This window comes from Delphinus delphis, chromosome 10, assembly GCF_949987515.2.
Source record: "Delphinus delphis chromosome 10, mDelDel1.2, whole genome shotgun sequence".
NCBI classification, from domain to species: domain Eukaryota; kingdom Metazoa; phylum Chordata; class Mammalia; order Artiodactyla; family Delphinidae; genus Delphinus; species Delphinus delphis.
The window spans coordinates 65,494,515-65,731,576 of record NC_082692.2 but is presented as its reverse complement, the minus strand read 5'-3'; the positions used below and the strand labels follow the sequence as shown (position 1 = coordinate 65,731,576).

The 237,062-nt window shown below is 50.1% G+C and overlaps 8 protein-coding genes, 1 long non-coding RNA gene and 1 pseudogene across 19 annotated transcripts; 7 read left to right on the top strand and 3 right to left on the bottom strand.

Annotated features, from left to right (window-relative positions):
- Positions 1 to 6,236: 6,236 nt before the first annotated feature.
- On the top strand, positions 6,237 to 13,408 carry CDHR4 (cadherin related family member 4). 4 transcript variants are annotated; one of them, XM_060022518.1, is made up of 19 exons: positions 6,237 to 6,285; positions 6,638 to 6,822; positions 6,946 to 7,108; positions 7,188 to 7,270; positions 7,778 to 7,888; positions 8,527 to 8,630; positions 8,825 to 8,961; positions 9,243 to 9,426; positions 9,523 to 9,676; positions 9,924 to 10,017; positions 10,293 to 10,496; positions 10,577 to 10,716; positions 10,951 to 11,101; positions 11,182 to 11,402; positions 11,644 to 11,786; positions 12,277 to 12,333; positions 12,435 to 12,522; positions 12,736 to 12,763; positions 13,267 to 13,408. In XM_060022518.1, the coding sequence occupies exons 1-19, from the start codon at positions 6,237 to 6,239 to the stop codon at positions 13,320 to 13,322; spliced, it is 2,352 nt and encodes a 783-aa protein (XP_059878501.1). In that variant the 3' UTR covers positions 13,323 to 13,408. The 4 variants fall into 4 exon arrangements, with proteins under 4 accessions (XP_059878501.1, XP_059878502.1, XP_059878503.1 ...); XM_060022519.1 differs by lacking the exons at positions 6,237 to 6,285; positions 6,638 to 6,822 and having other exon boundaries at positions 6,866 to 7,108; positions 12,733 to 13,405; XM_060022520.1 differs by lacking the exons at positions 6,237 to 6,285; positions 6,638 to 6,822 and having other exon boundaries at positions 6,911 to 7,108; positions 8,829 to 8,961; positions 12,733 to 13,405.
- A 1,909-nt stretch (positions 13,409 to 15,317) lies between these two features.
- IP6K1 (inositol hexakisphosphate kinase 1) lies at positions 15,318 to 89,340 on the top strand. Of its 3 annotated transcripts, none has more exons than XM_060022513.1 (6): positions 15,318 to 15,503; positions 67,150 to 67,500; positions 80,531 to 80,741; positions 82,738 to 82,919; positions 85,028 to 85,203; positions 85,760 to 89,340. In XM_060022513.1, exons 2-6 carry the CDS (start codon positions 67,278 to 67,280, stop codon positions 86,291 to 86,293), a joined length of 1,326 nt encoding a protein of 441 aa, XP_059878496.1. In that variant the 5' UTR covers positions 15,318 to 15,503; positions 67,150 to 67,277; the 3' UTR covers positions 86,294 to 89,340. The 3 variants fall into 3 exon arrangements, with proteins under 3 accessions (XP_059878496.1, XP_059878497.1, XP_059878498.1); XM_060022514.1 differs by lacking the exon at positions 15,318 to 15,503 and adding an exon at positions 15,510 to 15,824; XM_060022515.1 differs by lacking the exon at positions 15,318 to 15,503 and adding an exon at positions 24,594 to 25,785.
- LOC132432304 (aminoacyl tRNA synthase complex-interacting multifunctional protein 2 pseudogene) lies at positions 70,298 to 71,763 on the top strand (annotated as a pseudogene).
- Positions 89,341 to 89,541: 201 nt separating the features above from the next.
- On the top strand, positions 89,542 to 91,892 carry GMPPB (GDP-mannose pyrophosphorylase B). Its single transcript, XM_060022516.1, has 9 exons — positions 89,542 to 89,919; positions 90,047 to 90,127; positions 90,219 to 90,267; positions 90,406 to 90,548; positions 90,768 to 90,926; positions 91,013 to 91,091; positions 91,166 to 91,293; positions 91,377 to 91,559; positions 91,639 to 91,892. The coding sequence occupies exons 1-9, from the start codon at positions 89,791 to 89,793 to the stop codon at positions 91,768 to 91,770; spliced, it is 1,083 nt and encodes a 360-aa protein (XP_059878499.1). The 5' UTR covers positions 89,542 to 89,790; the 3' UTR covers positions 91,771 to 91,892.
- A 249-nt stretch (positions 91,893 to 92,141) lies between these two features.
- On the bottom strand, positions 92,142 to 123,040 carry RNF123 (ring finger protein 123). Of its 6 annotated transcripts, none has more exons than XM_060022503.1 (40): positions 122,933 to 122,984; positions 120,495 to 120,636; positions 119,310 to 119,427; positions 118,952 to 119,036; positions 115,710 to 115,798; positions 115,491 to 115,585; positions 115,019 to 115,073; positions 114,821 to 114,906; positions 114,430 to 114,516; positions 114,131 to 114,198; positions 113,811 to 113,936; positions 113,307 to 113,421; positions 113,119 to 113,223; positions 112,560 to 112,685; positions 112,326 to 112,418; positions 112,181 to 112,254; positions 111,259 to 111,376; positions 110,971 to 111,070; positions 110,698 to 110,759; positions 110,449 to 110,520; positions 110,127 to 110,247; positions 109,452 to 109,553; positions 108,035 to 108,141; positions 107,427 to 107,625; positions 106,922 to 107,067; positions 106,534 to 106,617; positions 105,633 to 105,740; positions 100,567 to 100,744; positions 99,569 to 99,643; positions 99,326 to 99,413; positions 99,149 to 99,236; positions 98,976 to 99,060; positions 97,458 to 97,597; positions 97,166 to 97,354; positions 96,999 to 97,074; positions 96,673 to 96,757; positions 92,823 to 92,965; positions 92,576 to 92,670; positions 92,364 to 92,449; positions 92,142 to 92,280 (listed from the first exon to the last, which is right to left on the bottom strand). In XM_060022503.1, the coding sequence occupies exons 3-40, from the start codon at positions 119,389 to 119,391 to the stop codon at positions 92,160 to 92,162; spliced, it is 3,954 nt and encodes a 1,317-aa protein (XP_059878486.1). In that variant the 5' UTR covers positions 119,392 to 119,427; positions 120,495 to 120,636; positions 122,933 to 122,984; the 3' UTR covers positions 92,142 to 92,159. The 6 variants fall into 6 exon arrangements, with proteins under 6 accessions (XP_059878486.1, XP_059878487.1, XP_059878490.1 ...); XM_060022504.1 differs by lacking the exon at positions 122,933 to 122,984 and adding an exon at positions 120,905 to 121,033 and having other exon boundaries at positions 120,493 to 120,636; XM_060022507.1 differs by lacking the exon at positions 122,933 to 122,984 and adding an exon at positions 120,905 to 121,033 and having other exon boundaries at positions 120,534 to 120,636.
- AMIGO3 (adhesion molecule with Ig like domain 3) lies at positions 92,858 to 96,610 on the top strand. The gene has a single exon (XM_060022511.1). The coding sequence runs from the start codon at positions 93,801 to 93,803 to the stop codon at positions 95,328 to 95,330; it is 1,530 nt and encodes a 509-aa protein (XP_059878494.1). The 5' UTR covers positions 92,858 to 93,800; the 3' UTR covers positions 95,331 to 96,610.
- MST1 (macrophage stimulating 1) lies at positions 121,881 to 126,641 on the top strand. Its single transcript, XM_060022510.1, has 18 exons — positions 121,881 to 121,974; positions 122,644 to 122,791; positions 122,871 to 122,983; positions 123,067 to 123,181; positions 123,262 to 123,398; positions 123,479 to 123,599; positions 123,750 to 123,868; positions 124,043 to 124,211; positions 124,393 to 124,523; positions 124,614 to 124,716; positions 124,865 to 125,001; positions 125,094 to 125,129; positions 125,220 to 125,340; positions 125,511 to 125,588; positions 125,729 to 125,875; positions 125,956 to 126,062; positions 126,164 to 126,303; positions 126,407 to 126,641. Exons 1-18 carry the CDS (start codon positions 121,881 to 121,883, stop codon positions 126,566 to 126,568), a joined length of 2,178 nt encoding a protein of 725 aa, XP_059878493.1. The 3' UTR covers positions 126,569 to 126,641.
- A 422-nt stretch (positions 126,642 to 127,063) lies between these two features.
- On the bottom strand, positions 127,064 to 136,019 carry APEH (acylaminoacyl-peptide hydrolase). The gene is made up of 22 exons (XM_060022509.1): positions 135,923 to 136,019; positions 135,715 to 135,847; positions 135,125 to 135,251; positions 134,655 to 134,748; positions 134,480 to 134,555; positions 134,227 to 134,390; positions 133,923 to 134,060; positions 133,735 to 133,826; positions 133,612 to 133,652; positions 133,406 to 133,527; positions 132,887 to 132,947; positions 131,476 to 131,573; positions 130,777 to 130,828; positions 129,850 to 129,938; positions 129,276 to 129,414; positions 128,700 to 128,783; positions 128,535 to 128,615; positions 128,105 to 128,193; positions 127,821 to 128,011; positions 127,610 to 127,712; positions 127,419 to 127,525; positions 127,064 to 127,328 (listed from the first exon to the last, which is right to left on the bottom strand). The coding sequence occupies exons 1-22, from the start codon at positions 135,932 to 135,934 to the stop codon at positions 127,223 to 127,225; spliced, it is 2,199 nt and encodes a 732-aa protein (XP_059878492.1). The 5' UTR covers positions 135,935 to 136,019; the 3' UTR covers positions 127,064 to 127,222.
- LOC132432306 (uncharacterized) lies at positions 133,486 to 135,243 on the top strand. The gene is made up of 3 exons (XR_009520873.1): positions 133,486 to 133,593; positions 134,681 to 134,771; positions 135,156 to 135,243. It is a non-coding gene; the product is annotated as an uncharacterized lncRNA (long non-coding RNA).
- A 2,015-nt stretch (positions 136,020 to 138,034) lies between the features above and the next one.
- Positions 138,035 to 229,380, bottom strand: BSN (bassoon presynaptic cytomatrix protein). The gene is made up of 13 exons (XM_060022502.1): positions 229,187 to 229,380; positions 206,233 to 206,244; positions 180,508 to 180,916; positions 166,198 to 167,082; positions 158,553 to 159,023; positions 151,455 to 158,105; positions 147,132 to 149,208; positions 146,018 to 146,826; positions 145,791 to 145,890; positions 145,106 to 145,237; positions 144,794 to 144,848; positions 144,337 to 144,429; positions 138,035 to 142,132 (listed from the first exon to the last, which is right to left on the bottom strand). Exons 1-11 carry the CDS (start codon positions 229,378 to 229,380, stop codon positions 144,808 to 144,810), a joined length of 11,781 nt encoding a protein of 3,926 aa, XP_059878485.1. The 3' UTR covers positions 138,035 to 142,132; positions 144,337 to 144,429; positions 144,794 to 144,807.
- Between the last annotated feature and the right edge of the window lie 7,682 nt (positions 229,381 to 237,062).

The window sequence follows — 237,062 nt, the reverse complement described above, 5'->3', positions numbered from 1 at the left end:
TGGCTGAATCAATTTACATTCCCACCAACAGTGCAAGAGGGTTCCCTTTTCTCCACACCCTCTCCAGCATTTGTTGTTCGTAGATTTTTCTGATGATGCCCATTCTAACTGGTGTGAGCTGATACCTCATTGTAGTTTTGATTTGCATTTCTCTAATAATTAGTGATGTTGAGCAGCTTTTCATGTGCTTCTTGCCCATCTGTATGTCTTCTTTGGAGAAATGTCTATTTAGGTCTTCTGCCCATATTTTGATTGGGTTGTTTGTTTTTTTAATATTGAGCTGCATGAGCTGTTTATACATTTTGGAGATTAATCCTTTGTCCATTGATTCGTTTGCAAGTATTTTCTCCCATTCTGAGGGTTGTCTTTTCGTCTTGTTTGTAGTTTCCTTTGCTTTCCAAAAGCTTTGAAGTTTCATTAGGTCCCATTTGTTTATTTTTGTTTGTATTTCCATTACTCTAGGAGGTGGATGAAAAAAGATCTTGCTGTGATTTATGTCAAAGAGTGTTCTTCCTATGTTTTCCTCTGAGAGTTTTATAGTGTCCAGTCTTACATTTATGTCTCTAATCCATTTTGAGTTTATTTTTGTGTAGGGTGTTAGGGAGTGTTCTAATTTCATTCTTTTACATGTACCTGTCCAGTTTTCCCAGCATCACTTATTAAAGTGATTGTCTTTTCTCCATTGTATATCCTTGCCTCCTTTGTGATAGATTAGTTGACCATAGGTGCGTGGGTTTATTTCTGGGCTTTCTATCCTGTTCCATTGATCTATACTTCTGTTTTTGTGCCAGTACCATATTGTCTTGATTACTGTAGCTTTGTAGTATAGTCTGAAGTCAGGGAGTCTGATTCCTCCAGCTCCGTTTTTTTCCCTCAAGACTGCTTTGGCTATTCGGGGTCTTTTGTGTCTCATACAAATTTTAAGATTTTTTGGTTCTAGTTCTGTAAAAAATGCCACTGGTAATTTGATACGGATTGCATTGAATCTGTAGATTGCTTTGGGTAGTATAGTCATTTTCACAACATTGATTCTTCCAATCCAAGAACATGGTATATCTCCCCATCTGTTTGTGTCATCTTTGATTTCTTTCATCAGTGTCTTATAGTTTTCTGAGTACAGGATTTTACCTCCTTAGGTAGGTTTATTCCTAGGTATTTTATTCTTTTTGTTGCAGTGGTGAATGGGATTGTTTCCTTAATTTCTCTTTCTGATCTTTCATTGTTAGTGTATAGGAATGCAAGAGATCTCTGTGCATTAATTTTGTATCCTGCAACTTTACCAAATTCATTGATCAGCTGATTCACCGATCAGTTTTCTGGTGGCATCTTTAGGATTCTCTATGTATAGTATCATGTCATCTGCAAACAGTGACAGTTTTACTTCTTCTTTTCCAATTTGTATTCCTTTTGTTTCTTTTTCTTCTCTGATTGCCATGGCTAGGACTTCCAAAACTATGTTGAATAATAGTGGTGTGAATGGACATCCTTGTCTTGTTCCTGATCTTAGAGGAAATGCTTTCAGTTTTTCACCATTGAGAATGATGTTTGCTGTGGGTCTGTCGTATATGGCCTTTATTATGTTGAGGTACGTTCCCTCTATGCCCACCTTCTGGAGAGTTTTTATCATAAATGGGTGTTGAATTTTGTCAAAAGGTTTTTCTGCATCTATTGAGATGATCATATGGTTTTTCTTCTTCAATTTGTTAATATGGTGTATCACATTGATTGATTTGCATATATTGAAGAACGCTTGCATCCCTGGGATAAATCCCACTTGATCATAGTGTATGATCCTTTTCATGTGTTGTTGGATTCTGTTTGCTAGTATTTTGTTGAGGATTTTTGCATCTATATTCATCAGTGATATTGGTCTATAATTTTCTTTTTTTGTAGTATCTTTGTCTGGTTTTGGTATCAGGGTAATGGTGGCCTTGTAGAATGAGTTTGGGAGTGTTCCTTCCTCTGCAATTTTTTGGAAGAGTTTGAGAAGGATGGGTGTTGGCTCTTTAAATGTTTGATAGAATTCACCTGTGAAGCCATCTGGTCCTGGACTTTTGTTTGTTGGAAGATTTTTAATCACAGTTTCAATTTCATTACTTGTGATTTGTCTGTTCATATTTTCTATTTCTTCTTGGTTCAGTCTTGGAAGGTTATACCTTTCTAAGAATTTGTCCATTTCTTCCAGCTTGTCCATTTTATTGGCATAGAGTTGCTTGTAGTAGTCTCTTAGGATGCTTTGTATTTCTGTAGTTTCCATTGTAACTTCTTTTTCATTTTTGCTTTTTTTTTTTTTTTTTTGTGGTACGTGGGCCTCTCACTGTTGCGGCCTCTCCTGTTGTGGAGCACAGGCTCCAGATGCGCAGGCTCAGCGGCCATGGCTCACGGGCCCAGCCGCTCCGCGGCATGTGAGATCTTCCCAGACCGGGTCACGAACCCGTGTCCCCTGCATCAGCAGGCGGACTCTCAACCACTGTGCCACCAGGGAAGCCCCTCCTTTTTCATTTTTAATTTTATTGATTTGAGTCCTCTCCCTCTTTTTCTTGATGAGTCTGGCTAAAGGTTTATCAATTTTGTTTATCTTCTCTAACAACCAGCTTTTAGTTTTATTGATCTTTGCTATTGTTTTCTTTGTTCCTATTTCATTTATTTCTGCTCTGATCTTTATAATTTCACCAAAATTATAAAGCCTGAAACATTCTTTATTTTAAAGTCTATTTTATCTGATATGAGTACTGCTACTCCAGCTCTCTTTTGATTTCCATTTGCATGGAATATCTTTTTCCATCCCCTCACTTTCAGTCTGTATCTGTCCCTAGGTCTGAAGTGGGTCTCTTGCAGACAGCATATATATGGGTCTTGTTTTTGTATCCATTCCGGAAGCCTGTGTCTTTTGGTTGGAGCATTTAATCCATTCATGTTTAAGGTAATTATCGACATGTATGTTCCTATTACCATTTTCTTAGTTGTTTTGGGTTTGTTTTTGTAGGCCCTTTTCTTCTCTTGTGTTTCCCACTACGAGAAGTTCCTTTAGCATTTGTTGTAGAGCTGGTTTGGTGGTGCTGAATTCTCTTAGTTTTTGCTTGTCTGTAAAGCTTTTGATTTCTCCATCGAATCTGAATGAGATCCTTGCCGGGCAGAGTGCTCTTGGTTGTAGGTTCTTCCCTTTCATCACTTTAAGTATATCATGCCACTCCCTTCTGGCTTGTAGAGTTTCTGCTGAGAAATCAGCTGTTAACCTTATGGGAGTTCCCTTGTATGTTATTGTCGTTTTCTCCTTGCTGCTTTCAATAATTTTTCTTTGTCTTTAATTTTTGTCAATTTGATTACTATGTGTCTCGGCATGTTTCTCCTTGGGTTTATCCTGCCTGGGACTCTCTGAGCTTCCTGGACGTGGGTTGCTATTTCCTTTCCCACGTTAGGGAAGTTTTCGGCTGTAATCTCTTCAAATATTTTCTCTGGTCCTTTCTCTGTCTCTTCTCCTTCTGGGACCCCTATAAGGCGAATGTTGTTGCATTTAATGTTGTCACAGAGGTCTCTTAGGCTGTCTTCATTTCTTCTCATTCTTTTTTCTTTATTCTGTTCCGCAGCAGTGAATTCCACCATTCTGTCTTCCAGGTCACTTATCCGTTCTTCTGCCTCAGTTATTCTGCTATTGATTCCTTTTAGTGTATTTTTCATTTCAGTTATTGTATTGTTCATCTCTGTTTGTTTTTGGTCTTTAATTCTTCTAGGTGTCTGTTCTTTAATTCTTCTAGGTCTTTGTTAAACATTTCTTGCATTTTCTCCATCTTTGCCTCCATTCTTTTTCCGAGGTCCTGGATCATCTTCACTATCATTATTCTGAATTCTTTTTCTGGAAGGTTGCCTATCTCCACTTCATTTAGTTGTTTTTCTGGGGTTTTATCTTGTTCCTTCATCTGGTACAAAGTCCTCTGCCTTTTCATTTTGTCTATTTTTCTGTGAATGTGGTTTTCCTTCCACAGGCTACAGAATTGTAGCTCTTCTTGCTTCTGCTGTCTGCCCTCTGGTGGATGAGGCTATCTAAGAGGCTTGTGCAAGCTTCCTGATGGGAGGGACTAGTGGTGGGTAGAGCTGGGTGTTGCTCTGCTGAGTAGAGCTCAGTGAAACTTTAATCTGCTTGTCTGCTGATAGGTGGGGCTGGGTTCCCTCCCTATTGGTTGTTTGGTCTGAGGTGACCCAGCACTGGAGCCTACCTGGCTCTTTGGTGCGGCTAATGTCGGGCTCTGGGAGGGCTTATACCAAGGAGTACTTCCCAGAACTTCTTCTGCCAGTGTCCTTGTCCCCATGATGAGCCACAGCCACCCCCTGCCTCTGCAGGAGACCCTCCAACACTAGCAGGTAGGTCTGGTTCAGTCTCCTATGGGGTCACTGCTCCTTCCCCTGAGTCCCAAAGCTCATACTACTTTGTGTGTGCCCTCCAAGAGTGGAGTCTCTGTTTCCCCCAGTCCTGCCGAAGTCCTGCAATCAAATCCCTCTAGCCTTCAAAGTCTGATTCTCTAGGAATTCCTCCTCCTGTTGCCGGACCCCCAGGTCGGGAAGCCGGACGTGGGGCTCAGAACCTTCACTCCAGTGGGCGGACTCCTGTGGTATAAGTGTTCTCCCATTTGTGAGTCACCCACCCCGAAGTTATGGGATTTGATTTTACTGTGATTGCGCCCCTCGTACCATCTCACTGTGGCTTCTCCTTTGTCTTTGGATGTGGGGTATCTTTTTTGGTGAGTTCTAGTGTCTTCCTGTTGATGACTGTTCAGCAGCTAATTGTGATTCCGATGCTCTCACAAGAGGGAGTGAGTGCACATCCTTCAACTCCGCCATCTTGAACCAATCTGAGTGGATGGTGTTTAAGGCCATGTGCCTGGATGTGAGGCGGAAGGTGGACAGAGGATGGCAGCAGTCAGGACTGAGCCCTGGAACACTCCACTGGGTGGAGGTAGGGACGATGAAGCAGAACCAGCAAAGGAACTGAGCAGGAGCAGCCAGAGAGGTGGGAGGAAGCTGAGAGAGTGTGGGCACTTAGGAGCCAAGGGGAGCAAGCATCAAATGCTGCCGAGGCGGTAAGAGTAGAGAATAAACTGCAGTTTGAAGGTCTCTGAGGACCCCAACAAGGGCATTTTTATGGAGAGAGGGACAAGCTCAACTATAGTGGGTAGAAAAGAGAGTGAGAGGTGAAGAACTGGAGAGGGCATGTGTAGACAACCTTTTAAACATTGACATATAATGTAAATAAAATGAACAGACAACTCTCAAAGGTACAGCACTATAAATGTTAAAATCTGTAGACACCTGTGCAACTGTCACCCAGATCAAGATATAGAATATCACCAGCCACTCCAGGAAGCCACTTTTTGCCCCCTCCAATTGATACCCCCAAAAGTAACCACCATTTTTATTTCTGTCACCAAGGATACCTTTTGTTTGTTTAATGTACACAGGTTTTGAGAGATTTTGTTGATGGTTGGGCTCAGGTTTTATAGGCAGATAATGTTCTTTCTTTTTTTTTCTTTTTTTTGTTTGGCTGTGTTGGGTCTTCATTGCTGCGGTGAGCGGGGGCTACTCTTTGTTGCAGTGCACAGGCTTTGCGGTGGCTTCTCTTGTTGTGGAGCATGGGCTCTAGGCGCACGGGCTTCAGTAGTTGTGGCACGCAGGCTCAGTAGGTGTGGCTCATGGGCTCTAGAGTGCAGGCTCAGTAGTTGTGGTGCACGAGCTTAGTTGCTCCATGGCATGTGGGATCTTCCCAGACCAGGATCGAACCCGTGTCTCCTGCATTGTCAGGTGGATTCTTAACTGCTGCACGACCAGGGAAGTCCCTAGGCAGATAATGTTCTAATGGGAGTGGGCAGCTGGAGTTCAGACTCTGTGGGGTAGCAGGTCCTGGGCCCAGTTTTCCTGGGTTCTGTGCTTGCTCTGTCTCCAGGGACTGCATGACCAAGACTTCCTTGAGCCTCAGTTTCCCTATCTGAAGCTTGATCCTTCTCCCCTCACATCTCCTTTGAATTCTAGTAATAAATAGGGGAATTCACTGGGAGCAGTGAAAAAAAATGGAGTTTTCCAGGCCTCTTGATGGCTGGAGTCTAGAGCTCAGTCACTAGGGATGGGCAGGGCTAGAATCTTGGAGGCCCAGCTTTGTTTGAGCAACTGACCTGGCAACGGGGTGGGCCTGACAAACACTTCTGGCTTTCTGTAGTCTCCTCTGCTGTCTGTATCTTCAGGCCACTATGGTGCTGCTCAGGCCCCTGGTGCTTCTTCTTGCTCTGGTTGTCTCTGGTGAGGAGCTGGTGGGTGGGGGAACTCCAGTTCTCACCCCCTGACTCCACAGTGGAGTCTTGATCCCTCTCAGATAAGCTACCATGGAGGACAGGGGGTGGGGGGAGCCAGGAAATGGCAAAGATCTGTATCCCTGACCCTCATTCCTTCTCTTGGCTGCTTCCTCGACCAAGTTCTCACTCCCAGTCTGTGAAATGAGCTGACCCATGGTTGGATGTGGGGGACAAGGAAGGACTTTGGCTGCTTGTTTCCAGGATGTGGCCAGGCCCTAAGGCAGAAAGGAGGGACTCTGATTGTGTATATGGTTCCATGAGAATGGGGGCCTCCAGCCTGAATCATCTCTTCCTCACAGACCTCCACTCCCTGCCCTGGTTCATAAATGTCTCTGAGAGCCAGGGACCTGGCGCCATCCTTCAGTCTTTCTCCTTCAACTGCTCTTCACACACACCCACCCTGGAGTTGCTCCATGTGCAGCCACCCACCACCTTCTTCAACCCACCTAGCCTAACTAGATGGCAGGGGATCTATGTGGGCAAGGTAGGGTCATGGGCACAACTGGGGACCATGGGGGAACAAGGACAGACCCTAAATTCACAAAGCCAGAGGTGGCATAGGGGGATGGAGATCCTAGGCCCCACAGGGCACTGCCTCCTGCCACAGATGACCTTGAGCAGCTCGGCCCGGCTGGATGCCCTGACAGTGAACCACTATGAACTGCAGCTGCGGTTCACATGTGGCAACCATGTGATGGAGGGGCCACTGTCTGTGGATGTGCAGCGGGACCCTGGCCATATCCAGTGTGCTGGTCGATTTGCCAGCCCAGGTGAGGCCAGGGACAGCAGGCAGGGGGTGTGGGCAGGCATGACCTGAACAGAACCCCCCATGACCTCCCCTCTGGGCAGCTGGGGAAATCATTCAGGTGCCAGAAACTGTCAAACCTGGGGCCCGGCTGTACACTCTGCTGCTCCCAGGCCAGGGAGCCCAGGTGAGCCCTGCACATGGGCAGTGGTGGTGGTGGGGGGGTAGGGTGGAGGGTCGGGGGGAGATGCAGAGACCAAGCCCAGCCCCTGTGTGGCCATGCATAGCCTGCAGAAGGATTCTTTAGTCTACAGCTGAGCCTCAGCAATGATGCATGTTTTTGGAGAGAGCCACTGAGGGCTGCCCACCCCCAATGACTATGGCTGTTCCCATAGGGACATCTCAGGGGCTGAGTTCTTCTTTAAATTCTTCTGAATTCTTCATGAAATTTCTGTATCATGAAATTTCTGTATCAGATTTCCAAAAGAAATCTAGATTAAAAACAAAATAATTAGTTTAAAAGCAGAGAGGATTGAGGATCAGGGCCCGGGGGAGCCCAGGCTAGAGTGGCAGTGGCAGGGTATGGGAGAGTTGAGAGTGGGCAGGTACCTGCTGGGTTGTTGGGGGACTTTGACAGGGATGCTTGGGGCACTGAGGGTTGGGGAAGGGGCCTCCAGCATCTCTGTCCTGTCAGATGAGCATCACCAGTGCCCAGGATCCGCCATACTTCCCTGGACCTTTCTCTATCAATGGGCAGGGTTGGCTGCAGGCGCCATCCCAGGGCCTCAAAGGCCAGGCTCAAAAGGTGAGCATGACTTGGGACCTGGAGATATCCATGAATTGGGCATAAAATGGGCAGAGCCACTACCTCCTGGAAGTTTGTTTGTTCCTGACCTCCTCAATCATGCTGCCTTTTCCAGACATAGCCCATACCTGTACCTGCTGCCCCATGCTGGCTGTACTCCCACCTTGGCCTGCTTCTGTGCTGGGCTCTGGAGTTCTAGAAAGAAGAGGGATCCCTGGCTCCAGGAGCCCATGGTGCCCCTTATAGAAAGGAGAAAGTTCTGAGCAGTCACACAGGAAGTGAAAGCTCTGGGTACAGTGCCTAGTGTAGTCTGGAGGAGGTTAGAGAAGTTCCTTCTTTAAAACTTCCATGTCTTATTGACTGACTCTTAGCAACTCTAAGATGATAATTCACATTGTGAATGATTCATATATTACTCTTTTGGGGGCTGTATGCATCCTAAGAGAAGGACTTATGACCCAGAAGAGTGAGACACAAAGGAATATCTGTCAGCAGAGTGACAGGTCAAAGGGAGGAGTGAGTGTCGGGGTTCCTTGCGGAGGTCCTGAGGTGGCGCTGCCTATTTGAAGGGACGACTGGGCACAGATATACAGGTAGACACACACCGTGGTTCCCTTCTTGTTTTGTGTGCACCGCAGGTCTTCCAGCTTCAGATCCTGGTGAACTTTGGACAAGGCCGAAGCTGCTGTGGGATGCTGACAGTGAAAGTTTTGCCTGCTCCCTCCAGCCAGGTCTCCTTCCTGTAAGGTTCCCCTACCCTGGGAACAGTGGGGAAGGCAGGACCTAGCCCCAGGGAATTAGGAGTAGGGTTAAGGTGTGGGGCTGCTTGAGCATCCCCAGCTGGCTCCTGTACCAGGGAAGACCCAGGGGAGGGGTCCGCAGACCCCGCCGGGGTGGCGGGAGAAAGTAGGAGCCAGTGCCCCCATTTTGGTCCAGGCAGCAAGCCCAGAATATCACCATCCCGGAGAACCTGGTCCCCGGAAGTAAGGTGGTTCAGGTCCAGGCCCGGGGCTTCGGTGTGCGCTACGAGATCCTCTCCCCAGTGCCCTGCCGGCTCTTCTCCATCGGACGCGGTGAGGGGCACGGAGGGCGGGTAAGGGGATGCCTCTGCGGCTGGTCTAGAAGCGACCCGCACTACCTCATCGCTCTCTTGAGTAAACGAGGCTGGTGCCGAGGCAGAAACTGGGGCGAGGTCGCGTTTGGGGGCCCGAAGTTAGAAGCGAGCCTTGGAGGAGGCGGCCAAGTGGTCAGTCTCTGCGCCCTCCCCCGCCAGCGGATCCGTGGGAGGGTGGGAACTGGACTGAGCTGGGGGCGGGGCCGAACTCTGCGTCCCCCGCCCTCCCAACCCGCCCAGTCGACGGAGTGGTCCGGACAACGTCGCCCCTGGAGCTGGCGCAAGCCCCAGACGCCGCGGTCACTAGGCTGCGGGTGAAGGCCTTTGAGCGTCTCCGGCCGTGGGCCAGCGCCGAGCTTGATTTCAAGGTAGACGTGCAGTCGGTCAACCGCTGGCCCCCGCGCTGCACACCAGCGCTGCTGGCGTGAGTATATGGGAGCCTTACCTTGGCTATTGGGTAGAGCCATGGTTCGCCGCCCCGCCCCAGCTCCCGCCCTGCCGCCCTGCCCTCTGCTCCCAGGACTCAAATCCCCGAGACCACGCCTGTGGGCACCGTGCTGAATACCTTCACTTGCACTGACCCGGACTCTCCTGGCTCCACCCTGGACTACCAGCTACTGTTCCACAGCCCTGCTGGCGCAGCCAGCCTCTGCCTTCAAGACAGAGTCCTGGAGGTGCCCAGTCCCCGATCCCAGACCCATGTGCAGAGTGCTTGAACAGGAAGGGGGGGTGGGCCAATGGTCTGCGGGAGCAGAGACCATGAGGGTGAAGGTGATGGTGGTGGAGCCAACCTGCTTTACAGTCTGGAAAACGGAGGGTCAGGGTAGGCTATCTGTGAGTAACCTGGCCTGAGGCAGCCCAGTGTGGCTCAAGGCTCTCCCAGGCCTTGGCTGGGCATCACCCTCTGGCCCCTCTGACTAGGTGAATGCCACACTGGACTGTGACACTCCTGGCGCCTGCTTTCATCATGCAGCTTCCATCCTGGTGCGTGATGGTGGTCAGCCTCTGATGACCAGTGAGTGACCATGCCCAGGCCTGGACATTCAGGACCGGGTTCTTCTATACCCTTCTTCCTATTCTCAGGATGGGGTCATCTCTCCTCCCTCAGAAACCAATAGGGCAGGGTTGTCTCCACCAAAGACCCCTGGCAGAGGCACATTTCTCCTCGCTGAGACCCCTTGGCAGGGGAGGGCTATTGTCCTTCTTCCTTCCAGAGCCTCTACCTCCTTAAGCCGCCAGGGCAGGGCTGGGCAACCCAGGCCAGCTCCCTGACTGCCAAATGGCTTCCAGCTGAGGTGCCAGTACTGGTGATGGTAACACCTGTCAACGAGTTCGCCCCAGCCTGTGTCCCACGCACGTTCCGGGTTCGTGAGGATGCAGGGCCCCACGCTCTTCTGGGCTCTGTGGTGGGCAAGGACATGGATTACCCGCACGACAGCATTGAGTACTCCACCCCTGGCGGGTCTGCCACTTTTGCTGTGGACCGTCTCAGCGGTACTCCCACCCCAGGGCTGGGATGGAGGGGCAAAGCCAGAGTTGACTCTGCAAGCTGAGGCAGTGGCCACCCCTTCTAGGGGAGGTTCGCCTCCTGGGGCCTTTGGACTATGAGCTGCAGAAGTTCCACAGGCTCACTGTCCTGCTGACTGACCATAGCCAAGACCAGGACCCCACCTGCCACCGCTCAGGCTCTTGCACAATTACCATTGAGGTGGAGGTAATTGAGCCCCGAAGCCTTGGAAAGAATTGGAAAGAGTTCATATCTCCCTCTGGCCTTCTGCTTTTGCACTCTGTCTCAGGTTCCTCCACTGGTTGGCTGGAGAGGGGTGGGGTCTCACTGTGGAAAGCTTTGGAACCTGTTGCCTGATACCAAGGTTCTGGCTGTGGTGGGAGGAGGCTGAGAGGCTGGCCTGGGGGTTTGGGAGTGGGTGATCTGACTACCTGCCTGCAGGATGTGAATGACCATGCCCCCGAGTGTGAGCCCCCATTTCAGGAGCTCACCATCCACACTCACCTGGGCCGCAGCATGGAGGTGACCAGGGTGTCATGTCGGGTGCCCCAAGAGCCACAGCGCCTGGCTTTCTCCTACAGCATTGTGGGAGGTGAGGGCCAAGGGGACCACTGGGCTGTGGGGGAGAGGCAGGCCAGCAATGGTCCCCTTCTTCTGCCACTCTGTTTTCAGGGAATAGTTGGAGCCAATTCAGTCTGCAAGGAGCTGTCCTGGTGCTCAACGACCTCATGTTGGGGCCCTCCTGGCCAGAGCAGCCCCATACTTATGAGCTATTGATCCGTGTGGCCGATGCAGGTCCCTCCACCCCCCACCTCAGCACCACAGCCACTGTCATTGTGCATCTAGTTCCCTGGAGGGCCAGCACAGTGGCCACCAGCACCCACAGAGCCACAGTGAGGGGGGTCCTCAGGCCCTTGGTGGGTGGGAAGAAAGGATCTTGGAGGATGCAGGGACCTAGTTTTCCAGGTGGAACGATGGGGGAAGGCATTTTGGAGGGAACTGCTGAGTGCAAAGAGCCTGGCAATACAGAAGAGAAATCTGGGGTGTGGGGTGGCCCAGCCCTTGGAGGGCTTTGAAGGCTGGATGATCAGGGCATTTTGGTAGGGCAGTGGTGAAGCTGTGGCCCCATTTCAGGTGACTTCAATGATGACACCTCTGCTTGTGACAGACACGGAGGCTTTCTGGCAGCCAGAGCCCTGGTTTGTGGTGGTGCTGACAGTGACCAGTGCCCTTCTCCTCTTGGCTCTGGGCTGGCTCCTCAGCAGGCTCCTGTGGGGGTAGGGTTGCTATCCCTGTACTGACTGCCTCCCCCCAGCCCACTGGGGGGCTGGATCGCATCTGTGATAGCTGGTTTTACCCAAGATTGCCCAAGTTGATGAGCAGACAAACTGATATTCGGGACTGCTCTCCTTCCAGTGGTCATCAGGTTAGAGGCAGAGATACACTGGGAGAAAATTGTCTCCATCGCTGGCAGAACCCAGTCCTGGAATGAGATGAGGCCCAGGGCTTTAGAATCTGAGTCTGTCATGCATTGGGCATTTATCCCTATTTCTGACCCCTGCCCTCCATTTGAAACCTGACCTTCCCCTTAGACTCTGAGTTTCTTGTGAGCACAGGACTGAACCCAGGGGTAGGTGGGAGTAACAATGTGGGCACTGCATACAGACATAGGCTATCCCCAATAAAAGGGGCAGATGAATGGTGCTGGTTTCTGGAGCCAGCAGGTCTGCTGCTCTCACTGCTTGGTCCCTCCTCCTGGCATTTTAGGTTGGCCCAGGTGCTACAGGTACCAAGCAAACCAACCCAGGCTCTACTGCTGAACAGGTAAGCCTCCTTTGCATACCTCTATGCCTGGAAGTACATCTCTTAAACTCAGGCTGGGGCCCAGAGCCCTATCCTGTACTCCAGCTCCTACTCTGTCCCAGTATCCAGGGAACTGAGGGGTCCGTTGAGGGGTTCATGGAGGCACCGAGGATGGAGACACCCCAGGCACCCAGCAGTGTCATAAGCCTGGTATGTCAACCTACCATCCTGTGCAGTGGGCACTGAGGCTGCTGCAGAGTGCTCCCCTGCCAAGCCTGCCCCTTTTCCCATGGGAGGGCCCATACCAGCACCATCAGCATGGAGGAGGCAGGTGGGCTCCTGACCCTTCTGGGGGCAGGCCTCCACCTGCTCCCCATGGGCAGGGTTCAACTCATTGCACCCTCTCATTCTTCACCTCAGCAGCATTTTGATGGCAGAGCACAGGACCCCCGTGAGTCCCCCTCTTTCCAAACCATTCTCTACTTGGGCCCACTTTCTTTCCATACCCCATTTCAGTATCTCTGCCTCCCACCAGGCATCCTATCTACTGTTTCCCTGAATGAGGTCTCTTCTCACCCCCACTCACCCCTCAGCCAGTGTTTGCCAAACACCTGGCGAACGTGATCTGGTTCCTGCCCATGGGGGAAAGGGGGAAAGGTGGTGAGGGAAGAGGCCCCCAAATGCTCCGCTGTCACCGTGAATTATAGCAGAGTAATCTGGCACTGGGCTTAGGGGAGCTGGTGTCCAGTTTTGGGGAATCATGGATGCTTCCTGTGCATTTGAGCCAGACCTCAAAGGATGTGCTGAGAAAGGAGGGAGGGGACAAGCTGGATCAAGCAGAAGGGAGGGGGTCACACCAAGGGTCCTGGAATACCTTTCCCTGTCCTTAGGGGATGGAGGTAGTTCTGCTGAAGCCAGCAGTACCCTCCCTCTCCCCTGACCATCTGAGCTTAGGTACAGGCAGAGATTACCTGTTCAACACGCACACAGGAGCCCGGCGCTGGCTCTGAGGCCAAGAAGCTGCATCATATTTGTGGAATTTCTTCTTCACATGATTATGTGTTTTCAAGTTGATTCAATAATAAACAAAATTACAAAGAGAAGAGTCCTAGCCTTGTAACTTACATGTGGGAGAAGCTCTGAGATCTGTGCTTCCTTGTTCTCACTTGGAGAATGCCCTGTCTTGTGGAAACATTGTAGGGAGTAGTAAGGTTATTTTTCTTTTAAGAAGGCATTGTACAATGCTCTGAAATGTAAGAAGCTGTTATCCTTGCCAGTGACTGAGGGGGACTGAGGGGGCCTCCAGTTGGCCTGTCCCCTCAGAGGACACCTGCTCTGGCAGATGGGAAGGGCCCAAGAGCTTCCTTTTCCCACTGAAAGGAGGGCATTGTTCGTTTGAGAGCCCCACCAACTTCCAGGGCAGTTTGCCAACTGTATGTGGAGGTTTTCTTGAAAAGGATCTGGAGCTTTTGCATTGAGGTGAGGGTTGGTGCAGACTTGAGCACCCTGTGGCATGGGTGGCCATGGAGGGATTGAGAGTAGCCCCCTTTTGAGCAGGTGTTCCCATTTCCTCCTTATCTGTTTCTTCTAGTTCCAGGGCCCTCTGTCCTCCCTGTGCTGAGCTAAGCTGCTGCACATGGCCGGGTGGCCTACAGTAGCCTGCAGGAGGGGGGGTTCTGTTGGGTGCAGTGCTAGCTCACTCCCAATACCCAGCCTGGCATCAGGTCTCAGGTTACTGACAGCTCTCCCAGAGGACCTGCTGTCTTGGTGGAGGCTACCTTTACTGTGGTGTCCCCAGGTTCTCTCAATCTTCTCCCCTCTGTCAGGTCTGTGGACTTGAACCATCTTAGGGTACCAGAGATCCTCCCTTACTGAGCCAGTTATGGTACCCCAGGTGGAGGGAGAAGCTGAGTGCCTTCTGTGGGAAAAATATGCTTCACGGTGCTTCCAATAAAGTGAGGGTGTTAGAGCTGGCCTCAGGGCCAGCAACTTGACAGCAGGCCCTTACTGGAAGGGGTTGCAGGTGGATTTTTTCTGAGCACTTTACCCTGCTCTAAGGGCTTATTAAATCCTCATCTCTGAGGAGCTTAATTTTTATCCTCATTCCGCAGGTGGGGCAACCAAGCCTCAATAGTAACAAAACTAGCTAGTCCAGGTACTTGATGTGGGTCAGGCTGTGCGACTGCATCAGATGCCAAGCCCAGGGCTAGGTTCTCTGCATGGGGGGTAACGGTCTTCCCAAAACTCATAGTTGGCTTCGGGGGCAGATCATGACAATCCAGGGCAAAAGATGTTATAAGAAGTCAAGACGAGATGCTCTAGGGTAGGAAGAAAGAGTGCCCGCTGTGTGCCAGGGCTTGTGCTGGGGACTGAATTGGGGACTGAACTCCAGGCAGGACAAACGTGGGCAACAGGCCAGGGACTGCTGGGGCAGCACAAAAGGCTGATGAAGGGCAAACCTAGGGAAGCCGCTGGGAAGAGGGCATTATACACTGGAGCCGGTAAGAGGAGGCACGAAACCTGGTGCTTACATTTCCAGAGGTGGTGTAACCTTGGCCCGGCCTCCCCCTCTGAGCCTCAGCTTCCTCACTAGGGAGGGACAAGTCCTGCCTTCTAGGGTGAGTGATTAAAAAAAAAAGGGATGTAGCACACAGCAAACATTCCCTAAGCATGCGTGGAAGAAGACGCTGCCGGCTGCGCACGGGGGCGGCATACTAAGAGATGCCAAGGGTGCTACGGACTCGGAGTACCCCGTGAAAGCTCTGCCGCCAGCAACTCCGGGAACGGCGCGCATGCGCCAACCCGTGCCGTCACAGTCACGTGCTGAGGCGTTCGGCACGGGCCGCGAGAGGCAGGGTCTGACTGACAAGCTGACCGACCTGTCAGCGGGAGGCACTCTCCCGGGCGTCGGGCAAAGAGGTTGTTGATTGGGGATATTCTGAGCCGGGGGCGGGTTCTTTGCCGTCCAGGTTACTATGACGCCCGGCCCCCGCCCCCTCGGCTGGCCGCCATCTTGTTGTTGATCCGTACCTAGTGGGCAGCGCCGGGAGGTGGTCCGAGCGGCCGGTGTGGGGTCGCTGTTGCGGGGCTCAGCCACCTGCGTTGCCTGCCAGGGGGCGGGTCGAAACCTGGAGGCCCGGGGGGCCCAGCTCCCGTGGGGAGCCGTGGGCGCCCGCTGCCCGGGCCGGCTGGTGAGTGACAGGAGCCGGGCCGAAAGACCGGCCTGACGCCGCGGGGCGGGCGGCGGCGGGCGCGGGGTTGGAGCTGGCGCGCGCAGGGAAGGGGTATCGGCTGAGCATCGCTCGATCGTCCTGACGGGCCGCCCGTGGAGCCTCCTAGATGCTGGTGCCGAGGTCGGAGGACGGCCTCGGGGTGGAGGTCCGAGAGCCCCGCTCCCGAGGTGTAGTGGGAAACTAGTTTCTGTGACTACAGCCCTGGGCTCCGCTGACCCGCAGCGCTGAAACGTGTCCAGTGCCAGCTTGATGCTCTCCGGGGTCTTGTGTTGTTCCCAGGTGAGAAACACACGTACCATTTTCTTAGATGTCGCTCCTGCGACTGACTTTCAGACCGCTTGAGACTAAGACTAGACGAAACAGTCGAAAGCCCCCGCGAACCAGGCAGGCCAGTGTGACGGCCCTGTGATTCTGACAGGGCGAAGGCCCTCTGCCCGGCGCCTGCCTTCTGTGCTTCTCGGAGCTTACCGTTTGCTTCTTCCTGAAGGGCCTGGTTAAATGTTCATGATGCCCGAATTTTATTTTGGGACAGAATTTCTTTGGTTCTGGACCACCACTCTTTGGAGTTGTGGTAAGGCTCTTTTGCCTCTGGGAGAAAGTGAATATTATGGTGGTGAGTTGATTGATTTTATCTCCTAAAGAGATAATCTGGCAAATGTAATCAGGAGACAGAGGAAATGTGGGAGTGTGCTAGAATCAGAAAAAGAAATGAAACTTCTTTTTGTCTCGTGAATGCCAAATTAACTTTTAATAGAGTAAATGTATCTTGCGCAATGAAAACAGACCGCCAGCCCCCGCTTCTTGTGAGGGTAGGAGGGTTAGAGACGCTGGGCAAGGTGTGCAGGTCTAGGAAGAGTTCTGAGTGTTCCAAAACACATTTCTCTTTCCCTGTGGTCCTTTGGCTTCTCAGCATAGGCTCCTGTATATGGTCTTACAGCAAGCCTGCCTGAGACGACTAAGAAGTCAAGCAACAATACTTTGTGGGTTTGTGTCAGGATCTTGTCGCCTCAGAATGTGTTATTTTGAAGGAAACTAGCTGTTTGGTCAGGAGATCTTTTTGGAGAAGATGCTGAAACCAGAGGCAGCTGGTGGCCTCTTGCTGTTTCCCTTACTTGTGAGAAGAGAGAGAAGTTGAGTGAGTAGTTTTTAGATATTTTATTACCCTCCCTTGGGCCATTTTTTGAATGTTGAATGAGTTTTGATTTTGGTGAGACTAATTCCTTGGGCAGTTCTTTACAAGAAAGGAGGGAGATATGAAAATATTAGGAACTTCTCAAAATGGCCTCAATCTAACTTCCCCCCAACCCCCCCCATTAACACTTCCTTTAGAAAGTTAAGGCTGCCACAGGGTTAAATTCTCGCTGTTTTCTTTCCTTTTTTTTTAAAGATTTTTTTTGATGTTGACCATTTTTAAAGTCTTTATTGAATTTGTTATAATATTGCTTCTGTTTTCTGTTTTGGTTTTTTGGCTGTGAGGCATGTGGGATCTTAGCTCCCCAACCTGGGATGGAATCCACACCCCCTGCATTGGGAGGCGAAGTCTTAACTACTGGAGCGCCAGGGAAGTCCCCAGATTCTCGCTGTTTTCTATTAAAACAACCCTAAGTTAGGCTCTTAACATATTTTGGGTATCTGACCTCTTAGAGATATAGAAAGAGACAGATCCACTCAGTCAACTTCACTACACTAACTTTTGCATGCAATTTTAGGGAGGTCAGGGGGTCCATTAAAGTCCATTCGTAGTCTAACCCTGTGTTAGAATTGCTGCCCCAAGGAAATTATAGAATATCCAAGAACTTTATTGCCTTTGTTTAATGCTTTTACTGCCTCATGAATACTTATGAGTATTGGATGATGCTTGCTTGATTCAGTGTATGTTATTAATAGCAGTACTTCTGTGCTGGGCATTTTTAAGTGCAGATGAGTAGGGATGTTAGAATAGTGGCCCTTCCATCTACTTTAACTTTGTATTTACATAATTCACCTGTAAATGTCAACACTTTTAACTATTATGAGCAACAGACATAATTCACAACTATGGAGATCCTACACCAAAGTCAAACTGCTGCAGACTTATGGGATGAGATCTGATGTCCTAATGTGGCATTTAAGGTGCTGCTGCCCAGCTGGCCGCAACCCACCTCTTCAGGGTTTGTCCTAACCCCACTAACCAGATGGTTTGGTAAACATTCCATACATGATATTTACTTAGACAGATTCTTTTACCAGCTAATCCATTGGCTTTTGCCCCTCTTTGCCTTCAGTGTCACTTCTCTTTTCTCCAGAGTCCAGCTCACATCCCTCCTACCTCCTTTATGAAACACTCCCGAAACATTCCAGTTCTTGGGAATACTCCACTCCCTCTGAACTGCAGTAGTATCATTGCCCTTATTAAAAAACCAAACAAGCAAACAAAAAAACACAGTATATACTCTTTTGAGAATAATTGTTTTCTCTGATTAGACCTAACCCCTTTCCTATAGAGATTGTGTTTTTGTGTCTTGTACCTGCATGTAGTAGATAAGGACTAAACGTTTACAAAAATGTGCTAAATTTGTCTGAGTTAGAACACCCTCTAATTAAATAGGGAAATGGAGGGAATGGGCAAGTAGAAATGAGAATTTGGCCATGGATCTCCACCTCCTACGCTGCCTGGAGTGCTTGCACTCTAGCACCTTATGGAGGCCCATTCCTCATTCTGCAGGAGGCAGTAGAACTTGCTCAAAGTGCATGACTGAAGCCTGAGAACAGAAAGCAATTCTGCATCTCAGAAGGGGCTATGCGACTCAACCCGCTTCCTGGCTAAGAGGCCACTTTTTTTTTTTTTGTGGTACGCGGGCCTCTCACTGTTGTGGCCCCTCCCGTTGCGGAGCACAGGCTCCGGAGGCGCAGGCTCAGCGGCTGTGGCTCACGGGCCCAGCCGCTCCGCGGCATGTGGGATCCTCGCGGACTGGGGCACGAACCTGTGTCCCCTGCATCAGCAGGCGGACTCTCAACCACTGCGCCACCAGGGAAGCCCGGCTCTCAATCTTTAACTTAAAAGGTTAATGCTAGTTTAGCTTCTTAATCAGATTATAGTATGGATGCAGATCATTTTTCAAAGTTCTCTAGAGGTACTAGTTTGAGAACGATTGGTATAAAACTATGATTCGAGCCACAGATTTCTGAACATTGCCCGTAGAATAAGCCTGGTCGTGTTGATATCAAGGTTGTTTGGTTTAGGCGTCCAGGGATTGCATCTGTTTTTAGGCCCAGGGAGGGCACAGCTCATGAGTGTGATACGTCTTCGGAGGAGACTAGCATTCGGATTGTTATTTCTATGGGTAAGACTATTCGGTTGTCCACTTCTAGTAGTCGTAGCTCTCCTGGTTTTAGGTCTGATGTTGGGATTATGTAAGAGTCGAAATTTAGGTCTTCATAGTCGGTGTATTCGTAGCTTCAGTATCATTGGTGGCCTCTTGTTTTTACAGTGAGAGAAGGGTTATTAATTTCATCTATTATGTAGAGGATTCGTAGGGAGGGTAAGGCAATTAGAATTAAAATGATGGCTGGAAGGATAGTTCAAACAGTCTCTACCTCTTTGGCGTCTATTGTACTGGTATGTGTTAGTTTGGTTGTAAGTATTAGGGTGATGATATAGAGGACTAGGGAGCTAATTAGGAAAACAATTATTAATGTATGATCGTGGAAGTGTAGGAGTTCTTCTATAATGGGTGATGTTGCATCTTGGAAGCCTAGTTGAAAGGGATATGCCATGGAGATATACAGGATTTTCACTTGTGATTTAACTTTGACAAAGTTATGTAAGGTTTTACTAATATCTCATTTATAAAGAAAGACATAGTGGTTATGGTGTTGGCTTGAAACCGATTAGAGAGGGTTCGATTCCTTCCTTTCTTGATCATTTTGGGTTGACGTATGCTGGTTCTTCAAATGTGTGATATGGCGGAGGACACCCATTTAGTCACTCAAGGTTTGTGGAGGTGAGGTCTACTGTTAATACTTCTTGTTTGGATGTAAACGCTTCTCAGATAATGAAAATTATTAGTATAACTGCTGTTAGTGAGATGAAAGAGCCTATGGATGAGATAGTGTTTCATGTTGTGTAGGCGTCTGGGTAGTTGGAATATCGTCGAGGTATGCCGGATAAGCCTAAGAAATGTTATGGGAAGAATGTTAGGTTTACACCTACGAATATAATTATAAAGTGGATTTTTGCTCATCTTGAGTTAAGTGTGTATCCCGATAATAGTGGGAATCAGTGGGCAAATCCTCCTATGATGGCGAAGACAGCTCGTATTGAAAGTACGTAGTGAAAGTGGGCGACTACGTAGTATATCATGAAGAACAGTGTCTAGTGATGAATTAGCTAGAACGATGCCAGTTAGGCCACCTACTGTGAAGAGGAAAATAAAACCTAAGGCTCATATTAGAGCGGGGGATCATTTAATATTCCCTCTGTGAAGTGTTGCTAATCAACTAAAGACTTTTACTCTTGTGGGGATAGCAATGATTATAGTGGCTGATGTAAAATATGCCCGTGTGTCAACATCTATACCAACTGTGAATATATGATGAGCCCATACGATAAAGCCTAAGAACCCGATAGAAATTATGGCTCAGACTATTCCCATATACCCGAAAAGTTCTTTTTTTCCCGAGTAGTAGGTTACAATGTGTGAAATTATTCCGAAGCCAGGAAGGATTAGAATATATACTTTGGGGTGACCAAAGAATCAAAATTGATGTTGATACAGGATTGGGTCTCCCCCTCCTGCAGGATCAAAGAAGATTGTGTTTAGGTTCTGGTCAGTTAATAGTATGGTAATTCCAGCTGCTAAGACGGGTAGTGACAATAGGAGTAATACTGCTGTGACTAGGACTGATCATACGAAGATCAGTATATTATGAGCATCTGGGTTGGTAAACGATGCATTTACATCAAGGGCTAGCTTGCAGTAAATTAGGGAAGCAGGGTGTAAGGACAGTGGTGAGTGGTGGGGACTTCGGTGATCTAGCAACCACAGGCGCTATTGGAAAAGGGGCACTGTTTCTTAGTTTTAGCCAGTTGTTGTGTTACCAGATCTTGTGATTTTGGGGTTTTTTTTTTTAAAGGAAAACCAGAAATCTGGATTTTCATGTGAAATTTCCTGATTTTAAAGTTTGGTGATGAATTAAAATTTGAGCCACTCCAGTGATCAGAGAAAACCCTTTGCAGACCAGAAATGGTGAAAAATTTGAATTGCCTGGTATACATTCCCAGCTGAGGTTGAATCAGGTGACACGCTGCCATCTTGTTTCAGCTGTAATACATATTTCCCTTGATTTCCAATGAAAGTAGAGTGCTTTCAGATGGAAGTAGAGTGCTCCTATGAAACCTTTCATGAGCCAAACGGCTTAAAGTGAAGAAGCAATTACCTTAGGACACATCTTCTAGTTGTGGCATGCGAACTCTTAGTTGCAGCATGCATGTGGGATCTAGTGCTCTGACCAGGGATCGAACCCGGGCCCCCTGCATTTGGAGCGCAGAGTCTTAACCACTACACCACCAGGGAAGTCCCCAGTTTACTGTATTTTTTATAGTTTGTTGGGAGAGAGAACTAATATGTAGTATTCCTCTTGCTTGATTGGAATCTTTATTCCCTGGTCTTCATGTTTTTCTTTTGAATAACTAAGTGGATAAGAGAAGGAATTTCTTTTTTAATAGACCTATGAGACAAGTAGTAGTACATTCACTTTACATTTGATGAAATGAAGTGAGAATAATGTTTAGGCCACACAGCCAGGGAGTATCAGTGCTCAGACAGTGCCCATGCCTTGTCATGATAAATAGGCTCTGCTTCAGTGTTTGTTTAAGTACATATTTTTTTTTTTGCCCCTCAAATGATTAGATTTCCCTGTTAAATTTTTGTCTTCTTTTAAAGTAACTTTTATTGAAGCATAAAATATATATAAAGTACACAAAATTACATGATTTTTTACACCTGTATATACCTAACAACCACCCAGATAAAAAAATTAGAACATTTGAATAATTTGGCTCTTGGGGGACTTCCCTTGCGGTCCAGTGGTTAAGACTGTGTGCTTTTACTGCAGGGGGCATGAGTTCAGTTGCTGGTTGGGGACCTAAGATCCCTCATGCCGCACAGCGTGGCCCAAAAAAACAAAATAAAAGAGCAAAAACAAAACAAAAAAATTGGCTTTAAAAAAAATAGATTTTGGGACTTCCCTGGTGGCACAGTGGTTAAGAATCCTCCTGCCAGTGCAAGGGACATGGGTTCGATTCCTGGTCTGGAAAGATCCCACATGCCGCGGAGCAACTAAGCCCATGTGCCACAACTACTGAGCCTGCACTCCAGAGCCCGTGAGCCACAACTACTGAGCCCGTGCGCCTAGAGCCTGTGCTCTGCAACAAGACAAGCCACCTCAATGAGAAGCCTGCGTACCGCAACCAAGAGTAGCCCCTGCTCGCCTCAAAAGAAAGCCTGTGCACAGCAATGAAGACCCAATGCAGCCAAAACTTAAATAAATAAATAAAAATTGTTTAAAAAGATAAAAAATAGATTTTGTTTTTTAGAGCAGTTTTGGGTTCATAGCATAATTTGAGTGGAGAGTTCCCATATACCCCTAGGCCCCACTCATACATATCAACATTCCACACCAGAGTGGTACATTTGCTACAGTTGATGAACGTACATTGACACATCATTATCACTCAAAGTCTGTAGTTTATGTACCTTTTATGGGTTTTTACAAATGTATAACGACATATATCTACCATTATAGTATCATACAGAATAGTTCCACTGTCCTAAAAAAAAATCTCTGTTCTTCTGTTCATCCCTTCCTCTCCCTCAGCCTCTGGCAATCACTAATCTTTTTTTTTTTTTTAATATTTTATTTATTTATTTGGCTGTGCTGGGTCTTAGTTGCTGCACGCGGGATCTTCGTTGCGGCATGTGAACTCTTAGTTGCGGCACGTGGGATCTAGTTCCCTGACCAGGGATGGAACCTGGGCCCCTGCATTTTGAGCACAGAGACTTAGCCACTGGACTACCAGGGAAGTCCCACTGATCTTTTTACTGTTCCTTTTCTAAAATGTCATGTAGTCGGAGTCATACAGTGTGTAGCCTTTTTAGATTGGCTTCTTTTACTTAGTAATGTACATTTAAGATTTCTCCATGTCCTTACAGAGCTTTGATAGCTCATTTCTTGTTAGTGCTGAATAATCCATTGTGTGGGTGTACCACCATTTATTTATCCGTTCATCAGTTGAAGGCCATCTTGGTTACTTCTAAGTTTTGACAGTTATGAATAAAGCTACTATGTAATTTGTTTTTTATACAAAATAGATCTTGATGTTTGTTTTTCTAGAGTGAAATGCTTGTTCCGTCCTCCTCCCCTTGGCCGTGCTGCGTGGCTTGTGGGATCTTAGTTCCCCAACCAGAGATCGAACCCGGACCCTCGGCAGTGAAAGTATGGAGTCCTAACCACTGGTCGGCCAGGGAATTCCCTCACTTGCTCTTTTTAAAGAAGAGTAACATGCATTTCATATTTGTTGTGAGCTTAGGCGAATGTTTAGATTCATAACCTATTATAAAGTGGGCCAAATAAAGCTTTCCTTTTCCTACTTCAGCTTTCATCTGATTACCTTCTGTGTGCTTTAGTGTCCTCATCTTTTATTTTTTTAAATGATATATCAGTTTTTAAAAAATATTTATTTTATTTATTTTCCTTATTATTTTTTTTGGCTGCATCGGTTCTTCGCTGCGGCACACGGGATCTTTGTTGAGGCATGCGGGATCTTTTCGTTACGGTGTGCATCTGCTCGGGTTTCTCTCGAGTTGAGGCATACGGGCTTCTCTCTAGTGGTGTGCAGGTTTTCCCTCTCGTTGAGGTGCGCAATCTCAATAGTTGTGGCATGCGGGCTTAGTTGCCTGACCAGGGGTCGAACGTGCGTCCCCCGCATTGGAAGGTGGACTCTTTACCACTGGACCACCAAGGAAGTCCCTAGTTTCCTCATCTTTTAAATGTGGACAACTTTTCCTTTCCTCCTCAACAGCTGTGCACCCTGGCCTGATACCTGGGAAATTGGGCTTTAGGTAGGTAAGCATTTTACTTGGGAAACTATAATCTGTGCTGTGAGCAAACCTTATTGCTGTATGTGGTCCTTATTGAAATACTGGCCCTGTGGGAGGGCGAAGGATCTTGGAGCTGTTTGTAAAACTTATTGAGGGTAAAAATCCTTATCTGAAGGTGATGAAAGCAAATCAAAACCAACTTTCCTTTAAGAATTTTATCTTTTCAAGTATAAGACTGTAGTTAGGGTCATACCCCCTGAACAAAGCAGGTCGATTTTCTAGTCCTCGTACAACCTGAGATTAAGGTAAAATCCTTTGTTAGAAAAAAGTTCAGATAATTGGTTCCGATATTCTTCATTTGACTGATAAGCCCTAAAAGCTATGCAGAGGACTTTGTTTCTCCTTTGGGCTCATCTTGGAGCCTTTTGATAACTGTACCCTTTGCTCCCTGTATCCAGTCTGACTGCTGGGTCTGCTGAAGACTATGTGAGTGGCTTTGGTATACTGACAGCATTGCTTGGCTGTACTTTCTTCCCAAGTCAATTTTTTTGTTTTTATGTATTATTAGTACTTCAGTTTTCCCTATTAAAATATTCAAATTTTGGACTTCTCTGGTGGCTCAGTGGTTAAGAATCCACCTGCCAATGCAGGGGACATGGGTTCGGTCCCTGGTCTGGGAAGATCTCACATGCCACAGTGCAACTTAGCCTGTGCGCCACAACTACGGAGCCTGCGCTCTAGAGCCCGCACACCGCAACTACTGAGGCCACGCACCACAACTGCTGAGCCCGCGTTCTGCAGCTACTGAAGCCCTCATTCCTAGAGCCCATGCTCTGCAACAAGAGAAGCCACCACAATGAGAAGCCTGTGCACTGCAATGAAGAGTAGCCCCCACTCGCCACAACTAGAGAAAGCCTGCGTGGAGCAATGAAGACCCAACACGGCCCCCCCCCACAAAAAAATTCAAATTTTGTCTTAACAGATGTTGTTAATGGAGCCCCACAGAGGCCTTGCATCTGAACTATAGCATTGTCTTGGTAGCTGAACTGGTGATGCCAGTATGGTTTCTCCTCTGCCAGGATAGAGAGTGGGGGAAGGTGGGAGACCTCATTTCTTTTGAGTTGGCTTATAAATTAGTTTTATAATGCAAATAGCAACTGCTACTGGATTTAGATGTTGTGGTTTTTTCTCTTCCATATTACCTAAGGATACAATTTCAGCCGCTCTTCTCAAAGTTTTCTCCTGACCATGTATTGATGCTGGTTGTCAGCATTCAGCGTATTTCCTGGGAGATTTGAAACCCTCCAAGATTATATTATCACCCAAACATTGGAGCTATAATGTGAAGGTTTCCAGATACCATGCTTTCTTCAGGTGGGATGGTTTCAGAGTCTTAGACATTATTTTAGAGTGTGGGGACTTTGGCAATGTTGTGTTCAGTTTCTAGGTGATGTCTAAAGTTGTAGAGAAAATATGTGATATTCTTAAGGGCAAGCCTGGTTCTGAAACTTTTGGTGTCCCCACTATTTAGTTTCTCTTCCTCACATTCTGTGGCCTTGCTTCCTTGTAGTGTGAAAAAGGCACAGGAGTGTTGTCTCTAGTGTCTGAAAGGTTTGGGGTCCCCACATCATTTTGTTAAGGCAGTAAACTTTTTTTTTTAATTTTAAAATAAATTTATTTATTATTTTTGGCTGTGTTGGGTCTTCGTTGCTGCATGGGAGCTTTCTCTAGTTGCAGCGAGCAGGGGCTACTCTTCGTTGCAGTGCGTGGGCTTCTCATGGCAGTGGCTTCTCTTGTTGCGGAGCACAGGCTCTAGGCGCGTGGGCTTCAGTAGTTATGGCGCGCGGGCTCAGTAGTTGTGACTCGCAGGCTCTAGAGTGCAGGCTCAGTAGTTGTGGCACACGGGCTTAGTTGCTCTGTGGCACGGCACGTGGGATCTTCCCGGACCAGGGATCGAACCCGTGTCCCCTACATTGACAGGTGGATTCTTAAACACTGTGCCACCAGGGAAACCCAATGCAGTAAACTTTCTGGGCAAATGAACCTCCCTGTGTACTTACTGCCTAGAGTACTAATCTCACTCAATCCTGTACAGGAGTGGTGCCTGCCTCCCCAGACTAGATTGAAAAGATCCATCTTGGAACTCTTCTTGGAACCAGGTGAGGAAGGTGAATGCTGGTATTTCAAGTATTAGTTGTGGAGCCTTACTTAGACAAGTCATCTGATTTCTCTGCTACTTTGCTTGTAATATTGGATTGACAATACCTAATCTCTTTACTTTATGGTGTTGATCAGATAAAGGGGAAGCTTGTCAAATGGTTAACCTATAGCTTGTTTTATTTTTCTAATGTTATTTTAAAAAATTTATGTATTTGGCTGCGTCGGGTCTTAGTTGTGGCATGCGGGATCTTTCGTTGTGGTGTGTGGGCTCTCTAGTTTTGGCACGCGGGCTCAGTAGTTGCAGTGCACGGGCTTAGTTGCCCTGCGGCATGGGGGATCTTGGTTTCCCGACCAGGGATCGAACCCGCATCCCCTGCATTGGAAGGCAGATTCTTAACCACTGGACCACCAGGGAAGTCCCTATCATACTCTTTTTTTTTTTTTTTTTTGCGGTACGCGGGCCTCTCACTGTTGTGGCCTCTCCTGTTGCGGAGCACAGGCTCCGGACGCGCAGGCTCAGCGGCCATGGCTCATGGGCCTAACTACTCCACGGCATGTGGGATCTTCCCGGACCGGGCACGAACCCGTGTCCCCTGCATTGGTAGGCGGACTCTCAACCACTGCGCCACCAGGGAAGCCCCATACTCTTTTAAAATTGCTTATTTGCCTCTCCTCTCTACCTGCTCTCCATCCTCACTTTCAGTTTTCTGAGGGCAGGAACTGTGTTTGTCTTATTACTACAGTATTCTTCAGGGTCTCATTCATTTTGGGTACTCAGCATATATTTGATTATATACTTTAAAAAGGTTTTTTTGCAGATATTATTTTAATGGTTCACGACTGATTTGGAGACTTTATAATTGCGACTTAGACACAAACTTGATTTGGTGAAAAGTGTTCTGAAACTTATAAAGACTGCTCAACTGGAGGATATTGTGTGGGTCAGGGCCAAGTAGAACACTAGATTTTTCAGGCCAGCACAGGGCATGCCTAGGCTGTTTTGGTTTTTGATATTCTGCATGAAAAATACAATTATTTTTTTAGCATAGAAAGTGAAATGAATGATAAGTTTCTTCCGTATTTTGGAAGGTGTATTATAAAATATGTGGTTGTGTTAGCTATTTCATGAGTGTCTCCAAAGAAAATGCTGCCTTTAGCTTCAGGGAGCTGAATATTAAGCTTGAGTAACTTCATGAAGCAGAATGTACCAGGTACCTTAGGCCCTTAAACATGTTAACTTGACTGTTTACAATGTTGTATTACTTTTCATTGGTAGATTGTGAATAAAGCAGAAGCATGTGGATTTTATGTAGGTAATAAAATTTATCATTTTAGGTGTATGCTACTTAGCCTTTTCAACTCATTGAAACAACTTTCAGGGTCCATTCAGAAACCACACAGTAATTTGAACAGGTAACAGGAGATTGGAGTAGTGATGGGTTGGCTAGTAAGAAGTAGAGTGAATAGCTACTACCTGTAGGGCTGATACAGGGTGCTTAAGGAAGATACCCTTCTGGGACTGAAATCCATATCTTGTTGGAGGATAGGGTGGCCATGACTAACTGGATGGCCGAGAAAGTCATTGTAGTGTCACACTGGCAGAACATGTTGGAAATCTATCCTCCAGAACTTGCTGGAAATCTACCCTCTTGGATGTCAGAGAAAGCCATTTATGGAGGGGTGTCTTGCTGGAACCACTCTGCCGCAAAACTGCTTGAGTGAGGTGTTAGAGGAAGCTACTGGACACTGCGTGCTGCTGACCACTATGCATTGCAGGTGTCAGGCACCCATCAGTGACTGGACAGTGCGGGGAGCTGACTGGCTGGCAGGGGCCTGGTGATAGGAGCATACTGGAACCATGTAGAGAAGCCTCCTCTTTTTGCAGTGTCTCTCCCGTGTCCTCTACTGATAAAGTTTAACATCAGTTGGCAAAGGAAAATATTTAATGGGTTTAGCTCCATTTTTGCAGAGCAGGCCATGATGTTTGGGTTTGGAGCAAAGAGGTAATATATTGATAACTGGTAAACTGCTGTTTGTCAGCACTATATAACAAGTTATTAATTTAAAACAATTTATTTATTTAATAAATAAATAAATATTGGCTGCACTGGGTCTTGGCTGCACCGGGTCTTCGTTGTGGCACATGGGATCTTTAGTTGTGGCATGTGGGATTCTTAGTTGCAACAGGAGGACTCTTAGTTGTGGCATGCAGGCTTCTTAGTTGCAGCATGCGAACTCTTAGTTGCAGCATGCATGTGGGATCTAGTTCCCCGACCAGTGATCGAACCCGGGCCCCCTGAATTAGGAGTCTGACCTACTGGATCACCAGGGAGGTCCCAAGTTATTAATAATTTGATAAGTATTTTCTTAACAGAATTCTCTTGTTGCTACCACCTTATGTTTTCAGTTTGTTTTAATGTAAGTGATTAAACCACTGTTCTGTTCTAGCCAGAGACAACTTCTCTGACTTTTTTCATCGTACATTAGTTAGGCTTGTTCTAAAATTTCATATAAGTGGAATAATATCCTGTGTACTCTTGTATAGGGCTTCTTTCATGCAGTATACTGTTCAGGGATTTATCCATGCTATTGCCTGTATCATTGGTTCATTCCTTTTTATTGCTGTGAAGTATTTCATCGCATGAACATTCCAGTTTGTTGATCTGTTCCCCTGTTGATGGACATCTGGTCTGCTTCCAGGGTTTGACTTATAAGTAAAGCTTCTGTGAACATTTTTGTACAGGTGGTTTTGGAGAACATATACATTCATTTCTCTTGAGGGGAAATGAATTGCTGGATCATAGGGTAGATGTATGTCTTGTTTTATAGGAAACATTGACACCTTTTTCAAAATGGTTGTACCATTTTACATTCCGACCAAGAATATATGAGTTGTGATTGTTCCACGTCCTCAGCAACATTTAGCGTGTTGTCAGTGTTTTGAATTTTAGCCATTTTTGTGAAAGTATTATGATATCTCCTTGTGGTTTTAACTTGCAGTTACCTGATTACTGATGATGTTGAGCACTGGTGTCTCTACTTAACGGTCATTTGTATATTTCCTTTGTGAAGTACAATACTTGTTCAGATTTTCAGCCCATTTAAAAAAAATGGAACTGTTAACTTCCATCTATTATTGTGTTTTAGGAGCTCTTTTTATATTTTGAATACCAGTCAGATATATGTTTGTGAAAATTTTCTGCCAGTGCATGGTGGCTTGCCTATTTATTTCTTATAAGTATATTTCGAAGATTAGAAGTTTTCAGTTTTGTTGAAGTCTGATTTATCAAAATTTTCTGTCATGGCTATTGCTTTCTGTGCCCTTGCCTGTCTCTAAGTGCAGGAGATTTTGCCTGTGTTTTCACTAGAAGTTTTACAGTTTTAGCTTTTACATTCAGGTCTTTGATCCTCCTTGAATTAATTTTTGTGTATTGTGTAAGATTGAAGTTGAGGTTCAAACTCCCTCCCCACCCTCCACCAGTATGGATATCTTGTCCCAGTACCAGCACCATTTGCTGAAAAGACTTGTGTATTTGTTATCTATTCAATTACTCCAAAATTTAGCAGTTTAAAACAGCAAACATTTATTACTTCAGTCTCTGAGGCTCAGTAATTGAAGAGGGGCTTAGTGGGGTGATTCTGGCTCATAGTCTCTCATGAAGTTGCTGTTAGGATGTCTTCTGGGGCTGCCAGTCATAGAGGTTTGCCTGAGGCTGGAGGATCTGCTTCCAAGATGACTTACTTGGCTTTTGGCAGGAGTCCTCAGTTCTTTGATATGTGGGCTCTCTGAGTACCCTCCTGGTATGCAGTTCTGTCCTCCAGAGTGAATGATCCAAAACAGTAAGGAAGAAGCTTCTTATCTAGTCACATACTGTCACTTCTGCCATATTCTGTTTATTAGAATGAAGTCATTAAGTCCATCCCATACTCAGGGAGAGGCGAGAGGAGGGCTCTGCCTTTTGGGGGAAGGAATGTTGAAAAATTTGATGTAGTTTAAAATCACCACAACTTTCTCTGCTCCTCTGTTTGCTTTAGTACTTTGGTCAAAAATTAATTGACTGTGTAGGTATGGGCCTATTTCTGGGGTCTCTGTTTTGTTTCATTAATCTGTTTATTTATCTATATGCCAGTACCCCACTGCTGTAGCTTGTTTTATTTATCTATATGCCAGTACCCCACTGCTGTAGTCTTGAAGTCAGGTAGTATAAGTTGTCAAACTTTATTCTTTATCAAGATTGATTTGGATATTTTAGGTTCTTTGTATTTCCATATACACTTTAGAATTAATTTGTCAATTTCTGTGAAAAAATCTGACATTGTGGTTGAGATTTCATTGAATCTATAGATTCATTTGGAGAGAATTGACAACTTAACAATATTGAGTCTTCTAATCCATGTACATTATATAGATCTCCATTTATTTATGACTTCAATTTCTCTCTGCATTGTTTGATTGTTTTCAGTGTTGAGGTCTTTCATATATTTCATTAAATTTATTCCAAGATATTTAATGTTCTTTTAGTGCTATTGTAAATGAATTGTTTTTTGTCAATATTATTCTTTTTATTTAATTGAAGTACAGTTGATTTACAATATTATATTAGTTCCAGGTGTACAGCATAGTGAGTCAGTATTTTTACAGATTATACTCCATTAAAAGTTATAACAAGATAATGGCAAGAACTCACTGTTCTATACAGTATATCCTTCTTGCTTATCTATTTTATACATAATAGTTTGTATCTGTTAATCCCATACCCCTTATTTGCCCTGCCTCCCTTCTGTCTCTCCTTTGGTAACTACTAGTTTGTTTTCTGTATCTCTGAGTCTCTTTCTATTTTGTGTATGCATTCATTTGTATTATTTTTTGGATTCCACATATAAGTGATATCATACAGTATTGTCTTTCTCTCGCTTATTTCACTAAGCATAATATTCTCTATGTCCATCCACTTTGCTGCAAATGGCAGAGTTCTTCCCCTTTTATGACTACGTAATATTCCATTTGTGTGTGTGTGTATATATGTGTATATATACACACACACACATATGTATATACACACACACACACATACATATACTACATCTTCTTCATCCATTTATCTGTTGATGGGCGCTTGGGTTGCTGCCATATCTTGGCTATTGTAGCTAGTGCTGCTCTGAACATGGGGGTGCATATATTTTTTCAAATTAGTGTTTTAAGTTTTTCCAGATATATACCTGGGAGCAGAATTGCTGGATCATATGGTAGTTCTGTTTTTATTTTTATTTATTTATTTATTAAAAAAATTTTTTTTAACATTTTTATTGGAGTATTCACTTTGCTTTATAACAAAGTGAATCAGTTATACATATACATATATCCCCATATCTCTTCCCTCTTGCGTCTCCCTCCCTCCCACCCTCCCTATCCCACCCTTCTAGCTGGTCACAAAGCACTGAGCTGATCTCCCTGTGCTGTGTGACTGCTTCTCACTAGCTATCTGTTCTACCTTTGGTAGTGTATATATGTCCATATATACACTACCACTCTCTTACTTTGTCCCAGCTTACCCTTCCCCCTCCCTGTGTCCTCAAGTCCATTCTCTGGTAGGTCTGCGTCTTTATTCCCGTCTTGCCCCTAGGTTCTTCATGACCTTTTTTTTTAGATTCCATATATATGTGTTAGCATACAGTATTTGTTTTTCTCTTTCTGATTTACTTCAGACTCTAGGTCCATCCTCCTCACTACAAATAACTCAATTTCGTTTCTTTTTATGGCTGAGTAATATTCCATTGTATATATGTGCCACATCTTTATCCATTCATCTGTCGATGGACACTTACATTGCTTCCAAGTCCTGGCTATTGTAAATAGAGCTGGAATGAACGTTGTGATACATGACTCTTTTTGAATTATGTTTTTCTCAGGGTATATGCCCAGTAGTGGGATTGCTGGGTCTTATGGTAGTACTGTTTTTAGTTTTTTACTGTTTTTATTTTTTTAGAGGAAACTCCATACTGGTAAATGAATATTTTTTTTTAATTGTAGTAAAATACATATAACATAAAAGTTGCCACGTGAACTGTTTTAAATGTATAACACAGTGGCATTAAGTACATTCATAATGTTGTGTAACCATTATCACTGTCTATTTCAAGAACTTTTTTCATCATCTCAAATAGAAGCTCTGTACCCATTATATAGTAGCACCCCATTCCCCCTGCCCCCCACCCCCTTGCAGTCGCTAATCCACTTCTATCTCTATGAACTTGCCTATTCTAGATATTTCATATAAGTGGAGTCATATAATTTTTTTCCTTTGGTACCTGGCTTGTTTACTTAGCATAATGTTTTCAGGGTTCATCCATGTTATAGCATGTATCAGAATTGCATTCCTTTTTATGACTGAATAACGTTCCATTGTATGTATATACCACATTTTATTTATGCATTCATCTGTTGATGGATATGGGTTGTATTCACTTTTTGGCTATTGTGAATAATGCACACTAGTGTATAAATATCTGTTTGAATCCCTGCTTTCAGTTCTTTGGGTTAGGGGTGGAATACCTAGGAAAAGAATTGCTGGATCATATGGACATTCTCTGTTTAATTTTTTGAGGAACCACCATATTGTCTTTCACAGTGACCTCACCATTTTACAGTCCTACCAGCAGTGCACAGGGTTCCAATTTCTCTGCATCCTCACCAACTTTTGTTTCTGCTTTTTTGATGATAGCCATTCTAGTGGGTGTGAAGTGGTAGCTTATTGGGGCTTTGATTTGCATTTCTTTTTTTTTTTTTTTTTTTGGTACACGGGCCTCTCACTGTTGTGGCCTCTCCCATTGCGGAGCACAGGCTCCGGACGCTCAGGCTCAGCGGCCATGGCTCACGGGCCCAGCTGCTCCGTGGCATGTGGAATCTTCCCGGGCCGGGGCACGAACCCACGCCTCCTGCATCGTCAGGCGGACTCTCAACCACTGCGCCACCAGGGAAGCCCTGATTTGCATTTCTTTAATGACGATGTTGGGCATCTTTTTATGTGCTTATTGGCATTTGTATATGTTCTTTGGAGAAATGTCTAGTTAAGTCCTTTGGTCAGTTTTTAATTGGGTCATTTATTTTTGTTGTTGTTAAGTTGTAGGAGTTCTCTTTGTATTCTGGATATTAATCCCTTATCACACGTGGGATTGCATATATTTTCTCCCATTCTGTGGGTTGTCTTTTCATTCTCTTGATAGTGTCTTTGATGCACAGAAGTTTTAAATTTTGATGAAGTCCAGTTTATCCATTTTTTTGTTTTCTTGCTTGTGCTATTGTTGTGATATTCAAGAAATCATTATCAAATCCAAGGTCATGAAGTTCCCCCCACCCATGTTTTCTTCTAAGAGTTTTATAGTTTTAACTTGTAAGTTTAGGTCTTTGATCCATTTTGTTTATTTTTGTATATAATGTGAAATAATGGTCTAACTTCACTCTTTTGCATGTGGCTGTTTTGTTTTCCCAACACCATTTATTGAAAAGATTGTTGAGACTTTCCTGGTGGTCCAGTGTCTAAGACTCCATGCTGTCAAGGCAGGGTGCCCGGGTTCAATCCCTGGTCAGGGAACTAGATCCCACATGCCACAACTCAAGATCCCGCATGCTGCAACTAAAGATCCCACATGCTGCAGTGAAGATCCCGCCTGCCGCAACTAAGAGCACGCCAAATAAATTTAAAAAAGAAAGAAAGAAAGAAAAAATTGTCCTTTCCCCACTGAGTGGTATTGGCACCCACGTCAAAAATCATTTGACTGTATATTTGAGGGTTTATTTCTGGACTTCCTATTCTGTTCCATTGGTCTATATATCTGTCTGCATGCTAGTACCATACTGTCTTGATTATTGTAGCTTTGCAGTAAGTTTTGAAATCAAGAAATGTGATTCCTCCAACTTTGTTCAAGAATTTTGGCTGTTCAGAGTCCCTAGAGATTTCTGTATGAACTTCTGGATGGGTTTTCTATTTCTATAAAACCGCCATTGGGATTTTGTTAGGGATTTCAGTCAGCCTGTAGATCTCTTTGGGTGGTCTTTGTCATTTAACAATAGTAAAAGTTCCAGTTTATCAAATGGGCTGTCTTTCCATTTATTTACTTCTTTAATTTCTTTCAACAATATGTTATAGTTTTCAGAATACAAGTCTTTCATCTCCTTGGTTAAATTCATTATTTATGTATATCTTTGATTTATGTATCTCTTTGATACTATTGTAAATGGAATTGTTTTCTTAAAATTCCTTTTCAGATTGTTCTTTGCTAGTGTATAGAAATGCAGCTCTTTTTTTGTGTTGCTTTTGTATCCTGCAAATTTGCCAAATTCGTTTATTAGCTCTAACAGTGGTTTTGTGTGTATGTATGTAATTTTAGGGTTTTCTATATATAAGACCATGTTATTTGCAAACAGATAGTTTTTACTCTTCCTTTCCAATTTGGATGCCTTATATTTCTTTTTCTTAATTGCTCTGGCAGGAACTTCCTTTGTAATTTCTTGAATCCATTGGTTGTTCAAGGTTGTATGTTATTTAATTTCCATATATTTGTAAATTTTCCAGTTTTCTTTTTATTGATTTTTAGTTTCTGTTGTGATTGTAAAAGATACTTTGTATTATTTCAGTCTTATAAAATGTATTTAGACTTGTCTTCTGGCCTACATATGATCTTTCCTGAAGAATGTTCCATGTGCACTTGAGAAGATTTATTTTTCTGTTATTGGGTTGAATATCCATATATATCTGTTACGTCTAATTGGTTTACAGTGTTGTTCACATCCTCTATTTCCTTATTGATATTCCATCTGTTTTTGATATTGTTCTGTCCATTTCTGAATGTGGGATTTTGAAATCTCCAACTATTCTTGAAGGACTGTCTTTTTTTCATCTTCTGTGCTATCAGTTTTTACTTCACACGTGTTTTGCCAAAAGCCTGCTTTTGGTTTCAAGGTTCGTTGGAGTCACTGGCAAAATAACCACTCGTCTCACACAACTGAACAGATTTAATTAATTTTTTAATAAAACATTATTTAACTTAAGTTCAATATATAGTCATTAGAAGGGGGTGAATAAAAGTATTCGAGAGACATAACAGAGTACATCACCAGATTGGGCCAACACCTACATCCAGATTCAAACAGCAGCTGGGAAGTCCCGAGTAACAGCAATCTGGAGTCCCAGTGGTGAAGGGTCCCGGGCGGTGTGTCCACCCCACAGGTGAGACTTCAGATTGAAACTCTGGGGACTTCCATTTATAATCCCAGACCGCACACTGTGATTTTGGTTTACGTGCAAAAATGCAGCCCTGATTTAACTGTAACAATGCTGTTGGTTTCACCGCTTGAGTCACAAGATTTTCCAGACCCTGGGGGACTGGCCAGGTGCCCAGGGCTAAAGAAATTCCAAGACGCACTCCCTTTCTTATCATAAGTGCTACTTGTTGGTAACAATTGTTAGGTGAGCAAGCAAGCACACAGTCCAGACAGGGTCACAAATCAGTCTGAGGCCTACTTCTGCCTCTGAAGCCTGAACAAGACTACTTTACTAGTTTTCCCAAGATTTGGCCTCTAGGATTGTTTAGGCTGAAGAGCGTAAGAATAAGGCAATATAACACGAGCAGTTTTTCGAATACGGTAAGATAAGTAACAGTTACAAACAGTGAGTAAGAGTAATATAATCAAAAATACAAGCAGTGGGTTAAATAATGCAGAGAACAATTGTCGAGCTTTGGGGGGTTGAGTAAAGAAAAAGTCCCACCAAGTATGAGAAGTATGCTTTTGTACATTAACTCCCACATCTATTGTTAGCTGCAATAGTAGTAACAATAGAGTGTTCGAACAAAGTACAGTTATGTTTACCTATAAATTTCTGTAGTAACGCTGTTTACTGTAATACCTTTTTCAAAGGTTCAAGTGGTAGGTTAATATTAGGAACAGGTAAAGTAGGAATTAACATTTGAGTCCACAACAATTGTGTGTGTATGGGGGAAAAGAAATAAGTTGTCCCTTTCCAATACAAGTGTATGTGCTAGACATCCTGAAAAAGGGTTTCCTAGCTGATAATTAGAAGTTGTGTTAATATCATCAGTTATAATACATACAAATTGGGGAGCAACGTCAAAAAACATACTATAAGATTGAGGAAATATAGTCGATTCACAGTAGTTAATGGAATTCTCTAATAAACAGGGTTCCCAGATGTGTGAAGTCTGGCCACAAAGCAATCCTTGAATAGTCTTTTCACAGTCTGTCAATAAGTGGTTGTGATTATTAAAATCTAAGTAATTTCCAGCAAAATGAGGCAACCAATATTCATTTCCAAAAACAGTAGGCAGCACGTGAAATTGACAGCCATAGAAAGTCATAATTAGAAAAGGACAGGCCTTGTTTGCAGGGCAGGTGAAGTTGTCTTGAGTTCGGGTGTGGCTCATGTTTTCCCAACAGAAGATTCCCCAACGTTTTCCTTCTTTATCCTTTCTCAACCAAAGCAGATATCCTGGGGTTAAGGCATGGGTGACGATCCACATTACAGTCAAGCTTCCAAAAACGGTCTATTCACGAGAATAACAATGGGTTAATGGCGCATATTTTCATTTTTCTTGTCCAGGGATCAACACCAACACAGTGTCATCCTTTCCCTGCACAATTACATCAGCAGGTATAGGAGGGCCATTGGGTTGCTTCACCTTTAGCTCCAATTGAATTGTGCTCTGTTGTGGATCTAAATCCTCCATCTCCCCAGACAGTTAACAAAGTAGGGGGTTCTCCTTTCTTGATTTTCCAATTAGACAGGGGAGAATAAGTAGTTGAGCAACCCTGTTGTGTTTATTAATAAATAAATCATCATTACCTTCATTTTGTAAAATCACTTTAATTTCTCCTTGATAGTTCAGGGTCAGTCACTCCTCCTTGGACACAGATGCCCCTAAGGGCTAAGCTAGAGCATTTCTTAATTAGCCCAAAATGTCCAGGAGGCATTTTCATACCAATGCTAATTGATATAGTAAAAATCATTCTCCTTGTAAGCCTCTGCTCAGTCATAGAATGCAAATGGAGGCCTGCTGCCTCAGGAGAGGCTCGAAAAGGAGCTAATGCTCCAGGTAAAATTTCCCAATATTCAATTATCTCTGGATGGAAATCCATCCTATGAATTTGTAGATTTGGTAGAGTCATTCTCATTAAACCCAACTGGACGATTGTTCAGAATATTTAAGGCAGCATTTAAGTTAGTCCTCCAATTTTTATAAGAACCCTGTCCCAATTTAATCACTTATTCCTTTAGCAATCCATTCATTCTTTCAGTTAAACCAGCAGCTTGAGGATAATATGGAATATGAAAAATCTATTGTGTATTATGTTCCTGGGCAAATTCACCTTTGAAAGTTACCCGTTACCACTTTGTATTTGGAGTGGAACACCATAGTACAAATTAATTATTTCTAATGTTTTAATAGTGTTAGTTTGATTGGCTTTTCCACATGGAATGGCCACCGAGTATCCAGAATAGGTGTCCACTGCAGTGCACACATATTGGCAGCCTTTATCACAGATTAATGGGCCAGTGTAATCAATTTGCCATATCTGCCCAGGCAGTTTGCCACGTGCCAATTGTCCTTTTATTAGTTGTGACAAGCTCCTGTGTTTAACATGTTGGCAGATTGGACATTGTAAAATAACAGGCTTAATGAGATCCATAGTCAAGGAAGTACTTTGATCCTGAGCCCACCTGTATGTAGCTTTTTCTCCCAGATGGCCACATTTTTCATGTGCCCAAAGTGCCAAACCTTTGAATTCACTAGAGTGTGGGTCGACTTCCATCGTCTGGATCTGATTTTGTTCATCTGTAATTGAATTATACCATCATTCCGTGGAATGGGAGTACTATGAGCGTCTACATGAAAAACTGAAACATTAGTTTTCTGGACAGTTTCCTAAATATCCACCCATAATTCTTTCCCCCACAACTCTTTTGAATGAATTTGCCAATTATTTTTAACCCACGTTGGAAGCCAAGTTGCTAATCCATTGGCCACAGACCAGGAATCAGTATAAATAGGACATTCTGTTAAGTTTCTTTTTCAAAACCTGATATACTGTATATAGTTCAGCAAATTGACTGCTTTTTCCCTCTCAAGTGTTAACAGTTCAGTTGTGACTGGGTTGTAGGCTACTGCTTTCCAGTAATGAACAGATCCTATATATTTTGCTGAGCCATCTGTAAACCAGGCATGTTTCTTTTCTTTCTCAGTTAAAGAGTCAAAGGGGCTTTCCCCATTTTACAGGCGACTCGGTTAACTCGGGTTTAATCATAGCCTCTTGTTTTTAAATTAATTAATTATTTTTGGCTGCGTTGGGTCTTCGTTGCTGCGCGCGGGCTTTCTCTAGTTGCAGAGAGTGGGGGCTACTCTTCATTGCGGTGCGTGGGCTTCTCATTGCAGTGTCTTTTGTTGCGGAGCACGGACTCTAGGCGCACGGGCAGCGCGTGGGCTTCAGTAGTTGTGGCTCGCAGGCTCTAGAGCACAGACTTAGTAGTTATGGCACACGGGCTTAGTTGCTCCAAAGCATGTGGGATTTTCCTGGACCAGGGATCGAACCTGTGTCCCCTGCGTTGGCAGGCGGATTCATAACCACTGTGCCACCAGGGAAGCCCTAATCATAACTTCTTGCTCAAGACCTTCAATTGGAATTTTAGAAATCCTTGCATGTAAAACAGCGGCACCCTGTGGGCCTGGTTTGGCCCAGTCCTGTATATACCATTTCCATTTGACTATAGTAGACTCTTGGGCTTGCCCAATTCTGTGGGTCTTTGGTGAGCTTAAAATCCATTACATAATGGGCACTTGGGGTCTCAATATAATTGTGTGATCTACAGTCAGTTGTTTGGTATCAGAGCCCAGTAACATGCTAGTAGCTGTTTTTCTTATTATTAATTTATTTATTTTTGGCTGCGTTGGGTCTTTGTGTGGGCTGTGTGCGGGCTTTCTCTAGTTGTGGCAAGCGCGGGCTACTCGTTGTGGTGGTTTCTCGTTGCGGAGCACGGGCTCTAGGCACGCAGGCTTCAGTAGTGTGGCTCGCAGGCTCTAGAGTGCAGGCTCAGTAGTTGTGGTGCACGGGCATAGTTGCTACACAGCATGTGGGATCTTCCTGGGCTAGGGATCGAACCTGTGTCCCCTGCATTGGCAGGTAGATTCTTATCCACTGTGCCACCAGGGAAGCCCGCCAGTAGCTGTTTTTCAAAGGTAGTATAGTTCTTTCCGGCTTCTGGGAATTTTCTGTTCCAAAAACCCAGAGGTACTCTTTTGCCTTGCTGTTTTTGTTATAAGCTCCAATTAGTATACAGTTCATTGATTGACATATGTAATTCTGTGTGCCCTGGTTGTAGGTCACGGGGCGTCTGATCTCCATTCAAAGATAGACTACTGAGATAAGCTTTAGAATAATTCAATTAAACTTTTTACCAATAAAACATAACAACGAGGAACTATCTCGGAAGTGAATCTTGGTAAACACAGACCTCAATTAACAAAACTAGAATTTAATATTCAGTGAAACATAATTTTTTTCTTTTTCATTGTGAGGGCATTAACCCTGCTGCCAGGGAAGGCTTTATCCCATCAAATAAAGAATGAGGTTTGTCAGGGAGCCAGGAAAAGCCAAGGGACCGTCTTGGATTTCCCATAACCCTGTTTGATTTACAGCTATTGTTTACCCATTTTAAATTTTCTGACTTAGGAGTAGACCGTTGCCATGTTATGAGGACAACAGGATAGCAAAAGTCTGACAATGAGGGGTTAATTTTTTTTTTTTAAGAAGGGGAATGAGCTTTATCTACGTGTGCCATAATCTTCATAGATCATTGTGAATTAATACTTATTTACTTTACCAAAGTAACAATATAAGATTTCAAAGGCAAATATAGAACAGCTCACTTAAAAGGTAAGAAAACTTAAAATTTGTTATCAAAGGCAGTTCAACATATTAAGAAATCTTGTCCTCTTAAGAGAGAGAAAAGCCAATTTCAAGTTTTACACCTGCTTACTTTTAAAATTCATTTACTCAGTTAAATTTATTTTAAACTTTGTCAATTCTGACCATGCACAAAACTCTTTTCTTGGGGTCCACTTTCCACAAAACTTTTTTTTATCAGTTTCTATATCCATCACTTTATATTCCCATTCAGAAATAGCCAGCTAGGGGCTTCCCTGGTGGCGCAGTGGTTGAGAGTCCGCCTGCCGATGCAGGGGACACGGGTTTGTGACCCGGTCCGGGAAGATCCCACATGCCGCGGAGCGGCTGGGCCCGTGAGCCATGGCCGCTGAGCCTGCGCGTCCGGAGCCTGTGCTCCGCAACAGGGGAGGCCACAACAGTGAGAGGTCTGCGTACCACAAAAAAAAAAAGAAAGAAAGAAAGAAAGAAAGAACTAGCCAGCTATAGGTCAGACCTACTTCCTTTTCCCTTAATAAAATGTAATTACATTCCTCATACCTTATTTACTGACAACACATCCTACTTTCCTACTATACACTGAAATGTTTCCTTTATTATTTTTATTAGCTTTAATTACATGTTTAAATTAGAATCCTCAGCTCTTAAAACCTTAATTTCTTGTGAAAACTAAGAAGTAAGTAATTATGAACTGTCCTTTACATTAGCATTCTGTAGATTGGTGAACATAAATACCAGTGATTTATTCTTTTTTTTTTTTTTTTTTTTTCCGGTACACGGGCCTCTCACTGCTGTGGCCTCTCCCGTTGCGGAGCACAGGCTCCGGACGCGCAGGCTCAGCAGCCATGGCTCACGGGCCCAGCCGCTCCGCGGCATGCGGGATCCTCGCGGACCGGGGCACGAACCTGCGTCCCCTGCATCGGCAGGCGGACTCTCAACCACTGCGCCACCAGGGAAGCCCACCAGTGATATTTTCTAAAAACATTTATTTTCTTTAGAGAACGTGGCACCAAATGTATTCATTAATAGTCCTAAGTATCTTTTGTTTCTCTGTAAAAGGAAGCCAGTGTTCAGTAATTAATGTTTCAGTATCTTATGTTATTTGGGAATGACCTAGCTATTCAACAAGCTTCCATCACTTAATTTAGCATAACTCTAGAATTTCAAGTTAACAGAATCTGGAGAGACTATTTTAGATACACATTCCTAAAACATAATTTTTTTTTTTTTTTTTTTGCGGTACGTGGACCTCTCACTGTTGTGGCTTCTCCCGTTGCGGAGCACAGGCTCTGGACGCACAGGCTCAGCGGCCATGGCTTACGGGCCCAGCTGCTCCGCGCCATGTGGGATCTTCCCGGACCGGGGCACGAACCCGTGTCCCCTGCATCGGCAGGCGGACTCTCAACCACTGTGCCACCAGGGAAGCCCCAAGCATAATTATTCTTAATAGAGTTTATCTAACAGCTCTTATCTCATTTACATATTCTTAAAAGTTTCTTCACATCAAATTACTTTACTTGCTGACAAATCTGTAACAAATATAACAAGATTTTATGTAGCTTATATTAAACCTAGGCACAATAAAAGCATTACACTTAATGTTGATGACTCCTAACACATGTCTATATTAATTAGATTAACAAACATTAATACCAGGTATTAATTTAATATTGACTATTTCCCATTTCACATGAACCTAAAATTCATGTAGCTTAATTTCTCTTGTATTTAGAATTGTTTGATTTGTAAGCACTTACTTTGCTTTAAGCCATTTAAATAGAGCTCATTTATAAATTAACCTCAGTAATATTATCCAAAGAGAAAGACACATACTGAGACATACACATACACCCAGAGAGACAGATCTCTCATAGTTTCTGCTTGAGATTTAAAATGTCTTGGGCTTCCCTGGTGGCGCAGTGTTTGAGAGTCCGCCTGCCGATGCAGGGGACATAGGTTCGTGACCCGGTCAGGGAGGATCCCACATGCCGCAGAGTGGCTGGGCCCGTAAGCCATGGCCGCTGAGCCTGCGCGTCCGGAGCCTGTGCTCCGCAACGGGAGAGGCCACAGCAGTGAGAGGCCCATGTACCGCCAAAAAAAAAAAAAGTCTCTTGGTCCCTTTCTTTTTAAAAAAAAAAAAAATATTTCCCATAATTCTTTTGTAGTTATTCCATCAGTCTTTTGGGACCCCATTTGTAATAAGGGCCAGGAACGTGTCCTTTCCAGATATCCTGTCTGCTTGTCTTGCTCTTTCTTTATCTTCTTCTTTCTTTTCAAAGTTCCACTCTCCCAAGTCTCCCAATTCTTGTACTTTATTTAATGACTTTGGAGATGGGATTACCTGTCTCATTTAGCAGGAGAGTCACAATTACATGCTTGTAAGTAGGAGGAGCAGTTTTAAAAACTTTATTTCTCATTTGTACAGTCAGGGGAATGTCAGACATGTTATCTAGATGTACAATAAAAATAGCACCTTTGGGACTTCCCTGGTGGCACAGTGGTTAAAAATCTGCCTGCCAATGCAGGGAACATGGGTTTGAGCCCTGGTCCGGGAAGATTCCCACATGCCGTGGAACAGCTGAACCTGTGTGCTACCACAATGAGAAACCCACCTGTAGCAACGAAGACGCAATGCAGACAAAAATAAGTAAATAAAATGAATAAATAAAAAAAAAAAATAGCACCTTTCATAGCGTCTTCCTTTAGTCTCTGGACACAGTCTTTAAGAGTGTACCAGGGACGGTCCCTTCCAGGCCAAGCAGATTCTATAGGATATTTCTATAGAATATCCTTCATATTCTAGGCACCCTTCAGCGACTATTTCCAATAGATTGGAATCTACTGGGCGATTAGCTTTATCTCTAACAGCCTGTTGCACAAAAGACTCATTGCTAATGGTGCCAAATTTATGAGCATCTCTATCATCAGTTAATATTCCAGCGGCCCCTGCATCATAGGTACTAACTGCCCAAGTAATTAAAGGCTCTCCTGACCTTTCAGTTAACTGTCTTAAAATATCGTTAATCTCATGCTGAGTATAATCCTCCAGAGTATCTTTTTTTATTGCATTCCTCTGAGCATCAGTTTCCATTTTACGCTGCCAAGCTTGCTGTGTCTTAAAGTTAGGCGGTTTCAGTTCTTCCTTTGACTGTGGGGCTGACTTCCATCCCAAATCATCATTTTCATCAGATTCTGATTGTGAGCTATCATCCCAGATACCTCCCTCCCATGTATCTGGGTCCCAGTCTACTCCAGCTTTAGCTATAGCCAGATGTACCTTTTATTTTACTTTGCCCCGCCACTTTCGATATGTGGCTTGGGCAACTTTAACAGTGGCTTTTTCGGCTACCGACTGGAAAGTGGAAACCTAATCAGCTAGAATATAAATTTGGCATTGAATCATGGACAGTCGTCCTTGTAAGTCACACAGATCTTTTTCCAATTGAGCTTTCTCTTCAACCAGTTTCTGCTTAGCTTAATGCACCTTACGATAGGCAGAAAGGAGGATCCAACCTGTGTGGTACATTCTTGCCCTTTCTCTATCAGCGTGAGCTATAAATAGTCACATCCAAAGGTTCGGCTTGCTTAGATTTAGATCTCCAGTTCTCACACAGTCCAGTCGATATGCCCCACTCTGCCACTAATGAGCTGTAAGGGAGCTCGTCCCATCCTGGAATAAAAACCTGATTAACTAACTTCTTTCTTTTTAAAGAGAGGCATTTTGCTGTACGAATCCTGCTCACAGCGCCAATTTAATGTTTTGCCAAAAACCTGCTTTCAGTTTCAGGGTTCGTTGGGTTTGCTGGCAAAATAACCACTCATCTCACACAACTGAACAGATTTAATTAATTTTTTAATAGAAGATTACTTAAGTTCAATATACAGTCATTAGAAGAGGATGAATAAAAGTATTCGAGAGATATAACAGAGTGTACATCACCAGATTGGGCCGACACCTACATCCAGATTCAAACAGCAGCTGAGAAGTTCCGAGTAATAGCAGTCTGGAGTCCCAGTGGGGAAGGGTCCTGGGTGGTGCGTCCACCCCACAGGTGAGACTTCAGATTGCAGCTCTGGGGGCTTCCGTTTATAATCCCAGGCCACAAACTGATATCATCAGTTTGTGTGCAGAAATGAAGCTCTGATGTAACTGTAACAATGCTGTTGGTTTCACTGCTTGAGTCACAAGATTTTCCAGACCCCGGGGACTGGCCAGGTCCCCAGGGCTCAAGAAATTCCAAAACCCACTCCCTTTCTTATCATAATTGTTACTTGACTCGTTGGTAACAGTTGTTAGGTGTGCAAGCAGTCACGCAGTCCAGGCAGGGTCACAAGTCAGTCAGAGGCCTACTTATGCCTCTGAAGCCTGAACAAGACTACTATACTCGTTTTCCCAAAAACACATTTTGTGGCTCTGTTATGTGCATGTATAATTGTTATTTCTTCTTGCTATATCTAACTTTTTGTCAATATTTAATATCCTTTGTGTCTTGTAACCTTTTATAATTTCAAGTCTATTTTATCTGCTATTAGTAGAGCCACCTCAGCTCTCCTTTGATTAAGATTTGCATGGAATATCTTTTTCCATCCTTTTACTGTCAACCTCTTTATGTCTTCATATCTAATGTGAATCTGTTGTAAGCAACATATAGATGGATTGATATTTTTTTAAAGTCCTTTCCACTAATCTCTGCCTTTCAGTAGGAGAGTTTAGTCCGTTTACATTTATTGTGATTACCTATCAAGAAGGAGTTACTTTCATTTATCTTTTTGTTTTCTGTGTGTCTTGCATGTTTTTGTTCCTCAGTTCCTCCATTACCATCTTTTTTAGAATTTAGTTGATTTTATTTTGTAGTGAATCATTTTCATTCTCTGTTTTTCTGTATGTTTTAAAGTTATTTTATTAGTGATTATCTTGGGGATTAAAATTTACATCTTAAACTGATAACAACCTAGTTAGTTTATACAAACATTCTGCCCTTATACACCTCTATCCCTCCCTCTTTTTATTTATTTATGTGTACATATATTTATAAGATTACATCTTTATACATTGTATGCCTATTAACGTAGATTTATAAGTTTTACGCATTTGTCTGCTAAATCATTTAGGAAGAAGAGAGAAATTACAAACCATACCAAATATACAATAATACTGGCTTTTATGTTTATCTATGTAGTCATGTTTACCAGTGGTGTATATTTTTTTCTTAATGGCTTTGAGTTGTCCTTTCATTTTAGCCTGAAGGACTCCCTTTAGCATTTCTTATAGGACAAGTCCACTGGTAACATACACCTTCAGTTTTTGTTATTTGGAAATATCTTAATTTTCCCTTCATTCTTTTTTTTAAAATTAATTAATTAATTAATTTATGGCTGCGTTGGGTCTTCATTGCTGTGTGCGGGCTTTCTCTAGTTGTGGTGAGTGGGGGCTACTCTTTCGTTGTGGTGTGCAGGCTTCTCATTGCGGTGGTTTCTCGTGTTGCAGAGCACGGGCTGTTGGTGCATGGGCTTCAGTAGTTGTGGCATGCGAGCTCAGTAGTTGTGGTTCGTGGGCTCTAGAGCACAGGCTCAGTAGTTGTGGCACACAGGCTTAGTTGCTCCATGACACGTGGGATCTTCCTGGACCAGGGCTCGAACCCGTGTCCGCTGCATTGGCAGGTGGATTCTTAACCATTGTGCCATCAGGGAAGCCCCTCCCTTCATTCCTGAAGGATAGTTTATCCAGGTATAGAGTTCTTGGTTGACAGTTTTCTTCTTTCAGGATTTTAAATACTGCCTTCTGGAGGATTCTGAGGAGAAATCAGCTGCTAATCTTATTGAAGTTCTCTTGTACATTACCAGTTGCTTCTGTCTTGCTGCTTTAAATATTCTCTCGTTGTCTTTGGGTTTCAACAGTTTTATAGTGTGTTTTTGTTTTATGTGTCTTGGTGTGGTGTGAATCTTTGAGTTGATCCCACTTACGCTTCATTAGGCTTCTTGCACATATATACTCATGTCTTTCCTGAGATCTAGAAAGTTTGGGGCCATTATTTCTTCAAATATTTTTTTTTCCCTTTTATTTCCTCTTTTTGGAATTTCTAAAATGTAGATATTGTTACATTTGGGAGTGTCCCACAGGTCCCTCAAACTTTTTACTTTTACTTATTCTTTTTTCTTTTTGCCTCTCGTGTAATAATTTCAGTTGTTTTACCTTCTGGTACACTGATATTCCTTATGTGTGCTCAGATCTGCTGTTGAATCCCTCTAGTGACTTTTTCTTTTCTTTTTTTTCTAATTTATTTATTTAATTTATTTATTTTTGGCTGCATTGGGTCCTCATTGCTGTGCGGGCTTTCTCTAGTTCCGGCGAGCTGGGGCTACTCTTCGTTGCGGTGCCTGGGCTTCTAATTGCGGTGGCTTCTCTTGTTGTGGAGCACGGCCTCTAGGTGTGTGGGCTTCAGTAGTTGTGGCTCATGGGCTCTAGAGCGCAGGCTCAGTAGTTGTGGCGCAAGGGCTTAGTTGCTCCACAGCATGTGGGGTCTTCGCGGACCAGGGCACGAACCCGCGTCCTCTGCATGGCAAGCGGACTCTCAACCACTGCACCACCAGGGAAGCCCTTTTGTTTTGTTTTGTTTTGTTGGTAAGAAGTAGATCTATTTAGAGATACAAATTCTGTAGACAGAATACAGTCCATCTCAAAAGGCAAGAGCGGCCCCAGGGCATGGGGTTGTCTTGGAAAGTGAGGGCAGCAAAGGGGGAAACACCCTTCACAGACAGAGTGTAGGCTGTCTCAGAAGGTGGGAGGCCACGGTGTTTTGTATTTTTTGTCAGATTCTCCTTTTCCTGTGATCAGGCATTGATTTTCTGTTTCTTAGTATGTTTTTAAATTTTTTGTTAAAACGACATTTGAGTAAAACAACATTTGAGTATTATGTTGTGGTAACTTTATTAATTTTTTTAATAAAAAATTATTATTTTTTATTTATTTGTCTATTTGGTTGTGCCAGTCTTTGTTGCAGCAGGTGGTCTCCTTAGTTGCAGCCAGTGGGCTCCTTAGTTGCGGGTGGTGGGCTCCTTAGTTGTGGCATGCTAAATCTTAATTGTGACATGCATGTGGGATCTAGTTCCTTGACTAGATCCCAGGATTGAACCCAGGCCCCCTGCATTGGGAGCATGGAGTCTTTAACCAGTGCGCCACCAGGGAAGTCCCTGTTGTGGTAACTTTAGCAGTCTAACTTTCCCACTCCTCAGGTGTTGCTAGTTTTTGCTCATTGAGTGTGAGAGCCTTCCATTTGTGACTTTTACAGATAAATTTTCGAAATGTGTATTCCTTATTGTATGTGATAATTGAAGTTTCTGTTCAGTTATATCTGCAGTTATACAGTGACCTGACAAAGATTTCCTTAAATGTCTGGCTCCCAAAAGGGGGAAAAATGAAAACAAGTACTGTTCTCTTAACTCTCCTGGAAGCTGCTTCAGCCTGTGGGTATTGGAACAATGGTCACCAGCCTCTGCCTGCTCCTCAGTGATCAAAAGCAGCCGTCATCAGTCAGAACACACAACCCCAATATTTGGAGGACAAGATCTTTATTGTGTCCACCCTAGCCTCCAGCAAGCTATATCCGGAATGAAGGTAGCCATGCCACTGTTGCTTGCTGTGAGGCTGGGGGTTGGGTAGGTGCTACACAAAAGGCTTAAATTTACCAGTATTCACCAGCCTCTTCATCAAGCTCTACCTTGGAAGTTTCATGTTTTCCAGCTAGACTCCAGAGTGCCAAAAGTTACTTCAGACAGTTTCTGCCAGCTCATTAGTTGTTTGGGTGAAGGGATGGATTCCTGAAGCCTCCTTCTCTACCGTCTTATATGAAATTAATCCACTAAATTGTCTTTTAATTTCTAATTGTTTGCTGCTAGCATAGAAAAATATAGTTGGCTTTTGTATATTGACCTTGTATCCTATGATCTTGTGAAATTCACATAGTAGTTTCAGAAGTTGTTTGTAGATAGCTAAGTATTTTCTATGTATTTTATGTATAAAGTATTTCTATTAGGTTATCTATGGATAGAGAAAGTCTTGTTTTCTTCTGGTCTTTATGCTTTAAAAAAATTTTTCTTGCTTTACTATACTGACTGATAAAATGTTGAATAGAAATGGTGAGAATGGACATCTTTGCCTTATTTTGATTATATGAGGGAAATGTTCAGGATTTCACATTGACTGTGATGTCAGCTATAGTTTTTTGGGGGTTTTCATAAATGCTCTTTAGCAGGTTTTTCATAAATGCTCTTGAGCAGGTGAGGAAGTTTTTTTCAAATTTTTATTTGTGAGAGTTTTAAATTATGAGTGGGTGTTGAATTTTGTTGAGTGTCTTCCTGTATGGTTTTATTCCTTTCTTCTGTTAATATGATGGATTACATTGATTGATTCTACAGATAGTTAGTCAGCCTTGCATCCCACACTTTGTCATATTATTCCGTCTGTATGTCACTGAATTTGTTTTGCTAAACTTTTATTTGTTTATTTATTTTTGGCTGCATTAGGTCTTCATTGCTGCGCACGGGCTTTCTTTAGTTGTGGCGAGCGGCGGCTACTCTTTGTTGTGGTGTGTGGGCTTCTCATTGCAGTGGCTTCTGTTGTTGCAGAGCATGGGCTCTAGGCGCACGGGCTTCAGTAGTTGTGGCACATGGGCTCAGTAGTTGGGGCTCATGGGCTCTAGAGCGCAGGCTCAGTAGTTGCGGTGCACGGGTTAGTTGCTCCGTGGCATGTGGAATCTTTCTGGACCAGGGCTCAAACCCGTGTCCCCTGAATTGGCAGGCAGATTCTTAACCACTGTGCCACCAGGGAAGTCCCTGTTTTGTTAAACTTTTAAAAGGGATGTTTGTGTCTGTGTTCATGAAGGATATTGGTCTATATATATTTTTTTTTTTTCTTTCTTTCTTTTCTTTCATTTGTTTTTTCTTTCTCTATGGTTCTTTTTTAGTTCTTGTTATCAGGGTTACCTGACCTCATAAAACAAGTTGGAAAGTGTTCTTTCTCTCCTCATTTTCTGAAAGAATTTGTGCAAGATTGGTGTTATTTCTTCCTTAAATGTTAGATAGAATTTACTAGTAAAATCATCTGTGTCTGGACTTTTCTTTGTGGAAAGAGTTGTGATAAATTCAGTTTTCTTCATAGATATAGGTCTATTCAGATTTTATGTTAATCTTGTGTCAGTTTTGGTAAATTGTATTTTTTAAGGAATTTATCCATTTTGTCTAAGTTGTTGAACTTATTGGTATGCAGTTGTTCATAATATTACCTTATTATTCTTTTAGTGCCTGTAGGATCTGAAGTGATATCCCTGTTTTTCATCCCTGATAGTGGTAATTTGTGTGTTTTCTTTTCACTGATCAGTTTCTTTAGAGATTTTTATCAGCTTTATTGATTTTTTTTTTTTTTTTTTTGGCTCTGTTATTCATTCTCTCTCTCTCTCTGTCTCTCAGTGAGTTCTCGTTGTATCTTATTTCCTTCCTTCTACTTACTTTGGTCTTTTTCTAGCTTATTAAGGAGAACCTTAAGTCATTAATTTTATATTTTTACTTTTAAAGCTAAAAAATTTTAGCATTGCTTTAGCTGCATCAGTATAGTACATATTTTTATTTTTTAATGAACACTGATTTTATTACATTTTTAATATTTTTTAATTTAATTTTTTGGCTGCACCACGTGGCATGGAATCTTAGTTCCCTGACCAGGGATCAAACCCATGTCCCCTGCATTGGAAGCATGGAGTCTTAACCAGTAGACCACCAGGGAAGTCCCTGTAGTATATATTTTTAAATTGATTTCTCATATATTACCTCACCCTGAAAAGTAGGACATACAGTCTCAAGTCTAGCTTCTTGTCAGGGAAAATAAGGTGAATTGGTGTATTGAAGGGTACACAACTTACTAATCATGGGATTGATGGTTGCTTCCAGGTTGAGTTCCACTTTTTTTTTTTTTTAATATAGTTTTTGACTCCCAGAATCATGAGAGCTCTCTACATGTTCACGCTGTTCAGTTCCTTGTATCACATGAAGGTCAGGAAAGGAAGCTGAGAGAGTGGAGAGATTTGGAACATGCTCTTAAGGAGTGACGTTTCTTTGGAGATATCTCTACACTTTCCTGAGTTGGGAAGTTGTTGTGTGGGTGAAAGTTAGTCCCTTCTCTATCTAGAACTATGAGTTATTTATGAGGTAGATAGAAGTTCTTTTCTGATTTTTAAAAATACATTTATTTATTTATTTAGGCTGTGTCGGGTCTTAGTTGCGGCACATGTGATCTTCGTTGCCGCGTGTGGGATCTTTAGTTGCGGCATGCGGGATCTTAGTTGGCGGCATGCAGGATCTTAGTTGTGGGATGTAGTTCCCTGACCACGGATCGAACCCAGGCCCTTTGCATTGGGAGCTCGGAGTCTTAACCACTGGACCACCAGGAAGTCCCTCTTTTCTGATGTTTAAAGGTGCTTAAAAGTACCTTTTAAAATTCTGGTGTTTCACTGGAAGGTAGAAGACAGAATCTGTCTTGACAGAGCAGTCAAACTCTGTTGCATTTTGTGAGGCATTAAACAGGTCATTTGCCTCTTCTGTTTACAGGTTTTCCCTACATTCACTGTCATTTTGCATGTTGCTCATCTGCTTCTGGGTACTTGCTAATAAAATCTTTACCCACAGGATAGATGTTCAGATATGTCATAGTGTGGCCGCGAATCGTATGTGGTTCTAAGTGGAGGGACTACCTGTTGAATTTGTGCTCTGAAATCTCCTTGCATTGTTTTCTGAATGTCTGACTATATAAGGAAATATGCTGTATGGGCCTTGAAGGGGAGAGGTCTCACAGGAGGTTAGGAACATAGGATACTAAGAACATGGTCCTTGGAGGAGAACCTAAGTTGGTCTCAGCCCCTTTGTGGGAGTAGCCGCAGATTATCCCAAAATAGCAAAACTCAGCAGTGCTATATTTTGTGGTGGACACTTCATTGTGTCCCCCAACTACAGCTGAACACAATACAGTGCCCATGTCTGAGGAATTTGGTTTTTGATTATAGTTTCAGGTAATCTGCAGAGTAGTATAGTATCAAGACCTTTAAGTATGTGATTTCACCACCAAAGGCAGCCCTCTGGATTGTAGCCATCTTTGATTTTTAGGTGTATATTGCCTCTTGGTGTGCCTCTTTTAAATAGTACAGAATTCGGTGATTTAAAACTCCTTTGGAGCTCTAACAGTTGTGTGGTATCATTGAGATGTCACAGGAAAGACAGGAGCTATTCTATGGTTGCCTAATTCCTTACTCTGGAGATTTTCTTGTTTTAAGCTAGTAGTCATCTTTCATGGCAGGGGGTGGGGGATCTACATGAGGCCCCCAAGTAATCTGAAAAGCTCAATGCTGTGACTAGAACTTTGACTTCACCTGTCCTAGGTACAGGAGATTTTATTTCCATGTTTTACCTCTTTAACAGGACACATGTGAATATCACTAGTACAAGGTAGCAGATTTGTACCTGGAGTGACTTCCAGTTATAAACTCAGAGTTACAGCTAATTGAAATTTGGGTGAGTGACAAGAATTATTTTTCTTTTGTTTCTCTTCTGAAATAGAGCAGATTTTATTCAAAAAAAATTTTATGGTGGGGGGAAATCTCAAGTAGGGAGGTGTCTACATCAGTTTCCCAGTCACCTTAGGGTGTGTTCACTTCTGCCTCAGCCCTGTCAGCTTGCCTCCACTGTGCTCAGCTTCTCTTTTAGTTGAGCTGCAATAGGATGGTAGTAAAGAAAAGGAACTAGAGTTACCAGTCATGTCAGGAACCTAGGTTGCTAGAACAAGCCTTGTACTGTTCCTTTGCATCTTTCAGTTGTGCAGAAGCTTCTGTCTTCAGCTTTGGGTCTTCAGTGGGATCAGTAGTATGAGATAATAAGTCTGGAAAGCTCCCCATTCCATACATTAGCATTTTAGACAGTCTCATTTTAAGTGTTCTTTGGTTTTGTGTTCCTTTTTGAACCATTTCTCCTATCCTTCTACATGTGTGCTTTCTAGGTATGACCATGTTTGTATTCAGTTCTAACTGTGCTACGCAGAGACTTACCTGATCCAGGTATGGCTTGTCTGAACTGACTAGTCACAGCACGGGTATTTCTTTGGATTCTTGTTAAAGAATAATCCCGTACAAATTGTGAGCAGACACTGTTTCTGGTGAGAAGGATGGGGTGCCTTTGTTTCCCCTTTTTGGTGTTTTCTAGTTTTGATTTCCCTATATCACTTTGGACCTGTGTTCTTAAAATTCTGTCCTGAAACCTCCTTACTTACACTCTTTTGAGCAAGTTGAAATAGACACTTTCAAAAGGATCTTCACTAAAAAAAAAAAAAAGAAAGAAAGTGTATATATATATACACATATACATATATATATATTTCTGGGGAAGCACAAGTTTCTAATCTTTAGAAATACAGTAAAAGAAGGAAAGGGGTTCACTGGATTTTACTTAGATTCTCTCTTTGTCCTAAATTAATTCTGTTCTGGCTGTTTCTTGATGGGCTGGCACATCTCAGGCATCCTGCCAAGTTTCCATTCCTCCCTGTTTGCTCTCAGCCTGGTGTCCTCAGGAGGATGCCACTGTGTCCCTTGCTCCTGGATAGGACCAAGATGTCTAAACAATCCTTCCTCTTCTCTGAGGATAAACAAAATAGATACCTTTAAGCCTTTTCCCCCTTCTCCTTTTTTCAAACCTCCCAGATTGCTCTAGGCCTTTGCACATATTTCTGGTTTCTAGGTGAGGGATGTCCCAGTCCCTGGTAGATTGGAAGGGCAGGCTCAGGTTGGCAGCCATACTTACCTCAAGAACGATGCCTATATTTCTGTCTTCCTTAAAGGAGAGGTTTGTGAGCATCTGCTTGAAACAGTCCTTAGGGGTGAAGGAAGGAGGATTGTTCTCTTTCACCCTCATAAATATACCTAATCTATATCAGTACCTACAGTCTCATACGTAAAAGCACTAATCGACCTGAATTTCGGAAAGCATTAGGTTCCCTTGATTTTATATGCTTCAGAGAACAAACATGCTTTCATGTTAGTTTTCAGCTGTAGTTTTGGGTTTTTCTGTCCTTGAATTTGAGAATATTTCAGTATCTTTTCCTGTTAGAGTCCATATTAGCTTATTATTTCTGAAATAGTTAGAAATTAGTTTTCATAAAGTCCAGAGCTATGCAACCAGAGCTTTATGTGTTGTTCTTTTCTGTTAGAGTGACTTATCAGTCCATTGTGTTCTTTTCAGTTACGAGTGATTTTGCTGTTTTTCCCTTGGATTGTATCGGAGAGTAAAAAACAAATGAAAGATACATTATTGCCAACATTTTACTTAGCATTCCTGTCTTATCAAGTTTAAATTACTTTTAAAAGACTAAGTAGGACTTTCTGGTAGCGCAGTGGTTAAGAATCTTCCTGCCAATGCAGGGGACACGGGTTTGAGCCCTGGTCTGGGAAGATCCCATGTGTTGCGGAGCCGCTAAGCCCCGTACTCCACAACTACTGAGGATGTACTCTGGAGCCCGCGAGCCACAACTGTTGTGGCACACGGGCTCAGTAGTTGTGGATCGCGGGTTCTAGAGCGCAGGCTCAGTAGTTGTGGTGATTGGGCTTAGGCGGCTCCACGGCAAGTGAGATCTTCTCAGACCAGGTCTCAAACCTGTGTCCCCTGCATTGACAGGAGGATTCTTAACCACTGTGCCACCAGGGAAGCCCTCATATGCTTTTTTAAGGGCGTGATACTTTGTCATTATGCTTTTAGTGCTTAAGTGGGTATATTTATTTTAGAAGAGGTAGTAGAAATACTGGATTTTTAAACCAGTTTCAATGAAAATTTGAGGAAATTTGCAAATATACCTTGTTCAATGTGAAGGTACTAAGTATGCTTCTCTTTACAAAAAGATTGTATATCAAACCCAAGTGGTTAATCTCAGGCTATAAAAATACATCGGCAACAGAATTTCCAGTTCTTTTTTCTTTTTTTTGGCCGCACCACGCAGCATGTGGGATCTTAGTTCCCCGATCAGGGATCAAACCCCTGTCCCCTGCATTGGAAGCGCGGAGTCTTCCGCTGGACCGCCAGGGACGTCCCAGAATTTCTACTTCTAACCAAGCTCCTTAGAGTGCATGTCTGCTGGTCTGCATTTTGAGTGTGTGTCTGTGCTTGCCCGATTAACAAAGTAGGTGACCAGGTATTGTCTTTCTCTTGCTGTGAAGACAGTGCTTTCCTAGTTCTTAAAATAGTTTGGACCTCATTCACCACCATATCTGATTGCAATTTCTCTTTCTTTGCCAGTGCTTTTATTCATTGCCACTTTCTAGCTTTGCTGTGTTGTTGAATTAAAACAAACAAAACTTATATCTCCTAAATTTGGTTCAAGTTCTTTGATGTGGTTTATTCTTTATAATTGAGATTATCTGTATGTTTGCCTGATTTTTTTGCCCCTTGTTTCTCTTTTGTATCATTAATGAAAATGATCTAATCATCCTCCCTCATAAGATGATTCTTTTTTCCTTCCATATCTAGTTTAGTTTCTGTTGTTGTCATTCTTATCCAGGTACATTTAAACATCTTTTTCTTTCATATATCAACTCTTTTTCGAGTCAAAACACAGAATTTTGCGTTCTTTTTATTTCTTTGGTTTGGAATTCTATCCTTTGGTCAACATACTTCTCTGTAAAGGCACGTTAACTCTTTGTTCTGGGTTTGGTAGCCCTAGGTTAGAAGTCTGTAAACTTTTCTGATTTACAATCCTAATAGTAAAAAAAAAAAAAAAAAAGACCTTGTCCTGTCATAAACATTTTTCATATGTTGTATACTTACCCTACTGTACACATCTGTTATATAATCATATACATACATTCATTTATTCAGCTGTTTTTATTGTGTGGCTGCCACATGCCAGACACTGCTCCAGGCAGTTTGGATAAAATATAGTGAAAAAACAAAGAGCCTTTCCTTCATGGAGTTGACATCATAATAATAATAAACCACAGACATTATCAATAAATAAAATATATAACATGTCAGAAGGGGATAAGTGCCATGAAAAAAAGAAAAAGTAGAGCAGATTAAGGGGGATGGAACATCCAGGCGGGTTTGCAGTTTAAACTTAGGGAGGTTAGGGTAGACCTAATTGAGAGAGACATTTGGGCACAGACTTTTGTTTTGGCTGCGTTGGGTCTTCATTGCTGCGCACGGGCTTTCTCTAGTGGTGAGTGGGGGTCTTCACTGCGGTGCACAGGCTTCTCATTGCGGTGGCTTCTCTTGTTGTGGAGCACGGGCTCTAGGCGTGCAGGCTTCAGTAGTTGTGGCACGTGGGCTCAGCAGTTGTGGCTTGCGGGCTCTAGAGCTCAGGCTCAGTAGTTGTGGTGCATGGGCTTAGTTGCTTCACAGCATGTGGGATCTTCCCGGACCAGGGCTCGAAACCCTGTCCCCTGAATTGGTAGGTGGATTCTTAACCACTGCACTACCAGGGAAGTCCTGAGCCAAGATTTTTGAAGGACGTAAGGGAGTTAGCCACTTGGATATCTGGGGGAAGAATGGTCCAGACAGAAGGAATGGCTGGTGCAAAGACCCTAAAGTAGGAATATTCCTGTATGTCTAGCCAGTATGACTCGGAGTGAGGTAATAAGCAAAGGGGAAAGGGGTAGGAATCAGATAAGAGAGAAAATGGGGGTGGGGAGGAATGCAGATCTTATAGGTTATGGCAAGGTGTTGGGTGAGATGGGAGCCATTGCAGGATTTTGAACAGAGAAGTCACATGCTCTGACTGTCAGTTTAACAGAGTCACTGACTGCTGTGTTGAGAACAGATTGCAGGAAGGCCATGATAGAAGCTGGATACCAGTTGGTGATCACACCAGGTGGTAGCATTAGAGATGGTAAGAAGTAGTTGGATCTGGATTTGTTCTGAAGATAGACTCGGTAGGATTACATGACACCCTACTGATATCATGGGGTTTGAGAGAAAAAGAGGAATCAAGAATGCCTGTCAGGATTTTTGTGAGAACAGCTGTGAAAATGGAGCTGGGGATGGGTAAGACTGCAGGTGGAGAGGTTTTTTGGGGGTGGGGGGAAATAAGTTCTGTCAGCAGTGTTAAATTTAAACTTCCTAGATCAAATAGGCAGTTGGATATATGAATTTGGTGTTCAAGAAAGAGGACTGAACTGAAAGTGTAGCTAGACAAAAGAGAACCAAGGACTGAGCCCCGAGGCCTCCAGCGTTAGGCTGGGAAGAAGAGAAAGAACCAGCAAAGTAGATTGAGTAACAGGAAGATGAGGGGAGTGTGGTGCTTGAAGGCCAAGTGAAGAAAACAAATCAAGGAGTTCTAATATTTTTTTCCCATTTCCAGGGGACTGTGATGGTATTCATACTCCACTTTGGGAACCATTGCTAGTATGTTCTTCTCCTGTCATGTGCTGTGTATTGACATCAGGCTTTTAGCACTGTGAAGACTTTTTGTTTTATTTAATGAAATATAAGTTCAGGGAATAATACAATACTAGTGTACTGGGCACATAGATTAAAAAATGTTAACATTTTACCATATTTGTTTCAGACTTTTTAAAAAGAAATTAAAAATTATTAAAAGAGCTGAAGTTCCCTTTTCTTCCTAGATACCAGTCCCCTCCTTTCCTTTCCTCCTGTAAAGTTGATGCACATTCTTCCATTCCATATCATTGTTGTCGTTAATACATATGTGTGTCCATAAATTCATGTATAATACTGTTTTATGTATTAAAAATTTACAGTGATGGCATACTAGAAATATTTCCAAACATGCTTTTCCAATTTGTTTTGAAATGTATTCATCTTGACATATGTAGATTATTAATTCAGTACTATACAGTTTATGAATATACCCATTCATTTATCCATTCGCCCATTGATGAACATTTAAATCGTTTCCCATTTTTCTGTTATAACAATGCTGCAGTGAACATCCTTGAACCTGCCATCTTGGGTACGTGCTGGGTTGTGGAGAGTACAGATCTTTGGTTTTGTGTTACCATAATCAGAATAGGAGAGGAGCCATTTCTCCCCGGTTTGCCAGTGCTTGGTATGTTCACACTTTGTATTTTTTGCTGATCTTACAGAACTGAAATGGTTTCCTGTTTAAATTTGCATTCCTCTGGTATTTGTGAAGGGGGGCATCTTATCACATGTTTATTAGCCATTTGAGTGTTTTCTTTTTTTCCATTTTCTTTTTTTTCCCCACTTTTATTTCTAGGAGTTCTTCATATATTGTTTACTAATATTGCTAATTATAAATATTGCAAATATCATTTCTTTGTCTGACTTTTATCTTCACTTATGATTCTCTTATACAGAAAATAATTTTATTGTGGCTGGTGGTAGGAAGGGGGGATTGCAAGTGGGTATGAGGGATCTTTTGGAGTGATAGAAATATTTTAAAATTGGGTTGTGGGAATTGTTGTACAACTCTGTAAATTTACTAAAAATAATTGCATTGTACACTTAAGTGAATTTTATGGTTTGTAGATTATACTTCAATAAAAGCTTTTAAAATTAAAAAAATATTTAATGGCATCTTATCAGTGTTTCCTGTTGTGGTTTGTGTGTTTTATGTCTTATGGAATTTTACTTAATCTATTGTCAAAAGGCATTTAAATTTTGTATTTATTGCCTTCAAGTTTTATTTTGCACATTTATATGTTGGGAATTTATTTTGGATTATTGTTGGTGGTAGGGATAGAATTTTATCTGTATGTAGCCTGTTTATGACATAGATCATCTTTTTCAATTGAATAATGGGTATTTAAATATTTAATATTATTTAAATTAAATATTACTTCAGGCACACACACACACACACTCCCATGTGTGTTCCTAAGATCTCTTTGGTTCTCTTTGCAAAATATACTCTTTTTTTTTTTTTTTTTTTTTTTTGCGTTACGTGGGCCTCTCACTGTTGTGGCCTCTCCCATTGCGGAGCACAGGCTCCGGACGCACAGGCTCCGGACGCACAGGCTCAGCGGCCATGGCTCACGGGCCTAGCCACTCCGCGGCATGTGGGATCTTCCTGGACTGGGGCATGAACCCGTGTCCCGTGCATCGGCAGGCGGACTCTCAACCACTGCACCACCAGGGAAGCCCTACTCTTTCTTAATTGCTATAATTTCATAAAGAGCTTTGCTATTGGGAAGGGCAAGTCATCTTTCATTACTCTTTTTTTAAATTAATATCATATTACTATTTATAGATTTATCCATTTTAGAACTAACCTATACATCTTATCACAGAAGGTAAGAATTTAACTTTTTTTTTTTTTTAAAGAAGATTTTGGGGGTAGGAGTTTATTAGTTTATTTATATATTTTTGTTGTGTTGGGTCTTCGTTTCTGTGCGAGGGCTTTCTCTAGTTGTGGCAAGCGGGGGCCACTCTTCATCGCGGTGCACGGGCCTCTCACTATCGCGGCTTCTCCCGTTGCGGAGCACAAGCTCCAGATGCGCAGGCTCAGTAGTTGTGGCTCACGGGCCCAGTCGCTCTGTGGCATGTGGGATCCTCCCAGACCAGGGCTCGAACCCGTGTCCCCTGCATTAGCAGGCAGACTCCCAACCACTGCACCACCAGGGAAGCCCCACTCTTTTTTTTTTTTAAGTTTTTTAAAAAAATAAGTTTCAACATTTTTAAAAAATATTTATTTATTTTTTTGGCTGCCTCGGGTCTTAGTTGCGACACCAGGATCTTTCATTGAGAGCTCGTGGGCTCTTCGTTGTGGCTCCGGGCTTTTCTCTAGTTGTGGCGTGCAGGTTTACTCTTTAGTTGTGGCACGTGGGCTCTCTCGTTGAGGCACGTGAGTTCAGTAGTTGTGACGCACGGGCTTAGTTGCCTCGCGGCATGTGGGATCTTAGTTCCCTCACCAGAGATTGAACCTGTGTCCCCTGCATTGGAAGGCGGATTCTTTACCACTGGACTACCAGGGAAGTCCCTTTCATTTCTCTTTGACATTGCTGTCTAGCTACATTACTTGGTCTTTACTCCTCCATATGAATATAAAGTCAGCTTGTCAAGTTTGTCAGAAAACTCTCTTGGAATTTTTATTGAAATTGCATTACGTTTCAATATCGAGCCCCCCCCACATGAATATGGTGTATTTATGTCTTCTTTTAGGTCCTTCAGTCAAGTTTTATTTGTCATAATTTTTAAAGATTCATATGTACTTTATGTAGTTTTGGTTGCCGTTGTAAATGGGATATATTTAAACAGTTTTCATTTTGTAATTGTTTTTTGCTAGTATAGGAGACTACTATTCATTTTTTTTTCCTTTTTATTAAGTCCTGACTTATAGTAAAGCTATACACAGCTCAGTGGATATGTATAGTACTCACCTTTGTCACCTCTACCTTCGTGCCCCTTCTCAATTAGTATTTTCCCAGAGAAACCACTGTTGTGGTCTTCATAATTTTGAATTTCATATAAATAGAATCACACCACATGGCCTCTTTTGTGTCTAGATTCTTTCTTGCTACATCACACCCGTGAGATTCATCTGTGTTGTGTTTAGCAGTAGTTGGTTCTTTTTCATTTTTCTGTAGTATTCCACTGTATGAATATACCACAATTCACCCATTTTAATTTTTTTACAGAATTAAATATCCCATTTATTAATTTATAAGCCATAATAACACCTGACAGTCATTTTACCTAACCAACAGCTTTTGCTTTGAAAAAGGAAAACAAATTAATATATAAATTTCAGCAATATCAGAAACTTTATTTTACTTGAATTAGAACATGATTCATTTCGGAGTTCAATTATATGTTCAAGGAGTTAGTAACTATAACCAGAAAGTCAACCTAACTTTTGTTAACTAGTGTCTTTAAAGTGCAAATTTATTTTCATTTCTTGCTGTACACCAGTGGAAAAAATTCAATTTCAGAATCTCAGCAAGTTCTTCTTAAAAATAGCCTCCTTCCCATTTTATGCAGTGAAATGTGGAACCAAGTTTTTTAAAGAAAATGAAGGACAAACAAATATAGACTTCTGTAGCTGGTGGTATACAAATTCATAGGCAGAGCAGTGGAACTCCATGACCTCTGGGGGAGCAGTCCATTCATAAGCTGACAAAATTTTAACCATTTTAATATAAACTTCCAATGATCTAAAATAACTGATTCAAACAAACTACATTATTTCCTCTCTGAACATCAGTCACCAGGATATATGGAGGGAATTGCTGCTACTTAAGCCCCTCTTACTCCAGCATCCACATTTGTGAAGAATGTCTGCTGCTCCTTTTCCTCAGGTATTTAGACCTCTGCTCTGCTCCTGAGGCTGGTGACAGTGTTGAATAAAATGCAGCTATTACTGAAAACCCCACAAGCTAAGCCAGTGGTCCTTTCATTTGCGCACAGTCTTTTTTTTTTTAAATAAATAAATAAATTTATTTATATATGGCTGCGTTGGGTCTTTGTTGCTGCACGTGGGCTTTCTCTAGTTGTGGCGAGTAGGAGCTACTCTTCGTTGCGGTGTGCGGGCTTCTCATTGCGGTGGCTTCTCTTGTGCAATGTGGGCTCTTCCCGGCCAAGGGCTCGAACCCGTGTCCCCTGCATTGGCAGGTGGATTCTTAACCACTGCACCACTAGGGAAGTCCTGGGTCATACAATTTTAATCACCACATGATTTTGCCAAACGTTCCAAATCCTAGCTTGGTGCTATACTTTTCCTGCCTCCCCTAGAACCTGATTCAGACCCCAGTGCAAACAACCCAGTAAGAATAGACATGGTAGTCAGAACACAGTGGTCTTGTCTACTCTAATGCATAATATTAAATAATATTCTTGATTAATTTCCATTATTCAAGGTTGTGTTAATCAGATAGGAGCTTTACTATTAAATACTGAAATGTATCATGTTTCCACAATGGGAATTTTCTTATTTTTAAATATTTTAAAGTAAAATAATTTTCAATCCAATACACACAATGCTACAAACTATTTCCATAGAAAAGGGCAGTTTCCTTTTCACAAAAACAAGATTTCCTCACCAAATATTCTATCTAGTCATGGCAGAAATGGTGAAGTCTCATCAGAAAAAGAGTGAACAGGTACTCTTGCAGCAGCACTTAAAACACTGATTCTGATTTCTGCTCTAGACTGAATGTTTGTGTCGCTCACAAATTCATATGTTGAAACCTAATTTCCAATGTGATGGTGTTTGGAAGTGGGACCTTTGGGGCTGATTAGGTCATGAGGGTGGAGCCCTCATGAATGGAATTAGTGCCCTTATAAAAGAGGCCCCAGAGAGCCCTTTCATCCCTTCTACCATGTGAGGACACAGTTACTCATCGAACATCAAACCTGCCATTGCCTTGGTGTTGAACTTCCCAGCCTCTGGAACAGTGAGAAACAAATTTCTGTTGTTTATAGGCCACCTAGTCTATTGTATTCTATTACAGTAGCCCAGACGGATTAAGACAGTTTCCTAAGGATTCTTGTCAAAACCCTAAGAATGTAACTCCTTGTAATTACTTCCTTTCAGTACTCCGTAATGCCCCCAAAATGAGAAATACCCTATTTATGCCAAGGACAAAAAGGTGTAGAGAGAGGAAGGAAAATAGTACATTTCCCTTCAACCCTGAATCCGGGCAAATGCCACTTCAGATTTTCATGTCAAAGAATTAGGCTGTAGGAATTAAATACTAATTGCAATTGCTTTTCACTTCTGCATGTTTGTCAGTCACAGAAAAGGGCCATTGGGATGACTGGGGAAAGTGGGAGCCTCTTTGTGTCCTGGAGATGCTTTTAATAAATGCCAGCTTTCTGCTGGTCTTAGAAACTGGGATAGCAGCTCACAAGTTCCTCCACACTGTATGGTTCCTGGGTCTGTCTGAGTAGTGGAATTAAAGTGGCTCTTTTGTGGGACTTCCCTGGTCTGAGAAGTGAAATTAAAGTGGCTATTTTGTGGGACTCCCTGGGACTTCCAGTGGTTAAGACACCACGCTTCCACTGCAGGGGGCACGGGTTCGATCCCTGGTTGGGGAACTAAGATCCCGCATGCCACGCAGCATGGCCAAAAAATAGGGGGAAAAAAGTGGCTAATTTGTAATTTTCAAGCACTATTCTTCATTCCTTTCCTTGACACCCAGGAAACCAATGCTTGCCAGCATAGAGGTCTGTATCTGTAGGAGTTCCACCTTTCCAGAGAAAATTCTTTATGTTACCTGGGAAGTAGACAAGACAGGTAACTTGGAAACATATTTACATGGGAACACATCTACACAGAAAAGTGAAACTTGGCCATGATTTCTGTAGTGATGCAGATCTAAGATGCCACATAGGGAAAAAGAGTACCATTTATAAAGTTTTCCCCAGGGAAAACCTTTGGAGTTTTGTTTACAAAACCAAACCAAACCAAAAACATATTCTGGTAGGGAGTTTTTTTTTTGGTTTGTTTTTAGTTTAAAAACTAACAGTGAGGGCTTCCCTGGTGGTGCAGTGGTTGAGAGTCCGCCTGCCGTTGCAGGGTTCACGGGTTCGTGACCCGGTCCGGGAAGATCCCACATGCCGCACAGCGGCTGGGCCCGTGGGCCATAGCCGCTGGGCCTGCGCGTCCGGAGCCTGTGCTCCGCAACGGGAGAGGCCACAACGGTGAGAGGCCTGCGTACCGCAAAAACAAACAAAAAAAAAAAAGAAAAAACTAACAGTGAAACCCATGGCAGTGAAACCAGAGTCCCTCATGATTGCTGTTATGTGATATTTTTGATACTTTGTAGCTTTTAAAGAATTCACAAGTTTTTCTTTTTTTATATATTTTTGTTTTTATATATTTTCTTTATTTCGAAAATTTTTTAAAATTTTTATTTATTTTTGGCTGCGTTGGGTCTTGTTGCTGCGTGTGGACTTTCTCTAGTTGCGGCGAGCAGGGGCTACTCTGTTGTGCACAGGCTTTTCATTGCATTGGCTTCTCTTGTTGTGGAGCACAGGCTCTAGGTGCGCGGGCTCAGTAGTTGTGGCTCGTGGGCTCTAGAGCGCAGGCTCAGAGTTGTGGCGCATGGGCTTAGTGGCTCCGCGGCATGTGGGATCTTCCTGGACCACGGCTTGAACCCATGTCCCCTGCATTCGCTGGCAGATTCTTAACCACTGCCCCACCAGGGAAGTCCCTTCTTTATTTTTTTTGGCTGCGTCAGGTCTTATTGCAGCATGTGGGATCTTTTCGTTGCAGCCCGTGGGCTTCTCTCCAGTTGTGGTGCGTCGGCTTCTCTCTAGTTGTGGCGTGTGGGTTTTCTCTCTCTAGTTGTGGCGCGTGGGTTTCAGAGTGCCTGGGCTCTGTAGTTTGCGGCACACAGCCTCTCCGGTTGAGGCGCGCGAACCCAGTAGTTGTGGTGCATGGGCTTAGTTCCCCTGCGGCATGTGGGACCTTAGTTCCCCAGCCAGGGGTTGAACCCACGTCCCCTGCGTTGGAAGGCATATTCTTTACCACTGGACCACCAGGGAAGTCCCCACAAGTTTTTCTTTATGCTAGTAGTTTCTTAAGTCTAGAAAAGACTGCAGAAGCTATTGACATCTTGAATGGCATAAACTACTTGAAATCAGGTCAATGTATTTGCAGAGCACAGTCTGCAAAATCTTTGAGAATTAATTACACTCTGGGAAATATGATTTATTGACTACATGGTATTTAGATCCGTTTGTAAAAAAAAAAAATAATGAGCAGTAAGGTCCTGAAGTGGCAAGAGTATCAATTTCTTTTATGGTCTGCCTCCTGTTGAAGCATAGTAGAATCAGTTCTAAACTAATTATTTGGATATTTGGACAGGTTCATTTCTACGTATGAGAGAATGAATTTTCTGTTGGTCAGGTTCTTTTTTAGTATCTTGGTACCAGCGCTATGGACCAGACATAATTCACATTCTCTGACTTCAGGGACACTTTAAAGATTATAGAGCAACATTTTTCATTTTGGGGCTTATGGAGAATATGCCCTTTGTCATTAGTGAAAAGAGCTTGTTCTTCATTTGTTGGAAGTTTCCTTATTGTCATCAGAAAACAGTTAGTGACCTCTTTATGTGCAAAGTGTATTAACTGGAGATCTGGGGATTTTGATGCAACTATTTCTGTCCTTTCATTTATGATGGTTTTGACTGCAAGTGACAGAACATCCTAATGTGACTGGCTTAAAGCATAAAGGGAAATTTATTTTTGTTACATAACAGGATATCCAGTACTTTAGTGACAGCCTCATGGGCCCTGATTTTTATTTCCTGTTCTGTATGCTCAGCATGTTGGCCTTGTCTTAGGCAAGTATCTTTTAGAGTTACAAGGTGGCTGCAGTAGTCTCCGATATCACGTGCAGACAGAATAATATCCTGAGGAAGAGGAGGTACCCCTCTCTCGTGTTAAGAGCAAGGTATCTTTTCCCAGAGAATCCCTGGCCAACTTCTCCTCATCTCATTGGGAAGAAGAGAGTCACATGCTTTTTCCTAAATAAGCTCGTAAGAACTGAGGTACTGTTCAAGATTCTCCCTGAGCTAGAATGGAATTTCACATTCCCTTGAGGTTTGGCTGCCTGAACAAGATTGGGACTCTATTAGGAAAGGAATAGTGGAGACAGACACCATCGTCCATAGCCCTCTCAGTCCACGGTTTTTACAGCAGGCCTTGGTGGACACCAGACTTCAGGAACGACCTCTGATTGTTTATCAAGAAGAGTCAGAGCTTTTGCTATTTCCAGAACTTTCAAGGCTGGGCGGTAGGTGAGTCAAGCCCAAGCCCTTCACCTACGTCGGCATATCCCACAGGGTTGGCAGTGGGCATGTCTTCATGAGGAAACTTGAAGTTTCTTCCTTCAAGTGACATACAAGTCTCCACACCTTGTAGGCCAGGGCTTTACAGAGGTTGAGAGAGTTCTGGGCACTTCCATTTTTTCAGGTTCCCAGTTTATTTAAAAAGAAACGCCAAATCAGAGCTATAGAAATGTGGTATATTTTACATGTTTACTTCTAAGAAAATATTTCAAACACAAAAACAGTACCATGATTTTATGTAGACATCAAGGGGAAACAAAATATCAAAAGTCTACATCTGACTGGAGATTGAACTTCTTCCTTTCAGTCCTGTGGGGGCTGCAGAGGATGCCACGGATCTCTCAGAGTCCAGGGAATGGCCCTAATGTCCAGCTCTTCTGGGGCACTTGGCACTGTTGACCCCTCTCCTAAACCAGATACCCACTGACCCAGGCTAGAAAGTCTGGCACCTTCTTGGTATCCCATCTGTGGTCAGAGGCAATCCCAGGGTGAAGAGGAGCCAGGGCAGGAGCCGATTGACATTGCTAGCTAGAGTCCACTGCCACAGTGGGCACCTCTAGGAACCCTGAGATAAGCCTTCCGCAATTGCTTCCTGCCCCCACTTTCTGCCCTAAGCACTGCCACTGTGCTTTCATATTTTATTTTCATATCGTTGTGCTTTTACTCACTGTGGTCCTCTTCCTGGAATTATTTTAATTCATTCTAACAAACCTCATTTTGAGTACTGCCGTGTGCCAGGAAATGCCTTGGATCCTAGATGGAGTTAAGAGAGAATGGTTTGGTGGTGGTGACAGATGACAAAATAGATGACAGTACAGTGATTTATTGCTGCCTTAGAGTTGGCACAGGGTGCCGTAGGAGTCGCAGAGGTGTACATCGAACTCTTGTTTCAAGAGAATGGAGTCTCAGAAAACTCCCTGGGGCAGGGAGTTGCCTTATCCTGAAGGAGGACTAAAAAATGAATAGTTTTAAAGTGGTGCTGATCTGTTTGTGGGAGCGGGAATGGAGAATAATTTATTTTTGTTGATAGTGGTGAAATAGAACATAGTTTCCTGGGCAGCTTTGGATTAAGAAAATTTTGCAGTTTTGCAACAGTGTTCTTGTATAGCTCATTTTGCCCATAATTATGAGGTTCAGAAAAAAAAATAGTTTATTATATCTTGCAGATAAAAGCATATTTCTGCTCTATATTTTCTTTTTTTTAGTCTTGATCTTTCAGATGTTGTCTTGCCTACTACATTCCTTTTTAATTTTTTAAAAATGTTTTTGAAGTGTAGTTTATTTACAATGTTGTGTTAATTTCTTCTGTACAGCCAAGTGACCCAGTTATACATATATATATATATATATGTTCTTTTTCATATTCTTTTCCATTATGGTTTATCACAGGATATTGAATATAGTGCCCTGTGCTGTACAATAAGACCTTGTTTATCTGTTCTATATATGATAGTTTGCCTCTGCTATCCCAAACTCCCAATCCTTCCCTCCCCCACCCCCGCTACCTACTACATTCCTAGTTTTTAAAATATATTCAGTATTAAGTTGCCCACTATATTAACTTTCTTGAGAGAAGACTGACATTAAAAGGAGGTTATTTAAGTACAAAGAGCTTTTCTTTGTCCTTAGCGTCAAACAGAAAGGGAAGCTCTGTGGTGCTAGACATGGTCATAAATTGATGGCCATAAATTTAAAGTAGAAGAAATATGAAGCCTGAATTCCTTTCAGAAAAACAAAACATTTTTTAAAACTATTTATTTATTTATTTTGGCTGTGCCAGGTCGTATTTGTGGCACGTGGGATCTTCGTTGTGGCATGTTTTTTCGTTGCGGCATGCAGGATCTTTTTGTTGTGGCATGAGGGCTCTTAGTTGCGGCATGCAGACATCTTAGTTGCGGCACGTGGTCTTCTTAGTTCTGGCATGTGAACTCTTAGTTGCGGCATGCATGTGGGATCTAGTTCCCCCACCAGGGATCAAACCCAGGCCCCCTGCATTGGGAGCACGGAGTCTTACCCACTGGACCACCAGGGAAGTCCCAAAACAAAACCTTTTTATGCTTCTGCAACTCAGGAAGGAATGGCTTTCCCTGTCTGGTCCTTGGCACCTTCAGCAGAAAAGTTGGGAATCTAGAGTGACCTGATTTCTCAGGCAAAAACCCTTCCTTTGAGTCAGGGAGAGACCCTTACCAGTACTGAGTATTGTGAGAAATCCAAACAGAGTGAGTTGGTGTTGCTTTCTGTTTTTTTCTTGAGCTCTTAACTGAATGTGAAGTGAACAGGGATAGTTGCCTTCCTGATGGCTATAACATACTGTAGCTCTAAAATCAAATCCTTTAGAGAACTTAGAAGGGATCTGAGAACTAGGAAAGGAAGAGAATATGGGCTTCTGTGCATAAAAAGACGGATGGAAGAGACCAAAATTACATCATTCAACAAAAATTGACTCAGCTACCTCTCATGCATCAGGCAGTGTTGTACTTACTGGGGAACACATAGCAGGGAACAAGACAGAATCCCTGTTTTTCCTCAGGAGTGGATATTCTGTGAACTCCAGGGAAACTGTGGCTTGCCTGGTGTTTTGATTCCCTCTTTTCCTCTCTTCCCTCTGTTAGGAGAGAAGAATAAGCTGAACAGACTCTGACCGTTGGTTTTCAGCTCGCCAGGATCTTCTACCTAGCTCTCCTTTCGTGGCTCATGTGCTGCATCCTCTGCTCTCAGTGTGCAACTGGCCCCCAACGCAATGTGTGTTTGTCAAACCATGGAAGTGGGGCAGTATGGCAAGAACGCAAGTCGGGCCGGAGACCGGGGAGTCCTCCTGGAGCCCTTCATCCACCAGGTGGGCGGACACAGCAGCATGATGCGCTACGACGACCACACTGTGTGCAAGCCCCTCATCTCCCGGGAGCAGCGCTTCTACGAGTCCCTCCCTCCCGAAATGAAGGAGTTCACCCCTGAGTACAAAGGTCAGTCACTGGCCAGTTTGGAGACGGCAGCAGCTTATAGGCCCTCAGCTCAGTTTTCCTTGTTCTGATGGCCATGTGGTGTGATTGTAGGTCTCTGTTGTCTCAAAGCAGCAGAGTCACTTTGTTAAGCAAAATTTGAAGCTGAAACCATCAGCAAGGTCTTTAGATCTTGAAAATTGAATTCATTGATAGGTAAACCTGAGAAGAATTCACAGCATTAAGTCCCATTGGTGAAGAGCATGCTGTTGTCAAGGAGGTTTCCCTGTTTGCTGGAATGGTCTAGGAGAGAAGGGGCAGCACTTATCTGGTCCCAGAGGAGGAAGAACTGGATGCTTTCCAGGCTAAGGCGATGAGACAGCTGGCGAGGAGGCTCTGTGGAGCTTGTGTATGTATGTGCTGGGGGATGAATTGATGGTAAGAAATCTACAGAAGGATTGGGGCCTGGAGGGTCCTAACTTTTAAAGGAAAAATAATCTGTTTTAAAATGTAAATTAACTTTATAGACTAGAACCCCGTGAATATATACCAGAATTTAAGGTACTTGATTTTCAAATCTGATTTTTGTCACTATGTTTATATATTTTTATGATTGCCCCTCACGTGTAAGTTATGTTTTTTGTGTTCTGGTTTTTGTTTTGTTTTGCCTGTGCCACATGGCTTGCGGGATCTTAGTTCCCTGACCGGGAATTGAACCCGGACCACTGAAGTAAAAACACCAAGTTCTAATCACTGGACCGCCAGGGAATTCCCTGTGTTCTGTTTTTTTTCTTAATTTATTTATCCAATTTATTTATTTTTGGTTGCATTGGTTCTTTGTTGCTGTGCGCGGGCTTTCTCTAGTTGCAGCGAGCAGAGGCTACTCTTCGTTGCAGTGCGTGGGCTTCTCATTGTGGTGGCTTCTCTTGTTGCTGAGCACGGGTTCTAGGTGCATGGGCTTCAGTAGTTGTGGTGTGTGGGCTTCAGTAGTTGTGGCTCGAGGGTTCTAGAGCGCAGGCTCAGTAGTTGTGGCGCATAGGCTTAGTTGCTCCCTGGCATGTAGGATCCTCTAGGACCAGGGCTCGAACCTGTGTCCCCCGTGTTGGCCAAGCGGATTCTAAACCACTGTGCCACCAGGGAAGCCGCTCTGTTCTGTTTTTTAACTTTTCCAAAGCAGTATGAATTCAGTCATGTTTGTATCATCCTTTACTTGGGGGATCCTCGATTTAGAAAAACCAATCCATATTGGTATTGACTTTTGTTTCCTTAAATCTTTAATTGTGGTGAAATATACATAACATAAACATTTTTAAAATTATTTATTTTTGGCTGCGTTGGGTCTTCGTTGCTGTGCGCAGGTTTTCTCTAGCTGCGGTGAGCGGGGGCTACTCTTTGTTGCGTTGCGCAGGCTTCGCATTGCGGTGGCTTCTCTTGTTGCGGAGCACGGGCTCTAGGTGTACAGTCTTCAGTAGTTGTAGTGTGCGGACTCTAGATGGCAGGCTCAGTAGTTGTGGCGCACGGGCTTAGTTGCTCCGCAGCATGTGGAATCGTCCTGGACCAGGGCTCGAACCTGTGTCCCCTGCATTGGCAGGTGGATTCTTAACCACTGCACCATCAGGGAAGTCCACGTAACATAAAGTTTAACCTTTTTTTTTTAAGTGGACACACCTTGTCTTTTTTTTTAATTGAAGTATAATTGATTTATGATGTTTGTTCATTTCTGCTGTACAGCAAAATTTACCATTTTTAAGTGTATAATTTAGTGGCATTAAATGCATTCACAGTGCTATATACCATTACTATTATCTATTTCCAGAACTTTTACATCATCACAAAATCTCTATACCCATTAAATAACTCCCCATTTCCCTCTCACCTCCCCTGGTACCCCCTAATCTACTTTCTGTCTCTACAGATTTGCCTATTGTAGATATTTCATACAAGTGGAATCATGTAACGTTTCTCCTTTTGGGTCTGGCTTATTTCACTTAGGATAATGTTTTCAAGGTTCATCCACCTTGTAGCATGTGTCAGAACTTCATTTGTTTTTATGGCTGAATACTATTCCAGTGTAAATATATGCCACATTTTGTTTATCCTTTCATCTGTTGATGGACACTTGGGTTGTTTCCACCTTTTGCCTATTGTGAATAATGCTTCTGTGAGTATTTATCTGAGTCTCTGTTTCCAATTCTTTTGAGTATATAGGAGTGGAATTGCTGAATCATATGGTAATTCTGTGTTTAACTTTTCTGAGGAACTGTCAAACTGTTTTCCATAGTGGCTGTACCATTTGACATTCTTACCAACAGTGTTCCTGTTTCTCCACATCCTTACAAACCCTTGTTTTCCATTAAAAAAAAAATTATAGCCACCTTAGTAGGTGTGAAGTGGTGTCTCATTGTTTTGATATGCATTTTCTTAATGATTAATGAATGATGTTGATGTGCCATTGGCCATTTGTGTATCTTCTCTGGAGAAATGTCTGTTCAAGTCCTTTGTGCAGTTTTGAATTGTATGGTTTGTTATTATTTTCAAAACAGAATCAGAATAATATCAAATTTGGAGGAATAAATATTCTAAGGCTGCAAAATGAGAGAGAAGCCAGAATCACACACACTGCTGTCTCTAAGTGGCTAAGAAACAACAGTTATAAATGCTTTATAAATGTAGCTTTAGCCACCTACTTATCCACACTCAACACATCCATGGCCAAATCTTCTGCTATAAATATGCCAAAACCAGAAAGAGAACTACAAGCCCTGTTAGCTCATGGAGTTCTTCTGATGCTCAGGGAAAAAAAAAAACACTTAAAATGGAGTTGAGCCCCTGGCTCCAAAGAAATGTTTTCTAAATCACAACCACCAGAATTGGGACAAGTTAGAATTTCAAGGTGCCACCCAGGGAAGGATTGTCAGTCATATATTGGTTCAGTTTTTCCCCCAACCTTCTCTCAGACTGGGGAACAGAAGTCTTTAAAAGCCATAGCAAATCCTTAGTATCTACCTGATTTTTTTTTCCTCAGGCTGCATTTTCACTAGGGAAGAATAAATACACTTTCTCAAAAATACAACTAAACTAAAATTGATCTCTTCTTTTTAAGTCAAATGAAGTCCAGTTTATTCAGAGAAAATGGAAGATATGATGGGTCCAATTCATGTATTTCAAAGACTGATACTATAGAGTTTTTACCTTTTTTTGTTTTGTTTTTGGCTGTACCACGTGGCATGTGGGATCTTGGTTCCCTGATCAGGGATCAAACCCATGCCACCTGCAGTGGAAGCATGGAATCTTAACCACAAGACCGCCAGGGAAGTCATTTACTTTTTATTTTGAAATAAATTTAAAATGACAGAAAAGTTGCGAAAATAATAAGAGTTCCTCTAATGGTCCCATGATACTGATGTACCAAGTAAAGCCCTGTCATTGTGTGGCTCACCTCTCTGTGTAGATGCACGTACTGGCTCCCCAGTATGCATGGCGGGACCATCAGCCCCGTGCTAGATGCAGGAAGAGTCTTCAACCTCTTGAGTTCCGCCAAGATACTTTATATTTTCCACCAAGGTGATATTCTAAAGTATCTGTATGAATTGAAAGTTGTAGTCGATGGTCTCTCCAAGATGATTCAGATGCCAGATGTGGATTTGGATATTACCAACATAATCCAAGCTGATGAACCCACTGCTTTAGCTACCAATGCATTGGGCTTAAATTCAGTGTTTGGAAGAGACTACAGGGCACTGAAAGACATCTTGATCAACACAAACCCAGCCACCCCTCCCTTCCCCTCTCTCTGCTTGTGTTGCACTGGCTGCTCTGTGACCACTAGAGTCTCTCTCTACTGTTCACACACATTCAGTAGTCAAGAGCACGCTAGAAAACCTTCTTAAGTGCTGGGTTTTACTCTTAATTTGGAAGAATGTGCTAAAGACTCAGATGAAGTTCAGTATCCAAATGATGTATCCCATTGAAGGAGAAGGGAACATGCACATTTTCTGTTTGGCCAGAAGCATAATGCTGTAAGTTTAACCCTTATAGATAGCTGGGTAGATAGAGCTATTTTTCAGCTAGAAGAGGGAAGCCAGTGTGTTCTGCTCCATGAATTCAGCTTTTGGGAAGAGCTCCTGGCTTCTTGGGAATGAACTCACTGTGGCAGAAATTGTGCTGTGGTCTGTTCTCCAGCAGACAGGAGGCTGCAGTGTGATGGTGCCAGCCAACGTGCAGAAGTGGATGAGGACCTGTAAAAACCTGGCCCTTTTTAACACTGCCCTTAAGTTCCTTAAGTGAATTTCAGTACCTGATTTTAAAGGGTTTAGATTTTAAGTATGATGCTGTTTCATGCCGATTGTTACTAAAGGGACTTATACTAAAATCAGAGTCTTTACTTAGGCTGGTAGTCTAGTATCAATAAGCAAAAGCATCATTAAAAATATATATAACCATAGTATAATTTATAATTACCAAAACCAGGAAAGGAACATTGGTATAATACTATTAACTAATACGTACATTTTATTCAAATTTTGGCTGTCTTTCCACTTATAAATTTATTTATTTTTGGCTGCATTGGGTCTTTGTTGCTGCGCACGGGCTTTCTCTAGTTGTGGCGAGTGGGGGCTACTCTTGGTTGCGGTGCGCGGGCTTCTCATTGCGGTGGCTTCTCTTGTTGTGGAGCATGGGCTGTAGGTGCGCAGGCTTCAGTAGTGTGGCACGTGGGCTCAGCAGTTGTGTTCATGGGCTCTAGAGTACAGGCTCAGTAGTTGTAGCACATGGGCTTAGTTGCTCTGCGGCATGTGGGATCTTCCTGGACCAGGGCTTGAACACATGTCCCCAGCATTGGCAGGCGGATTCTTAACCACTGTGCCACCAGGGAAGCCCCCCCCTTTTTTAAAAATATTTATTTATTTATGTTTGGCTGCATTGGGTCTTATTAGTTGCAGCACGTGGGATCTTTGTTGTGGCACATGGACTTCTCTCTAGTTGTGGCGCACGGGCTCCAGAGCACGTGGGCTCTATAGTCATGGCACGTGGGCTCTCTAGTTGTAGAGAGTTGGGCTCGGTAGTTGTGGCATGTGTACTTAGTTGCCCTGCGGCATGTGGGATCCTAGTTCCCCAACCAGGGATCAAACCTGTGTCCCCTGCATTGGAAGGTGGGTACTTAATCATTGGACCACCAGGGAAGTCCTGACCTCAACACTTTTGAAGAGTACTAGTAGTTATTTTGTAGACTGTCCCTAAATTTGGATTTGTCTTATCTTTCCTCAGAATTAGATTGAGGTTGTATATTGGGTTGGCCAGAAAGTTCATACAGGTTTTTGTAAGATGTCACAGGAAAACCCGAACGAACTTTCTGGCCAACCTAATATTTTGGGGCGATAGAAATGATCCTGTGTCCTCTTCAGTTCATCATGTCACAAAGTACATACCTTGTTACTAGTGATTTAACTTTTTTTTTTAAATTAATTTATTTATTTTTGGCTGTGTTGGGTCTTCATTGCTGCGTGCGGACTTTCTCTAGCTGCAGTGAGTGGGGGTACTCTTTGTGGTGGTACATGGGTGTCTCATTGCGGTGGCTTCCCTTGTTGCAGAGCACGGGCTCTAGGCACACAGGCTTCAGTAGTTGTGGCACATGGGCTCAGTAGTTGTGGCTCATGGGCTCTAGAGCACAGGCTCAGTAGTTGAGGTGCACAGGCTTAGTTGCTCCACGGCATGTGGGATCTTCCCAGACCAGGGCTTGAACCCGTCCGTGTCCCCTGCATTGGCAGGCAGGTTCTTAACCACTGCGCCAGCAGGGAAGCCCCCCCCCATCATTTTTTTTTTTTTTTTTTTTTTGCGGTATGTGGGCCTTTCACTGTTGTGGCCTCTCCAGTTGCAGAGCACAGTCATCCAGACGCGCAGGCTCAGCGGCCATGCCCCACGGGCCCAGCCGCTCCGCGGCATGTGGGATCCTCCCGGACCGGGGCACGAACCCGCGTCCCCTGCGTCGGCAGGCGGACTCCCAACCACCGCGCCACCAGGGAAGCCCCCCCCATCATTTTTGACTATTGCTTTACTTTCAGTTACTGCAAGATCTTCCAAGCTCATCTTGTATTTTTCCTGTCCCGATTCAGGAATCAAATACTTCTGCAACAACCTCTTCTTCCTTTTAGGAATGGTATTTAGAAAAAACAAGATCTTGGTGCTAGATGTTCTGATTGCTACTGGAATATCTTTGCCTTTAGCCCCTTTGAACACACAGGTTTAGAAAATACATCTATTAAACTAACCCACAATTATTTATTTATTTATTTATTTCCAGAGGTACAGGTATTTTTAAAACTCAGCTAAGGAAAAATGCCAGTAATATTTTATATTTTGGCAGTAGGTTTGAAGAGGGATTTTCATTTATTTAGTATGACCAGCGGTAGTTACCAAGTGTTAACTTCTTTTTTGTTTTAATATTTTATTTCATTTCATTTCATTCCATTCCATTCTATTCCATTTCATTTCAATTTGTTGTGTCTTTGTTGCGCGTGCGGGCCTTCTCTACTTGCGGCCAGCAGGGGCTACTCTTTGTTGCAGTGCACGGGTTTCTCATATTGGTGGCCTCTCTTGTTGCGGAGCATGAGCTCTAGGCACGTGGGCTTCAGTAGTTGTGGCACATGGGCTCTGTAGTTGTGGCTCGCGGACTCTAGAGCTCAGGCTCAGCAGCTGTGGTGCACGGGCTTAGTTGCTCTGCGGCATATGGGATCTTCCCGGACCAGGGATCAAACCCATGTCCCCTGCATTGGACGCCTAACCACTGCGCCACCAGGGAAATCCCAAGTGTTACTTCTTTTTTTTTTTTTTTTTTTTTTTTTTTTGCGGCACGCGGGCCTCTCACTGCTGTGGCCTCTCCCGTTGCAGAGCACAGGCTACGGATGCGCAGGCTCAGCGGCCATGGCTCACGGGCCCAGCCGCTCAGCGGCATGTGGGATCTTCCCGGACCGGGGCACGAACCCGTGTCTCCTGTATCGGCAGGCAGACTCTCAACCACTGCGCCACAAGGGAAGCCCAAGTGTTACTTCTTAATAGTACTAAATATGAGGTTCTAGGCTTCTGTATAGTTATTCAAAACTTTGCCTTATTCATTTTTCTGTTACCAGTACTTACTGAGCATCTACTAGATGCCAAGCCCTGTGCTCATTAGAGTAAAAGACAAAAAAGGCCCATACCTTTATGGAGCTTGCATGCTAGTGTGAGAAACAAAGAATAAACAAATTATAGACAAAACAATTATAGATTGTGATAAGTACTTTGAATAAAATAAGTCATGTTCTGTAATTGAAAATAATAAAGCTTCCAAAACAGAGCACTTGATATAGAATGATCAGGCAAGGAGTGTCTGGGGAGACTTAAAGGACTGAAGGATGAGGAGCAGCTGTGGGCAAAGGACAATGGAAAGGACATTCCATTCCTCTCATAGACAAAAGCCCTGAGGTAAAAAACAACTACTTCTAAGAACTAGTCTACCTCTTTTTGCCAATTAAGAGTTAAGAAACAAAAGCAATTATACTCCATTAAAGATGTTAAAAAAAAAAAGTTAAGAAACAACCCTATTCATAAATGGTCAAAGGAGTTGAATAAACATTTCTCCAGAATAGATACACAAATGGCCAATAAGCACATGAAAAGATAATCAGCATCATTAGTCATTAGGGAAATGCAAATCTAAACCACAATAGAGACTACTCACTACCAGTGGATGGCTATTAAAAAGAAAAAACTGATACAACATTGTAAAGCAACTATATTCCAATAAAAATTAATTTGAATAAATAAATAAAAATACATTAAAAGAAAGAAGGAAAAGAAAGGAAGGAAGGAAGACAGGAAGAAAGGAAGGGAGAAAGAAAGAGTGGCAAAGATATGGAGAAATAGGAACATTGCTGGTAAGAATGTCAAATGGTACAGCCACTATGGAAAAACAGTTGGACAGTTCCTCAAAAAGTTAAACACAGAATTACCATATGATTCAGCAATTCCACTCCTAGGTATATACTCAAAAGAATTGGAACTAGAGGCTCAAACAGATACTTGTAATACTCACAGAAGCATTATTTACAATAGACAAAAGGTGGAAACAACCCAAGTGTTTGATTGGGTTGAACAGACGAACGGATAAACAAAATGTGGCATATATTTACGCTGGAAGAGTATTCAGCCCTAAAAACAAATGAAGTTCTGACACGTGTTACAAGGTGGATGAACCTTGAAAACATTATGCTAAGTGAAATAAGCCAGACCTCAAAGAACAAACATTACATGATTCCACTTGTACGAAATATCTACAGTAGGCAAATTTGTAGAGACAGAAAGTAGATTAGAGGGTACCAGGGGTTCAGGTGAGAGGGAAATGGGGAGTTATTTAATGGGTATAGAGATTTTGTTTGAGGTGATATAAAAGTTCTGGAAATAGGTAACAAAAGTGGTTATACAACATTGTGAACGTACTTAATGCCACTGAATTTTACATTTAAAAATGGTTAAAATGACAAATTTATGTTAAATATGTTTTTACCACAATTTTTAAAAGTAAAAAAAAAAAGTATATTAAAAAAAACCCCGAAAACCTCTACCCAAATGTAATTCTCTGTGTTTAAGCCAATCTTAAAAATGCCAAGAAAATTAGGACTTATATCAAATGAAGTAAAGGACCATTGATTTTCATTTTCCTACCTGAATTCTTTCTAGGTGTGAGTAATGAGGTAAAAAAAAAAAAAAAAATTAGGATCAAAAAAATACATATTTTTTAAACTAGTGGTAGGTTGCATGGCTCATTTAATTACCAGATCTTACCCACTCTTGGAAGGCTCTTCTTCCTGTTCGACCCATAGCATAACCACTTCTCCCTTGATCAGGTATGATGCTCTGTGTCAAGGTACTCAATGGTACGTGCCTGCAGAGAATTAAAGGTTTCCATTATAGCTTTAGATGGCCCTGCAAGATAAAAAGAAATTTTAAAGGAGGGAATGATGCATTTGAGTATATAAAATTAAAAAGTTTTATCAAAATACACTTTTAAAGAAAATTAAGAGCTATTTACTTCACATAAAACTGACCGAGGATTTGTTTCTAGAATGTGTGTGTGTGTGTGTATGCAATTCAAAATCAATAGGAAAAAAGACAATTCAGTAGGAAAATGAGCAAAAATAAAGAAAATCAGTGAAAACTAAAGACCAAAGGCTAGGATAAATCTCTAGCCAGACTGATTAGGAAAAAGAAAAGACATAAATTTCCAATATCAGAAATGACAGATGTGGGACTTCCCTGGTGGTCCAGTGGTGAAGACTTCACCTTCCAATGCAGGGGATGTGGGTTCGATCCCTGGTTGGGGACCTAAGATCCCACATGCTTCACGGCCAAAAAACCAAAACATAGAAGCAATATTGTAACAAATTCAATAAAGACTTTAAAAATAGTCCACATCAAAAAAGAAATCTTAAAAAAAAAAGACAGATGTATCATCACTACAGTTTCTACCGATATTAAAAAAAATAAAAATATTATGAACAACTTTATGCCAGTAAATTCTACAACTTAGATGAAATAGACAATTTATTGCAACACACAAACTATGAAAACTCACTCTAGAAGAAATGAATAATCTGAATAGCCCTATGTAGTAAATAAATTGAAATTGGAATTTAAAGCATTTTAGCAAAGAAAACTCCAGGCCCACACAACTTCACTGGTGAATTCTACCAAATATTTAAGAAATACTACACAAACTCTTTCAAAAAGTTGAAGCAGGAATACATCTCTACTCATTCTATAAGGACATTACAAGAAAATTAATGTCCTAGACGAACCTAAAAAATTTGAACAAGATTTTAGCAAATTGAATATATTAAGAATATATTAAAGAATATATTAAGAATATATTAAAAGGACAGTATGTCGTGACCAAGTAGGGTTTACCATAGGAGTAATGCAGGGTAGGTTTAACATTCAAAAGTTAATGTAATTGACCATATCAATAAACTAAAAAAAGAAAAATCATATGATTATCTCAGTAAGTGCAGAAAAAGTACTTGACAGTATCCAACATACATTCTTTTTTAAAATTTATTTTACTGAAGTATAGTTTATTTACAATGCTATGTTAATTTCTGCTGTACAGCAAAGTGATTCAGTTATACATATATGTACATTCTTTTTCATATTCTTTTCCATTATGATTTATCACAGAATATTGAATATAGTTCCCTGTGCTATACAGTAGGACCTTGTTATTTAATCATTCTATATATGTTTGCATCTGCTAATCCTGAACTCCCAATCCATCCCTCCCCCCCCAACCCCCACAAGTCTGTTCTCTGTGTGTGAGTCTGTTTCTGTTTCGTATTGTAGAAAAGTTCTTGTCATATTTTAGATTCCACATGTAAGTGATATCATATGGTATTTGTCTTTCTGACTTACGTCACTTAGTATGACAATCTCTAGGTCCATCAGTGTTACCGCAAATGGCATTATTTCATTCTCTTTTATGGCTGGGTAATAGTCCGTTGTCTATATGTACCACATCTTTATCCATTCATCTGTTGATGGACATTTAGGTTGTTTCCATGTCTTGGCTATTGTGAATAGTGCTGCTGTGAACATAGGGGTGCATGCATCTTTTTGAATTACAGTTTTGTCCAGATATATGCCCAGGAGTGGGATTGCTGAATCATCTGGCAACTCTAGTTTTTTGAAGAACCTCCATACTGTTCTCCATAGCGGCTGCACCAATTTACATTCCCAACAACAATGTAGGAGGGTTCCCTTTTCTCCACACCCTGTCCAGCATTTGTTATTTGTACATTTTTTAATGATGGCCATTCTGACTGGTGTGAGGTGGTACCTCGTTGTAGTTTTGATTTGCATTTCTCTAATAATTAGCCATTGTTGAGCATCTTTTCATGTACCTGTTGGCCATCTGTATCAACATCCATTCTTGATAAAACAACAGGAGTAACAAAACTCTTAGCAAAGTGAGGATGGAAAGAAAGTTCCTCAAAGCTGATAGAAGGCATCTATGAAAACCTACAGCTAGCTTCCTACTCAGTGATGAGACAATTGCTTTAACCCCTAAGATCAGGAACGAGACAAGAATGTCCATGCTCTCCATTTCTAGTTGACATATAACTTGGAGGTTCTGGCCAGTGCAGTTAGGCAAGAAAATGAAATAATAAAAGACATCCAGATTGGAAAGGAAGAAGTAAAACTGTCTTTATTTTCAGACAACATAGAATTCTGTCTTCAGCCAAACTATCAGTCAAGTGTTGGAATAGAATAAAGTCCTGCAAAGAACTCAGAAAATTGACCTCCTGAGCACTCTTAGGAAGTTACTTGAAGATGTATTCCACTCAAATAAGGAGGAAACCAAGAAAGAAGGGAAAAGGAGAGGACATAGAAGGAACAATTCTCACTCTGGTCAGCTGCAGCAAGGAGGGGCCCAGCATGGGAGCTATGTGGCAGGCCTGGAGGACACTCTAGATCAGAGTACGAGGGGGAGCCCAGGAAACAAAGAATATTGTAGACCAGAGGGCATTCAAACTTGAACATAACTGAAGCTCTGGAAAAGACAAAGAGAAGAAGTTACAAAGGCAGAAACCTGTAGGAGAGGCAGTCATCTATGTAAGGAAGCCAGGACACAGTTGTGAAGCTCACTAAAGTGAGGTGTACATTTAAGCAATGTAATGAGAAGGTAAGAAAAATCGATTTCACCTTAATGTCTTAAGGATTTTTTTTCCTAATAGAGACCAGGGATTGGGGCAGTGCCCTCCTGGAGAAGGAAATGGGCCAAAGAGAAGGATATTCTTGGTCTAGCATACTGACATATTCCTAAATGCTTCTCACTGATTCTCAATAATGCTGATATTGCACACCAAGAATGTAAACGAGGAGTGTAGCTGACAGAGGGTTGGATATGGAAGTTAGATGAAGGGCAGCCTCGACCTTTTTAAGAACAAATAACAAAAAACTCCTTGATTTCTAGGTATTGTGTTTCAACTCGTTTGGTAATGATCCAGAAGAAACTATGAAAACCTGTTTGATAAAAATGGACACAACAAACTGTTTTGCATGAGTACAGCATGGAAAATAGGTGTTTCAACTTAGGAATGCTGGTGGTTTGGTGAGGCAGAAGTTCTGCCTGTTGAGCTTAGAATAGCCTGATGTTCAGTGTCGGCAGAAGACATATTTTGGGGACTGTCTTTGAGAAGTCTTGATGTCTGTCAAGGTGACATTGTCAGGCAGAAGGAAACCAGATCTAGAGGAGGACATAGGAAATGACAGCATCATAGAGCAGTTAAATAAGTAGAGGGTTAAATTATGTCGAGTGTGGATGTCACCTAGAAAATACAGTTCTTTTGAATGGTACAGAAGGCAGTAGTTGAAAGTGAGAGGGTGGGCTTCCCTGGTGGCTCAGTGGTTACGAATCCGCCTGCCAGTGCAGGGGGCACGGGTTCGAGCCCTGGTCCGGGAAGATCCCGCATGCCGCGGAGCAACTTAGCCCGTGCACCACAACTACTGAGCCCATGCTCTAGAGCCCGTGAGCCACGACTACTGAGCCCACATGCAGAACTACTGAGCCCACGCGCCTAGAGCCCATGCTTCACAACAAGAGAAGCCACAGTGATGAGAACCCCCACGCACCCCAATGAAGAGTAGCCCCCGCTTGCCACAACTAGAGAAAGCCCGTGCGCAGCAACGAAGACCCAACGCAGCCAAAAATAAATAAATAAATAAATTTATTAGAAAGGAAAAAAGAAAGTGAGAGGGTTAGACAAGAGAATGGGAAAAATATATAGATTTATCCAAAATCAAAGGTAAATAGTGGACTTAGAATGGGGGATTAGTGGTTAGACTTAGAATGGGGGATTAGTGGTCAGCTGTGTTTTGGAAAGATGTCTGCTAGTCATTGTTCCCACAGTTGATACAGGGCAGGTGATGTCAGTGTGCTGAGGGACAGCATGTGCCAGCAGTCTGAACTGAAGGGACCCAATCTCTGTAGACATTTGTTGACTGGCTGCCTTTTTTTCTCCAACAGGAGTGGTGTCAGTCTGCTTTGAGGGGGACAGTGATGGTTACATCAACTTGTTGGCCTACCCTTATGTGGAAAGTGAGACCGTGGAGCAGGATGACACACCAGAGCGGGAGCAACCTCGGCGTAAGCACTCTCGCCGGAGCCTGCACCGGTCAGGCAGTGGCAGTGACCACAGGGAGGAGAAAGCCAGCCTGTCCCTTGAAACCTCAGAGAGGTAAGGGGATGGTAAGCAGGACTGGTGGTTCATGTCTGGTCCTGATATACTCAGAATATCTCTAGAGTCCTGATACATCATGGGGAAGTAAGGCTCAAGGTTGGGGGAAGGTGGCTGATGTTCTTAGGCCACCCACATAGGTGCAGGCTGCCGCCTGTATGTCACATCACCCCAGTGATGCCTCCTTCTGAGTATGGCTGTAGCTAGTCAAGAGAGAATGAAGTTCCCTCAGCTTTTTGGGAACAAGAACACCCTGTTTTCTCCAGCTTTGTTATGTCTCGCACCCCCAAGACAGAGGTGGAAATGCATTGGTCCACGATGAGGTTCCAGCTCCTTTCTCACCTGCAGGATGTCAGAGCCCAAAGGCAATGAGTGGCATCCAGACTAGTGTTCCTTAAGGGTTTGGGTGTCATATCTCTCTGAGACTCTGATATCAGCTATTAATCCTTTCCCTGAATCTGAAGTTCAGTTTATTGCATTGGAAATTGACTTTTCTTGTAGATTAGGAAAATAATCTACAAAGAATTATTTTTCTTGGTATATCATGCAAAAAAATGTGAACCCTGACAAGGGTGGCCATAATCAAAAGGATAGACAATAAAAGTTTTGATGAGGATATGGAGAAATTGGAACCCTCCTACACTGCTGATGGGAATGTAAAATAGTGCAGCTATTCTGGAAAACAATTAGGCAGTTTTTCAAAAAGTTAAACCTGGCAACTGCACTCCTAGGTATATGCCCAAGAGAATTGAAGGAATATATTCACACATAAAACTTGTACACAAATGTTTATAGCAGCATTATTCCTAATAGCCGAAAACTGGAAACAACCTGAGTGTCCATAAATTAAATGTGGTATAACTATACAGTAGAATATTACTCAGCAATAAAAAGGGATGGGGTACTGACACATGCTACAACATGGATGAACCTTGAAAACATTTATGTTAAATGAAAGAAGCCAGTCACAGAAAACCACATATTATATGGTTCCATTTATATAAGATGTTCAGAATAGGCAAATCCATTGTTTCTGTCCAAGAGACAGAAGGCAAAGTCAGTGGATGCCAGGGACTGAGGGGGAGGGATAGATGGGAAGTGACTGCTAATGGTGACAAGGTCTGTTTTTGGGGTGATGAAAATTCCTAAAAATTAAATAGTGGTGATGTTTTATAACCTCATGAATATACTAAAAAAAACGCCAGGGCTTCCCTGGTGGCGCAGTGGTTGAGAGTCCGCCTGCCAATGCAGGGGACGCGGGTTCGTGCCACAGTCCGGGAAGATCCCACATGCCGCGGAGTGGCTGGGCCCCTGAGCCATGGCCGCTGAACTTGAACATCTGGAGCCTGTGCTCCGCAACGGGAGAGGCCACAACAGTGAGAGGCCCGCGTACCGCAAAAAAAAAAAAAAAAAAAAAAAACGCCAAAAAACTGAATTGTAAAAAAAATAAAACTAATGTAAATAAAAAATGAGCGTTTTGAACCAAAGTGAAATTAAAATTGTATGATTAAATTACTTTATATATATTTAATATCACTCAAAAATAAGTTTCAGTGAGGGAATTCCCTGGCAGTCCAGTGGTTGGGACTCGGCACTTCCACGGCCGAGGGCCTGGGTTTGATCCCTCGTCCGGGAACTAAGATCCTGCAAGCCGTGCGGCATGGCCAAAAAAAAAAAAAAAATTCAGTGAATAGGATGCTCTGTGACTTGACCTAGAAGTTGGAATTGGGACTTTTCTTAGATGTGGCAGCACATAGTTTGTCTCTGACATCAGATCAGATCAGTTTAGCAACACAGGCTGCACACCCTAGCTCCTTAGTACTTATACCATTTACTCACTTTGATGGGCTCATGCATCTGGGCCCCATGTCACCCCTCAGGAAGGTCTATGCGTGGCACATTAGACTTGATCCAGGCCTCCCCCACCCTGTGTAGTGAGACCCCAGAGGGTGACTTGTCTGAGCCCCTTAGCAATGGGTATGTTCTTCCTTCTTAGCCCCCAGGAGGCAAAGACTCCGAAGGTGGAGCTACACAGCCACTCGGATGTCCCTTTCCAGATGCTGGATGGCAACAGCGGTCTGAGTTCCGAGAAGATCAGCCACAACCCTTGGAGCCTGCGCTGTCACAAACAGCAGCTGAGCCGCATGCGCTCCGAGTCCAAGGACCGAAAACTCTACAGTATCCTTGTTACTGCTTCTCCAGCAGTGCCTGCTACTGGGACCATGAGTCCTGTGTCAGGGCACCTAACAGTACCATGGCCAGCGCCCTCTCTGTTCAGGGGCTCCTCTTTTGTTCTCATCTCCCTTTTCCATAGGCTCTTCTTCCTCTTTGTCCTTCTTATTTTCATCAACATGTTGTTTCTTTCCTGCGTTTTGGGGCTGGTAAGACTGAAGCTTAAACTTGGCAGTCTAGAAGAGTGCTGTCCAATAGAACTGTCTGTGACAATGGAAGTATTCTGAATCTGTGCTGAAATTTGTGGTAGCCACTAGCTACACTGTAACCGAAATGTGGCTGCTGTGACTGAGTTACTAAATTTTTTATTTATTTAATTAATTAAAATCTAAATTTAAATCACCAGGCATGGATAGTGGCTACCATATTTATCAGTGCATGTCTAGAATTGGGGTGTGTGTGTGTGTGCGCGTGCGCATATGTACACGTGTACATGTGTGTATTTCTCCCCTCCCAAAAGATAATAATTAAAAAGTAATATGTTTGATTTTAGTATGTTTTTTCTAAACACTATACCTGTGCAATATAAAACAGTTTTTTAAGATACCAAAGGTAAAAAGTATTATGAAATGGGAATTCTTAAAATCATTTAGTGTTTTGAAGCAGTAGACAATAAATAAATCTTACTGAGAAACTGAGGGAAGTATGCTGAGCACTTCATATATACTTACTCAGTTTTCCTAAGTCTTTTGAGGGAGGAAGTGTTATGATTTCCGTTTACAGACGAGTAAATGGAAGCACAGGGTGGTTAAGTGTTGTGCTCAGAGCCAGTGAGTGGCCGAAGCAGGATCCAGTGCTCTCAGGCATTGTGAGATATTTCTGCAACCTTCTTTGAGTTTTACCGTCACTTGTTTATAGCTTATAGCAGGTGATGAGACTAGTTAAAAGCCATATTTAATGATTTTTTTAGTGTTACTCCTTAAAGAATTAGCGGATATTAAAATATTCATCATCATAGTGATGCTGAGGGTCTTATCCTCCAAGACCATGTGATTGCTACATAGTCCCAAATATGGAATTGAGGGCCAGGCTGTGAGCCCTGATGACTTTTGGCAGACATGTGACAGGCCTGTACCTTTAAGATTGTTGCAGACAGGAGATGTAGATGAGGACATGGATATAAATGCCAGGAGGCCAGGACCACAGAGCCATTTTAAGCAGAAGATCCTAGAAGTACTAAGGGATAAGTTTAAATATATGGTCCACTGGTTTGAAGTTTATTCAGAAAATGGCAAGATAGAAATTTAAATCCAGATTTTTCTAAAGATTCCTGTTTGGGAATGTTAAATCTGATTTATCATTTTTGTAGTAGTGCTACAAAGGAAGTTCCTTACTTCTTAGGCCTGAGTGAGACACTGGATTGAGCAGGGCCTTGGTTTACTGATGGTGCCAGGGATGTATGTGAAACTGCCAAATCTTCTTTGGTTTATTGTATGCCTGCAAGACAGATCTAAAGAATAAAATAAAAATGATATCAACAAATGTGGTATATACATACAATGAAAAATTAGTCAGCCATAAAAAGGAATGAAATTTTGTCACATGCTACAATATGGATGAACCTTGAAAACAATTTGCTAAGCGAAAGAGCCAGATACAAAAGGACAAATATTACATGATGCCACTTATATGAAGTATCTAGAACAGGCAAATTCATAGAGACAGAAAGTAGACAGTGGTTATGGGGGCAGGGGAGAGGGGAATGGGAGTTACTGTTTAATGGGTACAGTTTCTAATTTCTATTTGGGAAGATGAAAAAGTTTTGGAGATTGGATGGTGGTGATGGTTGCACAGTAATATGAATGTACTTAATGCCACTGAACTGTATACTTAAAAATGGTTAAAATGATAAATGTTACGTGTATTTTACCGCAACAAAAAAATTTTTTAAAGAAATAATAAGCCAGTGGTTTGAAATCCACATTTGAGAGTTTGTGAGGTGAATACAGATTACATTAGAATGGAATGCCTCCTTTTATAGAAAAATGGGATTATGCTTTTCTGGCTGGGGCTGATGGCGAGTTTGGTGGTTATTCGCCTTGACTGTGGCCCAGAGTTCCTCCTGCTTGAGAACGTGGTGCACCACTTCAAGTACCCCTGTGTGCTGGACCTGAAGATGGGCACCCGGCAGCATGGTGATGATGCATCAGCTGAGAAGGCAGCCCGGCAGATGCGGAAGTGCGAGCAAAGTACGTCAGCTACGCTGGGTGTCAGGGTCTGTGGCATGCAGGTGAGTTATCCTTGGTGAGAGCCTAGGTGCTCCTGCTTGCATGTTTTGGGTTGTGTGTGTGCCTGCCTGCTATCCGAGCCAGGTGTCCTCCTGGCCCACAGTGGTCCAGAATCTCCTCCGAGAGGGTGAGTCCCCTACAGAGTGCTGAGTGCGTTTTTGTAGACATGTTCCCTGAGCCCTCTTGTCCTTACCTGGGGACCTTGGTCTGGGCTCCAGTGCAGAACCAATGTGAGAGCCTGTTGCCTTCATATTGGGGCAAGTAAGACTCTTGTCTGTCAGCAAGATAATTCCTAGTTTGAGTCCAGCTGGTCTCCTGGGGCAACTTGGAGGAGGGCTCCAAAGGTAGTGACAGAAAACCTGTAGGCCTGGTCTCTGCACATTGCTGGCTTTACCACAGGAAAACTTAGGGTGAACTTGGCCTGCCTACTCTAGTTGTGTAGGGTTGAGCAGAAAAGCTCAGGTTGGTCAGAAGTACTTTCCAGATAGTGCCTGCCCAGGGCACCGTGAGGTCATCAGACCTCCCTGGTACTCACCTGTCTGTCTCCTGGGGTTTCAGGTGTACCAGCTGGACACGGGGCATTACCTCTGCAGGAACAAGTACTATGGCCGTGGGCTCTCCATTGAAGGCTTCCGCAATGCCCTCTATCAGTACCTGCACAATGGCCTGGACCTGCGGCGTGACCTTTTTGAGCCCATCCTGAGCAAACTGCGAGGCCTGAAAGCTGTACTGGAGCGGCAGGCCTCCTACCGCTTCTACTCCAGTTCCCTGCTTGTCATCTATGATGGTAAGGAGTGCCGGTCTGAGTCCTACCTGGACCGCCGGTCTGAAATGCGTATCAAGCACCTGGACACAGGGCTCCCTGAGGTGGCACCATCCTGTGGCCCTAGCACCAGCCCCAGCAGCACCAGCCCCGAGGTGGGCCCCTTCTCTCCACCCAAGGTGGATGTCCGCATGATCGACTTTGCACACAGCACATTCAAGGGCTTCCGAGATGACCCCACTGTGCATGATGGGCCTGACCGAGGCTATGTGTTTGGCCTGGAGAACCTCATCAGCATCATGGAACAGATGCGGGACGAGAACCAGTAGGCCCAGCTCTGGGCTTCCAGAACCCCTTCCTCTCCACCCTCAGGCAGGGACCATTGCTCTGAACTCGCCATGAGGACACACAGACTTGCTTTTAAAAGGGTGATATTTCTCTTTGGTGTAAACTAAAAGAAATGTTTTTAGCTGTAGCCTGGAATCCATATATATAAAGTGAAGGAGGGCAGAACACATCCTCTCAGCCAGGCTTCCTAGCTCTATGGTTCTGACTGCTGTGTCCAGGCTGACTTAGGAAGGAAGAGATACCCCTGGTGGGCTTGGCAGCAGGGACAGGTTGCCCTTGGACATTGGTTTCTCTTGCCTAGGTCTTTGGGGTCTGTGGCTGCAGGGTCCTGCTAGTTGTGGGGTGAAGCCCTGGGTTGGCTCAGGGCCCCTCCATGCTCACTCATCCCTTGTTCCCAGTAGTAGAGGGTTGGGTGCCCATCTCTTGGGGGACTTTGTAGCTTGTGTTGTGGGTATCATCCAGGTCTGTAACAGATGTCCCCAGGGCACCACAGGGCCAACTGCACACAGCTGGACCCTTCTCGGTTCTGACCTTGGCATGAGGCTAGATTCATGAAGCTGTGCTGAAGCCAGCAATGATAGAGGGCAGGCCCTGGGATCCCCAGGCACTATTTGGCACTTGAACCTGCTCCTCCTCCTGCCTGCACAGCCCAGCCAGCGTTTCTCACCAAGATCCCTTGCCTAAGGAGGCCATCCCCTCTTGCCCCACTGGAGGGGGCCCTGCTCTGTTTGCTGAGGAGAGTCAGTGTTCCAGCAGGCCTCAGGGCCTCTGATGGCTCTGACCCAGCTAGTATTTGCAGTCCTTGTGCTGTGGGTAGGAGTCCTCTTCCTCTAGCTTGGGCAGCTGTGCTGCCTTGGATGGGCTGCTCCTTCCAGGGCTCAAAGGCTGTGGTCCGCTCAGGGTCTCACCTCTCCCCAGGCCAAGCTCAAGGCAGCAGCCCATGTGAGGAGCTCCAGGCTTGTGAGGGAGAACTTTAAGCTTGTTTGCTTATAGGGACATTGGGTGCTGGGTGCAGGTGCCCAGATTCTGCTAATGAGAGTTTTGTCTTATCAGTACTGGGGTCCATCAGTCTGTCCATTTGTCCATCTACCAGCCCCTGTGATCTTTCCCCTGGGGTGTAGCCTTGTTCATTAGTAAATATTGATTTTCTTCATGCTTCCCTCAGCAAAATATTCTCTTTACCATTTCTGAGGTGAGCTTTTGCCCCTGTGCCCTTCCTCAGCAGGTGCTACCTTTTCTAAAAGAACTGGTAGCAAAATGAATTGGAGGAGGTGTTTCCCTGCTGGCCCAACACCCTCTCTGTGAGCCTGGAGTGTGGCCCCCTCAACACTCAACACTGACAGTAGCACAGTGAAGGCCCAGGGGGTGACCCATTCCTTGCCCATAACTTTTGCTGCCAGCCCTTAATGGCACAGAGACCTGCCACCTCTAACACATGTGGCCAGGTGATACTGCACTCACCTAGCCATTGCTGAGGTTAGTGCTCTCACCTCTGAGTCTAGGGCCACTGTCATTGTCACTTTTAGCATGTCCCTATTGGGGCATTAATGGTAAGCCTGCCAGCCTGTGTCTCTGAGAGGCCTTGGTAACTGATGGACTAATTTCCTGGTCCTTAGAGATGCAGCCCCACACATCTTAAATGGGCTCCTTGATGGGATCCCATCTCTCTCGGCCCTCTGACCCTGGTGCCATTGGTGGGCAGGTTCCCATTCCTTGGGGCTAGGAGGGGCAGCTTGCCTGTTTCTGGTCAGTAATGACCATCTTCTGTACTATTCTGTGGCTTCATCCATGGGGGCAGTAGCTCTTCATTAGTGTGGATAGTCATTTCCTGGTAAGGCAGAGGCTAAAGCAAAGGGTCTGGGGCCACTCGGGACCCACTTGATGGCACCTCTCCAGCCTGGGGATGTGCTGTGCTTCCTGAGTTTGTATATTATGGGAGATGCTGCCCCATTCCGCTCTTCATCGCGAGAGAGGCTGTACCGACTTAAATTCAGTGTTTGCCTGGCACTAAAAGAGCAGGGCTGGGATTTGCTGCTTCTCCCCCAGGGCAGGGTCCCTTGTTTTCAGTACTTTTGAACACTTGGGAGACACAGCCCTGCTTTCTGGTGGGTGGTGGGCATGTGTGTCTGCACACGCTCTTTGCCACCATTTCGCCCTGTTCCATGCTAGAGAGCCCTGTCCCTGCCAGGCCCTGCCTTCCCAGCCCCAACTTGGGACCAAAGTGCAAGATGGGATCACGGGTTGGGGCGTTCAAGCGACCCCTCTCTATAGTGCTTCCCTGGGCGAAGTCGACACCAGCCCCCTAGCGGGGTGGGATGGGCGGTGCTTAAAGAGGAAGGGGACCAGTTTTGCAACTTGCCCGGGACGCCACCCCTCCCTCACATCCGGGCCTGTACAGTGGGCGTGGGGATTCTCCTTAAGGGGCCAAAGGCCTGGGCTAGTTCGTATCCTTTGCTCACTTGCTCACATCCCGCCACGTGCACCCCCCCCCTAGATGCATATTGCTTGAACTTTTAAAACTGTTCAATTTGGTTTTGTTTGTGCCGATTTAAAAAATGTTTTAATGGGGAAAAGTTTGGGGAGAACCAAGGGAAGGGCCTGGTATCTTTGCTTCTCGGGGAACTGCAAGGCCTCGCCTGGAGGACCGCTCTCTACTCCACTTTCCTGGAAGCTGCCTAAGCCTGTCCACGCCGCCCGAGCCCTGCGCCCGGATATGACACGTGGCTCCGGTCGCGTCTGGGCGCGGTTGCGTTTTCTCGGGACCTTGCGTGCAGGGGAGGGGCTGCTCCGGCATTGGGCTGAGCCTGCCCCTTTCTGTACACCTAGCGCTGCCCGCCCCGCTTGTGTCTGAGGTCGTGTATGTCAAAATAAAGCCGCTAGAAACCGAGGCGTGTCCGTGTCTTTGAGAAACCCCTCGGCCTCCGGGAGACTGGCATAGTCCCGCCCGCCCCCATCCTCGGCCCCTCCCCGGCCCGGCCGGCCCGGAGAGGCGGGGAGGGGCCGGAAGCGGTTGGGGCGCAGCGCAAAAGAAGCCTCGCCCTTGGCGCCAGCTCCGCTTTTGTATCCGCCAATGGCCAGCTGACTCGCAGGTCCGGGTCCCGGTCCCCATGGTAGCCCGGCGCGCTCGGTTCTCATTGGCTGCGTCGGCCGGAGCGTCGCGTTTCGGCGCTTCGACGCCGACTGTGTGCCACGTATACGGTAGCTGATTGGGCCGCCCGAGTTTACGTCACTTCCCGCCGGCCGCCGGCCCGAGTTGGGAAGCAGTCGGTCTCCGTCCGGCGTCGTGTCCAGGTTTGCTGCGGTCTCGGCCCTAGCGTTAGCGCGGACTGGGCGGACAAGGCAGAGCCAGAGTTGGTCAGTCTGGCGGGTGAAGGGCGAGGGGCCGGGCACAGCGGCGGGAGTGTGCGGCAGGGGTCCGCCAGGCAGGCCGCGGACACCTCGGAGCCCGGGACTCACTCTCCGGCCGCCCGCAGGCGCAATGAAGGCACTGATTTTGGTGGGTGGCTATGGGACGCGCCTGCGGCCGCTGACGCTAAGCATCCCGAAGCCGCTGGTGGACTTCTGCAATAAGCCTATCTTGCTGCACCAAGTGGAGGCGCTGGCCGCGGTAAGGCCCGGGGCCGGGATCTTGGTAGGACCTGATAGGATGAGGGACGGCCAGCGATTGGGGATCGGGGACACCTGTGCCTTCGGCTGAATCCGCTTGGCGGCCGGCGCTGTTCTGTTGCCCACAGGCCGGCGTGGACCACGTGATTCTGGCTGTGAGCTATATGTCTCAGGTGCTGGAGAAGGAAATGAAGGCGCAGGAGCAAAGGGTGAGGCACGGACTTCTCGCTCTTTCCCTTGGTCCCCGCTCAACTTTTCACCGTGGTGAGAGGAACCTGACGGGGGGCTTCTTCCTTCCAGCTAGGAATCCGAATCTCTATGTCCCATGAAGAGGAGCCTTTAGGAACAGGTCAGTAGAGATAGGAAGGTCCCTTGGGGAGGGTTTAGGGCCAGGGAAGGAGCAAGACTCAGCCTGGATGGGGACTGCTGAGCCTGGATCCAGGGGCTCAGACCCCCAAAATGATGGTGACCTGTCCCTCTCCCCCAGCTGGGCCCCTGGCACTGGCCCGTGACTTGCTCTCTGAGACTGCAGACCCTTTTTTCGTCCTCAACAGTGACGTGATCTGCGATTTCCCCTTTCAAGCCATGGTGCAGTTCCACCGGCACCATGGCCAGGAGGGCTCAATTCTGGTAAGAGAGCCCGTCTTTCTGTTCTAATGTACCTGTCCCCATGCGCAGCCTCCCTAGCCTCTCCCATCCTCCAGCCTTGAACTGCCCCTTGGTGTTGCGGTTGCAGAGCTGTGCAGTTTGTGCCTTTAGGCATTTTCGGCAAAGCCCCTGAAATTTAGGACAGCATGTATATCAAGGCTCAGGAGCCCTGGACTAGGCCTGAAGTCCCCCTGCACTCAGGTGACCAAAGTGGAGGAACCCTCTAAGTATGGCGTGGTAGTGTGTGAGGCGGACACAGGCCGCATTCACCGGTTCGTGGAGAAGCCGCAGGTGTTTGTTTCCAACAAGATCAACGCAGGCATGTACATCCTGAGCCCTCCAGTGCTACGGCGCATCCAGGTGTGTAGAAGCCAGCTGCTGGGTGGGCTGGGGTAGGGCAGGCCACCACTGCCATGACCCTGCTCATGAGCTGCCCACTCCCACAGCTGCAGCCCACATCCATTGAGAAGGAGATCTTCCCTGTCATGGCCAAGGAGGGGCAGCTCTATGCCATGGAGTTGCAGGGTGAGGCAGGGAGGCCACAGGGTGGGGGTGGTCTGTGGCTGGGCTGAGCCCCCTGATGCATTCTCTCCCTACAGGCTTCTGGATGGACATTGGGCAGCCCAAGGATTTCCTCACCGGCATGTGCCTCTTCCTGCAGTCGCTGCGACAGAAGCAGCCTGAGCAACTGTGCTCAGGCCCCGGCATTGTGGGCAACGTGCTGGTGGTGAGGCCCTTGCCCAGAGCATTGTCAACCCCCTCAACCTTGGGGGACAGATGGCCCACTTGTGTTTTCCCCGCTGTCCTCAGGACCCAAGTGCCCGTATTGGCGAGAACTGCAGCATTGGCCCTAATGTGAGTCTGGGTCCTGGTGTGGTGGTGGAGGATGGTGTGTGCATTCGGCGGTGCACGGTGCTGCGAGATGCCCACATTCGCTCCCACTCCTGGCTTGAGTCCTGCATTGTAGGCTGGCGCTGCCGCGTGGGCCAGTGGGTAAGCCTCCGGGCTGGGCCAGATGGGGAGGGTGGGGGAATGCCTCTGCCTCGCTGACAGGCCTGCCCCTCCCCCCAAGGTGCGCATGGAGAACGTGACAGTGCTGGGTGAGGACGTCATAGTTAACGACGAGCTCTACCTCAACGGGGCCAGTGTGCTGCCCCACAAGTCTATTGGTGAGTCGGTGCCGGAGCCCCGCATCATCATGTGAGGATGCTGTGGGGCTGGCTGAGCCCCCATTTCCCCACTGGCAAGGGGATCACTGGCTCGACACATCAGGAGGCCCTGGACTCATTGCCATCTGACTGGGGAGGATTGGACAAGGTTGAAGCCATCGGACACCCGCCTTCTCCTGTGGACATAATCTGGCAAGATCCTTGCTGGGCATACCCCACAAAGCCCACTCCCTCAAGATGGGCTGGGCCAGGACTGTATGGAATAATAATTTAATGCTCACTGTGGCCCTGACTGAAAGTCAAGCTCAGGCACAAATAGGGCATGGTGGGGGGCCGTGGGGGACAGGGCAAGGGGCTCATAAATAGGGCCCAGCCTGGGTTTGAGTTTAAGGGTAGAGGTTCCTGCTGTGTGGGCCAGGTAGGCCTAGGCAGCCGAGGAAGTGGCACTTGCACTGGCTGCCTTGTCCCAGTCCTCTACAGACATGATGGTGGCTTTGCAGAAGAAGCAATCCTTGTTGTTCATCAGGTGCTGGTTGATGCAGGCTCTACAACAGGGGAGGGCATAAAGATGGCCTGTGTATCCCTGCTGTTCCCCACCCAGCCCCTTGTGCCCGTGCAGCCCACTTACTTGCAGGACTTGTGGCCACAGGGCTGGAACACAGCAGAAATGGGGTGAGCATAGCAGATGGGGCAGAGGTCTTCCTCACTGGTGGGCTGCAGGGAGCAGAGTGCAGGGTGGGCTGGGGTCGGGTGCCCAGACAAGTTGGGTGTACAGTACGTACACAGCTGTGGTGACGTGTACTGGGGTTGTGTGGACCCGTATGCTGTGGCCCCACTCACCAGGGAGGCAGCTGCTGCCTGGGCAGATGCAGAGGTCAGGTGTGCCAACATCTGTTCCACCTGGGCCAGTTCCTCAACACTGATGTAATCTGTGTCTGGCGGGTGGTAGGAGGTGTCAGGCCAAATGTGGCCCTAGAACCCAGTGCCTCTTGAGTACTCACTGCCTGGGAATTTGCTCCTCTTAAGACTACTAACCTGGCCCAGCCCCAAATCTCTCTCTTCCCTGACCCACCCCCAGCCTACTCACAGCTCTGTAGGGAGAAGCGCTTCTGGTCAGGGGCAGGCAGGGCAGTGCCAGGGGTAGGGGGCTCTGGCTGCCCCAAGAGATAGCATATGGAGCGGAGCTGGAAGCAGGGATCAGCCAGGAGCACTGATGTGGCTCTCTCTGTCCTAGGTGGGAGAGGGTACAAGGGTAGTCAGAAGCTGGGCCTGTCTGAAATCAGTATCTGTTCGGGGGGGGGTGGGGGTGGAAAGTCCAGCCTATTTGCATTATTGCCTGGTTCATTCCACCCAGTCTCCCTGCTTCTCTCCAGTCCTCCCAGTAAAGTCCTAGATCCCAGTAAGGACCCACATTGTCGGGTACCAGTTTAAGGGAGCACCACCAGAAGATAATGGAAGTCCACTTGCCCCTTCATTTACGTTAACCCTTAAAAGGAAACAGCTGCCCAATCATATACGTTAACCCTTCAAAGAAAACACCTGCCCCCTCATAAACGTTAACCCTTAAAAGGAAACACAACACAAGAAGCTTAAAGGCATGCTTCCCAGGGTTCCGGGAGACGGGCCCTCTGGAAAGCCGCCAGCCAAGCTCAGGCTAGGGTATTGTGGCCCAACTCGCTCACCCTCTGGCGGCCACGCGGGGGCCTATGAACGCCGGGGGACGCGGCTACCCCGCCCCTCCAATGGGAGCCAATGGGAGCCTGAGGCCCCGCCCCCGAGAAATCGCCTCCCGGAGAGTATTTAGAAGCTGAGTGCTCAGAAAGGCACTCAGGAGAGAGCTGGGGAAGCCTGAGAAGGGAGTGCTGAGCAGAGCGTGGCCCCAACTCAACCCAAAATCTGGAGCCGGGCAGCTGGAGCGGTCGGCCTTGCGGGACGGAGCCCGCATACTGTCTCGCTGGCCACTGGCCATTTAGCGCCCCGCACTTCTAGCCGGATGTGAAGTGGGTGAGTCTCGGAGCTGCGCCCCGCACCAAGCTGCCCTGTCCCACCCCTGGCAGCCGCCGCCATGGCCCGGCTGGTGCTGCAGGGCACACTGCTGTGCATGCTGCGTGTCGGATTAATGAGCACCCTGGACTCCGAGGGCTTCCTGTCCCCTGCGCCTCATAACTGTCCCTACAAATGTGTCTGCGCTGCCGACCTCCTGAGCTGCGCCGGCCTGGGGCTGCAGGATGTGCCGGGCGCGTTACCAGCTGCAGCTGCAGACCTCGACCTGAGCCACAATGCGCTGCAGCGCCTGCGCCCCGGCTGGTTGGCGCCCCTCTCCCGGCTCCGCGCCCTGCGTTTAAATCACAACGAGCTGGATACGCTAGGTCCGGGAGTTTTCACCAATGCCAGCGGCCTGTGGCTGCTCGATTTATCATCTAACGCCCTGCGGGCCCTGGGCCGCCACGACCTCGACGGCCTGGGGGAGCTCAAGATGCTGCTTCTGTTCAATAACCGCCTGGCACACTTAGACGAGCAGGCCTTCCACGGCCTGGGCGCGCTCAGTCGTCTCTACCTGGGCTGCAATGAACTTGCGTCCTTCTCTTTCAATCACCTGCACGGCCTGGGCACGACCCACCTACGTACTCTGGATCTCTCCTCCAACCACCTAGGACGCATCCCTGTACCTGACCTGGCTTCACTGCCAGCCTTTCTCAAGAACGGCCTTTACTTGCACAACAACCCATTACCCTGTGACTGCCGTCTCTACCATCTGCTGCAACGCTGGCACCAGCGGGGGCTCAGCGCTGTGAGCGACTTCGCGGGCGAGTACACATGCCTGGCCTTCAAGGTACCCACCTCCCGCGTGCGCTTCTTTGAGCACAGCCGTGTCTTTGAGAACTGCTCAGCTGCCCTGGCTCGGGGCCTAGAGCAGCCTGAAGAACAGCTGCATGTGCAGGTGGGGCAGTCCCTGAGGCTACACTGCAACACCAGCGCCCCAGCCGTGCACATTGCCTGGGTCTCGCCGCAGCATGAGCTGCTTGTGGCACCAGGGTCTCGCAACGGCAGCATCGCAGTGCGGGCTGATGGCAGCCTGGCCATCAGCAACGTGCAGCCATGGCACGAGGGTGTCTTTGTGTGCCTGGCTACTGGACCCCACCTGCATCACAACCAGACACACGAGTACAACGTAAGTGTGCACTTTCCACACCCTGAGCCTGACACTTTCAACACGGGCTTCACCACGCTGCTGGGCTGCGCCGTGGGCCTGGTGCTCGTGCTGCTCTACCTGTTCACGCCACCCTGCCCCGGCTGCCGCAGCTGCTACCATCACACCTGCCGCTGCCGCCGCTGGCCCCGAACACCCAGCCCACTCCAGGAGCTGAGCGCACAGTCCTCAGTGCTCAGCACCACGCCGCCCGACGCACCGAGACGCAAGGCCAGTGTCCACAAGCACGTGGTCTTTCTGGAACCTGGCAGGAGAAGCCTCAATGGTCGTGTGCAGCTAGCGGTAGCTGAAGACTTTGATCTCCACAATCCCTTGGGCCTGCGGCTCAAGGCTGGCTCTGAGTCCACTAGCTCCACAGGCTCTGAGGGTCTGGTGATGACCTAGGCTGCCCAGGGGCCCCACCAAGGCCACTGCCTGCCCACTGCTTGCCCTGCTCCCCGCTGCTGCCCAGAGAAGTGCCAGATGCTGGTGGGAAGCACTGGGCTTGGTCCTCCAGCCTCCTGTGTGGGCCTCGACATAAACCACAGCAACACCACTCACTGGTAGAGGGGCTGAAGTCCCCATCTCTCTCCTGCTTCTCCCCAGCAACACAGGACCAAAACATCCCAGGACCTAGCAGGGCCTACCTGTGCCCACATGAGGATTGGAACCGAGGGCCATCTGGAAGAGCCCTTGCATTAGAGCCCCAGGTTCACCCGCAGGGGCTAAGGCAGCCATCAAGGAGAGTCGTGGTGAAGAATTGAAGCATGACCACCTTCTGCTTCCCAAGGGGACAGGAGTGGCCCACAGGGGAAAAGGAGGAAGACTTCAAAGGAAGACTGAGTCCCCACCCCGAGGGTGGGAAGAGGAATTACAAGCCCTCCCTCTGGTGAAATGTGACTCCCCACGCACCAACATTCAAGCTACTTGAAGCTTCATGAGTCCATGCAGTCTGGTGAGAAGGCAACCAGCAGGCAAGGCTCCTCAAGAGACCTCCAGGGGCATCACTGGCACTCTGAGGGCAGAGCCTCTCCCATGGGCTCACAAGACAATGGTAAGGGGCACCAATGACCTGTTCCCCCAGCTTTTCAGCAGTAAAAAGCCTGCTGAGCATGGCTAAGATGGGAGGGCTGAGCCGGAACTTGCTGTCTCCCAAGGGCAGAATCCTCTTAAGGGCTGGCACTGGTATCAGCCTAATGGCTGAAGCAGTGCCCTGGCTTCATATGCATCTCACCACTCCCACGGCAGGGAGGCAGGGAAGCGGGGACTGGGAACCCCTCCTGAGTGAGGGCTGAGCTGGGGGGCCCACAAGTGTCCTGGATCCAGCTATCATGGAATTTCTTAATAAAGGTAGTACATGCTCGTCGTTGGAGCCTTCACAGACACAGATGGCAGTATGTGTGCTCAGCTCTTAACCCCAGCAAGTGTGTCCCTGGATATCACAGGATGGCACCCCGCCCTTAGCACAGTCTTAGTTCCCCTGCCCCTGCCTGAGGCACAGCCACAGCCAGCGGCTCTGCCCATGGGCCAGGGCACCCTGCTCTGTGGAGCTCCTGGATTCTCCTACTTTAGGCTGCTGCTGCTGCTGCTGCCGCCACCTACTCAGTTCATACCTCACTACCTTCCTTCCAGCTCCAGACCTGACGCTGAAGTCCATGTGAGAGATGAGCTTTGGAAGGCCCTGCCCAGCCCGCTCCCCATCAGACAAGCCCAGCACCCACAGGGGACCCCAGCCCCTAACACTCACCCTGAGGCTGGGCCGTGCACCAGGAGTCGTACCAGGATGCCTGTCACTGCCACCAGAATAGGGTAGTGGTCCACACTCTCCAGGCCTAAGGGAAAGGGAAGGAAGGGGATGAGCTACCCAAGTGGTCCCGCTGCAGGGGCTCCATCCCTGCCCAGCTGACATCATCGTCATTCACACTTCCCACCCTCCTCCCCACAGAAGGCTGAGCTAGGCTGGGGGTGCCAAGCCAGGCTGTCCCAGTGCAGAATGTAGAATCAGGCAGCACTGCTCCTGGCAGAGGAACCAAGGCCTGTGGTGTGTTGGGTACAGGGCTTCTAGGTCCTCACCAGGCAGCCGCAGGGTGACCACGCGGTCAAACAGGTTCCTCTCAGCTGTCACCCGGTTCAGCACCTGGTTCAGCAGCTGTGAGGGCAGGAGCACATTGGTGCATGGGTGGGCTCACACCACTGGGGTGTCCCCAGGGTCCCAACCACCCTTGCCCAGATGGACATACCTGTGCGAGACGCCGCAGCAGCATCTCAGAGGTAGGCTGGGCCCAGTCGAGGAATATCTCAGGCACCAGCGTGATGGTCATCTCCAAGACACGCAGCAGGCTGACCGAGAGGTCAAAGCAGGTGGCACATACCTTGAGCTGCCGGCTGTCCACAAAGTTCCGTTCCAGGCGTTCAGCAGCCTGCTGGATCTGAGCCACCAACGTGGGGGCAGCAGTCAGTGGTCTGGCCACACTGCAGATTGTGCCTCATCCTCTGCAACCCCCTGGCCCACAAGGTCCCTCCGTGACCCACCTCCTGGATCATGCCGATAAACTCAGAGAAGGCCCAGTTGAGCTGGTTGAGGACGCTGTTGAGGAAGCTGGGTGCCACGTCAGGACCCTCCCGCAACAGGTCTGCCATGTGCTGCTGCAGCAGGGTGGAGGGGCAGGGCTCTGTGGGGACATCGGGAGGGGCATCATCGGGACTCCAGTCAGCGGCCCCTGCCCGTCTGCCTCTGTCCTCACTCACAGGCCGTTGGTGTAAGGGCAGAAAGACAGCTCCCTGGGAACTTGAAGGGAGCTTGAAGGCAGGTCTTGAAGGCAGGGGGACAGGGTGCAGTGCTGCCTGGGGGTCAGGGCTAAATCTGTCCCCTCCCTCTGCTGGGCCAACCACAGGCTGCAGTTGTTCCCAATGCCTCCCCCACCCCCAGTTCTAGAACCGCCCCCAAGCCCCAGCCTGATCCCCAGAAAGTTCTCAGTCACATGCCCTTCAGGAAGGGCTAGACCTAGACGGGGCAACCTAGACCCCTCTTCACTCGTATCAAGGCCATTTCTCCCAAGAGCCTCCTCTGAGCCCTGCCATCCTCCACTGTCCTCTGCTGCCCTTGGCCTGGCCTTAGCATACGGCTGAGGTGGTGGGCGCCAAGTCTGGGCTGACAGGCAGCAGTAACCAGAGCCCTCAGCCACACCGGGCTAGGCATACCTCCCCCCCCTGAAAATCAATAGTTCCTACAGCAGCAGGATGCATATCTGGCCCCACTGCTGTTCTCCACTTGCAGCTCAGGTCCACCCTGGAGGCAGGACCAAGGCAACTGGCAAGGACTTGCTGTGTGACTCTGCACAAGGAACTTGGCCTCTGGGGACCCCTTTAGGCCCAAACACTCCCACAAGGGCAGAAACATACCACATGGGCTAAAGAGAGCCACTGTGTGGGGTGAGTACAGCATGTGGCAGGCAGATTCTGCAAGCAAGACAGCCCAAGACCCTGGGCTGGGCCCAGTGAAGGTCCTCAGGCTCACAGGGCTTTGCTGGACCATAGGCCCAGGACAGAAAATGCAGACTTTGCTCCCAACCAAAGGCCACTTCCTCCAGGAAGCCCCATGGACACCCTTTGGGGCCCTGGCCAACCCTTAGTCTGTGCCCCTGCCTTGACTCAGGTATCCAGGGTCTGGCACCAGCTAGTGAAAGTAAAGGGGCAGAAGGACATGGTGTTGGGACAAGGCTGGAGGTCAGGGAGCTGGTTCAGAGGGCAAGGGATAGGGTCATCACTTTGCATAAGCTGCCAGCAGCCTGGGAAGATGCTGCCCCTTTTCACTGTGACACATGCAGACCGTTCAGGACCAAAGGGCACACATGGGACTGGAGAGCAAGACTCAAGAGCACCAGAGGGTCCTTAGACTGGGAGGAAGCAGGGAAATGGAGACCCCAGGGGATACACAGGGGGTTTGGGGCCCAACACGAGTCCAGGACTGAGGCTGGAAGAAGTGGGAAAGTCTGCGAGAACGCAAGAGCAGCGGGTGAGGGCCCCCGCCTGCCAAACCTGGATACTCACTCTGGAGGCTGGGCAAATTGGCATCCTCAGGTTTGGTTTTCAGCAGGTGTGGCAGCCGTGTATAGCGGTACCCGAACCCACAGCCCTGGGGGTGGAGTTGGCGGGAGGTCAGTGGGGCAGGGCAACCCCTCCCTCCAGCCAGCCATAGCCACCTCCTCTCCAGCCAGGCTTACCCTCCAGAGCCGCACCAGGATCCAGTTGGTCTGGGCCCAGGGCCGCTGCTCATAGGGAGCCAGGAGACTCCTCACCATGGCGATACGCCTGTGAGAGCAATGGGTGGTAGGCACGGGGTGACGCTAGTGCTGTGCAGGGCAGAGTGCGTGCCCCCCTGCCCCTGGGCCCCCACTCACTGCTCCTCAGGGATCCGCTCCACGGCCCGCAGAGAGTTTGGGTAGCACACGTAGCTGGCCAGGGCCTGCATCAGCGAGTCACGGATATCTGCTGGGACAGGTCATGCCTCAGCAGGTGCCTGGCATGAGCCCTGGTGCCCATGCCTCATACCCACCTGGCTGGCATTGTGCGCAGAGAATAGCCAGCCAGAGGTACCATCCCGTCCGTCCCCGTCTCCCCCAGCCCTCTGTCGGGCACCTCACCAGTGCCCACGATGCGTGTGTCGGCAAAGTGTTTGGCAAGGATGGCAGCCAGACGGGTCAGGGTCTCTTCATAGCCTGCAGGGTTGGGTAGTAGGATGAGCTGATCGGGAGTGCGAACTCCAGAGGCAGGCACACCCCTTGGTGGGTGGGCTTGGGTAGTGGGCTCCAGAGCTAGCTCCAAGGGCTAGTCTGGGCCCAAGCTGACATCTGGGGACTTTAGGCAGGGCATTCACTAACAGTTGGTAAGAGTTGAAGGCACAGACTCATTGTGGGCGTTGGGCGGGTCCCAGCAGGAGGATAGGTCCTGACAAAGAGTCCTCCTGCCTGGGCTCAAACCCATCTCAGCACACACACTGGAGGGCTCAGCAAAGTCCCCTGGGCACCCACAGCCCCACCTCTGAGGACAAAGCCTGCACTGAGGCCTAGGGCAGGGCAAGGGGACAGGCCAGGAGCGTAAAAGCCCACAGCCTAGTCCAGATATAAACTGCCAAGCCCAGCCTGGAATCAGTGGTCTGCAAGAAGCCCAGACTCCTATGTGGCCACCAGCAGGGCCCCCCTACTCCTTGCTGTGATCTGCAAAGACAAGCCACTCTGCCCCTGCATGGGATGCCACACCCCATGGCCAGCGCCAGGGCAGCAGGGTAAGAGGCCAGCTGGCTCCTGGGCCACAGAAGCACCAAGAAGGAAGTGAAAGCCGGGGTGGGGTGGGGCGGGGCAGGGTGGGTGGGGTAGGGGTGATCCCCACACCCTGTACTCCATTTCGTCTGTTTCCCTCCTAACACCAGGGAGGAGCTGTTGGTTCTATGGCTGCTGGTACTAGGACAGGGCTCTCCACCATGTGGGACTTTTGCAAATGCTTGTGTGATGCTGGGCAGAGCCTCACCTCCTCCCCACGTGGGATGTGTGAGGCTGGGCCACGAGGGCTCAGAACAGGGCTTCTAGGGCTCACTCCAGAGGCCCCCTTTTCTGTCCCCTCCCAGGCTGAATGGCCCCATCACCTGGGAGCTCCTCCATGCTGTGCACAGGGCCAAAGTAATTCTTGAGAGCACTGTAGCTGTTGATGGCCACACTCAGGTAGAATTCGGGCATGAAGGCAAAGAGAGGACCTGTGCGGTCTCCATGCTCGATGGTCCGCAGGCAGACACGCAGCAGCCAGTAGATGTCCTGCATCTTCTCCTGTGGGAGGCACACAGGGTGTTGCTGGGCTGTTCATGGGAGGGGTCACAGGGGGTGTGGCCCGGTCTGGAGATTAGGAAAGGCCTCCCAGGAACATGACATGAGAACTGGATTCCAGGAAGTGGGAGCAGTGGCTCAGGTAGGAGCAATCAAGCACTGTACTGGGCAGGCAAGACAGGCCACCAGCCTGGATAGGGCAGCACTACAACCCCAACCAGAATCCTGGGTTGCAATTTTTTAAGGTACAGAAGGTGTTAAGCGAGAGGGTGCCATGTGACCAGAAGCCTGTGTTGGAACACTGCCCAGAGCAGAAGGGGCTGCAGGGACAAGTGGGGACAAGGCAGTGAGGAAGCTACAGCCTTGGCTAGGCCCAAGACAGCAAAGGGACTGGATGGCCAGGCATGCAGATGCACCGATTGGCTGTGAGGGCAAGGGAATGGTCGCAACAAGAACAGGGCCCACATTTCTGTGCGTAATGGAGCCTCCATGGAGGCTGGAAGTCCTGGGGGAGAAGCAGGCCTGGTGAAGGGCAGAGGGGATGTGGCTTAGGACATGTGGAGCATGAGGTGCCCAGCGATGCCCCCAAAGAGTTGGTGTTAAGGAGGCAGGCAGAAAATGAGTCTGGAGCTCAGAGGAGAAGGTGGTGTGAAGGTCAAAGGCAGCATGACTGCTGGTGGAACAGAGGCCACGGAAAGCAGACAAAACCTGCCAAGGGCCCAGTTCCCCACAGTATGGTTTCCAGATAGTCTATCCCACAAAAGGGGCCAGGAGGGGTCACCAACCAGAGTGAGGCCCTAGGCCCCAGTCCAGACCCATAGCACCACATCTCCTGGAGTGGAGCCAGAGCAGCTGCACTTTCCACCAGCTCTCTGATGTGCTCTCAAACCTGAGAGCCCGAGAAGATGTAAGCAAGAAGTCAGAGGGTGGCCCTAGGCCTGGAAGTACACACGGACAGGGAGGCCTACAGGAGCTGGCGTCACCGAAGGCCAGAGAAGACCGAGTCTGAGGAAAGGATGGCAATGGCACCGACGCGGCCAAGGGGGCCACTGTAATGGGAGAGGAGATGTGTCCACAAAGGGAGGGGGGGAGCTTGACAGACACCTTGCAAGGCTATTTCAGAAAAGTGGAGGAGCCTGATCTGGGCAAAGAGTGAAGAGAAGATGAGGAAGCCAAGACACAGAGAAGGAAGGAGAGAGCGGTAGTGTAAGCAGATGTACAGTGAGAGAAAGGCATCACGGGCCTTTTCCTTTAGTAATGGGAGAAGCTGAAGGAGCAGGAGGCAAGAGGGTAAGCATTGCAAATGTAGAAGAAAAAAAAAGGCAGTTCAACATAATAAAGGCTGTATTATGAAAAGTCCATAGCTCACATCATACTCAATGGTGAAAGAATGACAGGCTTTCCCCTAAGATCAAGAACAAGACAAGGTGTCTGCTTTTGCCACTTCTATTCAACATAGTATTGGGAGTTCTAGCCAGAATTAGGCCAGAAAAAGAAGTAAAAGCCATCTACGTTAGAAAGGAGGGAGTATGGGACTTCCCTGGTGGTCCAGTGGTTAAGACTCCACGCTCCCAATGCAGGGGGCCTGGGTTCGATCCCTGGTCAAGGAACTAGATCCCACATGCATGCCACAACTAAGAGTCTGCATGCTGCAACTAAAGAGCCTGCATGCCGCAATGAAGATCTTGCATGCTGCAACTAAGACCCGGCACAGTCAAATAAATAAATAAATAAATATATATATACACACATATATATATATTTTTTTTTTAAAGGAGAGAGTAAAATTATCTCTGTTTGCAGATGACATGATCTTATATGTAGAAAACCCTAAAGATTCCACCAAAAAACTATTAGAATTAATAAACAAGTTCAGGAAATTTGCAGGATACAAAATCGACACACAAAAATCAATTGTGTTTCTATACACAAGCAAGGAACAATCCAAAAAGGAAATTGAGAAAATAATTCTATTTACATTAGAATCAAAATTAATTAAACAGGTGTAAATTTAACCAAGGAAGTGAAACACTTGAAACACTGAAAACTATGAAATGTCACTCAAAGAAATTTTAAAAGGTACAAACAAATGGAAAGACATCCCACGTTCATGGACTGGAAGACTTAATATCGTCAGATGTCAATACTACCCAAAGCAATCTACAGTTTTAATGCAATTCCTATAAAAGTCCCAATGGATTTTTTTTTTGCAGACATAGAAAAAACTATTCTAAAATTCCTTTCGAATCTCAAGGGACCCCAAATAGCCAAAACAATCTTGAAATAGAACAAAGCTGCAGATCTCACACTTCCTGATTGCAAAACTTATTGCGAAGCTACAATAATCAAAACACTATGGTAGGGCTTCCCTGGTGGTGCAGTGGTTGAGAGTCCGCCTGCCAATGCAGGGGACATGGGTTCGGGTCCTGGTCCGGGAAGATCCCACATGCTGCCCGCATGCAGCAACCAAGACCCAACACAACCAAAAATAATAAAATAAATTAAAAAAAAAAAAAAACAGTGTGGTACTGGCATAAACATAGACATACAGACCAATGGAATAGAGAGCCCCCCACCCCCAAACCCTCACATATATGGTCAAATGATTTTTGACAAGGGTGCCAAGACCATTCAATGGGGAAAGGACAGTCTTTTCAATAAACAGTGCTGGGAACACTGGATATCCACATACAAAAGAATGAAGTTGGACCATTATCTCACATCATATACAAAAATTACCTTAAAATGGGTCACAGACCTAAACTTAAGAGCTAAAAACTCTTAGAAGAAAACATAGTGGAAAACCTTCACGACCTTGGATTTGATAATGATTTCTTGGATATCACAACAAAAGCATAGGCAAGAAAAGAAAAAAATAGATAAATTAGACTTCATCAAAATTAAAAAATGTGCATCAAAGGACACAATCAAAAGAGAAAATGGGAGAAAATATTTATAAATCATAATCTGCTAAAGGGTTGGTACCCAGGATATATAAAGAACTCCTACAAATCAAAAACAGAAAAACAATCTGATTTAAAAATGGGCAAAAGGATTGAATAGACATTTCTCCAAAGAAGGATATACAAATGGACAATAATTACATGAAAAGATGCTCAACATCACTAATCACTAGGGAAATGCAAATCAAAACCACAATGAAATACCACTTTACACAGATTAGGATTACTATTAATAAAAAAAAATTTCTGAGAAACAAGTGTTGGCAAGGATAGGCAGAAATCAGAACCCTGTGCCCTGCTAGTGGGAATGGTGCAACCACTATGAAAAACAATATGGCAGTTTCTCAAAAAAATTAAAAATAGAATTACTATATGATCCAGCAATTTTGCTTCTGGGTATATACCCAAAATAATTAAAAAACAGGATCTTGAAAAAGTATTTGCACACCCATGTTCGTAGCTGCATTATTCACAATAGCCAAAAGGTGGAAGCAACTCAAATGTCCATAGATGGATTAACAGATAAATAAAATGTGGTATATACACACAATGGAATATTATTCAGCCTTAAAAAGGAAAGAAATCCTAACACATGCTACAACATAGATGAACCATGAGACCATTATGCTAGGTGAAATAAGCCAGTGACAAAAATTCCACTTATATGAGGTACTAGAGCAGTCAAATTCACAGAGACAGAAAGTAGAACAGTGGTTGTCGGGGACTGAAGTGAAGGGGGGAATGGGAATTAGTGGATATAAGTTTCAGTTTGGGGAGATGAAAAGAGTTCTGGAGACTGGTTGCACAGCAATAAATATACTTAACACTGCTGAACTGTACATTTAAAATGATTAAGATGATAAGTTACATATTGTATTTTACCGCAACTTTTTAAAATGGTTAAGATGGTAAACTTTATGTTGTGTGTATTTTATCACAATTTAAAAAGAAGGTACAAAGATGGGAGGGTGAGGTTCCTAAGAAGACAGTGTGGGAGGGGATGGCAAGATCGCCTAGGGAGGTGGACAGGCATGAAATCCTGGTGGTGGGATGACAGTGACCATCTTTGTGGGGCTGGAGCAAGGTGGTCTGTGGCAAGAGAGAACAGAGGGGTAAAAGGCAGAGGTGGTTTGGGTTGGGGAGGAGTCACCAGAAGAAAGAGCAGTATAGACAGGGATACCAAGCGCCTTGATCACCCAGTTATGGGGGAGGGGCACGCCCAAGAAGGTGAACAGATGCCCTACATGGGCACCTGGGGAGCATCCCAAGGCACTCACTTGTGGAGGGGGAGACGTCAGGGAAGGTGGGGAGGTAAAACAAGTGCGGCGGGTCCGGGGCCTGGGGTGGCGGGAGTCAAAACATGGTCGCTGCGGGAGTGCACCGTCTGTCCGTCTACCCCGGGAGGACAGGGACTCAGCTTTCTGGTTCACTACTGAGTGTCCCCAGTGTCAGGATGGCACCTGGCATCCTCCAGGCTCTGGGCATGTTAATAAATGAACGAGTGAGTGAATGAGTGAGAAGAGAACAAGCCAGTGGCCTCGAGTGGGAGGGGAGTCAGAGAGAAGCAGATGCAGATGCAGGGTGAGGCTTGGGAGAGGTCACAGAGCCCCTGATGCGCTGGGAGAGGAGCAGGGGCAGCGGACAGTGGGAGGCAGGTAGAGACAGGCTGTTCCTTGAATGGAGGGTTATGAGCTGCATGGGGAAGTGGGGTCTACAAATGGCATCTGCTTAAGTTCATGGGGCATGAAAAGTTCAGGGGATGTGGCACTAGGTGGGGAGGGAGGATGAGAAGCGGGGAGGGGGCACGTGTGTGCCAGAGGCCCAGGAAGGCAGGGAGCACTGAGGGGCTGGCACAACCCTGCCCAATCAGTGACTAGTCCGGGGGCTTGGGGAGGGCAGCAGCTGCTGGCCTAGGCCACACCGCTCACCTGGGAGTAAACGGTGGCATGGACCCAGGCAAGACGGCGACTTAGGTGATCCAGCTTTTCTGAGAAAACCTTCTGGCTCTTCATCAACTCTGCAAGGATGTCCTTCCTCTGCCACCCAAGGAGAAGGGAGGAGAGGACAATCAGGACATGGCCCCGTGCCCAGACCCACGCAGCCTAGCAAGGGCCCCACTGGTGCCCGGGGCAGGCAAAGGGTTGGGCGGACCCAGCTCCACTCTTCAAAACCCTCCTCAGCCTCTGACCTGCTGGTGAGCCTGAGCAAGACAGGGCCACAGGTGCCCCTCAGAATGTGGAAGTGAGACGCAGCTGAGGGCATGTGAGATGAGCCCCTGGCTGGGATATCCCAGGGACTCCACGCTAGAACTGCAGCTCCGGCAGCTGCTTTTGCCCTGGACAAGCGCAGGGTTCTGTAGACAGGTGGGAGCCAGGGGCTGCCAGGAAAGCCCAGACTGGGCATTCTTGGCTCTGTTCCCCAGGCCAGAGAGCTACGGCAGAGGGGCTCCAGGGGAGGGAAGGAGGAAGGGAGGGAGGCCCTGCTTCCTGCTGACTCTGCAAGTGGCCGAGGAAGTACTCAGGGTCGAATCCATAATTGATGAGGAGAGTGGGTGTGCGTCAGCACTTAGTGGCCAGGGTGGGGGCACCCTGGCACAGGCCATGGCTGGCTGACGGGGCTCAGGCCGTGCCTAGCCCTGGTGCCAGCCCCACTCTCACTGATGTGGTCTGCCCGGGGCGGGGGTGGGGAAGAGGAGAACTGCTGGGCAACCCCAGAGGCAGGGGCAGGATAGCAGCTTTCCCTCATGGGCTTCCCTGGGGAACCCCAGCGAGCAAGCTGCCCTCTTTAATGCCCTGCCCTCCCAAAGACCCACCTGCCCATCCACCTTACCCGCTTGGGGCACCGGCGGAGCTTGTCCTCTGTGTCCCTCAGAGCCATCGCATACTCATTGACATCATCGGACACTCCCACCATCTAGAGCACCAGACACCACATCCAGGGTGACCCTTGGGCACTTCGCACAGGTTTCTCCACACCCAGTCTGGACCCCAGCCCTGCCAAACCCTTAACCTTAGGCCCAGGACAGCCCCCTCCCACAGAAGTCAACGAGGTCAGGCCCAAACGGCACTGGCAGAAACTAGTCTTGCTGTGGCATATGCTAACGTGCACAGTCACGCCCAGGCACCCCTGGAGACACGTGGGCACGTGTGGGTGCACACACACATGCATCCAAACACCCAGAACCACATAACATGCGCATGGACCAGTGGTGTGAGACCTTGCCCAGCTGCTGGTGAACGCTGAGATTATACATCATGATGGCACCGTCCAGGACTTCCAGCAGGGAGTTCTCGGTGAGGGGCTGCTCAGGCTCCTCGGGGGGCCGCCCCACCAGCAGGCCCTCATTCCACTGGCTACCCTCGACTAGGGAGTAGGGAAGGACAGGGTCAGGGTCAGGGTCGGAGCCATTCCAGTTCTCTTTTAAGCCTATGGAGCCAGGATGGGCCTTATAGGAGGAGAAGGAGGCCCTCTCCCCCTGCCTGGGCCCAAGGAGGGACCTGCAGGGAGAACATGTGGGCCGGGGCAGGGAAGGTGCTGCATTCCAGGACCTATTTCTGTAGCATCAATTTCCTGCCCTCAGAGTGCACTTCCCACACCCCTGACATACTGCCAGGCCACAGGACCAGGAGGGAATGGGGTGTATTTGGCTTTGCCCCGGGGGAGTGTTGTACAGGAGAGAAGGATCCTTCAGCGCGCCACGCCTGGCCCTGTCTGGCACCTACTGTCCTCACGGGTCCTCTGCTCCGCGCTCAGTGTGCGGACCTTCACTTTCTCTGAGGTGCTCAGAGGCCGCCGTGGGGTCATCAGGCTCACAGCTGCTGTGCTGAGGAAGCGGTTGGCTCGGCCCAGGGTTGGAGAACTGAGCCAGCTGGGCCGAGGCAGGGGCAGCGCACCCCCCATGGCCAGGGCCTGCATGGGGCGCTGTGGTGGAGAGAGGAGGCCAGACGCCACTCAGCAATCCCAGGACCCGGGCCCACTTATGGCTCCCTTGATATGTGAGGCTGGGGAACGGGACAGCGAGAGGGCACCGGCTGGCTGGGCAGGAGGCCCCGCAGGGCCCCATTCACCACTGCGCCTGCGCCTCACCCTCCACCTGCTCCAACCCAGCCTTCACTCTGCATCCCAAGGCCCTGTGTCTCGTAGGGGCTCAGCAGCAGGAGGCATGCCCCACCACACCCGTCAGTTCATGCCTCCACCTACAGCAAGGGAACCTGCCTGGGGACAAGCTCCTTGCCTGCATGGAGGGGGAGATGGCCCCGTGTGACACCCCTGCCCTTATGATAGAGGGACAGCCCAACACAAAGCCCCCTGCCTGCCCCTACCGCGGCACCTGGGCCGCAGCCGGGGCTGGCTCCTCATCCTCATCCAGGTCATCCATGGTGGCCGCCTGGAGCTCCAGTGGGTCGATCAGGATATTGGCCTTAGAGGCAAGGTCATCTAGGAGGAATGACAAGAGGGCTCTCAGACCAGTGGAGGGCAGAGGGGTCATAGGTGGCACCACTGAGGACAGTGAGAGGGCAGGAGGCCCCGCAGGGCCCCATTCACCACTGCGCCTGTGCTTCACCCTCCACCTGCTCCAACCCAGCCTTCACTCTGCATCCCAAGGCCCTGTGTCTTGTAGGGCGAGTCATGCTGAGAGGCAGAAGGCTCTCCCCACCACGACCCCATCACTCCCTGTCTTTATCTGCATGACCTCACTCTCTCCAGGGCCCTACTTCTCTGACTGCTCCGTTGCTTTCTTCCTTGTCCTGCCCCACAAAGGGAAATCCAGAGCTGCCCAGGGCTCTCCTTGCCTCACTCTGCACACTCCCCAGGGGGTCCGGTCCTCACCGCAGGCTTGTCCCCACCTCTACGCTGACAGCTGGACACACCACCGCTTCCTCCAGCCCAGGCCTTCATCCTGGCTGCATCATTGGGCACCTCAAACATACTAAACTGTCCTCTCCTGCAGCTCCTCTTCCTGATGGTGCCTCCTCCCCACAGCCTCTGGCAAGAAGCCTGGGGTCATCCTTGTCCCCTCCCCTTTACCCTCCCCGCCTCCTCTGTTGCCTGGACAACTGGCTTCCTTGTCTCCTTTCTTGGCCCTTGCACTCTACCCTCCACACTGTAACAGCCAGAGGGAGCTTCTTACAACACAGACCCCCCAACCTCGCACCCTTGCTTCAGGACCTTCCAAAGCTACCACTGTCCCTGGAAGGAGCCTACAGCCGCTTTGTGGCCCACAAGGCCCTCAGACTCTGCCCTTCAGACTCCCTGGCCTCATTTCCCATCACTCCCTGCCTCTCATTTTCCTCTCTAGCACGCCAGCTGCTTTCTCTCTCCAGGCCATGCTGGGCCGTTGCTGGCATCCCTGCCACCGCTCACACTGTGCTCTCAGCCCTTTGCACTGGAGACATTTGTGCTCATCCTTGAAAGTAGTTCAGGCAGCAAATGCGAGCCCCCCCCTCCGGCCCCCGCCCCCCCAACAACTCCCTCACCAAGATCCCATGGTTCCCTCCTCCATCAGCACACTGCCCCCTATTCCATCACAGGGCTCCCAGACCTCCTCTGGGGTGGATGTGCAAGGGAAGGAAGGAATAGTTGGACACAAGATCGGGGCAGAGGAGGCCCATCAGCATCTCCCTGCAGAGCAGGTGGAGTGACTTGGGCGCCCTCTGGTGGGCACAGCGCAGCTCAGCACTCAAGGCCGAGCTGGCTCAGGAACCACCCCCCATCCTGCCCTGCTAACTGCCCAAGCCTGCGCGCACCTTTGAGGGTCTTCCGAAGGTGCGAGAGGAGGCCTCCAAGGCGCTGCAGGTCGAAGTAGTCCACCTTGCCATTATAGAAGACCTGGGGCGGGATGTAGGCCTCTGCGAGGAGTTGGGAGGCCGGGCCAGCAGTCAGAGCCCAGCAGGACCCCTGGCCTAGGCCACCTACCTGACCAGGCTTCCCCTACCACCCCGCCCTCTACCATTTCAGGTCAGTTCCAGCAACGGCACAACTTGGGATGAAGGGGGCATTCTTGGCTGCTGGTCACCCAGGTGAGAATCAGAGAGGGCCCTGACCCAGCCCTATGGGAGATTGCCCAATGCAGGCTGCTTCCACTGACCCCTGGGGACTCCGTCCCACACAAACACAGGGCCCCCAGCACCTCAGAGCCCACCCAAGGCGTCCCCGACAAAGGACTGCACAGAGGGCTAGTGGGCAAGGACTGAGGAACAGGGCCCATAGAGGACAGGAACCCAGGGGACCATCAGAGCAAACACGGGCTCACCGTCCAAGTGCAAGGCCTCCGCGCCCAGTGGGTAGGACTCAATTAGGCAGGAGGCCTGGGACAGCTCCCCCCAGCCCTGCCCTCAGCTATCACTCCACACCAACATTAGGGGCTGCCCTGGGGCTGGCTCTGCCCAGCGTCTACAACTCGAGGCCCTGGCCACACTCACCGTCACTGAAGGTAGCGCATGGATTCGAAGCCTTGTATTCGTCCCAGTAGTAACGCAGGGCCGAGATCAAGCGGTGTAAGAAGCAGACCATGTACTCGGGGGGGCAGAGCATGGGCATGTTCTGCAGGCACAGGTGTAAGACATGCATTTGTGCAGCCCGGAGGCCAGCCCACTCCTCATCCAAGGCCCTGCCCCAGGACCCTGGGCTGAGCAGAGAGGGTAGGGCGGCAGGCGGGGAGGAAATGCAGAAGTGCCAGAATTACAGGTGCAAATGCTGCGACAAAGCCAGGGGGCCATGGTGGGCTGGCCTGGGGATACCTACCCCCCGGCTGCTGGCATTCTCCTGCAGAAACTTTCGGAACTTGGTCAGGAAGATGTACCTAGAAGCTTCGCCCTTCGGGGGAAGGAAAGCCAAGGCTGTGATGAGCTGAGGATCCTGGCCCCGAACCGGACTCAACTTAGCCTGCACCCTGCCACAAGAGCCTGACCCAGCCCTGCCCTCTGGGTCTCCAGGCCCGGTCTGATACCCCTCCTGGCCAGGGACCCACACAGGGGTCTGGGAATCACTTACCCCGTTGTCATCTTGATTGTTCAACAGCAGCTTCAGGATCTGGACCTGTAGTTCTTCCACCACTGGGGGTGGGGTGGGGAACAGGACAGCCTTCCTCAGGCAGGGCCTTGCCCTCAGGCTCCCGGGGACCGGCAGGGGGAGCAGGTTTGGACTGAGGCTCCACCACCAGGGATCCCCAAGTCCAACCTAAGCATGGTCACTACCAAGTGCCCCCAAGTACACAGGCACAGAAATCCTCCACCCCCTACCCAGTGCCTGAGGAACGGGGCTGACCTTCGATGCGCTTCTTGAGCCTTTGGCAGCCCCGTTCATAGGCACGCCGCCGGAGCCGCTCCTCGGAGGTTTCGTCCTTCACCTCCTTACTGTCTTTGCCCTGGGCAGGGGCAGGGCAGGGGAGGGGGGTGAAAGATGGCAAGGCTCACCCTGGTCTACTTCAGACAAAAGACCCCCTACTCCCACCCCCAGCCCAGGAAGGGGCCTCGCGTGCCATGTACAGGTGGCTCAGACACCCCGGGTCAGCCCTCACTGTGACCACCGCCCACCCAAGTCAGGGCTGCCCACCTCCCTGCTGGAGCGGTGGGGCCACCAGGTGGTGGGGATGAGCTCCTGTAGGCCAGCCTCCTCCACACGCAGGGGGCTCTTGATGTAAAAGAAGACAACGGACCGGAGCACGTCGAAGCTGGTGGTCGTTAAGGCAGAGCTCCGCTCACCACAAGGTGCCCCGTACACCCTCATGAGCCCTCCCGAAACTTACCCACCTCCGGATATGCCCACCACAGCTCTCCCAGTCCTCAGGGTGCCATCGCTGCTGTGTGCCTGTCACCACTGACTGTGAGCCCAGAGAAACAGCTGTGGCTGTCAAACCCACCAAGCCCAATTCCAAGCAAGGGCACGATGAAGACTTGTCACAGGAACAGATGACAGTGGGACAGCTGGAGAGAGGGCCTGGCAGCCTCTCTATTTGTTTCTGCCTCCTAGAGGCTGAGGACCCCACAGAGAGAAGACAGCTACTAGCACAGGTTTCCCAGCCAGGGGCCCGAAGCTATGCTCTCTCTCCTGCACCTGCAGTTCTCAACGTTATAGGGAAACAGGAGGAGCTGACTCCTTCGAGAAGATTTCATAGGAACCCCCGCCATGGAGCACAGATAGAAGTGCAGTGCTTTGGCTGAAGAGGGCAGGCGCTGATGGCTCCCCCCTGCCCCCCACCCTCCACCTCTGGGTAGCCCAAGAGCCTGCAGGCATCTGGAAATCCCTGCTCAGGCCAGCCAGCCAGCCAGCCTGGATCCTTTGCTCTACCCTCTCTGCTCTGTAGAGAAAGTGCTGGGAAGGCTGGGTCCTGGAACAAGGACTCACACGCTGGGTGGCTCTGGTCTTCCTGAGCCTCCGTGGGGAACCCTGGGCAGAGGCACACCACCCTCCCTGGTTTCTGCTGACCCCAGAGGGCACCGCATGTCTGGCCTGCCTAGTAGCAAGGAGAGGATACAGGACGTGGCTAAGCAGAAACTTGCGGGACTTCTCATGACTGAGGATGGCAATGGTGAGCCGCAGGTAGCGGATCTGTGGGGAGAGGGTGCTCAGAGTGGGCAGGTGAGGCCCAGGGGGCTCAGGGCCAGGGCAGGAGCTCGTACCTGCAGGCCCAGGTCAGGGACGATGGGCGAGAACCGGTACAGCCGCAACAGGGACATCATCAACTGCTTGAGGCAATCTTGCATCTCATAGTCCTGGAAGAGGGAGGTGAGGTTGCACAGCTACCCGCTGAGGGCAGGCCCCGGGACAGCCATCTATGCGGCCTTCTCCAACACCCTCCCTGTACTCAGTGGAGCCTGACATCCTGGCCTGAGGGCTGATATCCGGCGCCTCACCTCCATGAAGAGCCACAGGAGATCCAGGACCTGGTGCACCACAGACTGCGCCTGTGCGGGGGTGCCCGCCTCCACGACACCCAGCAGGAAGCTCATGAGCACGGCCTCCACCAGGTACACCTTGCGCTGCACCAAGGGCGGGTGCCAGTGAGGTGGCAGCCTCCTGCCCCACTCAGGGCCCCCCTGCCCTGGCACGTGGCCAAGGCCACAGATGGACTCTTGGTCCCCGTCAAGCAACCCCAAGTCATGGATGAGCCCTTCTGGGGTCTGATGGAGACACAGGAAATGCTGCTACCCAACAACGCCTCTGGGGCTCTGCACATGCCATTCCCTTGGACTGTGATGTCACCACCCCTCGATCTTCTTTCTAGGAAGCCCCCTGATACCCTCAGCTGGAAGTGTCTCCTCCTCACCCAGTGACATCCTTGGGGTTTAAGGGCTCTGGTCACAGGGGCCCCTGACAGGTGATGCTGCTGGACCTCATGCACCTCAGCATCCCAGCCCTCAGCAGGGGTGTTTCTATCATGGCCCGCCTCTCCCCTCCCTAATGTCCCCTCACCAGGAGCGGTGCGAAGCGATGGAAGATGTGAGCCAGTGTGAGGAGGACGGTGGGCTGGCCCTGCAACTGCCACTCAGAGCTTTCCTTCTCCACCAGCCGCCCTTGCTGTGTGGGCGGGGAGGAAGGGACTGTGAGAGGCAGAGGGCTGTAGAAAGCCCCCAGCATACCCAGCCCAGACGCTGGCTCACCACGGGGTCCAGCTCCACGCTCAGCACTGCCTGGAAGCAGCCCAGCAACTCCTGTGCCCGAACCAGGTCGGCGCTTGGTGGGTCCTGCAGGGGCCGGTAGCCCACCACTGGGTAGGTGCCACAGAGTTAAGCCAGCAACACCTGATCTGTGGCTCAGAATACCTACCCCCTCCCACTGAGACCCCTGCAGAAGGGCCTGGGCTCCAGGGCAGGGCTGAGAGGTCAGATTGCCTGGTTTGCATCACAACCCTCCCGTTTCTCTGTGAAGCAAAACTTCTCTTGCCACTTTATGCTCTTCACCTGTTCAGTGGAGACAGCAATGGTACCCACCTAACAAGGTTGCTGCAAGCATTGTCCTCAGCACCCACCTCAGCTGTACCCTACTCACTCTTCCCGGCAGCAGGGCCTGCCACCAGCCCGCAGAGCTCCTGGAGCAGGGAGACCCCCATCCTGGCTTCCTCAAGAGCATCCAAGCAGCCCACAGCCTTCTTCACAAAAGGATATCGCAGGGGACGGCTGCCGAAGTTGAAGGCCACAGACTCCTTGAAGGAGAGGCTGATGGCTGGGAAGTAGGCCATGCCCAGGCCCCTGGATAAGTTCTCAAAGGCAGTGCCCAGAGACACACCATTCCTGGAGCAGAAGGGAGGGTCCATGAGCCAGTGCTAAGAAGGATGTGGCTGAAATGGACCAGTGAGCAGGCCTCTGTGGGGGCTGCCCACCCTCAGGCTACCGAAGCCAGCCTGGCCCCTTACAGGGCCTGGAACACGAGGGCAGACTGGGGATGCCCCAGAGGCCAGGCCTGTGAATAGAGGCAGGAGACTCACAGGCAGAAGGACAGCGTGCCTTCATCCAGGTCGATCAGGCAGCTCACAATGTCCCCCGCTGCCCACGCCTGCCAGGGGAGGAAGACTTACAGATGTGCAGAAGCCCAGCAGCCTGCCCACTCTGCCCCCCTCCAGCTGTGTCTCCACTGCCACCCAGGGGAGACTGGCCACAAGGACAGAGGACCTCAGTCCCTGCCCTCCCCCTGGTGCCCTACATTCCCTCAGCGCTGCCCAGTGGCCCCCACCAAGCTGTGGGGATGGACATGGGCCAGTTGGGCTGCAGGGGGCCCGGGCCTCACCTTCCCGTAGTTCGTCGTGGTCACGTTCCACTTGCGCACCCGGTTGCCATCGTAGGCATAGGAGTTGTGTGTATCTCCAACCCCCTCCTAGGGAGGAACTGTCTGTGAGGTCTGGGGGAGGTGGGGAGGGGCAGGGCCAGAGCCCACCAGCCACCAGCCTTGGACCCACGTGGCTCTACAGAATGGGGCTGATGCTCTGAGGGAAGGAGTGAGGGCTGTTTCGGGGCTGGATTGCCCTGGGATGGGGTGGGACACATTATGTCTCCTCCAGAGGGAAGTCCAGATTAGGGTGCTGAGCAGACCCTATGTGGGTTGGGGGGTTGCCTGAGCCCTGATGAGGCCTGCTGCCAAGAGAAGGTCTCCCTGGGAGGGGTCCCTCTCCCACATGTACCTCCTGATTGAAGCGGCAGTTGATCGTGCACCAGCCAATCTGCATGAGCCCCTGGGAGGAGATGAGCACCTCGTAGACCCATTTCCCTGGAAAAAGTCACGTCAAACCCAGCAGGGAAACAAAGACTGCCTCCTGCCTCTGGCCCGGGCCCTCAAACTTCCTCCCAACTCCCTGGGCCACAGCAGAGCATGGTCTCACCTTTGTACACACATGTGGTAGAGCGGATAGTACCAAAGTTGCTGTGTCCAATCACCTGGGTGGAGAGCAGGGGTGGTGAACCTCCTCCCGGGCATACGGGGTGCCACCCCAAGGGAGAACGACCCCACTCCAACTCGGCTCGCCTTGGTGGCGACGCCTGTCGTGGCCAACACTGTCCTGTGCCTGAACAGGGTGGAAGGGGCTAGACCCACGTCAGCAGGGATTTGGGGCCGGGAGCATGATAGGAGGGGCTCATGGCTATGCTGGGAAGGCCTTGGGGCTGGGGTCACACCAAGAGGGTTTCAGGGCTATGTCAGGAGGGTTTGGGAGCTGGGGACTCAATAGTCCACATCAGGAGGGGTCTGTGGCTGCAGCCCCATCAAGAAAGGTCGAGACCAGGGCCACATCAGGAGGAGCTTGGGGCTGTCAGGAGGGGCTTGGATCTGGGACCCCACGCCTTGCCCTCGCTCACCCCCAAGAGGTCATCATCCACCAGAAGAAGCCCTTCGAAGCCACCCGTGTGGTCCAGGACCACAGTGGACGGGCCAAGCCGCCCTTCAACCTTTCCTGGAAAGGAGAGAAGAGGGTGTGGGGTTGGGCCAGGCACAGGGCCTGACAGATGCAGAGAGGGTACTGAGCCCCCCAGGCCCAGCCCTGGCTCCCCAGTCCCATTCCTGAGGCTGTCACCGACCCTGGCTCTCCTCCTCCTCCTCCGCCTCCTCGTCCACATGTAACAACTGGTCCAGGTGCTCTGGCAGGTTCTGGAAGTTCAGGAGTTTCCTGGGGAGAGCAAGAGGCTGCGAGGGTCCCAAAAGTCCTTGAAACCAGCCAGATGACGCTAAATCCCTCTCCCAGTCCCTTTCTCCTGAGCTTAGGAGGGTGGCTGCCCAGACTCCAGAAAAAGGGCTGTACCAGTCCCAGATTCTGGCATGCTGGGGGTCAGAAGACTAGATTATCCACTAAATTTGGTGCACCTCAAGACTGTTTAAAAAAAAAAAAAAAAAAAGAAGGAAGAACTCTTTCTAAACCTTAATCCTCTCATCTGTATAAATGGAACAAGAGCTGTATCTCAGAGATGCTGTGAAGATTCCTAGGAATAATGCGCCCTCCGTAGCCCATAACCTCCCCACTCTTGGAGGTGGCTTGTTGATTATGCCTGGGCAAGGAAGGCTGGGAGCAGTGCTGATCCCCAAGATGGTCAGTACCAAGATCAGCTAGTCCAGTCCTTGACCCCAGGTCTGTGGTCCCAGCCAGGGAAGCCTGTGTGTTGAATGAGACATGTCCTGGGAGGATAAAGGGCTCAGCCCTCTTAGCTTCTGGCTGGCTCTGTCCTGGACCCACCTGTAGAGGAGAGTAGAGCACACAGCCTGCCTATCTGTCAGCTGCCCCAGCCAAAGGGCCTAGGAAGATCTGCCTGAGTGGCCCCCTCATCCTCCCAGCACACATGCCCAGAGGAGAAAGAGCTCTAACACTGGCCAGCTAGGTCCTGAGTTCAGTTGCTAAGAATAGCAGGGAATGAGGTGGTGCTGACTAGCAGGGCTCAAAGAGCAGAGGCCTGACGCCCATCTGGATCCAGCCCACAGACTGCTGGCACCTGCTCTTCTAACTCTAATCCCAGTTCCCACCCCACTCATTCCCCTAGAGAGTAGGCTCTGGAAGGGCACGTAGATGGGCCAAAGCACTGACTCTCTGGCAAGGTAGCTTCAACCCAGGCCCAGGGGCCACATGTTCCCACACTGTGAGCTACAACTGACCTTGAGCTACAGGAGGTGGAGATCCATGAAGCCTCCTCCCTACTCCTACTGAGCCCCAGGCCAAGGCGAGCAGGCAGCCGTGCAATGGGGTGCCTCGCCAGTAACATGGAAGGCTGTAGCCAACCCTGTCTCTCAACACCCCAATGCGCCCAGAGATCAAGCAGGCTTCTGCAACAGAATTTCTGACAGGCCCACACCTGGGAGGGCTGCTCTAGTCCTGTGCCTGCTCTTAAGAGCAGCTTCGGGTGGCCAACCTGACACTCAGCCTCAGTGAACGCCTGCAACATTGCCCATTTGGCCAACCCCAGCACTTGCCTACCCTTTCTGGATTGCCCAGGTTCCAGCCCAGAGTTCTGCATCCACACAACCACTGACTAACGGCTCTGCCACCTGCTCTCCCTCCTGGCAGCCACGGCACCAGTGGCAGCAGGATCATTTCTGGTATCACATGAGGTAGGGATCAGATGGCCCTGGGAACAGGCCAGGGCTGGGGTTGGGGTGGAGGTGGGCAGCAGCCCTCCACAAGTAGAAACCCTTTGGTCACCACAGCTGCTTAAATGGAACAGGCAACGATGCTGCCCTTTGGGTCTGCCCAGCGAGCAGAGACTGTGAAAGACAGAATAGCCCTGGCTGGCAAGGGGGCTGAGACATGGGGACACCCATGCCTCACTGCAGGGAGAAAGAATGTACAGGCCGGGACTTCCCAGGTGGCGCAGTGGTTAAGAATCCACCTGCCAATGCAGGGGACATGGGTTCGAGCCCTGGTCTGGGAAGATCCCACATGCCGCGGAGCAACTAAGCCCGTGCGCCACAACTACTGAGCCTGCACTCTAGAACCATCGAGCCACAACTACTGAGCCCGCGAGCCACAACTACTGAAGCCTGCATGCCTAGAGCCCATGCTCCGCAACAAGAGAAGCCACCGCAATGAGAAACCCATGCACCACAACAGAGTAGCCCCCACTCGCCACAACTAGAGAAAGCCCGTGCACAGCAACAAAGACCCAATGCAGCCAAGAATAGATAAACAAATAAAAATAAAAATATAAATTTATTTTTAAAAAAAAGAATGTACAGAACCCTTTGAAGAAGAAATTCAGCAACAGTCCTAAAAGTGATTGCAATTCAAATACTCTAGCCTTGTGATTCCAACCCTGGGCGTCTATGCAGCACTGTTTACAAAAACAAAAGCCCCTCTAAACTAGGGCAGTGATCAGGCAGATTCCTGGACCTAAAAGATGCCCACCGAGATCAATCTGTAGTGTAGAAAAACATTCAGGAATAACATCTGATGACAAAAATAGGATTTAAACTATACACTTTTGGAGGTGTGGGATATGTTCATGGCACTGCTGGTTTCACAGGTTATCCATGTTAAAATTTACTAGATTGTATGTTTTAAATACATGTAGTTTACCGTATGTTAATTATTCCTCAATAACTTTAAAAAAGCTGACAGTGACAAAAATCTAAAAAAAATTTTCCACACAGCATAACCCAAACTACATACATCGTGAGGTAAAGAAAACAAAAAGGAATCACACTCAAATGGTTATATTAGAATAAGAAGATGACAGTTGCTTTTTCTTTTTCTATGTAAGTTTCTGCTAAAGGGCACTTGTAACTTTTTTTTCTTTTTTTTTTTGCCGTGTCAAGTGGCTTACGGGATTTTAGTTCCCCGACCAGGGATCGAACCCAGCCCTCGGCAGTGAGAGTGCAGAGTCCTAACCACTGGACCACCAGGGAATTCCCCACTTGTAGTTTTGATATGAGCTAAACTTAAGTACATTAAATTTGCAAGGAATAAAGGGCTGGTGGCATCTGTGCTGTACAGATCAAGCAGAGGCTTCAGAGGGCCAGGGTGCGACAGTGGTGAGGGCAGGTGCACATGGACCAGATGCTGAGTGTAAAATAGGTGCGAAGTGCCATGCTGAGTGCACATCATGCCCCTGACCTCCACTATACTCTCAGAAGGAAGGTACTAGCACTGCCAGGGGAAAGGAAGAGGCGGAGTCCAGAAGGCGGACTCTCTGGCCACAGGTCTCACAGCCAGGAGTGGCAGAGCAAGAACGGAACCCAAGCCAGCCTACCCAGAGCCCCGGCCTCCTTCCCTACAATGCAGTCTCCAGCCTCTGGTCTGGTCCCACAGAGTGAGGAAGGGAGATCCACCTGGCCATACCTGCTGGTGGCTGCCGTGGGTGCACGATCAGTAGAGGAAAAGATGCGGTGCAGGTAGTCGTCCAGTAGCTTCTCGTGCACGATGCCTGCGCCACAGGTCAGAAGGGAGAGAAGGGACACATGGTCAGTGTGGCTCCCAGCCCCTACTGGCCACAGAGGCTCCTGGTCCTAGGCCAGCCACAGGAGTCAGCGGAGCAGTCACGGTGGGTGCCCTGCTCCATGGCTGCTAGTGGAGAAGAGCTGACTCACAGGTACAGGGGGTGCAGGAAGGCCTGAGGCTCAATGCACCTGGGACTTTGCTGCCTCTCTCCTTCTTCCCTCAGCACTAGGAGCCTCATCCCAGCCCTTCCAACCCTTACCTGTGACCCTAGATTTCTCAGCATCTGAGGTCAGCCTGTGGCTCTTTCGGGAGAAAGCCATGCCGGCCCCCTTGGACGCCATCTTTCATCTCTCGTGGGCAGCCAGTGGTCCTGGGGGCTGAAGCAGAGGCAGAGCCTGGCTATTCGAAGCCAGCCAAGGGCCCCCATATTGACCTCAATCCTGTGGTGTCAGGAAGGCTTGGGAGCAGGTGAAGCCACTGCATGCACACTCACACACACATCAACCCAGGGCAAAGGAAAGCAGGGGCTTCCAGCTTCCTACACGGGGGGTGAGGGGGAGGGGGTCTGGGGCCATGTGACAGGGCCCCACCATGTCCCAGTGCTCACACAGGGCCCAACAGAGAGCAGGTGCCAGATATATGTTTGTTAAACTAAACCAAATGCTTCTGCCGAGTGTGAAATCAGACCCAAGGGTCCAAAGTGAGGTGGCCCAGGAGCAGAGCCCCTGTATCCTTCTCGGTTGTAAGCCACTGTGGGTCCACATCTGGAAGAGAGAACCCTACATCAAGTAGAGTCCACCATCCAAGGCCTTGGTGCCATCTCCAGCTACAAGTCCTGCTTACATCCAAAGCCAGGATCCCCTTCCTCAGTTCCAGAATCCTCCCTTCTCTATTTCAAAGGCCTGCTAGCTTTCTTGCCCCCAATCAAACACACAGCCTCCTACCCCATCAGAGCACCACCCTTGCCCTCCTCACAGGCGCCACTGTCCCCACTGCTGTCCATCCCTCACATACCATGGTGTTGCTACAGCTGCTTCAGAAGCTGCACTAAGTCCCTGGTGCCTGGTTCACTGATCTAGGGCTGTGCTGTCCAACACAGCAGCTACTAGCCACACACGGGTATTTAAATTTCAATTAAAATTAAAAAGTCAATTTCTCAATTATATTAGTCACATTTCAAGGATTCAGTGGCCCTATGTGGTTAATGGTTACTGGACTAGACTCCGAAAATAAAGAACATTCCCATCCTCACATAGAGTTCTATTAGTCAGTGCTGGTCTAGAGGCTGGCCCTCCAGCACTGCCTTAGACAGAACTTCTCTTATCTCACCCCAAACAGGTCCTCTGCTCCCGCCACACACTCTTGCCCACTCCCAGGCGGCACCACTCCTGCCCCTCAGAAAGGTGACTCCCCGCCCTGCCGCCCACCACCAGCCCTCTCACACCAGAGCAGGTGCAGGACAGATTAGACGCTGTCACTCAACTGATGAGCAAACCTTCCAGACATCCACTCCGGGTGTCAGGTGCTGAGGACCCAGGTGAGAGGCGGTGCTTGACTTTGCTCGGGGGCTCCCTGCCACGTCGATCCTGTTCAGCCCCGCCGAGAGTTCAAGGCTTGTAACCGAACCGACCCCATCTCGGATCCCAAGGACGCGAGGGCAGCGCTTGTTTCCCCCAGTCGCCTCTGCCCGGCCCCAAGCTCCGGAGGATCCTCCAGGCCAGCTCCGGCCCGGAGTCTGGCACCACAGGCTGCGACCCCTCGCGCGGCGAGCGCCCTCACACTAGACGGGCTGGGGCCGCAAGGGGAGCCGCGGACACCCGCCCCCCTCGGAGCCCGGCCGCCCCTCACACTCACCCCCAGCCTCGGCCGCCGCGTCCGGGCTCACAACATCCGCCCAGCTCTCAGCTACGGCGCCTGTCCAGGGCCAAACCGCGCGGCCGCCGCGCACGCGCACCGACCCGCGCCCGACCTCCGCCAGAGGGCCCCCTCCACAGCCTCCAGCGGGCGGGCTCCCTCCGCGGCCTACAGCTGGGACGTTCCCGGCCCCCGCCTCGCCCCACTGCCCCACTGCCCAGACGCCTCCGACCCCCGCCTACGCAGGAGGAGCTCCTGGCCCAGCCATGTCGTAACGCTGTGTCCTGGGAGAGACCTTGGCCACCTATCTCAACTCCTACCCGTACTTGGAGGTCCGGCCCACAGGTCCCCTAGGACGTCTGAAAGGCCGTGCCTCCCAGGGTCCCTGCCACCTGTCACCCTCACCTCCATTCAGGCCAGAAGGGTGGCCTCGCTCATCTTCCCTGGGATGGCATCTCTGGCGGGGCGAGGGGAGCCTCTCTGGGCTCTGCTGACAGGGGCGTGGGCAGACCTGCCTCCAGCTGGGGCCGATAAGACAGCAAAAGGGGCAGGCTCCTTGAGGCTGGGGCAGGGAATATTCTCCACTTTACAGGGGAAAGCTGAAGCTCAGAAAAGTTTAATATCACCACCTTCGGGCTGGAACCTAGGCCTCTGGCAGCAACCGTGTCCACACTGCCCTTCCCTTCAAAGCAGCCTAGGGTGCGGGGAGGGGGAGGGGTGGGGCTAAGGGAGGGGGGCAGTGGGGCCCTCAAGTGTCCCCACTGAACCTTTCCAACACTGCCCACTACATAGGGAGGCCTCTCGGGGGGCTAAATGTGCCAGAGTGAGGACACTTGAACCTCACCTATAGGGCCTAAGGCCTGGCACCACCCCCATTCCTGCCACTGGGTCACAGGTCAGGCCCCAGCAAGTCTACAGTGGGGGTGTGGAGACAGAGCCACCCAATCCCGTAGGGACAGGTTTCACAACTTCCCGGATGGGGCTGTGGTGGGTCACAGTGCAGCCTCCAGCCAGGAGGATGGGGTGGCTCCCACTCCTGCTGCTTCTGACGGGGTTCTTAGGGGCCCCTGGTGAGTGCCCTTCCCCTCAGCCCTGATCCCCATCTGCGTTCAGAAAGGGGTTGGCCCCAGGCCCATCCGGCTCTTTGAGCCAGGAACTTACTTTCCTATTGGGCATGGAGCAGCGAGTGACCTTGGCTTCTTTCACAGAGCTGGGCAGCCCCAGGAACACATAAACACATTGCCTATTCAGGCCTGCGTTAAAAAGTCTGCTGTAGCATTGAGGCAGTATTAGGGCCACACAGACGCAGGCACACGTGCAGGCAATTACCCCTTATGAGCCAGATCTAATTCTCTAATTTAGCATATGCCCTTATGCTAGTGAGAGCCTAGACTTGGAGTCAGAATGCTTGGGTTGGGCCTCTGCATGGTTAATAAGATACCTCTGAGCCTTCTCAGTCTCATCTGAGAAATTAGATGGGATAAGCTCCATGGGGCAAGCACCATCACCCACTGCTCTCAGAGTATATGTTTTACAGCTGAGCCTAGTGCCTTGCCCACTAAACAGGTGCACTAGTGATAACTATCATGCCTGGGCCTGCTTCTCCCACCCAGTACAGGGGTCTGACCCTTGAATGGGCTGACAGGGTCCACTCCAGAGGCCTTGTAGTTTGATCCCCTGAATGAATAAAGTGTGCACGTGCTGATATACATGTGCTGACACGCATGCCCACCCTGCAGGGCAGCGCTCGCCCTTGAATGACTTCCAGGTGCTCTGGGGTACGGAGCTGCAACACCTGCTACACACAGTGGGGCCCAGGCCTTGGCAAGAAGATGTGGCAAATGCTGAGGAATGTGCAGGGCTTTGTGGGCCCCTACTGGACTGCAGGTGAGTGGCCAAAGGACCTAGATAACACTGGAGGTAGGGGAACCTGGGCACTGAGTTACCCTGTGGCTCCTCCTCCCAGGGCCTTCCACTACAATGTGAGCAGCCATGGTTGCCAGTTGCTGCCATGGACCCAGCACTCACCTCATACACGGCTGCAGCGTTCCAGGCGCTGTGATCTCTTCCAAAAGAAAAGTGAGTGGCTGCAGAGAAGGGCGGGCTGGGGAGAGGGCTGCTGGGGCCTCAGGCCTTGTTGATCCTGGGTCTTTTGCTCCCAGTCTATGTTCGGACTTGCATCATGGACAATGGGGTCGAGTACCGGGGCACCGTGGCCATCACCATGGGTGGCCTACCCTGCCAGCGCTGGAGCCACAGGTTCCCCAATGACCACAAGTGAGACAGACTGCAGCTCCCCTCTGTCCCTGCCGGCCTGGCGCCTGCCCCCAGTACGCACTGTATTGCTACTCTCACAGGTACACACCCACGCTTCGAAATGGCTTGGACGACAACTTCTGCCGCAACCCGGATAGGGACCCCAGAGGTCCCTGGTGCTACACAACAGACCCTGCCGTGCGCTTCCAGAGCTGCGGCATTAAGTCTTGCCGGGAGGGTAAGCAGCTCCGGGTCAAGCCTGGGGCGGGAGGAGCATGCCCACGCCCGTCCACGAACCCATCGGCCCTGTGTCTCCAGCCGCTTGCCTTTGGTGCAATGGCGAGGACTACCGCGGCTCAGTGGACCGCACGGAGTCAGGACGCGAGTGTCAGCGCTGGGACCTGCAGCACCCGCACCCTCACCCCTTCGAGCCCCGCAAGTACGCGTGGGCGGGCTCGGCAGGAGGAGGGCGGGCAAGGGGAGGGCCCAGCACTCCAGAGGCGGGGCGATGTAAGGCAGCACATAGTTGGTTGGGGCCAGACAGGGCCTGAGTCCCAGGCTCTTGTTCACGCCCGGCTACCGCCTCTAGGTTCCTGGACAAAAGTCTGGACGACAACTATTGCCGGAATCCGGACGGCTCGGAGCGGCCCTGGTGCTATACCGCGGACCCGCAGATGAAGCGAGAGTTCTGCGACCTCCCCCGCTGCGGTAGAGCGTGAGGGCGGGGCCTGGGAGGGCACCTGGGACACGTGGGGGCGTGGCCTGGCTGGGACTAGAGGAGGGGCTGGGCGTGACCCGGTGGTGGCCCAACAACAGTGGGGCTCCGCCCCAGCCCCAGTCTCACCTCCCACTCGGGCTCCGACCGGCCTCGATCCATCCAAGGGTCCGAGGCACAGCCGCGCCGGGAGGCCACGACGCTCAATTGCTTCCGCGGGAAAGGCGAGGGCTACCGGGGCACGGTCAACACCACCGCTGCGGGCGTGCCCTGCCAGCGTTGGGACGCGCAGCATCCGCATCAGCATCGCTTTGCGCCGGAAAAGTATGCGTGCAAGTGAGTTGGCTGGCCGCCGCTGGGAGCCTGCTACTCCTGCGGGTGGGACCTGAGGGGGGCCCCGGGCGGGGCTTGAAAGGAGGCGGGGCTTGGGGAGGAGCTGGAGGCTGGGCTCCCGCCCAGGCGGGCTGGCCAGCCCATGACCTGGGACCCACCCGGGCTGAGCTGCGTGCTTGCTCAGGGACCTTCGGGAGAACTTCTGTCGGAACCCCGACGGATCGGAGGCGCCCTGGTGCTTCACATCGCGGCCTGGCATGCGCGTGGCCTTCTGCTACCAGATCCGGCGCTGCACCGACGACGTGCGGCCCGAGGGTAAGGCCTGAGCTGGGGCTGGACGCACGGGGCCGGAGGGCTGGGGCGAGAACCGGCTGACGGTCGCCCCCGTCCGTCCGCCCGCCGCAGACTGCTACCATGGCGCGGGGGAACTGTACCGCGGCTCAGTCAGCAAGACCCGAAAGGGCGTCCGGTGTCAGCGCTGGTCCGCGGGGACGCCGCACAAGCCGCAGTAAGTCCGCCAGCGCGCCTGGTGCCTCCCAGACCGAGGCCACAGGCCCCGCCCGGGACTAACCCTAGGGCGGCATGCCTCGGCTCTGCAACTGGAGGCTTGCGAGGGCTTGGGATTACCCTTTGATTTTGCTCCCCCTCCCGCCTAGGTTCACCCCCACCTCCGCCCCACACGCACCACTGGAGGAGAACTTCTGCAGGAACCCAGACGGGGATAGTCACGGGCCCTGGTGCTACACCACAGATCCGGGGACTACGTTCGACTACTGTGCACTGCGGCGCTGCGGTGAGCACGGGCGACACAGCCCCGGGGCCCCGCCCCTAGCCTCCACCGCCAAAGGCTGGCTCCCTTAACGCGGTTGAACTTGGGTCTTTCAGATGATGACCAACCGCCGTCCATCCTGGAGCCCCCAGGTACGGACTTGGGCCAGTTATGCGTCGTGTTCCCTTTACCCCCCATCTCCATCCAGTCCGGGGTTTCAAACAGCACATTCTATCCCCCAGACCAGGTGCTGTTTGAGAAGTGTGGCAAGAGAGTGACCCGCCTGGACCCATGGCGCTCCAAGCTGCGTGTGGTGGGCGGCCAGCCTGGGAACTCACCCTGGACAGTCAGCTTGCGCAACCGGTGAGGCACAACTGCCTGATTCTCCAAGACAGGGGCTGATGCTACATCCTCTGTGCTTGTGCCCGTAGGGGGGCGGGAACCTGCCCCAGCCTCACAGATCCTAGCCAAGACATGGCAGGTCCAGCCTGTGTCTGTGTCTCAGGACCGTTTCCTAACCTGCACTCCTCCAGGCAGGGCCAGCACTTCTGCGGAGGCTCCCTAGTGAAGGAGCAGTGGGTTCTGACTGCCCGGCAGTGCTTCTCCTCTTGGTGAGCCTTCCTTGGGTTTGGGGACTCCCAACCCCATGCCTTCCTCTCCCCCTTAGCCACCTTCCCTAGGCAAGCCAATGGGTGAGTGTTGGGCAGCAGACTATTGAGTCTCGACTGATGTAGCAGAGCTTCTCTCTCAGCCATGGGCCTCTCACTGGCTATGAGGTGTGGCTAGGCACCCTGTTCCAGGACCCACAGCCCGGGCAGCCAGGCCTGCAGCGCATCTCAATGGCCAAGATGGTCTGCGGGCCCTCTGGCTCCCAGCTTGTTCTGCTCAAGCTGGAGAGGTGTGTGACAAGTCAAGAGGGTGTGAGATGGGGCTGGGCCTTGTGGCCTCAGACCCTGAATGCCGTCATTCTTGCTGAAGACCTGCGACCCTGAACCAGCGTGTGGCCCTGATCTGCCTGCCCCCTGAGTGGTATGTGGTGCCTCCAGGCACCAAGTGTGAGATCGCAGGCTGGGGCGAGACCAAAGGTAAGAGTACACTGCAGGGGCATGGACTGTTCCAGGCCAAGAGGCCCAGCCTTGTGTACTACCCACAGACCCTATCCTTCTTCCCATTCTCTTCACTGTAGGTACAGGGGACAACACGGTCCTGAACATAGCCTCCCTCAATGTCATCTCCAACCGGGAATGTAACATCAAGCACCGAGGTCGCGTACGTGAGAGTGAGATGTGCACTGAAGGACTGTTGGCCCCTGCTGGAGCCTGTGAGGTCAGTGGCAGGGCCCCTGGCAAGCTGAAAATGTACTGCTTCACCCCGAAGGGGGCTAGTGTCTACCATGGTCCAGGCCCTCACCAGTTCTTGCACCTACCAGGGTGACTACGGGGGCCCACTTGCCTGCTTTACTCACGACTGCTGGGTCCTGGAGGGAATTATAATCCCCAACCGAGTGTGCGCACGGCCCCGCTGGCCATCCATCTTCATGCGTGTCTCTGTGTTTGTGGACTGGATTCACAAGGTCATGAGGCTGGGCTAGTCCCAGCCTCAATCCTGTGGGCCTTGGGGAGGACGAAGCTTTCTGTCAGACATAAAGCCACCTTTCCTCTTTATGCCTGTGCAGGGTGCTTCTTAGCCTTTACTTCTAGGGAATGAATTGGCAACTCCTCATTAGGGCCTGAGTGGCAGAGTCCAACACAACTTGGGCTGGGCGATCTGACCCTAGTCCTACCTTAGCCTGTGGGTGCTGTGAAGGGCAGGGCCTCACTAGTCCCCTAAATAAACTGTTGGGAGGAGAAGGGTGGTGTAGGGCAGTTTCTAACAGAAGGGGCTGCAGTAGAGGGAGCTAGCCTGGTGGAGTCCTACTTGGCCAGGACAGGCAGCAGCTGAGCCTCTCGCTGTCCCCTCCCCTCTCACGCTGGAAGTAGTTGCTGTCCTTATGGCTACCATACCCAGGGCCTATGGTCTCTGAACCCCAAGGGTGGGGCTGGGGTTAGGGGTGGCTTGGTACAAAGTACCAGCAGGAACTAGACTCTGTGTCCTCATTTATTATGAGTATATAGCCCACATTCCTCGGCTCACCCATCCATGAAGTCCAGAGCCCAGGAAGCCTCTTGCCGCTCTGCCAGACCCTGGGGCTCTCCAAGAGCCAAGTGTGGCATATGTCACCCAGCTCATACAGAGTGGTAGGGCTTCAGTTGCCCAAGTGCGTGCACAGCCAGAGCGCAGCATTCATGAAGCTGTCTGATTCCACCTCCACCTCTGATAGTGCATGGGTGCTTTTGGGATAGAGCAGGAGCCTGTAAGGGTTGGGCAGCAATGTTTGAGGATTGAGGATCCTTCCCTGCTCACCTGCCCACCAGCTGCCAGGGCTGTCTTGCTGTACTCACCGAACGGGCACGTTTCGGGCCTTGAGGGCACGGTAATACTCCATGCCCTGCTTGAAGGGCACACGCCGGTCCTCCTGGCCCAGCATCAGTAACACTGGTGTCTTCACCTAGGTATGTGGGGAGTGGAGGTGAGCAGGGCCCGGGGCCCTGGATAGATTGGTGGTGCACTGGGCAGGGGGAGGGCTGCGTACCTGAGGGGTGTACTTGATGGGCGACTTGTGCAGCATCTCACCCCACATGTTGAGGTCTGGCAGGCAGTTGCTGCTGTAGGGGAAGCCAGCCTCCACCACGCACCTACAAGACACTGAGATGATGCAGGCCCAGGAGCTCTGGGGCCTGCCGGAGCTCCATGAGGGTACGTAGTGAGGGGGGAGAAGGGCGGGGACCTCTGGGCACACCCACCAGTCAGGGATGTCAGTGGAGCCCATCATGGAGGCAATGTTGATCACAGGGTTCCGCACCACGCAGGCACCGTAGGTCTCCGGGTACTGACCAATCAGGTGGCAGGACAGGAAGCCACCATGGGAACCACCCATAAGGGCCACACGGCCTGCATCAAAGTGTTCCTCCTGGAGCACCTGCTCTACTGCAAACTACAGGGTGGGCAGATCATGCTGCAGCCAGCTGCCTGCCCAGCTGAATGGAGCCACACCCCCAGCCCGTCCAGAAGCCCCAGCCCCTGCTACCTGGACGTCCTTCACATCCTGGTGGCCCACATTGCCGGGGAGGGAGAGGATGCTGTCCTGGCCAAAGCCCGTGGAGCCACGATAATTCACTGGAGGCCAGGGAGGGACCAGACAGGGTGGTCAAGTGACCTTCCCAGCGCCCTTTCACCTATATGTGAAGTAGGCCTTGAGGCTAGCTGCACCAGACTCAAGGGGAAGGGGCCAAGAGATTTGAGACTGCCCAGTGACCACACACCCTTTCCGTGGCAGTTGCAAGTTACTTCATGTTATCACCATGCCATGGAGCCAGAGACTGGCCAGGGCAGTTTCTGATAGTGATTACCAGAGGCCTGGAGACTAGGGTGGTACCCGCAGTGCTTGTACAGACCAGGCCCACACCATCGCCACCACCCCACAGCTCTACCAGAGGTGCAGCACCCTGCTCCCTCACCTAGTAGTACTGCAAAGCCCATCTTGCAAAGCATGGCTGGGAGCAGCATCCAGGCAGTGACAAAGGATGAATGGGGTCCCCCTGCAGATAGGGAACAGAGAGAAGGTGAAAGAGCTAGCTAGGAGGGATTGTGGAAGGGCAGGGACCCTTAGGCCAGTTGCCTACCGTGGGGCATGACCACCATGGGCACCTGGGTCTTATCTGGAGGGTCGCTGGGCTGCAGAAGGATTGCTTCAAAGTCAAGGCCAGCTGCAGGGGAAAAGCAGCAATCAGCAGAGCCAGGTCTACTGCCGAGGGGCTTCCCCAGCCAAGGCCTCAGCTGTAGCTGCAGGTCTGCAGCTGACCTCTGAAACAAGAGACCTGGCCAAGGTAGCCCACACTGTGACACATGGACCCCAGGACGCTCATGCTCCTTCTGCCCTAGTCAGGGAGTCCCAGTCTCTGCAAGGACAACATTCTGGAGGAGGTGTGGTCACAGAGGCCTCACACAGGCCTGTCTTCTTTGGGCTCCGTTATCCCACTGCAGACGATCTGGCCTGGTGATGCCCAGCTCTGATACCCAGAGTAGGTGCTCAGATGCCTGGACACTACTCCCCATGACCGTCCACAAGAGGAAAAAAAATACCTCTTAGAGGTAATCTCAAAAAATCCCAAAATGTGAGACAGGAGACGGGAAAGGTGACCACAGACACTGTGCTGGGGAACTTGGAGAAGGTGCCCCTCTGCCCCTGCCCAGCTCACCATACTGCACATGCTCTTGCTCTGGGGGTGGCTGTAGTACCCGGATGCTCCAGGAGATTTCAGGAATGGGCTCGGCCTCCTCCAGGGACACCCATGATACCGCCTGCTCCTTCCCCTCAGGAGGCAGGAACCCAACTTTCTGCCAAAGGGAAAGAGTGTGTCACAGGTGGCCTGGCTGCCTCCCTGCCTTTCCACCAGTGTGCGAGTGGGCAGCTCTCATTATACTGGGCCATCTGCCCACCTCCAGAGGGCCCAGCATGGACTCCTGTCATGAGCTGGTATATACACAGGTACTCACACAACCACACATATGTACCCCTCCCTCCTCAGCTTCTAGGCTGTTATGCTAGAGGACTGAGCACTTTCCAAGGCACCCTGTTCTGAACAGAGCAAACCTTAACCCAGTAGTTTCTCCCCATAGTGCCAGACCCTCGTGGACTATACTGGGCTGGGTCCACACCTTGGCCTCTCACATGCTGACCAGCCACAGTCAGACTCGGGCCAGTTCCCTGACCTGGGGAACTCTGCCTGCACCGAATCCCTGCCTCCTGGCCTGGGGCCCACCAACACTCACCAGGCATGGGGGTCGGCTGGGCGTGGAGAACTGTGCCACCATGAGGTCCCGGTCAATCGTGAGCAGCTTCCAGCTTCCACCTGACCCCCCTGGACAAGGCAGATGCCACCACTATTCCCACCCAGTCCCTGCAGAGCCAGAGTCCCAGGCTGGAGGCTTTATAGTGAGGTGCCCCTTATTCCCTGGGAAGCAAAGGGATGCCCACAGAGGGACTGTCACAGACAACCGCACACAGCTCTGGGTGAGCCGCCTTCTCAGTCCATTCATCCAGCAGGCGCTGGTTGTCCCCTGGGACTGCCAGATCTGGGGACACACCAGACCACATGGCACAACCACCCACCACCTGATGACTGCCGTCTGCAGGGGTGGCAGCTAGGCCCAGAAGGCTGGCGGGGAGGTGCTAATTCTAGGCAGTGGGGTCCAAGGAGATTCAGATTCTTAAGCAGATACTATACAATGAGATGCAGTTTGGGAACAATCCTTTGGTAGCTTTGTGGAGGAGTGAGTACAGCCAGGGCAGGTGGAGGACTCAAAAACACTTTAGGTGCAGAATCATCAGGCCTGGGTAAGAGGAAGATCAGGGAGCCAACCCAGGGCTTCTGCGCCCTGGGTTGGCAGAGGTGCCTCTGCCTGAGGTTTGGGGAGAGGGAAGGATGACTCTGGCAGATCTTGGCAAGAGAGAATTTTGTGGGTTTGAGAAGTAGGGTGGGGGCCGTGCTGAGGCAATGCCAGGACACAGGGAGCAGAGCAGAGCCAGGAGGCAGTCTGCTGGCTGGGTAAGGGTCCTGCATAGGCAGGGTCCTCGCAAGACTGTCAGTAAAGGCTGTGGGACAGTCAGTGGTGCAGAGTGGCCGAGAGTGCTGCCCCACATGCTTGAGCTCCAGTCCCTCCCCTGGCCTGGCTGGCCCACTCGCCAGCCCTGCTCACCAGCCGTCAGAGAGGTCACACTGCCCATCTGGGTGTCCACAGCAAACAGGTCCTGAAGCAGAGAGGAGGCCATGTGTGGTACCACATCCAACAGCCCTATGGGTCCTGCCCCCACCTCCTCTCTACCCTCTTGGGGACCCTTGGGCCAAGGCCAGAGCTGTGAGTGAGTATGGTGATAGCTACTCAGTGCAGTAGGGAGTGGCCTGAGGGCCTGGGTTCAAATCCCAGTTCCATCACAACTTGCTAAGTGACCCTGGGCAAGATAAGGAATGCCTTTGAGCCCCTTAGAGCTACCCTGAGGACCAAACGATATCTAACCCCAAAGGAGTCTGGCACACTGTGGTGTCCCCACACAGTCCCTGGGAGAAGGCTGCTGTCCCATCTCCCTCAGCTCCCCGTATGGTGTTCAGGGGCCCGCCCCAGTGGCAGCCCCCTTGCCCACCACATGGCAATGCTGAGGGTGGGGGCTTTGCATCTCTGCCTCAGGAGAAAGGGCCAAGGGCTCTGTTGTGGGGTACCAGGGCAGCCAGCCCCCTCAAGGAAAAATGAGTCCAGGACAGGGGCAGGCAGGGCCTTAAGGGGCCAGGGAGACCTGTGAGCTGGGCGGTCCACCTGGCAGTGTGTGTGTGCTATGTCCCAGGCCCACAGCTCCTGGGGGTTGGTTGAGGGCTGCTTCTCAACACAGTCAGGGCTCCTCACCTGCCGGCTGCGCTGAGCTGAGTCAAAAACCACTCTCTGGCTGTCAGCTGACCAGCATCCCGGAGGCAGAAGGCTGCAGTAGATTCCAGAGAAGTTCTCTGCAAAGGCAGAGAGCTGGGGGCCACGTCCAAGAGTGGAGGGGTGTGTGTGTGTCCAGACTACGGGTGTGTGTGTGTGTGTGTGTGTGTGTGCGTGCGTGCGTGTTTGTGTATGAGCGTGCGTGTGTGTGTGTGTCCAGACTATGAGTGTGTGTGTGTGTGTGCGTGCGTGCGTGCGTGTGTGTGTGTGTGTGTGTGTGTGTGTCCAGACTATGAGACAGCCCGGGTCGCTGGGGAATTCACCTGGGGCCCCAGAACTGTGACAGAACAACAGCCACATACATGGGGGTACCCTAGGCAATGAGGAACTGCTTGAAGAGGGGGCTGAGGGGCAGAGGCCTCTGAGGGCCCAAGAGAGGCGGAGCTGAAGAGCTTCTGATAGAAACTGAACGCACTGGCATTCCTCTGAGCTGCTCTTAAGGGCCGCTAGGAGGCAGCGGATGCTGTAACCAAGACACCTGTCTGTCTCTAACCGTACTTAGCAGAGTACCTGGCACTCGGGCCTGAATAAATCCTACCCTCTAACATCATCACTCATTTACCCCTCACTACAATCCTAGAAAGAAGGCAGGAACAACCACCCTCTCCTCCCATAAATAAATGGAAGATCAGGGGGTCCGGATACTGTCCAAGAACACACAGCTAATAAGGGGCAGAGTTCAGATTCAGACCAGGTCCCCACTGCTGCATCCCTGTAACCCAAAGACAGGAAAAGGAGGCCATCCCTTGTCCTTGACTCCTGGAACTGACCAGGCGGCCTAAGAAAACAAGAGACTCACCCCTCACGTCCTTGGGATAGTCTGGGATCCCAAGCAGAGTTGTGAGCACCCGAGACTGTGACTGGAGCTTGTCAGCCAAGAGCCACCCTCCCAGAGACCCTGCTGCCTCAAGGGCTTGGACTAGACAAACGCTGGGGTGGGGGCTGGGAGTGGGAGAATGAGCACCCTTGGGGCAGGACCTGCCAATCTAGTGTACTTTCCGAGACCCCTTGAAGGAGCAGTGGCTTTAAGCAGCCACTGGAAAAACGAGATAAATCTATGGGCTGCGGCACAAGTGAAATAATGTCAAGCCTCAGCCAGCTTGGGCCACTCGGATCTCAGCTTTGGTCCAGCTGACCTTCTATGAGAACCATTCCCTATAGTAATGGCCCCACCCCCTGCAGAGGCTGAACCTGGGGCTGGCCCAGCAGCGGGGAGACTTCAGAAGGAACCCAGGCAGGAAGAGCTGAGGAGGCTGGCCCTGAGCAGGGATAACAGATGGCAGGAAAACAGAACTGCATGTTCCTTGGCACCCACCCAGCCGACACCCCTTACCTCCCAGCTGCCGAGGCACAACGTCCACCACCACGGAGGTGACCCTGGTATACCAGTCATACTGCAACAGAACACAATGGTCAGGCTCACCAGGGGACTGGCAGTGCCCTCAGGGCAGGGAGGGGAGGACCTGAGAGAGGCCTGATGTATCTCCTTTCTGGTGACCTGGAGCAGATGTCTGGAGGGGCCCTTTCACAAGGACTGAGACTCTGTAACTGCCCATTATATCCCAGCCCCTTGCAGAGCCTGGCCACGTGCAGATGAGAAGCAAAGGGAGGAGCATTCTCGTAGACAGAGGATGCTCTCAAGGTGGTGAGTTTTGATTGTGCAGAGCCCCCATGACAGCACTCTCAGCCTCCAGGCCTTGCCTGGAGAGAAGGAAAGGCAGAACTCACACCATCACTGTACCCAGGACAGGAGGTCCACTGAGGAGGCCATGGGGAGATGAAGCTGACCCTTCAGCTCTCATCTGCCATCCCCTCCTCTTGCTGACCTCCCCCCACCCCCACCCCAGCTCACCAGGCACAACTGCCCACACTGCTGATGCGGGACCAGAGATGGGAACCTCAGGTAGACGATGCGACATTGGTCTGGGCTCAGCCGGGGAGAAGAGACAGCCAGAGAGTCATCCGAGAGGAGCTCTGGACCAGACAGAAATGCAAGCATCATGCAGGCTGCCAGGGCCAGTGTGTGTCAGTGAAGCACAGGTAGGTGCCAGCACTTACCACACTTCCCCCCGATGAGGTCTACATAGTACAGGGCTGACCTGGAACCACCAGAGAGACACTCAGCTTCAAGGCCAGTCTGAGCTGCAAGGCCCCCTGCCCTGCCCCTTCGACTGTCCTCACCTTCGATTGGTGCAGAAGCGGATGCCCAGCCGGAAGGGCTCATGCCACCAGCCCACAAACACAACACCTGTGTCTCCAGGGGCCCAGAATGCCTGTAAACAAGACCACAGGGCAGGTGTGAACAAGGGACAGTAGCTCAGGCAGGGGCCCCAGATTTTCGGAGTCATGTAGGCCAAGTCAGCACTAACCTGTCCAGGGGACACACTCTCAGGGACCCCCTCAAGCACAGAGATGTTGCCACTCTCGACATCCAGCACACAGAGTACAGGAGTGCTTTTGGAAACCAAGTTTTCTCCCCAATCTTCGTAAAATAAAAATTGATCCCCCTGAGAACACAAGACACTCATTGCCCAGGCTGTCCTGCAGGAGACGGCCCTGCCCCCTAGAAGCCAGTACCTCCCTGGTTCTGATAGGCACAGTGTGGGCAGAGAGCATAGTGGACCCCAGCACTGCCCTGAGGGGCCTTCATGGACTGGCCATGGCCATGAGCACCTTAATGGCCTGGTCTGGCTTCTTCAGCCTGGCCACCTCGTCATCGCTGCCACTGACGTCCAAGGCTTTGGTCTGAAAGAAGGACTCAGCCTTGGGGCGCTTCTTCTCTGCCACGTATAATAAGTGTGTCTCCGAGTGCGACCAGGACAGGCAGCCAAAGCAGTCTGGGTGCAAGGAAGGCCGATCAGGGGGAGCCCTGGGCTATGGCTGCCCCTCCTGTCCGCCCTGCCTGCTCACCAGCCAGATGCCTCACCATCCTCATAAACCAGCCCATGTTTCTCCAGCGCTGACAGGTTGAAGCTCTTGAGCTTCCGGTTCTTCTCCCAAACCTAAGGACATCTGGGAGTCAGGTTGCCTATCCTCCAACAGAGCCTTATCCGTGGGACTGAGCCCCCAGTTACCCACCACGTGGTCCTATGCAGACTTACCTCCAAAAACTGCTTCTCCTCCCCAGCGCCCGGCCCTCCAGCCTTGCGCAGCACAGCTTTCATGGTGCCTGAAGGAGATTCTCTGCTCAGCAGCCTGAGGAGGATGTAGGGGAGCAGGTCAGTATTACCTCCCACCCAGTGATAACCCATCCTGTCCCCTTATTGGCCACAACCTCTTAGACAAGATTCCTGAGGCTCTGGCCCACAACCGCCCCTGCAGCCCTTCTAGCCCTACCACGGCAGCTGCCTTGCCTCCCTTCCCTGGGGCAGGGACTCTAGTCCCAGCCCAAGTATGGAGCAAGCCTCCAATGCTTGTGACCATGTCACTACTACCTGAGCTCCCAAGGGTCAGGGATCTGGCTCCTGGCTTCCCTTCTGGGCCCTACCCACACCAAGGCACAGGGTGGGCATTCATAAAAGGCTTGCAGATGGCCATGGCCTTGCCTACAAGCTTCCTCCTTCAAACTTACTCGCCCCGGGTCTCCACACTGTTGCCCGCAGGCCCTGCAAACACCACTGAGTCCGCATCATGGAACACCAGGTACTGGCGGCAGAATCGGATGTTCTCCATGCGTTCCAGGTCCCTCTGGGTCCACTCTGCGAGAAGAGGCATGAGGCTGCTCAACTTGACCAGTCCCAGCACAGGCTACCCCCTCCCCTACCCCACCTCTCTCAGTCTATCTCCAGATATTCTGGGGGGCAGGATGGGCAACACTTGGCCACAACTCTCAAGTCTAGGCCTCCAGAGCCTAGGCTGACAACGTCTTGGAGAGAAACGATTACTGCTCCTAGCATCCACCCTAGAATCTTGAGAGCAGGTGTGGGATACGATGACGGGGGTGACCCTTACAAGGCCCACACTCTGCACTCATGGGCACCATCCCATAATACCCCAAATAGGCCGCCCCCCCATACACCTGTGTGCACAGACCTCTTACGGATGCACTGTTCCACACCCACACTCTCCAAGCCCGGCCTTCTCCACACACCCGTGTGCACTGTCAGGCAGCTAGCCCTCCACGCCCCCCTCCTCTCCACCGACTCCCCTCCATACACACACCAGTGTGCACCGTCCGGTAACAACCCCCGTACTGCGTGGTGACCTCCGGGCCCAGGCAGGCGGCGCTCAGCGCGGGCTGGCGGCTAAGGTCCCGGTACAGCGCCGCCGCCTCTTCGGGCTCGTTCAGCAGCACCTGCGCAGGGGACACAGCAGGGTCAGGCCCGGCCCGGGCTGCAAAGACCACGGGAACCGCGGGCCGCTCCCTCACCTGCCGCTCCATGGTGGCTCTGGGCCGCCGGGGTGAGGCGGGGCGTTCAGGCGCCCGGAAGTGAGAGGCCCGGCCAGTCTCCGCCGCGGCCTTGCCGCACAGTGAGAGGGGCGGGACTTTCGACGAATGAGCGAGGACGATTAGACGAGGGGCAGGGCCTCGATGGTAAGGAGGTGGGGCCTGCGAGGAACAAGTTGGAGCTGCGGCCCCAGGAGTCCTGGAGGGGAAGAGCAGGGACCTCGGGGAAAGGAGCAGGCCTTTCGGGGTGGGCTAGGCTGGAGAGAGGCGAGCTCTGTGGGCCAAGGCCCGGCCTATTACTGGGAGGGGAGGGAATGGGGTTTCCGAGGAGAAGGGGTGGCGCTGTCGAAACGGAATAAAGGAGCGGGTCTGTAGGGAGGGGCGAGGTGTGTGAAGAACGACAGGGCCCACGGGAGGAGGGCAGATGAGGCCGGACGGGGGTGGGCCCTAAGCATCCGGGGGCAGGTCCTGAGAGGCTGCGGACCGAGGACTCCGAAGACACGGGGGTGGGGTGGGAGGGCGGGGCTGAGCCCTGCGAGGGTAAAGTCGAGGAAAAGAGAGATGAGGGGCGGGGGCGTGAGAGGCAGGGTGCAAGCCGAAGTCAGCCCCAGCTGGGGTCTTCCGCAGCCCGGAGGCTAACTGTCGGGTCCTTCTGGTCCATTACGGGTCAAGCATTCACCAGACGGTGCCAGGCCCTGCTCTGGAGGGGCCCTCAGGCCGACGAGAAAAGAAGGGCAGAGGTGCGCTCCTGGCAGGGGGCACAGAGCTCGAGCCCTGGAGCTCCGGGGCGTGGGGCAAAGAAGGGCGGGTGCAAAGGTAACAGGGTGTCGCCTGGTCTTATCGGCCACCAGGCCTACCCCAGAAGCTATCTGCCCCTGCAGCCCTCACCCGCCCCGCTCAGTGGCACCTTGCTGGGGATCATGAGCGTGTGGGCCTCTGTCTGCCTTCCCAGGCCTCAGCCCAAGTTCTTGGGTGTAGAGGGCCTGGGGGGTCAGGCTCCACCCAGAACCAGAGAGCTTCCTGTGGAAAGAAAAACCTGGGCAGGCAGGCTCCCTCAGGACAGTGGCACTGGACTGGGCAGGTTACAATGGCAGAAGAAGGCAGGAGAGGCTGGGCAGCGGTCAGGCCAGCAGCAACGGATGTCCCCTCCTCCATATACCCTGAGCCTGGCTGGTCTTCCACACCTCAGGGCCCTGGCTCCCTGCACCCTGCCTTGCCTCTGACTCAGATCCCACTTGACTGGCCTGCAGCTTCTCCTTCCATTGGATTAGTTAACTAAAAACAGTTTCCACTTTCTGAGGCCACTTAACTTGTGAGCATCCAGTGTGTGCAGGACTGGTAAGGCCAGAACTGGGAGCAGAAAGAGTGGCCCCAGCCACCAATCTGGGTGGAAAGTTGGAAACTAGGATGTTCATTACAGCATTGTTTATAACAGGAAAACTGGGAACATGGTGCCTGTCCTTGAGGGCATGTGCAGTAGACTGGCTGTAAACGCATGGTGCAGCTCTCTGGAGGCCGGGCACTGGAGGATGAACATCTAAATACTTGGAATGAATGTGTAGAAGTAAGCAGGAGGCTAGAAAACAGTAAGTACTGTGCCTTCTGGCTTCTGTTTAAAATGAAAAAGAAAAACACAAACAGGAAGGAAAGACATGCATCAAGATACTAACTTTAGGGAAGGCCAGAGGTGAGGCTGATACTCGTTTCATTTATCTGTGTTTTAAAAAATTTCTAGCAACTCTGGGTTACTTTGATAAGGAGGCTCTCCCATCCTGGGGAAGGACTAAGATCTAGCAGCCCCCAAGAGTTTGGGGGTTGGAGTGGACACAGCAAGGCAGACAGGTGTAGGGCTTGTTGGCAACACCAGGGGGCAGCACCTGCTCACCTGCTTCCCCAGGGAACCAGGCCCTAGAAAGCTGTTTGTGCAGCCCCGACACTCAAAGGCTGTGGAGGCACAGTCCCTCAGCAGTCTGCCCAGTGAGCTAACCGCTCCCTCCAGGTCCAAGCATTAAACCTGCCTTGGGGCGCCTTTGTGGAGAGGCCCACTGTCTTTGGACAGATTGGTATAAACTCAGCCCTGGCCTTGCCAGTACTTCTGCAACTTTGCCTTTTCACTCTTTTCCCTTTAACTGTGAAAAGATAGGACTGTCACAGTTTGGGGATTTGTTCCTCTGCCTACGCCTTCCCGTTTCAGAAACCATCCCAGAGACAGTCTGTAGGTTGTTTATATCAAGTCCTTTTATTCTGATACCACAGAATTACCTTGTTACAATACAGGGGGAGGGACACTGAAGTACCACGAGTTCTCACAGAGCACAGGAGGACGGCACACGATTCACAAGGTCATGTGAAGGACTCGGGTCATTCATTGCACTTACAACTGTAAACTTGTTTGTTTGACTTTGTACAGCACTCTTCCCCCCTCAAATAAAGAAGGAGAGAAGGAAAGAAAGGGAGAGAGGAAAGAAGGGAGGCAGGGAAGGAGTGAGGGGGAAGCAAAAACAAGACATGGAAGCTAGCAGAGGAAAGGCATTGGGCGGCCACCACTCTCCAGGGCACTGCACTTAGAGAGAAGGAGCTGATTTGATCCCAGAGGCCAAATGAGGCAGACACACACACACATACACACTCACACACTTGTTCACATGCACACACACACAATATCTCATGACTTCCATGGCTCTCCAGTGCCACCCCAGTGCACATGGCAGCAGGGCTGCTGGTACCCAGGGAGACAGAAGTGATATCTCTGAGGAGTTTCAGTTGGTCAGGCCTGTCCCTCTGACCCTGTCGGAGTCCACAATGACCAGTATTTACAGAATGGGGGGAGGGGGCACGAGGGCAAGGGAGGGGCCAACAGGCCAGGACCTTGTTGTCATGGTAAAGAATCTGCCTGGAAAACTCCCCACAGGCTCCAGAAGACAGGCCATGGTTGCTGCCACTGCTGCCCAGTCATCATGGGCCCTGAGACCACCCTCTCTTCCCAAGGACTAAGTGGATGGTGGGGAAGCGGGGTGTCACTGTGAATGCATTAGGCCCTGAAGTAGACAGAGGCGGCAGTGCCCTTGTTCATGACACTGGGTCGGGGGAGGGTGTAGAGAAGGCCTGGATTGCATCCCAGAGAACCCCTTGCCCATGTGGAAATGTGCTTGGTGCTCCCCACTGCCCAAGGCATCGAATGCTGGTCCCTCAGCCCCTGGCCCCCAGAGCCACAGCTGTATCCACACAAGGGCCAGGACACCTGTGGCCCAGAGGCCTGCTCCAGCCACCTTCACAAGGGGTGATAGGCACAGATGTGTCCTGTGGATACACTGGGGGTTAGGGAGTGGCAGATGTCAGAAATTTCAGACTCAGAAAGCTTGGCCAGAAAGGAGATTTGCTGAAGCGTCAACATTGGAGAGCGTGAAACTAGCTTTGATGGAGGCTGACCTGCTGTCATCTCCCTGCCTGTTCCCTGCTCCTGGTCCCATCCCTTGGCCTTTTATCGGGAGGATCGCTGCATTAGTCCCTCATGTATCCAGCCACTAGGCACATCCCCACAAAGACCTGGCCCTGGGTGGTCAGAGGTGCCAGATGGTGGCCTCCTTCAGCCCTTGCACAGATGGCCTCATACAGCCCAGGCCTGATCTCTGGGATGAGGCAGGTGTCCCGTTGGATGGGTGAAGCCCAAATCCAGAAGGGCAGGGTCTTAGGCCCAACACAAGGGTTGACAGCCTCCTATCTCATCCACAGCTGCCAGAGGTGGGCCAGGATCCCTCTCTGAAGGGGTTTGTAGACCTTATGGGAAAGAATGAGAAATGTGGACCCCTGAGAAATGCATGGTGCAAACCAGAGCACTCTGGAGGAAGGCCAGGCCTGGAGGGGTCGGGCAGCTACCACCTGCCACACTCTTGGCTCAGTCTTAGAGAAGCTGATGAGCAGTGGGATACTTAGGCTTCAGAGATAGGGGCTGGCAGGGAGTTTAGGTCCTGGAGACAGATGCAGAGAGTGTCACAACAGAACCTTCTGTAAGTTTTGTTATTGAGAAGCTTCCCAAGAAACTCAGCTTGAAGCCACTGTCTATGTGAATATGCACTCTGATCAAAGATGACACTGTCAGCTGTCCTCACCACAAATGCCAAAACTCCAGCTCTTCCTGAGCATTCTCTGGCCCCCTGGCCAGATCTCCTGGCTCACAGACCTTTGAGCCTCCCAGCCACAAAGGAGAAGTGCAGTCAGGAGCTGGGCCCTACCCTTGGCCTCTGTCCCTCTGGCTACAGACGCAGCCCAGCTCTGCTCTTCAGCAGTGCCCTGCTGGGAAGGGGCGACCAGATGTCTCTGGCTCAGGGCTGGGATAAGTGGGGGAGTGACTTACAGATGGAAATCCTACAGCAAACCTTCCGAATGTTCACACGCACACATCCTGTGCGGGCTCCCACCACATGTCTCCTCAGAGACATCTTGGTCAGAGAAACCTGCAGAGGGTGTGGGGCCTTGTACTGCCGGGCCCACAGCCTGGCATGCTCAGGCAGCAATTCCGGCGGGTCCTCACTAGCTCGTGCAGAAGTTAGCTAGAAGCACTCCTGAAGGAGAGGTTCTGAGACAAAAAGAACTCCAAGCAAGAGGGTCGAGCATTGAAAATGGATGAAATCGTGCAAAGAAGCTGCGAGCTGTGCATGCTCCACTGCGGGACAGGCGGTGACTCGCCTGGCAGCAGCGAGTCCTGCCACAGGTCGAACATGCCACAGACTGAGAATTTCACACACACAGTGGGAGCAGGGGAGGGGGAAGGGAAGCGAGGGGTTTGATATGAGCATATCTATCCAGTTTCTCAATTGCAGGTTTGCAATTAACTCCTTATACATAACACAGAATTTAATAAATATTAACAGTTGTCTTTGAGGGTTTATATTTCATTGCATAGAACGTTAGAGATGAGACTTGTGGCTGTGCCCAAGGTGAAGGGAGGCCCCTAAGGGAAGGGCCTCAGGGAGGAACACTGCCCAGTCCACCAGGTGGATGGACGGTGCCACACTCCCCAGCACAGGGCCCTGGGCCCTTCCCTTGGCTGGCAGAAGCCCTGGCCCCTCTGCTCTGAGCATGTCCACTGGTGATGGCTTAAGAAGGACTGGAGTTGCACGGTAAACAGAGGCGGGCTGAGGGGCCTCCCTAGACCCCGCCCTGGGGTTGTGCTCTTGGTGGCCTGCTGCCCACTATTGCTTCTAAGTCAATATTCTCCCCATGCTGAGCAGGGGCAGAGCAGAGAGGGAACCAAACCATCAGTCACAAGGTGGTGGTGGAGGGGAGAGGCAAGGAGGTGAGCCGAGAGAGCAAAGAGAGAAAGGGTGGGGGGAGAAATAAAAGAACAATGTTTATGAGGTATACACTTAAATCAAACTGAAATAATTAAGGCTGTTCTTGAAATCAAAAGAAATCCCCAGGTGTACGAACGAGGAGCCGGCTGGTCGAGACAATGGTGGTGCCGCTGGGATGCTCACGATGACTGGGGGTGATGGCTTTGAAGATGGTGGCGGGCGTGCTAGCACGCGGCCACCCACGGGCTGGGAGAAGCCTCAGCCAGCGCCCACGCTGCTTTTCGGTGCTATGGCCTCTTATTTCAGCGATGAGACAGTGTTAGGTCCTAATGTTTGTAAAGTTCTCCCAATCCCACGCTAGCCACATGGAAGTCTGCTCCGGTGTCACCCAGGGGGCAGGGTGAAGGGGGCAGGGCCCTGTGGCCACAGAGGGATCTGGGCCAGCTGGAATGTGAAGGAAACGGAGCCCAGGGCCCCCAGCCCTCAGTCAAAGCCCCTCTCCAAGGCTGTGGAAAAACTTCTGGCATTGCGGAGGGAGGGCAGCGTCCGTCAAAAACAGGCTGCGCGCGCCCAAACTCTGTGTATAACGCATTGGTAGCCTGGCTGGCCAGGCCGCGGAAGGCGGCTGTGGGAAGAGCAGCAAGACTGCCGCGTGACAGGGCCTGAAGAGAGGGTTCCTCCCTCCCAACGACGGCTACGCCTTGAAGGTGGTGCCCTGAGGAGAGCAGCGTCTCTGGAAAGACAATCACAGGTCCCCCTGGGCCAATGGTCCCACTTGACCAACAGATGTTTCACCCCGGCAGCTGCTGTTAGAAAACATCCCGTCCTCAACTGAGGCCCGCCTGCCACGTCCCACCTGGTGTGAGTCTTTGGGCCAAGGTTTGCCAGATTGTAGATGCTTGGAGGAGAAAAGGGGGGAGGGGGAAAGGAAACAGGAAAGACAGAAGAATTTTGTCAAGAACTGTGGACAGCTGCTTCCCGCCCGCACTCCTTCCAGCTGTCTGCCACAAGCTGACGGCCTGGCTCCTCCTCACCCACGGGATCCCACCCCACTGAGGCTGGGGGAGAGGGGTGCTTGGGCAGGTTTGAGGTCATAAAGAGAAGATCAGGAAGAAAGAATCAGGTTGGCCAGGAAGGGCCATTTCTTTAACACAAGTTGCTTTTTGTTTCTTAAGAGTGAGGGAGATGGGATTTTGTTTAAAACAACAAGCCTCTCCCAGCCCACTTCTGAAATTTCCACAGAAGACACCAGGAGATAGACACTCACAGAAGCACTGACCGCTTGGCCCACTCAGCCAAATGCCAGAACTTGAGGGTGATTCTTTTAATTACAAAGTTAGTGGTCTCAGTAGCCCACGCACATCGTGTGACAGGACACAGAACAAAAGGAACGATGCAAGTGGTTCCTTTCCCTCCCTGGTAACAGTGCCCTACACCCAAGGTGGGTCCTGCCATAGACCTGGTCCATGGGCTGCCCCTCTTTCCCCTCCCTTCAGCACAACTTCTGATTTCATACCTGTTTCAGGGCAACTCAGAGGAAACATCCAGCTGGGTGGGAAAGTGTCAGGGAGCCCGCTGTCGTGGGGTGAAGGCAGGAAGAACACTGAGGTGCTGCACTGTGGCTACTCTAATTAGAATAAGTTCCGGGCTCTTTACTTTCCCCTACAAAGCCCACCCCAGCTGGCTCCTGCCCCCTCTGACGTCACCCCGACCATCTCTCCCCTCCACTGTGGATCTAGCTGTGCTGGCCTTTTGTCTGTCCCTGAGGCCTATCTGTCTCATCGGAGCCTCTGCGGGTGCTGTTCCCTCACTGGGCACATCCCACAGCAGCCTCTTCTCCTCCCTTGAGCCTTACCCATCACTGACCACTTTCTCTAGAGTGGCCCCCTCCATGCCATAACCCTGCGTCCCTGGCTTCAGAACACTTACAACCTTCAGAAATTATCTTTTAATCTCATTTTTTAAAAACTTATTTATTCTCTGCCCCTCTTAACGGGCTGTCAGCTTGAGAGGGCAGGGACTTGGTCTTGTTCCCTGCTGGATCCCCAGAACTCAGAACAGGGCCCAGCACCTACCTAGGGCCTGACAAACATTTATTGAATAAATGAATAAATGGATGGGAAACTGGACCTTTCCAGTTTCCCTGCTAGTCCTCCAGAGATAGGTGGCCCTTTTGGCACTACACCTAGCTCCCTCCCACAAGCAGGCCAGGCCTGGGCAAAGGCCCTTGCTGGCCCCAGCGCTCCCTCGTGATTTGCTTGTTGAGGGCCTGGCCCTGCCAAACACACACCTGCTCACTATGAGAAGCACCCACACCTCCATACTCTTTAACGGTAGAATTCGCAAAGGCGCGGTAGGAAGAGGGTCCCAAGGCTATGGAATGGGAGGAGGTGGTCCCTGGCTGTGCGCAGAGCAGCACCAACAGCCAGCCTACCCTCCCTGCCATCCTGCATGATGTACCGCTTCCTCCTTCCCGCCCAGAGGCAAGGCCAGGTCCAGAGGAGGCTCTAGGCAGAGGCTTCAGATCCTGCTTTGGCCATTGCAGCCCAGAGAGAGCCAGGGCTCCCATCCTGAGGCCCTTCCACTCTCTCCCTGGGCTGACCTGGTCTGGAGCTGAGACTCCTGTCTGGGTGACCTCCCTTTCCGCTCCATCCCTTTCCTGTCTGCCTCTCCACTCATTCTGCTTTTCCACCTTGCAGGTCTTGAACTCAGCCTGTGAAGCCAATTGTGTCTTGACGTCACACCAAGGAGTGCTAAGCTCTGCAGGGTTTGAGGACTCCAGCCTCATCTGAATGTCTGGAGCAAAGGTCCCAGCACTAGGCCTCAAGGACGGGGCTTTGGAATCAGTGCCTAGTGTACAGACCCCAAGTTGTGGGGCACGGTTTGCTCTGCCGGGCCCCTTTCCCAAGGTTACTTACCTGACTCACCTCAGCCAGCTCAGTTGTCTCTGCCTCCCAGGTAGCAGCTGGGCCCATCCTAGCTGAAGGAAGCCCACCAGGTCCCTCCTGGCTCACACTTACAGGAACTGGGTCAGTCTGGTCAGCTAGGCCTTGGCCCTTCACTCCCTCCTCTGCCTCACCCAACCCTAGTCCTGATACTCACTGTTATACGCAGAGTCCAGAGCTGCGCCCAGGCCTCTGACTCCAGAGATTTTTCCACAGCAATGATATCATCTCCCTTCATTTCTTCAAGAGCCTGTGGAGCATTTACAGAGGAGGGCTGGGAGGAGCTGTATCCCAGGGGGACCCACCTACAACCTAATGTCAACTCATAGCTTTAGGAACCCTGTTGGGGGCTAAGGGGTGGTAGAAAAGGACAAAGGGATGTTGGCCTTGGCTTCTCTTTGCTGGGGACCTCTACTGTGTTGGCCACATGTTGGGACCTCTGTGCACAGGGTCCCTCTTCCTCTTCCTCCTCCCACTCTCATAGGGGAAGGACACTGCAGCTCTGGCCACATCACCCACTACTGAAGACCACATTCCTCCCAGAAGACCCCGCAGGACTTAAGAGCCCTGACTCGAGCACCAGGAGAGGGTGGGTACAGGCAGCTCATACTCACCCTGCAGGGCATGGTCACCAGAAGGAGGAGAATTTTTTGCCAAAAGCAGACACAGCTGTGACAGAAAAAGGAGAGAGGTGTCAGGAAGTCGGGCTAGGCTCCCTCCTAGTCAAGGCCGTTTGGCACAGTGAAGCCAAGCTCAGCCTAAGGGGCAGGGACTACCCAGAGAACCACTAGGCCGCAGCAGGTGGGCCCTCGGGCTGGCCTGTGCCTGGGTGACTGAGCCCGGAACCAGTCCCCAGACCCGACCTCTGCCAGAGTAGGGCCCTGGAGCAGCCGTCCACCCTGGACCTGGCTGTAGGCAGTGCGTACCTTCCGTCAGCTTGCCGGCCTGCTCTGCTGCCCCACCAGGGAGGATCTTGGAGAGCACACTCTCCCCGTCGGCACCTGGCTGGCCGGCAGGAGCCCCTGGGGTCCCTCCAGGCTTGGCTCCAGCCTTCATGCCTAGGGGTAAAGAAACCACCATCATAAGCTGTGCTTGGCCTGGCTCTTCAGCGTCTGAGTGGGAGAGCAGCTAAGAGGGAATCTGACCACGGGTACCCTGTGAGGTGGAGGGTGAGGAGGAGGATAGAGAAATAAAGAGAGGAAGGTAAGAGTGGGAAGAAAAGGGGTGGGAGGAAGCAGCAAAAAGGAGACTGAGGAAGATAAAGAGGGAGAAAGGGAGGAATAGGCAGAGGAAGATGAGAAGGCAGAGGAGAGAAGGGAAGGGGAAGGAAGGAGACAGTAGGAATCCATGGTCCTGGCCCTGTGATCACCAGCACCTTCGAGGCTCCCTGCCCAGAGCTGCCTGGGCCCTAAGGCCCCAGTGCTGGTGATCCCATTGGCTCATTCTAACCCCAGGCTCGTTTCTGCTGGGGAGGCCTGCAGTGCACTGGGCACCTTCTCAGAGAGCAGTGAAGGCATGCAGTGCAGGGGAGCTCAGGGTGCCAGTCAGCACAGGAAGAGGGCAGCCCAGGTACTCTTGGTCATAGCCAAGGGCATCCAAAGGCAGGCTCACCTGCAGGTCCAGGTCCTGGTGGTGGCTGGGCCTGAGGAAGTCTCCCCTGCTGGGGTGCTTTGGCAGTCCCTTTAGAGCCGTTCGCCTGCTCTGCCCGCGGCTGCAACACAGAACCCATAGCTGAGCTACCACGCGTCAACTCTGCCCAGCCTGGAACCAAGGGGCTGTCCAAGCTGCAGTCCCAGCATCCACCCTGGGGAGGATCCACGTACTGGAGCCTTACTTACTGGCCCTGATGGCTGCGGGCCTGTGGCTGTCGAGGGCCCTGGCTGAGGCTTCCCTGCTGGCTGGCTGGCAGCGGGGGCCGGACCCCGAGCAGCTGGCTGGCCCTGCTCCTGCAGGCGGGCCTGCGAAGGGGCCTGCTGCAGAGGCTGTAGCCCGAGACCCTGCTGCTGCTGCTGCTGCTGCTGCTGCTGCTGCTGTGTCTGCGGCTGGCGTGATGCTGTTGCTGAGGGCGTCTGCCTGGATGGAGGAGGCTGTGACTGCTGTGGACCTGGAGCTGCCTGCCGACCTTGCGGCTGCAGCTGGGGTTCTGGCTTTGGCTGCAGTGCAGCGGGCCCTGAGTGGGCCTGCCGGGAGCCCTTCTTGCTCTCAGAGGCATGATGGTACGCTGATGGAACACGGGATGGCTGTGAATATTCACCGGAGCTGGGGTACCCAGGCTGACCCTTCTTCTGCACGGTCGGGGCAGGGCTGGGCTGAGGGTGAGGCCGGGCCTCATGGCGACTCAGGTCTCGAACGTGTGGTTTGGCAGCACGTCGTCCCGGCTCCTCGCCAGTGTGGCGGCCTGAGTGCCGCCCGTGGTCACCATGGTGTCGGTGTTCCTTGGCTGAGGCATGGCGGCCTGGGCCACCCTCATCGTGTGGCCACAGGCCCTCCTCGGGGGGCTCATCGTAGTCGTGGTAGCCGTGCCTGGCAGGGCCTCGCTTCTGGGAGGAGGAGGAGACTGCGTGGCCCCCGTGGTGCCTGAACCGGTCAGAGCGGGCATCCCGGGGCTTATCAAACCAGTCTGTCTCCTCCTGGCCCAGGTGATACGCTTCAGGGACCAAAAACAGAACACCATCAACCCCCGGGCTGGCCGCAGTGGGAGGCCCAGCTGAAGCCATGCAAGGAAAACAGAGGGTGGGCGCCACAGCCACAAGCGTAATGCCAGGCCCCAGCCCCCTCCCACAACCGGGCCAGGGCGCGGGTGCAGCAGGCAGGAAGGGCAGCCTGCAGCAGGGCCCACTGGGTGAGGCGCCAGGCCAGCCCCACTGAGACATCTCAGGGCTCAGGGCCCCACGGGCGGGCAGGCCCCCCAGGTGCTGAGCATCTGCAGAAATCACCCCCAGCTGCCATTACCTTCGCTGTCGGAAACTACGCAGTGGGAATCATCCAGGATGTAGCCCTCCTCACACTTATGCGCGTGGGCTCGCGGTCCATCCTTGACATGCTCCTGGACGTCAGGCATGGAGTGGCTGGAGCAGAACTGTGGGCAGGTGTCCCCCGGGGGGAGGGTGCCCCCAGCAGGGTGAGGCCGCCCCAAAGGGCTGACGGGGCTCTCCTCTTCAGAGGCCTGGCTCCGCATGGGGGGCCGGGGCCGGCCATGGGCCATGCTCAGAGATGAGGGCTTGGGGCCCGCTTTTTGAAGTCGCTCCACAGCCTCCCGTTCCCGCTCGTATCCCTTGGCCCGGCCACTGACGTCATGGCTGGAGAGCTTCTCCCCGCTGTATGCAGATGCCACCCGGGACCGGCTGCTCCCACTGTACACGCGGTCATCCTCTTCCACTGGGTCCCGGCTGGACACCCCATAGTACCTCTGCTGCTCATACACATTCTTCTTGAGCCCATAGGTGATTTCGTCCTGGAACTTCCTGCCCCGAGAGGCCAGGCTGCTGCTGACTGCAGAGGATGGGTAGGAGGCCAGGTCTGACTCTACATCCTTGGCCTCTTCGATAGGTGAGAACTTGGAGATCTTTTGCTCCATGCCCTGCTTCCGGTGCTTGCTGCGCTTTGAGGAGACGGCAGCCGGGGCCAGGCTCTTGGAGGGATGCTTGGGCCCCACGGGGCCTGGGCTATACTTCTCTCCTCGAGCCCCGTGTCTGTAGTCACTGTCACTGTAATAGTGGGTGCTAGCTAGTCGGCCATTGCTCTCCACGCTCCTGTGATGGCCGCTCTTCCCACGGGGGTCGTAGGAGTCCTCCTCGGATTCTTCCTCCCCTCTGGTATAGCAGCAGGGCAGTGTGGGCCCCTCAAGGACACCTGGTTCTCCTGGCTCTTTCCCTGGACGCCCACTGCTGCTCGGCCCCAGGGGCTCCAGCTTCTGGCTGTCAGGGGCAGTGGAAGCACTGTCCTTGGTCAGCTCACTGATGTCGTCAATCATCACATAGTTCCGAGGGACATTCTGCTCCAGGCTGGTGTAGTGTGAGTCAGAGGGGTAGGTGGGGGCTGGGCTCAGGCTCACACCACTACGGTCACTGGCCCGCGGCAGCTCAGGGGCCTTTCCTTGTTCATAGCTGCTGCTGACTGCTGGGCCACTATAGCTGGTTTCAGACGAGGCTGCAGACATGGTCACGACAGGGCTGGCGATCACCTCATAGTTGGTGGGCACCTTCTGCTCCAAGTCGGCTAGTGATGTCTGGCGTGGCTTCTGGTGGGGGGTACGGCTGTCAGTCGGGACTGGGTAAAGGGTGCTCTGTGTGGTTGGCATGGGTGTTTGGGCTGTATAATGGCCTGTGGGACGGAAAGCCTGCTGGCTTGGCAGGCCAGGCTCAGCAGGGTAACTGGTGCCGGGAGGAAAGGCAGGTGCTGGGTACGTGCTGGGGCCAGGGTAGGTGGGTGCCTGGTGGGCTGGGAATCCATTCTGTGTTGGCCCACCGCTGCCTGCAGCATACTGTGGCGCCGGAGGTGGGAACCGGGATTGCTGGAAAGCAGTGGGGCCGGAGGGAGTGGCAGGAGCAGCGGCAGTGACAGGGAAGTCTGCATACTGGCCAGCCGGAGTGGCACAGCCCTGGAGCCGCAGCTGGTTGAGCTCACTGTCTGACAGGTAGTCGCGATGCTCACTGAGACCACGCAAGGGCGGGTAGTCACGGCCACCCCGGTCTCTGGCCAAAGACTCTTTGCGCTGGGTGATGCCCAGCTCCAGGTACTTGAGCTTGGCGTCGATCTCCTTCTCCTCCTCATCCAGCTCTGCCTGCTTCTTGCGCAGCTTGGTGGACTCGTGCTCCACCAGCCGCAGGTCCCGGTCCAGCTCCCGGAGCAGGCTGGCCTTGGTGGCAGGGACAGCGGCGGGCCCCACCAGCCCACGCTGCAGCAGGCTAGCCGCATACAGTTGTGGGGGAGCCTGGCCAGCCAGGGGCAGGTGAGCCTCCTCTGGAGGGGGGCTAGGCAGTGTCCGCTTCACCTTGCGGACCAGGCCGTTGGGTGGCAGCGCCGACACCTGAGACAGAGGGAAGGGCGGGCAGCACTGAGACCCAAGGTGTGGGTGGCCTGGCAGGCACAAGGTAGAAGAGCCCTGGCCTGGGCTCGGGTAGGGGCTGGGCTCCACGCCGTCAGTGCCCTGATTCACCAGGCAGCCTTGAGGCCTGCCCTGCCCACCCACTGGCCTTGGAGGGAGGGCCTGTGATCATCTTACAGGCCTTCTCCTTCCCAGACCTCGGGGCAGTGGGACGGGAGGAAGCAGCAGATGCCCCTCTGTGCTGATGTCTAATACTGGCCTGGCACACAGCACGTCTCCAACAGGCTTGCCACCCTCCGCCTCCCACTGAGGGTACTGAGGTGAGGAGAGTACAGGTCTGGCTCTGCGTTTGGGTCCTAGCAGCTGGCAGGAGCCAAGGGCAGTGGAGGGCCATGGACAGGAGTGGAGTGGGTCCTGGGCCCACCAGGTTCCCTAGAGGATCATGACAGGGGGCGCATGCTGACTGGATGTCAGGTGCTGCAGGCTCCGAGTCTTTTCTGCCTCCTGCCCTTCTCCTCTCTAAAGTGAAATGCAATTCAGCCACCTGTCCGCTCTCCTCCTCCCGTGGCCCTGTACCACCCTCTGTCAAACTGTGCCCTCGGTCTGGCCCCAGCTCCCTCCACATCCCTGTCAGCCCACCACTCTCTGAGGCTGCCAGGCTCCTCTAGGGCCTCTCCAGCCCTATCTCTGGCTACCTGGCTTCCCAGTCAGGGCTCCCTAACATGTTCTCCATGGGGTCCTCCTCACCTGCCCGAGGCGCCACATTGCCTCAAGGTCCACATTGCCAGAAGCTTTGTCCTGGGTCCTCCCATCGTCTCTAGCTCCCAGGCCTCTGGGTTTTATGGGCCACCCAAATCCCCTAAACACACTGGGGACTGACATCAGGCTTCTTACCTTTTACCTTGCCAAGAAACTACATAAAAGCCTCCCACCTACTTTCACCATATGTCATAAAGGAAATGATAATGTGTCCCCAAACCTCAGGACGAAGGGTGGCCTTTGATGGAATGGAATAAATTTCCCTCCTTGAACTCCTCACTCTGTTGTCTGTCTTTTATCATTTGGTCTCACACCATGAGTGCCCATCGTGGCGTGGCACCCCCATGGCCAGCCCACAGGACCTCTGTGCCGACCCTAGCACGGAGCCAAAACCACCTGCCTCTCTGACGTGCCTTCCCTGCCAGCCCAGACTCCTGATCCCACCCCCACCCCTCTGGCCTGCATACCCCAGGGCTCTCCACAACCCAGACTCACCTCCACAAACCCACCCCGACGCCTCACCTCTCTCCTCTCTGCATCACACTCAGAAAACGGGTAAATATACCTCCCAGTGCCTCTGGCTCCTAGGCGGTCTCCCCAGGGCCACCGTGCAGTCACTTCCTTGAGTCCATCTGCCCATATTCTGCCTAGGAAACTTTCTAAGATACCCATCTTGTCCTGTCTCACCTGCCTGAAACACCCAGGAGCTCCAAGGGCCTTTGAGAAAATCCCAACCCCCTCTTGGCCTGGCACTCAAAGTCCTTGGTGTCAGTCCCTTGCAACCTCCATCTTCCTAACATGCCGGCCACCTCTCACAGTCCTGGGACATCATTGGCAACTAAAGCCACAGACGAGGGTAAGTTTAGACTCCAGGAGCCCCTATCTAGGGCAGCAGACAGGTGTGTAAACAGATTTGCTGAGGGCCAGATAGGGGCATGGGACAAGATGAGGCAGAGAGCACGCTGCAGCCCACTGAAATGGGCCTTGAATGGTAGTCCAAAGGACTTTGGCTTCCTGTGGGGCAAGGGAGCCAGACCGGGGCTGGGGAGTGGGGAGCAGCCCAGCCAGGTCGGTGCTATGGTTTTCTCAGGAAACATCCAAAGAAGAGATTTGGAGTGGGAGGGGCCCAGGCTGGAGGGGAGAGCTGAGGAGGCCTGACGGGGGAGGTGGCAGGGACTGGACTAGATACGGGCTGTGAAGAGGCAGTGCTAGGGTGAGGCTGAAGTTTCTAGCAGGGTCTAGATGGCTGTGGTGGCCCAAGTGTGTGTGTTTTGCCCAGGATGTCCTTGCTGGGCTGCGGGCTCCACCGGATGTGCATCGAGATGTGCATCCGTTCCTCGACTCCTAGCTCTGGGCCTCTGGAGCTGGAGGTGACTCCACCCCCACCCCAGGAGACGCCCCTCCCTGTGGGGCCCCCCAGGCTAGGCAGAGACCCCTGTCCCACCCTGGACCAGCCCCTGTGCCCATACCTGGCTACCCAGTCCCCCCTGGTGCTGGTAGAGGGAGAACCTCTCTTTGGCAGACTCCTCGGCGGTGGGGCTGAGGGGCTTAGGGTCAGACAGGGACCGCTGCAGGGTCTTCATGGGGCGCGGCAGTGTCTGCTGGCGGAGAGCGCTGTCAGCCGTGAAGTGCTTCTGGGGACTCACGTGAGCCTTGTTCAGCCTCTCACTGGAAGCAAAGGAGGTGTCCAGGAGCCGGTGTGGGGAGAGGGGTGAGACTGGTGAGTAGAGGACCTGGGGGGACTTGGGAGGCTGGCGGCTCACAAGCTGTGAGAGAGACTCCGGGGGCAGGTGGGCCTGGTATCCAATCTCCAAGGGATCCGGCTTCTTTTTTTCGAATCTGCCCAGGGGCCCTGGGGTGACGATCTGGATGCCAGGCAGGTAGGGGCTGATGGCAGTTGGCCCTACAAGCTGCGGCCCGGCCACACCCTGGGCCTGCCCATCCGGCTCCGTCTGGCAGGCCAGGCTCTCCCCACGCCCAGTCTTCTCTGGCGCCGATATGTACCTGACGATCTCCACCTTGGGGTCGGTGGCAGCTGTGATGTGGATGGCTGGAGAGACTCTGGGCAGCTGGTCAGGCTCTGTCTGCACAGAGCAGTCGCTGATGGTCTGGATGCCCACGCTGCTCATGGCCCTCACAGCGGGGGCGGCAGTGGATGATGAGGCAGTAGCATCGTGCTTGCTGTCGGAGCCAGAGTCTGAGTGGCGAGAAAGACGGGACCTGCGGCGGCGCACTGGCTGCTCCCACTCGGCACTGTCCTCGTCGTCCGTCTGCACGCTGCAGTCAGCACTCCGCCGTGCCCGGCGCCGCCGGGTCAGGAGATAGCGGCCCTCTCCATCCTCATCATCCGTCTGCACGCTGCTGTCTGCAATCCTCCTGACCACACAGGGCTCAGGCCCTGACTCTGGCTCGCACACATCCCGCAGGCGTGGCATGGAGTGCCGCTTCTTGATACCACTACGGCCTGCCTCCCACTGCTCCTCAGTCTGCAGTGACATGTCCGAGGCGGAGCTGGGGAGACCCCGGTGCAGCACGGGCTCACGAGGCTGCCCAGGCCCCTCAGGCCCAGGCATGGCAATGAAGGCTGCGTGGGTCAGGGGTGGCCAGTACTGGCCATTCTGAGCCAGCTCTGTGGCAGCTGGGGGAGGCCCTCGACTGGGTGCCTCACAGGCCACAGGGAAGGGAGCCTTCTGCCGCTGCTTCTGTTCCTCCAGTTGCTGCTGCAGCTGCTGCTGCAGCTGCTGGATCTGCTCCAGCTGCAGACGCTGCTGTGCTAGCTGCTCCCGCTGCAGTGCGAACTGAGCCTGCCGTTCCTCCTGCTGCTGCTGCAGCACATGGTGCTTGATGGTCTGCAGCTCCTGCAACTCCCGCTGCACCAGCAGCTGCTCTTCCTCGCGGTGCCTCTGCAGTTCCACACGCTCCCGCTCCAGCTCCTCCTGCAGCCGCAGCTGCCGCAGCTTTTCTAACTCCACCCGCTCTCGCTCCAGCTGTAGCAGCTGCTCCTGCTGCTTCCGCTGCCTCTCCTCCTGTGATGCTTCCTCCTTCTCGAGCCCTGGCCGGCTGAGGGCCCCACTGCCGCCCCCAGGAGCAGCATCTACCGGCGGCTTCTGGCCAGCCGCTGGGGCTGGGGCTGGGGCTGGGGCTGGGGCTGCTACAGCCTCCTTGACAGCAGCAGGGGTGGCTGTGGAAAGAGGCTCTTCCCGAGCAGCCCCTGCTGGCAGCTCTGGCCTTGGTGGGCCCCCAGCCCCTGGGGCCCTGGCAGCAGCAGGCTTCCCCAGGTAGACAGGACCCTCAGCAGGTGGAACGCTGGAAGCAGTGGGGAATCTACTTGGTACAGGATATCGGTATAGCCCTGTGGGCCCAAGAGGTACCCGGGGGGCAATCATGGGCATGCGTGTCAGGCTGGCGAGTGGCACGGCTGTGACTCCTCCGGATGCATAAGGCCTGTACATGCCACCACGCACCATGGGCCGCAGTACTGAGGCAGGCTGGGTGGTGATGGGCAGTGTTGCAGCAATTGGAGTGTTGATAGTCGAGTAGATCATGCCGTCGGCTGCACGCACAGTGGCTGTGGATGGCAGCAGCTGTCTGATTGCTGTTCCCTGGCCTGCTGTAGGCCTGTACTGGGCCAGGTTCCCAGGACTCGGGTGGCCCTCCGGGAAGGTGGGGTTCCCAAGGAGGCCAGGTCTGAGGGGAGCCAGACCTTGCGGGGCACTGAGCCCTGGCTGGGGCTGATACTGCATGAGGTCGGGGCCACCACCACCGCTGCCACGCCGCCCTCCGTACTGGTCCATGGAGTTGAGGGCAGCACACATACGGCTGATCTCACGGGCCGTGGTGGCGCTGTACTGGGCCAGGCTGGCCTCCTGGAATCCAGCTGCATCTCCCCGTGGGCCATACCTGTGGTCTGAGTAGATGTTTGACACTGAGCTGTAGCGCCGCATGGGAAGCGGGTGAGTCAAAAGGTCTGTGGGATGACGTAGGTCCGTGAATGAACCATACTGCAAGCCCTGCCCAAGGTAGCGTCCATCTGCAAAGCCCAGGCTGTAGGAGTGCTTCAGTGAGCTGAGGTCCATGGCCGAGTCTCGTCCAGGGCCCTGGAAGAGGTGACCAATCCTGTGGGTGTGGTAGTTGAGGCCAGCCTCAGCCAAATTGGTGTCGGACATAGAGGAGTACAGCCTGCCAGGGAGGCCCTGTGGGTAGGGCCTCTGCTCCTCATGGGGCCCAGGCCCCCCGACCACCTGTGCCCGGTAGGTGGGGGCCTCGGGAGGCTCAGGGTCCCGGGGACTGTAGAAGGGGCCGCTGCTTTGGCCGGGTGGGGCAACATCTGCCACACTCTTCTCAGGTGCGCTGGGGGTGGGGTGAAAGGTACCTGTACAGCTACTGCCAAAGGGGAACTTGTAGACCATATCACAGCACGCCAGCTGGCTCTCGGGCCTCATCCCAGTGAGGTCCAGGGCACCTGCCGGCTCCTCTGGGAGCAGTGTGGTCACAGTGCCTGCTGTGCCTTCTCCCATCTGCACCACCACTGTATGTGGCTTCCTGGCACCTGGCAAGGCGTGTGACCGCAGCTCTGCGGGGGTGGCCCGATGGGGTTCGGAACCAGGCTCTGGCACTGGGCCTGACTTGAGGCCAACACTCTGGGCAGTGCCCACCTGAGTGATCAAAACATCCCTTCTGGCCAGAGGTGCCACCTGGTTGGGCAGGTTATACCTGGCAAACTTGGCCTCCCTGGGTCTTCCTCGGGGCCCACCACGGTAAGGGGCTGTCTGGACTGCCTGCTCTACCTGCTTGACCTGGGCCAGGCACACGGGGCTACCCGCACCCTGGCCAAAGTCCAGTCGGCTCTGGAAGGGGTCTCCATAGACCACAGGCTGCTTCTGCTGAGCCATGAGCACAGATGAGGCCATGGTGATGCTCACGGTGGTGGCGGTGCTGAGGAAGGCATGGGTCTGCTCCTGGGCATTGAGGTTGATAACCAAAGGCTGTACAGCGGTCGACTGCCGTCCTGGGATTGGATCCAGAGCAAGGCCGTACTTCCTCGCTTCCACAGCAAGAGAGGTCAGGTCCATGCCCTGGTCAGTGAGGATGATGGGCGTGGGCTTGATGGCTGTGCGAAGGTCTACCACGGCACTGCCAGGGGGCCTGGGGCCAGGCTCGACCCTAGACGTTCCAGGGACAGAGGAGATCCGGCACAGGGAGATGTTCTCAGCAGGGAGGGCACCCCAGCTGTATAGTGCCAGGGGCCCATCTGCACCAGCACTGGCTGCCCGCGGGAAGCCAGGTGGCCCAGGTGGCTCTGGGGGCAGCTGAGGTGTTGTCTGGCTGTAGCTGTGGTCGGTGGGCTGGGTTTCAATGGGTGAGCACACTGGGGAGGTGGAGGCACTGGCATGGACCATCTTGGTCTGGCTGGAGGCATCTGACCCCAGTGTGATGACCATAAAGGGGGCATCCTGAGGGGACTGCTGCCGTACCAGGTGAGGCGTGCTGGGTCGGTGTGGCGTCTGTGTGCCCTGAGCCACCGTGGGTGCCGGGCTGGGGGCACCAGGGCTCCGTGGCATGTCCAAGGCAGGGGTCGGGCTTGGCGTCTGTGTAGAGAACTCTGCTGTGGCCCTTGGGCCCAGCTTGCCAGGGGAGAATGTGGGACTCTCTGAGGGAGAAGATGGAGAGAGAGGGGGGCTGGAGCCTGCAAAGTAGGAATATCCCCGGGAGGTCTGCGGGGTGCCACTCTCGCCATCACTCACACTCAGGGGCTTCTCTCTGGCAGCCCGTCCACTGACAGCAGGGCCACGGGGGGCCTGGGGTAGCTCCTCAGTTTGAGACCCATAGTTTGCAGTGGTTGGGCTCTGTCCATAGCTGTGGCCAGTGGAAGAGAGCAAAGGGCTGCGCTCAGAGCCTGCCGGGGAAGTCGGAGTCATGTACCCTCGTGGCAGGCCAGCTGGACAAGGAGCCGCAGCTGTGGAGGCTGGGGTCCCAGGGCCCTGGGCAAAGGTTATGCCTACTTCCTTGGAGGCAGAGCTGGGGGAGGCAGGAGAGCTGTGTAGCTTGAGGGGGTCCTGAGGCTCCTTTGCAAAATGCTGAGTAACACGGACATCGGGAATGACTCGGCCCCCACTGCTGTCAGAGGAGGTGGAGGTGGAGAAGGACACAGGGGCGGCGAGCTGGGTGGGACTGGTACCAGGGGTAAGTGGGCCGCCATTTTGTTTCATTGGGTCCATGTACGCACTCTCGGCATTTAGAAACTGCTTCTCCTTCTTCTTGTCCTCAGCAAAGGCCAGGTCCCGTGAGGAGGCCTGATGCATGCGGGCAATGCTTTGTGACGTCTGAAGGATCTCCTGGTACACGGCTGCTCCCAGGCTGGCTGGCGTGCCCTCCGAGGCCGGCTGAGCAGCCCCACCATAGTCATGGTCTGGGGTGTCCTGGTATTCGAAGGAACCCTGGCCCCGGGGGCCTACGGGCTGAGAGGGGCCACCATGGGGCCCACGGCCCCCTGCTGCCTGGCCTTGTTGCCGCTGGAGCAGCTCGGCCTTCCGCATCATCTCCTCATAGGCCTCCTCAGCGCTCTTGAGGGGCCGGCCGGAACTGGGAGTGGTGGTGCTGCCCAAGGGTGTCTCGGTTGGAGAGTAGAGGGACATGAAGGTGGGCAGGTTGTACTCACTGCCTGACTTGTAGAGCCGAGGGGGGCCCCCATCCAGGGCTTCAGCCTCCGAGTCAAGGGAGGGCGAGGGCGAGTACTCGGAGCAGGAGGAGCGATGTAGCTCCTCCATCTCGGCCGCCTGCCTCAGCTCCTCTGTGGGGGAGGCATCCTCAATGGGCGACAGGTTGCTGGGGGGGGTCTTGGAGCGCTCACGCCGCCGCTGGGCCCGCAGCTCCTCCTTGTCACGCCGGGTCTTGCGGGCCGTGCTGCGGATGCGCTGCTGCTCCACCTCCCGCATCTTCTCCTGCTCGCGCAGCAGCTCCTCCTCTTCCCGCAGCTCCTCCTCCTCTGAGGAGTCCTCGATGGTGGGCAGCAGGGGCCCATGCGAGCGGTGCCGGGCCTTGCGCTGCTGCTTGGCTTCTTCCAGCCGCTGCCGGCGGCTGGGGCTGCTGTCACTGTCCTCCTCCAGCGAGGACAGGGAGGTGGGCGAGGTGCCCGAGGTGTAGCTGGGTGTGGAGGCCGGCAGTGTGGAGGAGTGCTCCCCGCGGGAGCGGTCCTCAGGCGAGCCCGTCAGGCTCTCCATCTCCAGCTCGGGCTCCCGGTCCAGGCTGGGGTCAGGGCCTTGTCCCAGGTCCAGCTCATGGCCGTAGCTGCCCGTGCTATTGAGCTCGATGGTCTTGAAGCGGCGGAGCCCGCCCTGCAGAGCCCCACTGCCGTCTGCAGCCTCTGCTGGGCCTCCCTCGGAAAGCAGCTCCTCATAGCCCGTGGTGGCGTTGTGGGGCAGGCGCCTCTTGGGCAGCGCTCCCTGCTCTTGGCTGGGCTCGGGCCTGGGCCGGGGGCTGCCCTTCTGCGAGCCATGTTTGACGGGGCCGTGCCTCGGGGGGGCAGCGTCATCCTCCTCCAGGTTGTCTTCTTCGGCACTCATCTCCAGGATCTGCCGCCTCATGAACTCCTCATCAGTCAGTTCTGCTGCCCGGGATGGGGGCTGGGGCGGAAGAGGGGACAGGCCACCCTCACTGCTGTCCTCCACATAGTCATGCCTCAGCTGGCTGCCGAAGTCATCTGAGGACTCAGCTGTGTCCTGCTGCTCCCTCCGGCGCCCCCACTCCAGAGAGTCTTCTTCCTCCAGGATATCCTCCAGCTCCTCATCCGAGTTGAAGGCCTCGGGCATGATGGACAAGGAGTGGGGCCGCCGCTTCTGCTCCTCACCACTGCCGTAGCGGGGCTTTCTCCGCTCACCACTGGGGGCCGGGCCCTGGGCCTCCAGCGAAGGCCTCATGCTGCTCCCCACCTTGTGGAGCTCAGAGGGGCTGGGCGGGCATGGCCCTGTCGCCCCTGCACTGTCCAGCTGTTCCACCTCCTGCTGCACAATGCCTGTGATCTCACTCTGGGAGCTGGAGACACCATCGGAGGAATAGCCTGTGTCGCTGAGGCTCTGCGGGCTCCGAGACAGGTCCTGAGAGTAAGGCTTGCCCACCGGCTCCTGCAGCAGGGTGAGAAGCAGACACTGACTCCCCATGGCAGACGGCTCGTGGGGGGAGTCCAGCCCTCTCCATCAACCCAGGGCCCTGGGGAAGGGTACCTCCACCTCCCGGGGGATCAGGGCCCACCACCCACTCCATTGCTCTGGTCTTGAATAACCTGCAGGTTCCATGTCAAACCCCAAGCAGCCCTAGGTTCTCAAAGAGAAATTTTACTAAATCTGCTGGTAGCAGAACCCAGCAAAGCATCCGATAAGGTGTCAGACACAGGATCGGCCTAGAACTCACAGGCTCTAGGCCCTCTAGGGCCTCATCTAGGCGTCCCTGCTGTCCTCTGTGGCCCCAAAGGGCCTGTCCCAGGTCTACATCCCAGTCCCGCAGGGAGCTAAGCCCTTCTCTAGATTGCCCTGCCTGAAAGCTAGGATCCCTGGGAAGTAAATGAGACTGACCTCCGCCTCCCCACCCTTGGGGGCTTCTGGAACCCCTGCCTTGACGACGGGGGTGGCAGGTTCAGTCCTCCGCACCCCAGCCTTTGCTTTAGGAATCCCAGGGGGCAGGGTAGTCTCTGGAGGTGGCTTCAGCACCGGCTCAGCTTTAGCTGGGACTCCTGTCTTCTTTTCCTGGGCACTGCTCGGGGTCCTGATGGGTTCAGAAGCCCTGAGGGGCTTGGCTTGGGGACTAGCCTTGGTAGGAAGGGGACTGGCCTTGGTGGGCAGGGGACTGGCCTTGGCAGGCGGGGGGCCTGATGGCTGGCCCAGCCCCGGTGGCCCTTTCTGCTTCGGAGGGGCTGTTCCAGCTGCACGGTGAGGGGCCCCTACAGGGGGCTGCTGTGAGGTGGGCAGGGTCAGTGGGGTCGGCTCTCCCAGGCTGCCCTCCAGCAGCCGCTTAGTTTGGCAGTTCAGACAGAGCCACTCGGTTTTCTGTACGGAAACGAGAGAGGAGGAATTTGATGAAAATCACAAAGACACTGAAGTACTCAAAGATTATTCCTGTGACTATTTCTGTAACCTTAAGGAGGAGAAAATCTCCCAAAGCATGACACTAAAGGCACGAGGAGAAAAAGACTGATAGGTTTGTTGCCCCCAAATGACAGATGCCCCATCCTTCAGAGGCATATGTAGAGTTAAAAAGACAAACCCAAAGGAAGGGTCGCTTCCTTACCCCATAGAGAGCTTTTCACTTGGCCTGAAAAGGAGGAGAACCTGTATGAGATGGGAGGCTACAAAAGTAGCACAGTGTCTGGAGAAGAGGGGGCACTGGGGACTCACCCCCAGGGCGTGAACAGCTTCTGGGAAGGGTGCAGAGTCCCCCAGGTGAGAGCTCCCGCAGACCAGGAACAGCATCCAGCAAGGATCACCTCCCAGAGGCACTGCCCCGCCCCAGCCTCCACGCTCTCAGGCCTCAGATACCATCCTTCTCCACCCCCAAGTAAGGGCTGTGCTGGGAGGGTGCAGGCTCATGGGGCCAGGGGAGGCTGTCTGGGGGAAGCCTTGCTTGGGGGTGGGGGATGGAGCTAAGCAGTCCCCTCTGTTCACACCCCCCAGCCCAAGTCACCTTGTCTTAGGCCAGCAAAGACGCCCAGGCGAAAGCCTCCTCCTGCTCCCCCGGCCTCTGGGCTGTTCTTCCGACGGGACCTGTGTGTGCCAGCCCTTGGGCCAGGGGCCCTGCTTCCTCCAGAGTTGGGCTGGGATCAAATCCTCAACCATCAGTCCACCAGTTTCAGGATTACCCTCTCTGTGTCAGTCTAAGTGCTGGGGACTGGAGACATAGCCATGATTAAGACGGACACACAGGCTGGCATGCAGCCTTCTTGGAACCCAGAGCCCCAAAGAGGTCATTCTGAGTATGACATGGGCATCAATGGTGAATTTCCCAGAACACCAGAAACCAAGTCTAACTCCCCAGGTCCCACTGTCTGCACAGGGAGAGGGTCAAGCATCCCAAGCCCTGAGCAGGTGATTTCTGTAGCAGGTCAGAAGCTGGCAGGAGCATGTCTCCCAGGAGCCTCCTCCAGGGTGAGGGCTCCTCCTTGGCAAGACTTGAGGCCCTGTCTTGGCCCACGAGGGAGGGTTGGGCGGGGAATGAGAGTAACAGCACATACCTGTGCCTGCTCTCATCCCAGGGATGCAGAGCCTCGGCACCCCTACTGTCCTACTGTTGCACATCGGGGTGCCAAGACACTCAGGCTCCCACCAGCAGCTTGACCACTAGGATGGGGCATCAGGGGAACCAGAGGACACAGAACTACAAGGTCAAAGAGCCAGGGACAGGGCAAAGAGGTGGCCCTTGGCCCTCACCAGCCCAGAGTGGGCCAGCATCCTCAGCACCCTTACCACGCACACTGCCCCTAGGCCCAAGTCAGACCCTAGCCCACCTGGCAGAGCCTTGGAAGCATGGCACCTCCAGGATGCCTGCCCTCAGCCTGGCATCCACAGGCCACCATGGCAAGTACCGTATCAATGATTCTGCCCTGATTTCCTGCCCACAAAGCTACACACCACATCTCTGCCCTGGGCCCCAGCAGAGGCCAGGTCAGGCGGGTGGCAGGGCCTTGGTGTTGATTGAGTGACAGGTCTGCTCCACAAACTTGTTACTCAGGGCCTTGAGACTGCTTCCCTGAGACTGGAGCTCCAACTCTGCCTGGAGGTCCAATTCCACACACAGGTCCTGAGCAGAGGGGCTCAGCTATGGAGTGGGACCCTTCAGAGGTCCTGCAGGTACTCACCCTGTTCCTTGTAGGGCCTGGCTCTAGCACCACTGCTGACTCCCCTGGACCTTATCTGATGCTCTGTGTATCCCCCATACAAACTCCTATGAACCTTATCTGATGCTCTGTGTATCCCCAATACAAACTCCACTTGCTGGGCCTTGGGCTCACTTGGTGCCTAGGGAGAGTGCTGGATGGGCTGAGCCAGGAATCCCATCCACGTTCCCCCAGCATCACCTGAGGTCACAGTGGAATTCCCTCCATGTCAGAGAGGACTGTAAGGTGGCAAAATGATCCTAGAGAAGTGGGAGGGGTGTTAGTAAAGGCCCAGAGAGAGTTCTGGAAATGAGCGAACAGCCCCTTCCCTAGCCCCAGGATCAACATCATGGGGTTAGGATCTGGGCCTAGACAGTGGGCTGGCCCAAGGCAACACTGCCCTGACTCCACCTTGGGTCCATGCACACAGCCATCCAGGTTAGGCCTCTGAAGGTTCTGTCATCTACTTTGGCTCACCTTGCTGGCTTGGCAAGCCTCCGACCTCCACCTCTGGCCTGCAGATCCCACCCCAGAAGTAACAGTCCAAATGAAGCAAGGGCACCTTGGAAGGGTGGCCTGGATGGAGGCGACAGACCTAATGCCAAGAGCTCAGAGGCAGCCCCTGCAGTGGCCTGCTTACCTGAGCCCAGAGGCCCAGCCCTCAGCAGAGCATGTCAACTGTGGTCACATGCTCCCTGGGGTTTCGTTCCTTCCCACGCTTACTCACAGAGGCAGCCAGGCTGCAGAAGGGGCTGCCCAGCTGGCCCTCTTGCTCCTGGCTCTGCTATAGCAGGCAGTGAGGGAAGGAGGGAGGGAGGGAGGGCAGGCAGGAGGAGGCATGTGAGGTAAGAGCTAAAAATAAACCGCTGAACTAGCTGCTGGAGGCCCTTCCCCAGCCCTCTGGGGTTGGTGGGAGAAGGGTACAGGGCACTGGGGACACTAGAGGTGGAGCCAGGGAGACCTGGCCAAGGCTGGGGATGGGATGGGAGGCAGGCTGTGCCTGGGGGCTGGAAAGCAGCTGCAAACTGAGGCCCTGCCTCCTTTATTCACGTTGCTCTCATCTCTGCCCCTCACTTCATGCCCCCACCCCCACCCCGCTCCTTCATTCCCTGTTCATGCATTCCCTCTCCCCCTTTAGTGTTTACCCCCCTCATTCAATCATTCACTTGCACATTCTCTCTCATACTCTCCCTCATCCAGCCCCAGCCCTTGGGGAGCTGCTGCTCACTGGCCCCTTTTCCTATCCCCTCTGACAAGTGGGCAGGGGACAATCTGGGACATGGGGATGGACATGAGAGGTTCTGATGACCATTTCTGCCTTGCCTCCCTCTGTCCAGTTCCTTTCTGGGGGCAGGAAGGTAGGAATCCCCCAAGGGCTATCGCCACCTAATAACGGTGGGAGGCGTAGATGTGCATACCTTCAGATGGAGCTAGGTGGGTTCGGGGCGAGGCAGGGGAAGTGAGTTATCTGAGAGAGTTGGTAGGGTACCCCACAGGCGGGTGAGACCTGCTACCTTCCGGAATCACTGGCTGCTGTACCTCATGGGCCAAGAGAGCCCAGCGAGGCTGCATTGGAAGCTGGGCATCCTCCCTGCACTGTCTGACACAGCCTGAATGACCCTGCAGAACACAGTCTCTCTGCATGTGGAGCTGGCCTAGGTTACAGCAACACCGGACTGGCTGCCTAGCCCAACATACCCCCAGCCCCACTGCCAGACCAGGGGCAGTGGATGAGAACTGAGAAAAGGATGCCCAAAGGTTAAAAATAAAAGAGCCCAAGACTTGCACACTGGACCATAGGCATGGCCATCGCTGGTGCTGCTGTTCCTCTACGGACCCTTGCTCTGCTCTTCCCTGTCCCCAGACATGCGTAGGCTCCCCTTTTTGGGACCTCTGCCTCCGATAAGAAGAATCGTCCCTGATATCCCCAACGTTTGCCTTTATGGTTGGGCTGTGCTCTCCTCATGCTCCAGCACCAAATGTGTCCATTCCCTGTGGCCATCCCTCATGAGAAGAGGATCTTGCACTGGCCACGGGGTCAATTCATACCCAGGTAGTAGGGGCTGGTGGGGACTCTTTCTTTCCCGTACAGAGACCCTCTTTTAGGACACTCTGGTTCCAATCTCCTGGCTCAAGGGCTGACTGTGTGTTAGACCTTGGACAAGTATCTGAAGTATGGCATCTCACCTGGTTCTCACAGAAACCTAAAAGGGAGATCTATGGCCCCCAATTCCACAAGGGAGGAAACAGGCCTCCCTGAGATCACTACCCCACAGGCAGACTGAAGCAGGTCTAGAGCAGAGGCAGCCCCCACCCCAAATAGGCCCAGCCCGTCCCACACATCACAGGTGCCAGGCCCTTTGTCCAGGGAGGCCTGACTTCTCAAGGCCACGGCTGGTATTTTGGCAATTATAATAAGATAAGAAACGGGCAGTGTTACTGTAACAACTCCAACTCCACTAATTTCTTCACAAACTCTATTTTGAACCGAAAGCCAATTAAAAATTAAGCCAGAGGGTACTATTATCTTTCAAAAAGATAAATAGGTAAAAAATTTGGAATCAACAACTGTTAATCATGAAATGACTCACATTTTATAGCACTATGGTTAATTTTTCAGAGAAAATTTCAAAGGGAAAAGGGATCTAGTCTTATTGCCGCCTCCATCGTATGCTCTGGACTCCCTCTTGAGAAAGAAGGTAAAAAGGGTTTTACAGCTCAGAGAGTTGGGGTAATTCCCACCCTGGCAGCCCAGACAGGTGGCTCCAGCCACAGGTGGAGCCACAGCAGGTCTAACAGGTCTAGGGGGGAGCTGGCCCTCCCTCAGGCCCCCAGCCTGCATGCAGACATGCCTCATGCTGTGCACAGAGACAGCCAGATGGAGAGAGACAGCCAAGGCAGACCTACCCCTCCACCTCCCTCCCAAGGCAGGATGTGTCTGGGCCACCTGCTGAAAAATCAGGAGCCTCTTACCAAGAACACACAGGGAAACACAAAATTGCTCCAAATGCCAAGTGGCCATTCACTGAGATGGGACCAAAGATGGCCCATGGCCTGGTTAAGAGCCTCAGCTGGGAAGGGCAGGGGAGGGGGACACACCAAGCACCAGCCCTTCCCCACCAGCCTCCCCAGGCTGCCAGCTTGCACCTCTGATGGATGATGGTGGCACAGTCTCATGGTGGGAACCACGGGAGGGGGCATGATGGCTGCCCATCCACACTTTCCCCAGGAGCAGCCACAGGCCCTCTGGGGATAGCAGCATTAACAAGCAGAGCCATGAGGAGAAAGGAGTCAGAGAAGCTGGGCCATCTTCTGACTGCTGTTAGGAGCAGGAGGCAGGGAAGCAGAAGCTGCGGGTAGGGAAGATCTAGGACCAGGACGCCCAGCAGCTTTGCCATCAGGCCCATGGAACCCACAGATCCTGTGGAGGCAAGGGTGGCCCTGGCCAAGGAGGTGGCAGTGGGGCAGGACATGGAGACAGCAGGACATGGAGGGATTGGGGCAAGGGGCAACGCTAGCTACCGAAGGGCAGAAGCTCCAGGGGCCAGGGAGGCAACAACCAAGCCTCTAATGAGGGGCTGAGATCAGAATCCAGACCGCTCACCCAGAGTCAGCATGTGACTGAGACACTCCTGTTTGGGCAGAATTAGCACTTCCCCTGGCCTGGCCCAGAGGGCGCTGAAAGGAACTGTCAGGAACATTTATACTCCTGGACAGAGACAGTTTTCCCCTCCTCTCTGCACATCCTGCTTAATGAGGAAATGTGGGCCCGGAGGTCCCTCGGGGACAAGGGTCCTCCAGGCTGGGCCAGCTCAACAGTCCAACAGGGTTCAGTGTCAGGCTGCCCCACCTGGCAGTGGGTGTGTGCCTGGCTCCAGACTGGAGCTCCTCTGGCCCTGTGGTGACCCCTTGGTGCCCCCTCACCTCTCTGGGCAGCCAGGCCAGCCATCCTCCAGTGAGCCACTGGACCTAGGGCTTGGGGAGGTGGCAGTGAGGACCTGGAGGGCATCACATGAGGCATCACACGAGGAGGTCACTCATCTTGCTCAGGCTGCTCCTCCCTATATGTTGGAAAATATGGCCTGTGGCGGCCAAAGTAGTCTTCCTTATCACAGTGGGCTGCTCCCATGGAGGCCTGGCCCAAGGCAAGTCAACGAGGCGCCACAGAGACCATGACTACAACCACACACTCCTCTGTTGTCTCTGGGCCAGCGGTGGTCTGCACTCCACACTCTGCCCAACCACCAGTCACATATGGCTTAGCCCAGGGGCCCCAAGACTCAGGTGGCTACCGTGTGCAGGAGGAGTGGGCTTGGCTTGACATCTCCTGATATGACACAGCTGGGGACACATCCACCTGCCAAGATGAGCCAATCATAGACCGCAAGGGCACACACGGAACGGGACACACCCAGCTATGGGCAAGGCAGCCAAGGTAGGGGTCACATGGATGGCCCTGGGCAGGGTGGAGTAGATGAGGGCAGGGGCAGGAGCAGCCTTCCGGCCCAGGCTTGTCCTGCTCTGCCAGGGTGCCTCCGCACCTTCTGAACCTCCCAGGCTGGGCTCCAAGCTTCAAGAGAGCACCAGGCCTCCTGCTCCCTTCCACCCAGCTCTGCACGGGGCCCAGAACCCTCCTGTGGAAGAGGGACTGCAGAGAGACAGGCCCCAACCCCAGCACTCCCTCAAACTTCCCTCTGGGTAAGAAGAGCATCTCTGAGCATCCCCACAAACAGCCCCAAGGAGGGCTAGGCCCTGCCACAGGAAAGTATGTGGACCAAGGACTGTGGCTTTGACAAGCAGATATCAATATCCACGACCTCAGACGACGGGATGAAGGGAGGACACTGCCTGGCTGGGCTGCCCCGCTGTAAGAAAGCCTTCAGCCCTGCCCTGGGCATGGGGGCACAGCCCTATGCCTAACAGCCTTTCAACCCCTGTGAGGGTCACAGACTGAGGGCAGGGTACGACTTCAGGTTCTTCCTGCCTGCGCAGCGGGGGTTGGCATCATCCATGAGGGCCATGCCCATGATAGCCAGGAATGGGGAGGCCGGATCAGGGCCTCCTGAACCTGGCTACCTCTGGGACCAGCCTCAGGGCACTGGTCAGCCGATCAGAGGTAGCGGGCACCATTATTCTGTCCACTGTGCCAGTTAATTCTCTGAGTGGAATGACAGGCCCGGGGCAGGGACAGGTAAGGGAGCATAGACTCTCTGCAGCTGTGTAGGGGCAGCCCTGTGATTGCTACAGACCCCGATTTCTACAGTCCTTTCTGGTTCCCATGCCCCCCCATCACCCCAGGCCTTGGCCCCTCACCAAGGCCCAAGGGAACATGCTTGGTCCAGCTCTCTTACCTCCACCAGGTGGGGCGTCGGGTTGAAGCCACACAGGTTGCACACCTGCAGTTTGCACGTGGTGCAGGTGTTATAGTTGGCGGGGCCCTTGCTGTCCACGTTGAGCTCAGCTTGGCACAGTGGGCAGGTGGCCCTTTCCTTAGGCATGGTCTTTGGCTTGGCAGCAGCCTTGGCCACTGCCTGGTGTTCTGCTCTGCCATGCTTTGGACTGGTTGTTCCCCCAGTTCTTGCCAGGGCTCCAGGCCCTGATCCAGGACCTGTTTTAGCTCCAGGCTCAGTTTTGGCTCCAGGTGCTGGCCCAGACCCGGGCCCTGAGCCTGGAGGTCTTGGGCCAGCCTGCTTGCTGGCATCGCTGAAGACGATCTTGGGCGGCCCCTTGCTGGGGGCAGCCTGGCCCTGGGGGTCGGCCTCAGGCTGCACAGACATGAGGGTGCTCGCCTGGGTCAGCAGCGATGCACCAAGGCCAAAGAGCTTCCCAGTGAGGCCCTCCTGGGTCGGCTCAGCAGCACCAGGCCCAGAGGGCGCTGTGGTGGCACTTTTGGCCGGGGCCTCTCCTGCAGGTGGCCTGGGCTCAGCTGTGGAACGCTTGATGGGGAGAGGGGGCTGAGGAGACACCCTCCCCACCTCCAGAGGGGCGGCTGCTTGGGCAGGCCCCGGCACTGAGGTGGCTCTGGCTGTCTCAGCCTGGTGGGGGCCAGGCTGTGGTCCCCCTGGGCCCCATGATTTCTCTTGCTCCGGCTTCCCCAGGGGCTGTTTGGCTGGGGAGTGGACTGGAGACAGGGCTGGGGAGTGCAGCTGCTGCTGGCTCTTGGAGCGAGGCGCAGTGGTCATGTCCATCCCTAGAGCCCTCTGCATCTGGCAGTTCAGACAGAGCCACTCCTTCACCTGAGGAGGAAGCATCATGGTCATCAGGGTGGTCAGGACTGGGGGTGCCCATGGTCCAGGTCATTGCAGCCCACAGCAGCCAGGGCCAGCTCCTAGCACAGGCAGGGGAACCAAGCCCGGCTCCGGTGTTTCTGGGCTGCCAGGAGGTGGGCTGAGGGACAGATAGCACTGCCCTGCCCTCTAGGAGCTGCCAGGTGCGTGGAGCCGAGCAGAGGCAGTCACACACTCCCTACCCCCAACTACCAACACACTGCCTGCCAGACTGCCTGCCAGGGTCCTCCCCATGCATGCCACTGGCTGTACCTCAGACCTGCGTACATCATCCATGTCCACATCCCGCCTCAGCAATCCATGCTCCCATCCTCCTGGTTGGATGACCCCAAAAGCCTCCAACTGGTCACTTTCTTTCCCCTGCTGCCCCCTTCAGGCTGTTTCCACACAGCCGCCAGAGTGACCTTTTGAAATATAAACCAGGAGGAAAAGCATGGCCCTAGAACAGTGCCTGGTATGCGATAGGTACTCAATAAAAACTTGCAGAATGAATAAAGAAGTGAAGAGTAATAGGTACGAGAGGGAGGCATAGAAAATAAAAAGAAACCATGATTCCTGTCCTAGAGGAGCTTAGAGCCTAGCTGAGGAGACAAGATATAAATGAGAAATCTTGAGAGCAAAATAAGTGAGGGCAAAGTAATGCAATGTAAGTGACGTAAGTAGAATAAAAATACCTTTTGCTTTCTTAAGGAAGAGAAATTTTTTTAAAGAAAATGGGATAATCTGTGCCTCCAGAATAAACAAGGCATGTGTTGCTGTTCCCACGATGGACGTGTAGTTTCTCTCTGTCATTAACTCCTCCCTAGGACAGCAGGCTCATGACTCAGGTTGGGCCAATCACTGGTTGCAGCTAGGGGTGCAGGGATGGGCATGTGACCTTGCAAACAGGGCCAATCAAGAGTCCTTCCATGTTACTGGGTGAGTGAACAACAGGAGATAGGCTCACTCATCAGAAGGACGTAGCCTTGGAGTGGTCAGTAGCCTTCTTGCCCAACATGCAGAGAGGCACTAAGGATGAAGTCAAGAGACAGTTGGAAGCAGAGGTGAGACAAAGAGGAACGAGCAGAACTGATGACTTTATTCAATTCCCTGGATCCAGCTCTGCCTTAAGTCTACCCTCGGACTTCCAGTTACATGAGCCAATATCATCTTCCTCCAAAAATCCACATACAAATCAGAGAATGTCATTTACAGGCTCAAACCCCTCTAGTGAATTCCCACCACACTTAACCATGGGAACTCTTTACTGTGACCCATGAGGCCCCCTATCTACCCCAGCCTATGCCTCTCTCTGGCCTCCTTTCCTGCCCTCTCTCCTTTGCTGTCTCACCCCAGACACGCCGGACCTCCTGTTCTGCCAAGTGGTCCTCTGAGCTCTCTTCTGTAACCAGGGCCTTTGCACTCACTCTTCCCTCTGCCCCCGGGTGTTGCTAGCTATGCAGGTCTCAACCGAGTATCACTTCACCAACAGGGCCCTCCCTGGCCACACAATCGAAAATACCTGGGACTTCTCTAGTGGTCCAGTGGTAAAGACTCCACGGTCCCAGTGCAGGACGCCCGGGTTCAATCCCTGGTCAGGGAACTAGATCCTGCATGCTGCAACTAAAGAGCCCACGTGCTGCAACTAAAGATCCCGCACGTGGCAACGAAGATCCCGCATGCTGCAACGAAGATCCCGCATGCTGCAACTAAGACCCGGCACAGCCAAATAAATAAATACATAAATAAATATTTTTTTAAAAAAGAAAGAAAGAAAATACCTCCGAAGCACTCTGTAGGTAATCACCCAGTTTATCCTCTTCACTTATTCTTTCCCAAAGCTTCTGCTACTTTGTCCCTTTGGGTGTCTCCTGTATCCTTGCCCCAACCATGCGCTCTTGTTTAGGCGGTCTTGGGACAATGCACAGTGTGTGGCACAGAGCAGGGATCACTCCAGAAATACTTGCTGTAGGATTAATCCTGACAACCTATTAATAGGGGCATAGCTCTTGCAAGGCTGCAGCCATGAGAATGGAGATTCAGCATCCCATGAAGAGGCTTCTCCTTCTCAACCAGAAAGGCAGAGGCCAAGTCTGCTCATCTATGGTTGAGCAGCCAGAGTCTTTGAAAGCACCACAGTGGCCCAGTTGCCAGGGAAAGGTCCAGTCTGGTCCCTGGGGCAGAAAGTTCCTTCTGCCCACCCTCAGGGGTGCCTCCAGCCCTGCTCTCTGCCTTGAGGTCACAGGGCTGTGCTGCTGCCGCTGTGGCTGACTTGCCACAGTTTGGAAGCCTGGGCTTGGTTGCCTTGCCCAGCAGCCCAAGAGCAGCATCCAAGGAGTGGGGAGAAGACTGCACTTTGATGAGTACCCCCTGGCACCCTGCACCACACAGGGCATGTTCACAGGCATTCTTGCATTTTATCTTTACGGTAGAGAAAAACAAGGTCTAGTGTGATTTAGCCACCAGCTCTCACAGTAGCCCAGCTTGGAAGTGGCACTACTGGCAAGACTGGCCCTGCCAGCCCTGCCCAGCTCCTGAGCTGCAGGTTGCAGCCTGTGGTCTTTTGCATGTCTGCCTCTTCTGCAGACCGCTTAGCCTCACCCAAGTCAAGTCATGGGTCTAGAAGTTGCCCCTGCGGAACTCAAAGACCAAGCCTGGCTCTAGAAACCATAAGAACAGTGATGCCGCAGCACTGGGGAGTGAAGCCATCCCCCAAGCCGGGAACTGTTAACTCATCTAGATGCTTTGAAGACCCAAGGCAGTTTTGTCTACCTTTGGACAAAGAAAGCTACAGAGGAAACAATCTGTGTCCCGGGGACTCAGCCCAAAGACTCCTTTAGAAAAGTCATTTTTGGCGAGGGTGATGGGGGTTCACTCCCATCAAAAGCGGGAGCTCCCAGGGGCAAGCTGTTTTGGCTCACCCTCAGAGGGACCCTGGGAGATGATTACCCTCTTGAGGGGAGGCCTAGGTCCTGGCCCAGGACGGCAGCCACAAACTCAGTTCCTGTGGTGGGTGCGCAGCCCACACTGGAGGTCCCATCTCTGCAGCATGCCCTGAGGTGGGACTTCCCAAGAAGAGGAACCTGAGAGGTGAGGCTCTTTCTCCTGGGACTTCAGGGTGACCCTCCTTTGGGTTCTGGACAGGGTTGAACAAGGGCCTGTGCTAAAACTCCTGCACTCACCACCAGAACCTTCACTTACCCAGCCTCCATCACCCAGGCTGTCACAGGCGTCTCACCTAAAATAGAACCTCTCCAAGAAACAGCTAAAACGCCCCTCAGTGACTCATATCCCAGATGGGCGTAGCTATTTCTATCCAGCCTCTTCCAGACGGCAGGAGCCGTGACCGTGCCCTCCCCCAACCCCTCCCAGGCTCAGGCCCAGGCAGATAGGGCCAGCACACAAGGCCACCCAAGGAGAAAGCTGGCTGGGGGATCTCTCTGAACCCAGCAAGACTTCCCTCTCTGCCTCCCCCGTGGAACTTCAGAAGCTTGCTGGGAGGGGCTCATCCTCAGCCTCTTCCTCCCTCCTCCAAGGTCCTTACCCTGTGTTAGGGGGATGGAGGCTGTCCACTGGGTAGGGAGGGAGATGGCTGTGCACCACCAGCCCACCTGCCCACCTAGGCTGGGTATACATGACCAGGCCTGGGGCAGCTCCCCTGGCTCTGGAACCAACAACAGCGAGAGTCTTCCTCGGCTGGACACAGTGTCTGTGGCTCCTGGGTACCCTCCTAGCTGGCTGCCCACCAGAATCAGAGGGCATGGCCTTCTACCAGTGTGACAGGGAACCTCTCTTAGAGTCTTGTTATCAAATATCTCCATAAGCCCTTGGCCCATGGCCAGGAGATGGGCAGGTCACAGACTTCATGTCCCAAGACCCAAAGATGGAGCTAAGGGGACTTCCCAGGGCTACTCTGAGGTAGATGGTTCCACCTGACATCAGCTTTGGTCAAGCTGATCCTTCTTGCCAGCAAGGGGACCCATTGTGCCATCTCAGAGGCATAGAGGCCCCCGCACCCAGCCCAGTGGGGGTCTGAGCAGCAGTGGGGATGGGAAGGCTCAGCGTGGTGTGCAGCCAAGAGCTGGTCCGCAGATGCGGGAAGGAGAAGCTACAGGAACATGGTTTCCCATAGGGAGCCAGTGCCTGCTCTGCCAGGAGCCGGCCAGAGATTCAAAAAAGCAGGCCTTGTGGGTTCCTGGCTCTGAAGGGACTTTCTCCCCGAGAAGAGCCTTTCTCAGCTGCTCCCTTACTTGCACTGGTCAATCACAGAAGGGCAGTAAGGCAGTGCAGCCCACCAAGGATCCAGAGGCCTGGGACCAGGCTGGGGGCTCTGTGAACCACACGTCTGCGTGGCCTCTCCCTGCGGCTCCCTCCACTGGGCTCTGGGGCAGGAAGGGGAGTGGGGAAACTTTGGGGGAGGGGTTTCTACATCTTTCCCACAGGGGCACTGGTGGCACTGCACCTGCCACCCTGCATCTCAGCCCCAAAGGGTGGGATCCAGCCTTGCATGTCATATTTGGCCCCAAAGGATGCTGCCCAGGGAACTTGCTTCTGCTCCTGGGTGGGGCCTGCCGCACTGTCACCTCCGTGGCTACCAGGAAGCTCTGAGGGCCCCCAGCAGTAACAGGTTCTCTTTCCACCATCCCCTCCCACGTCCCCACCAGCAAGGAAGGAGGGTGGCAGACGTCACTTAGCCTGCCTTCCTGCAGAGAGCAGTGGCTTGCCTCCGAGCCCAGCCCCGCCTGGGAGAGCGGGCATGCAGGGTGTCAGATCACTGCACTGACATCATGCCTGATGCTGCATTCATTCTTTTTTCCATTTTGGTACAAGTTGAAACATCACAGGAGCAGCTTATAAATGAGCCTTCCCTGCTGGTGCCAAGTCTAGAGATTCCTGGGAGGGCCCCTCCGTCCAGTGTGACCTCATGCTCTTCCAGGCTGTGAGTCACTCGCCAGGCCTCGACAGGAGGCACATAGCCCACTGTGTGCCTGGAAGAAGGGTGGGCCTGTGCCCTCGCACTGCCCCTAGCATTGGACACATCACCTGCCTCATCCAGTATCTAGCTGCCCCAAGTCTGCCACCAGTCTGCTTGGCCTGTCAGCTGGTTGACCTCAGGTTTAGGGGCAGGTACCACAGGGTCCCATAGAGCAGGGCACATTGATCCAGAGCTGGATCAGCCAGGCCTGGCCCACTGGGGAAGCCTGTGCCAATCTCATCAGGTCAGGACCCTGAGGGGGACCCCGGGAATCTGCCCAGCATCTGAGGCCAGGATTTGGGTGCTGGAGGCTGAACCCAATTGCTGCTTGGGGCTGGAAGGCCTCACTAGCCTGGAGCTCCATGAAAGGGAGAGAATCCATCCCCTTGCTGATCCTCCTCCCGATATCCCTCAACTCCCCACCGATCCTACCCCAGACGGCCTCCCCTCCCTCCCAGGCCTGTCCACTGTGTCCTATAAAACCTCCTGTCCAGGACCGAGCCAACTCCCCTACACCCCATCCCCATCCCCCTCTTGGACCCCAGACAATCTCTCTAGGAGAAGCTGCACTCCCTGGATTTCAGAATGTGGCAATGCCTCACCTTCTCTTTAAACTCCCTAGGGCCCTCGGAGCTCAGCCTTTGGCTTCCCCACCCTGTTCCCCTCCTGGCTCCTGCTGTCTTCCAGGACCCCTCATCAGGCCTCTAGTCTCAGAAGTCCTTGGCCCTGGCCTCCCAGGCTTCCACTGCACTGACTCCCACAGTCACTGGCAGATGGCAGCCACCCGCTAACCCACCTGACACCTCTATCCCTCAGCCTCACCCTCAAGCTTACCCTCGCCCAAGACTGTCTCTCCTCCCAAACTACCCCTGTGCCTGTCCTCCTCCAGCCTCCAGATCATCTCCTAGGCCTCCCCACTGCAGCGGGCCTGGGGCCTTGTGGAGACTTCCCCCACCGAGCCTCTGCTTTCTGTTCGTCCATGGGCCCTCTGCTTTCGCATCCCTTCCTACCCAGCTAAATCTATGGTCTGCCGATCCTGTCACACTCTGCTCAGCGTCTGTGCTCTCTTGACCTGTGTCTGCTCCAGAATTAGATCCAACTGCATACCTTTTTCTCCGGGCCTACACCTGAACAGCTGAATGGGTACCAGGCAAAGGGGCTCCACTGTAAATTAACTTATGTCCTAGCTTCTCCCGGGCCCCCCAGCTGCCTTGTTAACTCACTCCATCTCTCCAGTTAGCTCTTCTCCACAAAGGCTGGTTCAATTTCTCCATCCCCATCCCTGCCTGTCATCTTCCCCTGCCTTCTGGATCAAATGATGGCCCTGCTTCCAGTGTCTCAAAAAGGAGCCACATAATAGGATGCCTCCTCCACACTCAGGATCTAGACCTGCCTTTTTGGGGGCCCCACTCTTTCAATCATGCCCCATCTCCCACATGCCTAGGCATGGCTTTCCTCTCGGAGCTCAGACAGCACCACTGTCTCCTGCTTTTCAGAAACCCTCTCCTGCCTGCACACCTTCCCTAGTTACTGTCCAGGCTCTCTCCTCTCCTTCTCAGCCAAGCTTCTCGAGAGTTGACCACATGGATGAAGCTCAAAAAACACTGTGCTGAGAAAGGACTTACACAAAAGAGTGCATTCTGTATGATTCCATTTATATGAAGTTCTGGAATAGGCAAAACTCATCTACGGTAGATAAAAAATCACAGCAGCAGTTGGCCCTGGAGGAGGGATGAGGATGGACAGGGATGGGGCCTGAAGGGACTTTCTGTGGTGACGGGGATGTTGTCTGTCTTGACTGGAGGGCTTTGGGTGACACAGGTGCATGCTTTTGTCAAAGCTCACTGAATGGTACATTTAAGCTTTGTACATTTCATTCTATATAAATTTTACCTTAAAAAAAACCCCTTAAATACTGATCTCTAACTAATGAGAGGCTTACTGAAGTGTTTAGTGGGAAGTATACCGATGTCAGTATATGGCTGTGAATCTCCAAGGTCTCCAGTCCTGACCTGCCTGCACGCCAGGGTCTTAGATTTGTCACCCTATTGCACTCCACTTGGGTGCTCACAGACAACTCCAACTTGACACGACCCAAACAGAAGAATTCTCCATCTCCATCTCCTACCCCCATGTCCACTACATTTCCATAACCTGTCTGTTTAGCCTCCAAAATACACCAGGAATCTGTCACGGTTCCCCTCCACCCCATGACCATCTCTACCCCAGCCCCAGCCTGCCTCTATAGGCTATTCTCCACACAGCGGCCAGAGTGTGGGGTGTGTGTGTCTGTGTGCTATTGTTGTATACATATACACCTAGGAAGGGGAGTAAAACAAACATAACATAAAATGTGCCATTTTAGTCATTTTTAAGTGTAGATTCAGTGGCGTTAATTACATATATGATGTTGTGCAACCATCACCATTATCTATTTCCAAAAAGATGTTTTTAAATGCATACCTTACCTTCCCACTGCCATCATCCAAAACCCTTGACATCACATCTGGAGCCCCCAGCAGGACCTGCCTGCCCTCTGGACCTGGCTTGCACCCCGGCCCTCACATGGGCCACGTACTTCCCCTCAGGCCTCCCCTGCCTCCACCTGTCTCTGGTCCAGCATCAGTCTAACATCTGCAGTCTAACCTCCCCTCCTTGTAGAAGTCCCCAAGAGTCTTGTCACAGCATCACAGCAAGTCCCACCAGCCCTCCTCCTGGTCCTCCACAACCCTGACCCCCAGGTGTGGCTGTGTGTTTGCGGGCGTGGTTACTGGTGAACGAGCTGCCTCTCCCTCTGGCCCGGAGGCTCCCCAAGTCTGAGCAACACATCTGCTGCAGCTCTGCCTGAATCTCCAGTGTTGAGGACAGTTCCTGGCTTATATATGGACTCAAAAAGCATTTGTGGAGGGAAGAAAGGATGAGAGAAAGGGAGAGGGCCACCCTCTGACTGAGTAGATACAAGCGGGCCTGCTCAGGCCGAAGTTTGAGCTAACAGACAGCAGAAACGGCAGAACCAACAGGTGACCAGCCAGCAACTGGCTACTTTATGGAGCTTTCCTCCTTTGCCTCTTCCTGCCTCTGGACCCCTGCCTCTCCCCTTCTTGTCCCTTCTCCCTGCTTCTACTTTATTTCTCTCTTTCTACCCTTTTCACTCCATTCTTTTTCATGCTGTTTTCTTTTGCCCTCACATACAAAATCAAGTGTTTTAGGAATAAAATTTCGTATTTTCTGTTCTGATTTAATTTTACATTCATTCTTAGATAACTTTACAGCCCCCTTCCATAGCTAAAAGTTAAGTGCCATGCCTGACAGCCACAGCTATAAAAAACTCCCACTCCTGAACAGCCACCTCTTCTGCCTGCCCCCAGTGGCTCTGGCCTCCACCCCGTAGTGGCCCAAGCAAGGCGGCCAAGGGGCCTAGTTACTGGGAGCAGGGACTGACAGCACGGCTGGCTGCCCAAGGCTGGCTGAATCTTGGGGGGCATTTCCCTACTGGCTCAAGAGATTGTTTGGGTCAAAGTGGCTACTGCCAGGCAAACCACCCAAGGACTAGACGTACAGAGGGGAGAAAGGCCTCCCAAAGGGCCCGCCACCTGGAGATCCATTTCCTCTTTGTTTGGAGGTGGAGAGGGGAAGGCTGGGCCCAGGAAGGAGGAGGACACCTCTGCCTCTCCTCAGCTCACCGCTGATCCATGTCCTTCTAACACCTGCTCCTCTTTCCTCAGTGGCCCAGGCAGCAGTGTGGCCAGGAGGGAGCAGAGGGAAGGGGGCAAGGCTAGTGGCTGCAGCAGAGGGATCTGTGCTGCACTCACAGCACCACCCCCGAGCCAGATGGTGGCCCAGCCCTTGCCGGAAAAGAGTGGGATGCAGGCAGGAGAGGAAGAGGCTTGTGGCCACTGCGTCTCTCTCTCCCTTCTCCACACCACCCACCCGGGTAAGTGCCTAAGCCCAAGGCTTGCCAATGGGGTGGGAATGGGGGAGGGCACAGTAGCTTGGTCTTGGCGTCATCTCAGCAAAGTCTAGACCTTGGAACGGGCGAAGAAAGACCATGATCACTCTTCTGTAGTTTTCTTAGAGGGGCTTATAAGCAATTCTGACTAGAGCAAGGGAGGTTGAAGGCACATGGGCTGTCTGGACCTGGAAGGCTGGGGATAAGGTGGCAGCTCTGCTGCTACCCACAGGGGTAGAGGGTGGGCCTCCCACATGCAGGCTACAGTCTCACTTTAGGTGCTGCTCTGAGAGGATTCTGCTGATCCGACCGGGAAGCACAGACGTGCAGTCAGCCCTGCCTCTGCACAGCACTCATTCCTGTGATGCTGTTGCTAGCGCAAGGACAGACTCCACTGAAGGAGTTCCAGGCCAGGATGTGCTGCTGGGGCTGCTCTGAACAGGGCAAGGAGGCCCCTGAGGGGGCTGACAGAGACAGGCCATGCCTGCCCCCAGCCACGGCTTGTCCTCTCCAGGAGCTCACTCCCACCCCGCTGTCCACCCCGACCTTACCTTCCCCCTCCACCCAGCTGGCTCATGGCCACACCCATTTCCTTCCCACAGCTATCAGAACAGGTGGCTCTGTCCCAGAGGAGAAAGGGGTGGCAGGCATGAATGCTGAGTTACCGAAGAGCAGACAGGTGGGCTAACGTGGCACGGAGCAGGCTTGGGGCATCGGCAAAGCCACTGAGACTGGTCCCTGGACCCTGCTTCTCCTTAAACATTCGGGAGGTTTAAGGTACTTGTGTAAGAACCCACATCCAGGGAGAGAAGAGAACAGTCTTCCTGTCTTTTCCCCATCACTGGGCAGTGACTTGGCTTAAATGCTAACACCTCTGGCTTCCTGGTCAGTGTGTCCTCACAGGGAGGGTCTTTTGTGGGTGGTGAGAAATGTTCTGACCCCACAAGGAAACCCCCAGTCTTTTGCCATGGTTTCAAACAGGCTAAATTATTTACCTGCCCTGAGCAACCAGGGCTGGAGATCTCCAGGAAAAAACAGCCTCCACCACGAAGAGTGGCCAGGATAGCCCTGCTTGCTACGAACCATCCTCAGCCCAAGCAGAAATGGACTATGAATAAGGAGAATGGGGATGGGAATCCTTGGGGTAAAACTGGAGACCTAGCTACTGGTTCTGGGTCCCCAGCTCCCTTGCTCCAGAATGAATCAGAATAAACGAAGACTTGGTCTCCTCAACTGTAAACAGAGGGTGCTCTGAGCTGCTCCCTGACTTCCATGAAATCTTAATGTGCTCCAGGCACTCAGACCCCCAGCAAAGTGCATGGGCAGGCATCTTCCTCTCAAGGCATCACAGCCTTGAGGGCCAGCCAACCCGGGCACGGGCAGGACAGCAAGTGCCACATCTGTGTGAGTGTGGTACCCATCCAGCAGCCCCTGGGTACACTGGCCAGAAAGCAGTGGTTCCAGATCTCAGACACTATTCTGGCCACATGGGGCTGACCTGTATGTGATTCTCACCTCCAGACCTGGTGTGCTGTTTCCACAGGACCCAGCTAAAGTAATAAGATGCTGACAGATGCCATGAGACAGAAAAACCAAAACTCTGAGTTCCAGTGACCATTGGCCCAGCAGTGCCAGTCTTTTCCTTCCTTTCTACTCCTTTGTCCTCACATAGCCATTCAGCACAACAGTTCTATCACATTCCTAATCTGTGCTGCAACTTGAGTTACCAACCAGCCCCTGATTCTCTCCTTGTGACACGCACGATAAAAGGTTCATTTTCCATGGTCTCATTTCCAAAGATCCAAGAGCAGATTCATTAGTGGTCTGAGAGGCATGAAACCCTCCAAGTCACTTGTGTGGTGGAAAGCTGAGGAACAATGCATCCTGCTCACATGCCCTGATGAGGCTTCGGTGACCTTCAAGGCAGGATGCAGGACCCAGGCTACCTCGGCATTACCACACTAGCAGTTTCAGGCACAAGTTCGCACCCCCAGACAGGACCCCAATTAAGCTGCCCAGTGGCCAGTGTCTGTAGTGCATCTGTGCTGGGACTGGCAGTCCCCCCACCCCTTTCCACTCTACCTGGGCTACTCCTAGGAAGTGAGAAATCAAAAAAGGAAGTGAGTAATCAAAAAAGGAAGTGAGTGCTGGAGCTGGAATTCCTGGAAAAGGTCACTCTGCCTGAGCCCCTGCCACCTACACCAGCCTGACTTCAGAACCCACCCCTTGCGCTGCCCAGAACCTCAGGCCAGGCAGGAGCCCAGCCCAGGACACCAGGGCAACCCCACAGACAGCCTTGTTGGCTGATGAACATCATGTTAGAAGGGCCAGAACAGATGTGGTTTGACCAAGGTGGATCTATCAGCAGGTATGTGGGCAAAACTTGCAGATGTGCTTTGTCGTTATGTGGAAGCATGACCAGGGAAGTGAACCTGCTTTTAGCGAAGTGACGAAGGGCAACTGCTCTGACTCAAGAACTAGGCTCTGCCAGCCCCTCAGGAAAATGGGCCGAGGGTTCTCTTCCTTGACAGGAACACCACTGAAAGCCAACCGTGAAGAAGAAAAGGTTCTGCTTGGAGACCACGGCAGAAAAGGGCATCCACCAGGCGAGAAGCTGGAGAATGGTCAGCACTTCCCAAACTGAATGCCATGGAACAGCAGCCCCTAATGTTCAGTGAAAGCAAGTCTGGGAAAGGCCACCAGCAACAGCCCTGTCTTGGAGCTCCTGCATGTATATGCCTTGAAGGACCTGGTCCGGAGGCCCGCTCTTCACCAAACACTGTGAATCTGCAGTAAGCTGGAGGCCCCTTTCCTCCTGGCCCTGAGCCCCGGCTTCCTCCCAGCACAATGAGGCAGATGGACCGAGTGTCGCCAAGGTCCTCCCACTCTGCTGTTTTTCCAGGCACAGCCAAAGGCTGGTTCCCCTCCCACCTCACCAAAGGTCCTAGGCTGGGGGAGTTTGTTGTGTGGGAAGGACTGAGATGCCCACCAGGAAACTGGTGCCACCGTGTGTGGCTCTCCCTTGATCTCCACCTACCCCACCCAGAGTCGTTCGGGTCCTGCTGCTCTAGTGAGCGTCTCTGGAGGCTGAAACCTGGGAGGCAGGGCCAGCACAAGAGGGGGATCCCCACAGCAGCCTCTCTCATCCCTGCCTGCCAAGCCTCCCTGCTTCTCGCTAGCAGAAACACCCAGGTGAGCTTCCCTGGCCTTAACCACACTGTTCTAAATACTGAGGAGCAACACTTACCTAACTGATCAGTGCAGGGATGGGTTGTTTCTAATCACGGATATAATAATCACGAGTGTACACGCCTCCTCAGAAAGCCCCCACACTCCAGGAGCGACTGCAAACGCACTGAATCATCTCCCCACACCGGCAGCTCCTTCCTTGGAATCTCACACTTACCTCTCGCAAAGCACACGTCCCACACCCACAGCACCTCATATCACAAATAGACCCCGACCTGTGAACAATTATTCTCACTCATCCCCCCGGCCATGTGGTCCAAACGGCTCCTGCGGCTGATAATCCCAGCTGCGGGCATGCAGTCACCACTCTCCACCCGGCCCAAGGGCAGAGCCCTGGGGGTCTACCAGAGACTTCTGTGGGTTACCGCGGAGGAGAGGGAGGAAGCTGACAACCCCACTTATTTCAAAGGCATGGCCCCAGCCCAGCTAGTATATTGGGGCACCCAGCCTCCATGGCACCAGAGAGAGGCTCAGGGGCTTGGCTGAGCATCCCACAGCAACTCAAAGCATCCCAACACAGCAAGGGTGGGGCTGGGAACCCAGGGTCCTCTGGGGGAGAACGCAGGCCAGTCTCGTGGAAATGGCCTTGCAGTGGCCTCTTGATGAGTGTAGGACACTGCCTCCATGTGGATGCTTGGCCCCCAGTCTGGGTCTCTACTCCAAGGTTGTTTCTTGGGATGGGTAGCTGCTCTGCCCCATCAGGCCCCAGCTTACTGGAACGGAAGCCCAGGGGAGGCGGTTCCTGAAGCCCAGGTGGGAGGCAGTTTCCTGTCTCCCTTAACACCTTGCTCCCCTCACTGGCATCCCTCTCCAAGACCCACTGTCAGGGAGAGAGGCTGGCCAACGGCCAGGGAGACTTGCCTCCCTTTGGGCCCTGCAGCTGCTCGTGGCCCTCTCCAAATGAGCATCCACTGGGAAAAGTTGTCCGTAAGACTGTCGTTGACCCTCCCCCTAAGGCCATTTTTCCAGGTCAAACTTGGACCAGGTAAGAAAGCGTCTTCTACTCAGGACTGAGCCCAAGCTTTCAGTCCTTTCGCTCAGGACATCTGGGGCCAAGACTTTTTCTCTGCTACCACATCTGGGAGCCAGAATACAAGCCCTGGGAAGACACAGAAGCTGATGGCCAAGGGAAATGACCAGGAAAAGAGAGCTGGTAAAAAGGGGAACCGGGGAGGCCTGGGAAGGCAGGTGGGATGGAGGAAGACGGCACAGAGCTGATTACCTGGGTGAGATGAGGGTTGGGGTTGAACCCACACTGGTTGCAGACCTTGTTGTGACACTGGGTGCAGGTGTTGAAGTTTGGCTGGCTGGGGGTTGACGTGAGATCCGAGGTCTTACATATGGGACACAGCGTGCTGCTGGGAAGGGGGGCGATCTGGGGGACGGAGTAGGGTGATGTGGGGGTGCTGCCTCTGTCCGGTGACACAGAGGGGGACCGCCCTGATCTCTGCGTCCTGCTGTCTACCTGCAGCGTCCTGCGGGGGCCATCAGCCTCCTGGCCAGCTGGGCCCTGTGCCCTTGTCTCCTGGGGGCTCTCACGGCTGGGAGCAGGAGCAGAAGGCTGCTTCGGGGTTGGGGAAGCTGCTCTCTGGCTACCCAGGGGCTCCTTGGGGTCCAGTCTCCTGGAAACGCTGAAATGACATTGAAAATGACGATGTTAGAGATATACCTTAGAGAAGTCCCCTGCAGAGGTCTCCACCAACCTAGGTGACTCTGCCAAGCCCCGTTGCCACCCTCCTCTGCTGCCCAGTGGCATATCACAGCCCCCACTGGCCGAGTGCTGACTCACAAGTGTCCCCCGACTTGAACCGTCAGCACTAGGCCATGTGATCGGCTCATGAGTGTCCCCTCTTACATCCCACTAAAGTGCAGAGTCTGATTCAGTAGCTCTGGGGTGGAGTTTGCACTTTTAAGAATCTCTAAGGTACTCCAATAAAGCTGTTAAAAAAAAAAAAAAAAACAATCTCTAAGGTGATGCCTTTACTATAGTCTGCAGACTACACTTTGAAAACCAAGGCTCTAAACCTATACATTAGTAACACCTAAGCTGATTTTAAAATTTCTGACTCTCAGACTGCACCCCAGACAAATTACATGAAAATCTGTGGGGACAGGACCCTGGCATTACTATTTTTTTCCTCCCTAAGTGATTTCAACATGCAGCTAGTTTAGAGCTACTTCCCTGGCAGGTCTGTTACATTCTGGCTTGTCCACTTCAGAGGCCGACCCCGGGCAGTTGGAGGTGAGGGTGGGGAGGCACTCCAATGCCCAGTTAATGCCATCTCCATTAACTGGCAAACCGTCAGGCTAAACTCAATGCCCTATATTCCTTCTCATTTGACCCAATTTCAGTTCATTTCTGCCAGTTTTCCAATTTGAAAAAAGCCAAGCACAAAAAGCCAAAAGCAATGCTTCATATTGCTTCCCTGAAATTCGATACTTGCTTCAGTCTGTATTCATTTGGGTGGATACTGGCACCCAGGAGACAGGGCAGCCTGGCTGAGAGCCACTGCAGAGGCCCGGCCACAGCTGCCTGTGGAGCATCCTGGCCTGGCCCCTTCAGCCCCAGTGTTCCTGGTCCTTGTAGGGTCTGACTAATAGGAAGGGATTCTAAGTTTGCTGCCTTTATATGAAGACCATCTGCTTGCCAAAAAAATTCAGGAGCCAACTGTATGATGCCTTAGGACAAGCTATTTCAGAGGGGAGACGAAGAGCTTCCCTGGCGAGGCCCACTTCAAGACACTCTGCAGTCCTTCTTCCCTTCCGAGGAACTGCTGGGGAAGAGACACACCCTTGGTCTAATAAAGACTCTTCCAGGAAAAAGAAACACTGTTGAATGTCCATCAACCAACAACAGAATACACCCATCCATCCAGTCTCACAGACCTGCCACTTTCTTCTTCAGTGGGATAACCAGAGTCTGAGTCTAGCCCCTCTGAGCCACCTTTGCCACCAGCTGTGAGGCCCAGTGTGGTGGTGGCTGCAGCCATGTCTGGCCCACACTTGGAACCTGGGCTCTAGGGCCTTTCTGTAGACTAATTTCTAGGTATTGTAAAGAAATAATCCCACACGGCTAAATTCATAATTTCATTTTTTACTTAAATTATTTGGGGCTAGAATTTAAAAGCAGCCCTTGAAAGCCAATCAGAAACGGGCTTCCCTGGTGGTCCAGTGGTTAAGACTCCACGCTCCCAATGCAGGGGGTCTGGATTCGATCCCTGGTCAGGGAACTAGATCCCGCATGTAGCAACAAAGATCCTGTGTGCCGCAACTAAGACATGGCACAGCCAAATAAATAAATAAAAATTTTTTAAAAAGCTAATCAGAAGCTACGAAGAGCCCTTTATAATATGTGAAGAGACTGTAGCCCCTTCTCAGGCTGTGCAAGGTCAGTGGTTTCTCCTGAGAAAATTAGCAATTTCTACTGTGTTTGTTTTGCGTGAGGTGTGACAGGCAATCTTCCGTGTACACAGTGACTTTTTAAATTCAGTGTTGCATCACAATGTAGTCTTCCTGGGGACATTTTATGTGACACTTAGGGATCCAAATTCAAGTTAACTTTCAACTCAGCTGTGGTGACAGTGAATAAACAAACAATGCCCACTGCACCCAGCAAAGTCTGCACTTGGAAGGGCAACGCTCCCTGCACAGAGGCCTGATGTGTGTTCACACATCATACGGTGACTGTAGTTGACACCTGGCAATCACAATACACGCCCATGAGCCCTTCACTCTCCTGTCTCCTGGATGATTCCTCACACCTCTCCTTGATCTGCAAGCTGCCAGCATGTCCCTCCCTCTCCTTGCTGTAACTGACGACTTGCTCACCATCTCGCAGGGAAAGCGGGAGCCACTGGAGGGGAATTTGTACATTTAAGGCCTCTCGGCGTCTGTCCCACTGTGTTTGCCTGTCTCCTGTTCCCAAGGCCCACTTCTCACCTTCACAAATTCTCCCCTCTCCTTCATCGTCCATGTTTACCTCTCTACTTGGATGATTTCAATGGCCATACAAACATGTGTCTCCCATCTTGAAAAAGAAAAAAGAACTTTGGCCCACTTTCCCCCTCAGCTATGCCTCATTTCTCTGCTGCTCTTTACAGCAACACTGCTTGAAAGAGTGGTCTCTACTCACGGCCTCCAGCTCCTCTCCTCCCTTCCTCTCAAACAATACAGCCTGGCTTTTGCCCATCCTTCCACAGAAATCTCTCAGGTGACAGTCACCAGTGGCCTCCACATCATCAAATCTGACAGTCGCTTCTCAGTTCCTCCTCCCACCTGATCATCCCCTGACCAGCAGCGGAACTTGAAAGCGCTGAGCATTCCATCCTTCCTGAAATAAGCTCTCCACTGGCCTCCCGGAACACCACCCTCTCCTGGGCGACCTCCTCTCTCCTGGCCATACCTTTCCAAGCTCTTCTGCAGGTTCTTCCTCGTGTCCCAAACCAGGGACCCCACTTCCTACACTGCAGGGACTTAGCTTTTGTCCACACAAGCATTTCACAAATGTACACAAACCCCTGAGGTTCAAGACCCACCCAGACTCAAGGCTTTAACTCTCACTCCCCACTGATAACTACAAATGTGTGTCTGGCCCAGACCCCGCCCCTGAGCTCCTCCCTTGGCTCACTGCCAACTCTACATCTTCACTGAGATGTCTTACAGGCACCTCAAACTTGCTGTGTCCAAGCTGAGCCCCTGATCTTCCCACAAATGTACCCCTCCTCATCTTCCCCTTGGAGTCTCTGACTCCCTTCTCTCAGCCCATGTCAATCATCAGTAAATCTTGTGGGCTTCAGCGTCTGGCCACTTCCTCTGCCTCCTCGCTCCACCTGTCAATCACTGTGCCCTCTTTTTTTTTTTGCACAAGCTGGGTTGCTCCCACTTGCCCCTCTATGTGGCAGTCTTCACCATGCGGCAGCTGGGATAATCCTTTACGTACATAAATCAAATCACTTCCCTTGTCTGCTTAAACCTTCCTTTCCCTCCCACAGGAAAAGCCAAAGGCTTTACAATGGTCTGTGAGGCCCCATGAGATTTGGGCCCTTTCCCTCCAGCCTCATCTCCTACTATCTCTCTCTCCCTGTGTCCACTTCCCTTACGCCAGGCCCACTCCTGCCTCTGGGCATTTACGTCTGCTGGCATTTGCGCTCTCTCGAGTCTTTGCTCCGGTGGCATCGTTTTGGAGACACTTCCTGGACCACCCTATTTAAAATGCAGCTTCCATCCCTCCTGCCTCTTTGTTCCCCATGGCACTGAGCGCCTTCCGACTCATCATATACTATGTATGTTGCTTCTGTGCACCCTCTGTGGTCCCTGCATTAGCCTGCCAGCGCTATGCGGGCAGGGCCTCTGTGCTTTCTCCACAGCTGCACCCCGGAGCCTAGCACAGTGCCCGGCACGTGCTGGATGCTCAAGACATGTTTCCTGGATGGATGGACTGCAGTCACATCACGACTCAGAACATTAAAATGTGGCCCCAAAATGTGTTCGAGCTGAGGAGACATGGCATGTGACAGGTATGCACTCAGCCCTCCGCTGGATCTGACCTCATGCAGGACAGAATGACAGGAACAACACCCGGAGTCCTCTCTGGCCAGGGGCTGCACCCCCAGTCCCACCACATAGAACACTCCGCTTGACCACGGCGATGGTGATACTAATCGGGCCCTCACCATGAGCACCACATGTGCCAAGCACCTGTCACATATTAACTCCTTTAAGCCTCATAGCAAATCCATGCGGTAGGATCCAATTTGCCTATTTTATAGACAAGGAAACTGCCACACATAGAAGTTACGGAACTTGCAAAGCTATTATGACCTGTAAGTGGTGGCACTGGGATTCCAATATCAAGGCCACCAGTCCATGTCCCTAACCATGTCCCACACCACCTCTGGGAGAGCATGGTGAGGCTATGGAGGGGTGGGAAGCACTGCAATTTGGATTCTTTGGATTTTTTCTTTCTTCTGAAGAGCTGTTTAAGTGGAAACTCCCTCAGAAGCGGCCTGACATTTTGCTTCTCACTGTAGCCCAGGCCCAGCACCATGCTGGGCACTGAGTGGACACTCAATAAGTGTAGATGCAAAGTAAACAGGAAGTCATATGGCAGTGCAGTGAGCTCACGGAGTGGGGCTGAGCTAGGGCAGTGATGTTACTTAGTTATGACCACTTCCCCTGGAGTTTGGCCAGCAACGCTGAGAGACACATAGAGAAAACCACGTTCATTCACTCATTCATTCGAGCATTCAGTCATTAGCAAAGATTCACTGACCCCTGGAATGATAGTTCCAGGCCCCGTGATAGGTACTGATGGCAAGAATGGATTATATCTCTTACAACGGAAGGTGGGCCCACAGGTGTTCATTGTATTGCTAACCTTTACATCTTACACATATTTTATCAGTGTTCTTATATCCTCTATAAATACCTATTCAATATTTAACTAAAATAAATTTTTTAAAAAAGTGAATCAGACAGGGATCCAGTCTTCTGGGAGCCTCCAGTCCAGAGAGGAGACAGATGTGCAAACAAATCACTGTAAGACACCTCCACACAGTCCAGGGAAGGCAGAAGTCTGACAAGGCTTTGAGGACTAGGAGACATCTAAACCAGGTCTTAATGGATGGGCTGTTCTCCCCAAGGTAAAGGGCAATCGAAGCAGAGGGGAAAGCACTTGCAACGGCCCAGAGGCCTGACAAGGCGTAAGTCAGTGCTATTCTCAGCACCTAGAACAGCTCCTGGCAACAGTGTGCACCCAACTACCAGAACTACCTGGGAAGCTCAGAGCTAAAATAGGAAGGGCCAGGGGAGCAGGGCCTCCGAGCTTTTCAAACAAGGGAGTGCTCCAGCTCTGCGTCAGGGAGATGGTGGAGGTAGGGAGACAGTGAGAATAAGGCAACAGCCCAAAAGATAGTCCAGGGACCAAGAGGGAGGGAAGGCTCAGCAGGGGTATTCTGACCTGGGGTCTAGGGAGGAGTGGTTCTTTTGATTGAGACGGAGGATCCAGGGAGAGAAGCCAATTGGTGGGTGGAGGCTGGGGAGTGAAATGGCAAAATCACTAGGTTGAGTTTGGTTTCGCTGAGTTGGTGGTCTTCGGGGGGCATCCAAGGAACATCAGGAAATGGGTCGGAGCTTGCGGTCAATTCAGACAAGTCTAGATATTTTTATCTGAGAGAGTTAAGGGTTCAGTTCACAGGCGAGCCTCAGGGGATAAAGATCACATGGAGAGCAGTGGTCCAGAAAAGATTTGTGGGGAGCATCAACGTTAACGGGAGCAGAAGGGGTATCAGAAACAGAGAGGTCAGAGAAAGGAGAACAACAAGAACACAACCCCCAGGGTCAGAGAAGTTCCCATAAGGAGGAGCATTCAACAACATGCTCCTGAGTCTACGTCCCTGAGGGCTGAGAAGCCTCAGAAGCTCTGAAGGAAAAGGCCACACCCACGAGGGCCATGAGCCCTCTCCCACTCAGTCCCCTATCCTCAGGACAGGCCAGCTCTCTATCCTTCTGACCACAAGGGCCCATCCATGGCCAGAGATCCAGATTTGTGTGTGACACTCTACTGGACACAAGTCCCAAGGGGGCCAGGGTTGGAGTAGCTTAGGGCCTCCTGGGGAGGGCAGAGGAATGCCCTCCCCAGGAGGCCCTCCTTAACAAAGGTCTCCACTGGGCACAGAAGGGAGGGAGGGAGGGAGGGAGGTGTCCACAATCGGGACCCAGCCCAGCCCCAGGGAAGACCTGGCTTCATGGATATGGCTCATCAGTAGTGAGAGCCCTGGAGGCCAGTGCTCCTCTCAGCAGCCTCCAGGAGTCCTGCTCCTTGAGGAGGGCTGGGATGAGGACAGGTGAGCAGGAGGGGAGAGGGACACTGCCGTAAAGTGGAAAAGACACAGGAGGACAGGCAGGTGAAGAAGGAGGGAGAGGGCAGAGCTATGAAGGAGTGGCTGGAAGACAAGCAGCGGAAGACTAAAAATGCCTTATCCAGGATAGATATTTTAAAAAGATGGCCAAGAAAGGTAGAGGGTGTAAAAATTGCTCTATTTCTACCAGGTTTCCTCCCTTTCAGCATTTAAGGCTACTGACTAATCAGAAACAAGTCTTAAAGCTAGCTAGCAGGGCAGGAAGGAGCCCCCGCCACAAGACCAATCCCGTCGGCCTCCCCACCAGCTCTCCTCAGTACCCCTGTGGCCTTCTGTCCCATACCATGATCACTGCTGGGAGGAATAATCTAGTCAAAAGCTGGACTCCCCTCTGTCAGAAACTCCCAAGAGAGGCATGAGGCCGACAAGCTCCAGTGACCAAAGATGCTCAGACACCAGGTTTGTCCATAAGGGCAGGGCCACCAGGGAGAGCCGTGGCTGCCTTAGTCCACGTGGGAAGGAGCCTGGAGGCCCTCTGGCGGCTGCAGTCAGGGAGGGCCTGCTCAGGCTGGGCAGACTGGCAGGAAAAGCAGGAAGAGACCGTGTGAGCTCCCAAGGGAAAACTAGGCCGGGGGTCCACATGGCAGCATTCTAGAGCATGCCCCCCGCCACCTCCAGTTGAATATTTGAAAGAGAAATATTTCACACAAATAAATGGCTGCCTTTGCTCACCAGGAGGGGAGTGAATTTAAAGAAACTGTTTTTCTAAGAGCAGCCGGAAGAGTTCCCACAGCTTCAAACAAGGTTTTGATAAATTCTTGGCTGACCTTTCTATAACAGGCAATTATGGCCAGGAAGATGCTATGGGAGGATTTCTCCTTTAAGGTCCAGGCCAGGAAGGACCTCTAGGCCAGCCCAGCGGCCCCCATGTATCCAGGCAGAGAAGCAGGGGCTGCAGAACGGTGGGCACCAGGATCTAGGTCCTGGGTCCTGGAGCAACTCTCTCAGGAATGGATGGGAGAATTCAGAAAGTTTGAGTTTAAAAAAAATGCCAGTTTTCACACAAGAAAACATTTCTTGACCTGCTTAGCTTTCAGGCCAGTGGCCTCCTGCCTTTTTGATCATGGGTCCCTGGTAGGGATAAGAGTTGCTGCCATCAGACACAGCCCCAGGGAAGCTGGAAGCATAAGGGGAGACACCAGCAGGAGGCTGAGAGCAAGATGGGACCCAGGCCGTAACTGTAAGGAAAGCAAGTCCTGGCTACCTCATTCCCCAGCCTTGAGGCCTATCTGGGTCCACTAGGTTGAGAGCATTTCTCAGGACAATCTGATTTGGCCTTGGTTCCCTTTAGGTCCAGTCAGTCTCCAGAATCCAGAACAAGGATGGGAAATAAAGGTAACTTTCCTCCAACCCCATTAATTGGTAGAGACTGCCTGGAGGGCTGGGTTTGAGAAAGATCAGTGGGAAAGATTGTTGCCACCAATTAGAAAGGTCTGTCATGAACCCAGGAGTAGGGCACATAAGCGCAAAGGCCATGAACTTGTCATCCATGATGCAGAACCAAACCAGACCCTCAGACCTGCCTCAAGTGATACCCAGCTTCCAGGAGTGTCTCATTCAGAACTGGGCCAGACCCACCTCGAGTCAAATTCATCCCCCGAAAGAGACCAGAGGATGCATGTAGTGTTTACTTCTGACCTTTCCCTTGGTCCCATTTTCACCTCCAATCTGTGGTCTTCCCAGAGTCACAAGAGCTGTGTGTGGGCATCAGTCAGCTGAACCATCAAATGCCATAAGCTCGGTGTAACTCTGAAGGCTGAATGTCTCTTGCACTGTGGTGCTTGTGTGAACCATGGCTCACCTGAGGGCAAGCGAGTGGTAGATGCCATCCCCCTCAGGACTCTGTTGAGGGGTTACTAGTCCTCTAGTCATAGCTTGCCCATTCATGTCTTATGGAGTGTATCTCTAGAAATTTTTATTCATTCATTCATGTTAAAAGAGCTCATAGGAACCATGTTCCCTAGTTCTTGAAAGTCCGAACATACCTTTGTGGTCATTATCTGAACAACAGCTTGGCTGGATGTAAAATTCTCAGTTGACAGTTCCTTTCCCTGAGGACTTTGCAGGTACAGCCCCTGTGTTTTCTAACTATGACTGTGGAGAGCTCTGGGCCAGCCCAATTAGTTCCCCTTATAGGTATACTAACATTTTCCTCTAGGTGCTCTAGAACTCTTTTTTCTTTTCTCTTTGAAGTTTAGTAACTTAATATTCCATATCTATTTTTCCTGAAATTCAGTATGTTCTCTCAAACTAAAGATTTATGTGTTCCTTTACTGCAGGGGGGAAACGTTTTCTATTAATTATACCTTTGAATATTTCTCTGTTCCATTTGTTTTGTTCTCCTCTCCAGAGATACCAATTACACCTACTTTAACTTTCCTTTGTCTTTCCATTGTTCAGGCTGCTGGCAGCCCATGGTTCCCCTCCACTCCCCCACCCCGAATCTGCTCAACTCCTTGAGCAACTCCACCTCCCTAGTAACTTCTTGGCATCACACAGGGTTCAGGGACACTCCTAAACATCCCCACATATAGTGGCTTTGCTAACCAGTCCAAGAAGGTGGTTCTTGGGTTTGGCCCTCTGGACTCTGACCTCCCTGCCCTAGCTCCACAGAGGCAAATTTCCCTTTCTGTAGCCCTCCCTCATCAGAACTAATTTTCCCTGTGTTTGGAACCCATTCTTTGTTCATTGCATTCCTACATATAGGTGTTCCTTAGTTTTGTTGAAGAGAGTTTTCTGTTTCTTTCTTTTTTTTTTTTTTTTTTTTTTTGCGGTACATGGGCCTCTCACTGTTGTGGCCTCTCCCGTTGCGGAGCACAGGCTCCGGATGCGCAGGCTCAGCGGCCATGGCTCACGGGCCCAGCCGCTCCGCGGCATGTGGGATCTTCCCGGACCGGGTCACGAGCCCGTGTCCCCTGCATCGGCAGGCGGACTCTCAACCACTGCGCCACCAGGGAAGCCCGTTTTCTGTTTCTTATGCTTCTTGCAGTTTTTGGTTAGTTCAGTAAGGAGACTGAGCAAAGAGATGCTTTTAATTTATCGTATTTAACCAGAAAGACATTTTACAACACAAAACAAATGCCATTTTCTGGCTTTTCACCTGTGCAAGTTCTAAGTTTTCTAAAGCATGGTCCCTTTATAAATCTGATTTAAAACTTTAGATCTTATCCTTAAGAAGAAGAAAAGTACACATTCATAAACATTTCTGTTTGCTCTCAGAAGGCATTGGACCTCCTGAAGCCCATGGAGTCCAAACTCCTCAATGGCTGGTCTGGGCCTACCACACCAGCCTGTCTCTCAAGCATCACCCACACGTCCCCTAACACAAGCCCTGCCTGAGGCCTGGGAGCTCCCCAACAGGCCAGGGGCTTTCCTGCATCCACGCCCACAGGCTCTCCAGAGGGCTGGCTGAACACTTGCACAGCACCATTCCAACCTGACTTCTGGTGTGGAGCCTCCTGGGGTCTCCCTCCCTATGCGTCCCCCTCTGGCCTGGTCCCAGTGCTGCCCCTGCAAGGCACTATCTGTTTACAGTGTCCCTTAGGTCAGACTGAGCACCCTATAAGGGCAGAGATTCCCAGAATCTAATGTGGGTGCAATCCCTGTTTGCCAGTCAAAGGAAGCAGAAGTTCACACAGGTTGTTATAAACAACTGACGAAAGATAATTTGTAATTAGGCAAGATTTATAGGAAATGACTCTGGTAGGGCTCGAAAGCAACTTCTTATTTTAGGTGAATTAAACAGTCATATTTATATCAATCATCTTTTACAAAGGTCTGGTTCAGCCAATTACCACAAATTCCAAGGGGAAAGGATTCAAAGACTGGGTTTTACTACAGTGCATAGAGGAGCTGGCTTCTTTAGCTAGAACTTAGTAGGAGGGGAGCATTACTGCTTTTAGGGCCCTAATGCCTTTTTCCCACTTATTCATCAGACTTGGGTAAAGCTCATCAGTAGGAGATTCCTGAGGGAGCCAGGAGAGGTGAGGGCCCACGCTGGGAGCCAAGAGGGCCAAAGGAAGGAAAAGGAGGCAGGCAGGTGGCAAGCCCAGAGTCACCGCCCAGAGATGAGACCCAGGTCAGCAGCTCCTCAAAGGCTCTCCCCGTCACCTCCTAGGCTTTCCAGCTGGCCTGACCTGGGACACCAGAGGAAACAAGGCCCCAACCTTAGGGACTCTTCTTCCCTTTGGGCACCCTTCTTCCCTTTGGGCACCATGAGGACTGAACCCAGGATGCTGACATTCATCTGGGCAAATCCCAACACATCCCTGTACTAAGACCTACAGCATATATAGCATTTGAATTTTAAGGCACCCCCTGGCCTTTTCCAGCCTGTGGTGACCAGGGTACCCTTCAATGGCACCTCCAGGCCCGCCACATACCCCCATGAACTCCCCTCCCAGGCTCAGCTTTCTGAGGGCACACATGGTGGACAGGCAAATTCTTAGCCCCCTCTCTACAGCCTTCTCAAGATCTTTGGCCCCAGGCCGGCCCTTGATTCTCATTTACCAACCCTGTCTTCCAGGAGTGCCATGGTTCCCAGGTGTGGCCCAGGAATTCAGCCCAAGCCACCAAGGTTCCTACCCCCACCCAGCCCCAGGCTTGCAGACATCTGCATGGGAACCCCACATAGGGACAACTTTGAGCTGCGAAGTGTCCCAGTTTTCTGGCTCAGGGAGAGGACTCTTAAAGCTAGGAAGCTCTAATCAGGAGTCAGGAGTCATTACATAAAGCTGAGCCAGCTTTTCCCCTGCTTCTCACTCCAGCAAATTCTACTACTACAGCCTTTTACCAAGGGGAAAGCACTATGCTTGTCAGCTCTCTTCCAAATTCTGCTGAAACCAGGAGATAAGAGAAAACTGCAAGTCTTTGTGACAATGGAGGCAGCAGGCCCCACTCTCTCCACTCCAACCCCAACATGGCAGAAGCCAGGACTCTGGCTCAGAAAGCTTGACAAGCTTCTGCCCTGTCTTCAGACCCAGTGCAGTGGATTCAGCCGTCAGCCTGTCCTCAGGGACTGCCGGGACACACCCTCAGCCACAAAGATGGCTGAGGACCTGCTCCATGCCCGCCCCGATCCAAGCACTGAAAGGAAGATGGGGGCCAACAATGCAGTTAGTAAGATAAGCCAGTGCCTGCATCATTAATACGTGAACTGGCTGAACACCTGCCGTGCACAGGGTACTGGGCTGGACCTGAAAAAACCTCAAGTGTATGAGGCTTCCCAGAGCTTGCCCTTCCAGACTTGCAGGGAAACCCCACCTAGCCTGAGGACCCCTTAACTCCCTTCTCATGGAAAGCCAAGGGGATCCAAAAACTATGTCTATTGTGTATTTGGGGGGAGAAAGAAACACCAAAGTAACGTCTGCCCACTCCATGTTAAAAACCTCTCTGTCCAGAAATCAGCCCTGCTCTTTTTTTTAATTTAAAATTTTTTTAACTTTTTTTTTTTAACTAGTAAGAGCTTGCTTGCTTTTTATGTTTCTATACAATAAGGAAAAACTTATCTGTGACCCAAAAATGGTAAAAGAAAATTGTGACCGAGGATCATCCATGGTCCTTGGTTTCAGCTGAGTGAAAAAATAGAAGGGGTTCCATCCCTACTCATCTCCCAAAGTCACCCTGTCGGCGCTTGCCCTTCTGTCACTTGCTCCCACAGCCCAGGGCACAGTGCTGGTTCTTGCGCAGGGCTATTCCAACCGCTAAAGAGTGCTGCCTTTGGACAAAGGGCCTGCAGCACCGGAAGTAACAGGTAATGAAATGAGGAGGAAAGCCTCTGAACAATACCTCTGCCTTGCAATTTCAAATTTATGACAATCAAGAGAACTCAAAGCAAGTGTTCTCACACACAAAACTTTACCATACACAAAATAATTAGAACTTAAATGTGCAGACATGTTTGTGTGGTGGGGAGGGGTGGGGGATTCGGGGACTCCCAGAAGGAGAAATGGATGTGGGCTGGCACAGGTAGAGAAAACTCTGGAGGAAGATGCGGGGAAGGGGACAGGCTTCCAGAGAGCAGTGGGGGCAGTCTGCCTTTCCTCCACACTGGGTCACCACTTGGTCCTCAGAGCCTGGCACAGGGCCTGGCATACAGGGGGACTCAGTAGTTGTGGACTGAATGGCCGATGGCCTGGGGTGAATGATTAGGGAATCGGCGGTCCTGTGTGGTGGTGACGGACACAACCAGGCTTGGAAGATAGTAAATGTGTTGCAACAATCCTGGAGCCACAAGACTTCTGAGGCTGATGAGAGACAGTCTGGGGGCAGAAAGGACTCTGAAGTCCAGGACAGAGATACCAGGGTAGGCCCTGTTCAGGAGTTTCACTCAGAAAGCCCATTTGGGGACTTCCCTGGTGGTCCCCAGTGTTAAGACTCCGTGTTTCCACTGCAGGGTGCACGGGTTCAATCCTAGGAACTAGGATGCCACCTGCGGTGCGGCCAAAAAAAAAAGAAAAAAGAAAGTCCATGAGGCAGCTGCCACAATCGCACAAGCCACACTGCGCCAAGTGCTCACTCTTCCCACCTCCGAAACAGGTGCAAGGGAAATGCCACCAGCCCCATCCATGTTGCCACCCCACCCTGGATACACTCGGCCTCTGCCTTCAAAGCACTCTACAATGGGGTCCTCCCACCCGCAGTCTCCTCTTTTTGCACTGCCTTCAGGCAGGGAGTCCTGAGGCTCCTCAGCTGACCCTCACTCCTCCCAGCTTATGCTCTGCTCTCTTTCTAGAAGGCCCTTTCCTTAAATTCCAAGTCAACTTCAAAACCCAGCTCAAGCATCCTGCCCTCTCTGGGACCTTCCCCAGAGTCCCCTGTCCCCAGAAACCTGCTGTAGACCTTCCTGCAGACTCCCACAGCCTCACACAGGGCAGCTCCCTGAGGTGCCTGAGGGCAGCTCTTTGGCCTCTCTCCCTGCCCTACCTGCATGCAGCACAGGACTAAACACCCAAGCCCAAATGGGGTCTGTGCTAAGGAAGTGTTGATCTAGCGAATGCAGTTCTTTACAGGGCTTGTGAAAAAAACCAGAATGACAAAAAACGACATCTCAAGATGGTAAATGAGACTCAAGATTCCAGCAGGAAAAACATGCCCTCTTCATTAAAGGAAACTGTAAAAGGAAAGCCACCCACCACCCTTCCAGCCTTCAACAGCACTGTGCCCACTGTTCCACCTTCCCTGTCAGCCTAAAATGTACATGGATGGAGGCTCTTTTTCCTTTTTTGCCAACTCCGCAGTCTTTCCTCTGTGGTTCTCTTGCCCTTCACTTCTGAGGGATCTAACTCAGAACGAGAAATCTAATATCTACCTGTGGCACTTTGGTTCCTGAGCCTCCCTCTCCCTTAGACTGTGAGGGCCATGAATGTGCTGTGGGTTCCTTTCTAGATCCCTCCTGTTGGAGTTTCACCTATGAGTCCCTCAGGGAGCTTTGCCTGCCACTGGTGGAGATTTCCCAATAACATGAGAGGCTAGGGAGGCCTCCTGCAGGAAGTGCTCCCTCACCCTACCCCTCTTCACCCCATGTGCCTATTCCTTCCTCCTGCTTGAGGAGATGACCCTCACACACCCCAGTGCCCAGACTGCCATGGGGTAGCTAACTCTCTTGCAAGGCCCCCTGGGCCTGGCCTAAGGCCAGAACCTTCCATCCAAGGAGCAAAAGTCCCTTTCAGGTGGGACCCTTGACCAGGAGAGGTCCTTCCTCGGGCTGACCACCAGGAGCTCCCTTCCCTACTCTCTTCCCCTTCCCAGGGCTCAGCATCTGACCAGCAGAGGCTCAGGGATGCCCATGTTCCTACCTGAAACATGTTCACATGTCCGGAGTGTTAAACTCAGCTACCTGTGCTTAAAATCCATTAAGACAGATGCACTCAAAAGGAAAATATGAGTCTGAGGGTGGTGATTAAGACCCAAGAAAAAAGCCTGATGAGACACTGTGTGACTGTGCATGCACATGTGTGAGTGTGGGGCACTAGTGTGTGCTCCTGTGTGTGCAGTGCATTGCACGTGCACGTGTGTGAGCACATCAGCACATGTATGACCACACTTTTCATGGCGCATGGAGTTACAGCCCTGAGTAATGAGTAAGACCCTGTCCAGGAGGTCTGCTCCCAAGGGGAAGGGCAAATGCCCTGAGGGACTAGCCCAGCCCTGCGTCCCCGCCAAGAGTGCCCAGGCCAGCCTAAGCCAACAGAGCGACGAGGGTCATCCCAGTCTGAGGAAGAGCAATGCCAGGTGCACAGTAGGCACTGAGAAAAACATTAGCTCTTTCCTTCCTCCCTTCCTTCCTTCCCTGGCTTACAGCAAGGGGAGTGGGCAGGAAGCCTGGGATTCTGATGCCAAAATCTTCAGGGAAGTGGGAAGTAATGAGAGGTCCAGCCAGCAAGGCCGAGGGAGAGAAAGTGGTAGAACCATATGGCCTGTGGCTGACAAGAGAGGAAGGACCAGGGTCTGAGGGCCAGGCTCATGCAGCCCCAAAGGCCCCCTGGCCAGGAGGGACATGCGAGTGAGTGTGGGTCTGCAGAGCCCTGCCGAGGGGCTGAGGGGACTGCTGCAACCTCAGGCATAGCCAGGCTCTCACCTGGCAGAAGGTGGGGGCAATGTCTGAGAAGGTGCTGGGGACCCAGGATGGTTTGGGATGACGTGGACAGAGCACGTAGTGAGTGCAGATCCAAATGCAAGCTGGGGAGACAAAAGGGGTTAAGGCTACGATGGCAGCACAAGTGTGAGGCTTCACCGAACATTAGATCCTTTTTATCAAGAGCTCCAGGGTGCCTGGCACTGGGCTGCACTGCAGATGTTGGTTACCTAGCAGTGAGCAAGGCAAACAAGGCCACTCGTCTCATGGAACTTGCCTTATGGTGCAGAGACAGGCAAAGACCAAGAAGACAAATGGATAAGCCTGACTCGTTCAGAACAATACAAATGAGGAAGGAGGGGGATGACCCTCAGAAGAGGGGACACCTGAACAAAGCCACGCAAACACCCTGGGGCATGGGAGCAGACCCTGCTTCTGGACTCCTTCCCGAGCCTCCGCACCTCATCCCAGTGCCTGTCTACATGTCTTTGCTCTACCTGTCCACCAGGCTGCTAAGACTCAAGGATCCCTGCTTTATTCATAACAGCCAAAAGGTGAAAACAACCCAAAAGCCCATGGTGGATGGGTAAATGGATACACAAAATGTGGTATATACATACAATGGAATGTTATTCAGACTTAAAAAGGAATGGAGGGACTTCCCTGGTGGCTCGGTGGTTAAGAATCCGCCTGCCAATGCAGGGGACACAGGTTCGAGCCCTGGTCCAGGAAGATCCCACGTGCCGCAGAGCAACTAAGCCTGTGTGCCACAACTACTGAGCCTGTGCTCTAGAGCCTGTGAGCCACAACTACTAAGCCCGCATGCCACAGCTACTGAAGCCCACGTGCCTAGAGCCCATGTTCCGCAATAAGAGAAGCCACCGCAATGAGAAGCCCACGCACCGCAAGGAAGAGTAGCCCCCGCTCACCACAACTAGAGAAAGCCTGCACGCAGCAGCAAAGATCCAACGCAGCCAAAAATAAATAAATAAATTTATAAAAGAAAAAAAGAAGCCAGACACAAAAGGCTACATATTTTATGATTTCATTTGCATGAAATATCTAGAATAAGTAAATCAATAGAGAGGGAAAGCAGACTACTAGTTGCTAGAGGCTGGGGGAGGAAGAAATGGGGAGCAACTGCTTCATGGGTATGGGGTTTTCTTTTGGGGTGAAGAGAATGTTTTAGAACTAGATGGAGATAATGGTTACCCACATAAATAAAATAGACACATGCACTTGGAAATTCATCTTGGGACGATTTGTGACAGCAAAGCTCAGGAAACAACCCCAAAGTCCTCAGTAGGAGTTGGCTGAATAACACTGTGGTCCAACAACATAATGGAATTCTCCACAGCTGTGAAAAGGGATGAGGAAGGTCTCTGAGGACTGCTGTAGGATGATCCTCAGGATCATTGTCAGGGGCAGAATTGTTAAGCCTAGGATATCTTATTGTGCTACAGTTAAGGAAGCTAGAGCAAACCAGGGAGGCCAGTGTAGGCCCAGTCAGAGGCTAGTGGTCCGAACACCAGCCACAGGGTGTTGCACAGACCCCTCACAGGGTCAAAGCAAACTGGTGCTTGTTGCTGGGAAGGAGAAGCTGCTTCGTGGATGTACCAGGAAAGGGAAGCACCTAACTCAAAATGAAGGGGTTGTTGGGGGTGGGGGCCTCTGCACTCGCTGGGAGCTGGCAAGGTCAGCTGAGCACTTTTTTGGGCTGAGTCAGATCTTGAGTTTCAGCACAGAGTGACAGTATGGCTCACCAAAAACCTGCTAAAAGAATGGCCAACAGAAATCTATCTCCCTGGGCCTTCAGAGCTACTGGTATCACTGTAGCGAATGGCTTCTGGGCTGTCTCCAGCAGTGGAGCGGGGTCCACTCAGCACTCCTCACACAAGGCTCACTCCTGGAAAAGGCTCTGGTCACTTGCTAATTCGGTAATCACGATGCATCCTAGCAGGCCTGTGTTGTCTAGGGTGCCAATCTAGACAGGTAACTCCTGGGACTTCCCTGGTGGTCCAGTAGTGAGGAATCCGTTGTGCAATGCAGGGGACGCTGGTCCGATCCCTGGTCAGGGAATTAAGATCCCACATGCCGCGGGGCAATTAAGCCCATGCGCCACAACTACAGAGCCCACATGCTCTGGAGCCCACGTACCACAACTAGAGAGCCCGTGCACCACAACTACTGAGCCCGCGCGCCACAACTAAAGAAAAGCCTGCACACCGCAATGAAGAGCCTGTGCACCGTGACGAAGAGCCCACACGCCGCAGCAAAACATCCCACGTGTCGCAACTAAGACCCGATCCAGCCAATAAATAAATAAACAAATAAATAAATAAACAAACAAACAGACAGGCAACTCCTGTGATACACCCTGTGCAGTTGGGAAGAAGGAATCAGGCTAAGCTGGTGGCATCTGCTTACAGGACCACACAGACACTACAACTGGCCCCACAGGAGGAGGAATCCACTGAGGTTACACACAAGCCAGGCAGCACACCACCTACAGGCAGAGATGAGGCTGAGTCACAGAGGAAAGGGCACTTCCTGTGACAGCTCAGAACAAGGTCTCCAGGGCTAGAGCAGAAGAAGAGAGCAGTGGAGTAGCACCTGTGCCGCTCAAGAGTTCCCAGGCTGTTGGTTCTGGAGGAGCCAGCAGGGGTGGGGCACGACTCTATGGGCCCAGCCCCTCCAGTGGGTGTGGAAGGCCAGGCCCCAGCTGCCCAGTGAGAGGCAGGTATATGAGCAGCTAAGCAGGGCAGGCCAATCTGCTGATTGAGCACAAAGCTCTGGGAGCAACTTGCCCCACCCACAGAGCAGCTACCCCTCACAGGAGCTGCAGGGGTGTGAGAATCCCATGTGCTGTGCCCCTGACTCACAGGATACCTCTTCTTTCACTCTGCACATGAGAAAGACCTGTCACTAATGAAAGAGCCAGAGGTCAGTGGACAAAGAGCCCTTGGCTCCTGCCCCCAACCCCGTCTCACCCAAACACAGTGACTAATTGCAGAGATCTCAAGTTGAGAAGCTCTCAGGAAACAGGGTCCTCTTTCCCATATCTTTACTTGGTGAGGCTTCTGTCTGACAGTCAGTCATGGTTAGCTCACAGAACACCAAGTTCTCCTGCTTCCCTTATAGCTTAGTCACAGAGAACAGAACTGGAGACCACGCAAAAGCAACAGATGGAGTCCTCTCTGTTTCAGCCAAATGCTGTGACTCATTTAAACAAATCCCACATTTTTCAGAAATCTAATAATTACCTCCTATTGAGAAATAAAAGTATAAATTCTTCAGAAACAAACAATGCTAGTGATTGATATATATAAAAAATTGGAAAACTGTCTGGTATCTTTCTGAGACTGGATATAAACCAGGCTAGACTGAGACTCAGCCTTCACTGTGAGACATCATGGAGCGACTTCAGTGAGGAAAATGACATCCAGGAGACTCTGCCCCAGGGACTACCATCAGAGCCTTGGCCTCTGTTTGCAGCTCTAGACTTACTTCACCTGCAAATTTTTTGGCCAAGACACAGAGCCCCAAGATAGCACTGGAACAAGTGTTACACTCAGAAGACCAACCTCCAAGAAACCATGCTCTTACTAAGATCTTTCTAGGCTTCTGGTCACTCACGAGGCCTCAGAAAGGAAAGCAGAGCTGAGCCCATTGGACACTGCCATGACCAGGAGTACAAGTAAGGACCTCCTTAACTTCTGAAGAACCTTCAGGGAGAAGGTCTCATGTGTGATGTTCAGGCAGCTCGGATGGTTGCCACCTGCACTGCAGACCACTTCCTCAGTCCCTCCAATTTTCCTGGCCATACTTCCAGGCTACCCACCCCCACCATGGCTTCCTTTTTCTGGAGCCTAGGAACCTCCCTACTTTCCTTCCTCTTGGAGAACTTACTCTCCTCTCTGCTCTCCCAGAGGAGCTTTTCTGATACAGAGTTGGTTTCTGCCATTGGTCACTGACTACATCACAGGGGTGAGGAAAATGAACTGGGGCTTCTTGTCCTGCCTTGACCTAGACTTAAAGATGGCTCCTCACCTACTCTTTCCTCACTCTCCGTGGGCCATTATTCTGTCTCAAACCCATGTTCAACAATCTCTGTCACTGGCTCCAAGATGGGGCTTTGGGCGGTGACTATAGCCTCCACTCATTACTGGGCTCCAGGCTCGCCTCCTCCACGAATGCCACATACAGTAGCCAGAAGAATTTTCCTAACAAACTCAAGTCCAAATCCTGCCTGCCATTCCAAGCCCTCTGACCTCTGGTCTCACCACCCCACTCAACCTGATGTCTGGACGTCCCTCAGTCCAGCCGTCCCTTCCAGCCACTCCCTCATCACTCTTAGTTAACATAGTACTGAAAGTTCTAGCTGCTGTAATAAGGCAAGTAAAAGGAATAAAAAACATACAGATTGGAAAGGAAGAAATAAAACTGTATGTGTTTGCAGATGACATGATTATCTACATTAAAAACCCCAAGGACTCTACAAAAAAATCATAGAACTATTAAATAAGTTCAGCAAGGTTGCAAGACACTAAAAAATATATATATAAATCAATTCCATTTCTATATACTAACAATAAACATGAAGAAATCAAAAGTAAAAACACAATACCACGTACAATCACTCCAAAGAAAATAACACACTTAGGTATACACTTAAAAACATTTATAGAATCTGTAGCTGAAAATTTCAAAATGCTGAGGAAGGAAATCAAAGACCTAAATAAACGGAAGAGCATACTATGCTCATGAAATAGAATACTCAACATAGAAAAGATGTCAATTCTCCCCAAATTGATCTATAGGTTTAATGCAATTCCTATCAAAATTCCAATAGTTTTTATAGACATAGACAAACTTACTCTAAAATTTATATGGAAAAGCATGGGACCTAGAACACGAAAATAATCTTGTCAAAGGAGAGTAAAGTGGGAGGAATTACTCTATCCAATAGTAAGGCTTACTATATAACTATATTAATTAAGACAGTGTGGTATTAGTAGAAGGATAGACACATAAATTAATGGAAAGAATAAAGGATTCAGAAATAGATCTACACAAATATGCTCAACTGACTTTTTACAAAGGTGCAAAACCAACCAATTGAGGAAGGATAGCCTTTTCAACAAATGGTATTGAAGACAGGAAAACAACAACAACAACACCACCTTGGCCTAAGCCTCAGACTTCATATAAAACTAATTCACAATGGGCAATAAACTTAAATGTCAGGAAAATTTTCAAGATCTAGCTAGGCAAAGAGTTCTTAAATTTGATACTTTAAGTATGATCCATTACAGAAAAATTGATAAACTGGACTTCACTAAATTTTAAAAGTTTCGCTTTGTAAAAGCCTACGTAAAGAGAATGAAAAGAAAAGCTACAGAGTAAGAGAAAGTATTTGAAAATACATATCCAATAAAGGACTAGTATCCAGAACATATAAAGAACCCTCAAAACTCAATAGAAAAAAATTAATTAGAAAGTGGGCAAAAGACACGAACAGACCAAATGGCAAATAAGCATATGAAAAGATGTTCAACATCATTAGCCATTAGGGAAATGCAAATTGAAACCACAATGACGATCAGCATAACTAAACTAAAAATGATGACAATACCATAGGCTGGAAAAGATGCAAAGAAACTGGATCACTCACGTACTGCTGGTAGAAATGTAAATGGTATAGCCACTCTGGAAAACAGTTTGGCAGTTTCTTTAAAAACTAAGTATGCAACTGTCAAACGACCCAGCCACTGTATTCCTGGCATTTATCCCTGAGAAATGAAAACTTATGTTCACATAAAAACCTGTGCATGGGGGCTTCCCTGGTGGCGCAGTGGTTAAGAATCCACCTGCCAATACACGGGACACGGGTTCGATCCCTGGTCTGGGAGGATCCCACATGCAGCAGAGCAACTAAGCCTGTGCACCACAACTACTGGGCCTGCGCTCTGGAGCCCATGAGCCACAACTATTGAAGCCCACATGCCTAGAGCTCATGCTCCGCAACAAGAGAAGCCACTGCAATGAGAAGCCTGCGCACCGCAACGAAAAGGAGCCCTCGCTTGCCACAACTATAGAAAAGCCCGTGCATAGCAACGAAGACCCAACACAGCCAAAAATAAACAAATAAATTAATTAATTTTTTAAAAAAACCTGTGCATGAATGTTCATAAAAGCTTTATTTTAATAGACCAAAACTGGAGTCAGCTCAGATGTCCTTCAACAATGAATGGCTGAACACACTGTGGTACATACATACCATGAAGTACTATGCAGCAATAAAAAGGAATGAGCTATTGGTTGACACATCAACTTGGACAAATCTCTATGGAATTATAGGTGAAAAAAAGTGAAAAAAGCCAACCCCAAAAGGTTATGTATGATTCTACTTGTGCAACATTTTTGAAATGACAAAACATTTAAAATGGAGGACAGATTGGTGTTGCCAGGGATTAGGGATGGAATAGGGGGAAGGGGCAGGAGGGAGGCTGGATGTAGTTACAAAAGGACAACACAAGAGATCCTTGTGGTTGGAACCGATCAGAATCTTGACTGTGGTAGTGGGTACACAAATCTGTTCAAGTGATAAAATTGTATACCTTAATTAATAAGCACACATAAAGTGAGTACAAGTAAAACTAGGGAAATCTGAATAAGATTGGTGGATTGTATCAATGTCAATATCTTGGTTATGATATACTACAGTTTCACCACTGGGAGAAACTGGGCAAAATGTAAGAGGAATGTCTCTGTATTGTTTCTTAAAACCACATGTGAATCTACAATAATTTCAATTTAAAAAATATGTCTTAAATTACCCTACTCCATTGGCTTGCTATTTAAAAAATTTTTTAAACATTTTTAACAGTTTTTAAAAACTGTGAATAAGAAATATGTTGATATTTCATCATTTCATAATATTACTCTGTGCCTTTGGTTCTCAACCTTATCAGAGTCAACAATCTTTAATAACAAATATAAAGTGAGCTTAAAAATCTCTGAAAAAATAGATATTTTTAAATGAAGGCAAAATAAAGCATTCTCAGATAAACAAAAGCAGAAAAAAACTGTTGATAGCAAATTACCTTACAAGAAATAATAAAGGTCAATTATACCTCTGTAAAACTAAGGGGATAAAGAAAAAACAAATTCCTCAGGCAGATAACAAGTGATACCACACAGTAATTCAAATTCAAACACACAAAAAAACAGAGTGCTGGCGAAGGTAATTATGTAAGTAAGCATAAAAGAAAGTATAATTGCATATTTCTTCTCTTAACTGATAAAAAGGCAATTGCATAAAACTGTATGTGTTGTTGAGCTTATAATGTATAGAAATGTAATATGTCTGACAAAAAGAGCACAAAAGAGGTGGGTGGGAACAAAGCTGTATTGAAGTAGGGAAATGACATCACCTAGTAACTAGAATACAGGAAAAAATGAGGAGAATAAGAAGTAGTAAATAAGAAAGTTAATATAACAAATTCCACAAATATATACTTTCTCCCCTTTTTCTCTCAGCTTCTTTAAAAGGTCTATATAAGATTGTATATAACATTACATAATATTATATAAAGTAATAATTATAATGACATACTGTTAGGTTTGTAATATATATAGATACAGTATGTATAACACTAATAGCACAAAAAGGGGGAAAAGTAATAGAACTGTATAGGAGTAACGTTTCTATATTTCAATGGAATTAAGTAAGCATAAATCTGAAGCAGATTCTGACAAACAAAGATGTATACTGTGTAAGTCTTACAGCAACTACTAGACAAATAATCTAAACCTATATAATTTAAAAACCATCGGAGGAACTAAAATGTTAAACCAAAAGTGTCCACTTAATACAAAAGAAAGAAGTAAAGGAGGAAAAGAGGAATAAAAAAGCAATGAGACATATAGAAAACAAAAAGCAAATTGGCAGATGTAAATCAAACTATACCAATAACATCATTTAAATAAAAATCAATTAAACAGTCGAATCAAAGACAGAGATTATTAGACTTGATTTTTAAAATCCAACTATATGCTATCTATAAGAGACACATTTTAGAGTCAAAGACATAAATAGCTTAAAATTTTTAATGGGAAAATATTATTACACAAACAGCAACCATAAGAGAGCTGGAGTGGCTATACTGATATTAGACAAAATAGACTGTAGAACAGAAAAATGTTACTGAAGATAAAGATTGATTTTAAAAACTCAATTCATTAGAAAGATTTAAATTATATATAATTATTATAATTATATACAATTAATATACAATATCTAATTATATACAATTATAAACATATATACATAAACATAAATACACCTAGAAACAGACTGCCAAAATACATGAAGCAAAAACTAACAGAATTAAAGGGAGAAACAGAAAATTCAACAACAATAATTGGAGACTTCAATACCCTTTTTTTAAAAATTTTTTGGCTCCTCAACAAGAGAAGCCACCGCAATGAGAAGCCAGTGCGCCGCAACGAAGAGTAGCCCCCGCTCGCCGCAACTAGAGAAAGCCCGCATGCAGCAACGAAGACCCAACGCAGCCAAAAAAAAAGAGAAATCAATAACAGAAAGACATTTAGGGAATTCACAAATAAGTGTAAATTAAACAACACACTCCTAAATAGCCATGGGTCAAAGAAGGGAAATTAGAAAATACTTTGAGAGAAATGAAAATGAAAACACAGCATGTCAAAATATATAGGATGCAGCAAAAGCAATGGTCAGAGAGAAGTTTATAGCTGTAAACACCTATATTCAAAAGAAGAAGACCTCAAATCAGTAATCTAAACTTCCACCTTAATAGGCAGAAAAAGAGCAAAGTAAACACAAGTACAATGAAAGAAACAATACAAATTAGAACATAAGTAAATGAACAGAAAATAGAAAAACAATGGAGAAAATCAAGGAAATAAAATTCTCTTTCTTTGAAAAGATCAACAAAACCAAAAAAGACATTCTTTTGATAAAGAAAAAAGAGAAGGGCTTCCCTGGTGGCGCAGTGATTGAGAGTCCGCCTGCCAATGCAGGGGACACGAGTTCGTGCCCGGGTCCGGGAAGATCCCACATGCTGCAGAGCGGCTAGGTCCATGAGCCATGGCCGCTGAACCTGCGCGTCCGGAGCCTGTGCTCCGCAACGGGAGAGGCCACAACAGTGAGAGGCCTGCGTACCGCAAAAAAAAAAAAAGAAAAAAGAAAAAAGATCAAATGACTAAAACCAGAAATGAAAGAGGGACACCACTACTGATCTTAAATAAATAAACAGAATTACAAGAGAATACTATGAACATCATATGCCCTTGGTAATTTATTTTATTACTTTAAATTTTTTTAATTAATTATTTTTTTAAATTAGTTAATTTATTTTTGGCTGTGTTGTGACTTCATTGCTGCGCACAGGCTCTCTGTAGTTGTAGCTAGCGGGGGCTACTCTTCATTGCAGTGCGCGGGCTTCTCATTGCGATGGCTTCTTTTGTTGCGGAGCACAGGCTCTAGGGGTGCTGCCTTCAGTAGTTGCAGCATGTAGGCTCAGTAGTTGTGGCTCGTGAGCTCTAGAGCACAGGCTCAGTAGTTGTGGTGCACGGCTTTGGTGCTCCGCGGCATGTGGGATCTTCCCGGGCCAGGGCTTGAACCCATGTGCCCTGCATTGGCAGGCGGATTCTTAACCACTACGCCACCAGGGAAGCCCGCCCTTGGTAATTTAGATGTAATGGACAAATTCCAAGAAAGATGCAAACTACCAAAACAGACTCAAGAGGAAACAAATTTGAATAGACCTATAACAAGTAAAGAGACTGAATTGGTAATTTTAAAACTTCCAACGAAGAGGAGTCCGGGTCCAGATGGCTTCACTGGTAAACTCTAACACTGAAAAAGAATTCATATCAACAAATACACTACAAGGAAAAAGAACTACAAGTCAATCTCCTTATGAATATAGTTGCAAAAATCCTCAAGAAAATACCAGCAAACCGAATTCAGCAGCCTATTAGAAGGACTATACATCATGACCAAATGGGATTTATTTCTGGAATACAAGCATGGTTGAACATCTGAAAATCAATCAATGTAATATACCACATTAATAGAATGAAGGAAAAAAACCACATGATCACATCAACTGATACAGAAAAAGCATTTTACAAAATTCAGTATCTTTTCATGATAAAAGCTGATTTAGGAATAGACTAAGCACAGAAGGAATCATCCTCAACATGATAAAAGCCATATATGAAAAAAACACAGCTAACATCATACTCGATGGTGAAAGACTAAAACTTTCCATCTAAGATCAGGAACAAGACAAAGATGTCCACTTTCACCACTTTTATTTAACATAGTACTGGAAGTCCTAACCAGAGCAATTAGGCAAGGAAAATAAATAAAAGGCAGTCATATTATAAAGAAAGAAGTAGGCACTTCCCTGGTGGTCTAGTGGTTAAGATTCCATGCTCCCAATGCAAGGGCACAGGTTCAATCCCTGGTCAGGGAACTAAGATCCCGCATGCTGCACAGCACGGCCAAAAAAAAAAAAAAAAAGGAAAGAAGTAAACTATCTCTATTTGCATATGACATGATCTTGAATATAGTAAAGTCCTAAGGAATCCACTAAAAAACTATTTAAACCAATAAATTAGTTTAGCAAGGTTGCAGGATTCTGGATCAACATACAAAAGTCAATTTTATTTTCATACACTAGCAATGAACAATACAAAACTGAAATTAAGAAAACAATTCCATTTACAATACCATCAAAAAGAATAAAATACTTAGGAATAAGCTACACAAACAAAAAAATGTGACTTATACACTGAAAACTGCAAAATGTTGAAATTGATTAAAGATCTAAATAAATAGAAAGACATCCATGTTTATGCATCAAACTTAATATTGTAAAGATGACAATATTCCCCAATTGATCTACAGATTCAATGCCATGTGTCAAAATCCTAGCTGGCTCCTTCGCAGAAATTGACAAGCCTCTCCTTTCCAAAATTCACATGGAATTTCCAAAATTCATATGGAAATGTAAGGGATCCAGAATAGTCAAAAGAGTCTTGAGAAAAAACAAAGTTGGAGGACTCACACTTCCCAATTTCAAAACTTACTACAATACAACAGTAATCAAGACAGTGTGGTAGTGGCATAAGGATAAGCATATAGATTAATGGAATAGAATTGAGAGTCCAGAAATAAACTTATATGTGTATGGTCAATTGATCTTTGATAAGGACGCCAAGAAATTACAATAGAGAAAAAACAGTTTTTTCAACAAATGGTGCTGGGATAGCTATATGCAAAAGAATGGAGTTGGACTCCTACCTCACACCATACATAGAAATTAACTCTGATGGATCATAGACCTAAATGTAAGTGAAACTCAGAAGAAAACATAGGAGAAAATCTTCATGACCTTAGGTTGGGCAATAGTTTCTTAGATACAAAACCAAAAGCACAAGTGACAAAAAAATAGGTAAATAGGACTATATCAAAATTAAAAACTTTTTTTAACTGTAAATGTATCATTAAGAGAGTAAAAAGACAAATCACAAAATGGGAGAAAATACTTGCAAATCAAATCTCTGACAAGAGTCTATTATCCAGAACATACAAATAACTTCTACAACTCAACAATAAAAAGACAATCCAATTTAAAAATGGGCAAAGGATTTGAATAGATATTTCTCTAAATAAGATATAGACAACAGTAACATGAAATATGTTTAAATCATTAGTCATTAGGCAAATGCAAATCAAAACCACAATGTATACCACTTCACACCCGTTAGAATGGCTAAAATCAAAAAGAAAGATAATGACAAATGTTCACAAGGATGTGGAAAAAAAAGGAACCATCATTCACTGCTGTTTGGAATGTAAAATGGTACAGTCACTTTAGAAAAAAGTCCAATAGTTCTCCAAATGTTAAATATAGAGTTACCAAATGACGCAGCAATTTTACTCCTAGGAATACATCCAAAAGAATTTAAAACATATGTCTACAGAAAAACTTGTACTCAAATGTTCATAACAGAATTACTCATAATAGTCAAAGCCAAAAAGTGGAAACAACCCAAATGTTCATGAGCCTATGAGGGAATAAAATTTGGTATATCCATACAATGGAATATTATTGGGCAATAAAAAGGAATGAAGTACTGACACATGCTACACCATGGATGAGCCTTGAACACATGCTAAGTGAAAGAAGTCAGACACAAAAAACCACATACTGCATGATTCTATTTAATCATGAAATGTCCAGAATAGGCAAATCTAAGAGACAGATAGATTAGTGGCTGCCTAAGCCTGGGGGTGGGGAAGAATAAGAAGTGACTGTTAATGGATATAAGGTTTCTTTTGGGGGTGATAAAAATGTTTTAAATTTAGATTGTAGTTTTTGTTGTACAATTCTGTTCTAAAAAACATTGAATGGTACACTTAAAATTGGGTGAATTTTATGTTATGTGAATTATATCTCAAAAAAGAATTTCAAAATACTACCTGAGGGACTTCCCTGGTGGTCCAGTGGGTAAGACTCCACGCTTCTAATGCAGGCAGCCCGCATTCGATCCCTGGTCAGGGAGCCCTCCCACATGCATGCTGCAATTAAGAGCTCGCATGCCGCAAATAAGACCAGGCACAGCCAAAATAAATAATTTTTTTAAAAAATGCTACCTGAGCCTATACCCCCAAATATGCAATATTCATTTCTAAACTGTAAGCATGTGCTATGGTGCTAATGTATTAAGCATTCACAAAGTTATAAAATAGAAAGTGATATTTAAAAAAAAATCTTGACTGATGAAATACATAATGGTTTCAATGTCTTTCGTTCGTGGGAGTCAGACCACTAACACCATCACCCCTAGCACCATCAGGCTCTCAGCTCACTCCATGTGCCAGACTCACCCTTTACATAATCAACCTCCTAACAACCACGCAGGGTGTGTACTCTTATCATTTCCATTTTTTTCCAATGAGAAGACTAAAGATTAAAGAAACTAAGCAGCGTAAGGGCACCAGAAAAACAGGCAGTGTGAGGCTGGGACCTGGCCTGGGAACTTAGGTCCCCCCGACCCTACTCTAACACTCCCAACTCCTTAAAACTAAGTGCCTCATCAGAAACACACCAAGGCCAGTTTCAGGGAAACACACCTCCTGTTCCTTCGGCATTTCATAGGAGAATAAAATGCTCCTGGTAGGATAGAATTTGAGTAAAAACTCAGGGAAAAATTCTTGTGATTTATTTGGTTGGAAATTTGAAATTCATGTTCCTGAGGCAAAAGCTTCCCACAAGCAGCGAGGAAACCAGCAAAACAAAGAAATCTGGGAGGAGGACATGATTAATAGGCAACAGTAAGGACTGCCTAGAACAGTGCTTAGCATGTAGTATGTGCTCAATAAATATTTATTAAATGAATAAATGATCCCAAGCACTATTCTGCCCTGGAGTAGAGGTCTGGTCCAACATGGAGCTGGGCTGCACTAAAAAAAATCTTCAAATTTCAAACACCAAAACCTTTAGCGGGAAGAGGTTAGAAAGTTGGGGTCCACCCTCCTTCAGATTCAGGGTTGGGTCTCTGAAGGGGCATAGACAGTGTGTACTAATACAGGTCACCATGGGGACCAAAAAGAAAGGCAAGATGCCAGCACAGATGATTCCTTATGCTGTAAGTGGCCCTGCCCTGCGAGCAGTCTTCTACTCAGATGATTGTGAATCTGAGCAATGCAACCTGCAGAAGGTATGAATAGAGAAAGGGAATTCACACCACATGTCAGGGAAGAAAAAGGAATTTTGCAGGGAACCCTGCATCCAGGAGACAACCCTAGCTGGAAAAACAGATTAGAACCTGGAAACCCTCTGAAGTTCACAGGCAGAACTCAGGAACAAGTCCTCAGGAACAAGGGCACTGTCTTACCCCTGCACAGAGCTGCTCAAGCTCATGTTACCCTCAAAGGCTGAGCAAGTAGGTGTCCAGCTACACAAAGGTCTGGTAGCTTGCTTGGAGATATGCCTGGGACACAGGACTGGCCAAGAGACTCCAAAAGGCACAAGGATTGCTCCAATTCAGGAAGGGACAAGGTGACAAAAAGTTATCTAGGGCCCAAACTGCTGATTCTTTGAGAAGTGAGGGGGATAGGGAGAAATGTCTCCCCATACTTTTCTGTGAAAAAAAGCTGGCTGCAAAGCAACATATTCAGTGTGATCCCATTTCTTTAAGAAAGTATGTGTTGATCTTTTAGCGGCCAGTGGAGAGGGTGGGCGGATTCAAGATGTCAGATGGTGAAGGAGCCACAAGCACAGTGGAGGAAGGTGCAGAAGCCATGGCCAGTGCAGTGGGTGCAGCAGGTAGCACTGACAGCCAAGGCAGGCCAGGTAGTCCTGGAAGTCCTGGTGGCTCAGGTGGCCCTGGGGAGCCGAGGCAATCCTAAGGCCCTGGCATCACAGGAGAGGAAGATGCCACAGCCGGTGGCATTTCCCATACACAGTGGGCACCCCATACACCAGGGCCTGGTGACTAGAGGTCCAGGTAACCCACTGCTCCAGTTCACCTTCCCTTGCCTTTGCTGTTACCTATGGAGGTGGAGATCGCCCACCAAGTCCTGATCCCAAATGCTGAACTCTCAGGGACAGTTCAGAAGTAGCTCAATGTGAATGGCTGAAGACCCTGGCCAACTCCAAATTTCCATCCCCTCCTGTCTCGACCAGCTTTCTCTGGTGGTGCAGACCTTGCAGAGCTTTGTGCCCCATTTTTTGTTAACCCTTAGCAGGGAAAAGGGGGCTAAGTCTAACTCTGTGCCCCTCCTAGGCAGTGCATCCTTCCCTAGGGCATTGATTTCTGGATTAGGTGCTACTTTATTATTGCAGCCTAACATTTTGCCTGTGATGGCCCTTGGGTGCTCAAGGTCCACAAGTTTTGTTTGGTGATTAAATGTTTGCTACTACAGAAAACGAAACTGATCTATTTTTAAAAAGTGTGTGTATATGTACACAAAAGAGTCATGAATATAAATGCTTGGAGAAAGATCTTAGAAATATACACAGAAAAGTAATAATGCTAGAAAAGGAAAGGAAAATAGAAGTTTTACTCAATATATGATTGAATTGTTTGAATATTTACATCAAGAATATATTCATGTCTTACTTATATAATTTTTATTAATTCCAGAACAGTCTCATCAGCAAAGTTAAAACTCAAAATTACCTGGATATATCAGGAGTCGGGAGAGTAACATAAAAAAAAAGGGAAGCCAAGAAAAGAGCATGGGAACAAATACAAAGAACAAGCCTCACTGGCAACAAGACTGCTGCTCAGGCAAGATCTCTGAGAAGCATGGGGGTAGCAGGACCCAAAGAGGGCTGAGAGCTACCTCTCAGCAAGATCCCTTCCTGAAATCCCTACTGAGTGTCCATCCTATTCTTGGAGCCCCCACTATGCCCCAACCTACTGAGTACTCACAAGCCCAGGGCCCACCTGTGCACTAGTCAGGGATGAAAATATAGTAAACTTGCTCCCCCTGTCCCAGTCATGCTAAGCAACCACACAGTTAGCACCTTGATCAGTGGTATCACGGTCACCGGAGGGAAGCCACCCCATGCAGGCTTTCCTGCCCCCGCCCACTCCTCTCCATGTCTCTCCTCCCTTAGGGAACATAGCCAGATCAGCGGGACAATGGGGTCAGTCCTGGGGAGGGGTGGGGGGCAAGGGGGAAGCAGAGTCTCTGTTACATCTGTCTGGAGGCCTGACCTTGGCTTCCAAAGGTGTGGCTTGTGCTGCTAGGGTTTTAAGAGGCTCACCTTGAAGCCAAAGTTGCAAGGAAGAACTCCCTACGAGCCCTGTCACAAGCTGATACGCTGATGAGAGCTAATGGTCTTGCTCCAGGGCGCCCTTGCTGTATACCTGCTTAGAAAAGGGAAATTGGCTGCATCCTTACAGGAGAGCCCAATAGGATAGACCAAACTTCCAACTCCAGGAGAAACACCTGGGCCCACCAACCTGGGCCCACCCAGAAGCAAGGCTTCTCCACAGGGAGGCCGCAATTCACCATGGCTGACCCTGAGCCCCATCCGTCCCTAACGTTTCTCATAGGGTTAGACAGAGTTCCTGCCCTTGGGAAGCCTGGTGGGTGAGCCCCAGTAGCTGTTCACAGCTGCTCAGCACTGTTATACCATGAGAAAAGGAGGGAGCAAGCCCCTTTCTGCTCCTACCCCCAGTACCAAGCCTTTAGACTAAGGCAACAGTCACAGGAAAGGCTCCAATGCCACGGTGATGGTACGCTCATGGAAGAGAGAATGGGACCAGAGGCCAGGACCTGGCTGGAGAGCAGAAGCAGTTGGGTAGAAAAGAAGAAAAACACTTACGGTCCCAAAGCAAAAAATGGGACCCCAGAAGCAGGCTTCTGGGAGGAAAGCCTGCTGCTGTGAAAGGCAGCTGCCCATTGGAGTCTGAGGGGATGGGGTGGAGTCAGCCCAAGGTTGCTGGAATATGTTCTCCTCTTCCTGGACAAGCAAAGAATCAGGTCCAGGAGCCAACCACCACTCTCTGGGGAACATGCCCTGGCAATCACTCTGGTCCACCTGGCCTTCTGTCTCACCTGGATACCAGGTTCTCCAGGGTGTAAGATAGAGTCAAAAGGGCTGCACATGGAAGAGGTTTTAAATGGGCACTCTGACACGCTGGCCAGCAGCAGGGATCCTACAGATTATCCTTGTGGGTGGACCATAAGCTTTCCACTTAGCGGGGGAATCTGGTGGAATGACCCTACAGAAGAGTCCTGTGCAGACTGTACAATGTGGCTCCACCTGCACTGTGGATCAGAGCTGATGCTGGCCCCTGGCCCACACTGAGCCTCTCAGAGTCTCTCCCCGGAGAACTGAAATGGGGGAGGGAAAGGAAAACAGGGAGAGGGATGGGTGAGCTGTGAGTTGCCAAGATTCCCACCAGCCCGTCTGGTGAGAAGCCAGACTCACCAGGCTGCAGAAAGAAGCAGCAGGGAGGAGAAGAAGAGAAGCAGATTTGGGAGGAGAAGATGATCTCCCAGGTCCTCATCCCTATCTGAGAGCTGACTATAAACTACTTTTGAGTTCTGAAAGACACAACTCTGATCTTATAATATGGCCCCCTCATTTTGACTTAAGGCTGTCCAAGTTGGATTATGATATTTCCCACCAGAAGTGTTCTTTGACCATCCGCACTCTGCTCACCTGCTCCTACTGACCTGGGGAGCCCAGGCCTGGGCCTGAGAAGAGGTTCCATTCCCAAACAAAAGACTGTTTAAGGGACTTCCCTGGTGGTCCAGTGGCTAAGACTCCACGCTCACAATGCAGGGGGCCCGGGTTTGATCCCTGGTCAGGGAACTAGATCTCACAAGCCACAATTAAGAGTTTGCATGCTGCAACTAAAAAAAGATCCCACATGCCACAACTAAAGTTCCCGCAGGCCACATCTAAGACCGGCGCAGCCAAATAAATAAATATTAAAAAAAAAAAGACTGTTTAAGATCTCTTATGGATACCAAACAAAATCATCGACATTCCTGTCCTCAAAAAAGTCTTATGTCAGATTAAGTTCATTGTGGTACAGACTCAAGTTTTCCAAGAAAAGGGGTCCTGCTAACCCAACATTAAACACTATTTCAGCCAAAGGGGAGAGGTGAGAGGGCAAGTGATGGCATAGTGATGGTCCATATGGAGCTGTCCACTGGGAGTGGGAGGACCAGAGCTGGAGAGTTTGGGGAGCCGTCAGCATGCAGCACCTTTTGCGTAGAAGCCTTGGGCAGGCCTAGTGAGAAGAAGAGATTTGGCTGAGGGCTGAGTCCTGGGAACCTCATCAGACAGGGCAAGCAGTGCCACAAAGGAGACCGACAAGTAAACAAGGACATGCTACAAAACCAAGAAGGAAGCATGGTCAGGAGGGTCTGAGCCCACAGGGAGGTCTAAGCAGATAAGGACAGGAACCTGGCCATTAGGATGTCCCTGGAGCACCGGGAGGTAACAGGGTCAGGGTGTGTGTGTGTGTGTGTGTGTGTGTGTGTGTGTGTGTGTGTCCAGACTGTGGGATCCAAGTAGGCTGACTATTGCATTTCCTCTGTGAACTCAGAGCCTGCACAGACCCAGATACACAGCAGGATTAATAAATGCTTGTTGAATGAACAAACACTGAACACAAATAAATAATGAACAAAAATGTTGGACAAAGAAACAGCATTCTCAGAATGAGAACCGTTTGGGAGCAAAGCCTTTCCTGGGGATAAAGCAGGGCCTCTGGAGAAATTAATTTTTCGGGGGAGGGTGTCAGTGGTGCTGTATAGATCCTAGGTATCTAAACCCACCCCCCAAGGCAGGTCATGGAATAACAACCAGCACCCTTTATCAGAATCGCTTATACCGATTCTGATAAAGTGGCCATGGGTCTTATTCCTGAAGGCTGTACACTCCACAAGGTCCTGGAGCTTGCGTGCTTGTTCAGAAGGTACTCCCTGCATCCATGCCAGCACATAAAAAAAGACTGAATGATTTCTGTCCTCATTCCCAACTGAACCCTGAGGCCTCTGGGGCCTGACACAGAGTGAGTGCTCTACAACAGTGAGTTGTTTGGAAGAGACTGCAGCAGAGGCCTTGCTCCTAAACTCCACCTAGTGGGGACTGGGCTCTTCTCTTCTGGCCCTGGAGCCTTATATCCCCAAGGCCACCCTGAGATTGTCACCTGCTCCCCACCCCTAGCCCACTCTACCCAGGGGCAGAGAGTATACCAAGCAGGCCAGTCCTGCACACCGATGTCTGATCCCTTTACTGGACACATGGAAGTTTCCTCATCCCAAAGTAGCGAGGGAGATTCACTGAACAGAGGCCAGGGTGGGCAGTCCAGGCTCCTCCTCCTGGTCCTGCCCCACCTTGCTATGGGTTCTTCGAAACGCCCATTACCTCTCTGGCTTCAGTCTTTCCACCCTTCAACAGTGATTCTGACCCTCTATTGGCCAGAGCTACACAGAGGAAAAAATACTGTATAAGCAAAATCACTCAATTATTACTAAGTATTGTTACTATCTTTTCAAAAGCTATGTACATCTTTATCTGAATGTCTTGTTTCTCCTGAGCCACCAGCAGGGACTAAGGAAAAGGAAGCTGAGGGAGCCTGACCAAGGCCCATGTTCCCTGAAAACCTTGCCAGGAGACTCAGCCTTTACTCCTGGGGTCACTGCCCCTGCATCACACCAGCCTGAGAATCCCAGAATAAGGGCTCATATGGGAGTACAGGGAACACAGGATGGTTTCCAAAAAGGCAAAGCTTCTCGTTTCCTCTTTTTTCATGCCACTTAAAACAGGTTTTCAGTACCGCCAGGAGTGGTACTCCTCGAGCAGGAGTCAAGGTCTTGGCAACTGAAAGGGGCAGTGTTGCCCCCAGGGGTCCCCACCAGGCTCTATGAATTGAGGACAGGGAGGACATTTTTCTTTCTCACACCACACTCAGGGGTGTGGAGGTTCTTACCATTTAGAAAAGGACCTGGTCAAGGGGGAGGGAGGGTAAGGGAGGGAAGGATTGGGAGTTTGGGATTAGCAGAGGCAAATTATTATATATAGGATGGATAAACAACAAGGTCCTACTGTATAGCCCAGGGAACTATATTCAATATTCTGTGACAAACCATAATGGAAAAGAATATGAAAAAGAATATATTTTAAAAATATTTTTTAAAAATAAAAGGAGCTGGTAGTGTGACAACTGTCTCTGGAGCCCTGGATGTGTTCCCCAGGGTTCCTCATACCTGACTGGATACCTGGGTAGGGACAGCACAGAGGCCATGTACCTGCTGCCCCTCAGTCTGTGTTTCAGCTCAGGCAATCTAAGGGGTACACCATGCTGGCCAGGGAGGTGCGAAGTACCAGTGAGAGCAGGGATCCTTGGAGGGGCTCCACCATACACCCTGACAAAGCTGGGGAGTAAAGGGTAGGGTGGGGGCAGACCTGGTCTGTTGGGAGAATCTAGAGCAAGCTTCCCTGTTCTGTCTCTTCCCTTCCTTCCTTTCTTCCACAGGTTCAGCCTGCACCACAGCTCCCTGAAAGCACCCTGGCAGGAAGCCTCTCTCACCCTGGCAGTTAGCACTAAGCACTATCATTTGCAAAAGTGCTTCAGTACAGGAGGGGAGCAGAGAAGAATGCTTGGCCACTGGGAAAGACCTACTCCAGTCCACCGGCTTTGGAGCCAGCTCCGTGTGCCACAGCCTGCACCCAGGCCCCAGGGCCCAGAGAAATGTACATCACAGAGTCAAATTATGTTATCTCTACCCCAGATGCCCATGAGCAGATCACTACCCCAGAGCAGCAACCACAGACTTGGAGCTCCCTCCCTCCTGCCCTCTTCCTAATCCCCAAAATCTGCCAAGGGAACCCTCTCCCACACCACAGTCCAGCCTTCCTGGAGTTTCATGAATATAAGTGAGGGTTAAGAAGAAACAGTGATACTCTTCCTACAGTGAGAGGGTGGTGGTCTGGGCTTCAGATCCAACCAGCAATGAATTCTGAGAGCCTGTGGGATGGGCCGGAACTTTCAAGTAAACTCTCTGGTCTGAGGCTCAAATTCTGTATCTATTTTAGCAGCTGTGTGTGAAGATGAGAAGGATGGACCACAGTGGGCTTTCTGAGCATCTCCCAATGAGTGAGTCAGAGTTCCCAGAGGGCAGAGTCCATACCTTCAATCAAGTTTAACTCAAAGGTTCTCTGTAGTAGGAAACAGGGATGCTAATCTACCTGTTCACCTTTATATCCTCAGCCCTGGGCAGGAACCAGGCACCAGTTGGCATTTAATGCCAGGCCTCTTGTGAATGCTTTCATTTCTAGCACTTCATTTGATAAAATAAATGCTTGTTGAGTTGAGCATACTTGACTTGCCCTCTTGGAACTCCAGTATGGCCTCAATTTATTCCTCTTCCTTATTTCTTTCTCAGAGTGCTTGTAGGAACCAGGTGGCATCAATATTAAAGCATTTGCAGGTGAAGTGCTACTTTATGTTTTTAGCCGGGACTAGAATACCCAGCCGCCTACCTAACATCTCACTTGGATGCCTCTAAAACACAAGTTGTCCAGGAAAAAACTCCTGATCTTAGACCCCATCCTTGTTGCCCTCAGTGTGCACCAGATGTTCAGGTCAAAACTCAGGAGTCCTCCTGACTCCTTTCTTTTTCTAACCCTTCACAGCCAACCCTTTAGCCATCCTGCTGACTCTACATCCACAATATATTCAGAAGTTGAGCACTTTTCAGCACTCTCACCCTCTCCCCACTCCCCATCACCCCCTCCTCATTCTCGTCCAGTGACCATCCTCTCACACCTGAATACCTTTCAAGCCCCTCACTAGCTCCCAGCTTCTGCCCTTGCCCCTCAGGCTTGGCAACACATAGCAAAATGTGCATTCACCATTTTGTTTCCGCATCCAACAGGAAACTATCCTACAGATACAGTGGAAAAAACACAAAATATCCCATAGATACACTGGTAAAAATACAAAATGACACAGATACCAGGTTCCTCACTGTGGTGCTATTTGTAAGAGCAAAAGACTGGACACAGGTTGATGCCAAGGGAAAACCATAGCATGTGCATATGATAGATCAGTGCCCAGATGCAAAAAGAAATCAGGAGAATTTCTATATTCTGCTATGAGGAGATCTTCAGGATATATTAAGTGAAAAAAAGGCAAAGTATAGAATAGTGTTTAGAATCTGTTACCTTTTATATACAAAAGAAAGGTAAATAAATGTATATTTTTCCTCATATTTTCAAAAAGAAACAATGGAAAAATCTGATAAAAATGGTTTCTTATCAGGGAAGGCAGAGAACAAAGTGGAAGGCAACAAGATGGAACTAGACTTCTCTCAATACACCTTGTTTTATTTGGAATCACATGAAAGTTTTAAATAATTTTAAGAAAATTAAATGGTAAAGAAAAAATATGGTAGATGGCATTGTTCTCCATTCTTTACCTTCTGTGGATTTCTGCCCTTTACCATGTGACTTTGCAATTCCTCCCACTAGAGGTGCAGTATATTTTCCCAGCTGCAGCAGACTCTATTTTTGAAAATAACCTCAGCGAAATTTCCAGTCTCATATGCTCTTTTTTTTTTTTTTGGCCAAGCTACACGGAATGCAGGATCTTAGTTCCCCAACCAGGGATTGAACCCGCGCCCCCTGCAGTTCTAACCACTGGACCACCAGCAAATTCCCTCGTATGAACTTTTTTTAAAAATTTATTTATTTTTATTTTTTGGCTGTGTTGGGTTTTCATTGCTGTGCACGGGTTTCCTCTAGTTGCAGCAAGGGGGAGCTACTCTTCGTTGCAGTGCGCAGACTTCTCATTGCAGTGGTTTCTCTTGTTGTGGAGCACGGGCTCTAGGCACGTGGGCTTCAGTAGTTGCGGCATGTGGGCTCAGTAGTTGTGGCTTGTGGGCTATAGAGTGCAGGCTCAGTAGTTGTGGCACACAGGCTTAGTTGCGCCGCAGCATGTGGAATCTTCCCAGACCAGGGCTCAAACCCACGTCCCCTGCATTGGCAGGCGGATTCTTAACTACTGCGCCACCAGGGAAGCCCTCATATGCTCTTATAGAACCTGGACACTCGCAATCAAGAGATGGAGTCTGCCTCCTCCTCTCAAACCTGGGCAGGACTTTGTGACTGCCCCAATGAATGGAGTGTGGCAGAAGTAACAATGCACATCTTTTGAGATTAGGTAATAAAGGCAGCACAGTCTCCACCTGACTTCCTTTCTCAGGACACCCTTGGAACCCAGTAGCCATGTTGTGAGGAAGCTCAATCTAGTCCACATGGAGAAGCACTGAGGCCCTCCCAGCTAATAGCCAGCATCAGCTGTAAGACATGTAAATGATGAAGACATGTCAAATGATTCCAGTCCCCAGCTTTCAACTCTTCCAGCTGAAGCTCCAGACATTGTGAAGCAGAAATAAGCCATCCCACTGTGCCCTGCCTGAATTCCTGACCTACAGAATCTAATAAGCAAAGTAATGGATGTTTTATACCACTGAGTTTTGGGGTAATTTGTTAGGTAGCCATAATAACTACAGTACCACACCTTGATTTTGGGCTTAACTAAAAATTGCTTTGACTAAAGAAATGTTAGCAGATGTGTCATTTCAAGCAGAGGCTTGAAATTGTGTGTGGTTAGGTATGCCCTCTTGTGCATCTGTCATCACCATCGGAAGAACATGCCCTGGCTAGCCTGCTGTCTGAGGAGGATGAGAGACACGTGGAGCAGACCTGGACTCACCTACAGCCTGGAGCCCAGCCTAGATCAATGAATTCTAGCCAGCATGCAGATGCATGAGTGAGAATTAAAAATTGCTATTTGAAGCCACTGAGTTTTGGTTGACTTACTGTGCAGTATGACAGTGGCAACAGGTAAGAGATCAAAAGGCAATCCTTACAAACTGAACACAAACTGGAAAAAAAAAAACCAAACCTTAATTGTATAGTCTCTTAGTAGCATAACCACACAGAGAAGAATCATTTCTAATAGCTCTAAAACACAGAACTTTGGGACTTCCCTGGTGGTCCAGTGATTGAGACTCCACGCTCCCAATGCAGGGAGTCCGGGTTCAATCCCTGGTCAGGGAACTAGATCCTGCATGCTGCAACTAAAAGATCCCGCACTCAGAAACGAAGATCCTGCGTGCTGCAACTAAGACCTGGTGCAGCCAAATAAATAAATAAATAAATATTTTAAAATAAATAAATAAAACACAGAACTTTGACTACATATTCCTGAAAATATATAAACTAAGGACAAAAGAAACTACAAGCGAATTTTAAACTACATTCAGTAGTATTGTTAGTAAAAATATCTATCATTATTTTGAAATAAGCACACATATATACATTACATATATATAATAGTCTATATATATGCAAGGTTTGTTTGGATTCTGATTTGAACAAACAAACTCTCAAAAGTCATTTTTGGAAATCACATTTTTCTCTGAACTCCCCCATACATACATAAATAAAAATCTGTGTTTTCTCTTGCTAAAAAAAATTTTTTTTAATAAAAAAGTCTTTTAAATAAAAAGTCATTTTTGAGATAATCAAGGAAAATTGAACATGGACTAGGTATTAGGTTATATTAAGAAATTAGAGGGAAGATCCCACATGCTGTGGAGCAACTAAGCCCGTGCACCACAGCTACTGAGCCTGCGCTCTAGAGCCCGCGAGTCACAACTACTGAAGCCCGCACACCCAGAGCCTGTGCTCCACAACAAGAGAAGCCACTGCAATGAGAAGCCCACGCACCGCAACAAGTAGCCCCCACTCGCCGCAACTAGAGAAAGCCCGCGCGCAGCAACAAAGACCCAACGCAGCCATAAATAAATACGTAAATAAATAAAGTTGAAAAAAAATTACAGTTAACTTTTGTTGGCTGTGATAATGTCATTGGATTAAAATTAAAATATCTTTTAACTATGAGAGGTACATCCTAAAGTATTTATGAGTGAAATGATATGTTAGGATTTTGACTGAAAATAATCCAGCCAAAAAAAAAAAAAATTGGAGGAATATAGATGAAACAAGTTGGCAAAACACTGATCGTTGTTGAAGCTGGGTGATGGGGTCACAGGAGGGAGTTCACCATACCATCTTCTCTCCTTTTATGTGTGTTTGAAACTTTCATCTGCAGAGTACGTGCTGCCCCTGGGGACATCTAACCTACAGAGCCAAAGGCCAACGCACCCCAAAGAGAGGCCAGCATGACCTGGCCAACCTGGGAAGGACAAGCCTGCACCGGGGCTGCCATGGCTAAGATGCAAGCAGTGGCTGCCTCTCCAATCCAGCCCTGTCTCTGCCACTGTCCTCAGCTGGCACCACTCCAAACCCAAGCTAGCAAGGCTGTGGCCTCTATAACCCAACACTGGCCACTCAAGATCAGATAAAGGGGTTTGGAAAGTGGGCTCACAAGGCCATAGGAAAGGGAGAAGTTCACATAGCATGATTACTGAAACAATCACACTGCCTTAGTTATTACCCCAGTTCAGAGCACAGAGTCAGGATCCAAAAGGGTCTCACTAGGTTGGAAGGGATCTCTAAGTACAACCAGAGATGTCATGGCAGGGACCCATGCAGAACCCCCAAAGATTCACACTCAGGTCACACAAGCCCAGGATGGAGGGAATCCAGCCTTCATGCTGAGATGCCCAGCATGAGCCTGGACAACTGTGTGGTGCAGTGACAGAGAGTGCTCAGAAAGGTGTAGGATGGTGTTCTCAGGCTACATAAGCCAAAGCCCCTCATCCTTCAGACTGTCACTCACAGTCCATGTGACATGCTGAGCCCTGAGCCCTGTTCTTTGAGCCTTCCTGTCCTCAGGATCTGACAGTCTTGGGCAGGACAGCCCAGGTCAGCAAGGGTCCCAGAGTCACATTCCAGCCACAGGAGTTGGAGAAGCCTAGAGAGAAGACCAGGGTTGAGGAGGTGAGAGCACAGTGAGCTCCTGCCAAACCTGTGAGCGGATAAGTCAGCTGGCCCAGAGGGCAGAGCCAGCACCCAGAGACAGGAGGTATAAGGAGACACACAAAGGGAAAGAAGAACTTTCCAACAGTGGAATCATCTGCCTGGGAGGGACCAGAGGCCACGGACCACTGGGGTATTCGCACCAAGGCAGAGCTCCTGCCTTCAGGGAATATGGAAGCAGCCATTCCGGTATCCATTAGGTGTTGGATTAGATGCTCAAAATAAAAGGAGGACAGAGCAAACATATCACGTGCTGAAGCTAAACCATGCTCCTGAAGGATGTGGCCTCACATGCCAGACCTTGACATTGGAGGAGACCTGGCCTGAGCCCACAAAACCCACGGAGCTACAGGAGAAACTGCAGTGAGTACCACATCCATCTCCTCACTCTACAAGGGAAGGAAGCTGTACAACTGCCAACTGGAGGGGGCAGAACTAAAGTCTCTTTCAGGCCAGCCCTATCCATGCCCCACCTCCCCCACCACAAAGTGTTTGCTAACTCTGGCTCCCCTGGAAAACGTGAGCACACTGGCTGCTGCCAGAGCACCTGTGGGATATGGATGGGACAACACTCAGGAGATAAGCAGTCGAGCACGGCTGGGAAAAGGGATCCTGCAGCAGGCTCTGCAGGTCCAGGTGGGAGCCTTGCTGGCTGGCCAGCCAAGCCAGTAGAAGGATGCCAAGAGCTTTTCAAAAGCCCGTGTTTACCAGGAGCAACCAATTGGCAAGGCAGCAGCCAGTCCCTCTCCTGGCTCCAGGCTTGATTGTGAGGTCATTTTGTCCACTCCGGAAGATCTCTGGGGCACAATGGAAGAGCAATCCTCTTCATTTAAAGCTCTTCTAATTAACCTAAAGGCTGCACATTGTACTTGTTTTCTCTCCTCTGTGAAGCTGAACAGTGGGAAGCATCCCCCTTCCTTTTCAATCATCTCACAGAAATAAGCTGTCAGAGGTGGAGGAGACTTTGGGGATTATTTAGTTAAATTTCTCATTTTACAGATGGAAAAAAACTGAGGACCTACCCAACACGTACAGCCAGTTTCAGGCAACATCAGGACTGATTAAAACCTGAGTTTCTGACCCCCACCCAGGATGCTTCCACCATTCTTCATCCCCCACCCCACCCTACCCCATCCTTTGCTCAAATGTCCTACTTCCAGATCCTTTTCCTGTCCTCAAGGCCCTCCCATCCTCTTGCTAAATTTTCCATCTTCTGAGAACAGGAGGCAGGGAAGTGACGTGGTTCTCCAGCTGTGCTCAGTGTATGGCATTTGGGTTTGCTAAAGTCAGCTAGCTGGCTGTTCTTCTGAATCTCTCATGTTAGACCTTTGGAGCTCCCAACAGAGTAAGTTAGTGCTGTGAATGTGTTTTGTAAGCTGTTGAACACCATACAAATATGTGCTCTACTATTTTAGAAGATGAAATAATACAAACCCTTTTAATCGTGTGCTCATTTCTCTTACCTCTGTGAGACAAAGAGAAGGCAGGAGCAAACTCTAATTTAAGGAAGTTGAGGGTAAAGATTTGAACTTGTCTCTCTTTCTCTCCCATCACGCTGTGAGCCCTTTTGAGGGCAGAGCCCATATCCTGCGCCTTCCTTTGTTCCTCACATTTCACCCAGGGATAGGCATCCAGTAGGTGCTCAGCAAAGGGTTTCCTGAATACGTGGCTGAACATCACTTTAAAGTCCTCCTACTTCTAAGTAGAATTTAACTGTAGAAATCCCTCATAACTGCTCCCGTATACAAAAAGTGCAGACGATCCTTATTACCTACCAGCACACGTGAACGTATCCAATGTATGGATGTGACTACCAGGAAATTTCCTTACCTCTCCTTTCCTCCTAAGCACCCAAGTGTCTTACTGGTTCTTCCAGCATCCCTGGCGGGGGGGCAGGCACATCCCCCCCCCCTGAGCCTGGGGCACTGCAGAGCTTGGGCTCCTCTGGGTATGGGGCAGTCCCAGATAGGACCAGGTTGGGTGATCCTTGTGTGAGCTCCTAGACAAGCTGCTGAGGCTCTTTGATCTCCTCAGTGGTTGGGACCAAGTCCTTCCACTACTCCTTAGGGAAAATCTCTTCCTCACCTTTGGCCCTGACAGCAGTCCCACCACTTCAGAAGCAGCCAGGCCTCTCCAAAGAAATCTGGATTTGATCTCAAGGGTGACCTAAAGTTCTCTGGAGCCTCCCAATATGCCTCCGTGTGACCCTCCTGTTAGAAAGAAGTGGAGATACCACGTAAGAGCGCTCTGCTAGAGCAAGGCTCTCTTAACCCTAGATGCCCCTAAGAGCAAAGTACGGGAAGGAGAGATCAAAGCAGCCCTGAGACCAGCCTGGGCACCCAAGGTTTAGCACAGATCCATCAGGGAGCATGCTCCTCTTCTCCATCCTACAGGCACAGCTGGCCAGAACCTAAAGTATAAGACACATGCACTGAGAGAATCCCAGAAAGGGACAGGTCCCCACCAGAGGCCCAATCCACGGTGGGGGTGGGACACCAGAATTCATCTCCCTTGTCAGGCCAGGGTCCTAATTCATTCCCCAGCTACAATCAGCTTCCACCACTACAATGGTGAAAGGAGATGGCAGAAGGCCCTACAGGAAAGGAACCTGCGCAAGTCCTACGAATGCAGTACCAAACCAGCATGACATGCCCCTGGCACCAACTGAGATAGGAGTCCCCAGAGCTGGATTGTCCACCAAGTCCCAGCTTACTAGGAGGGCCTCAAGTCCTAAAGTGACACTTGGCCCTTGCTGCTGGCAGGTAGGTCTCAGCCACCATTTCACCATTTTAAAAAGTGAGTCCCTGGGAAGGAAGGACGAATAAGGCCAGGACAGATGGAGCCTGCAGGAGCTGTATGGCCAGGCAGGTGGAGTGAGGAATAAGTGTGTGTAAAACACCTAGAGGAATGACTATGGTGGAACAGGCACCCAGCAATGGTAGTTATAACTATTACGACAGCTTTGCCAACCTGTCTCCACAGTCAGCACCAACTGATTGCGTATGGGCCACAGGCTCCAGGTACAGATTCTCCCCAAGTAGCCCACACATAGCAAGGTCTGCCCCTCCCCACATCCATCACAGATTAGGGGAAAGGGCCCCATTCAAATGTGCAGGACCTATGAAAAGGGGGAGGATTTACTGAAGCCCCAAATCCTCTCTCCTAGCAGCCTGCTACTTACATATACAGGGAAGGCTCCCCCTGTTATGCTGGAGTGAAAAGGTGTGATCCAGGGGCTCTGAAAGCTTTGACTTCTTAAACTCAGAACCAAACCTACTCAGTGGAAGGAGAAATTTAGAAAAAGAACAGAAAAGTGGCCCACTGTATTGTTCTTTGGTTCCCAAACTAGTCCAAAGTCTAGATCTACTTTCAACAAACTCTCAGTCCCTTCACATCTGAAGCCCTCAACGAACTCTTTCTTAAAAAGCTAGAATTTATTGGCCAAAAAGAGAAATGTGATTCTGAGTGGCTTCTAGATGTAATTCCCAGTTTTCAGGAAAAATACGGGACAGAAGAACATCTTAAATAACACCACAAGGATACAATCAGCATAATCCAGAATATGAGAAACCACAGGACAAATAACACAGCCAATCATAAATCGCAACGGGGAAAAAAGGAGAAGGAACATACAGATTTAAAGAAACTGAAGAGATGTATCAGACAAATGCAATGTGTAGATCCTGTTTAGTTCACAGTTCCAACAAACCAATTGTAAAAATAAATTAATAAGATAATCAAAAAAACTGAACCCTGACAGGATATTTGCTGAGATTAAGAAGAGAATGTTAGCTGTTTAGATGTGATCATGGTGCTATGGTAATGTTTTTACAAATCCCTTATTTCTTAGAAATAGACACTAAAATATTGATGATGAAATGTTGGGATATCTTGAAGATGGGGGTGGAAGTGAGGGAGATAGATAAACTTAATCAGCCATGAGCTGATGATGGTGGTGGCTGGGCAATGGGAACATGGGAGCTTATTAACTATTCTCTCTACTTTTATGTATGTATGTTTGAAATTTTCCATAATAAAAAGTTTTTTTAAAATAAAATAGACTTCCTCCCCTTAATGCATCCATAACTTTTTTTTTTTGTATCTGCAGCATCTTATCAGTCTTACTAATGCTAGGAACAGCTATATTATCAAAACTGTCCCTCTCTCCCTGGCAAGAAATGCAAAAATGGTTGCCCCCTTTGGGTGAGCTTTTGACATCATCACCATTCAGATGTTAGGTCACTTAAGCACAAACTCCATGACATGCCCTCCATGAGAATCCAATGGCCTCACAGGATCTCTAAATAATAAAGGATCATTATTTCCAAACCTAACAATTGTATCCTTTCATTTTAGCCTTACAAATTAATCCCAGATTTTTCTAGAGCCTGACTGATAGCTGACATAGTATAACAAGTCTGGCTAATCCCAAACCAGAGATACTATGCCTGACAAATCCATTCATTCATTCATTCATTCATTTTTGAGATATAATTATGGCAAACCCATCTTGAGAAAGGAACTCTGGGTATGGTTCTCAGAGCAGCTTCAACCACCTTCCAGCAAATGCCCAGGCTCTCTGTGCCCAGCTGCCTTTGGCTCAAGATGTCTCCCTGGACTGGAAGTGAGTGAGAGCTCAGCACTGATCACCAATTTCAATGGGGTAACGAGCGGGAGGCGCCTTACCTGGTTTGCCCCAGCTTTCCACACCCCTGCACTCAGCCCCAATCTCTGCTCACTGTCCCTGCCTGTGTAAACCACGCTCCTCATGTCATTTCTATCTCTCTCCACCTCTTAGACCCCCATCACTCTCCCAAGAGTCTTGGGATTCTCCTTCTTTTGAAGCCTGGCTCTGCCTCTCCACTCTTCTCACTTGACAACCCTTCTATAAGCACTACCTATTTGACACTTCTCAGACACTGAGCTGCCTACAGTGTCACTCCTAGGAACCTTCCATGACTTTGTTCTCTGAGAGCTCTTCAAGAGCTATCTGACCAACCAGACTGTGAGGTGCTATAGGACAGGGGAGCATCATATATTCTTCCAGACCCTCCACAAAGCCCAGCACAGTGCTTGCTCTTGATACCAGTAAATATACCTTGGTTGATTGACTAAAGATCAATTTGCAAATGTCAAAGTTCTGCAAGTCCGCAGAGCTGGTGTAGATTAAACAGGCCGCCACTGGTCTACGTGGCTTCTTTGTGCAATTTTTTTAAAAGGTGCTTTCTGGGGTACTCATAAAATTTCTCTTGAACTGGTGATGTGTGTACAAGTAAAATCCCATCAACTTGGGACCTTCACTGTACATCAGGCATTCCACCATAAAAATAAGTGAATGAATGAATAAGTGAAAGGTGCCCCTTCCTGTAGGAAGATGCAGCCCATACCAAGGCATATAGCTTGGAGCCTGAGATAGAGTTCAGCCTTCCCTGACCTGGCAGTCCTTGGGAAAGGCACAACGTATACAACTGCACATGTGACCCTGAGACCAGAAGCAGAGAGCCCTGCCTTGAGAGACTCTCTGATGCCCAAAGTGCCATATCACCCAAACAGGTTAAGAGGTGGCACTATGGGTGTGGTGGCACTGCTACTCACAGGATTCTAGTCAAGCTCTTCAGCCACAGATGCTGGAGCTGCCCCCTCACAGAACCCAAGTCAGCTCAGTATGAGGATGAAAAGACTAATTCAACCTGGGGTGACAAGGGATAATACAGCAACAGGAAAGAGACAGGAATCAACTCCCCCAGGACCTCAGTTCCATTCCCCTTTGGGGTCAGTAAAATTACCTCCCCCTTACCTGGCCCTCCACCTACCTCTATTCACAATATAATTCCCCCAAATTCACAAGCTGGCTTGAAACTATGCCAATGCCTTTCCCGAATGCCCAGAAGCACATGCCACAGGGCTTTTTCTCCATCAATGGGCCAATCTGTTCAGCAGCATCTCGGAACAGAACATGCTAAATTTGGCATCAGGTACCTGAGACGCTCTGGTGAGAGGAAGTAGAAACCATTCTGATGCTGAAGGAGAGACGTATCATGGAGATGCAGCTCAGCTGAGATGCTCTGACAAGCAAATATCAGCTGGAAGGGTAAATCCCATCTCCTAAGGGCCCCCAATTCAGAGCTTTGGTGACAAATAGCCAGCTCACCCCCTGAGCCTGACAGCTGTAGGACCTTAGCTCCACAGGTCCACTCCTGCCCACAGCCAGGAGTGAGATTATGTGACTGCTAAATCCAGCAGGAGCCCATGGTTCCCTAACCCACAGTAGTTCACGGGTCTGCCCTGTAGCAGAACACATAGACACGGTAGAAATGAAATACTGAAAAGGAATATGAATAGACACTAGCCTCTTCCTGTGTCTTTGGGCTGCCCTAGTCTTTCCAAATTTTCATATGCTTGGCTCTGCAACATTAGATAAACTACAAGCAGACTAGCCTGTTTGGTTATCAGAAGAGAAATGACAAATTTCCCATATAGAGAACTCCTAACAACAATGTGTTTTTCCACTCAGCCGTAGATGCTTTCCTTTGGAAGGAGAGCTCTAAAGCCTGAGTGAGCCTCCCCCAAGCTAAAACTCAAACAGCAGCTCAACACGCAGCAAAATGGACAGTATTTGCAGTGCTAAGAACTGTGTGCTATCCAACTGCATTATCATAATAGCTAATGTAAAACGGGCAAATCCCTACTCTAAAAGGGATGGTCACAGGCTGGCCTGTCTGTGGCAGGTTTCAGGCTACTAAGAGCCTTTCATTACTGTTAATTGTCTAAGAAACAACTTCTGAGAAAATAACCACATGAGAGGCACAGTTGGGCAGCTAAAGAATCAAAAATTATGCTCCCTCACAGTTTATGCGCTCCCACACAGAGAAGCCAAGGCAACATTATCAGCAGACTCACATGGATCCAGAAGCACTCCCCAGTTTTGCTACTCCCCAGGTCTGTTTGGTGTAAAGATAATGCCTTCCATTTTATCTTGTTGTCTCTTGGTAGCTTTCCTGAGTTTTCAGTCTACTGGTTTATTATATATTGGCATTTCCTTCCACTGCATTTACTGCCACTTGATTGTTTATAGGACCTCGGGGTGCATTTTAAACAAGCTGGTTTCACAGTATTTGATCAGATATGTTCTGTTTAAAACATTCCACTGATCTGAGGTGGTAATCTAAATCATAAGAGAACATATTTGGTTCTAGATGATTCAACTGCATTTTTGCTTCACCCCAAAGTGTTTTTCACTAAACCATTGTGAAAGCACATGACCCTGTTAGTATTTATGAGCCTAAATAAGTACCTTTTGGTGTCCAGTGGCATTTTCCCTTCCTCCAAAGATGATTTTAGCCACTAAATGCCTGAGGAAAGCACATGACCAAGTTCATGGTTCAACTATTTCCACATCTTTCTGTTCCTCGCAGTGACACTTATCTTCCCTGACAGCCACTCCCATTGTGCTCTTTCCTTGGCCCAACACAATGGACACATGCAGACTCCAGCAGACAGGGAGGACGCTTTCCGTCCCATTGCTCCCCAGTGCAGAGGGACCCAGCAGAGGTTACATAAGCCCCTCCTTAGCCCGGCATTGGGGAGGAAGCGAATTTGGGGTTCGTGACGGAGTCACGGTCTGCAGGCCCGGACTGACCCTGAGCTCACCATTCTGCTTTACTAAGGCAGGGCGGCTGTAAAGGGAGGGCCGCTTCCCGCGACCACCCGCTCATGCCAAACCAGCTGGGTTCTAAGTGTGTCCAGACGTCCGACCTCGCTGTCCAGACTAGACCGCAGGGTCGTGGGCCCCGGCCCCGGCCTCGGCCTCAAGCTACAGATCCCCGCCCCCCGGGCGCCGCCGTGTCCCGCACTTACGTGCCCGGGCCGGCACCGGGCCCGGGGCCTGGACCCGGTGGTCCGGCGGTTACCCGCGCCCCGCCTGACGCCGGGAGCTGTCCTCCACCAGCCGGTGCTGAAGGCGGCTTCCCTGCGCCGGGGCCGGGGCCGGAGCCGCCGGGCGGCAGCGGCCCGTCGCCAGCGCCGCCCTCCAGGCTGGCCTCGTTGCCCATGGCGGGCGGGCGGGCGGGGTCGGGGTCGCACTGGGCCCGGGCCGGCGGTTCCCGGGCTGCTGCTCACACACTCCGTGCCGCCGCCGCAGCCGCCGCCGCCGCCATCATCTCCCAGCTCTGCTCGCGCCGCCGCCTGCCGCTGCGCATGCGCGGCTCGGGTGCCCCTTCCCTGCTCACGACGCCCCCCACGCGTGCGCGCGCTCCCGCCAGCCCGTGAGGACTCTAGTACACGAGCCAGAAGCGGGGTCGCAGGGAAACAGCCACCGGCGGCAGCGCATGCGCCGTCTGAGGCCGACGCGAACGGCGAGTGCTACCAGGAGCCCAGCGGCGGTTGGTGGGAGCTTCCCACCCAACCAGGATTGGAGGGACACGGATCACGAGAAGGGGCCGTGGGGGCGTCGCGCCGTGCCCTGCCCTGGAGTCAGTGGCGCTTTCTGACTCGGAGAACTTGGGAGTGGGAGCTCTCATTTGGGTAACTTCAGTGTCCCACCTGGCAGACTTTGTGGGAACAGGCCTCAGAGAGGGGACACCGAGTGTGGCATTAAAGGATGTTTAGGAGTTGGAAACGCAAATAAACAAGAGTGTTAAGAGGCACGATGTCATGGGAGGACGGAGATAAAGGATGCTGGGTGATGGGGCTGGTTATGAGGGTCTCAAAGGCTAGCTGGGGGGTGAAGATTTTATTCAGATGGTGCAATGGGAACGAACCATCTGAGATTCACTCTGAGGCCTGGTCCCGCAGGACAGGAGTCTCAGGAAGTGTCCCTGGGAAAGGTAAAGGGTGTGTCAGGGCTGGCCTGAAGCCAGATGGAAGGATGCCTCAGCAGGCCCTGGGACAGTGACCTTGGAGATTGGGAAGAGGAATTGATATTTCTTAGAGGCTTTGAGCTGCGGTTCCCAGGGACTGTTCCCAGATGAGGGGCTGCAGGCTGCCTCTGCATTAACCATTACCTCACTTTTACAGACTTCAGTGTTTGCATACTACTCTGCCTCCTGGCTTCTCACACAAACCTGTGCTTTCCTGAGGGAGAATATTTCTTAGAAGATCCAGACTATATTCCAAACTATTCCTGGCTTCATAAATCATGGCTGTGTAGAAGAACTTGAGTAAATTTGGACCCATTTTACAAACCCATTTAATTCTCCTGATGATGAATATATCAAAAGGGATGTCAGCAGTTCTAACGTGACCTGGACAATTCCAGGGATCCCAATGAACACCGATAACCAGGCTGATGGACAGACCTTGGCTGGGCCTTCCCATACACTCTGATCTGCTGCCCCCCAACCTCTGGGATGGAGTTTCCATGAAGCCTGGATCGCTGACTTGACTACCTGACTCTGACTGCCCGGGATGATGAGAGCCTCTCTGCCTATGTTATGATGGTCTTCACTGTGTTTCCTCCTGTGTTTCAATCATCTTTGTGTCTGGTGACTAGGTGTGCACATATAGGCTCCACAAGGATCCACACCTCAGTCTTGCCACTTTCCAAATGGGGCCTTGGCAACTGACTTAGGCTCACCAAGCCTCCATTTCCTAGCCTGCAAAGTTATAATAATACTAGCCCTTCTAACAGGGGGGATTATGAGAGTGGAGTGGCTGATACAAATAAAACAACAAGTGCCCAGCATACACATAACTAACTTTATTATTAGTTGTCCCTCTGGTGGGTGGTCTGGGATTTGGGGGTTTTGTGCCACACCTTTTCTCCTGTGGAAGAACGTGTACAAAGGCACTATGGGCAGGCCAATGACCTGACCTTGGCCCGACCCAGGCCCTTCTGGCTTCACAGACACCAGTCAGTGTGGGCTGGGCCACTTGATAGTGGGGGAGAGAAGGATGTTTGTTTTCTGTTTTTGTAGAAGTCATAGGAGCTGTGGCTTTCCACAGATTTAAATCAACATGTCCCTGGTACCAATGGGGGTAATTAGCCCTACCCAGGCAGCAGGCCTGGGGAGTTGCCTGCCTCAGAGTGGATTGCTGGCTGTTAGCAGAACTCCAAGGTCTTTGCTGCCTTGGTGACAAAGGACACAGTACAGTAGAGACCTGGAAGTGTGGGTTAGCGGTTCCCCTACCTTCCTTTCAAACTCTCAGTCCCACTTCCTCTGAGAAACATTGCCAGGAACATGCCTGCCCTGTCCACATCCACCCCTGGCATTCAGCCTAGGGACTCCTGCCAACCATGGGATGATGCTGGCCTCTGGTTGTCTGGGGCTCTGATTCAGTTTTTATTCATTGTTCCAGGGGTTGTTTCCTTCCTCTTGACCTACAGTGGGCATTCCTCAAGAACAGGACATTGTCTGGCTTGTCCTATCCCCTGGGCTGCTTTCAGCAGGACCTCAGGGGCTAATGATTGGGCTGAGTTCTCTTTGCAGCTCTGAGCATTTCCCTTACTTGCACTTCCAAGGGCTTCACCAACCACCAGGCTAAAAGCACACCAGAGGGACCTTTGGCTGTAGCTCCTGCAACACTGCATTTGGGTTGTTGACTTAATGAGTAAAAGGAGGGTGCTGAGGTTGTGTCCAGAGTGTCTCCTAGTGGAGGGGTCATAGACAAGCTGCCTATACTGACCTAGGAGAATTCACTAGGCTTGACTTCATGACAAGTGAATGCACAAATCTCTCGGTTTGTGCAAACCAGCTGTGTGGTATGTCTGGTACCACTCCCTCCTTCGTCCAGCTGCTGCCTGGCCAGGGACGGGATGGACCTGGAGACCCTACAGAAGCTCCCCAGCCCCCTAAACTTCACTTGCCAAACGCATTTTCTTCCCACTTCAGTGTGACATATGACACATAGCAGTCATTTTGGAGAAAGACCAGATGGGAGGAGAATCAGTCCACATGCCAAAATAGAACTGATGGATGGACACATGTCCACTTACTTCTCCAGTCTGTGCTCTCAAACACTTATAAAAGACCAGAGGGAAAGTGAAATCAGGGGGAAAAAAATCTATCCAGGTAGGAAAAGGCCTAGTCAGAGCCAGCTTGCTGCTGGGATTTGTAGAAATTATTAGTCATTGGAAGGCAAATCTTGGAAGAATGAAGAGATGCAGGGCCTCAGGAGCTGCACTTGGATGCCAGCTGGGCCATGGGCAAGGCAACAGGCATGCAAGCCCATGCACAGGGGTCAGGGTGCAGACTCTGAGGCTGTCCTGCTTCCCCACACAATCCAGTTTACCCTGGGCTGCTACTTTCAGCATGGTGACCTCCACAGGGAGGCTCAGGAGCCAAAGATGAAGATGCCGACGGTGGTGAAGAGGAATGACAAATTTTGCAGGCAAGAAGAGGAGGTAGAGAGTGTGGAGATGGGAGAGAATGACGAAGGATGACTGAGGACAGTTCTGGATGACGTGTTGCTACGGGCTTTGGACTATTCCAGAGAGGCTGGGAGAGCTGGCTCCCATCTACAGGGCCCCCTGACTTCTGCACTCTTCTTTTTTTTGTAGTGATGCTGAGGCGTATCTCACCTCCCAGTGAGAAGCAACTCGGGAAATTGGATCCCTGTGTGCATTCCTCCTCTGGGATGGAAAAACAGGACTGAAGAGGAAGGAAGGAAGCCCAAAGAAACAGAAGGTTTCCCTCCTGGCTGAGGTTTGTCAGCACTACCCACTAACATGGGGAATAAGGCAGCTCTCAAGCAAGCCTAAGGCTGGTATGAGGCTACAAACAAGAAACCTGATTGATCTTTGTCCTGCTCAGCAGCTCATCTGGGCTGGCTAGGACAATTTTGCTTGTGTACTAGGATCTTCAGATGACCCATGCCCTTTGTAGAGTAGGAAAAGGGAGCAAAACTGAAAAGTATAGAATTTGCTTGATGCCTTGTCTGCATACTTCCTTTACTGTTGCAATGTGCAAATCTTTACTTGAATTATGTGAAAAAAGCCAGTAAAAAAATTATCGGAAATGTTTATCACTAGCCTAGCCCCACCGCCCATGCATTGCTCCCAAGAAAGCTAATTAAGCCCCATTGCTATTAGAGTTATGTGCTTCCAAAGGCTTGTTGTGACATAATGAAGACATGGCTTCTCCAAGTGGTAATTGTCCAAGTCAAAACATGCTGCTTTCCTTGCCCCTCTGCCTTCCCCCAAACAGGCCTCCAGGCTGGCTTTGCAGATCTCATTCGTGCGTGCACGCACACTCATCCTCCTTCAGCCAGTGCATACCTAACTCTTACTCGGCGCCAGGCCCAGTGAAGACTGTGGGAACTTCACTCAAGAAGTTCAGTTTGCAGAAGGGGAGAGACAAGCACACAAATGGTTTCCTGTAAACTATAGAAAATGCTACCTCGGGACTTCCCTGGTGGTCCAGTGGTAAAGAATCTGCCTTCCAATGCAGGGGAAGCAGGTTGGATCCCTGGTCAGGGAACTAAGATCCCACATGCCGCGGGGCAACTAAGCCCGCACGCCACAACTACTAGGCCCGCACGCCACAAATAGAGAGAGAAAACCTGCCTGCCGCAATGAAAAGCCTGCACACCAAAACAAAAATCCCACGTGTTGCAACGAAGACCCAACACAGCCAAAAATAAAATAAATAAATAATGAGAAAAAAAAAAAAGAAAATGCTACCTCAGTTACTATTGCAGTCCTTCCCACTAGGATCCCAGTTTCCATGGAGTTGCTTCCACCTACCTCTGTTCCATGGATGGGGAGCGGGGGGAACAGGTCAGGTGGCAAGTCATGCCCCTATGCCCTCTCTTAACCAGCCCATGTATCCTACTCCAGGCAACAGAGGATCATACATGACTTGGACAGTTCATGGGAAGGGAAAGCTAGTTCAACCCCTTCATCAGACTCAGTTCCACATGTCTTCAGGGAAGTCTATTAAAGGGAACCCTACCTCCTGACCCTCTGTGGCTCCACTACTGCAAACCCAAGCCCATTACTGGGAATTAACCTTTACCACCAGGTATTTCAGGCCATGGGACATAGCTACTCTCTGCACTGAGCTTTATCTTTGTCCTGATCAGAGTGGATTATGATAAGGTTTTTTTTTGTCCAGGGAGCTTCCAGGAGCCACTGGAAGAATTCCTGCCTTCCAGGAAAGATGGACAGAATAGGGCAGGTCGGTGAAACAAAACCCTTATGGCAAGTAGAAAGGTCCACAGTCCCTTAGGCCTCTTCTAGGATGGATGATTTCAGTTCAGTTAAATTCAATTTAGTTAAATAATTTCAGTTCAATTTGGCACTTTTGAGCCCTAGAATAAAGACAGCATCATGCTAGGGCCCAAGGATGCAGCAGAAATCAAGGCTGTTGAGCTTACTCCACCCTCACTGAACTTGCAATCTCCAAGTCTGGCCTTTGTCTGCCTGCTGCGCAAACCAGGCCCTGAATCTGTAGGGCTTGACTGCTGGCCCTCCATGCAGGACCACTACCATCCCCTGCATCCGTGGGTGTGGCCAAAGCACCACCAGGCCAGGCCAGGCTGTAAGGGCTGAAGTCACACTCAGGTTTCCCTGGGGTTCTGGGGTGGGTAGCAGCAGGTATCAGTTGCACAGCAGCAGCTGGGTTAGCACTGCTAGTTATGTATTAATAACTCCCCCAGCTGGCAGGCCTGGCATGGGCATCAGCTTTCTGAGAAGGTGGCCTTTCTGACCATAAGCTAACAGTACAGACTGAGGAATTCCTAGTAAGGCTGAACAAAGTACATCTTCCTCTTGCCTTCAGAGAACAGAAAGGTCATGTGTTCCCCTGAGCCCTCCCTCCCCCAGTCTGCTCATTTCAACCAAGCCCTCCCTCATCCCCGGATCTGCTCCAGGGATCTTCTTGGGGCTCAGAGGGTGGCTGTGTCCCTCTCCTAGCCCTGCCTGGCCTAGGGTGTCTCTGAGGAGAGGAGTAAGCTGATTGTACTGCCTGGGACACAGGGTGAGCCTTGGGAGGCACAGTGGCTGCTGAGTCAGAGCCATTGGGGTCACACTGGATGCCTCCTTAGCCTCTCATTTGCCCTCTAATCACGGTACTGGACACAGAAACGCTGGCCTCCCCCCTACACACATATGCACCATGTGCTCCTCAAACAAGAGGAGGACTCCATCCCCTTCAGCGGATCCCCCAGGCCCTGCTTCTTGTCCAGCCCAACTAGGCACATGTTCCCTGAGGGTGAGTTCACCCAGGAAAAGCTGGTCCTCTCCCACAGGCACACCCAGAGGAAAGCTGCTGCCACCTCCCATCAGGACCTCCCCATCCCCTACCATCGTGGGCTGGAGCCAGCCCCATTCTTCACCTTTCTCTCCCAAGACCTTTTGCAACAGAGATGCTGAGGGAAATGGGGCATGATCCCTGGAAAAGGAGCTGGCCTAACCTGAACTCCCAGCCATTTTAGCAAGTCCCAAACCTGGGCTTTGCCCTCTACAGCCTGAGGCTGCAACACCATGAGGACACAAGGCAAGAATACACTCAGCCCTGCCTTTGGGAGCTCTAGCCAGCTGCCAAATGGATGTTCCCTGCTGTCCTAGTGAGTGCCCAGGGCTGTGGAGAGAGCTTTGGGCAGGGTGTTCCCTGGGGCTTCAGGGTGCCCCCACTCCAGGGTCGACTCAGAGAAAGTGTCATCTGCTACCCCATCCCTGTCTTTCTACTGCCAAGTGTCTTCTCCTAGGGGCACAGCAACTGGAGCCGCCTGGCTTCCATCCAGGACCCTCCCAGATCCGCAGCACTTTAGGCCGTGTTCTCAGCTCTCAGGCTGGAGGAAGAGGAGACTCAGGGAGCATCTAACAAACGCTGAGCCCTACTGTGTGCAGGCCCCATGCTGGCCTCCACCGCAGGAATCCTGGAGGTTTACAAAAGCTAAGGTGCAAAGGAAAGGTCCTTATTCCTTCCTGCCTAAGTACGTCCGAATTCAAGGTTTGCCAGCAGGGCCCCAGTAACAGAAGGCATCTGGAAGCCTGGGCCCCAGACTCGCCCCTCCCATTTATTTTCTGCTAGCTTCCCTTTCTGAAGGAGAACGGCCGCGGCGAAAGGCAGGCTCCAAACCCCAGCAACTCGCACCCTAACGCCCTCAGGGTCTCTGCCTAGATGTCTGAGCGAGAAAAGACCCGCCCAGTTAAAGCGCCAGTCCGCGGCCTAACTCGGAGCGGCTCTCGGCAGCAGGCCCTACCGCCTTAGCCCTGCCTACAGCCCCGCTCGGCCCCGCCCCCCTCCAGGGTTGGTCCAGTGTCCGGCCGTCTCTGCTCTGCTCTAGGCCGGGTTCCACCCTCCTACAGCCAGCCTCCGCTGTTACTTAACCCCGCCCACAGCCTGACTTGCCCATTGCTGTCAGGCTTACTCCAGCCTGAGGCGCCACCTCCTGGGAGTCCATGGACACTGTCCCCCCTCTTTGGCCCAGAGCCCCTGGCAATTGGCTCTCCGCCGGGCTGACATGGGGCGCCCCTGAACCACTACCAAGGCTGAGAGCTGCCCCTGCTACCGCCCGGAAACCACCCAGGGGCACCTCCTGGACACAAGGAGCCTTCACAGGGACACAAACAGACCAACTTAGCCCCACCCCAGCTGAGACTCTAGGGTCACCTCCATCAGTGGCTTCAGGTTAAACATTAAGCAGAACTTCCTGAGGCCAAGAGAGCAAAGGCAGGGTCATTTCCTGGGCTCCTGCTGCTAGGTCTTGGGGTGAGGTATGTGTCCCTGAACTCTGCACTGGGGACACCTTTCCTGGTATTTATCAGTGTGGTATCCTACAAGTAATTCAC

Excerpts from the sequence above, each read along its gene's own strand:
- CDHR4 (XM_060022518.1), top strand. The coding sequence starts at position 6,237 with ATGGTGCTGCTCAGGCCCCTGGTGCTTCTTCTTGCTCTGGTTGTCTCT. Across the intron at positions 7,109-7,187 it reads TGGTCGATTTGCCAGCCCAG|CTGGGGAAATCATTCAGGTG; the intron begins GTGAGGCCAGGG and ends CCCTCTGGGCAG. Across the intron at positions 7,271-7,777 it reads TCCCAGGCCAGGGAGCCCAG|ATGAGCATCACCAGTGCCCA; the intron begins GTGAGCCCTGCA and ends CTGTCCTGTCAG.
- IP6K1 (XM_060022513.1), top strand. The coding sequence starts at position 67,278 with ATGTGTGTTTGTCAAACCATGGAAGTGGGGCAGTATGGCAAGAACGCA. Across the intron at positions 67,501-80,530 it reads GTTCACCCCTGAGTACAAAG|GAGTGGTGTCAGTCTGCTTT; the intron begins GTCAGTCACTGG and ends TTTCTCCAACAG. Across the intron at positions 85,204-85,759 it reads TCAGGGTCTGTGGCATGCAG|GTGTACCAGCTGGACACGGG; the intron begins GTGAGTTATCCT and ends CTGGGGTTTCAG.
- GMPPB (XM_060022516.1), top strand. The coding sequence starts at position 89,791 with ATGAAGGCACTGATTTTGGTGGGTGGCTATGGGACGCGCCTGCGGCCG. Across the intron at positions 90,549-90,767 it reads GCCAGGAGGGCTCAATTCTG|GTGACCAAAGTGGAGGAACC; the intron begins GTAAGAGAGCCC and ends CCCTGCACTCAG. Across the intron at positions 90,927-91,012 it reads CAGTGCTACGGCGCATCCAG|CTGCAGCCCACATCCATTGA; the intron begins GTGTGTAGAAGC and ends CCACTCCCACAG.
- AMIGO3 (XM_060022511.1), top strand. The coding sequence starts at position 93,801 with ATGGCCCGGCTGGTGCTGCAGGGCACACTGCTGTGCATGCTGCGTGTC.
- RNF123 (XM_060022506.1), bottom strand. The coding sequence starts at position 119,391 with ATGGCGTCCAAGGGGGCCGGCATGGCTTTCTCCCGAAAGAGCCACAGG. Across the intron at positions 109,554-110,126 it reads ATGCGCTACCTTCAGTGACG|AGGCCTACATCCCGCCCCAG; the intron begins GTGAGTGTGGCC and ends AACTCCTCGCAG. Across the intron at positions 97,598-98,975 it reads CAATTTGCCCAGCCTCCAGA|AGCCCTGCCCCTCCACCCTG; the intron begins GTGAGTATCCAG and ends ATGTCCCCACAG.
- MST1 (XM_060022510.1), top strand. The coding sequence starts at position 121,881 with ATGGGGCTGTGGTGGGTCACAGTGCAGCCTCCAGCCAGGAGGATGGGG. Across the intron at positions 124,717-124,864 it reads GGGACGCCGCACAAGCCGCA|GTTCACCCCCACCTCCGCCC; the intron begins GTAAGTCCGCCA and ends CCTCCCGCCTAG. Across the intron at positions 125,130-125,219 it reads GTCCATCCTGGAGCCCCCAG|ACCAGGTGCTGTTTGAGAAG; the intron begins GTACGGACTTGG and ends TCTATCCCCCAG.
- APEH (XM_060022509.1), bottom strand. Across the intron at positions 133,653-133,734 it reads CGCTTCTGCACCAATCGAAG|GTCAGCCCTGTACTATGTAG; the intron begins GTGAGGACAGTC and ends TGGTGGTTCCAG. Across the intron at positions 131,574-132,886 it reads TGTGCCTCGGCAGCTGGGAG|AGAACTTCTCTGGAATCTAC; the intron begins GTAAGGGGTGTC and ends CTGCCTTTGCAG.
- BSN (XM_060022502.1), bottom strand. The coding sequence starts at position 229,380 with ATGGGCAACGAGGCCAGCCTGGAGGGCGGCGCTGGCGACGGGCCGCTG. Across the intron at positions 158,106-158,552 it reads CCAAGGGTGGGGAGGCGGAG|GAGCCGGTGGGCAAGCCTTA; the intron begins GTCAGTCTCATT and ends ACCCTGCTGCAG. Across the intron at positions 145,238-145,790 it reads ACCAGGACCTGGACCTGCAG|GCATGAAGGCTGGAGCCAAG; the intron begins GTGAGCCTGCCT and ends CTTTACCCCTAG.